This window comes from Anopheles funestus, chromosome 2RL (genome assembly GCF_943734845.2).
Source record: "Anopheles funestus chromosome 2RL, idAnoFuneDA-416_04, whole genome shotgun sequence".
Taxonomy (NCBI): domain Eukaryota; kingdom Metazoa; phylum Arthropoda; class Insecta; order Diptera; family Culicidae; genus Anopheles; species Anopheles funestus.
The window spans coordinates 51048976-51254665 of record NC_064598.1 but is presented as its reverse complement, the minus strand read 5'-3'; the positions used below and the strand labels follow the sequence as shown (position 1 = coordinate 51254665).

The following is a 205690-nucleotide window of genomic DNA, read 5'->3' as shown; positions in this document are numbered from 1 at the left end:
GAGACTCCTCGAAATGTTGAATAATTGACCTTTTCGCGGCTTCGTAGCGGTCAGTGTTAGGCACGTTATCGAGAAGATGGCGCAGCTGAGGTAGGATTCGCGTCGGGATTTGTGTTTTTAGAATATTGAACCGCTTGACGTGGTGGCTCGGCGCAATATTCCATGCGTCAAACCAATTTTCCAACGCGTAGAAAAAGGTATGGATGTCGGTTGTGTCCAATTCGGGTGGTCTGAGGCGCATGTTGTTAACGATCTCCACTTGAAATTCCGGCGGGTCGGTAGAGGAATCGCGCGAGAAAGGTGGTTCGATTGTTAGTGGGCCAGGGGCTGTCATTCCGGTATCAGTGGCTATCGACGCGGCGGGGTTTACCACTGTAACCCCAGGATTCGGCGGACTATGCATCATCCTCGTTGGTTAGTAGTAAGAAAAAGGATGGATCTTACCTTAAATGTGTGATGAAGGCGTTTTTGTAGCGATGGCGGTTACACGAGCGGAAGATGGCGGCGTCTTAGGTCGTTAGCCTCGTCCGGGGACTTCAGCACTGGTCCGGCTGCGATGGCTGTTGCACGAGGGGAAGATGGCGGCGACACGTGGGGAAAATGATGGCGGATTCCTGTCCTCGGCTACGGCGATGATAGTGCGCACGTTAGGTGAAAATGCGTATCACGGGACACGGTATGCTTGTCGGTAACGTGGGAATATCGTGCTGATCGCAGCAGAAAAAGGAACGACGTTCTGCTTTGGGTTTGACGGCCCTGTCGGCACGCCACTCGATGTCGATACGCGTGTGTGTATCTGTGTCGTTCACTTGCCACGGCGCGGAGTGCGTAGCGTGCGGCGAGTGCGTACACGTTCTCTAAGCACTCGTCGGCGTTACGCGTGGTATACACTACTGCACTTTTTTTAGCGTCCGTAATCGAAGGCGTTGTCGAAAAGTTCACACGACACACGGGCACTCGCGACGGACGTTACTACGCATGCAATTCACGGACGCGATGCACTTAGATCGTTTCTCGGCACTGGGTAGCGGGGGCATGTGAACACTCGTTCGAACGCTGGACTGTATGCGGGCGCGTAGAGTTTTTTTTTGCACCTTACACCCATGCACTAAGGCGTATTTCACACTCTGAGGATTCGGGGTCACCAGTTTTAGTGTTTAGAACAAGCGTTTATTCCTAACCTATTTTGTTACCTCAGGGCAACACGCGGTGCGATGTGGTACGAACGTGGTAGCGTGGTAGCGTGGCAAGAAAACGAGAGAGCACGCCAAAGCTTTTATACGCGCAGTGCACGTGCACCCCCTAGCTGTCCTTTTCTATCTTTTTCATGCCGTCCCTATCTCCTAATCCCCAAGGATCGTAATCCTGCTACCTATATTTTGCGCCAGGTGGCGTCCTGGTCGCTACAGTACCTACTACGGGCTCCACAAATTCCTGCGATCCAGAAGGCTCCAGCAACACACGAAATGCACGATATATCGCACACTGATTCGTCCGGTAGTCCTCTACGGGTACGAGTCCTGGACTCTGCTAACGGAGGATGCCAATGCACTCGCTATTTTCGAACGGCGGGTGCTAAGGACTATCTTTGGCGGTGTGTGCGAGCAGGGCGTGTGGAGAAGGGGAATGAACCACGAGCTAGCTGAGCTTTTTGGCGGTGCAGATATCCTGACGGTTGTCAAAACCGGAAGGATACGATGGCTGGGGCACGTGATGAGGATGCCGGACTCATGCTCCACCAGGAAGGTTCTCATTCGGCACGAGACGTAGAGGAGCATTAGCTTCAAGTCAAAAAGGTACTCAAAAAGAATTAATGTACTTTTTTCGTTTGATCCTGGAGAAAAACACATAGTAAACAAACATAACCTTATTGTAAAACATTATGAAGGAAGTTAACCTACATAACTACCTGTAAAAAATTGCCAAGGAAATTGAATTGGTTAGTATAAAGAAAGCTAGCAAGATGGTAAGATAATTAACAATCTGGGATATTTTTCCTACATATAGTGTTGGGATATATTGAGTTTATTGAATCGATTGTAATGAATATAGATTGAATTACAGCGCCGCAATTGTCCGAAGGAACTTATGTCCCTCGGACGTTATTACGAATCATGATCTTTTAAAGATCATAATTAAAGAATAAACTTTTAAAGGATTATTTCAGGGTTACTAGGGAGAAGATGGAGTGCAGAACACGTCGGACACAATTCCGTTTTTAAATCCTTTGTTAATAACAAATCAAGCGGAGGATTAGTACGGAGAAGATCAATTGTAGTGTGCAACGGTCAAATATCCGTTCTAGGATCCTATTAAAATTCCAAAACAAAAACAAAGATGAAGTGTCTCCGAGTGCAAAAGATGATTTATTGTATAATTGTGATTCAGTAGTTTTTTTCACAAAATATTAGTGCGTTTGTGGAAATGTGATAAACGAACAATTTTTCGCGTATAGATGCTCTAGCTCTTGATCCTCGTTGGCTGTACGAAATATCGTCTCGTTTGTAACAGAATTTTAATCTTAATGTAATTTTAATCTCCAACATGCATTTCAACTTCTACTACTGCTCAATACAACCTCGATCATGTTGTTCGAATTATTTTCCTTTGAAACGTTTTAACAACTCCTCAATCGTCTTCCCACGATCACTTCAATCACAAAAACGGCCGTCGCAAATGTCCACAGCACAGAGAAAAACATGATCAAGGGCTTTAGTTTGTCTGCGTGTATGAAGTTTTCCATTGAATTGCTATGCGTTTTTAACTTTAATTCGTTTACGTGAGTACGATAACAGTTCAACATCTTTTGATGCCAGTGCATGGGCAATCCAGCTTCAAACACCCGGTGCTGGTATTTCAGGAATGGCTGTCGAATGGCTATTTTAGGTTGGAACGTAAAAAATGGTAACATTTCAAACAAAGTTTCGTCGAGTATCTTATAAGGAGTACCTTCAACATCGTTTAACATCATTTCAATGTTTAACGCATTTATATTGTCTGCAATAGTTGATCCTTCAAACACAAGTGAATCACCATCGTAGGTCGCTAACATTCCCTTCAGTTTGTTCATGTGTGTAGTGTTGAAATGTTTGTGATAGACGGTAATGTTGCGTTGACGTAACTGTTCAATAGATAATGCGCTAGGTTCCCGAGGAGTTTCGGTGATGTATGAAATGAGTTTAGCTTCGTACGCACATTTAAACAGGAAAATCATCACAACAAAGGCACTGGCTGTTATTTTTTCGGTACGTCCTGTAAATCGTAACTGACGCTTTTCGAACCCAAACAGCGCTAGACCGACAATGCTGTTCGTGAACAATGTCGGTATGATGATCTCTAGCAGCTGGAAACCGGAACATATTGCAATTAATATCCACCAAACGGGTTGTTGGAAAGGATGCAGCAAAATTTCCCATATCGTTAGTAGGCGCCCCTTCGGTGTGGCTATAGCAATTTTCTCCATCTTTATACAGTCAACAGCGAATCTGTTGTATTGTTGGAAAAAGAATCGATTGATTAATAAATCCTTATCGGCATAGCGCGAGAAACACGTGACCGGCAATTCGCTTTTGATACATTGCATTTCTTCCACATAAAACTCCAAATTGAAGGTATCTGCAAACAATTTGAACAGCGATAAATCTTCTCCTAGTATATTTTTACATCGTGTTTTAGTATAGATGTCCTTCATGTACGCTGCCAATAGATGTCTGGTTTGTAAAGTTTGCAATCGATCGAAGAACAACACATTGTAGCTCGGAAAGTTGGTGTATTTTAAAATGCGCAAAGGTCCATAATGAAAGGCATACACTGCGTCCAGGTTGGTGGCGATCAGTATCACATTCCACAAGCTCATCGTCGCAAAATAGTGTCCAATTTGATTTGGCTGTGTTGCGTTGCTGTTACCCTCGAAAAGCACAATCGTCTTACATTCGAATGGAATGTTTGCTACCCATTGGTGGATGTTGTAGTCGTCGTGTGCCATTGTTTTGTTTCCTAACAAAATAAATGCCATGTTGGGTACCGGCAAGGTGAACTGATATTTGCTTCGGTGATTCACTTGCAACAGGCTAATGTAGTTTGCATTAATGCGGCAAGCTAATTCACTTTGTATGGTTGAAAATGTTGCGTTATCAGCAAATTGGAGTAGCCAACAGTTAAAGACACCTACGTGAAGCTTTTCCTGCTCGTATTGTGCAAGACGATTTACGTACTCAACAACATCTTCTTGTCGACCGGCGTTAGTTTCATTCAAAAGAACAAGGTATAGAATCAACTTAAGAATAAAAGTACTAGCCGACATGTTGAATTGTGTTCTAAAATGGAACTGAACTAGGAAAGCTTCCATGAATATACTTTTTATAGTTGAGCTAAATGCAACGCTGCTTTTTTTAATATAATGGACTATCAATAATAATCTAGAAACTGCAGGGTTTTCGAGTGCAGTTGTGACTGTTTGAACTTGTTTTCGAAAGAATATTTCATGCTGGTGTGAAGTAGATTGAAATTCTTCTTATATTCTGGATTTTTTTCCAAACAAATTTTATGGTTTTAAAATTTCTTTTTCTACTATCACATTCTTCATGAAAGTTAATTGGTACAGTTTTTAGTTTGTAAATGCTCGAAAAACGATGAAAAAAGGAATCCATATCTCCTTTTACACATTTCCACAAAATTTTAATAGAATTCAGAGATAAGATTAATTTTTATCTGAAAACCCCTGTATAGTGCAATTATATTTATAAAAGTACAAGTACATAATCATTTAAATAATGCTTTCTTTTAATCGAGCCGTTGAACTTTTAATTAAATTGAAAGCTTTGTTCAGGTAGTCTCTCTAATAATTACGGTAAAATGACTCTCAATTATAAAGATGACATTTCCGTTTCCTTATCACTAGACATTAAAAAGTATTTGCATTTTTTGTGTGTTGCTTTTTTCATTACAGAATAATTTCGAGACAAAAAAGTAGCATAAGTTGTTTGAAATAAATGTTATTAGCGATATGTTTTCAAATATGCTCAGAACATCATATGTTTTTGTCTAATGGATAACCTTACTAGTTTGCCATCATATTAATTGATAAGAAAGTTATGATTGAACTCCATTACCATTGGAAAACAATGTGTTTGTTACTTAGACAAATCAGCTAACATAACTTATTACTTGTTTTGGTTGGTTTCACTCAACCACCAGAAGCACAAAATTCATATCAGTACATTGCAATTCGGAAAACTAGACTACTTAACGGAACCTATTCTCTTTTTTGTTTTATCTGCGATCCCTTTTTAAGGGTCATTAGAATACAAAATCCCCAAGGCAAGTTGTTCGCCGTGGGTTTGCGTTGCACGTGAGTTACTGATGGGTGGAAATTTAATTACATGAGTAAATTTCTACAAACCACAGGCACAACAACAGCGCCCGTCCTTTCGATTCGTCAATGTTTGAGACATGTTGGGCGGAAAACATAACAGATTGACAGGCTTTTCGCTCGCCATTGCTCAGTATTTCTTTCTTTATTTTCTTTATAACCCGGATAAAATAATGGATGAAACTCAAGAAATTCACAAGGATATGGGAAGGATAAAAGGGCATCATCTTGTTGGATTCAATTAAGTGGTTCGCTCGCCAAGAATGGGTAAGTCTAAGCTGGTACGATTGTTTTAACCTTTCTTTTTTTTGCTGTGCACATACCTTTTGCGCGTCAATTTTCACCGTTCCCAAAAGGGGGAGAGGGGCTAAGGATGGGATCAGTTTTCGCAGTTTTTCACCCAAAAGCCTTCGAGCGGTTCGGTGAAAACCAAATCCCGTACACGATTTTGCGTGAGTAGTACGAAAACAACGCACCGGAACAAGCGGACATCAAGGCAAGTAGAAGCCGAAAGCCCATTGGAACACTCAACGACAACGAAGGCAGCAAAGGAATGGCAAAGAAGCACACGGGTAAAAGAGAAAGAAACGCATAAAACAAAACTGGGCAAAGCTTAAAAAAATACAATCAGCTAAAACGCTACGGCAAATTCCAATCCCGGCTGGAAGTGCTTTAATTTGGTGTTATTTTTGCCTGAGTTTCGTATCCATTGAAAAGCCAACACCCGGGCCAAGGGGTGGGATGGGGTTTTGTGTTTTCGGTCATTCTGCAATGTTAATGTCTTTTGATGAAAACAGGCATGAAAAGAAAAATAGCAAAGCAACGATAAAAGCCAAAACCGAAGGAAGTGAAGAGCGAAATGAGGGGATTGTGAAATTTTCTAATGCTCTTTGGCATCAATTTAATTTAGTAAAAATGAAAACAATGGCATTTTGATTGAGTTCTAATGGAGCAAAGGATATGTTCGGGTTGGGTGTTCTGCACAGGAAAGCATTTTATGTAGCGGCTCTTCATGATGATAGGGATTTGCGTTGGTTTTCATTGTTCGTGCAAACGATCAAACTAGTTTTGTTTAAAAAAATATATGCAAATTCGTTCTTAATTTGCCTGCCAAATTCGATGCCAGATTATTTCTTACTAGTTCGTTGTATTTTAATATTACTTTCTTCTGTTATATTATTTGCTATATATTTTATGTGTTTTACTTTTCCATTTCGAAAACAATTTACAATTGTTCTAACCAACAAAAACATCACTATTGATAAAAATACATGCAATAAATTTTACAGTAAATGTTTCAGAATGCATTTCACTAAATTATACTATAATGTGATAATTGAACACCATAAATCAGAAGTAAATTACATGCCATCGCAACGCCCTTGATGCCCTAGTTAGTCATACTGATTGCGATGTACTTCGGCGTAGATGACACAAAATGACCATGTTATAGGAACCATTTCATTCGTTTATGTTTTAACACATCAGAATACCATCAGCAGCCGCCGTTTCGGCTGCACACGTGTTGCCTGAAATGTGGCCGCATCAGCATCCCTTTCATATGGAGCATTCTGTGATAGCGTGTCTGTGTTTTTTTTTTGCTCTTGTGTCCAATATGTCTCCTAGCAAAGCATATGTCTTCGTACAGTCGTCCTTTTGGGCAAATCGAGTCCAACCAAAAAAAGGTGATGAAAAACTGAAACCGGTTCGCCAGTTCATTATTGGGCATGTGGTTTCCATCTGAACCATTGCATACGTTGCCCTCCGTAAGAGTATGCTTCGATCAGGCCACCTGAAAAGCCATGCCTGAGCGCCGGATGAAACATACGCAAGAAAGCACGCGTATAACGCTACATACACGCGTACGGTTTTCGCATGCTTCAGAAAGCAAAGCTCATTCGTTTTCCCTTATTACCCGCCATTATTCGCTTACATCTTTCGCGCTTCCCACTGTTCCTCTACGTCCTTGACTTGCCCCGTACGAGGGAGTCGTCGTCAGTTCGGTCTCGTTCTGCGGAAAATAAATGGCATTATAAGTATGTAATTTAAAATGAAATAAAGTTTCATTCCCGGCCCTTCGCCAAACTCACCGCTCCAAGTTTAAAAAAAGAAAGTTGAAAGAAAGTAAAAGAGAGGTCGAGAGATAAAAAGAGACCGAGAGGTTATTTTTTGTGCTTTGCTTTTCAACAACTCAGCCTCCGAACGCCAAAAGTCGTGCCTGGTAGAGTCATGGCCCTGCCTCGAAAGTCACCGAAAGCCTCGAAAAAATTGAAGTTGAAACTGTACCCAAGTCGTATGAAGACCGCAGCGATCCACCGCGCTTCTTGCACCTAATTTTCTTCACGACTCTGATGAAGTTATTTCTCAACGCAAACGTTGCCCGTTGCTTGGGCTTTGCTCATTTTTGCCACAGTTTTGTTCAGAACTGTGGAAGGAATGAAGTGCACATAACTACCACTCACTGGAAAACCGGTGCTGAAAGTTGTTAAAACACATTCCAACTCGTTCGAAACACAAATGAAGAAGTGTGTAGTACGGGCCTCGTTACTGTTATTGTTTTGTTAGGGCTGCCACTTGAACAGTACAGCACAAATCATTTGCATGCTGCCACGCATCGAATGCTAAATGCTGCAGCAAATTGTTTCTTCCTTCAGGCGCATGTGTAAATAACAGGGCTAAAACGAAACTAAAGGCAGGATTTTTGAGCATAAAAATTCCAGGAAATATCCACCACGGGCCGATTCGTTTGTGTATGACAAACTTGTTTACAAAACATCATCCAGCTTATGTTGTTTGAAAATAGGTTTAAAAAAAATCAAACGAATCGTTGCCAATGCTTGATGGAATTGAAATCTTGTTTACATTCTTAGCGTACAAGTCATTTCACCTTTAGCTAATCCCCGATAGCACGCCCACGATCTGTCCTTCCCTTCCCTCCTAACAGAACCCAGTATTAATCAGCATACCGACGAGATTTCGGCATAATCCTGCCAACACAAAGCCCAAACCAACACGGAAAGATCAAGCGTACGACTTTCAGGCAGGTTGAGTGGCAAGCGTGAAGCAACACCACGTAACTGAATCTCCATGTCATTAAGTTCAACCGTGCCCTAAAACAACCCTGTCCGCCGAATGTTTCTTGTGCTGGATGAGTTACCATGTGGCGGGGGTGCGTGTAAGTGTATCTGTAAGAATCGGGGATGGAGTGACCCGAACCTCGAACGTCTCGATGTGTGAGGGATGTGTGAGGAAGAGCAAAATTCAAATGCATTGAAACGCCAACCCACGGACCCAGGATGGTAAGTGGGGATGGAGCGGGAGAGTTGAGTTCAAAACCAAGCATAATTTATGTAAATAGCACGAGATTAGTTGAAGACTTTTGATGGCGTAAGGATCTGTTGGCTGTGGACGTGCGTCTCGTCGGTCGGTCAAATTGCTGTCAGAACGAAATGGAGGAATACTGCCTCAGGTATTCATCCTGCGTTTTTGGCGTAGGAGGAACGTTTAGAGGATATTACGCACCTTTGATATACGTCGCCCTTTCGGCCAACGTTACATCCGGGTGCTTCACCTTGGCTTGGCAGAAGAAACCATCGTAATTTTTCACCTTACCGACTTTAAATCCACTTCGGGTGAAATGGTGCTGAAGTATCAAATCCCGCACACGTACGACGCGTCGTACGCCGTAGAACCATTGTACAGGGTGGGACACATCCCGGGCAAGTCGAGTGGCTACTTCGGGTTTGGGTCGTGATACGATGGTTGGGATTTAAATTTAAATTTTTCGCCTGATTTACGACACTGTGGCGAGTGGCTCAAGTTGCACGGAATTCTGGGTATGAAACTTTTCCTATTTTCCATTTGTGCATGGTGTGATCAGTAAAGACACATACACACACACATTAGCATTCGGATGCCGGCAAATGGAGAAGGATATTGGATCTGAAGAAATCGAGCTCGGTCGGTGGTTTACGTCAAGTCAACGGGCTTGGGATCGGACGGTTTCCAAGGATGCATCACTATCCGATGCATTATTACTGGCTTTTACGAGTATTATTGACATTCGGGCATTTGATGGATGAATAGCACAGACGTTTCTGGTTCCGGTTCTGGCTCGATTTCGTACGAAACGAAATCGCTACGAATGGGAACGAATGAGCTGGATCTTAGCGTAATCTCCATCCATTTTGGCGGGTTGTCTTCCATTGGCACTGGTGGTGGATTTCTGCTAACGATCCTTCACACACACCATACCATATACCCGGTAGCATCGATTAGGGGCTGATTTACGATCAGAAGATAATGTGTTTTTTTCTCTCTCTCCCTTTCTTTTGTGTTCTTTCGATGGGTTGCAACATTCACACCGAAATGCTAGACATTGCGGCGAAATGTTTCTAAACTAGACGAGTCGCATATTCTTTTTTTTTCTCTCTCTCTCTCTCTCTCTGTCTAAAGTGTGCTAACTGCTCGTTACGAATTCTGTAGATGTGCAATGTGTGAATTTCAATTTAATCGAAAATCGGGAAGATTTATTTCGACACCAAAAATCGAACCACTGCCAATCCGTTTGATGTTTTCGAACCGTTCGTCTTTCAAACGGTGGCATTTAATCGTTCGGATATATTCTTACTATTCTTGACGCCAGACTTGACCTGATCTACTCGCGCTTATGCTGCAAAGCTGGATTTGATGTTATTAGATACACGATCATAAGTATGTAGATATTTTAGAATAATTATTTTATTTACTTCTTGATTAAAAAAATTGATGAAAAAAATAATAGAAAAATAAGACAAAATTAGAGATTAGAGAGCTTGAATTAGAGAGCTGTTTAGTATGACCAGATGTGTATGTTTTAACTAATGAAGAACAATTTGTAATATATAGAATAGTATAAATATTTAATTGAGCGTGAACAAGAGATGCTTTCTTTTTTACTAGTTAACAGTTCATCCAGGTCAAAACAAAACGCTGTTTGTTGTAACTGACTTACGTTTGTCCGAAAAGAATGGCCAAAAAAATAGAGCAACAGATAGTTTTCAATCTGACCACGACTAATATTGACTGATTCACTCCATTTCGTTTTGAAGTGTTTTTTCACCAGCACTTGGAGCACGATTTCGAACATGAAGGATGTTGACAGTGCAAACCAGCAGCAGATGGAAAGCTTTGAGGGAAAGTTAGCTCAACCTTACTCACTATTCGCACGGTTCGACGCTTTGCGAAAAACTTCACGCAAGCACAACCACGAACCAAAGCGCGTACGAGTCTGATGTGCTTTAATTACTTGTGAAAAGTAATTAAGATAAATACGGCTGCACCTGAAGCGTCCTCTAGTTACCATCTTCACTTCATCGGGTGAAAATTTTCGTGTGCGACTGGTGCGAAGGTGTAAAGGACAACTGGTACCAGTCACTAGAAAGTACCCGCACCGTGTCATACTTTCGAGTGTCTTCTCCATTAACGAACAACTGCCATTCGGTTGCGGGGACTCTGAACCTTGCCGGTAAAGCTAGCAAACCGAAAAAGGGTACTTAGTGTTGTCAAACAGTTTTAAAAACTTTCTCCTTTCACCGTTTGACGTGTGGCGGGTGGCGTGTGTTGATATGAGTTGGTGGTTTGGTTGGTTTGCCAATTAAAATGAGTAGCCACTCGCCTATCGGGAGGGTGTTCTTTACATTGTGCGTGCTGTTTGGAGCAATTAGCGTGTTCGCATCAAAAAAAGGGAACTGGAAAGCGGCATTGAACACGTTGCTGGATGCCTCTTCATTAGCATCGATTTGTGTTTATTTTTGATACAGTCCGATTTGCAAACAGCCCACGGGTTTCATATTGCACCAGGATCGTATTTAGTGAGCAGTCGGTTAAAACAACATAAGCATACATTCAGCGATCGGTACGCATCGATTGTGTTGGAATGGTTTCATTTGAACCGCATCCAGCCGGGCTGTTGTTTTGCAGAACAGTTGAGACGCAGTTTTACGTATGTAAATGTATCCACTTATTAGCGAACTCTATTCATCGATCGCACACATTGATTAGATGCATCGCTGGTCCCACATGATTTGATACAGCGTATTGTGCGGTAGTGCAGCTGATGCCCACCGAATGCACTGAATGTTTACCCACGGTTTGTAGTTAAAACAGATAATTTATGCTGTTCATTAAATTAAACTTTTGTCCACCTTCTCCATCCCAACCTCGTCCGTGCACAGCACGCATACGGATATGTGCCACTCAATTCCGTTTCGCATGGTGCAAATCGACCGCTCAAATACGTTTGCGATCGTTTTTGGGTACCGAATTCCCAGAAAATGGAAGCGGAAACACAATGCTCCCGAATGAATGGTTCTTCGTTCTCGGTAAAATGGCTCCCTGTGTTAGCAAATTTGACACCGCTTCCGGGCTGCAATGTGTGTTTTGATGCGAATGTACTGTTTTTCTTTCGTTACGCACACCATCAGCCCAAGTACTGATTCGACTGATTCAGTTTCCGATGCACCCGGGGAAGGCAAACAATGCCAACATGTGGCACCGAAAAACTGGCTCACAAAACAATGGTGCAGACGCACACGGTCGGTCGGAAATGAAATAGTTCCGCGCTCCATGGGATCGATTTGTTGAAACTGATTGTAGCGTTCGTTGCATGATCCATAGAGGTTTGGCTTGGATGGAGGGCCAAACTCATAAATTAATGCAACTCGTAAAGGAATAATTTCATTTGATCCTTTGTAATTTTGAATTTATATTTTCAAACCATTTTTATTCTGGTCTCGCGAATATTTTGAACCATATTTTGTCTTTTGTAGTGCGAAAGTCTTTTGTACTTTTTCTGAGTGCTGTTTTATACAGGGGTCATGTTGTGTCAAGGTATAAAGGTGAGTCAAGGTTCGTTACTATTTGGTTAATGTACTTTAGTTAGATTTTGATTTAAAACAATTGTCGTAACGGTGTATGTGATAACGGAGACTTTGTCCAAAACTGACAAGGACCTATTAGCTATGATTGAAATTAAGCTGTGCGATTGTAGTGCCCAATAACAGGCGAATGTCAGCCAGTAGGACCGTCTTTCCAGCCAGTAGGACCGACGTCCAACGTCTTTTTAAAATGAATAAAAAAAAGATTATAAGGCCCGTTTGAGTTGGAGACATTCCCCTATTTTCAATCATATTCTTGAATTCATTGGATTCAATATTGCAATAAAAGAAGTTGTCAAGCGTTATTTGTAACAGGCATACTTCGTGGGACAATAGATACTCCAGAGATATTAGAGCGTATAAATTTAAATGTAAACAGGATTTTATTGAGACATAGACAATTTAAATACCTGGATTTCAGAAATACGCAATATGTCCAGAGTATTTACCATTTTATTCGAACACTTTAATTTCAATGGAAACTTAGCAAAATTTAGGGAGAGATTACACTTTGTTAAATAAATACTAAATACTAAATATGCTAAAATAATGAGTTCCATGATTTATTTCAAGAACTCACTATGACGCAACACATTAAACTCACCAAAACGTCATTAAGATGATCACGACATAAAAAACGACTTCGTAACCCAATATACCACTAGAACTTTTCTGAAACCACTCCAGAGATCTCTAAAAATTAATTGATTTCATGTTTAGTTCGATATTGCCAATATTAACAAGATCTTTGGTTAATATTTATTGTGAACGAATTATGGAATACATTATGGCTTGAACTTCCGCTCAGTGCTCCAGTGTATATGTATGCAATAAATTTCTTTTCTGCACCCATAGATATTAACGATAGTGACAGAGAAGTAGCTCTTGAGAATGTGATCCTTGTAACTGTTCGATCACCAGGTAAGTACCACCACGATTCTCACTTCATTTGTGATTTGGATTTAAAACTCGAAGAAAACATGACAGCATATGGTATTTAATTTAAGAAATAACCAAAAACTGAAGCACAATTAATGCGATCTTTGCCAGATTGTTAGGTTAAGAAGTGCATAAGAAGTGAATCGTAAAATCGATAACATGTCGTTCCTGCTACTTGAATTGCCTTATCGTCTTCATTATGTTTGTGAAAATCGATAAAAAAGCATTATTTTGGAACAGAGAGATAAAAAATCTGCATCTTGATAGTGTACTGTGTTAAGTTCATTTTATTATGAATTACTGTCAAACGGTCATAGTTACTTGATTTGACAGAATCCGGAAATCCATCAACCAGAAGTGATTCGCCGAATGCCATCCTAGATAGTTCTATACTAAAACCACTTCGCGATCTTTGTCTGCTGCTTTAGTCCTCTGATGTTAAGGTACGGCTATCGGATCGAAAGCAACCTCAATCTGATACGGTTCGGTTCGACCTGTAGTTACAAGTAGGTTTAGTCAGTGCTAAAATATCGCGAGGTGCGTAGAAAGCTTATGGCTCCCATCACTATTTCTTGTTGGTGCACTCATGAACTTAATCGATTTAGTTTTATTTGAATCTACCCCTCTTCCTTAATCCTATCCCTTTAAAAATCTGTACATTAATTTACACAATATTTCAGTTTTAATTTAAATATATCATAAAGAACATCACATAATTATAAGACTAAATTTGTTATGTTATTGCATTATTTTAGTATGTATTTTATTTAACACTGAGCTCTTTAAACTACAATACGTTTCTTAGCATATGATGCATGTTCATTAATCATACTAAATCGCAATAGCAATCCCGAGTGACCTTCCTTGCATGTCCACAAATCCCGAGCTTTTCCAATTCCTTCAAACCACAATGACTGACAGCTTTGCAACGAACTATGGTTACGGTTTTGGAATAATTTAATTGATCGTAATCAGTACAGCACGAGCCACCCGGAACTTTGATACAGCTCTTCATCTCCAACACACTCGGGTCAGCGATTCCCAAAGCCATGGCCCATCAATCTTCGCTTTGTGCGTCGATGTTTACGAGCTGCAAGTACGCTCAACCGATGTACTTTTATCAACTCGTCCATGTCCCGCGCACGAGTTCATTGCGGTTCTATCGGCACGGCGACTGTGCACTTTTGGGGTGGTTTGTGTGCGCTCTATTAGGAAGCAGAAGATCGCAAATAGGCATTCCCGGGTGGACGGGACCCGAAACAACCCTCCCGTCTGCACACCGCGTGTAAGCTCGATTCGTATTCGACGGTGTGATTTAGCGTAAATTTAATTAAATTATTCAAAACTGTTTACAAAAGGTACTCAACCCCTTCGCATTCTGTAGCAGCAGCAGCAGCAATGGCGTTTGTGCACGAACCTTTGGAACTGTTTTGCAACTTGCGCAAAGTGTCTATTGTGAAGAGTTTTGTACGTTGTGGCAGCAAGCGGTGGGTTGCTTTCATCGGGCGCTAACGCCATCCCTTACTGGCGTAATATTTCATTTAATTTTGCCAGAATACTCTTTCACTCTGCCATGTCCCTTTCACTGGGCTTTCTTTCTCGCTCCCGGTGATGACTAAAAGTACGAACTGAGGAATGGGGGTTTGCCATATCCTGCGGTTTGACATCCGATTTTGATGGGGCATGTGTGTGACATTTTATTATATCGATGATTGTAATGAAGTTTCTAATTAAGTTTTATTGATTTACGGCGCACGGACGCGGGAAGCGTAACGGTATGGTATTGCTGTTATCAAAGTTAGTACAATTTTAGCGATGCTCTTGATTGCAGCTAGTTCGCCGAGAAACATGCTTTAAAATGAAATTAGTCAACCATGGGTGTAGGGAGACACGACCGACGCTCCCATCACCGTGCAAATGTACAGCCGAGGCGCAACACCGTACGCACAAAACAAACAAGGTGGATAGGTGGATTGGTGTTTAATTTAATAGTGTCATAGATTAAAATAATTCATTACAACCGATACACACCTCCGGCACCTGCTGTAGAGGTCGCCGTTTTTGGGTTGCTGTTTGGTCGGTTTGTTTGGCTGATTGTCATTTGTTTGCTGAAAACTGTTGATTGCGGGATGACATCCGGTAGTCGTAGCAATTGAGCATTAAAACGTGAAACCAAAACAAAAAAATAGAATGATTTAAAATGTGCTGCATAAAAATAAACAATTCATTTTTTAAAAGCCATTGAAAAGTTGACAGGTATAGAAAGGATGGATTAAAGTGTTAACGTTTAGTGTTAAATTTGTTAACTTTTATACATTTAGAATAATTGCACGCCTAAAAGAGCGCATCTGAAATCTTTCAAAATTAGTTTATTGTCACTTTCTGTTTTTTTGCCGGGTTCATTCCATAACATCCTCTGCCATTATGTGCAATGGAGTGGTTAACCATGTTTCGTGAACGTGGGTATACAATCCTGAAATGTGGTTGTGTTAGTTCATCCTCTGTGATTTGTGCGTTTATAACGATGTCTTCCTTAATGGAAGCTCATTTGGTTCTACTAAAGAGTTTTGCGGAGTAGAAAGAAAAGAAAAAGAGAGAATGAGCAAGCACACAAAAAAAAACTCCAATCGACCAGCGTGCGGTTGGTCACTTGCGCCATTTCCCATACACTCGAACGCAACTCCCTTTGGAAACGTGAATTCCATTACCGGTGACAACGTTAACGCTGTGCAAGCAGTTTATCCGTCGGGTTGCTGCTGGCCCGAAGCACGCTCCTCGAAGACAGCTCGAGACAGGATGATAACGAACCAACTTTGCACCTTTTCGAACCATCCTTAGCTGGGTGCGGATTGAACCGAAAGGAAAGGGCAAACTTTGATGTGAAAATTAATTACATCATATCACGTATTTTTGAGGTATCAAGCCAGTAAGACGGCTCCAGGTACTACTACTGTACCAGTCGTGTTTCTACTTTCTTCGTCCAACAATCTCGGGCATCTTAATCATGTACCTTGATAGGTACATCTGCCTTTCCCCGGCCCGCCCGGATGCGTTCACACGGTCTGCATTAAGGCCAAAGTGGCAGACACAATTAAGAACCCGGTACGTTCTTCCTTAAGGGAGGACGACCGAAGAACCCGGGCTAGTAGGTCGATGTTATTCTTGTGTTCTTGTTGCCTGAACCCTGGACCCTGCAGCTGGACTTTGCGGATAAGGTTTAATTAGATTTTGAAGCTCATATCGTCATCATCACCATCGCAATCCGAGACACAGCCACGGCACCCCTTCCCCCACCTATGCAGCTGTACCTTGTGGATCGATGGGGAGCTAGCAAACGATAAAACAACATCTTTCAAATCGACGGTAACATAAGATGCACATAATCGTGTCGTTCTTTCATGCTGGGCGTTGCGCTTCGACGGCACCAACAGCTCACTCAATTTCGTTAGCACTCGCTAATAAACTTAGAGCGTCAAACGAAGCGTTAGATTAATGTTTTTAATTACAAGGCAATTAGACGGGTAATGCTCGGTACGGTCACAAACACACCACACCTGGGCAAGATGTGGTAGGTTATATTTAATTGGCTAGTACTGTTTATCCACTATCGCTATCGTGTCACTTGGAAGCGTGTTGCAATGCATCTCTTGCTAGTTAAAAGATCATTTGAACAAACAGCTACTGTTTGATGGTAAGTCGCTTTAATCCTCCCGATTTATGTTGGCAGTAAATAATAAATTAAAATAATTATTATTAATAAAAAAATGTATAAAAAAAAGAAAAATATTCAAACAACCACTACTGGAATTGTAAATGTGTCCCGCTTGTTAGCTATTCTGTACATTATGACACGCGTCAGCAAAACTTCAGCTTCATTTACATGATTAATTGCACCGAATATCTCACAATGGCAATGTGCTTAACTTCAAATCAATAATAAGACCACTTCTTAGAAGCCAGGTTACGGTCTACACGAAGAAACAACATTGCTACAAAACCAGTTTGTAACCATCATCTCGTCCGCAGCAAACGTAAAGTTGAGTATCGGCAAAGTTAGATGCTGTTGGTACCCACTTCCCTCAATTAATCATTGATAAGCGAATAAATCTGTTCGGACACACCCCTGAATATGCGTACGGAAGGGGAAAGTGCGGTGTGCGAGCCCATCGAACAAACAACTGACGTCCGGGAAAATCCGGGACAACCGATTTCGCAATCCGGGTACCTTTACGTACCGAACTGCCCTGGAAGATGGAACATGATTAATTTGCACCATTTTACGAAACGTTTGCCCAACAAAAACCGAACCAAAGCTTGGCACTCCAACTTGGCGGCCGGGTGTCAGTAGTAAAAGTTTACCGCAAGATTATCAGACTGTACCCCCTGTAAGTAAACGGAAGTGATCCGATCAGATCATTCACCATCGGCGAATGTTGTGGATGTGCCACGTGAATGAGTGTTCGGGATGAATCGCCCCAAAAACAGAGGGAAGATTGACTCGACGGAAAAGTTCGATAGCAAAGTGAGTGCTGTTATCCAACAAAAACAAAAAAAAAACAAACAAACAAAAACCACAACCACCACACTGCATCTGGGTTTTGTTTGCAGGCGACTTTGGCGACTACTACAAAAACAATACTGATGTGCGGTGTGGCGTAACAGGGATGAGCGTTGCGTCTCTGCGTCGACGATGCAATGCCCGGTCGACAATAAAGCATAAAAAGGCAAACAAAAAAGGAAAGGAAAGCTCATTAGTATTCCTTCGTTTGACAGTGCTGAAAAATTACTTCTTAGATTCAAAGCTCCCGATTGTCGGGTGAAAAAAACGGGGAACCTGGTGGCTTGTCAGTCGATTTCGAAACGTTTGACTTTTCACTATTCTCGCACCATGGATGGTTTCTTGTTAAAAAGGAAGCAGTGTGGTAGACATGAGCATCACGTTCAGGGAAAACTAAAGCGGAGATCAAACGCTAACGCAAACAATCATCATCAGAACAGTGGCTCAGTCAATGGGGGATAGTTCAGAGTTTTTTTCTGCCCCTTTACACATTCTTCGTCGTATTTTTTTCCGAGACAAAAATCCGACGTAAAGCTTTCGTCACTGTCCAACGTTCAGTGTAAGTTTGAATGTTCAAAGACCATCATCGTTCCAGTCACTTCCCAGTTCACACAATTCTACGGTACAGACGATGCGGTTCGTTTGTATTTTTATGCAAATTATTTGATTTATGAGCTTTTCATTAATCAAAAAATATCTACCAGAAACCCTTTCACGGTAACCATTGCCATCCCCGGGGTGGTAACTCTAGGAATTGATGATGATTTCTATGGATCGCATTTTTTAACACCACTTTTTAACACGCACACGGTAGCCTAAGACGGCATTGCAGTGGTGTAAAGGATAGACGAGATTGATTTAGCTATTGTTCGATTGAAGAAAAATGAATCCATTTCTCTTCTAGCGGTATCGCCTTATCTATTAAGCTTCGATGGCATAGCATCGAACTCTTTAATTCTTTAAATGCATTTTCGAGTTCGGAAAGAGAACACATACAATTACAGATCATTCTTCATTTTAATCGCAAAGGAAAAATCTAGTCGCACCAAAGACAGAATCGTTTGATTTGATTGCAGATCTTTGGAGGTTAACGAAGCAACTATCAAATTAATAGTAAAACTATTTGATGGTCCTTTTAAAAGGTCTTTACTTACGTGGGGCGGCCCGGTGGTGCATGTGATAAACGGCGCCAGTCCACACGGCCGGACCGGGTTCAAATCCCATCCGGACCGCCCCCCCGTAGCAAGGACTGACTATCCGGCTACGTGGTAAAAATAAGTCTAGTAAGCCAGAAATGGCCGGCGTGACCTGTAAGGTCGTTAAAGCCAAGAAGAGAGAGAGACTTACGTAGAAATGGTATATGATGGATTTGGATTAGCTTCGTCTTTGCCATAATCAAACTAAAACATTAGGTTATGTTAGAAATAAAATTCTTCTCTTTTATATCTACCTTTAGAACTACCTTTATAATTTCCTTAATTATCTAAATTAAACTTATTTTATCATTTTATTTATAAACTTACAAAGATTCCAAAACGGCTAAACTCTTGCCTTGAAATTACTATACTCAGTTTTACTGTAGGATTAATTAGAAATTCATTCATATCATATAGTAGTCGAATCCATCAATAAAAGAGCATTAAAACCAACAATCAATTCGTTTGCTTTTAGTTTTAACTCTCGTAAATTATTTTAGCAATACTTAATAGTTTACGGAGGTTTTTCTAAAGATTACAAAATTACACTTAAGCGGATATTATATTGTAAAAGCGTTGATGAGCAGCTTTAAAGAGGAGCGAATTTCTTGAAGCTCATATTTAACACCAGTTGAAGAGTTCTACAATCAATCAGCGCCTTACAATCAGCAAATGTTTTGTTTACAAATGTGAAGACCATAAAGACTTATCTCATATAAATATAAATTATATAAGTTTTTTGAACATCCTTGTTAAGGCTCAGACGCTCGATATCGATATGTGTTAGTCTAACTGATATTTTAATCAAGAGTTTTCACAAGAAAAATTAAAGAATTTGGAATTTTGGAAATCAACTACAAAACCAACCCTGGTTTATAGACAACTGACATTGATAAATCGTAGATATTATAAAATCTATGTAATAAACTTTAGTAGTAGAGTAGATTTGCGAGCCTTTCTATCATGAAATAATTTTAAAGGCTGGATATGGTTTTAACAGCGTTCTGTAGATGGGCCCTCCCAACTTGATTACAGCTGTATTTTGTATTATAAGATTGTTTAATAAAATATTAGGGTGGCCTGGTGCGGTAGTGGCGCTCGAGAATCGATATTAAATTTCATCCAAACCATTCCGTTGTACAAATGACTGGTTAACAACCTATGAAAAAATATAATTCAATGGAATTTCATTTTGGCATTTATTGTTAAGTTAATTAAACTTTAGTACATGTAGAAATGGTAGTAGACAATACCAACTACACTAGATGAAGAGTTTGTTGGTACTTGATTCGACTAATAACTCAATTTTGTTTCTGTCCATCTCCCACACAAGAATATCGCAAGGACCTTGCAAGCTGCACGAAAAACTTTCGAATCTTAAGGTGTACCTTGACTGTCTGCTTCCTACGTCTATAATGTCTCTGTCTAATATATTTTTTAAAATCCTGAACTCGGGTTGACTATCTCTTTGCCTCTCCGCTTAACGCGCGTTATTGTTTTCGTTTATTTGTAAACAATTTTCATTAACAAAGTGATACAGAATACATTGGAAATGTTTGAATTTACTTTTTCATATTCTACTCTTCGTTCTATTTTCATGATCCATTCGATGTCGTATCGTACTGCGGTTATTATTAACAAAATTGCTTTGCTAGAAACATTCAACGAAGAAAGAACCTTTTTACCTAATGAATCAATGAAGCATGATACAAATTTTTCTTCCATTTAGTTTTAGATATAGTTTGTTTAGATATAGTTTGTTTGGTTTGGCGGATTGCCTTAAAATTTAAGGATAAAAAAGTGGTTTTAGTAAAAAACTTTTAAATCTGCTCCTACAATATTGATGGTGGTGGTGTATGTGTTAACCCAGTAAGAAAACATGAAGGATTTTATCTTTAAGCATCGCTTAAATCGAAGTTCCTTAGCCGTATAGTTTCAGTAATTATACAGCGCAGCTTAACAGAATTTAGATTCTCTTATACGGCGATGTTTAGAGCCAAGTATAAGAGAAATCTGCTGTTTAAGCAGAAAGTAGAATTGGAGAAAAAGAAGTTTATTCCTCTTTTTCCCTCTCCTCTCTCTAATCTCTCTTCTCTCTTTTTATTTGATGAATCTGCACTCTTTCATATCAATTATGACTAACTGCGCCTTATCTCTTCATTTCAGTGTTATATTTTGAGAGACTAACAGATTTATAATATTGGAGGCTATCGAAAATTGAACTCTGTCTATCTAATTCAAATGTTAAACTCTAGATGGTCTAACGGTATGAGCTATAAAACTATGATGGAAGACCCTTGCTAAAGGACCAATAAGTGAAATGGACGGCTTGTTCAATCTGTTGATTGCTATTAGCTAGAACTCCAAGCATAACACAAGCTTAAAGGCGCTAACGGGATGCTCTGCAGTAGCGCACTAGCAACTGGATGCCGTTGGGTAGAACTCAAAGTATAATACAAGCTTTCAGATGCTAGAGTTAGAATCGGAGGAGAAGTTTTAGAGTGGGTAAGGATATATTCTGCTTGGAGGAGGTATTTTAGAGACAATAAGCCGCTGTTTCGCCACTAAAGCTGATTTTTTCTTACTGGGAAATGATGACAGTCTCACACGACAGGACTGGATATCAAATCCCATCCGGACCACCCCCCGTCCTTGACTGACTATCCGGCTATGTGGTAAAACAATTCTAGTAAGCCAGAAATGGCCGGCATAACCTTAACGGTCGTTATCCCAAGATAGAGAGAGAGAGAGAGAGAGAGAGAGAGAGAGAGAGAGAGAGAGAGAGAGATTGAGAGTTTCAATATCTATTAATTTTGTATGTATTTTGTGCAATTTTCATTTGAAAGTGTTATCTGAAAAATGAAGCTAGCATAAAATAAAAATCAGCGGTATAAGTTGTTTTTCGCTTTGAATTTCATCGTGAAATAATAACAAAATGCACGTTATCTTAACTTTAAAAATACACTTACCCACCTGCCACCACGTTAGAAAACAAAACTTTCGCAGCTGTGTTGTATTATTACAACACATGTACGTAAGCCGTTGGATAAGAATGTAATCGAGGTGCCATCTCGAGCGAGAATCGTGCTGCAAACCGACGAACAAACTATAATACCTAAAACTTACCATCGGATTGAACGGAAGGATAATATCGTAACGAGCTTACCTTTTGTACGGCAGTTTGAAGTGAGATTATATAGACATTATCTTTTCATCCGCTACGAGAAATGGTATTCTTTCAACGAATGGTACACCTCGGTATACACACGAGTAATGGGAAAATTTCAATCCAACCTCGGATTCGGTATAGTTTCATCTTCAGATTGTTTTATTTTCTGCTCTTCATTCTTCTCTGCCCACATACACACACACGAGCTTACATGGGATTTGGGTTTTTGGTATGTACTTTCTCTCCCCACCTATATTTCGTTGCCTCGTTCCCCGCGTACCTATTCGAACAATGAGCTGATGTTTTTTTTTTGAATCGGTTTTGTTTATGTTTCTTTTGCTTCCGGTTGTAATATTCAGCTTTACACTTGTTATGCTAACATATTTCTATTTGGTTTTCTTTTCATGTTTGGATGCGATATAATGTGTATTCTTCTTTTGGGATGTTTTGCTTTCATGATTGAGTATGTTTGTTGATGCACTTATCGTACTTTGATGCGCGGATGGAATGAATTAATGGTTAAACCGGTGAATGTTTCTTGGAATGAAGTCGGTACGAAACATTGTGCTTGTTTTATTTTAAAAACAAAACAAAAACGATCTTGATAGTAATATTCTACCTTGTAGGAAACCTTGTACACATTGTCGTTTTTTATCATTCTTTCCCAGTGGTAGTCGCCCGTTTTTTCTTATCTTATTCCTGTTTTGTGAAATGCAATTTTGTCCGGAATGTCCTTCACGTGCAGTGTAAGGTTTTGAAGGTTGGTTTTTTAAAGCGCAGCGTGGTTTGTTGTGAAGGGCTTGAAACATTTTATGTTGGAATGTGTTCTGGATTAAAAAAAAAATTTAAATCACATTTTGGCCTGATTGATGTTTTTACTCCATCTTTGTCTTTGTGCTTCCGTTTTCCTTCTACACTATTATTGACCGATCTTCTAACAATGATATCTTCATTTTGCTATTTAAAATTTGCTACAGTTCAACCAAAACAAGCTCCATAAAGCGTGTACCGTCCGTTGGTTGGGGGTAGTAGAAACAGCCGGTTGGGATTGGTTCAGATATTTAAACATGCACAGAAAACAGTAACAACGGTTTACCACCAACATTGGGTTTACCAACAAATTTGGACGAAATTGAGGATCGTGATCATGCGTGTGACGATATTCGTATGTAAAACTGATGCCCACTATTGACATTTGGCTGATCGTGCAACCCGTTTGTAGAGGCCATCGAGGATACGATTTGTGAACTTTTGTATTTTGTAGTAGAACGTGTGTGTTGGTGTGTGTGTATGTGTCATAATCAATAATGGTGCTTCGATTCTAGGTGTTTGCGTTTGGTGAGTGTGTGTGTGTGTGATCGGTTGTTGGTGGTTGGTGATCGTTCAAATCACTGCAGTTCTTCTAGTAAAAGTGTATGGTAGTGTAAAACAATGTGTTTGATTTTTGATGAATTATATGATATGTGTATGTGTTTAAGTTTTTCTCATTGTTTTTTTGTTTTGCTATATTTGAACAAATTACATCTCGCTTTGGTTTTTTTTACTCTCTACTTCACACGTTTCGTTATGCTCCCTATCTGAACCAGATATAGATCTGGCGAATCTGGAAATCCAACGGCTTAACCTAAAATTGTTCACCCAAAAAACGTAAGCTTCCAAAGTGTCTAAAATGTCAAAAGAACATACACGCATATATCTTCGGGTTTTTTGTTTGTTTGTTTGTTGTTGCTTTGTTTCTCTTTCCCATTTCCGTCACGTCTTCCACTGTGAACCTAACGTTCCTTGGAGCACCGCATCATCGTAGGTTGGTTATGTGGTGTATGTATATAATGTATATTGATAATTTTCAATATGTATATCTTCATGTATATTATGTATATTATGTACACACAACATTATACGCATCACGGTAATGGTGCGGTAAACGTCACTGCTTAGCATTTTCCACACGGTTTTTCCACGATTTGACGTCCCATCAAACCTGTAAGACTGGGTACTATTGGGGGGGCCCGTCGCAGGTTTTTTTTCAGGAGACTGTTCTCTTTTATTGCTACCATTTGTCAACTAGGATGATAATTCACCGTACATTATTGTTTGTTTGCCACACCACGGTCACGAATGTAGATGCACTATTTTGTTTATGAATTTGTTTAATTTTGCTAATCTGGTATGCTCTTGGCTAACAGATAGAGCTGAGAGCATCGAGTCGACTTTATACCGACACTAGTTAGCACTACTGTGCAAACCCATTCCGTCACTTTTTGCTGATGATCGCTAATCGCTGTTTCGTGGGTAATTATTCCCCTAAACCATCCCATCTAGCCATGCACCACTAGTGACCTGCATCCCTTCAACTACTATGCACATTTCATAACGTTTAAAATCTATAGTGTAACGTCACATAGTTTTACAAACTGCAGTTTTACAATAAAGCGGCGATCATTTTTCTTAGTGTACTTGCATTAATGAGTCAATTCATTTTTTCTAGTGTTTTGTGTGTTTTTTTTTCATGTTTGTTTGTAGTGAATGTGTGACTGATTTTATGTTGTCGAATGTGTCGAGTGCTCTTGATGTCTAACTTGCAGTCGTTTCGTCCGTGTTTTTTTCATGTGCGTGTGTAGGTGTGCACCGGTTTCCCTCCAAAACGGGTGGATTGTATGCTCGTGTCAAAGTGTTGATGTGTATCGATTTCTTGTTTTGTTAAGGAAGACATATTTTTTTAAAACCGTATGATACGTGATACCATACGGTTTTGTTTTTATTCCGCACTGCCAATACTTACTCGAAATTTTTATAGCTTTTGTTGTGTTTTTTTTAATGTTTTTATTATATAATTCTATTTTACTCCATGCCCATCATTGTTCTGCTAGTTTGCAGTATTGTACCAGATAATTACGGGCATTCTTCGGATCACGAGCACATACCTTCACATACTTGTTCATACGTTCATGCACACGCACTCACAGTCAAAGCACATGAATGACTACCGGGAAGCGTTTAGCCACATTTTATGATGGAAGGGAAACAAAACAAAACAAAACTCCAAATAATTGATTTATTGGAAAAAAATTTGCTCAAATGCATTAGAAGAAATAAGGAAAGAAAAACTAATAGTCACTTATTGTTTCGCTACCTTACCATCTACCTAAAACACACTGGTTTGACACTATATTGTCACTACTTCTAAAAACGGGTCTAACAGTACACCTTTATGCTATACATCCTAACTTGGATTCTATCAATCCCGCGGCTTCGCTAACGATATGTGTAAACATTGCATTTGGTTCATTTCTTGTTCACCTTTTTGTTAAAAATCAATCTAAATGCTTCAAATCAGTTCTGAGTAATTTTTCTACTGAAAATGTTTCAACAGTTGCACGATGATCAATGTTTAAAATTTTTGTATCGTAAATTTGAGAAAAGAAAAACGAGAATAGGAACAGAAACAAAGTATACAATTGTATCAAATATGTTTCATTATTTGTTGCCTTCCGCGTAGGTCTGTATTCCACATGTTTGAAAATCCATCAGACGTTTGAAAAATATGTTACATTACTAAAAGCGGACAATAATTCTTTCCTGCTGTATTATTAACGACTCCTCGAAGGGATCGTTACAAAATTCATGGTCCAAAAAATGACACCACGGTCGCATCGGCTGGCATGCGTTACAATTCAATTCGCCCTTTTCGAAACGATTCTTAAGCACCAAAAGGTCATCCACGAGCGGGGTTGATCTTGTTATACATCTTTAAAGGCGTAGACCGACGATCCAAGAGGGGAAAAAAACAAAATCAACGAGTTAAATGTCAGGGTATCGGTTACAGACACCATATCGGTCCGTCTCTGTCACGGTGCATTGAACAAGCTTTCCCGGGAGGTCGTTACCTTTCAAACTGTGTAACATTGATAGCCTCTTGAATCCAATCACACATCGATTCGAATGAGAGGTAAAACAAAAATCCAATAACCCAACAGCCCAGCCCAGACAGCGTGTTGAACAAGGGGCTATAAAATCCGGTTTGGAAGCACTTTTTAACCTCCTCCGATGTGGGTGGCCACCTAAGGCTGAGAAAGGGTAATGAGAGGAGAGGGCATTTGGTAGTGTTTTGGGGTCAAGGAATAAACGCGTTGTCGAAGTGCAAAACGAGCTCCATATTCATCGGTTGGATGGAATCGAAGAGCAGGAATATTGGAAACGTTCATTTTTTGTAGTTAAAATGTTTTGAAGCTAGTAGCTGCGGCTACTAGGCGTTATAGGGAGGAAAAGCTCTTAGGTGTTTGAACGGAGTGCAGAAAAAGGCAACAAACACACGTGTGTTTGGGGGAGTTTAGCACATGTACGTACATCCTAAAATCCTATCTCAAACATGTTGCACACTAGCGTTCCATGTTGTAACAGTACGTGTACGGGAAGCTGGTTCGGCACCGGGCGTATGAATAATGGCCATTATCAACGGATGTCCAATTCTCAAATTATCGATTCTTTCTGGCGAGTTTGGGTGATTTATTTTCCCGTTTCGCTCGTTTCCGAGCCACTGTTTGCCGAGCAGTGTGGTAAAAGGTTAGAACTTGATAGGATAGAGAAAGCATAAAAGGATTTTTTTTTGTTTGCACTCTCCACTGTTCACATTCACTGGGCATTTCGTACGTTCAACCACATAAGTTACGTGCACACGCTGGCACTGATAGTTCGGTCTGTTGGGTCGGTGGGCTGTTGTTTTAGTTGGGCTGTGCCTTCGTTTCATCTTTGCATTAGAGCGTTGTCGAAATCAGAGAAGCGTGGTGATGATATGGACCCATCCATTCACGAGGTACACCAAACGGGGTTTTGAAACAAAATGCAACCACCACACGAATTTCATCGAAACAAAAAAACAGTTTCTAAGGGAGCAAAACCAAAAAAAATGGCACCCCGAAAAGCTCACAAAACCCCTGGAACGGACGTGCCGAACCCAGGGATGACAATAAATGGCGTAGTGCAACTGATGAGTCCCACCAGACCTGACACGCTACGCGCTCCGGCCAAGAGTGTTTGGTGTGCTGGGAAATGCTTCACTATCGCTCATTCCGGTGGCATGAGTTTTAAGCTCGACGGGGAAATGATTCGATGAATGCAAAGCGATTTGCTGCATGCTTTATGTTGCTGGTTTCGCGTCGTATTGCAAAAGGACAATTCTATGCTTCTAAATTTGGACAAGCATTTGCATTGGGTTGCTTGGGATCGAAAGTTGTTGTTTTTTTACAACAATCACTAATTCTTTTTTGCAAATGGGATTACAATCAGAACTAAAGAATAGTTTTTTTGTAGGTGAATTCGTCAGTCCATTATTTAGACTAAAATTGTTGTTTATAAAATAGTGTTAAAAATGTTTAAGTAAGAATAGCTTCTTATACTTGGCTGAGTATTCAAAAAGGAAAATTAACAAAATTGGTGGTGTGAATACTCAAATACACTGGTGAACTGGATCATCTGAATTAGACATCATGTGTAGAAGTCAATAGTCAACTGTGAATAATTCGATAGCCGATAGGCTTTACAAAACCCAACACATTACAAGATTAAGATGTTCATAGATTCAAAATAAAACTGAAATACTGAAATTCCAACTGAATTGACTGCGAAGTAATTTATTGTTTTCAAATGATTTTAAGCAGTTTTTTAATTAAAAAAATAGTTCAATGAATTTTGAGATAAAATATTGAATATTTGCATTGCTTAAAATGAGGACACTGAAGAGAAATGATATACTTGATGCTTTTAATAAAAAACAAAATGGTGAACGAAATATTACTGCAAACATTATTTGATATATTTTACAGAAAAAGTATAATCAGCATGAAGTATTAAATTTGAAGATGGCCGGCCCGGTGGTGCATGTTAAAAACGGCACCCGTCCACACGGCAGGGACCGGGTTCAAATCCCATCCGGACCGTCCCCCCGCAGCAAGGACTGACTATCCTGCTACGTGGTAAAATAAGTCTTGATACGGCCAGGCCGTTCTAACCGAGCAAAAAAAAAAATTAAATTTGAAGAATCTTACAAAAATAAAAGAATGGAAAAAGGACCGGATTTTAAGATATGATTAAATAAATTGATGCGCTGAACTGAGAAAAACTTAATGTTTAAACAAACAAATCATTGTGCAACCATCAATACATTCACATACCAAACGGGTTTGAAGCTTTGTCTGCAAGCTTTAGTTTTAATGCCGATCCTTGGTAACGAATGCTGTATATTCAAAGCTTTTTTGCAGTTTTTTCCCACACATCGGATTCACGCCACTGCCTCTCTCGGGACACGAAACATATTCATACAATCAAGCACAAATACACACGCACACACAATCAGATGCAAAAGCTAACGACGATCGACACAGTGCTAACGTTTTCTTCCGTCCCTAATGCATCGCTTGTTTCTGCTCACCGAACACAAAGAGAAAGCAATAAAAACAAAAGCACTTTAAGCTCATCCATTCAGCCATTCGTTCTGCTTTACTTATGTACACGTGCACACGCACCAATCACCACATTTGAACTCGTTCACTCGTTTCATACCACACCATCACCACCACACATGTCTTTTCTTTCACGCACTGGCAGGAGTTTGTATGACAAGCTCACAGCGCAACGCGCACACGTTTAGCCCGCTTGATCAGCCTGATCCTGAGCAAAGAGATCAACAGTCCAGCACGATCGTCATTCAGTTCAGGTTCGTGATGAGTGAAGTAGTAGATAACGTTGAAGATTTTTTTTTCTTTGGATCGGGGTAACGAGAACAGAGAAACGATAACAACAGGATGTCAATTTTCGGTAATGATGAGTAGCTGTACGGTACGGTTAAAGTGTACTTGTTAACGGTAGTAGCAATAGTAATAGTGGTAGTAGTTATAGTAGTTAGTAATAAAAGCCATAGTAAAAGCAATGAGTGAGTATTAGCACCATCGGGAGCATGTTGGAATGGTATTGGTTTTAAAAGGGGGGGCGGCGAGTATATGATGATGTGCATTTGCCTAATGCCACTTCCGGTTTTGTGTAAATGCATCACCGCAACTGATCACTTGAGCGATGGGACTGAAACGGAACCCTGGAACGACTGCAATCGCAATGCAGCGAAAGGACTAAAAGGAAAGTACTCTACTATATTACACTTAAACAGTCATACTAGTTCCTCTCGCGTGTGTTTCTCGTGTGTAGTGTCCGTCGGCATAAAAACATAGCACTATTGTGCTGATCTGCCCTGCAGGATGACGGTGACATGGAAATGAGATGTTTGTGCGTGTCTCGAAGCTTGTAAACCACTTTACGTCGGTATTGTCGATCGTCACGTAACCAATCGTGGTGCTGCTGGCCATCGTTGATGATGTTGCGTCCACCGGACAAACGGTGGCACTAGTGTGCCGCAGAGTGTTAGCAGCACCGTTGCCACTCCCGTGATCAGGCTGATCGCCAGCGATGGGGTCGTATGCCGTCGGGCATAACTGACCTCGGGCCATACGATCTGTACCTCGGCCATCTTAAAGATGCTGAGCAATCGATGAGCGGACAGTTCAACGTACTGTGTGTTGATCTGGTGACTGATCGCTTCCAGTATTCTGGTGCACTGGTCCTGCAGTTTTCGAAGAAAACCAAAATGGACACAAAAATTAATGTTAGTTAAGTGCACTGAGTGTTTGTTACGCATGCTGTAGGTTTACCTTTTCCAGCTTTAACAACTGCATCGGTGTGAGCTTTGGATCGAGCGGTAACCTGATCGAAAGAATGATATTTTCTTCCGTGATGTTGAACAGTGTCAATGTACAGAGTGTCTGTGAAAATAAAAAAAAGGTAAAATAAATTATTTTGTGCATAAAATCGTTGGTATTTTGTTGACAATCCTACCGAGTTATCAATATGCTGCAGGACGTATTGCTGTAGGGCACGTACGGCGTCCTGTACTCCTAAGTTAGTGTGCGGTCTTAACAGTGCTTCGTCGGTAGAACTATATCCTAGTAAAAGAAAGATACCACCTGCAACGAGAAGGAATTTGATTGTGATGTTAACTTATCCTTCATTTTTTTAAAAGTGAAAATAGAATTACCAGGTAGTTGATACTCTCCCGGTGGTGGCCTCATGCAAATGAATCGTCCCGAGTAGCAGAGGCAACGTCCACGGAACGCTTGGTATGCCGGGGCGGCATGGCTGTAGTACGCAAGGGCAGTCCGGCAAGGAGCCAACGGAACGCACAGTGCATGACAGGTAAGTGCGAGTGAGTCGCCACCACCACACGTGCACAGTTCGCTACATTCAGCATCGTCCAAGATGTAGAGCTGTTGGATAAAAGTACTCCACATTAGATTGCACACTGACAGTTGCGAACCAGTTTCGACGAACTTACCCGACGACTCTTCCCTTCTGCAATCAGCTGATCTGGTTGGTGAGATCTCTGCACCACACAGTACCCTGTAATTAAACGATCGACTATTTAATAAAGAAACTATCTAAAGGCCAACGATTTGCTGTGTACGTACGAATTGGAACGGGTGTTGTCGTCGGTTCAGTCGTGGTTGTTGTAATAGTTGTCGGTGGAAGTGTCTCCACCTCCTGCACTTCCGTGCTGGCCACGTGGAGTACCTGCTCGTCGGGTCTTTGATAAATTTCCTTCCCATACTGCCCCGTCATGTCATCCTCACTGTCCGAATCGACCGACTGATGCCGAGTGCCGGTTGATCGATCGTACTCGTCAGGCTGTGGATGTTGGTGGCCACGATCGATATCGGAACGTTCAATTACACCGTTTTGATTATGCACAAGCGTTTCCGGTCGTGTGTCGGGTGTTTCGACGTAGTTCGATTCGACTGTATGCATTTCGGTCGGTTTTGGTCGATACTGTAAGCAGGACAACAGAAGATTATAATGCAGAATTAGATGCTACATGGCGTTTATTTGCCATTCGGTTAATTACCACGGGTTTCGGCTTTGTTGGAGGCGGTGTTGGAGGCTGTGTGACACGCGTAGTTCTCAGAGTGGTGGTTGTAGCGATGGTTGTGGTAGTTGTTGCCATAGTGGTCGTTGTCGTTAGCAGTCCCAGTTCTGCCAGTCGTTTCAGATGAAAATCTTTTTGCGACTCAACTGTAAAATGTGTAAACAAGCGTCACAAACGATAAGGAAAAGTGTTTTGAAAGATGCTTGTTTTTGACAACTTCACACTCACCGACACAAGGATTAAGCCAGAGCAATCGCTGCCAGCCTAGACAGTCGTACAGTTGCTGCATGTCCGAGCCCTGGCAGGCGCAGGTCGTCCTGAGCGGTGTGCCCAGAATGCCAAGCATAGCCTGCCTGCAAGCGCTCGTCTTTCCGGCACACTTCTTGGTCACACTGTCCACCGCACAGGACTGCTCGAACACCTCCAGCCGGGCGCGGCAGTCTTCATCCTCACGGCATAGCTCCGCGACCGCGTGGCACGCTGGCGGCGCATTGTACGCGATACCATTGCCGGTCGATGAAGACTGCTGGCTGAGGCTTTCCGGTGGCCGCTGGGCACACACCGGATGCAGCTTCTCTTGCGCAATCATGCAGCTGTCGTGCCGGTTGGGCGTTTTTCTGCGAAACGATCGGAAATACTCGTGAGCATCGTGGTTTGGGAATGTGTGGCGCTGAAGCGGAACACCTACCTGCACAGACAGAACGCAATGTCCAGGCTAAGATCGTCGTGAATGCTTTTGTAAAAGCTTTGCAGTGACTCCATGCACGCATTTCGATTGCACCGATGCTGATCGCAGTGCATCAGGACCGTCTTCAGCGCGGACGAGCATACCTGATCATCGCGACAGGAGTCCAGCGCCAGGTGGCAGGTACTTTGGAAGTGAATAAAACTCATTTCCGCCTCCTTCTCTTCGATATCGTCCGATCCGACTGTTGTTTTTTTGACAGGTGGAGGGGATAAAAAGGCAACAAAGAAGGTGAGTTTTGTTGGTAGAATTGCAATTGAAAGCATAGAGAGTAGTGCCGTCGCTAAAAACGTAATCATCTGCACCGGAAGTATTGCGGTGGGAATTGTCTTAATTCGAGCTCGGAAATGCCCGGAATGCTGTGTCATTCGTCCTGGCGTTAAAGTCGGTAGAGTATGTTTGTCGGTGTGAACGAATATCTGCGATTATACGCAGGACATGTTTATACTGCCATGTTTCGCACGAGTATTTAATTATTGTATAGAGAAGTTATAGCACACAAGTTCAAGTATAGAATAAGGTAAGAAACAGAGATTAAGGTAGAACATATAACCAATGACGAAGTAGACCAAAATGCGATTGTAAGAAATGTATCAAGATTGCAAGGCAAAAGTAATCCATAACAAGAGAAGAAGAGAGGATATATAGCCAAAGAGCACGTTTAAAAATAGGTAAGAAGATAATGAAGAAAATAAAACTCATTGAACAAGTATGAAACAGATTCGAAACCTTTTGCTGGTTGCCGATAGACGATTGAGATGAGTGTATTCAAAACGAAATGTACGGTGATGAATATCATATGCGAATGTAACGACCCGAGCCGAGAAAGTAAATGCTGTATAGGAACCATCGTAAACGCACCATAAACCAACGTTGAAATCTTTCGTCCATTCTGTTTATCACAACAAACGTAAACGGACGTTTGTTAAAATGGCAAACAAAACAAGATCGTGGACAGAACTGCTGTTGAAAAACTGTTGGTGGGAGATAAGCATTTGTGGTTAAAACCGTATCAAGCGCAATCTAATCGAAACGAAACACAAAAGTGTACGGAACTATACAGAACCAAAGGGATAATAGTAAAACAACGAAAAATGCAAAGGCAAGGCAAATACGGAAATGAAAAACTATTCTAGCTTGGAAGCAATTGCTAAAGTGCAGAAAGATTGCAGAAATGATGAAGCGCATGAATGATCTTGAATGATGATGTTACGATTTGTTTATTGTTTTTTTAATTTGGTTTGGAGTTTTATTGATCCTTAAAGAGATCTTTTATTGATCTCTTTTTATCTATTTTTCTCTCTCTCTCATTCGCTTTATATTTATCGTATTGCAAAGAATAGTTACAACAATATGCATCTTTATTAGAAACTTCTTATACCTACATAGCAGCTTGCTTTTATTGTTTATAGATAAGCAGTATTCGGTTGTTAGTAGCATTATGTACAAAATTTGCCCATTATTGTTACCACTTGCTCTCAACACAATTCACTTTAATTACAAATGTCCGCTGAAACTTTAATAACAAACGATCAAAGAAATGCTTTACATTTGCACGCGGAAGCATCAGACACGGTTTCGTATTGTGGCTTCAAAGCAACGTTAAAAGCAAAACAGTCATGTCCCTTTTTTCCCAATGGCGTTCGTCATACTCATTCCCTCCCTCCCTCCCTCCCATCATTTGCTCCCTCTTTTCCTATCGTTTGAAGACTTCGGTGTTAGAGTGGAAAAATATTAATAAATAAAACATAAATTTGAAATTTAGCAGCAAATGGTTAGACGAGGGACGCTCGGTCTGCGTCTCAAGGCGCAGCTGGATCGAAGCTATTAAAGCTGTTGCTGGTGGTTGTGAAGGGCAGCAGAAGCGCGGGTGTGGATGTGGCAAACAGCTTGGTCGATGCCAACGACAGTGTAGCGATAATGGTGCTACTGCTAGATGCGAGCTGTTGAGATGAGTGAATGGCAAACGGCAAACGAAAGCCGGAACAGCGTGTGGACGCAGCTTACGTTTCCGTGAACCGACGGATGACGATAATTTTGCAGTCGTCTGTACGCGTTATGCTTCTCGATGGAAATGATTTCCTCAGGTCTCTTAACTCCCTCTCCGACTCCAACGGTCCAGACCGTTTTTCTAACATCCTCTAGTTGGGTTTGTTTTGAAACGTTATTAAGCGAGTCTTCTAAATCGCTTAACGTGTGTGTGTGCGCGCCCGGCTTTCTGCATAACTTGGTGGTGAGCAGCGGAAGTTGAAGGTTAACAGAGTCGAGTATGTTGTTGCATGTGCCGGTGGAGGATTGAATAGCCACAGAATGTAAGCAAAGCAAAAAAAAACACCAGGAAGCCGGTAATCATAAGAAATCACGACTAGCTCTTGAACGTACGATCGCGGTTTGACGACAGATTAGAAACGGACCATCAAGAGTGAAAGCGAGAAAAAATAGGTACAGAAGGAAGGAAAAAACGAAAGACTGTTAACACCGGTCAGGCGAAATGCAAACGAAAGCGCAAAACGTTGGCCGACAATTTTAATGAGGAGAAAATTAAAAACTCAATAAATAAATTTGCATTTAAATCCGCAACCGCATCGTTCCCAAACCTGCAACGGTACCATTCGGCAGAAGCAGCTGTTCAAGATGATGGGAAGTACTTGAAATGCATGGGACTGTGATGGTGGTTTAACAAGGTATTTTTTTCGCCTTTAGTGTATGACAGGAATCTTTCTGTGTGTGTGTTTTTTTTTAGTTTTGTTTTTGCTCTTGTCGCTTCTTATGCCTTTGCGTAGGTAATTAAATTAAAAGGCAAAAAACAAGAAGTTATAAGTCGTTCCAAGTGATTTTGTGGTGGGTGGTGAAAAAGGGGGTGATGGGAAGGAAGAGTCTTTACCACTGAATAGATTTAAATTTGGGTTGCAAATATATGCGACCCATTCACCAGCGCTGAATAAGGAAACCACTCGTACCGCGGCAGCGCAAACTGCGTGGGGATATACACACTTGTTATTAATTGGTATGAAGGTATGATTTTGTGTGATGATTTTTTAGAAGTATTTCGCAGCACAAAAAAATTCTTGACATCTTTAAAAGGGTGGCTTTATGCTTGGAATGTTACGAAACTATTACGATAAAAACGCGGTACCAGAATAAAACCTGGACAACTGTTTTTGGATTTTATAGCGTTTAAGTTTTTTTTAAACTCAAAACTCATAAAACCTGGTATCAGGAGGAAAAAATCCGCTGGTCAAAAAAGCATGCTTTGGCCTACATATGCTCCTCTACCGGCCATCCGTCCCACGTACCCACTCACAGTGAGGAAAATCAATAAAAACGAAAGAAATAAAATTATCGTAAATCATGGGCTGAGCCAACGGTTGAGCGAAGTTGGTTTCAATGTAGCGCGATTGTAATAAAAACATTACCGGAAGGCAAATTTTCTCTGAACCCGCACCAAAAACGGAGGGGAAAGTATACCACATCCTGAAGCTAGATTTACAACATACGATTTTGTAGCGTTGTTAGCTGCGACGCAACAATATTATTACACTAGCTCAGGAAGGCTAGCTTCTTCGAGCCCGTCCGCTTATGGTATAAAATGGAGAGAGAAAAAACAACACTCACCGGAAACTAAAGCCAAACTATGGTTGGTGAATGGGAAACCCCGTTTTTTCCGTTTTGTACTAGAAGTTATTTGAACAAACTAAACGGCTTGTTTTTTTGTGAGCATATTTTAAGAATGATGTCTTCTGTGTTTAGTAAAGGTGAAATGTACTTGGTGCGCACAAAAACATGAATTATGTAAGCTGCACCGAACGAGTTGTTCGTAATATACATATTGACTTTATGATGCAATTCTTTGTTTTAAAGAATGTTTGTGAAATGTTTCACAAACCAACAAACCGTAACAAACCACAAATGTGAACAAATGTTTTCATTAATAAAGTGTTTCTCTCGTTATTTTCTATGACGAGAATGATCAAGCCAAGTTACAGAATCGTTATTCGTTACGTAACGATGATAAATGGGGTTATTTGTGTTACGATGTGTTACACAGTGTGTTGCATATGTTTTAGCTGTTTGTTGTGTATCGTGTGTATAAAAAAATTTCAGAAAAATTGGAAAAAATCAGGCTTGTTTCTTTGTTGCTTATAGCTCCACACTGAGAATGAAAACAAAGTATGTTTTGTTGTATCCGAGAACAGCATTGACCACTCCACATCATGATCGCGGAAAAAGAGATTCATGATCAATGAAAGAAATATGCTTTCGTTTAGGGTTTGTGGCGAATGTGAACATGAATTAAAAGTATTCGCTCTCTCGGAAGATAACATTTTCATAAAAGAACGTGGTGTGGACCGCTTGTGCCAATTAAATTGAAGAACAAAAACAAACTGTCCAAAAATGCACATTTTGTCAAAAACCGTATACCCTCGCAACATCTCTAAGCCGTGGGGCCAAGACAGTTGACACTTTTACTTAAACCTCCTCAGTCCCTCAAATTCCTCAAAAAGCATCTAAATTGCAAAGTCTCTGTTGCGTTTTGAAGGTTTCTGTCCAATTTTATCTCTGCAACTATCCCTCACGGTTTCCTTGCTGCTTGTCTTTCCGTCAGTGACAACACACGAATGTGTGTGTGACGAATGCAATGTATTTTAAGAAATTGTAGTTAAGAAATTTAATTGAAGTTTTTTCTTCTTCTTCAATTTTATAGAAAATATAAACAATAAAATTGAGTTTTAAGGTTCCAAATATAAAATAAAATTTTATTAAATAAAGGAACTAGTTTTCGGTCCAAGATCAAGAATTTTTCGTTGGTTTAAAAGTTTAAGATGTTAACTAAAACTTGTGTCACACACTGCAGGATCTTTCTAGATGATTCCTCGAAAATTGTCGCATAATGATTTAAAACTTTACAGGACGCCCCAGGTTTTCCTCAAAACGCAAATAACTAAACTTCCCTTGTAAGTTATTGAGGTTTTGAGCTTCTGTGGAAATCGTCAACCATTATGACAGTGCGGCCGTAAATTCGACCGACATAACAATTTTGCGAAAATTCCAAAAAGAATTGAGACTAAAAATGAGGGCCAACTGATCGCCAAAATCATAATAATACCAGAACCAAATGGTAGCTTATATCATTTCATCTGTCTTTGGTCAAGTTTTTCCTTCCGGTATAACAACTTTAAACTTCAACCTTGTACTTCAAGGCAAAGAATAATTTGAAGCGGAAAGCACCGGAAATGACGATGTGAATAAAATTAATAACCTAAACGGTTATATCAAAAATAATAATCTTAATTGCTTCATTTTGCACTGTTGGTAATAAAAGATCTTGAAAAACCACTTAAGCAGGTATATTGAAAGTTATCTTGAAGTTAACACTGCCGGCCCATCTCAGTTAAAGCAAAAAATAACACTTGATGATACAAATTGTATGAAAGAGTTGAGGAGCATGTGGAGTGTAAAATTAAACGTACCTACCCAGCCCTTAAAGAAAAATGACAAGTTTTATTGCTTGTGCTTATACTATTAACGGACAGGACAAGGCACATTTAAAGCTTTATGAAAATTCGCAAGTTGAACAAGTAATGCGAATGTTTTTTGTTAAACTTTTGGAATTGTTCTTCTTACATTGTGATCTATATGAAAAAAACAAATCGCTTACTGCATCATACACAATCTGCAAAGAAATCTTCACTGTAATGGTACACTATCTATCAATTTATTTTTGATTCACCAAACATTATAAATTCAACAACAACTAGTCTAAGCGTAAAAGCTCTTTCAATAGATCAAATATTCGCGTTTCATCATTTGCATGTGCACAGGCGTAGGGCTTCTAGTTATAGCTTCTATAATTACGCAAAATAATACGCATATTGCTTACGCTCTTAATGTGTAAAAATAATCCTTAAAGAAACTCCTAACCATTGTATGACAATCATAACGATTATAGAAAAATAAAAAACGAACAAAATCTGCTGATTAAACGTATGATTAATATCGACATAGTAGTGGACAAAATTATGCGAAATAAAAATACAAACATTTACAAACAAAACCACACATATCAGTTGCAAAAACCAACCCAAAAAGCACATACTGCATTTACACGGTGTTAGTCTGTTTATTTTGCGGGATGCACAAGTGAAAGATAGTGTTTAAGTTTGTGTGTGTGTTTGTGTGTTTGTAACTAATATCGTGAATCGGAACCGATAAGAAACGGGGAAAAGGAAAATGCAAACCATAATTTACCCGTCCAAAACTTACCTTCCCAGCACAGAAATTACAAATCGTGTATGTTGTAATGAAAAATGGACAGCTGGCACAACTGTTGTGTACGAACGGGTCGAGTGATGATGGTTGAAGTGTGGCCAAGAAAGCGTCGCAAACACCTTTTTACTTGTGGTTCGATTCGATCACCGTCACTGGATGGATCTGCTCGGTGAATTTGTGTAAGTGTAGTGATAAGAACACCGCAAGCGTGGAAAACACATTTTGCATAATTTTCATCATCTGCACGGACAGGATCACGGTAGTAGCGTTACACTTCAACGGTGAATCAATAGATCATCGACGGATTAATGGTGCTGATAGCGGGCAACACTTTCGAGACAGAGTTTAAAAGGGAAGCTGTAAACCACACATACATACATGCACTCATACACCCACACCCATACACACACACACACACACACACACGAACCATTTAATGCCATTCTGATGGACTAGTATATAAATTTGCACACCTATCACATAGCGAAGAGAGAACAGGGCCGTTTCATTAAAAATAACAAAACAAACGAAAACAAATGGCAATATATAAATCAGAGAGAGACCCAAGCGAAATTAATGCGAGTGGTGGATCAAATAACAGTATCAACACATCCGTTATTTCAGTGAGGCCTGCAAAAGCAATGGACGTTTGTGGGAATGAATCCGAAAAACAACAACGCGTTGAATCGTATCCAAATACATAAAAAGGGAACCATTCGTGATAATTGTTGCATATTTTAGCAACACAATGAGAAAGTTTTTGAATGGAGTAATTCATTTCATAGATTGAATTAATAGAAGGCAAAATAAAATTAATACACTTTTTGTTGGTTTTTTAATGCTTGGATAATGATGGAGTATAATTAGTCATTTTACAAAAAAGGGACTTAAAGTGTCACGAGGTTTTTAATTAATAGTGTTGGCTGTTGCTTTAAACGCTATTGTACAATAAGACAGCACAATATTGGAAAACGTTTTGTTAGAAAAATAAAATCAACGCGAACTACTAGAAAGAATACACTCATCTCAATCGTCTAGGCAGTGGACAAAAAACACATAACACAAAAGGGCACCGTGGAAACACACACGCCACACACGCCGTACAGTAGTACAATGATGAAGTCATCGGCGAACATAAACGCCGGTACCGCCGTCGCCGCTGCATGCCAGCTTGCGTTACTTCCAGATGCAGGCTCCCGGTGTTTAGAAAAGGTGCAAGAGTGAAAGGTACACGGACAGAAACGGAAAAACCCGGACGTCCTGTTCCGCTGCAGGACGGCTGTCCGTCGAAGGGTACCTACATTGTTTGTCCATTGTGTGCTCGTAGCTCGAACCGTCAAGCTCGATGGCCGCATCTCCATTGCCACCGTTCAAACTGATCAGAATATTGTCGACCGGAGCGGACCCGGCCGATGCGGCCAGGTAGCCACCGGTACCGGGGCCACCGATGCCACCACCAACACCACCACCGGTTGCGTATTCGTACTCGAACCCACCGTACGAATGCGGATGCTGGTGTTGATGGTTGCCAAAGTGGCCGCCGGTACCGTGCTGATGCAGATGATGGTAGCCGCTAACGTTGTACGGATAGAGTGCCGTCTTGTAGTGCTGCGGATAGTAGGCATGCGGTGGCGCAACCAGCGGCGTCTCGATCAGGGCCATATTCTGGTCCAGCAGACGGTGATAATTATCGTCCACACCCATTGCCCGCACTGCAACGACGTAGAATATTGGTGGAGGAATATCGATGTAGCAGAGAAAGAGAAAGATAGAGAGAGAGAAAGAGAGATAGATAGATAGATAGAGAGAGAGATATATAGTGTGATGTGAGATGTGTTGGACACACAAACAAGGCGCGTGTGTGAGGCTATCTTCCGTGGCAGGTTAATTTGTTGCGTGTATTTGTTTATAAATGAGAGTATATGTATATGTGTGTGGATGTGTGTGTGGTGGCCAAATAATACGAGCGGTTTGGGGGTGTTGGTAGAGGGCATGGCCGAGGCAAGGTGGCGCCAGGGAAAGACTTGGAAGTGGTGTGACGCAACCAGAGCTTCGGTTGGCATTACGCTTAATTCATGAGCTTGGTTTAAGTAACCGTCTGCGGTCGTCGAAAATCAACAAACAGTGCCGGTTGTCGAATCTCATACATGTGTGGGACTTGAGTTTTTTTTAATTGTGTGTGTGCGCATATACGTCTGTTCTGTATGAAATGATCGGCCACCGGATGCTGTTCAGTTTCCATGTGTTCGCTGCGTGGAGGTTGAGTTGAAGGGTTTCAACCCACGCGGAGCAAATCTGAAACAAAAAAGCCCATGCTCTACATACGGCTGTGGGAAAACATTCGGTCGAGCTGTGCTGTATTGGTTTTTTTTTATTTATTCCGCTTTTTTTTTGGTTGTTGCTACATTTGTTCATAGCGTGCGATCGAAAGAGAAATCGCGTGCACTCCATTTCGGAAGCTTCAGCACAGCGACACACCATAAAACCTACGTCAGATGTGTGGTTTTTGGGGTTTAATTGTGTGTATCTCATTGCTGTCCGCCGTTATTCAAACAAAAAAGCCCACTCCTTCCCCTCCCACCCCCACACACAGAGTGGTTTGATTTACGAACCAAAAGTTGACTTTCCTTTTCTGACCTCTGCATTGACTTTGCAATTTATTTTCGAAACGATATTGCATTTAATTGCTGTACTGTTTCCAATTGCGATTTTAAAACAGTATGAAAAAAAAACTTGTTTTGTATCATGCACAATGAAAAGCAATTCTTTTTTATCTGTGTTACTGGTTGCGTGGTGGTTAAATATCTCTGATATCTTTAATTGCTAAAAAAAAGCTTTTCTTATATGCAATTAATAAGGTTTAAATTACATCAAACTCGTACACTTCAAATGAGTGTTTCCTTTCACTTGATCCCTTACTTTTTCAATTGATCCAATTGACGGTGAGCTTAACTTGGTGCATTCGATTAAAGTTTAAACACCTCCAAACACCTTACTTTTGCCTTGCTTTCATGTCTACGTTGGCTGGCAGAGCAATGTATCAACCATTAGATGCGTATCTAAGCCAGATAATGACCATAGTACAGTTTGCTGCATCTATACGATCGTTTTAAACGCTTGCAAATGATTTCATTAGCAGATGATAAATTTGTTTCAGTATATTGTTGACAGCAAGCGATAAGGCGACGAGTTATTGGTTTACGGGTACATGAAATGAATTTCGATTGAAATAACCTATTCGAACTTGAATAGAAATGAATTATAGTGGAAGCATGGAAATTACAATAACTTGGGCAAATATTGCAACACGCCTGCAAATCATTATATTAACGTAACCTTTATTAAAAGATTGCGATCCTAGGTTTAAAAAAAGTAGAATTCCCTATTATAACATCATGGAGTTGCTTTGTAGAATGATGCTTTTTAACTAAAAATTGATGGAGGCGCCCAGTACTTCATGGCTAGCCATGGAGACGCCTAGTACATTTGCTGTATGCCCTATTTGCCATTTGCATTTCATTCATGTTAGAAAAAAACAACAATTTTAATGCAAACTGCTGCAATTTTACTGTTTTGATGAGAATTTACTAAAATTAGCAAACAAGCTATTTAAACAAAAAATCAGAAGCGAAATGGAGACGCCCAGTACGTCACAGTCCGTAAACTCATTGATATTGAGTTTTAATGCTTTTCTTCCTTTCTTTTAATTTTAAACTTTTATATGTACTAGAAAATGTTACTGAAGCTTAATGTTACTGTTAATTAATTTTATAATAAAACTCAGTGTTTAGAACATTATTGTTGTGTATACCTGTGGAAAAAATGATTTATTAATGAGATTTAGTTAGATGAAATGCGTGGCAGAATGGCATCATGATGGTGCTGCCCAGGGACCAGCACTGTGCGAATTGAGTGCTTACGTGCGTACATTTGACGTAGTGCAGGTGCGCTATAGTTTGCAATAGTGTTCATGTGTGGGTTTGTGCGTCAATCAAGTGCTTGCAAATCAGTCACAGTCGGTTACGTAGGTGAACAGTTATTATAGGTGCGTCATATAGCGTGATATCGGTGCAGGTGATTACAAGGGCACATTGTAGTAATTATAGGATTTTAGATAAATTTAAATGAGAGATTCAAATTTATTGAACATAGAGCGAGAGAGACAGTTGTGCATTCAAAAGCGTGAAAGAAATTGATTAAGTGACACAGTTCTTTATTCCCGATACTCAAACATAATTATGTATTAAAAGCAAATAGAATGACGAAATCGGAATAGTCTTGAAATTTTTCAGTTCACCAAAAAAATGCTTTTGAGTGCATCAACATCTTCAACCTCTTATGCCAATCAAATGCTTGAGCGAACACTTTGCATAGGACCGTTCTTCGCTTTCTTATCGGTCCTTTAGATCACTGCTAAGAAGAAGGAACTGTAACAGTGAGATAAATAAACAACAAAACAGAGGACTATGATAACTCGTTTCTCACCAGTCTCCGGTTGCTGCTGGAGGTCAGATGGGACCGACATGCTATCCCATCGTCCCATACCAACGTGACCGGTAGGATCGGTAGTACCATTCTCGCCGTGCCGGTACTGATGCTGCTGGTGTTGGTGCTGGTGCTGATCAGGCCACGACGGTGCGATGGGTGCATTATTACTGCTACTATGAGTGGGACTTTGGTGCTTGGTGTGGTGCATGCTGGTGTCAAAATTGTGCTCGTATCTAGTGCGATAGTTGTGCTCTGTTCCCGGATGCTGACGGGAATTGGTGGAGGATGAGGATGAGGAGGAAAAGGACGAGGAGGATTGATCTGTTTCCGCGTTGGTACCGTTGGCCGGTGAACTCGAACCTGGCCCATCGGGTAGGTTGATATAGTCCACCGTGGCGTGGTAAATGGCGGAACCGAATGCTGACGGTGGGTACTTCTTGGAGGGAAACAGAAAGTATGGATAAGTGCTCGTGGGTGGAGGATCTTCAATGATGTCAGAGGGAAAGAAGTTCGGATAGATGGAATTAGTTGCGGTGCCAGAAGATGTATCTAGTGCGGAGGGAAGTACATCTGCAAGAAAACGAATGGTGCGGTAAAGAATACAGTATGCAAAATACGAAATATTGGTTGATTTATGGTTTCGTTTTGTTGAGGCAATTGCTGATCGTTGAAGGAACATTGGGTCTTTTTTTTTGTTTACTGGGAAGGACACAAATACAAATTTACCCAAATATGCAACTGACAAGAGAGATCTGAAAAGTGCTTATTTAACTCCAGGAAAACTCAACAATCAAAACTAGAATGTTTTTAACCTAATTTTTCAAGTCCTTTCAAGTACTTGCATTTTTCATTTGTAACCATAAGTCAAATCACCCAGGGAGTACCATAGGTCTGTTAAATATGTGTTGAATACGTTAACGTCCAGATGTCGAATTTCCGAAGTCATCCTCAGGTGCACCATACTGTGCACAAAGTAATTCTGTACACCACAGGTTGCATTCGTATTTTGGCTATTCCACTCATATATTCCTCAGTACATTGAACCTGTCATCTTGTGAACCAGTTTGGTTCTGGTTGGGTGTAAGGTTGAACTTTTTAAGCGTAAAAACTTTGGCTAACCGATAGTTATACTTTCGTCCGAACCACTTACCCGTTTTGGATGTTGTGGGTTTTTTGCTGTAATATGTGCCTGGAAAATCGAAAGACTCCTGTGCAGTGTACATGCAGAAAAGTACAACAGCTCATTACACGAAGGAAACAAGATACCGGAAAGCGTGAGTAAAGGCTACCAAACATTTGCCCAGCGAACAAACCAAACACCATCGTCATATACGAGTGAAAGCCGACCAAAAACTATGAAAACTACAAATTGCTTTAATAGATCACGTCATTTTTAGTGTGTCTTGTCTGTGGAGTAGTACCACCGATAGCAATAAACCTGTAGTCTTCCCACTTAGTATGCTTCTGTGCAGGTTTACTTTAGCTGACGCGTCTACTTCCGATTGTTGTTTCTTCCCGTACCCTGTTCCGTTTTTTGCTTCACCGTAAAAAAAGTTGTTGTAAATTTCTCTTACACCAGCCCGAACTCGAACCGGTGGGAGATGTTTCTTTATTTGTTCATTTCCGGTCGTGAGCTTTCGCATGGCTTGGGAAAGTCTTCATAAAATTCATTGCTCTTCATTCACGGTTGGGTGAATGGTAACAAACAGAAGAAAAGGATTACGGGACCGGGCATTCTACGTTGGTTGCTGTCTGATCTACTGTTTCCCACCGTAGCCGTTGGCTGTGCAAGCGATTTCTTATCAAACCCGTTCCGTTTCCGGTGTGTTGAACCACCCGAGGGGGAAAGGCTACGAAAAGTTTCGTTGCTGGTTAAGGTTTGAGTTTTTCTTACACTTTCCTCGCAGCTGTAACTGTTGTTATGGTACCGTCAGCATAGGTTGTGAAGCGAAAAGTGAGCTTTCGTACATCTTAAAATATGTTGGCAGAAGCGTGTTCGTTGGCTTTCTCACCCATTATTGGTATCAGAAAAGTTGTTGCTGGTTACAACTCATTCTGAAGGAAGATTGGTTTTAATTGGTATGTAAGCGACCAAACTTTTTGTTTGCTGCTCGATGTACGTGTCGTTTCTGGTTTGGAGCAGTAGTTAGAAGAAGCAAAAAAATAAACTTTAATTTGAATCAAATTAAATTAACTTGGTGCATTTGATGGCATGTCTTGGGGGAAGTTTATGTTCATTATGAACATGGTGGAAAAGTACAACTGCACGTCATTTTGAAACATGTTTGTTATGTTTGTATCTGCTGATTCAAAGAAGCAGATGATAAGAAACTCAAGCACAATTCCATACAAAAAAAAAACAGTAACTCACAAACAGCAACAATGAAAGAGTAGGGAATATCTATTCCATAAGTTTCTTGGCTAACACTTGCCATAAAAAGTGCATTAACTACAAGGAAAGAAGCACCACATAGTTGTCAAACTGATCAAATTTCTGAAAGCGTGAATTCAATTTTCAAGCCCAAAATATTGTTACTTGAATCTTTAAAAGTTATGCTCTTGTTTGATAAAAAAAACTATGAAAATTCAAGAACGCTGTACGTTGATAAACAAGTTGAAGGAATCTTTTGGTAGGAATTTCTCTCCATGTAAAGTGACGGTAAAGGTGCATTTTAAATAATTCTTTTTGTACTCCTTTCAAGCAGCAAACCTGATAGGCCTTTGGGCACAATTTGTAAATTGTTCGTCCATGTTGTGCATCGTTTGATGCTTTGCTTTGATCCGTTAGTTGTCCTCTCGTTAACCTGTGTTCGTTCGAGTGTATAAAATGTTGGAACTAGTCGTAACTTTGGGACCTTTGTAGTTTGGGAAAGCTTTCTTTTTCTTTCATTTTTTGGGTTGAAAGATTCTGTTAAATTCAAATGTTTTAACTTATTTGAATCTTTGATAAGATAAACTATATAATGTGAAGCAAATATCTTACCAAGGACGTGTTAGCGAGAGTTGTTATGAAACATGTGGCCAACGCGCACGTCTTCAACTAATTATATTGTCACCATTGTGCGATACACATTCAGTTGTTAAGTTTGTTTTGTATACCATAATGCAAGATCCACACTGAACATCGATGTCAATGTCCAACAGCTTCCCATTGAACAGTCATTGAGTTGTCCGTACTTTACGGACACTTGTGAGATTGTGTCAGATAATTCCAATCCTCAGCAGCATCCTTCATGCCGTTCACTTTCCGTCCTTTCCTCGCTCTGTTCGAAGCAGTCGTTCACACCGTACCGTACAGCGATTAGTCATGTTCTGCGATGGTTTCCGCACCGTGGAGGTTTCCGTCGTGCTCCAACCATGCTTCGAAACTTCCATGACCAATCGTTGTGTCACTGTATGTGAGGTGTGCATTTGTTTCGTCTCAGCGAGTGTCGAGCGAGTGCAGTCAATGTGCCATGAGCGCTGCAACGACGTCACCGACTCGTCAAGACCACAAAGAAGTACACCACTTTGTCTCTTGTCTAATAAGTCTCCGGCTACTGTTCGGGTGGCAGCACTTGACGCGATCGTATCTTGTTTACTTTGCGCCTTTGTAGCCATTATTGTTGCCATTCCTCGGCGTTCTCTTCGTTAGTCTGATGACCCATGACACATCCGCGGCGCACTCCATTGCACCATTGCGAATGGAACCCCAAGGACAGACAAAAGCATGGAGAGCAGCGGGACGATACCTGCTCGAAAGCAATGGCACGTTCCGGACATTCCGTCCAGCGGCGAAGCAAAAGCATTCCCCCTCGAATGGTTTCGTGCGTGTTCGTCCACTTTGCCAGTGTGTTTTAAGAGGATTTGACATACACAACTCTCCTGCCAGCCATTTGTAAGCTCCCTCGCACCACTCCAACCATGCGTGACTTATTACCTAGCGCTGGTCTCGGTTACGGTCGAGTGGAATTTTGTGAACACACGAAAGCGACACAAAATCACACGCAGTTTCACGTGTAGTGGGTGGGTTTTCTTTTGTGGAGGGAGGATGGATGTTTAAAATTTTCATTACTTCCAGCCCTTTTTTCTCGTGAGCGCCACCAGTATGGCCACCGAAAGCGGATGGGACGAACCCGGGCACAGGGAGCATAGGGGTGAGGATTGGCAACGCGCGTAACGCTAGTGGGTGGGCCTCCCGTGACCCGTTAAATCTTGTTTTTATGTACCCACTACCAGGAACTCAATTATCCTTCCCACGCGGGTTTTGCACGGTGCAAAACACCGGAAGCATAAATGGAAGGAAGTGGTTTATACCTCTTCGGAAAGCTTCCACCTTTTATGCGCGTTGTTTCCTCGCCCCAAAAAGGACAAAAGGTACGGTGCGTTTATTTGTTAGTATATATATTTTTTGCTTTATGCCGCGTACGAAGCTTTGTGTACCCGCGTACGCAATGCACGTCCTGGGGCATTCCATTGTAATTGATTCACCGGGTAGTGTGAGTGTTACAGTGCGGGTTACAATACTCTTTGGTTGATAAAAGGTGGATGAAAAAATGTTCCCCGAACTGTACCAGAAACGGACAACAGCGTGTTGGAACACATTTTAACGGTACGGTGCGGGAAATTCAAGCCATTCAACCAAGATAGAGCCCCTCGGGAGATATTCACATACCAGCGCGTAAAGGATACGCGATGTGTAACGTACACCAACAAACATGGCGTTGGTGGTGTAGAACTCGAGATGTCTATAATTCTCACCAGGACAGATAGAGGTGTCGCTTAGTGATGGAGCTGTGAAGCCGCAGGCAAGAGCGGGTTGGTCATTGCACGGCAGAATATGAACCAAGCAATAACGGCGTTGCTAACGGATTGAACAGGGATTTAGGCTTGTCAGCATGAGGGTTGGTTCCGGATTCCATCCAATCTTTTACAGGTTTGTAATGACACGTTGGTGCCAGATGGATGAAAGATCCCCTCAAGAAACTTAATGCTTGGTTGTGAATGTTTTCTATGCTGGATTTATACGTTTTTGCCTTAACGTTATTTTTTCTAAATAATTATATCTACCTGTTATACTGACTGAGCACACAAGAGTTTTCTTTTACTTTCGATTGATTTATACAATATAATCTTCTGTGCAAAAAAGAAACTATTATAGCGAGTCTTTCATCACAACATTCTGCGTCGGAGATTCTTCTAAAGGTGCCTCTAGCACAGAAGAGTCGCTGTATCCAATTGAATAGCACTAATTGCTGGAGGCATCGGACAAGTGCAGGCTGAGTCCACTTACCGGTTGTGGTGGAATGGGTACCGGTGCTTAGAAGATTTTTAATTAGATCGCGTGGACAAGTGCCCATATTTAGTACGTCTCCAGTACGACGATTCGGTATACATACAGCACACGATGCAATAAGAACGTATTGCAAATGAATGGTACAACCGCTCACTAAAGCAGGTACCTCGACCCGGTGCGAGATGCAGATAAGGGCGTTCTTGTACAAAGGTAAAGAACCCCTTTTTTCATTGCATTTTTTTTGTTTACTTCACACTTTTATGCTTCCTATCTTTATGGATGCTGTTGATGAAAAACACGCTTGTTAAACGCACGAACAACTATGGGGAACCGCTACCTTAGTAGAAATAAAGCCTCAACAAAGTTTTGCTTTTTTTCACCCTTTTGAAATTCCTTTTTATTTCGAGCTGCAGCTGGTATACCAGACACAGATGGCGACCGTGGTGTTTTCCCCCTCGGAGTGTTTTGACTTATGGTTGTTGGGGTGTTTGTGGAACTTTATCGTTCCTATTTGTTCGATGCATGCTGCCAATGTCACACAATCAACACTCAATAAATTTTGGCCATTGGTTCAAAACTGTTGGCCTACTGGAACACTTTCTCTACACTTTCACGCAATTATTTATGGATAATATTGAAGAAATACTTAAACTTAACTAAAGCTTTATATTTCAATAAAACGATAGCAAATGGAACTTTGAGATTGCTTGAAATGTCGATGTTACTTGACACAAACTTGACAAACATTTTCTTGTTAGCAATTAACATCATTTTAATTGTTGAAATGATCGGATTGAAATTGTTGAAAAGATTAGCATATCGCTTTAATTTCTATTGTTCGTCGGAATATGGAAGGAAAAATGATATGCTAAACGGTAGGAGAATTGTTTCGTTTTATCTAACATGAAAAATGGCTTGAATTTTATTTTTAACTCGAGTTACAAAAATACTCCTAACAAAGACCATGAATGATGATTGTTGAAATGAGAGTGTGATTTTTGCTTCTACGATAAGATATTGAAATTGTTAAAAAAAAAACTAGGCATCGGTGTGGGAAATGTGCGAAAAGCAAGGTAAAACAAACATGTGTAAGAATACGAAAGAAATAATACTTTCAATTGCTGTACAGCAGCAAACTCGGCTGACTATACGATAGACGGTCGACAGGTTTGGCGAATTTCAACCCAGCTCAACAGGATCTTAGGACGTAGTTAAAGCATTTTTTCATCTCAGAAAATGTAGCAGCAAAGGGGAAAGGAAGCAGCTAAAGTGGTAAAACAAACATGAACAAACAATAGAGGAGGAGTTTTCGCGTATAAGCGAAAGGATCGATGTTTTGCTAGGAAATGTTAAAGAAATCCCGTAAATATTGGTACGAAAAGTTGGCATACCGGTGAATGGAATGGGTAAAAGTAGGAAAAAATAGTATAATAAAACAAAACGGCTAGGCAAGCAGGAGAACGATGCATGTACTACACAGTCTCCTGCCGATCAATGGAAAACGATGGTCGGATCAGCGAAAGCGCGTGAAACGGTGCAACTGGAAAAAATGGATTACAACCGGGAAGTTTTGTTCTGCCAGTTGTGAAGATGAAGAATTTCCTTCGATCGTTGTTTTTCACACGTTTTTGGGTGAAAGGATGTGTTTAAATATGGTGTTTGCAAAACAAAATAAAAAAACGAACCGGAAACAAAAACAAAAGTGAACAAGCCGGAAAAGCCGAAGAGCAATAAAAACGTAGAGCACAAAACCAATAGTAAACTGTAAAACAAAGAGACAAATCATCTCGAGCAGTTCGAAGTCGCAAAGTTCGAAGAAACAAAGTTTACGCTCGAAGGCTAGCTGGTGGTGTTGGTTTAGGAAGCGAAGAAGGAAAAACTTCGCCATGGTGCTGGCTGATTGCGTTAAGAAAAATTCGATAAAACACGGGTTTTAAGAACAAATGCAATTTCTTGGGCAGTTTCGCAAGGTATGTGTGTAGTACTGCGCAACAAAAGCATAATGTTTTCGGTGTGTGTGTTTTTTTCCTTTTACGCTCCAAAAAACTAAACCACCTTCGAGGGTAATTGTAGCGAGTCCGAACCGATCGAAACGGAGCATGTATGCTGGCTGTAGGGTTGAAGCAAACTTACCGACGCAAGGATTATGGTTAACAACGCTAAATATTTTATCACATCTGCGCTTCATGTGATTATTCGGGCAGATGCAGCCGAACATCGGCGATAATCGCAGATTAGTCCACGCTTCGTAGCACAAATCCCTGTTGAATATAACACACACGGGGTATAATTAAGAAACACGGTTGAGTGAACGCTAACCGGTTTGCGTTATGTTATCCGTCAGCGGTTTTGTGCACTCGGAACGGTTGTTCGTTGCTGCGTTTGTGACTGTGTGTGTGTGTGTGAGGGTGTTTTATTTTATTTTGAACGCCCAATCTATTCAGCAAGATTTTGCGTTGGTCTTTCGGTTTACAGCGCCATACAACTTCAAGGAATATTACATTTAGAACATGGCACAAGAGAAACACTGCGGTGTTGTATTGAACGATTTGGTTTGATTTTGAAGCAAATAGGACAGATTGTTGAATTTAAGTCGTCTAAGTTTGTAACGACGAGAAGATAAACAATCAGTGTGGTATGAAAAGTCCAATTGGTATTGGATCGTCGAAGATGCAACTTTCAAGCATGTCAGGCAAAAATTTCGTAACGAATACTCATTCTCATGCAAAACTTGCATCGAAGAAACGCATATTTTGCAAAAATAATAACTTGGCAGTCGCACGACTTACTTAAAATTTTAATAGTTCGATCTTGAGTTCAATAGTACTTTTTATCTTATAGAAATGGATTTTATAGCTCAATAAAGCCTTTGTTTTAATTTTTTTTTAAAGTTTGGTTTCCGAATTAAACAAAATGCTTGAAAATTGCATACAAATATTCAGAATTTAATATAGTTAAAAATGTATTTAAAATGCTAATTCATGAATGTAAATGCTTTGTAGTATTTATCTAGCCATCTAATAAATATTTAACGACATAAGCAGTTGTTATCCAAGATAATACAAGAGTATTTTAGAGGTTCTTAGTTTATATCTCCCTATAAATATCACATCAGGTATTTTGTGAGTAGATTTAACTACTGAAATCAAACTTTTTCGAATATTTTAATCATTCAACATATAATTTTTTTTATCTTTCTTTCTTAAAACTTTTGTTGCTTTTTTTTACCGAATTATTCTTCTAATAAGTAATATGTTTGAGGCGCAACAGTCTTTGACCCAAGTTACGCGATGAACGAGTTATAAAGAATTCAAGATACATGGATTTTCAAATTAGACAGTACGTGGAGATTTTCAGGTGATTCTGCAAGTTAATTGCAATAATTATATTATTGATTGATTTGTTTTTTTTTTCTAAAAAGTCATTTGTCAGAATAAGGCCTGCCTAACGTTGTTGAGGAAGCTACCTTCAAGGGTAAAATATCCTCGAACGTAAAAAAAGGGTAATCTCACAACCGGTGGAGAAACTGCGACCCAAAATTCAACGAAAGAAGGTTATAAGTTTACTTAATAGATAAATAACATAAATTGAACTGTATCTTAAAACATTTTTTATCATGTTACATTGTCACATTTACGCCTATTTTATTTTTTAATGAGTTGAATCATTTGGTCATTTGTGTGACAGGGTTATTGGTGCAGAAGGCTGCAGATCTAAACTCTATCCTGAAGAAACTCCTTGGCCTGAATATTTTTTCAGAAGCTGTGTAGTTAGCCTTTGACCGGAGAGGCGAGACGTCTGTTGAACCAGTAATCAACTTATGAAGAAATAAACACTGTTCACACAAGAATCACAATAGTGGTATAAACCGACAGTTTGCTGGTTTCGTCAAGTTTCAGCAACTGTCGTATTGTGAGTGGCGGTGGCACTCGGTGGGCACTCAGAGAAAAGGTTATAAAAGGAAAAACAAATAAAAAAATCCCTCTTCTTCGCTTAAAAATCCCGCCAATCGTACGGTAACTATTAGAAAGAAAATTCAGCATCCGAATTCCGCAAGTTTGTTCAAACACTGAGCAGTCTTACTTCTTTGCTTTAGCTGTGACCAATTAATACTTGCAAACTCGCAACGAACTTTTGTACAGTATAATGATTTTAAGCAAAATGGGTTAACAAATTTGTTGGTCACAAAACCCAAAGGCTCAACAAAGAAATCCTAAAAAGTGTAAAGCTTTGATGACAAGAGTTTCGTGTTGGCTTTCATATTTTTTTTAAAACCCATTCTATATTAGAAATTTTGATTATCTGTGTCGGAAAGAAATAAATTGAGAAATTAATCGTGTAACTCGGGGAAATGACTTTATGAACGTAATTACTAATTTGTTTCTAATTTTCTAGAAGCGTTAGATGTTAGCTTACTTTAGCTTTATTTTGCTTTGTTATAAGACTTAAAGGATATTTGATCGTCAAAGTTTAATTAAAACTTCCTCAAAAAAGATAAACCAACAAATCATTAAATGATGTTTTGAAATAATACAACTAGTGTTTCCCTTGTACCATTTCCAGAACCGTAGCATTCCGTGTAGTGAATGGGTTCGTGCCAACGTTTCTACCTTTGCACACATTTGTCATACCTATCTTCCATGCGGCATTTATTTTCCCGCACTTTACAGTGTAGCTTAAAATCTTCAAATAATTTTATACACTTTCGCTCCTGCTGGCACACGGATAGTGCATGATTGCACGTCGGTAATGCATCCACCGGGTAAGGATCTTTTTCTGTAAATAAATAATGTCGAAAGAGAGAAAAAAAAACGGGGAGAGAAATAGAGGGAGAAAGAGAAAAAAAGTTTTATATTAGTAATTGTTTTATTGCAGATAACAATATTGCGACTAATTCAATCTATTTCAAGCATTCCTCAAGAATGTGATTCTGAGGAGATGGTTAAAGTATAGTTCGTTCTTAAACATTCTTTCGTTTCGCATATGATGTTTTTCTTCTTGATGCTGTTGGTTTTATCTGGCTACCAGCTACGAGATGTTTGCATATGCTCAAAACCACTCAAACATACATGTGATCATCACGAACCCAGAACAGGCGAATCTTTCTCCTTCACGATCGGCAAGGTGTCTGGTTTGTTTGCTACATGGGGAACAGTTCGCTCAACAGCGCAGGGAAACAAAAACGATGGCTAAAAGAACCCCAAAGAGCCTTCCCCCGAAGAGCTCCCACGGGCACGGGGGCATTGAATTCTGATTTGCATAATGTTTGCCATCGGGGTTTGTCCGGGTGCGCTTGAAACCGGTCGACTAACACATGTTTTCGGTTTTGCCAAGCTTCCAGCAAAGCAGCGCCCGAGCCATGGGATGAGGTTCAATTTAACGACCAACGAACAATCGATCGGACGGCGCAGTGGCAGCGCCTACGGGGAGTGAACGGTTTTGCAGTAAAATTGTCTTGTCTGACGCTACCAGAATAGAGACGATAGCTTGAGACGTTGCTCGATCGTTTGAGAAGTTCTATTGATATTAAAGATGTTTAGCAGTCGGTAGTGCGGCTGCCGGTTCAAAGGCATAAGTGCCAATCTCTTTTGGCAAATGTTGCTTCGGAGCCCACTATCCGAGTGCCTCGAGTGCATCCGTCCCGGTGCAGCACAGGTTTCCGCTGGATTTGTTTGGCATGACGCGTTTGTCTAGTGCTGCATGTGCAGTATGTGCTGTTCTGACGGTCCAGATGCATGACACGGTTACGATGAATCGAAACACTTGAAGCACACCAAACAGTGTAGTGTGTGTATATATATGAGTATGTGTATGTGGTGAATATTTTTCATCTTTTTTATACTATTGGCACAAGCGATGCAGCGCAATGAAGTGTGGTCAGATAAGGGTTAAATAAATATGACCCCAGTTTCTGCAACAATGAGCCGTCGAGAGTCGATTTTTGGTACCGAAATAAAATCATGTAGGATGTTTTTATTGTGGTACATCAGTATTGTGGTAGAACAGACATGTTCTTAAAATATTTAGTTTTTTTTCCAACTTCAAATCATAAAATTATTCTAAATATATTCTAAATATATTTCTAAATATATTCTAAATGGTTCGATTGATAGTTTGTTTACTATGACTGTTTGCATGATGTTTCTTCGATTTTCATTACGTTGTATACTTTGCATACTGCCTCATTTTTAGTTTTTGATTCTTATTGGTAGTAGGTTAAATTAAACATGAATCACACCCTAATATACCTAGCACGGTGTTCAAATCATATCCGGACTAATTCATATCTGGAGGATGAGGACTTCTTGGCTAAAACCTTGAATTGTTATGATGAAAATTACAAAAGGAACTGTTTTGTAAACAAATAAATATTTTGTTGTTGTTACAAATCTACCTAGTGAAGTTGCGAAGTAGCTATAGAAAATTTCTTAGAAACGACCAGGCGTCTCCATTTCGAACATGAAAAATGAATGTATTTGATTAGTTTGTTTAAAAAACATGTAGAACGGCATGGCCGTATTGATATATTTGATGAATTGAACACAGCAGAAAAATAATATTTTTTAACATTTGTCGGAAAGAGTCGTTCAATGTCAAAAGGAGCTAAGTCACGTAAGCAAGCAATGAAAGTCCTAGTATTTACATTTAGGAAAATTTATCATCACAATAAATCCTCTTCAAACAAATAGAAGCTGTCTTCCATAAACCTTAAAAGATGTAAGAAACTGGTCTTCAATATTTATGCTATGATATTGTTCATCATGTTTGACAAACAAAGTGCAATCTAAATTAGAAAAAATAGAGCAAAAATTTTAAAATGATCTCAAAATGGCAATTTAGTTAATATTTAATGCAACTTTAATTTTTAATTTTTTTATTGGTCTTTGAAAGATGTTAACTGAAACGTTGAAACCCCATAAATCCTGGTTGAGAATAACAGCAATAAGTACCGGTGTGGCTACATAAAGTGATAAAAGTGTATTAAACATCGAAAGAATTGTGTTTAAATGTACCAATAAACGTAACACAATTAAAATCTCTAGGCATTTCTAGATTCCTACGTTGAAACCCAATTCCTAGTATTATTTTCTTCTATTTCCGAGCAAAGGAAACATACAGAAATAGCAAACATGATCAAAACCCCGACAACCGGATAGCGTATTCTTCGCTTACTCGTCCACGGCGCTTTGTGCTCGATTATTTTCAAACAATAAAATCTTACCCCCACACTCTGTCGCCAAAACCATCAATGGGTGAAAGGTGTGTGTGTGCGGTTTCAGCATTGTCGTGTGGAGCTTTTTTTTGCTCCCATTTGCACAATCGAAATGGAAGAAATGCGGCAGGAATTACAGGAAGGAATCGAAAACTGCACTTCCGGCTCTTGGGTACAAAATTTTTCCTACATTCTGGGCCGTGCCGGCAGGTCACAAGCACAAAAGAATCAGGTTCGCTTTCCGACGCTGCTGCACTGCCTGGGCTGCTTACCTGTACAAAATGCAAACATCCTGAAGTACGGAAAAAAGCGGATCTTTTTTTTGTCTTCACATTCCACTGTACGGTTTTATTATTCGCTACGAGACACTGCAACCCAGGCAGCTGTTATTTGCAATAAATTTCTGCTTGAAGTAATTTACTATGCAATCTGTTCACTAGTCGCCGTCATCCGGTACCCGGTTGTGATGTTTACCGGTCCTTTCACTCTTTTTATTCTTGCAATAACGAAAAAAAATGTAAAGAAAACGGTTATCCTTTTTATGTTGGGTCGGGATGTGGGGCATTCTTAGAAGAATCTCTTCGGTAGTGTTTCATTCGTATTTTTTTATTTTACGATCACTATATGTGGTCGGTATGAAATGCCCGGTCACGGTAAAGCGACCAGTGGGAGGTGGGTGAGGATAAAAACAAACCCAAACACACCCAACACAAACGGTCATCATTGGCCTTCCATTGAAAAGAAACGGAAATCGCCCTGGCACAATGAAGCACATACACAAAAAAAAATCCAATCCAGAACAAAGCCATCACTAAAGAGGCTTCAGATTTCGCTTGATAATAGCTATCGCTTCGAGACACTTCACGATGACGAAAGTTGATGGTTTGGAGGGTTTTTGGGGTGCGGTGGGTGGGAACGATAATAGAAACATAAAAGTAATCACATAACGAAAGCAAAATCTTCTTAAGCTCGATTAAACACGAGCGCACGGACGTGCAGGGAGAGTCTTTTGCGTTTTTTACAGTAAGATGGCGCAGCAGAGCAGTAAAATAACAATAAGTGCCACATCACGCAAAGAGATACAAAAGGATCTGGCATATGTACCAAACGAGGGGAAAGGATCCGTTTCCGCATGCACCGATCTGAAACAAAAGCCAGCGTAGTGTACCGGGCGCCGGATCGTCTTTTGGATGACGTTTTGTCCTTCGTTCTGCTGCTGCACAAGAACGAATGATGAAGGAACGATATGACTTTTAGATGAAATCCGTGATCCGAGTAACATAAGCTGCAACGAGGCAGTATAGTTTGGAAATTGGTTTTACACTGAGTGGAACTATTTATTCGGTTTCTACGGTGGTTTAGTTTCATATCGCTTGATAAATTAGGATTACATTCATTTTAACACTCGATCACTTTGACCGAGTGGACATATACTTTGCGAACTACGCTAATTACATATTCTGCACAAGTGCAACGAAATTATTTCATAAGAAAATAAGTTTTGATGTGAAACGAAACTTGCACACGCCTAACAGCGTTATACCTCATTGCATGCAGCAGCCCACTGTAATGATCCACCATAAAATTGCACTTTCTTAGTGCAAAGTTAAATGCGGATTGCCATCGTACGGTGGCACCCCGGAAGCACGATTGAAGCGCAAGCAATAAAAGCTTTTGCGCCACTCTTAACAAACGCTCCGTACGTGCCGGTGCCAAACCCGGACCAACTCGCCAACTCCCGATGCGTTTCGTACCCGTGACTGGACTTTTTCGAATGAAAAACTGAAACCATCGTGACCCGTCGACGGGTATGCCGGAAGTGTATCGAACCCTCGACACGTACCGGGTGACACTAATGTAGCCGTGAGCACATGTGAGTGCGCCCTACTGCGCGATGCTACTGCGCCCTACTGCGCGATGCAATAAACAGGAGCTCATTGACACATTGTGGCGAGCGGCGGTGTACCAGTGTGTAGTGGATTTTGTTTAAAGTGCTTCAAAAGGGTCACATTTTTCCGTTGGTTTGAAATCGAACCGACATGTTTCGCTAATTATTTTTATTTCCCCCCAACGTCACATAGAAGCGGGAACATATTTGATATTTCTTTGGTAGAAATGTCTTGAGAAATTCGTTTCTTTGTGGCGTTATGGATTTTTTTTGCGTGTGCATTGTCTACCTTAGTGTTTTGTTCAAATATATAAAAAACGTGGCTATACTTCGAACCCCTTTTGTGTGCGTTGTACTTGAAAGGCAGGCTTAGCTATATCAGTTCATGCAGAAGGGAACGTGATTTGAATTTTCCCACTTGTCGTGCCGGTGTGTGTGCCAATTTTCTGCACGGGAGTGTAATAAATTGAAGACAAAACATAGTGCGAAGATGGTTCTTTCCTTATAAACACATGAGCTCCACGAGGAAGCTTTCATTTTGTTAGATCTCTTAAAGCTTTGTAGTGGAACACATTTTAGGTGCAAATTATGTGCTTTGCAGAAACTCCATCGAAAGTAGTAACGATTTTAGAATGTATTTACATTCATCAATACATGTAATGGAATTGAACAAATTCGCTTGAAACTGCTTAAAATGATCCATTTTAAAATATTCGCCTGAAAGCTTTAACAAGGCTTTGGGAGTTTATTTACACGTGGCTGCTGTCTTTGTTAAAGTTATATTATAACTTAAAAGAAGACAACCACAAAAAATCTCCAATTGAAATTACTTTACTTTATTAAAACTTTCGCTGGTTTTTTTTCTCATGTGGTTGCATTCCGAAAAGTAACGCTGCTCCATCAAAGAACAAGAAATGTTTTCTTTCGTTCGTTTTCTTTTTGCCCAAAACTTAATTGTGTAAGTGTAGCAATGTGTGGAGATGTTCTAAACTTTAGTCAGCTATGGCTTAGAAAAACGCAGTGAACGAAAAAAAAACCTTTCGTGTTGGAAGCTTTTTTCTCTCCGTTACCTTTAAATGAAGTTGTCATATCGGGATGCAACTTTACCCACCTGATCGGAAGCCCAGAACGAAGCGACATGTACAGTTATGAAATTTTCGTTTCTTATCATACCATCACAGCAGACTTTTTCGTGTATCCGAGCCATGTACCCTGTCTGTGTGTGTGTGATGCGTTTTTTTTGCTCACTTTTTCGCGCCACTCTGTTGATCCGGAAAGATCCTTGTAAAGCTGTGTAATTTTGTTTAGCGATCGTATCGAAAGATATTCTGAACCAAACCGGTCGAATACGCAGCTCAATTCATCCTGAGAGCTGTTTGGAATCGTTGAAACAGAAAATAGGGGAGGATGGGAAAAAGGGTTCGGAATTGGGGCGATGGGTGTAAGAATGTTTCGAGGTTCCTTCATGTCGTTACCTGCTCTCTTTCTGTTGCTATTTGCTAGCCGTTTTTACTTCTTTTTGTACCTAACTCCCTTTCAATACCCATCCGTTCTTTCCTTTGCTTTATTTGAAGACCATCGTCAAAGCCATAATACGCTGTCATGTTCAGTCAGCTCGTCAGTCAGCTTCTGAGACGACCCGAAAGCGCACGAAAGAGTTTTTCTCGGTCCCGGGAACGTATCGGGAGACGAGACCAAACGGTGAACTTTTGTGTGCTCATAAATAAATTTTTGCTGCTGGGAATCCATTTTTCGTGCTTGTGCTGGCTGCTACCCTAACCACACCCGGGTTTGTGGTGGGGTAAGGTGGTGGTGGACATGGAATGACGGAAAGACACAAGCGGGAGAGGAAATTATATGTTACCTGTACATCCGGCGCTCGGGATTGGGATTTCGGGAAGGGCAAGCGCATTGCAAAAGCTTTGCCGCACCGGTACCGTAGGAAGGATTATTTTTTTGTATTCGTTTTTTTATTTTTGCTTGGATAAATAATTTTAAAGCTTGCTCTCCGATATTCACCTCTCGATTCCGCTTGCTACCAGCACTGGCAGCTATAATTACATGGTTCTAGTGAAGTGATTCTATCCCAGCGAAACTGTGCAAATATTTGTGAACAAAATACAGTGAGTTATTTAGCATTGAAGCTGTAAGGAGCTCAAAATTTGACCGGAAGTTTATTTAATGTACCTTTTTGGTTGGTTTAAATTGTGTTAAAGATTGAATAATAAATTGAAAAACATTTCAACTTTTCCAGTGGCTTAAAATGGTTTTTGTTTTATTAAATATGACCCATTTAAAAAAATCTTTAATCATACTTTAAATACTTCAAACTTTGTTTAGAAAGCAATATTACGTTTGTTCTTAATATTTGTTTTAATCTTATTTTGTTTCAAGCAGTTTCTTTAAAAACATTGTACCGCTGTCAAACGATACTTTCGCATAACTTCCAGATGCATCTCACCAGGGGAAAGTTTCGTCAAGCGCAGCCTGGATGTATCAAGAAGCTAATTAGAGCTTCGAAAATTACCGACTACTGTCGCTGAACTATGATAGTGCAGTAATGCTGTGAGTTGAACCACACTCTCCGTTAGTGACGCTTTGATGTTTGTACTCCGGTAAGACCATGGCTCGAGGAGTAGCTGCTAGAACTATTTTCAAGCAAGGCATAAAACAGCAAACGCAACCACGCGCATCGAGTGCCGTGTTTTGTGCTGGGAACATTTTCATTCACTTAATGAGGTAGTCGAAACAGGCCACAAAACATTTTTTTTCTTCTGTTGTGTATTGTTGAGGCATTCGAAAAACCGTACAATGGAAATTAACAGTTGGAAGAGTAATGTTGGGCAAGTGGTTTAAAGTAAGCTCCATAGAAGACTGTTTCAAGAATAGGTACATCAAAAAGGTAGAATGGTAGTTGTTGGTTGGAGTGTTTGGAGTTACAGAAAATCTTCAATACGTGCATTGAATCGTTTATTTCCTTCCTTTCATCGATAGCACTTGTTACTTTCTGGTCCGATGCGAATCGAAGAATGACTCTTGGAAACTAAACCGCAAAAACAATTGAAGAAATAGTTGTTTTTTTTATCTCAGAATTACCAGGGCAACAGCGTTATCAACGACAAAATATCAAGTGGCAATAGGTAGATTCGAGGTTTTAATTTACTGGTGCATTCATTACGAGCTTCAACTAAATATGTTCGATCGGTTCAATGAGTTAAAACTTGAAGTTGTACAATGTGATAGGGTTGGACTCGGTTCAAATCAGTTCTTCAGCGACTTTCACAAAACACATTGAAGAGATCAGAAGCAGTGGCAACAGGATTTTAGGTGTAGTCCTAACGTGACAATCAAGTTGCGTGATCCTTTATGTATTACATCTTTATACACCAGTTTAGTCAGTTTTATTTTGGTGTATGGTATCTGTACACTGACCGTTCAAAGAAAAGCATTGGGCCTTAATTGTTACAAAAAAAAACTTTCAACCTCATTAAGACAAAATGTTATATAAAGTGAGGCATACATGTTATGTATAGTGAGGCATAACACGATAAATTGCGACTATAGAGCTTATATCAGCAACAAACCGTATTTTTAGTGCGTTCTACTCGCAAATTGACTTCCACACAGCGACACGTAATTTAGGCAAAGCCCAGAGGCAGATTAGCAGTTAAGTTATTTTGGGACTTGTAGGACCCATGGAGACGGACAAGTACTATGTTAAATGAATAAAATAATAAATCTTTTAATTTGAAATGCATAATATTATTGAGGACACATTAATTCAATCATAAGCGTTGTTTAATGTGCCTCTATATTCCAATAATGTTTAACCAAAGTTTGTTCAATAATAACTGAAAGGGGGATTTAGGATGGCATCACGCTTGAAAAGATTTGATTTTTGATTGCATATATTCTCGGAACTGAAGGTATAAGCAATAACAGGAAAAATTGCATATAAAACACCGACACACGTATAAAACCCACGCCAAAAAGAATATCTTCAAAGTTCAAACGTGTTTTGCTCACAACAGAAATTTCTCGGAGACCTGAAAACCGATTGACTTGAAATATTCATCACTTATGCTTTGTCATAATTTCCAGGAACTTTTCCTGTTCACCTTGATTTACTAAGAACTTTCAGCCAGTATCCGTAAAAAATAAACATTTTTTTCGAGTTCCTTAGCATTATATTATCACATTTAAACATACAACTTATGTGTAGAAAAAATGTATCAATGCGTAATAAGTCATTATTAATGATGAATCCGTAGTTCATAATTGAAAATTTGTTCTCAAACAAAACCGTTTTGTAATAAACACTTGCTTACTTTATCTTTTTCAATATACAGTTTCATACGAAAATCCTACCACTTATTAGGAAATCATTTAGGCGGTACGCTTAAAACATCCACAACAACAATAACAAAGTTTTACCTTTTCGATGAACAACTTTCACCCTGAAGCTGTAATGTATATAAAAAAAACTTGCGCAGCAAAATCTCGACGGCATACAGGTTTAGCTTACCTTTTTTCGAGACGAAACCGCAAGGATGATCGAACAGGAAGTCCCGAAAATAATTACAGTCCGGATCCATGCCCGGTTCCTTGCACAGACAGGTGGGCCGGAAAAATGGAAACGCCTGCAGCGTCCGGAGGGCGGCCTGACATTTCGTTACGGTAACCGTGCTGCAGGCAACTGTAAAAAGGAAAAGACAGCAGAGAATGAGCGTAAATGAATGCAGGAAAAACAGAAATTATAGCCACTGATCGAGCTGAAACAGTGGGCCAGTTTTGTTGTTGAATGAATTTCCCACGTCTTAAGCAGTCATTAAACTTGCGTTGGAGCGGTTTTTGTTGTTGTAATTCTTCATTGATTTCTTCGAAGTTTGTTTCGGAGAAAAGCTGAAAAAAATCGAACCGCACTAAAGAGAAAGGTCCTGTTGTGTAAAGAAACAAAATTCGGAAGGTGGATGGATTAAATGAAGCCTTATTTGAACTGTGAGTGAATCATGTTTTTTTCCTTCTTCTATTTTTATCCCTGCCGAAATCATTCCCATCGCTTGCAACTCATTCGTTATCCAGCAGCATTTTTGTAAACGAAGTCTGGTGTCTTTACCCGTGGCTAGTTCGTTTTTTTGTTTGGTTCCTTTTCTTTACTCCCGTTCGATATTATTCTTGTCGTTTTACCTTTTTTTTCTATCCCAAAAACCCAAAAGTGTCAATGAATTTTTATGAGAACCGTTACCTAAATCGAGACGGCGGGGACGTAGTCGGTTTTTGGGATTGGGATTTTTGTGGTTTACCGGAACCTTGGCACAGGTGGTGGAAAATGAAAATTTAATTCCTATTAAAAGCACTTCTCGTCCGCAAGCTGTCACGCATTGAGGAAGGTTTTGTGACGGGGAGTGTTCGATAAAAAAGGGAGCAGCTTGGCTTATTTTATCCACTTTGCTTCTAATATTCCGGTATCCGTTGCAGGTAGCTCTCAATACTAGTGAACTTTGTATGGTTTAAAAATCGTTTTATTAAATACTTTTGTACATTCCATTTCAATTACTTTGGCACACCAAAATACCGACCAAGATGCATATTCAATACCTGCATGCAACGTAAAAAGCATAGCTACACGGTAATATCAACTGAAGGTTCAGCAATCCTCAACACTCAACTCGATTCAATAAAATATTTTGAATAATTTATAAACCATTCCCATTTGCCAGCTCTACCGTCGCGGTTTTCCAAAGAAGACTCACTCAGCATCCGGACCATCCATCTATCATGGTGTCCTTTTTTTCTGCACCACATCTTGTCCCCAATTTATATAGCCTTTCTACGATCTCAAGCATAAAATTGGGCATGGTTCAGGTCGCGGATAACTCTGCATGCTTTTCAACTTCTTTCGTGGCCGCTGGGAAATTCGCATAAGTTTTGCATGCAATCCTCTACAGGAAACTTAGGTGTAAAAGAAACAATATTTACTACCACCACCATTTATACATCCTTTTTTTCCGGCACTAGTGGGCGTAGAAAATGGTTGTAGAAAAGTGTCGAATGCGAATGTTGTTCTTTGTGAGACTTGCAGAACATAAGTCGATATTGAAAAGTGTTAGAACTTACTTGAGTTCATTTTCAAATCAAAATTGATATTTAAGAGTAATTCTTTGAATCAGTTTGAATATTTTCACAGAAGCCACAAATTGGCCACCTTTCCCAGACGTTTTTCCAAGAGTGAGGTCCGAAATCGCGCTTTTCGCTCTTATTTGTTCCGTTTTTTCCCGCGACCATTATGTCGATTTCTGTCACAGTGATCCGACTTAGGCTCATGTGGTGATGAGCGTTATTCTTAACTTGCTATTAAATTTAATTCTGAAATCTGTCTAAAATCTGAAATTTACTACAAAAATGTTTGATTTGGATATGAATGTATTGTTGCTTCAATTTCAACTTCAACCCCCTTCAGTGCTGATCTCCACATTTGTCAATGGTCAAACGACGATATCGTTTCATGCGGCTGTATCCTTTTATTGTATTTTATTGCCTGTACTGTTATATATTTTCAGAATAAATAATACATAAATCAAGAACGGTTGGAAACTTCAAGCCTCTCGATAAAGTATGAAAACTGCTCTATCTAAAACGAATCCTAGTTATTATAAAGAAACGCATGGGTATTTGTTATAAACTCTGGTGAACTTATGTCAGCTAGACGATACCAAAAATTAATTCATGCATTGCTTATAAAAATAATCATTTAAATAGAAATACTTGTTCGAAAGTACTGACTTGAATTTGAAGTAACTATATCAAGTGGCTGGCAGGGAACTTCCTGATAGTGTATGTGTCAAAATTCCACACGACAGGACCGGCTATCAAATCCCATCTGGACTGTGTCACCCCGTAGCAAGGACTGACTACCAGGGTACACGCTAAAAATAGGTCAAGTAAGGCAGAAATGGCCGGCTTAAAGTTCGTTAAGCCAAGAAAGAAGAAGAAGAAGACATCAAGTGACTATCAAGTTATTTTTATGTTTTAATACCATGCAAGTGAGTTCGTTTTTACATGAATGTTATGTTAAAATAATATGAACCAATATTTTAATGTGTAGTAGTATTTGTACAGATTTTTGGCTGCTAAATCACACACTGCTACTATAATACACACAAATGTAACGTAATTTAAACGCATTGATATCATATTATTCAATAATTGTATCATTCATTGTATCGAATATAAATGTTTCGCAATAATCGTTTTCAGTCCTACCTTGATGAATATCCCACAAAAGCTTTATTCAAATATCTCATGTCATGCAGCCTAGTTTAGCAAACTCAACAGGCGTGTCATTTGAAATTTATAAAGATTCAAACAAATAACAAAAAAATGGCACAACTGTATGAATCTACATTTGCTGCCATTCTTCGAACCGGTTCCAAATCTCACTCACACGTTCGAGCGAAAAAAAAGGAAAATAAAACACCAACTCACTTAATCAAACTCCTTTCCTCCAGCCGATGGCAGAATGAAAAATGATATTTATATCCTTTTTGCTCCCAAAAATTCATAACGCTTCCCCAACCTCTTTATTTCTCTTTTCCGTGTGCCCCATCAACATTAAGTTACGAGCGTGCAAAATTAAGGATCACAATCACCGGTGACCGAATAGAAAGCTACATCACGAAAGAACGAGAGCAATCGGGTGTTCCTGCTCAATGGGCCAGTTCAACCAGTTCCAATGTTATACATTGCCCCCGGTTGGTCCAGTTTGTGACGGTAACATACCTTTGACCCGCTGGAATGGGAAGCTATCTGCATAACGAAATAAAAATGAAATAAAATAAAATAACGAATTGACCTTCAACTGGTGCTAAATCGACGGTCGGTTGCCTCTGTCGGTTGTGTGACGTACGGAACGGAGTTTGGTTTAGACCGTTACCCAAAAAAAAAACAAGACCCTAAAGGACATATGATGGAATCATTTTTCACTCCACACACACACACGCGCGCGCGAGCCGCATGTTTCGGGTTCGGGTGCCATGTCTTGATTTTCCCACCACAGGCGGGAAGGCAATTATCGGCCGATAATAAATTATTTACAAGCCATATTTATGAGCAGCGAGGGTGATGGGTGGGTATCGTGTTGGTGTGGTTCTTGCTTGCGGTTAAGAAGAACAACTGTATAGCTCATTTTCATTTCATTTCATTTTTTCTACTGTTAATATAATCTTTCAATGTTGAAAAAGATCTTTTTGGGTAAGGTAACATTTTTTTCAAACAAATAATTGACTTAGAATATTGAAAAATTTGCTATGTTTAAGAGTCATTATAAATTAATGCGATCGTACATACATAGATTAGTATTGAGAACATTTTGACATTAAAACCACCAAATTTGTAAATTTCAAGTAATTCTTTTAACTACTTTTATTTTTCAGCTTGGACAATTTAATCGTTATTAATAAAAAGATTTGTCAAAAACAGTCACGAATATTCGCTTAGTAAATTTTAATGAATAAATGAAAATCATATGAAGGGGTAAGCATTTCAACGAAGAATGATTCAAATTATTAATTTCTATTAATAATAATTCTTCAATTTTTCATATACAATAATTTCTGTTCGAATTGTTGTAAAACCTGCTGCTCGTTTCCATAGTAAACGATGTGCTGTAGCATATCTGATTTCAACGTTTTACTTAAGTTTCTGGCTAGTAACCACCTACCCTTAACAGGACGAAGCCGAATGTACGAAAAGAAAATACAATTTATATTTGTACATGGACGAAAGGAAAATTGGATTTAAGCTCGGGGAAACTACTGTAACTTAGTAGTAACATTGCTAGTACTACTACTACTACTACTACGTACCGAAAGCCCTTGAATGCTTTAACAGTGTCGGTGGATTCATAAAAGACCATTAACTTTAGGTTTGCCTACCCTTTCTGAGGGAGAGAAAGTTGCAGGTGTAAGAGGAAAGGGGGAGGTGTAATTATACTTTCACGATTTCGTCGATTTTCTTTCCTTTCGTGACGTTTCAAGGTAAGAATCGACCGGCGTGAATGTTCCTATCCAGCGTACAAAAACGTCTTGGCAAACGCGCAGCGGCAGGACTACACCGCAAGCTTTAGACTATCGGATTGCGAAATCTACAACTGGAACGTTTACAACTAGCCAATGCTAGTGTATCCGTGCCGGTTTCTTGGTGAGCGAAGCGATGTTCAGTACTACCACCGCAGGACTCATTGCAAAAACCCTACGCAGCCGGACCATTGATTTTCTTTTGATTTGGCCTGTGTGTGTGAGTTCTTTTTTCTTTTTTTTGTTCACCGGGTTTTGCCATTTGTATCCATTTTATTCAAAGAAATGATGATTTCTTGTGTTGCGGTTGTTGATGGTGGTAGGTAGTTGAGGGCGGACGATCAACCATAACGATAGCTGGGGGTAATTTGCATGGATTTTGGATGGATCACCGGTATACCGACACAAAAACCGGTGTAGCGAAAGGCAAATGTTTCCACACCAACACGGTGACGGTGGTATTGATTAGCTGAGCGACTGAGACAAGCAAAACAAATACGGCCGTCCGGTTAGTTTGGGGAAGTAAAATTTTCATTCATTGCGTTCACTTAAAGCAGGAAATGTGCTGCGATCTTTTTCCGAGAAAATAGATATTTTTAAAAAATTGTTGAGGAAATCGTTTTATAATAAAGTTATAATAAAGTTAAAGTAATATAAAAAAAAATCTGGCCTATAGCAAGTTATGGAAAATGTGGTATGGAATATGATAAATTCCCTTAAACCGTTTGCTTTGCAAAAGTTACGTAAATTGTTTCATGCTTCGTAATCCCGGCGTGCGACACGAATTCAACCTCCAGCATTAAGGAAAATACAACATTTATCTCGTAACATCGCTGACCAGCCTAATCGGTGTCATTAATTTGAAGCTCGCGTCATGAATTAACCCCTTTTCAAAATCAAAACCCCTACCGGTAGGATAAAAGGTGGGAAGTTCAAGTAGCAGTAACTGGCTGTAGTAATCCGATTGCCGTTATTGACTCACATTAAGTACTTCCACCGAAAAATTACCCCACCTAAACAGGCTCATAAACTCACCTCCAGCGGTTTTTCCCCCTTGTTTCTTGACCTTTCTAGTTTATTTGTGGGATTTTGTGTCAGTAAGCAGTCAAGGAAGGTTACTTTTTCCTGCGGCTAATGGATACGGATGATGATCGGCGGGACGTAGAAAATGGGAACAGTTAAGAGTGAGATTGCTTTCTGAGGGAGCTGTAAAATGGACACTTGGAAAACGTTCAGTAGGTCAGGAATAGACACTGTTTTACCTGTTCGGTATAAGTTATGCATTTATACTAGTTTTTCATAAGCTAGTTACATAACAGAATTTAAAAAATTGCTGCATCGTGCATTATTGTTGATATAAATAAAACTCATCTTTTCAGGATACATGGAAATTCAAACGAAAAGATTAGCTAAGATAAATGTAAGGTCTTATCGAATCTGGTTTCTCAAGATTTTAATTTCGATATTTTTAACCGTTACATTTTTGTTCATAAACATATTTTGCTTATGTTTTTGATTGTTTCGTTTGAAACAAACACATGCAGACTAGGCGTCTCCATGGTTAATTTTTGGTTTTGAATTTAATGGTTAGCAAACCCTGTAATTTTTATTTTTAAAATACAAACAATGAACCCTTTTCTTTGAATGACTCAAACATATTACGAATGGATTTGGTTCGATTTCAAAATGTAAAACATGAGAAAAGGTTTAATTTAATGCTTAAACAACTTAGCTTGAAATGTTTCTAGGAAAATAAATTAATAAATTAACGATATAATCGTTGTACCGGAACTGTGTGTGATCGAAAACGTGCGTAAAACGTTGTACAGAACAAGTATGTTTTGATTTTAATTTCCATCAATTGTTGTTAGAATTAAAAGAATTATTGATGTGAAATAATTATTCTTAATACTAATACTAAATAATTTTATTTACATTATTATAGTCATAACTGAGTCAGGACCAAATGAAGTTTTGAGAAATGTAGCTATTGAAACTCGGCCATTGAAGGGTTACAAACTCTATAGTAATGTATTAAAACTTCAAAATTTTCTAATGAGCCATTTACCAAATGATACAGAATGATAGTGGAAATGTGTAAGATTTAATTTACGCCGAGATCAATGTTAGAAGTTTTAGATATTTAGATCTATCATTACATTTAGATAAATTTCCATTTACGCTTAAACCTTTTTTACAGCGAATCTAGTTAATAATATTTTACACTACAAATTAAAAGAACATTAATCTTAAAATGTATCTCGATGGTAATAAATTCTATAACAAATTAATCTGGCCTTTTCGACGGAGATAATTTTGTTTGAAAAAAGTACATCTAGAACACATTTTTTATTTTACAATTTCTGCAACACTTTCATTTCGCAACCTTCATTTTCAATCCCATCCATCAACGTGGGAAATAATGCAAATGAAGGTGTTTAAAAACGAGCATCATCTACGAAGGACCAGACAGCACAGACAGCTGCTGCTGAGACATCAAAAAACAGGTGCGTAGCGCTCATTGCCATCCATTTGCTTCGTTTACTAGCGATCACGTAAGGTACGTGTGTCACGCTGTGTCTTTCTTCCAGGCTGTCCATCCGTTTGAGAGACATTATCCTTCTTACTATTCACCTTTTCTCAACTCCCCCAATCAATGCTAGCGCACTTTAAGAACAATGACTTTCGGGCACGGGACAACAGAAAGAAAAAAAAATAAACAAACGCGGTGACAAACAGTGCTTAACAAAAAACCAAACCAAAAAAAAATCCCTACTGCAGAAGAAACTGTGCCAATGACAAATTGCTATTTACTGCCCTTTTCCTGGGTGGTTTTCTGCTGGGTGCTTCTTCATTTTCATCCAATCCCCGGGATGCTGGCTATAATGGGACACCGTTCTCGGAAGGAGACAGAACACGCAGACGATTATGTGCTCGCGCTTCGCCTTCGATTGCATTAGCCTGGGTGCTGGGTGGCCGGCACAGTGCGGCAAATCGGACATCCCGTCGCCGTACGAAGATGGCCGCACCAGATGGACGATAATGAATTACGGGAATAGCGGACCCCCCGGCCCCGTTGTCCCAGCTAGGCAACAATAATGAATTTATTTTTGCTCAATTTCGTCCACAGCTAAATGAGTTCTTCCATTTAATTTTCTCGCTCCGCTGATGTGTTTCGGTTTTTAACACCACTTATTGCGCGTCGAGCTTTTCACTTGCCTTTTGTTTTATGTTGGGCCAATTTTTAAGAAAGAAAAAAACCGTCCGAGCAAACCGGGAATGTGATGAAAAGCAGCTTTGTTAAGATGGGGAAACGTGGAAAAAAAACATTGGTGTCTTTTTAAGGATGGAGCAGCAGCGAAAAAAAAACCCCTCACGGACAAAGAATTACACCGACACAGTTCGCCTACCACTCAATTGCGATCGTTTCCGAACACGGATGGCAGAACGGCGTGATTTGATGGTCTCGCAAGATACTTCTGCTTTTCGCGGTCCACACCCCGGTCTTCCCCGACGCCAGCAGCTTCCGGTGCGTCCAGCTGAAAGTCTAATGACGTGTAATTCATTGCTTCGAAACCATGGCACTTAAAATGTAATCGCCCAACGTTTCGCCCGTTTGGTGTCGACGCGGTATGGTGTGGCAGGGGTGAAACCAAAGAACCCAAAACCGCAATGAAAATGGTCCGAAAAGAAAACGAGCCACCGCACCCGAACACCAGAACCCATCAGCAGTGCCCATCAAATTGATGCAGACTTCGGTATCGAAGAGATAAATGAAGCGGTAGAAAAGTGCAAAACCTTCACTGTCCTTTGGTGTTGTCCGTCGGTGCCAGGCGAAGGTCTTAATTTACCTAATTGAGAAAGTCAATTTGGCAACCATTGCTTGAAGGTTGGAGTGGGCCACTCTACTTACCTCAGAACGAATGAAGGTTGTAAATAAACCGCAACAGCCTCTCGCTTCGGCACATCTTTGGCGCGCGATCGAAGAACATATTTCATCGTACAAAAAGAAATGTTCACAATTATCGGTTTAATTTTCCATTGCTAGAGAAGCCGATTCGGGTGGACCAATGAATAAAAACGAGTGAAAGTAGAAAAAGTTCAAAATATTTGTTTCATTTCACAACCAATGCATTTTAAAGCACTTCTAAAGAAAAATAAAGAAACATTTCATGAAACATATCTCCCACGATAAATCGAATACAACCACACAACGATGCTCCATGTCGAAACACATGAAAAGCTTCTCCTGTTTACTTGGTAAACTTTGCAGTGCTGTTTTGTGATTTTAAATTAACTCGCATTGTCGTCGGGAAAGGAAAAGTTAGGCGGGCACCAGCAGTGGGTTAAATATTTGTTCATTGAATTAACGTCACAATACGACACTGGGAGTGCTTCACATCCTCAGCGCAAATGCCTTTCCGTCGCATGCTTTGAAGCCCAAATTTCTCGCATGAAGCTAGCACGTTTGGCCGTATCATCAATCACTCCGGACTCGCAAATGGCCGGAATTCTTGGAAGCGTACGTTTAGCCCAGCTCAATCCAGCTCGTGACATGACAGGACACCAAAAGTGTCAAGTGTCAGGTTTATCAGCTCCAATGGGAGCTCATTTCCTCTGCCAAAATGGGACATAAATGGGTGAACAATGAAACAAACAAGAAGAAAAAAGTTTGGAGGAAAAAAAAACATCAACATGCTTCCCAGGAAGACAGGAGACCACACAGTGCGCTACACATAATGTTACGATGGGAAAATGAAGCCAGAATTGAGCCAGAAGAAAAAAAAGGCATAAGGCAAAACACACTAATGAGCAAAAGCATTCGCTTCTAATGATCGCCTAAACGAAGCGGCCACTTAAGCGTAGGCAGGCAGGCAGGCAACAATTTCGGATGCTGAGCGTGACAGCAAATGCAAAGGATGATTACGCGCGACCTATCGAGACGCGAAGAAGCTAAACGAAACTGATTTATCGACCTTTTCTGATGGGTTCGGTAGTTGAACTAAGGGGAAGCAAAACCATAATATAGTCATAGTGTTATCGATACTTTGGCACAAAATGCTCGAGCTACAAAATTCCTGCTGTTCGCTCGTGGTGGAAAATACCGGAAAGACGGAGAGATTATGAGCTTTCCGACGTAGAGGCTGATGAAGCGAAGAGACCCAATTCCAGCACTTACAGATAATACCGCGAATGGTGATCATCACGCAGGGCACACAAAACGGTTTGGAATTGAACGAAACCGTACCTCTTCTTACTCCAGCCGATCAAGAGTTTGACAGACAATTACCGGACTTATCGAACTGTTTGCAATCTTGAAATGGACAGATAGATGAGCTATAAGGTGGCACTCAGGAAGCTCTTTCCATGACGGAGTGTTCATCAGGTTTTTTTTTGTTAAATGCAAAAATGTCCTGCATAGATCAAAGACATTTCGCCTCACACCTGAACAATTCCACTCGCTTTGATGAAGCCCGTTGAAAGCATGACAATGGACAGTAACAACGGTCGCATTCCCACTGTCAAGCAGAATTTCATCTCTTCAAGTCTTCATCAAGTGATGAAAAGCGGTTCCCGTAGCTTGTAGCCAGCTTTCAGCTCATTCCATTCCATCACCTTCGCATCATTCATCGTATGCAAAACATCTTTTGCATTTATGTAGCTGGAAAATACTTTTACACCTACCGGGATAGGCTTACGGTTGGATTGATTTCATTCAAAAGGCCTGCCATATACGAAGATGGCTTCCATGCGAGGATGGTTTGGGCAATGCTTTTCTACATTCATCTTTCCACCGACATTCACCGGATTCTTTTTCTTATGTGAAGCGTTGAAAAGGAAAGGAAAGTAGCCGGTTCAAGCATTTATTGACAATTTAACGTTGAACGTAGTTACACAAAAAAAGGGATTGTCATCGACCGGAGGCAGACATGGTCTGGACGTGTATTAATAAAATTGTCACTGTCACGTCTGTCGCAATCAATTTGATCTCGCTCGGTTTTAGGGGGATTTGGTTGGCAGTATGGGTTAGTTTGATTACAGTCGCCAGCGGGGGAAAGAAGCAAACATCGGTCGTGTAATAGGTGTTGGTGGAACGAACACACTGGATTGTCATAGCAGTTCTAAGAAATGGACCAACGTACGGTCGATTAGTTTCATTTGCTTCGTCTTTCGAACAACTGACAAGAGATCAAGTTGAAACTGTTCATAGATCGACGCATTCGAAGTGTTGATATATTAGAGACATAAATGAAGACTAAATCACATGTTGCATTACTTCGACATTTACATTTAAAATAATTGTAATATATACATTTAACAGAAACTGAAATAGCAATAATTGAAATTAAAAAAATAAAACAAGGAAGTCCAAGAGGCAATTTTGAAATGGCTGACAATATGGCTCAAAGCTATATAAGGACTTACGAATTCAAGTTGCAACGTTAGACACACATTTTGATTCTTTTCAAGTTAAACAGGAGTGTGTTTAAGCATATATGAAACCCACCACTTTGTTGTTTATTTTATTTATTTAATATTTAATCTGTTAAATTATGTCTTACATTCGGTGCATATTTATGATTATCCCATTCTAGCCTTATGTATTTCATTTCACATGTTAAATTCTACAAAAAATTGAGAAAAAAAAATTACAACTTCAACAGTGCCAGACAGTGTGAAGGATTGCAGATGATCCTGAAAATTTTCTAGTTTATCCATTAGAAGAATAGAATACAAAAATGGCTACAACTTTGCCACCTAACATCGAAGTTAGTTTTAATTATAAAATATGTGATTAATAAATATGTTACAAATAATAAAAAGCCGCTACTCTAAAAAAAATCAAAAGCAAAAACCTAAATTAATTGCTCTATAAAATCCACTACACTAAATTAAACAACTTGCACGGAAACTGTGCTCAAAAATAAAGCAAAAAAAAAAATAACTCATCCATTTCCGTTCCATGGAAATTCAAACCAATCATCTTCCGGGAAGACATGCTGATCAGCTCGATTCATTTGACAGCAATTGATTCTGACCGATTTTTGCCACAAGGCACTGGAAACGATTTCCCATTTCGTGGAAGATGCTACTCCTGCTCTCTTCTCCTTCCTCCCGCACCACCTGATGCTCAACGTACAGTGTATTCATTTTGTGTCGGTTGATATGCAAATTTATGCTCGTAAAAGTTTTGCGATTGTAGCAAATAAATGTCCACCGTAGGGCTGGGTTGCAAAGATGAACTAGCCGTGTTTCGAGCTGGTGTTCCTTCGCCCGGCTCGTTTGCATTTGGCTATATTTTACTTCGAAATCAAATCGAAACAGTCAAAAAGCGCACGGTATGGGCTTGGAAATGGGCGCACCAGTGCTAGCAAAGGGACACGGCCAGAGTGGAGAAAGAAACCCTAAGAGAAAACATGCTAGCGATGCAGTTTTCAGTGGCGAAATACATTGATACACCGCCGGCTGGTTGGTGTTATGTAGGATGTCATTTCGGGACGACCGACCAATCAAACACACGGTTCGCATTTGCTACCTCGTACCACATCCGGGAATCTAACCCGGGGAAGACAACTATCACGAAGTTACATGGGGAGAGGGCAAATGGACAGAAGAAAAAAAAACCTGACTTAATACTGCAGTCCGATTACGGACAATGCTTACGTAAGCGTGCAAGCAGAAAACGGAAAAGTCCATCAGTACCATCCGCTGCGGGTGGACTTACGGGTGGGTGGCAGCTGACAGTCCAACTTGACTATCAACTGAACAACACGGCACTGGGTGAGTTTATTCCCGGCATTCTCGGGCGAGTAACGTCTCAAGAAGATGGGTTACCGAGAAGCAAATAAAGCACATACATTATAGCGATCGATAGAGGTGAAGTAAAATCAATACCACTGCCAGGTATTCCCAATACAAGCTGCAGGTGTCTTTCGATGCACATGTCCTGCAAGTTTGACCCTGGTTGGGTGCAGTTCGGTTATGCAAAAATCGAGGGGACGAAAAAGAACCTAAATAATTGAAGATAGTTTGATATGTAGATGTAAAGACCTTTCTCGGCCCGAGTATCGAAGAAGCAATTGTGAAAGTTGATTTATGAACTGTATCAATTTGAAAGCATTTGTGCTAATAGGGAATACTGGAAGAAAGTTAGTTGGTGTTGAATAACTAACATAAATTTATTAATGTCCAGTACAAGGTTTTCTGGTACAGGTGTTAAAGTAGAAGTTATTCCTGGAATCTTTTCTAATTGGGTCTGAAAATCTGGAGGAAGCTGTGTGATATTTTCACCTATCTCAAACTTTTATAGATGTAACTAATTTGTTTTAAAGCTTTCGTAACACGTTTTGACATCGCGGTTGTGTCAGTTAAGAAAGCATTCGAAGAAAAAAAATCTACGAAAAAGGAGTGAAATTCTAATCGGAAAAAAATCAGAATGGGATATGTTTTTAAGAACCATTTTGATACCCATGTGACAGACAATTTGACGAATAAATAAATAAATAAATAAATAAATAAATATACTTCTGTTTCTAGATAATCTAATTAGTCGAAGAATTCTGAAGATTTTAGCATTTGAATTTTGAAATCCTAGAATGCGCTACATTTTTCTTTACTTATCGTTAAAATATAATTTTTTGTTGTTAAGTTACATATACGAAGACCGTCATCGTTATTGCATGCATCTTTTCTAAAACATATTTTCAAAAACATTTTAAACATTTAAAAATTTTGCCCGAATGAGAAATTAGAATAAATTTGTGTTTTTTAATTTGTGTATTTTAATAACTGAAACCGTTTAAGTAATAATTGTTCACAACAAAAACACAACTCCTGTCCATTTTTATTTACATCTGTTAAAGTACTGTGAAAAAATGGAAATGCTTAAACTGGTATTAAACATCGAGAAAAAAATGTATCATTTGCATAATGGGTTAATGAACAACAAAGCAGAAAATGCAAATCATGTACAAGATAAGATCAATGCACCGAAGAAAAAAGCTTACATTCCAAATCCGCTGAATAATCAAGAGCCTTACTGCAACAAGGGTTCCCTAATAAGAAAGAATATTGCACATGTTTAACATCATCCGAGCGTAAGCATTGAGTGAACTATTCACAAACACACACACGCACACAAATCTGTTTGTCCCAACTTTCAACAGGTTGCATTGCATAAGGAATGTCGTCCATTATGGCATCTCCCTTTCTGTGTGTAGGTTTATACTTCCTACTCCATGTTTTGTATAAAAAATGGACATCCCTAAATGAAGCGTACCGGGCTTACATGATATTTTGTTGCATTCTAAACAACCGCCTTTGTCTACTATTGCCACCCAATGGCTGAGCATTCTAACGGTTCTATGGGGAAAATGTTGAAATTTCATCATCCGCAGATTACATCCAAAATCTGTTTCATCAGCTTTTTTCCCTCCATTCACTCGTATCAAATGAAAGGCTCGTTTTGTTGCTTTCGTTTTTGATAGTCTGTTTTTTTTGTTCCTTCACCATCTCACTCTTTCGCTTCATTTCTCTCGACCACGCACTGCTCAATACCATGACGGTGATGATAATGATGATGATACATTTGCATATTATTTTCGTACCCACCGGTTGGGAAATCCACTAACCCTCTTTTGCTGTGCGGGGGGAAAAAAGGTGAATGATGCAATACTTCGATATTCGCATACATTGTGAACTTTGTGAAATCCTTAATCTCAGAAGCAAACAGTGTGCGGATCGAACCATCTCGCCTTTCTGTTCACACTGGCAATCTCGCCCTGGTACCTCATTAAAATGTCACAAACGACACGAACCGTATTCAGTTCAAAAATTGACACACCAAGTCGGACTTTTTTTGGCTTTCATTGCCCGTGACTTACTTACTGTAACTCGTCATCTTCATTCATGACTCTATTTAACGCCGGAGCTTTGGCTTCTATCATTCCCACATTCATGTCTGGCTTTTGGATCGTTTTTCCATCTTTGCCACTTTGCCCACCGGGCTCGGGTGGGCTGCTTTTTTCCATACCATTTGTATGTTGAGTAGAAAACCGTGTGCTTTTACTGGGGCCAGATTTTCCTTACCCATTGACCACATGTCCACTGTTCCACTTGTTCGGCAGCACTGTTGGTACCATCGTGACCGGTTCGCAGCACGGTTCGGGTTGGCCTTTATCGGAAAAGTTGTCCCGTCCTCGGGTAAAAAAAAAACATTCACCGTAGCGTCCAGAAAACCTTGTCGTCGTATGGGGGATGAACTTTAGGCACGCTGGGAAAGAGACCTACCCACAGGGGCGGACAAGAGCAAGCAAAAAAAAAATGTATCCACTGAAAAAAGGGGTTGTGGAAGCGTTGCATAAATTTGCATACATTTACCGCATGGCACCATGCGAGTAGCAGCAGCAGCAGCATTCGTGGAATGTTCCGGCGCTAGGAATAGAAACCATCCAGCCCTAGCACTAGCGGTTACCGAGAACCTTTTTGCCGTTTTGGATGGATTGAGTTGATCAGAATCTTGCCGTCAACAAGCAGGAAGCGACAGCCTGGCTCTCGGTATCCTATTGTGGAGTGGGCTCAAGTACTTGAACTTGATACAGTTTTCCTCTTAATACTGGTGCTGCTTTGTTATGTTGAGGGAAGGGGAGGGAGAGAGGGAGTGCAAAAGTACCGAAATCACGAGAAAAGCGATACCACTTCCAGCCAATGACAGAGCCATGCGGAAAGCCTTATCTTTGTCCCTGTCGTTCCGGATCCACCCTGGTATTTTGTTCCGGCTAGGCGTACGAGGTTCTTAAGGCTTTGGTTACGGATTTAGCCACCGGTGCGAGATTGTACCATCGAAAATACACACCAACACACATACAACTGTGGCCACGTGTGAGCACCAGCGCTATGGTTCCGTATGTCCGCGGTGAACGGTGTGGGTTAAGGGCTTCTTTTGATGGGGAAAGAATATTAATGACTTTTAAGAACGCAACCCCGGCCTGACGCTACGGTACAGGACGCTAGTGCTGCTAGTCCTGCTAAACGGGCAGACATTAGACGAAACCCGGCAGCAAGGGCCACTTGAGCGATCGTTTAAACTTTAGCTGCAGCCGTGCAGTTGCAACATCCGGTGCAGGAGCGCTCTTCAAGGCGATAGACGATTAGGGTTGACTGTTTGAAAAGCCGACCCACCCACCATGCAAATCTTTATTTCCAATCAGCATTGTTGAGGATGATTTAACAAAGCGTGCATGGTGAAGAATAGTTAAACTTTATGCATCAAGTTTCTAGCGTTTGATAAGCTTAAATAATTATTATGAGCATCTGGAAACATTAACTTCAGGATATCGATTATTGTGACAAACGTTGATGCGTTTTGTGAAAAGGGCTTTAAAGTTAAGCAATGTTATAGTTTAATGTGGCTTACTAAACGCGTTCCATCTTTCTTTGGGTTTTTCTTCTCCGCTGCTTTCACAAATCACTCGGTAAGACGAGCTGCGCCACATCATGTAGTTTAGATTTTCCACAAAATTACATCGTTAGCGTTCCGGGCAAGCTGTAGGAAATGTTCCCAATCCCTTTCACTCACTCTTTTATCCACTCCATATGATCGCATTTGTGTTGCTCCCAAAGTGCATGTAAGCAACGGGCATACACACACACACACACACACACGCAAACTCGTACAACCGTCTCACGCGTACAGCCGTGCAGACTTTGTGGCGTCTCCTTTAATTAAACTCCCCGTAGCTTTCGGCGTTGCATCTGCAAGGTTGCACACAAGGCAAAAATTGTGTTTCATTTTTTCTTCCCCACCTGGAGCATGCAACCTGTCGACAAGAGTTGCTGAACGGAGTCCCACAACGCACACGTAGCCACCACCGAAGGAGTGCATCAGTGACCGAGACCACGATAAGGACCCGGCGAAGGAACGTACCATTCAAGTGGTTGGAAAATAAGCGCAGCCACGTCTTGTTAGTTGCACCATTCGTGTTCCACTGAAAGCATTTCTATCTGCGAGCACACGGATGTTGCTGTGTATGGTTACGGGTTTTGTGCCTTTTACCCTTTACACCATTGACACAAATGTAGGAAGAAAAACGCACCCAGCAATCCAGTGCGCCCTATCATTACGAACGACAAATAGACAATGGCGTGGTGTGACACTCCACACAAGACAATCGTTACTGCGCTTCAGTCACCACACAGACGTGCTGCATGTTAAATGTTTTACAGTGTTTGAGAATGAATGATTTTTCGTGGCTAAAATGTCGCTTTTAGGAGGAAAAAAATAAACAAGTTTTTGTGTTTAAATTTAAAAATAGTAAAATTTAAAACATATTTAAACTAGATCCGCTTGATGTTTGGTTTTGGTGAGAATCATTACCCATCGATTAAACAAATCGTTTGTGGTTTAGCAATACGGTTTTTACTTACCTGGTACTGGCCCACAGACGCGCGGTATAATCTCCAGGATGGCTGAACATGACGGGTCCTCGAAGCACAGCTGTCGTGCTAATATACAATTTAAAATAGCTATTGCAGTCTTAATATTCGATCCTGCAAGGAAAATGAGAGCAGACGTAAAACGAAAACATTAAAATTAGTGAGAAAGTTGTGTACGCTAAAAATGGAATTTTTTGAACACTCATGGTCATAATCCGGCGGTACACTAGAACGGTTGTTAAACAAATTAATAGCTCTATGAGCGTTAATTACAAACATAGAAGAAAAAGATTTCCTATAATCCGCCAGCCTACAGAGAAGCTTATACATGAGCGTTACTACTCGTTACTACAGTCGGCTGCACTAGACGGTGGTTTTATTGCAAGCGGACCGTGAAGTTTCAAAACACCGTAACCGGACCGGATTTGCATCTAGCGTGGTGCAGCTTTTGGCGTGATTTGGTTCTCCTTATTCTTCCTTATTTATACCTTAAATCTCAACTATATTCCTACCTCGTGTAACCGCTGGGTTAAGGGAAGCCTACCATCGGCCACCACTTACACACACGCACACACGCCGTTCCCTTTTGACTCCCCTGACTCCCCAAATCCAAAAGACTAAGCGTTATTGCGTGCGATATATGTACGTGGTTGAGCGATAGGGCTGAACAGTTGGAAGTGCGTGGACGAAGCACATTAGCTCGAAGCTAGCAGTTGTCGTGACTGTCGAGGTAACACAGTCGGCCACGTTGAAGAAGTTGATGTTGAGCAGGTGGAGAACTTTAGCAGTAATCAATTCACGCCTTCGTGCAAACGCGGTCACCAGCCGGAAAGAGCTGGTGGTTGGCTGTTGATTGGCGGTGCTAAAATTAATACCAACGGTGACATTGGCGACGGGTGGCGGTTGTTTGCTTCAGGCTCAAAATGGCCGCTGGCCAGTACCTGCTACCAATGTTGTGTTTTGTAGCGTGCTCTTTCGCTTTATCGGGCTTCGGGAAGGTCGAACGGAAGGCGATTCTTTTAGCTGAGCACCCTGTTACACGTGTGCTTTACTATTTACATGTCACTAGAGTACGGAATTATAGTACATTTGAGTAGATTAAATAATATTCTACCCTGTACTGAACGCTACACAAAGAAACGCTTCATGGATATGGATTAAAATTTTTGGTGATGGATTGTATTTTCAAAATTTTGTTTACTGTAATCATCTTTTATTTTTAAAAAAGGGAACATTAAAATAAGGATAAGGTTTTATAATTTCTAACGTAATTTATTTATTTATTAATTATCAATCGATCTGATCTTAATGATTTTTTCGTCCTTAAGAACATGCTTATTATAAGAAAGTATTTTATTTTTTTATCTATACGTGCTTCTTCAGTTTTAAGGAATGAAATTTGTCTAAATAATAATTTAATAGCTTAAATAAAGAAAAGAACTTGTAATGTAACTTAATATATAAATATCGTACTTTCCATTTATATGTATCCCAATTCATTATATCAACTTTTCTTGTCACGAGCTTTGAATACTTAATAAGTGCAATTCGTTGAATTTTCTACCATATTTTTCAAATGTATAATTATAGTTGGTATAATTCTAGTTTATGATTATTTACTGTAACGGCATATCTGTACTGAAGAACCTTGTCCTCCGCACAGCTATGGAAAGGTCGAGCTCGTCCGAAAATAGCCAGATTACCTCTTCAACTGCTAGAATAAACACGTATCTTAGACAAAGGGAAGTCACGTATTATGTATTATTCTATATTCTATATTCACTACAGTTCACTACAGTATAGTATTTTTAATGATATTCCGTCATATGATTTTCAACTTAAGCTTTCCAGCTTTAATACATTGATGAAAGTTCAATGCGAGGAACGAGAAAAGCGGAATATTTCCAAGGTCTTTTTGCATCAATAATGATAAGAAAGAATTGAAATTGCTGAATTTGTTCTTTATTCTGATTTTGTTGCGTTAAAATTATTTTCCCCAATTACTTTTTATTAGAGTTTGATTTATAGATTTACCTTAAATCATCAATCATTTTGTTGCTCCACGTAATCGAGCATGAAATACTTACACGACGTATTAGCTCTTTAGCATAATGTTCATAAGTTCATTAAACATTTTATATGCAAACTTTAGAATCAACATGAATGCAATAAATCCCGTAACTATTATTATGTCACCTTTTACCCTCACGGGTGCAAGTTTTAAAAAACCATTGAAACTCCAAATATTTATGTTTTTTATTGTGTTGAAGAAAAACACTGCTCAAGCAAAATGTCCCTTTAAAGGTACATTCATTTTGAAGCCTTCACAGCTTACAGCCACCACACAGTACAGCAGTTTTGTTCGCTTCATCAAGTCAATAATAAATTTAACGATCATAACAATGCCACTTTATGACTGGGTGGCTCAGCAGCAAAGAAGAACAAAACCTCACAGAGAGAGAGAGAGAGAGAGAGAGAGAGAGAAAGAGAGAAAAAAAGGTTACATTTTACGGCTGTTACGAAAGCGACGGATCGATTGCCTCTCACCACAATGTACCAATGCTAAGGTAAACCCGTACCGACAATACGTCGAAAACGGAGGCAATAAACGTGTAGTATGCGGCGTGTCTGCGTGCAAAACTTCGAAGCGAGCGATCCAAAAAGGGACTCCGCGAGTTCTTTCGAGTTCTTGCTCGTGAAAGGTAAAGAGATGAAATCACCACGATAAGACGTAATCAAACCAAGCGGTAGAAACCAATTGGTACCCCCTTTCTTTGTTGTTGTTCCACCTCGTTTTGTCCCGACCATTCGTTGTTGCGTAAATTGGCACAAACAGCGAGACGGTTCGGTTTACGTTTTGTCGTGAGTTCGTGTTGTTGCTGTGGCCTCTTCTCACCTCATCACCTTCGATTATGCAAGCGTATTTTTTCGCATCGTTTTAATGACTTCCTTTACGCATTTTACATGCGAATCGTTTGCCTTCCGGCAGGAATCTGCTGTAGTTGCTGTGAGTGACTAATTGATTCGGGACTTCCGACCGTAAGCAAACATTCTATACATTTCCCACCACATTTAGTAGCGTTTCGTTTGCCGTTGTACGGAAAGTCTCTTTACAGCCGTATCTTCGTAGGGAGAGCCGCTTGCTAAATGACTTCCCTTTGGGGAGCGACAGGATTATCGACCCGTACCGAATTACAACCAAACAACAAGCTCAAGCTGAAAACTCTCTCCAACCGGAGTCGTAGTTTACATGAGTAGTCAGCGTCGGTGTCGTCCCAAAGGCCTTACTTGCTCCGTGTGGGTACATTGTTATCCCATTTGAACTACTTCATTACACCCCCAGACCCAGACAGGGCCGGGGCGACCGCGATCGAACCAGAAACCTTTGCCGCTTCCGGTTGTGGGCTGGCGGGTATGTATGCGTGTGTGTGTGTGTGAGTACGTGTATGTAAGTATGTCAGCATTTCTGACAACACAGTTCATGAGCTTACGGAGCATCCTCGTCTCCAACGGGAGCGTCATGTTTTCCCCGAAGAGCACACCAAGAACTCGGGGGGGAGAGGGCAAAAACTTTTCCGTTTTCCCAATGCAAACGTGCAAACCGATGCCAGAGTTGATGGTTACTTCCATGAGCAAAGTGGAGTACCCGTTCCCGTTTGCCGTTTACCGTTGGCATTTTCCCTGCAATTCTGAACCGAGGTTTACAGTGCGGAAGCATAAAATTCACATCCTTTCAGCTCTGTACGGTGGCACGGCAAACGGAGACGTTTGGCCAGGGGGTATGCTCATTCAAGCGTGTAATAAACATTTTATCACCTCATTAGAAATTGGTGTGCTATGGTTTTGTGCTCCGCGCACTACCGAAAATTTTGCACCTCCACGTTTCCTATCTTAACAATTCGTACGTCGTCTCTTATAGCCATATCAGCCAGATGGATAGTGACCATTCGTAGGTGCTTTTGCGAAAAATATGTTTCCCTTTCCAGACATCTACTTTCTTCCTTGCTTGACCACCAGTGCCGGATAGCTAGATACCAAACTAGTGTTCTGCATCTTATTTTTCAACCCATCCAACGTACACCATCGTAGCACGTAGGAAGGATGGTCTTTCCTACTGCCGGATGTATGGTACGGTGCCACAGTGCGTCCGAAATACAGCCAGCCAGCCCAGTGGCAGCTGCGGCCAAAACACAGGAAGTGAAACAATCCGTTTGCTGTAACAATAGTACCGGCTGGGTTTTTGGCTTTCTCGCCGCATACCGGCAACAAAGAAACATTGCCCAGGTTGAAAGCAACCGGAGATCAGCTGCTCCCAGTGTCGGTTGGGACTGGGTGCCTTACACTTGGAACAGAGACGTTTCAGCATACACGATTCTCGGGGAAGGGGGATGAGAGGGAGGAGGGTGGGGCTTAATGCAGAGAAAGGACTCTCTCATACATGTGCAGCATAGCTTTCCTTCCAACGATACAGTAAGCGGATCATGTGTAGCTGATCTTTACGATTATGGTATTTACTGTTAGTTTGGATGGTATGTGAGCTATAATGCACGGTTTCTTATTACTTGTTTATTTTTAGTGGAAATTCTCACACCAACACATAAGGAAAACTTTGCTCGTATAGTTTACTAATAGAATACAAATTGTTCGCCGTAATGAAGAACATGTTCTTACACATGAAACACCTTTTTTCTTTTGATTGAAGTACAAAGTTTCAAGAATATCTTGTAAATTTATCGAATCAATAAAAACACATTTATAATGAAATGTGTTTTATGGGAAACAGAAGCTTTCACATCACAATTTATTAGTTGGTTTTGAATGAATATTTACGTTTTCATTCAATAGGAAGACTAAATGACAAATTACACTTATAATTTCACTTATAAAATAAGTTTTGTGCCAGAAATGAGAACAAAATGAAACGTAGAATACACGCAATATTATAAACCTACAGACATTTTATCGTTAATGAATCCTGTTTGAAACAGAAATGGATTATCCACACGAAGAAAATTTAAAAATGGTCCTTGGTAATGGGTATATACTAACAAATAATGATGGGGCTATTAGACACGGAATTTATTGTCTACCAATTTTGTCGTTTGTCTGTCAAACGAGCGTGACGGGGAGTTTTCAATTCAAACGACGCCTGCCCACGCTATAAAATATCTTGTTTTAGCTCTAATAATTAGACAATCGAAAAAATAAATTTTTATTCGAAAATTACTACAGAAATCATGAAAGTATTTCTCAAAATGTTATGAAGGATAGACGCTTGTGTTAAGTAAATTTGAAACCGGACGTGTCGAAATCAGATTTTTTGACTTAGCTAAGAATTAGAACTAAGAGCGAAACATTATTGAAGAATAAGGATTTTTTTTGTTAATTCAAAATTAAATTATTCAAAACGTTAAAACTTCAGAGTTCTAAGTAAAAGTAAAATGTTCTAGTTTTGAGCATTTTAATTAGAATTATTTAATATATAGTTTTTAATTCTTCTTTCTAAATTCTGATTCTTTCTTACTCAAGTTTAGATTTTTAACCGAATTTAGATTGATTTTCCTAACGTAATTTTTATTTAATTTATGAAGCTAGCTTTAATAGACTCGTTAAAATTTTTTTAAAATTATTTTCACATGAAAATTGCCGAATTTTAATCTTTCCTTAGCATTAAACCCATTTTTTGTTCTTGTGAAATTCCCTGTACTTACTTCAGCTCTAGTTTGTGCAACATTCGATGTCTTTCAAGAACACAACAGCGTACAGACCTGAGCCGTTTAATGTCGCAAAACAAGCTGTGTGCATCAGCATTTTAAAATGACACATGTTTATTCCTCCGCCCCAACTTCTTTTGCTTAAATTTCACACTTCATTACACTTTGTTCACCAAAACAAAACAAAGCAAAGAAAAAACAAAACACCATTGCTACAAAAACGATCTTTCTGAATGGTGTGCAAGTGCTGCAAACTTTTGCTACAAAGACCAAACCGTGGTAACGTCACACCACGGCAAAGCTCGCTATCTATCTCTAATAAGAAGCTTAAAACCAGCACCGGGACGCTTTCGAAGTGGAAGCGGTGTTGAAAAAAACTTTGTCACCGAATAGCTAAAAACATCATAAAGTGAAAAGGTTAAGTGTGTTTTCCTTCTGCACTCCCTCAAGCTGCTGCACCCCGCGTCAGGAATAGAACTTGCGGCAATGGACAAAGTGTGCTACAGGGGTTCTCGAAAGAAAAAAAAACAACCATCTCTAGCCTTGAAATCGTTGCAGATCGTGCCAACTCTCTTCCGTTTTCTCGTTCTACTAGTTGGGCATGGATTTGAAAGCCAGTCTCTGCTCTGTACATAAAGGGACCATTGTCTCTAGGTAAGTAAAATGTGCTTCCCTATGGTGGCTCTATGCAATTGCCACGTATTTCCCGTTGACGCCAGTTTTCATGCTCGGATGCTGGTTTTCTTTGCCGTTTTTCTTCCTTCAGCGCGCTGTTCCATGTTCTATTCCGGGAATGCTTGGAAACATTGTGGGGTGCGTTTATGTGACTGTCGGCTCATTTCAGTAGCGTTTCCAGCAGTATCTTTGCGCTTGTGTATGGCTTGAGCTTTGGCAACGATTTTCTCTCGGTTAGTTTATGTTAAGGCAGACAGCTAAGAGGCATTATTTAAAGGAATATGCTTCCTAATGTTTATTCTTATTTATACTCAAATATCTACATTAAAAACAAAACTTTTCACCTCTGCTTATGAGTTTTTGATGAAAATATGAGTTCATATAATTAAAAAGTTTACTTAGAACGATTAGATCATAGACTTCAATGACGCTTTCACACGCAACTTAATTGTCCAGCTCGTAAATAACCAGATCGGCTCGAAGATCTATAATCGATGATTGCCTTTTGAGTTACTTAAAGTCTTAGCACCACCCGTCCGTTTACCTTTTTGGTCCTATTTGTGTTTGATCCCGTAGGTATCAGGTACAGTGACTGCAAAGCATTGACCACAAAAGTCAATTAAGTGAAAGCAATCTTTTCGAGAAACTCTTAAAAGCCCCTTCTTCCCCGGTAGCGAGATTGTGCCCTTGGTTTCGGTTCTTTTCCCCCCTCTTCAGACGTTTGTTGTATTTCACCGCATCGCCAAAACAAACCACCGAACGATCTGTGGGTCAAAAGGGTAAATTAAACAAACGAGTTTCTCTCGTCCGAAATGGACACAGAACCACAAGAAGTCCCAGGTTTGCTTTCGATTTCGATCTTCGAACATAGGGCTGGGAGAAAACCTTTTTTTGATTTTCTGGAAATGCGCAAAAGGTTTCGACACAATTGGCTGATGAACGGGGTTTGCTTCGGCCGTACCTTCATCCGCAGAAGGGTTATGGTAGAAGGGGCGGTTGGGTCACTCGGTGACGGTCGTTAAGTAAGAATTTAAATAAAACTTGCCCCCAAAACGGCAACTGTATCCCTGGTTCATGCTCGTTTCGCTTTGTTTGCGCTGGCGCTTGCCGAATGAGCAGTTGGATGTTTTGTGTGTTTTCGCTTTTATTTCGCCATTGCTTTACATTTCTCCGCAGCCTCTGGCCAGGTTTTTGGGCAGGGGATGAAGGGTAAAATTTACGAAGCACCGATGGGGTACCCCAACGATGCTTCCCGGGGCGTTTCATCGTTCAGTTTATGTTGGTTTAATTTGATGGGATGGTATTTTCTTAAGTGGAACGCTTTCTTAAAACTGGAACGCATGGGGAGGTGGGGCGGTAAGATAGAACTCTCTGCGGAATTGTGAAGAAAGTGGTAAGCAAGAAACCAAATAAATACGACAAAAACATCGTACTTCACACACACACACACACACACATTCGAGCGCACGTGCCCGTACACATAGACGAACAGAATCATGTAAACAAATTTGGCCAGAAACACGTTTCTCCCAAAAAAGAAAGAAAGCACAAGAAGCGAACGAATTGAGTTGATGAAGACGACGACCACATGACGACAATGGTTTTTGCAAGGACGATCTTGTAAGGACGATTTTCCAGCTCACCAGCACCAAGGTCACCAACGACTGGAAGACGACGGTCGTACGGTGGATGGGTAACGATTTGCCGTGCCGCTGACGGTGGCTTTCAGTTAATCAAAGAAATTGAGGTCGACTTTTCCCGAAGTTGGGGCTGTTTGATGGTCTTGTGAATTTTAAATGCCAGCACACGCGTCCCATTGTTTCTCCGGGGGCGTAGGGTTATCCGTGGGAACCGTTTACCCCGTCAGCGCGTTCAACCAAATGAGTGCATGAGCAGCGCGAGAAAAATGTGACCCGGAAAATGGATGCTCGCCGAGCACGGTACTAAGAATACCGTAACAGTATTAGAAGACGAAACAGGCTATTTGCCCTCGACGGCAGAAGGCGCACAGTGCGAGAACTTTACAATAAACGAAAACACAAAACTTCAAGACGAAACCAGCGGAAAAGGTAGCCTCGCAACTGCTCTGCAAATTGGAAGAGTTGCTGGCTTGATGTGCCGTTAAAAATCTGATCCTTTTTTCCATGGTTTGGAGAAAAGGGATGCTGAAATGTATAGTCCGTCGAAAAAAAAGTGCCTCAAAGCGTTGTGTACAGAAGTTGATTGCGAAATCGCAACCACGCAGATCGTGGCCCACGAGTACGGACGGGAATATACGGGAGTCTGAGTTTTGCATCGATTTTGGTTGTAACAAAAATGAACAACTCGAAACAGAGTTTCGCTCGGAAAGTATTGACCATGGTGGAGAATTGATTTTACGGCACAGTTTGTGCATTCGCATGTCTGTTAGCTGGTTGCAGTGAGTTGGAGAATAGAATTGTAACGCAGTATACCCGGCTGGAATGCGAATGGAAAGCTTAGCACAATTGTTTCACACATTCTCTTCTGCTTGCTGTGAGCGGCAATGATGAACATGATTTATCCATTAAAGTGTAATAAAATATTAAATAAAACAATCCACCCGTGACCATTAGAAAGTGAAATCCAAACAAACGATTTCAGAATTCTTTCGCTTGGTATTTTATTTTCGATTTGACCTTGTGTGATGTCAAGAATCGCTTCTCGTGCCAGCATATTTGTTAGCTCGATTCGATTGCATCGTTTATCCATTAATTGTTATTAAAAATTTACCAAAAGACGTTAAGACATCCAAAAACCAGTTTCTTTTATGAGTTTTACGACTCACAAATGGCTTCATGATCTTTAAAAAAATATATTTATGCCTTTTTGTATACCCACGATTTTCCTCAAATTTTCCATTTAAATTATCAACATCTGTAGAAGATAGAGCAAAGGAAAATGTGTTTAACCAAAAATTACTATTGTTAATACATGAAACTCATGGGTAAATTAAGGAATGATAATTTAGCATAAAATTATTCAGTGCAATGTCGGTGATTTCGTGGTAATTGAACCAGATTAGCTCGACTTTAACGTGGTTTTCGTGTTTTCTGGTTGTTCAAGTTTTTAGAAGTCTCTGGTAAAATTTTCAGATCAAAATATCAAATAACGAAGTTAAAGACCAATTTCCTTTTTCTGCGAACACGCATATGTTGAAATGATTTGTTGCTCAAAACAAAATTTGGCAAATCAATTTCCAGAATTTCTCGAAACCCTGTTTACCGAATGATTTGAAATTTCCGCTAGATGTTTTATACACCTTTCACAACTACTTCATGAAAAAAAATAATTTAAAAAGTTTAAGTTTACAGAAAATTGTGTTATGAAATATTTGTTATAGTCCTTCAAAGTTCCTAAAATTGATAATTCATTTAAAATATGTTTGCCATTTTATTATCTCAACACATTGTTACATACGAAAATATCAAGAAATTAAAAAGATGTAAATTTTCCGCATCATCAAACTCCCTTAGCCAACTGTTCATCATTTATCATTGAAACAATTTCTTTAATTGTACACGTAAATTAAACCGTATTCCTTTCATTTGCGTCGAAACACTCTCACATACTGGAAGGACATATTTGTGTTCGATCGGGTGTAAGAAAACTAATCATCTAGCCCAAACAAGATGGAACCATCCAGCCACTGGCAAAATCGATGTTGCAGTCCAATTCAAAGGGGCATCATGTGCGGTACTGAAGGTACTTCACTGCTCAGAAGAAGCTCGGAAAACTCGCCGCAAGTTTTCCCTTTCTTTTGCACCAGCGAGCTTTTCCTTTCAGTACGACCGCTTTCATACGGTAACCCACCCGAAACTCAATACACAGCAGAGCCCAACCAAGAGGGTAAATTGGGCCCAACATTTATAACCGGTAAAGATCGAAAAGTGAATGAGAAGTTTTCCACCAGCTCGTCTTACCACCCTGTACTTCGTCGCTTCGATTCGTGACACCATTCCCAGGAAACCAAGGGTTCGAAGTGAAATTGAGCAGAGAAAAACGCAAGCCCACGAGCCAGTAGACAGCTAGTCTGTGGCATCTGGCAACAACAACAAAAAAGGTTCTCCGCCAAACCCCTTCCAAAAGCTTCGACGCCTTTCGCTTCGTTGTTCCCCAAAGATATGAGCAATTATTAACTTTTGTTTTTGCAACCACCCCATCAGCTGGGGGGGGGGGGGGGGCACAATTCGAAGGAGATGTGGTAGGAAAGGGAGGGCGAGAGGGTTTTGTATCGGGAAAACCCATCACGGGGCTTGGCTTCGGTTGAGTGGTACGCTCGGGGACTGTCGGGTGTGAGCATGAGATGAGTTTTGGGAAAAGATTCCCTACGCGTATCCCGACCCGTTACCAACACATTCGTTTGCCACAATGCCACACAGTGGTTGACCGAGGACGATGACGATGATGATGATGATGGCGATGCTGTCCTTTCCCATCCAACCGATGTTCTCTTTTGCCCGTGTGACCCTCGGAAGCAACCCCATGGAAGTACTTTCGGTTTTTGAAAGCGTCCAAACTTCTTCACACTGGATTGGTGTCCTCGGTGTGCTGACGATTTCGTTAGACTTTCTACTAAAAACCCCACCAGGAACATCATGCCCGTTTCGACTGCCCCTTCCACTTCCTGCCTAGGCCCACAACAACAGCTTCCATTTCCGATGGCAAGAACAACACCATGGTTGGTTTTGCGTGAACGAATTTCGCCTTCCGATGAGACACGTTGCCCCAGGAAGCTCATCTTGGATAATAGAAAAGTTTTCAAATGTTCTCTAAACGTAGCAAAGGGAGATGGAGCGCTGAAGCGGAGTACTGCCGTACAAGGAACCCTCAGGGACTCTGAGCCGCTCGCTGCTAGGTGCCAAACAGTGGCAAAGTATGGCAGTGTGTGCTTGCGAGAAGCAGGAAGTTTGGCTGTGGCTTTTTGTTATTGTAAGCACTAAATGATAATTGCTGATGTGTTTTCGCTGCCAGTCGGAAGTTATCTGCTATGGGGGAAAGTCTTTCTCCCAAAGCTCGACCCCACGTCACAATGGCACTAATGGTCTGGGACATCCCGGAAGCAAAGGATGTTGGAAAACACTGGTTGTGGGTGTCATGATTTTTGCTACGTGCCCCCCACAACGTTAAGAGAATGGGGTTTGGTTATGAAATAAAAAAAAAACCCTGACCGACCTGGGTGATGTGGTGTAAAATGTGACCACAGCGAGTGTCCGTGTAATAGTGTCTAACGAAGCACAGCATCATAAAACCAATTATGTCACAATGATGGCTTGCAAAACCCCTTTTTTCGTTTCGTGCTTTAATGCAAACGGGAGCACTCATTTTCGACGTTGTTAAAATTTCTCATTTTCAGCTCGGGTCCACAGCACCCAGGGAGTGTAGCAAATGACCGTTAAGAGTCCATCTTTGGAGCATAAACAACGCCGGCAAATTAACAACCAAATCTGCCGTACTATCAAGTACCACCCGGCTGAAAGCAGGATTATATTCTTCTGATAATTCTGCTGTTGATTGGCTGTCGGGAATTATTTGTTCGGATGGTTTCGCATTTCGCTTCCAGCACTTGATCGTTCTATTTGGAGCTTAGGAGCTGTACACGGTCGTTCAAATTATGACGCAAAAAGAAGGTAAACGTAATCCAATAACACAGCACTTCCAGTTAGCGAGTGTTGGTATGCTATAGTTAGGTCTCTAATTAATGATTTAATGACTCAAACCGTTTTTGGAAGCCGGCAACCGGAAATAATACCGTAATGTTTGTTTTGTACGGCTGATTGTGGATGGAACAGAAATGTAGCAAAACCTACGTTTCCTTCGAAATCTGAAGCACGATTGAAGTGCAAAGAATTCAATACTCAAAACGAGATTTGTAATGGTTTCGTTACGAAAATCGCGAAAGTAAATGTTTGTGTTCAAGTTCATTCGATTTGAAGAACATGAAGTACAACGACGATGATCCGTCAGAGTTTTGTTGACAGTTTGCGTCATCTTAATTCCGTTATATCTAAGGCAATAACGATAAGTGTTGTACATTTTCGAAACAATGTGTAATATTAGAACTCTACTCTCAAAAATGTATTTATTTCCATATAATGTCATTGAATACATTTAAGTTGTAGTCCAAGGTTCAAAAGTATACTTTTTTCATGGTATAATGTTAATAATTTCTATATTACCTTATACTCGAAAACTAAGTAATTGTATGATAATTATGATTTAACGCCATCTTCAAGAAATCAACCACTGCTCAGATCATTACTATGCAGTATATCTTGGAAACGATGGCGCAACACCATCTCATCATGCCAGGTGAAGGTGGATTAAAATAGTCAGGACTCTTGCCCCCCACCAAGGGCCACCGTCAAGGAGATGGTCTAGTTTGTCTACTCTTCAAACTAGCGGTAGGGAGGGCCCATCTTCAATAAGTTAATCCAGGTTCTGACATGCGCTGATGTTATAGATATCATTGGTTTACGGCTCTCTTATGTTGTGGAGGCATATCAAAAGGTCGGACAACCGATGGATTTTCTCGGTTTGGAGATTAACGAGGCAAAAACTAAGTTGTTGGTTGAGAGTTTTATTAATTATCATATTAACGATAAAGGAAAATGGGAATTTTTTAAATGAATACTAATAATTGTTTCTTTACCGCTATTTAAGCAAATTACAGCCTCAGGTTTCAAATCCGAGTATTAATTCTTTGGATTCCTTTTTTTCTCGACGAACGTATTGCTTATAATTAATGTATTATAGCGAGGATCGGAATTGGTCCGCGGGCCGGACTTTGCTGACCCCTGTATTATAGGGTGAATTCAACAGGAAATCATGTGTCTATCGTTTGTTTAAACAACCCTTTAGTGCATAGAGAATTTATATATCCGAACAAATATTAAGTTATCATACTTCTTACAGAAACCCAATAGAGTGAGTCATTAGTCGCAACAGAAAGTGAGTGCATAAAAACGGATCAAAGGACCAAGTCAAAGAGTCACAAAAACTACTTAAGCTGAGTTGAAATCATAAACTCCTATTAACGATTAAGCTCATTCACTCCCTCTTACTCAGTGTGCACATCTCTATCCCGTAGCAAGGACTGATTATCAGGCTACGCGGAAAAAATAAGTCTAGTAAGCCAGCAATGGCATCATCGTCATCATCATCATCACCACTACAGGTTGATGTTTAGATTATTACAATATTGAAATTGATCTGCATGTGCAAGAATATTATTGAATTGTTATATATACTTTAAGTAAAATAATGAAAATTTAAACCATGATTTTAAAGGAAATTCTCCCATACATCTGAATGATTTAAATAAACCATAAAAAACACAATTTAAACATCCACTACCAAACTGTTGCATTGGCAAATTTTATCATCTATGACGGATCACCTGCCCAGAACGTAAAGTGGTAACATCGTTCGATCAAAGTACTAACCGCCACGGTCAATGCATTTTGATTGCAATTCACAGATCAAATTGCTGATTGCAGGTACGCAATTTAGTGTGCGTGTATAATTTGCAGCAAAGTACCATCAACCACGGCGCCTGTAGTGTGTTTTCCGAGAACCTTTGCGGTACAATGCAGCAGAAGAGATGAATCCGATGATCATGGTATCGTCAATGGGGCTGTGATTGTGACTGCTTCATACAAAAGGGGGGGAGTTGCACCCTTTTTCACGTTTTCATCCAATGGGGTGAACAATTTGGTGCAGAATGTCGGGCCGGGCCGCGTGGTACATACGCTTACGTGCTTACGACGGTAGCTTCATATGGCTGTGCTATCACATTCTTTTGCTCCTATAGCTTTCTACTACATATCACGCTAAAATTCGCTACGGAGTCTACACTTCGACGCTATGGAGTTGCCATGGATTGCCTGGGAGAGATCCATTATTACTTTAACTCCCAGCAATTTCCGTTATCCCTCCGTTCCCTCGTGCAATAGGACATACAGCACAAAGTCACGTTTGCATCTGGTCAAACAACTAGTGCATCCACCTTCAGCATCGTGCAAGGTACTGTCGGCATATCGACTAGGGTTTCCCAAAAACACCCAAAAAGGCACCTTCCATGGTCAAAGCACTTCTGCACGCAATCTCCTGCAATCTGTCACCACACTAACCACGCACACGATATCGTCTCATCCGTTCGCTCCAGCACTGCTGTGATGTTCGATGCACATGCAAAGGGGTACAGTGCACACGATTTTTATCGACACCATCACCATCATCATCATGAAGGTTGGTTCCCAAAAAGCATCGACCATTGGACAAAACCCGGAGTTCTTCCTTCTCTCGATCACAAAGCAATCCACCTGTGTCGGATTAAATGTGCACCAAAGTCGTTCCATTCCACAGCAACAGCGTCGGGCTCGTCAATTCCGGAGCATATCCATTTATCTTCTCCACATGCAACGCACAGACACTCGTCCTTTGCACGACTAGCGACCCCTGAACTGTGGAACAATTGCACAACGAATGCCACAATGGCTGGATGGGCCAGAAAACCACATCCCCCATAGACCCGATCACGGTAGGATTTCGATCGGTCCGATACACTCCACAAAACATGCTCTCTAGCTGGTACGTGGGCGTATGAGGCTTGTTCTAAAACCACGAAAATATGCGGCTTAGTTTCACTTCTTCCGATGGATTTTGATCGGTACTGAATCGGGCTGTAGGGGCATTTTTTTTTATTCATTCACTTCTTTCCCACCAATCGTGGTTGCATCGTGCAGGTGCTCAGCAAACGGGCCACCGAAATCGCTTTACTATTCAAGGAATCTGGGTGCTTCTTGTGACCGTGCCCGGTTACCACGCCAAAGTGCTGTTTGTGTTTCGCTCCAATCTGTGACACCGTACGTTCCATCCGTTCGGGCGGTTTTCGATGTATCTGGGCCGTTTTTCGGAAGTGGCCACCACGGTACCAGGTTCGAAAGCGTTTTATCACTCAACGACTACGGGTGGTTTTACATTGCTATTGATATGCAAATGCGACGCAAATGTTGCCAACATATAGTTTCGCTGTTGCTTCTTACCTCGGGCTGAAATGGTCCTGCAAATGTGCTGATAAGGCGACAGAGCGCTTGCTTTTGTTTATTTGTCGACTGTATCCATCAAACCTGATACCACACACGGAGCTTAATGATGGGTGTGAGTATGTGTGTTGCAAAGCAATGTGAAATGATACGTGTTTTTGAAACGTATGAAGCATTGCACTTCCGTGTAGAAAGACAAGCGCTTTTAAAACAATTTCCATACACGCTATGTATCTGTCAGCTCAACATTGAAGCCCACTTTTGATGATAATTTCGATTATTTAAATGTGCAATTCAGCATCAATTGAGCTTATCTCATTTGCTGTAAATGTTTCATTGGCTATGTAACGGTCAAACCGTTACTGCTGTCGAACTAAACGAGCAAAATTTCAATTTTTACTGCTGCCTTTAACCTTTCACCGTGCTGCATCAAACTGCACAATGCAACAGCTTCCCAGGGTCACTGAAGTTCAAGCACACAAAACTTTTTCTTCGAACCAACTTCGTACTCTCTCAATAGAGGAAAGGAACTAAAAAAGATCGTTGCTGTGTGATTTGGCACGGTGCATGTAAGCTGATTGATCACTCATGTTGTAGGTTCGAAGTTTGGTGGCCTCTTATCTTTGGTGAAACTTTCTACCTTCGTCTTGTCTAACGCGACCGTCTCGCTACAAGATACATTTGCAACACACATCTTAACGTCAATAAATTTCGTCCTAAAGTAAAAGATACTTCAGAATGTGACTGGTCGTGTAAGATGGTACAGTGAATAACAAAACTATATAAGTAGGAGTGTTTTTAAACGGACAAAGTTGATAAAACTTTAAAATTAAAATAAAAATATTATAAAAATAAACAAAGAAAAATTTGAGGACCTGAATTCTCTCTGATTTTTCAGGTTTTTTTTAATTCTTAAACGATTCGGTTCCCTTTTCTGTTATAATTCTGTTTACATATTGTTTCAAAATATGTGTATATTATGCGAAGATATATTTTTCATAAACGTACAGTAATAAAACAATATCACTAACGATATTCGATAACGATAACGATATTTGTTATAAATTCATTTAAATTCAACTAATGTAACTTTATTCTTTCATATGGTCTACGGCTGTTACTCTTCATTTTTCAGTGAAAATTGTGGAAATCATTTTTTATACATCTGCAACTACATACAAAAACTGTAGTTTTTAGTTGTAGTTGTATAGTTATTTCACTGACTTTAAAAGACGTAACACGTCATGAAATATTATAAAAGCTTTTATGTTGTACTGAACATTTTCATCTCAAGCTCTTCTTCTTTTCGTTAAGGTTTTCATCTACTCGAAAATACGTCCCTTCTTCTTTTGCTGCACAGATGCACTGCAATCCATTTGGTTCCGTTATCGAATTTAACTCCGGAGACGGATTTCGGTCGTGAAATCGTTAAAAAGTAGGTCACCGACGGCTTCATCAAACATGCTTCACTCGTACACGTCGCACCGTTGCAATGTGGTTGAAGAAATTAAGTTTACTCCTTTTTTTGTCAAGTTTTGTTGCCGTCTCGTCACGTTGCGTTCTCGTTTAGCTTTTTGTGTATTGGGCAATGGAGCATTCGAAATGCACTGCAACTAGAACTGGCACTGACATGAGTAGACCACATAACGTCACCAAGTGTGTGAGGGAAGGCATACACCGTACGAGTCGATTGATTGAGGTCAGTCGTGAAAGACGCAACGGGAGCGATTATTGATCGAACGCTAACGAGGTTGAGATGAGCCAGGGAGAAAAGGATGATGGTGAGTGTGCAAAATACTCCGTACTTGCAAGCATACATGAAACTTAACTTAATCTTTACGTAATCTTACGGTGAGTTTTAAACAGGTAAGGAACAAACTATCTTGAAATTATCATTTTGTTTTGCTTCAAATTATAGATGTTTTTTTTAATAAAAAAAAACTCATCTGTTAAGTGTAAAATAACGTTTGAAAGTTAAGGTAATACAATTAAAATAAAATATCAAGCAAACTTTGTAAAAGAAGAGAAAATACATTTCTGTTAGTAGAATAAACAGCATAACTATTTTCTGTGTAGTGATTAAATGTAAAATTTACGAGTCTGTCAATGCAAGAAAACAGGGTTACGTTTATGAACCGAAATTAGTATCAACAAATTTATTAACATTATAAAAGAAACGGTGAAAAAGGAAAGAAACAAGCAAAAAGCAAAAGAAAAACTCAAGTTGCAGCTAGTAAGATCCGTACACCAGCAAGTTATGCGATGGTCGTACGCAGTGTACGGTCGAAATAAACTTTGTCTCAACAGCATTTGATCAGCTAGCTTACGAATTGTGCTGAACTTGAAACATCAAAAGTCGATTCGCGCGGTTGAACGATTGAAGCAACATAAGTATGCATGGCCGGCAAAAGCAGAGTGGTCGAGGCAAAGAAAGAAACAAAAAAAATAGCATAAAGTGGAAACATCGATCGTAGAGCAACAAAACCGCCCTCTCCAACCAAATAACTGTCGGTCGATTTTTGCTTCCATTTGTTCGTCCGCTTTATGATTCATTAAAATTCGATGAAAAACTGTTCTATTTGATTGGGTCGTAAACATTGTTGGAAAAGTTATTCGAAGCTCACCGAGCAGTGTCGGACAGAAGTGGGGTCAGGAGTGAAAATTTGTTTTGTTCTCGTTTTCTTCACCCTGACCCTGGGCTGCACGTAATGGGGCAAACAGTATTCGTGTAGCACCCTGGGAAGCTGGTACGAGGTACGGTTCAAGTGCGATTATTGTACGCCACTTAAGTGTTATTACATTTTGCTGTTTAAGTTGATCGTTTACAATCACTTAACTTTTAATAAACAGAAATCAGGACTTTTTGTTTTAAGTTAAAGTTTTACAATCAGTTGTGATAAACAAAAAACCCATTTCGTTGTAATACGCAAATTGGTTCAACGTTCCCACCCTCCCGGCAAATACTGAAACGACAACATTTAGTCGCTGTGACAAATGTAGAAACGATTTAACAAGAAAATTTATTGAATCCTTTGTCAATCCCACGCAACTTTCCTTGTTGCGCAGTTTACAAAGCACAACATCTGCTTCTACCTACTTTTTTTTTCTTTCGATGGGACAAAAGCTACCGATCGAAACATAAATTGGAACACTACCGATACCAATCACGTTCGGTAATTTCTCGATTTATCACGTAACCACTTTTATGACATTTTTCTCACTCCTCTGACCCGTCCATGCGCATTCGATTCTAGCCACGCTTCCCATCCGACGGGAGTTCATTAATTTCGGCTACGAACGCACTTTTGCAATCGGGACCTCAGCGCTGACCTCGTTAGTTCACTCATCTGCAAAACGGTGCTTCATTATCATGGCACAGGTTCACCGGGCGTCCTGAACGGACGGAGGAAAAAGCCCGAACCGGATCGTACAATACGGCAAGAAAATGTGGCGCCTTCCTAGCGCAATAAAATCTCAACCGTATCTCGGCATCAGGCAGCCGGAATCACACCTCCGACAGCTTCTTCGGCTTTCTGACCTTCCCGCCATGTCGGGCTGGACAAACGCGGGGAGGTGTTAAAATTTATTGCCATTTTCCCATCTTCCATCTACCATTGACCGCCATTAGTTGGTTTGTTGCCCGGTTGGCACGGCAAAAGTTCATCGACGAGGAGGGTTTTCTTTTCTGCTGGCCGTCGATACCGAGGCCATTATTTCTTGCTACCTTAAATCCACTAAACCACCACACAACCGCCGGGGTTTGAAATCAAAAAGACGAACGAGATAAACTGGCCGGATCGGAAAGCAGGGATGATATAGCGATCATGCTGCTTATCGTTATCGAACTTTTTTTTTCTCCCCTCGTTCCGGGCCAGCAACGTTGGTTGCCATCGATCGGTAAAACGGGCATTCCAATCGAACCACCAATCGTCTTCGGTGCCAGGGGGCAACAAGCGACGATGTTAGTGAGTCGTCAAGACGATTAGTGCCGACTCGTCTCACCACACCGCAAAGATGGTCAATATTAGCTTTACCGTTGCATATGTCTATCCCATGCATCGTTACACTGACGGAGGGCGTAAATGAAGAAGTGAGACGAACGGTTAATAGCCGATCGTCGGGGACTGACTGATTTGTGTGAGTCATCCGAATAAACTTGGGACCGGTGGGTGGGCTTTGAAAGGAACCTGTACGACACATGGTTGCGATGTTTGCGCAACTATTATAGTTCTTGTTTGCCAAAGGCCATCGGCGGGATGTTCCCTAGGTGTACAGCGATGTTTACTTTTCACAAACTAGTGAACTTGTAGACCGCGAATGCTATTCTGAGCTTCGTTCACAATGAAGCTTGAATAATGTCTTTGACATATTAACGGGTTGTTAAATGTAGTTTTGAAAGCTTTCATTTACAAATGTTTAAAGCATGCTGCATTATTATATTTATTCATTTTTAAACAAAATCTGTATTGCTAGTTCAACAAACTGTTTTGAAACTTTTTGACAAACCTTATTTGCTTAGTTTTGTTGTTGTCTTTCATTTAATTTGTTAATTTTAACAAGTTTTTACATTTTCATTTCTCCAATGGTTATGGTTTTATGCTTCTTTACTCTGCAATTTTCTATTTACTGATTTAAAAAAAATATATTTTTTTTATTGTTGGTTTACTTTACTACATATCTTGGGTTGGCGCCAATCTCTCACATAACAGGACCGGTACCAAAAACCTATGAACTACTCCGTCGTAGTATGGGCTATCTGCTTTGAACTATCTCGATACGTTGAAATATGAAGTTTTATAAGCGAGTTAAGGCACTACGGCAACACCAAAACGGGATTTAATCGTTATAAGGGAAATAACCGTAATTGATGCAATTTTTATTTCTTTTGTTTTTCAAACTAATTATATCATCTATTTCTGTTTCGGTTTTTGTACAAGGTAGTTAATAAATACATACAAGCGATAGGTTGAAAAAAGTTAAATAAAAACTACCACGTTAGTATCCTTTTACTTTTATAAATGTTCCATCAGGTACATTCGGATGGAAGTAATTTTGATTCAACATGCTGTCCAAAAAAGTCCAAATGAGCAAATATTAATAGCTCGGTTTGGTTAAGGGAAATTTTAGCTGCGCAAACAAACGGTATAACGAATAAATTACAATATAATATAAAAAATGTCTTTTTTAACTTAAATTAATTAAGTACATTACCCAATAAACTGCGAACTAAACTATAGAAAAATAATAATTCATCTAATGACATTTTTAACACTTTGGACCATAAAATTGTTTTTCTGAATTTCGGATAAGAATCACCAAAAATTCTTTTACAGACTACAAAATATTGCAATAAAAATATTCTTTTCCCCAACTTCAAAACTTTTTATCTCTCCTTCAGCAATACCTCGTAAAAATAAAGACTATTCATTCCATTTTTTCTTAACAAATAAACGGATATCCCCCCAACCCGGTTCAAAATAACCGCTCAACCGTACGTTAAGTGTATCGATCGAAATACTGCAATACAATAAATACTACAATCGTGAAAGTTCAATCCATTTGAAAAAGGTAACGCACAAAGCAATAAAAATCATAAAACAAGAAACAACTACGCTAGAAGCAAACGACCGGAAGAAGCTGCTTACGCTATCGGCTCGGTAAAGTTTTTGGCAGCGTGCCTTCCGGTGACAATAATTCAGCGAATTATGGTACCACAAAAGCCATTTCGAGCCATATCGTGTACCGCAGTGCAATCGCTCTGAATCGATGTGTACGGGCAGGGAACTTTCTTCCTTTGAAGCGATATAAACACAAAACACTCTTCAGATGATTACGGACACATCCGCATTTGCTGCTAGTTGAACGATAATTTTATATTAAAAAAGCTCACATTCGCAGGTGAATCACACTCGGCGTGAGTTTTCAAGTATAGTCTAGAGGAAAAGAGCCTAATTAACTTCTACAACTTTTTTTCACCGCCATAAAATAAGTAATCACAAGAACGAAGCGTTATCATGATGCTCCATTCTTTGCACTCTGGAAGGTGTACGGAAAGAGATTCCGATTATGACCTCGGTGTTAAGGGTTGCATCAGCCACCAGGGCGAAACTGTTGGCAATGTTTACGTGTAATATGTATTTGTGTGTGTAGTTAATTCTTGCTTACACACACTCAAAACCATGTTTCCCGCCCCTCAGAAAGTAGCAGTCCGCGGGAAAGGCATGCCGGGAACCACAGGAGAAATGGGGAAAATTGAATCAAATTAATTAATTTTGAAATTTATGTGCTCATGTAGCTCTGCCAAACGGGACAAGGAAAAATACACCAATATACACACAAACACATAACTTCCGTGTGGCATTCTGTCCCTAGCACACTGCCCCCTACCTCATCTATTACCTCCGTCCATGGTGTGGATTATGCTCACTCTGTCTCGTTGATTCATACCATTTTCTCACTAAACGGAAATGGGTTTGCATCAGCTGAGCCTTCCATGTGTGTGTGTGTGTGTGGAAAATCCGTCCCATACCAGGAAGTTGACACCCGAGGTGTCTTCAAAAGGATCCAACTCGTCTTATTGCATGCATGGACCAAACCGTACAGTTGTGTTGCTAAGGGTGTCCTTTACTCTCTTTCCGTCTTTCGTGCTATTAGAGGGCCATTTTACTTCGACTCCGTATGAGGCTGAGCCACATCCCGGGGAACACTTGCTCTGGATTAACTTTTATCGCACATACGACACAACCCCATCGCGTCCGTTCCTCTTCTCACCGCCCCATTTCCGCTCGTTGAATCAATTACGATAAATTACGTTACACTCATTTTCGTTCCGAGTTGGTAGTTCTTTTCCTTCTTTCATTTTCTCTCTGTATGTATGTATGTATGTATGTGTTTTTTTACAGTACATTTGTCTGGTAAGCTTAAACAGCCCTCTTTTCTCTCTGTCTCATCATTTACACACCACCAATGAATCCCATCGTTGTGTTCTGCCTCGTTACAAGTCCCACCGAATTGGGATGTCTAACGAATAACAGCTTAAAAATGTGCACAAATTTCCTCATCGGTGGGATTCACGCACATCGTGCCAGTACCCGGCATGGAACGCTAGTGAGTGGACCGGCACGTGTTACCGAAGGGAATGGTACCGGCGTGACATCATTTTTATGGAGGTGAACCCAAACAGAATGAAATAAATTACGCTTTAATGTCGTACCGATGTACGACATACATTATTGTGGCAGTGAGCGGCATTACCTCATACTCATTACCGCGATGCTATTGTTTATGTACTTAGTTGGTTTTAATTTTTTTTTGCACTGTTCTGCACAGTTTTTACTTGTTAAGTGACAACTTTTAACCGGGTATTCTTTTAATAGTACTATTACAAACGACCAGGCGTCTCCATTTGTGTAAAAAAATAAACATTTTTTATCATTTTATCATTTTTATCATTTTTATTTTTGTTTTTTTTTTTAAACATTTAACAAACACAAAATAAACAATAAAATGGATGTTTGGTTTAAATTTGGCTTAGTCAGTTTAAATAATTTTTCTATAAATTTGTACGTGTAAAGTCACATGTTTCTACGGGTTACTCTTCAACAAGCATTAAAGCAGTTAAATTATTATCACAAACGACTAGGCGTCTCCATTTGAGGAAGAAATAAAATAATTTTCGTCCCGTAGGAAGAAACTTGTTTTCCCCCGTAAAAAAGAGATAATTGTAATAATCCGTTTAAAAACCCTCCTGTTCAGCTTCAACTGCAAGAAGTAATCAAAAGAACAATTACGAAAGTATGCCCCAGCACCGTCGCGTCTAAAAACCAAACATGATGGCATGTTTTCTTTGTTTCGTGCTTTTTTTTTTGAATTATAACTTTTACGCTTCTTTCGAAACTCATCCTCAAACCCTTGGGAAAATGCACTACCATTAACGGATCGAAGGGACGGGGTTCGCATCGGTCAGCACAAGTTTCGTTTCCCTAGCCCATATAAAACATTTATTGCACCAGACATTCTGTCTGTCAGTTGCTCAATTTTTAATCAGCTTACGTACTTCCAGCGCCAAACGGAATAGTTCTCGTGTCGCCAGAGTTATTCTGTAGCTGCTGTGATCGAGGTGCAAAACCGGTGGCAATATTATAGACATGAAAACGGGCCAGACTCGTACCAGGCGACCATCAAGTCGTCCTGCACGGCATTGGAAATCAATTCTTGCCATAGCTAGCAAGACACATTCGTTGCACGTCAATCAAACAGTTGATCGCAAGTCTGGCATCGTTGGTGATAATGGAGGATAAAAAATGTTACCAAAGAATTCGATATCCAAAGGGCAAACGCGATTATGGTTTGAACCTCATAAACAAATGGTTTAAATGATACTTCAAAAATAACTCAATGTTCAATTTAAAATTGCAATAATACTTTGCCAAAAAAGAGGTTTTGCTATTCCTATCGGCTTTCGTTCACTTTCAAATGGATGTAGTATGTTTAATTTTTGATCATTTGAACCTGACCATTAAAATTCCTACCACGTTGCGTGCAATGAAAATAACAGGGTCTTTTGATTCGTACACCATATTCCAACCAGCCTTGACATTCGATGTTCGACGTTGATTGGCAACATAAACCTTTCCACAGGTATGGAAGCAGTGACTGGGGTTTGGGATAGATGGTTGCAGGTTTAATTATTTATAATAGCATCGCTAACACCACGGTACCGCGCACAGTAGAAGAAGACATCTAAAACGAATTCACTGCAGCACTTTCTGGCAAACAACGGTCCCACGGAAACAAAAGTGCCAGCGCGTCCGGTACTTCTGATTGTACTCACGAACAAGACTATGAGCACCGTTAGCAAAATGGGCCAATCCAGCGCTGGTCAAAGGGCCCATAAAGAAGCTCGTAATGGTAAGATAAACAACACTCGGAAGAGATATAAATTTTCATCCTTCCGAGGGCATGCAGCAAAGAAAAGCACTATCAGCAGCAGTAGCGCTTTAACCGTGTCATACAGAGTTGGGAATTTTTCTCACGAGAACCCCAAAACGACGTGTTCTTTATTTCCGTTTGCTGTTTTAGTTGAATAAATGCGATATTCATTACACAAGTTTCATTAACCACCTGGAAAAGGTTTGTTCATTTTCGTGTAGTTTTTATTGTTTCTTTCTAAAAAAATCTCAACTAATGCTACGAACCGTTTCTTTCGGACAAAGTTCAATTGACTGGCCAGCTCGAGGCTATCGTAGTGAAGTGAAGCACAGAACCAATCGCTTCCATTCTTAAAACAGACAAGCAACCAACAACCAACCGGTGGCAAAACTCATGTCTGCAACACTCTTATCACGACATCACCGACATCGAAATCGAAAAAGGGTCTGGCAGAGTGCCGGCCTGCGAACATTACAGCCTACGAAGAACCTTTTGCACAGCCGGAGGGCTTTCGTTTTTCAGCGTCGGTATTCGAAAGAAATCTCTTGGCAGAATCAAATCTCGGAACGATGGTTGCCTCAAGCCGAAGCAATGATCTGTGTAAAGCCGGCTCGGTAAGCCCTTTTGCTGCGAAAACTTCATTCCCCCGTGGACTGTTACTCTGGTTCAATATGCTTTTGCGTTGTATCCTCCGCCCCCCGGTCCGATACTCAACACGCAGCTGAATGCACCTGGAAATTGGGAAAAATCCGTTCAACCCAACGGTCGGGTTGTAACCCCGGTATTCAGAACAAGACATCGGGAATCAATCCAACCCGACCGATCACTCAGAAGTGGTAAGCTTACGAGTGTTTCTTGCGTAATCTTTTCGCTTTGATCTGTTTCTACTCTTCTGAACTAAGCCAACCGCTACGTTACGAGCTTTTTCGCATTGGAAGAAGTTGTTTTGTTCCCCTTCTTATCTGTGTTGGTCCCTCAAGAGACGTCCACCAAATGCTGCCGTATTAGGAGAGTATTGGTGTGATTCCGTTGTTTTTTTAAACATTCAGTAGAAAACCTGTTCCGAATTCCCCGCAGAAGCGCTCTCGAGAGTGCTCTGACCGTTATTCTGACACTTTGGAGCGATTATCTCTAAACATTGGGATTATTTGCCTTACAAGTGAGCAAAGCTACTGGTTAGTGTTCGGAGAACTGAATGCTTTGTGGTACGGTCATATCAAGCAAACGAACATCAGGAAGTAACCGATTTTATTCCAATTTTACGATAACTTCCTAGAAGATTTATCATTGCAAATCTATCATCGGTTGATCAAAGTTAAGGGACCAATTTTGGAATAGAATTCTATTCCGACTGGCCTTAACAAAGATCGCATTCAATTCGTATCATCTGCGCATCATACGTTCAACGTTTCAAAGCCCGACACAGCATTCAACACGGCATGTGCAATCTTTTGCCAACTCATTCATTCATAATGCCACAGTGTAGTCGACACATAAAATACATTAATTGAGTTATGAGTAAATTAACGGAACCCATTCAAGCCAAGTCATTACCGACTCGGCCCACTTTACTGGCGGGATTGTATTGGGAAACTTTGTGTTAAACCCACATACCACACGAAACCCTCGGTAAAGGTTGTGATTCATTACCGTTCGTGCGTGCTTGCTACCCCCTTGCTGGTATCCTTTCGTCCGTTGTTAAGGTAAGATGGTTGAAGGTAATCAGCATTCGCTCATGTTAAATTTACCGTGAAATGTTGTACCCAGTGGCCTTTCGAACTGCTTGCGTCGTGCAGCTTTGTGGAAATATGATGCTGCACTGTTAAAGGAATTTAAATTTTGTTAACCTTCTGAAAATTTGGATTAAAATGGTACAGCATTTAGTCCGTCCGCTTTAAAGAAGGAAGTTATTAATACGAAGAAGTCGAGTTGTTAAGATTGTTAAGAAAATGTTAAAAAATATTAATTATTCTTTTTGAGGTGATTCTGAGGATGGTATTAATAAAGCTTTTTGATTTAGTGAGAAAAATTACATGCAACTTGAGTGATCTTTAATGTAAGTTTTTGCTCAAGTACGTCCTATTTTAAATTTACATTCGTTGTTTGATGTTCTAGCCTCTAATCGCTAAGCTTAAACGAATCCAAAATGTTGAAATAAATAATTCCAGGTATGACTCTTCAGATTATCCTACAAGCTATGTTATTCTTAATAAATAAAGATGTTTATTGATTCACTTGGAAACATTTAAAAACGGCTGCGAAAATTCCTGATCACTGAATCGTTGTAACATATGACCAACTGTCTCAACCAATACTAAGCGAATATTAGTTTTAATTAAACAAGCAGTACTTTACAACAAGTAGTTTGACTTGTGGAGTTCTTAGTGATGGATAGTGACTAGAGTGGTCGATATCATACAAATGAGTATAAAAAATTAAACAAATTAATAAATAAGAAATTAACCTATACATAGTTTTTTTTTTATTCAGAAAGAAAGGCCTGGCCGTATTGATAACCCATACATAGTTATGCCACTACACAGTACAATCTTGCGTGCGATCCTGTACTCAGATCGGTATCAGCATCCGAACAATCAACAAGGATTGTTAATATTATGCTGTTTGTTTATTTACTCATTTACATACTTCTTCTTCTTTTCTGGCCTGCTCATGGTCGAGCACGTCGCGTAGACATGGCCTGGTCGCCAATCCGTTTCCAGGAAACTCGGTCCAGTGCTGCAGTCCTCCACCCCCGGCTGCATCCGATCTCCGACAGGTTTGACTCCACCTGATCCAGCCAACGAGCTCGCTGTGCTCCTCTCCGCCTCGTGCCGAACGGATCGCTGACGAGCACCTTCCTGGTGGGGCATGAGTCCGGCATCCTCATCACGTGCCCCAGCCATCGTATCCTTCCGGCTTTGACCACCGTCAGGATATCTGCACCGCCAAACAGCTCAGCTAGCTCGTGGTTCATTCTCCTTCTCCACACGCCCTGCTCGCACACACCGCCAAAGATAGTCCTTAGCACCCGCCGTTCGAAAATAGCGAGTGCATTGGCATCCTCCGTTAGCAGGGTCCAGGACTCGTACCCGTAGAGGACTACCGGACGTATCAGTGTGCGATATATCGTGCATTTCGTGTGTTGCTGGAGCCTTCTGGATCGCAGGAGTTTGTGGAGCCCGTAGTAGGCACGATTTCCCTGAACAATGCGCCTTCGGATTTCGCTGCTCATGTTGTTGTCCGAAGTTACGATCGTACCAAGGTAGCAGAACTCCTCTACCACCTCGAGATCGTCGCCGTCAACTGATACTCTGCTTCCGAGTCGGGCTCTATCACGGTCAGAGCCTCCGGCAAGCAGGTACTTTGTCTTCGTCGCATTGATCCTCAATCCAATTCTGTCGGCCTCGCGTTTCAGTCGGGTGTACGCGTCGCACACCGCCGCAGATGTCCGTCCGATGATGTCGATGTCATCCGCGAAGCCGAGAAATTGGAGAGAACGGGTGAAAATCGTGCCCCGGATGTCGAAGCCCGCGCTTCGCATGACACCTTCCAGAGCGATGTTAAACAGCAAACAGGAGAGTCCGTCCCCTTGCCTCAAACCCCGGTGAGATTCGAACGATTCCGACAGCATGTTCGATACTCTCACCTTGCACTGCACCCCATCCATCGTGGCCTTCAACAGCCGTACCAGCTTCCCAGGGAATCCGTACTGCTGCATGGTGTTCCATAGTTCGGTCCGATCTATGGTATCGTAGGCCGCCTTAAAGTCAATGAACAGGTGGTGCGTGGGGATTTGATGCTCTCGGCATTTCTGAAGGATCTGCCGTAGAGTAAAGATTTGGTCGGTGGTCGATTTGCCTCCAACAAATCCAGCTTGGTAGCTTCCGACGAAATCTGTGGCAAGGGGCGCAAGTCTGCAGAAGAGTATTCGGGACAGGATCTTGTAGGCAGCATTCAGGACTGTGATGGCTCGGAAGTTAGCACAGTCCAGTCTGTCGCCCTTTTTGTACACTGGGTGTATGACACCCAGCTTCCACTCGTCCGGTAGTTCTTCCTGGTCCCAAATCCTTACGATCAGCCGATGCATAAGCGCGGCAAGCCTCTCCGGGCCCATCTTGAACAGCTCTGCCACCAGCCCATCGCTGCCAGCTGACTTGTTACGTTTCAGCTGTTTGATGGCACTGATGACTTCGTCCAAGGATGGCGGGGGCACTTCGTCATCCTGCTGGCTGTCGCAATACTGCTCTCCTCTGCTTCCTGTAGAGGTCTCCCCTGCATCTGCTCCGTTCAGGTGCCTGTCGAAGTAGCACTTCCACCTTTCGATCACCTCTCGCTCGTCCGACAGGATATCTCCCTCCTCGTTGCGGCACATAGCGGTTATGGGAGTAAAACCGCCTCGTGCCGCATTCAGCATCCTGTAGAACTTACGAGTTTCCCCCGACTGGGATAGCTGCTGCATAAGTTGCTCATCCGACTCTTCGAAGCTGCGCTTCTTGTCCTGGAAGAGTCGGGTCTGCTGCCTTCTCAGTCGTCTGTAGTCTTCCACGTTCTGCCTGGTCTCGCGCTGAAGCATGCGAGTACGCGCTGCGTTCTTCTCGGACAGTGCTCGCCTGCACTCATCATCAAACCATTCCTTCCTCCGGTTACGTGTTACGCGGCCAATAGTTCGATCGGCCGTGCTGCTGATGGCTTGTTCCATCATACGCCAATGGTCATTGAGGGACATCGCCTCGAAGGTGGTGTCCTTCGGCAACGCTTCCCCTAGCGTGGTCGCGAAGTCCCTCGCCACATCAGCTTGCCGCAACCGATCTATGTCGAGCCTTGGGGTGGGCTGATAGCGCAGTTTATTGGCTGCGCACAGTTTCTGGCGTAACTTAACCATAACCAGGAAATGGTCTGAGTCGACGTTCTCCATACATATTTCACAATTATTTTATTAAAATGAAGGGAGCTTTTCGTATAAAATAGAAGTCACAGTTTGGTTCTGTCCGTGTCTAGTATGATGAAGTGAATGTTTGGCCATCAGCAACAAAGGACAAAGATATTTATTAACTAGCTAGTAGGCATGGTAAGTATAAATATATAAATAACTTAACAAAAAATGAAAAACCTTGCAATTAAATGGGAATGCTTAGATTGTTGTTTAATTAATTGTTTATAAATTGTTTATATTAACTAGTTTGCAATTAAAGTTCTACCACAATAGCATTGAATCGTTTATCATCTTTTTCTCGCTGCCATTTTAATTACATTCCATCATCTTAATTGAGAATTTGAAAAAGTTTTAAAAGGTTTTAATGTGATTCAAAAGTACTTTTAAACCAAAGTCATTACTACATGATGTCTGTACAGCTTTGGGTTGAGTAATGAATAATCTCTAGATGTAGAAGTAACGCGAGGCTCAATAGGTACAAGACAGCAACAAAAAACAACATGGAACATTTTCCGAATGCTCAAATATTTCGAAGCACCTTAAAAGTAGCACCATGCTTAACAGCTAAAATAAGGCTAATGATATGTATTCGGTGATGTGCGAGGAAAACGCCCCGTTGAACGCCGTAAGCCACTCAAATAACTTTTCAATTACGACTTGGTGTTACCGAATGTAAATGGAATGCTTTACACCAACAATGTATTTCAACCTCAACATCAACTGATGTGTTAAAATATCAACAAAAGGTACACCAACTTAAAAAATTTTCTATAACAATAGTACAACCATACTTCACACAAATAAAACGTGTAATATAACAACACAATAGTATGTTGAACGTTTATATACCAAAACGCAAAAGCAGAAAACAACCCTTGGGTGTTTATAAATATAGTTCCATTCTATTTATTGTTGTGTTGCATCCATTTGAAATGACGGTGAGTAAATTTTACCAAATCTTCTTTATGATCCGATTAGTTCGTTGTTTTGTACTGTGCACTCATACTCATCATATTAATGGAGCACGGTGCAAAAGGGCATCGGATATGATGTAGTTTGCGCACTGTACCTACCGGGATGCAATCGCTACGAAAACAACGAAAGGCAAAAAGGATGCAACTGTACGAAGGAACCGATCTGCAACCGATGGTAGTAATGAGTTGGCCGGGGTTGGCTGTTGGCCGGGGTTGGCTGTTGGCCGTTTGACCTGCGATTCCACACAAAGCCCTCTTGTGCGAACAATAATAAATTCCATTTTAAAGTTTATCTCTCGCTTTGTGTTCGGTGCCTCTTCTTGGTGGATATTATTTCTTCTGATTCAAAAGCTTGCTTCATTCTTTTTCCACTTTGCCGATGGTGATTCTGGATCGGAACTTTCCCACTTTACAGCCAATGCAGCCTGCCCGACACGGGCCATAAGTCACCGGTAGGAAAGGAAAACAACAAGCGAACTTTTTCAAACAGGAATTTTTCGTTGCAATGGCTTCCATAAACTGACTTCCTGGTAACGGGCAAGCCGTGGCCGTGGACAAGCAATCGTTCTACATTTGCCGTGTGACACGAAATTCCCTTAAGGGCCTTTACGGTCTACTTCAGTCGGTCAGTTCGCACCAACACATCGGCATTGGTGGTTTGGAAAAGGAAAAAAAGAAAAGTCGAAAGCTCAAGTGGGGATAGATTGTTGCCATTATTATCCTCCCATTCAATTTCTTCAAGAAGCACAAACCGAACGAACCAGGGCTCGACGCTCCATCGTTTCGATGTGCGATTGCAAAAGAAGAAAGTAAAAGGAGTAAAAGTCTTGCTTTCTTGGCCATCGCTCTACGGAGGAAACTTTAAGAAGATGCACCGAATGTTTGGCGAGTGAAAGGCAACGAGCGTATTGCAGAAATTCAACATTCAGAACACAGAGACCTCCCGAGAATAGACGTGAATCGTGTAGAATATTCTTCTGGTATACACTTTGTGTTTTCTGCTTCCTTTTTTACACAAATCATGCTCCACTTGATGGTGGTGTTGCTGATGTTGCTGCCACCCCAGTCTGTTGAGCAAACAATGGTGCAAAGGCGCTAAGACGACGAATGAAAAAGTAGCCAAAGGGAAACGAAAACATCCTTATCCTCTTTTGTGACTATCACATTAATGTCACAAAGAAGCTTGACCGTAGGAAATGGTTTTGATCAAACGAGTGCGTTGCTTCTCGATCGATGCCAATAGGGAGAAAACATCTACACTACGGGCGTGTAGTAAGCACTCAGCTGTGCTCAGTGAATAAGCCAAACAAGCCGTCCGATCCGTTTTGCTTCATGTGGAGCAAACATTTCCACTGGACGATTTGTCGAAACAGCTGCACAAAATGAAACGCATGCACTTTAGCTTTGATTGCAAATGCCGAAGGATCGGCAACAAATAACAAGTTTAACCAATAGAACACACAACTTTTGCCAGACAAAAACCCATTTCCGGAAGATGGAAGATTGTTTTAGCCAATCGAACCAAACCAAACCGAAAAGGTTAAACCACAAAGTTGGGGTTTGGGTTTTATCATTCTGTACGATTGTGGGGTTTGGTGAAAACAATGTGGAAACATCATTTATTGATACAAAATTAATATTTCGGATGAATTGAAGACGAGTTCGATTGATTTTGTCCTTATTCGCATAGAGTGTGTAGCAAACAGCTTTAATAAATCAGAAAGAATAGTTTCAGTATTGAAGGATTATTCGTGCATTATGTACTAGATGGAGGTGAGAATTACACCAAGATTCTGTTTTTATCAGAATTATTGTTTGCAAATGTTTTAATAAAGTTGTATAGCAACATGAACGTAAATGAAAAAAGGGAAACAAAACCAACAATTCCATTTCAAAGGACAATTATTTTGTTAATTCTCAACTCCTCCTCCACATACTCTTGTTTTGTGAAATCGTCTACTTAAATTTAATTAGTGCACTTTGATTTATGGCAAAAATATTATCAAATTGTCTTGAATAGAAACGGTATAATTGTTCGCGATCGATCCCTACGTTGTGAATTTTAGTTTTCTTTCGGAACGGTGAAAAATTAATCTGGAGCGCGGTTTCTCGCTTGACCGTTCGGCGTACGTATTTTATTACAAGTGCAGTGATTTTTCGCAATGGTTCTTAGCCCTAACGGTCCTTACACTAACACAACTAACCTCTGCGTTCGTAACGCTACCCCGGTGAAAACAATAATGCATTAATCGGAATAATAAATTTCAACTGTCAAATGAGTGTAACGCATACGAAACGTAAACATACTCCTCGCCTTGATGTACCATCAACAAACAAACTTATCCTTGCTCGCCTATGTCAAAACACCGCGTGGTATCGCAAACGGATAAAAGTGTTAAGTACCAAGTGATTCGTGATCTTTGTGCAAGTGAAATTTCCTGACTTCCTTATGCTCCTACATTTTCACTGGATATTGGTAAGGGACAGATCTTCGTGATCGGACGTTTGATAATTCCCTTAGGTGTTCGCAACGTGACTACGCGTACTAATCCATCCGCGCCGGGGTGAACCTCTACGACTCGTGCAAGCGGCCAGCGAGTAGTTGGCAGCAGCTCGTCCACTACGATAACCATTCGCCCCGGTTGAATGTTATCCGTGTTCTTAGCGATGCGTGGGTCCTTCTGCAGTTCTTGTAAGTATTCCTTCTGCCAGTGTTTCCAAAACTTCTGAACCAGTAGTTGAAGTTTGGTCAAGTGCTGTTCGGTGTTTATGTGTGCGTGCGTTAGTTCCGGATCTGGTATCGCCGTCATCGATGAACCTACTAAAAAATGAGAAGGCGTTAGTGCGGCCAAATCATTAGGATCGTCGGAAAGTGGCAGCAGCGGACGAGAGTTCATTGCTGCCTCGATTTGATGCAGAACGGTGTAGTAGCCTTCAAACGATAATCGTGTACTGCCCAGTTGACGAAACAGGTGACGCTTGGCAGTTTTTACCGCAGCTTCCCAAAGGCCGCCAAAATGGGGAGCTCTCGGTGGAATCATATGCCAAGTGATTCCATGTTCCGCGCACGACGCTGCGATGACACTCTGTGCAGTCTCACTTCCCAATCTCGCAAAAAGTTCCTGCAGCTCGTTCCTGGCACCTTCGAAGTTTTTACCGTTGTCCGAATGGATGTGCTCCGGAACACCTCTCCTCGCCGTAAATCTCCGTAGAGCAGCGAGAAACCCTTCGGTTGAAAGATCACCCACTAGCTCTAGATGAACCGCCTTGGTTGTGAAACACACAAAGACACACAAATATGCCTTCAGCGATGCAGCCCGCCGATGCGCAGGCTTTAGATACAATGGGCCTGCGTAATCCACTCCTGTGACCGCAAACGGACGACTCGGGACTAATCTACCAGAGGGCAGTTGACCAGTATGCTGCTCTGCTGCCGTAGGATGATGACGAATACATCGGATGCAATTCCTCACCACGGCTTTCACCAACATTCTTCCGTTCAAGGGCCAAAATCTTTCCCTTATGGATGACAGCAACAAACGTCCTCCACCATGTAGCAGCAACTTGTGGTAGCTCTCTGCAATTAATCGAGCCAGTGGGTGGCCCTTAGGCAGCAACGCGGGATGCTTCGACTGAAAGGGTAGCTGCGCCAAGTTCAATCGGCCACCAACTCTGATGATGCCCTTTTTGTCCAAAAATGGGGTAAGTCGACGTAACTGTGACTGCCTTCTAATTTGTTTCCCCGTTTGCAGATCACTCAACTCTTCCGCGAAAGACTCACGCTGAGCAAGCCTTAATAACGCGTCCTCCGCTGCTGCTCGCTCAAGAACGCTCAGCACCTTCGGAGTTGCGGAAGTACTGGAATGCGCATTGCCTTCGTTGGAATGCATGGCTCCTTCACGTCTTATGCGCCGCAGATGTGGCACCATGGCAATGAAACGTCGACAATAACCTACGACATTTACCAGGCGAGTGAATGATGACCAACGCAAGAACAGCTCGTTGGTACACGTCGCAACGGCGGCTGTTAAGACCTTCTTCTCTTGAATTGCCTCAGAAGGCTCCGTTGGATCAGACATAGGCCAAACATCCTCTGGTTTCGCCAACCATGCTGGCCCATGTCTCCATGCCATGCTGTTGTTGAATTCCAACACTTCCATCCCGCGTGACACCAGATCTGCGGGATTTTCGACTCCAGCTATGTGTCGCCACTTTGCGTCACTCGTAAAATGCTGTATCTCAGCCACACGGTTGGCGACAAACGTTTTCCACGTGGTTGGAGGCGCCCTAATCCACGCCGTGCAGATAGCTGAATCGGTCCAAAACCATGACGCATCAATGTTCGTAGCAATCGCCCTTTTTATTCGATGGTGCAAATGTGCTGCAAGGACGCAGGCACATAACTCTAGTCTGGCAACCGTTAGTTGCTTTAAGGGTGCTACCTTACTCTTAGATGCTAGAAGCATCACCCGAACTCGTCCCGGCTCTTCACACCGTACATACGTGCATGCACCATAAGCTGCTGTTGAAGCATCGGAAAAGGTGTGCAGCTCAATCTTACGTGCGCCGGGAACCAATACGTATCTTTCCATACGGTACTGTGAAAGGGATTGGATCTCCTGTTGAAGCTGCTTCCACTTACTAACGATGCCTGCTGGCAGGGCATCATCCCAATCACACGAGTACGTCCATATTTCCTGCATTATCATCTTTGCCCGAATGACTATCGGAGCTATCATTCCCAGCGGATCATACATTTTAGCGATGGTGGAAAGTACAGATCGCTTTGTGATGATATCGGTATCTGGTTGACACAATCCTTCAAATAGCAACCAATCTTCTTGTGGAACCCAACTGATCCCAAGTGTCTTCACGGCTTCATGGGAAGCGAAGCTCATCTTGGAAGTTGTTCCAATTTGCGACTCATCGAGTCCGCGCAGAACATCAGGACAATTCGAGGTCCATTTGCGTAGCTCAAATCCGCCTTTAAGTAGCAACTCAGCTAACTCATCTCGTAGCAACGTAGCCTCTTCTACCGAGTTCGCTCCTCCGATGAAATCGTCTACGTAGAAGTTCTTTCGCAAAGCCGGACCCGCTCGTGGGTATGCGTCACCCTCATCATCCGCTAGCTGAATCAGAGCACGCGTAGCAAGGAACGATGATGGTGCCAGTCCATAGGTAACCGTATTCAGCTCGTAAATCTGGACTGGTTGCTGCGTCGAAAATCGAAAGAAGATTCGCACTAATGGACGATCATCAGGATGAAGCAATATCTGCCGGTACATCTTTGCTATGTCGCCTACCAAAGCCACTCTGTAGGTGCGAAAACGCAAAAGTTGATCAAGCAGCTCGTCCTGCACCACTGGTCCCACACAGAGAGCCTCATTAAGGGAATAACCGCTTGTAGTTTTCGAAGAGCCGTCAAACACGACTCTGATTTTCGTTGTAGTGCTCGACTCTTTGAACACGGGATGGTGGGGCAGATAATACGACTCAACTGGTTCCGGCAGCTCATCGCGCACCAATCGCATATGCCCCAACTCGTAGTACTCCTTCATAAATGCGTGATACTCTTCCTTCAGTTTGGCATTTCTAACGAAACGTTTCTCCAACAGCTCGAATCGACGTTTTGCACTTGTTTTGGATGCACCTAATCGTACCCCAAAGTCAGGATGACGCGGCAAACGGACGATGTACCGACCATCCTTATCTCTCGTCGTGGTTGTCTGAAATAGCTGTTCACATCTGCGTTCTTCGGGCGAGTATCCATCTTTCATTACCAAAGATTCGATTTTCCAAAACCGTTCCATGCTTTCTTCCAGTGACATCATGCAAACAGCGTTGGAAATAATTGTCTGCGAATTAGCAGGGTAATGCAACATTGCCGAACCCGCTACAATCCAGCCAAACACGCTGTCAATCAATGATGGAAGGTCAGGACCCAAGTGCACTCGTGCAGCACTAGGGAAAAACGAATAGTAGTGCTTCGCGCCTATTAATAAATCGATTGGCTGTGATTTATTAAATTCCGGATCAGCTAGCTCAATTCCTTTCGGGATACACCAGTGGCTAATAGCTATGTTCTCTGAAGGAATATGAGAGGTTATTTGGTCCATCAACATAAATTGTACGCCACAACTGAAATGCTGTCTTTTCGACCGAATCTCAGCAAACACACATTCACGAACATTGCGAGATACCTTACCAGCTCCCAATACTTTGACGTTAGCTGGAGACCGTTTTATCTGCAGCAATCTGGCAATCCTTTCGGTCATCAGGCTCGCTTGCGACGCACTGTCTAGAAGAGCACGCACCGAATGCTCCTTGCCGTCAGCATCTACGATGTTCACTCGCACAGTTAGCAGAAACACCTCCTCTGAACGCTCCGTCGTCTCGGTAACGTTGAGCGACTGAGCGTATGCGCGATCCTTCGGCTTCGGTGAATCGGGACGTTCCGGTGACCCTTCTTTCGATCCTGCTGGTTCATTGGAGCGGTGCAAAAGAGTGTGATGTCTGTCACGGCAATGCTTGCATCGGGAAGACGAAAGACAATTTCTTGCCCAATGGCCCTTCCGTAAGCAGTTATTGCAAACCTTCTTCTCATTTGCAATCTGAATACGCTCAGACAGTGGAAGGCGGCAATACTTGTAACAACTGCTCAGGGCATGCTCGTGTTGGCAATATGGGCACTCTTTAGAATTGCTCGTAGTGGAAGAGCAGGAAGAAAGCTGCTGCGGGGCGCGCCGCACGGGATTCGGGTGAGTACTTTCCTTCGTAGACTGATGATTCATCGATATGGACTCTAATATCCGCATTTTTCTTTGTAGGAAATCTATTAGCGTTGCGTAGTCAGGTGTATCGAGCGTGGAAGCATGATCCTCCCAGTTCTTCAACGTTTCCTCAGGCAGTTTTGTGCACAACACATACTCCAGAATAGTGCTCCACTGTTCAGTTGGCTCACCCAACTGGTGGAGCATTTTCACATGTCTGTCGAAATCATCGACCAGCCTATGCAGTGCTGCATTGGATTCCTTTTGCACTCTCGACATGTTGAACATGGCTTGCAAATGCCTCTTTTTTTGTAAATACTCATTGGCATAGCGATCGACCAATGATTTCCATGCAATGGAGTAATTTGAGGAACACAACGGGATGGAATCCAGCAGCCTAGCAGCTTCTCCTTTCAGTGCTGCTCGCAGATAGTGAAACTTTTGGATATCCAGCACTTCGGTGTTGTTGTGAATAAGTGCTTCAAAAGTGTCACGAAACGTTGCCCATTGCATTTCATTACCGTCGAATTCAGGCAACGAAATTCTTGGCAATCTTAGCTCCGACGCTGCAACGCGATTCGATGATGACGCGATGGCTACGCGCGGCGTCGGTTGCATTAGTGCTTGGAGGCTTGCTCTCACAGCCATTATAGCATCCTCCATCGTGGCGCGTAAATGGCTTTCAAGCGCGCGTTCCTCCGGTGCAGCACCATTTTCAATCATCTGCTGCACGCCGTCGTATTCGACTGAAACTCGTTCAACTTCCGCGGCATAAAAAGGCACTTTAAGCTCGTCGCGCGCCGGAACGAAATTTGCAGCAAATGCAGCAGCACGATGAATCTTCTCCTCCAACGTCACTCTTCTGGAACGCAAGTCGGCTGGTGATGCCATTGAACCGACGCCAATGCTCACAGTGATGGCCGGTCAAACGACAAAAAACACAAAATTCGCGAGGACGAGTTCACAACCAAAAAACTCAACACCACAAATTTCCACAAGCAGCCAACAGTCAATAATCACGATCAACAATCACGGTACACGTACAGTACGTTACAGATAGCTGACAACTTTCAACGAATAATCCAAGTGTTCACACTCAGTGCAATAGTGCAATCTTGCAACACGCAGCAATGATCACTTTAAGAAACCGAAATTAATTTCACTCCGAAAGAATATATCCTGGTCACGGCACCAAATGTTCGCGATCGATCCCTACGTTGTGAATTTTAGTTTTCTTTCGGAACGGTGAAAAATTAATCTGGAGCGCGGTTTCTCGCTTGACCGTTCGGCGTACGTATTTTATTACAAGTGCAGTGATTTTTCGCAATGGTTCTTAGCCCTAACGGTCCTTACACTAACACAACTAACCTCTGCGTTCGTAACGCTACCCCGGTGAAAACAATAATGCATTAATCGGAATAATAAATTTCAACTGTCAAATGAGTGTAACGCATACGAAACGTAAACAATAATTGATATCAAAAGTGCCTATTTATTTGTTCTTTAGTTATTGTGTTTTTTTTCGTTTGGCGAATCTGTATACAGCATAAATTGCAGGAACAAAGTAAAACTCAAATGATATGCTAGTGAAGATTAATGCATAAATCATGTGGGAAATGTTTACAACATCCCAATTTTCCTATAACACAATTACTGGATTTTCGGGATATTTTTCCATATGTATTAGCTATTAACCCGCACGACTTTTCATTCAAAAGTTTTAACCCTTATTTATTCAAATACAAGTTGTCAGAAATAATGGATGAGTGGAACGCACCTGATTCATGGAAGAGCGCAACCTGCATCGTGGTAATAGGTACAAGAATAGATTTAAGTATATTTTGACTGCTGCTCGATGTTCCCGGAATACAGCCAAAACAATTATGCATTAGCTAGAGAATGGTAACTTGAATGGTAACACCGGACTTTGCCTTACGTCTGTGAAAAATCAAAAATGGTTTTCGGAATTTTTTTTGTGACTTCACCAGTCCCAATGTTCTGCCACAAAATTCCCCAGAACTTAACCTCGGTGATTTTTTTGGGGGCCAAGAGTTTAAAAAGCTAACAATAGAACTTTCAGTAATACAAAAGCCTGGATAATTGGTAACATTAAAAATTGCTTTAGGCTTTTCCAAAGAGGGCTGTTAACATCAGCTTTTTCAAGGTTCCGAAGCAGGTTTGCAATTGTGATCGATGCTAATGACAGTTTTCTTTTGATCGAATATTGTTATTAGTGATGTAGTTAACGTTGTCTGTATTTTTTTTTTTTTCAAATAAGTAAATTAAATACATGCAAAATAAAATGCCTTGCGAAATTGCCATTTTTGTACCAAACAACCTACTTTGCATACTTTGGCTATTCTGACATCGTCAATATTTTCCTGCAAACTAGAATCATTTTTATGTACTCACCAATACTCTTGTATTTTATTCCATAGAAATTAAATATCCTTATTGTTTGTTACAGTAAAATAGGTACATTCACTTACCTAAAATGAGAAAAAAAGAAAGAATTTATCATTAATAAAATCCATCGTTATTTGAGTGAATTTATTCCAATTGTGTAAAGTAAAAAAAAATCCTTCGATTCCATTTGAGATTTGTGTAAAGCATACTTAACTCACAGTTTACAGTTTATGCATTTTTAAGTTTCATCACTGACTCACAATTCCGCACAAGTGCACTTTAATTGTATGAAGAGCCCGCTGCACTGGCACTTCAACATTAACACCTTGCACGGGGGGAAAAATCAGTAGCAAAGAGTATAAAATAATATTGATCTACCACCCAAACCTTTACTTCCACCAGTGCAGTGAGATATGTTGTATGCGGCATGAAAATAATCACTGTACACTCCTTCCGCATCAGCACAGCTCTATTTCCTTTCGTGCAATTCCATGTCATCGAACCCATGGTATCTGGTCGGATCGAACAAACCACGGTGACTGTGTGTACGGAGCACATTAATCACCGGTAGCGTTTGTACAATTTATGCACTCGACAAAAGCAAAGCGTTCGCAACGGAGACAAGTGGCCCGAGCGGACCGTACCGTGGAGGTGGAATTTATGTTGATAGAGTTACAGTTATCAATTGATTCAATTAATACTGTATCGATACGGCACCGCACACATTATGCTGGCCGCGGATTATGTTTGCTTTTCCAGCGGTATGTCGTCCTGACGGTATGTTGCCCTCGAGCCTTTTTGCACTCAGCATACCATTTAACAGGTTTACCAATTCGTTCCCCTTTCTCCGGTTGACATTCCCAGTCCGATCCCAGTGTATGGTTGAATGTGAAACATTTTTATTGCCATTTCGAAATACCGGCATGGTTGTAGCGCGCGATACACAACGTATGACCACGATAAGTCCTTCCGTAAGCAGGATTTGAAAACCGTAATCGAATCGAAAACGATATAATCAGCCGATTATGAGCTCCGATTCGAACTGTACGAACCCATGGCCATATCCACTACGGGGAGCGTTCGCACACTTTCTCTCTTGCTCTGCCGGATGAGATGCTTTTCCATCTGGCGATCGATCAATTGATTGATTGATGGACTGATTGATGGCATCACGTACCACCAGTTCGAATCTACTAAGCAATGATTCCTTCTGCAAACACTACTCCTTCACCAGACATCATCTGAATTTTACGATTTTACGGCCGGTGATTTGATTTCCCAATCAGCCACCTGCGGCCATGCTCCGCTTTGCTGCTTTGTCTGTTGTCGAATGCATAGGATTTATTTCCCTTTTCTCGAACGTTTGATATGAAATAAGCATGCGGTTTTGTTTGTGGCTCACAATGGTTTCCCTACGGCGTGGTACTAGAAAGTAGAAACCGTAAACAACCCAATCTTACATTATTGACGAAAATGTTCTTCCCAAAAACAACAACTGTTTCCACCGTTGGGACATTGGTGGTTTGGCGTCGATCGAAACATCATATTTGTAGCGCACCTTAATATACCATCTTTCATCCTGGTGCTGTTAATAAATAATAGCCGATGATTGAAAAGGAAAACATCCGCGCCATTTTGCAGGTACTCACGCACCGTTGCACGCGTACCGGTTGCCTAATGCCCTTAAAATCCCGAGCAAACACCCCATCAATTCGCCTCCAACAACCAAAAAAGCAACGCAACCCACGTTCCACATCCCACGGCTTCACAATAAGGGTAATAAATTTTACGTCTGTTCGGTGGCATGTTTTAAGCCACCCTAAGAATCACCCGTGTCTAAGAAAGCTCGTCCATAGAAGTTTCACCTGTTTGGCAATGGATTGATCTTTAGCAGCATCCAACTAGGGGGGTGGCGAAAAAAAGGAAGAAAAAAAAGAAAAGTGGCTCAACGATAACAGGAAGCAGGTGGTGAATAAAAATCCTCACGTTCACCATTTTTCGGCGTGAAGTGGATGCTTCCGATCGTGGATTGGAATGGGAGTGATTCGGGGCGAATGTGAATGTTCTATCCATTCCCGGAATGTTTCCTCCACTTGATAGGCTGCGAAGGCGGTCTGTATCACATCATGGCTGTAAAGCAAGAAGCCTACAGCGGACTGGAGCGTCAATGTTTCGATGGTGGATTGGCACACCGTTTGGCAGCATCACGTCTTTTGAATTTTCACTCCAAAAAACTCCACCCTCCCTTTAACAACCCCTTTTTTGTGTGTCCGGAAGGGTAGGCCAGGGAGGATGAAACGTCTTCCCACCAATTGGAAAGGAGTGATGGGCCGGAAACAATGACAGTAGTCTGGTGAAGCTTGTTAGGCCCGCTACGAATGGTGCTTCCCGTACCGTTGCCGAGCTTTTTTACTGGAGGTGTGTGCCGTCGGAAGTGAGTTAACAAATTTGTGTCAAACTTGATTCCGTGGAAATGGTTACTTGCTTCGACGACCGATTGACGGCCAGGGTGAAACGGTGTCTAGAAATTCAAAGCCTCTTCCGGGGGCTTTTGTGTTCTTTCGCATTACTGCAACAAAGCGTAAGGTTGCTTTCCTGTGCGTTGCTCCCAGTAAGCCCCATACCGTTTCGTACCGATCCGATGCCATTCGGTTTGTCGATTCGATAGCTTTTCCAGCTTAACAGCTTCAGTAGCTTAGAAATGCTAACCGAGAAAGGTAAACAAAGTGAGCAGAGTGCTCGGCTCTATCGTCTCAGCCGACGGTACATCAAATGCTGGTCGGAAAAAAAGCAGCTGGCAAACGGCGGAAGCAAACTGTCGAAACGCTCGATTGTAAAGAAAATAAGCGCTTTTGAGTGAAACGCGAACGATTTCTAATCTGTTCGGGAAGCTGCACAGGAGGTGTGGGAAAGCGTAACAAAAAATGTATATCCCAAGACACGCCATGTTAGGGTGGAAAAACAAGAAAAGAATCCCACCAAAGCAAATTAACGAATCGTAACCATGAATAGAATTTCTAAAGATGTTACCCCTCCGAGACCAACGGCATTGTGCCGCAGCATGCCAAATGGAAACGCTGGGTAAGGTGAGCGGGGCCTGCGAAAGAGATGTTATCTTTTCGGTGTAAACGAGTGGAAATTGAGTTTTCCACTCCTGCGACGGGCGATCTATTGCTTTCTTTTGACATTTGGCGTGCGGTTTTTTTGGTGTTCGATTTCTTCTTTCGTTTGGTTCAGATTTTTATTTTGTTGGTTCCTCCTCGCTCACTGACAACTGATGCCCATCCCACCTCTGTTTACCGAAAACCAACCGATTGCTTTCAGTGAGATCGTTCTGCTGATTAGGTATTCATGACGGCGACTAGCCACGGCTCGTGATGTTCGAGGATGGATCCATTTCATCTGCGACGCATCCAGTGGTTGTGGAACAGTTTCGCCCGCAAGAATACGAACCAGTGTCTTGGAATTTCGCGGAAACCATCAACGCGACCTTTCGTTCCATTGCTTTACTTCCCCCGTGACCCCTGTTACACAGGCGTGGGAAGAGAATGATTGATCTGTCCATCGTTTGTAGGCCTCGGCGTGGGAAATCATGGGAAAGCGCGATGGTGCTTTGTGCCGTGTCGCTTGACCAAAAGCGTGCTCTCGTCGCGCAACACGTGCTGATTGGAAGCTTTTAATCATTGCATCGCTAAGAAGGATAAACCATTGCGTTGTGAGAGAGAATGTTTTCCGGTGGATTGTAGATGGACATTTATTAAATGATCTTTATGCTGATGGTACCCTATCCATCAATTGTTTCGGCTAAAAATCGTTTACAGTTGGTATGAGATTTGCTTTTGAAAAATTAAATCAATTTTGTTCATTTCTATTTGTTTGTATACGAATCATTCATTTCAGGAATGATTTTATATTACAACTGGGAAAGAATTTGAAAAATATTCAGTGATACATTAAGATATGGGGCGGCCCAATGGTGCATGTGATAAACGGCGCCAGTCCGCACGGCCGGACCAAGTTCAAATCCCATCCGGACCGTCCCCCCGTAGCAAGGACTGACTATCCGGCTACGTGGTAAAAATAAGTAAGCCAGAAATGGCCGGCGTGACCTGTAGGGTCGTTAAAGGCAAGAAGAGAGACATTAAGATATATTCGCTTTTTCCTTCACAAAGATAAAGATCAAATGTCGCTCATCGGTCGCTAAAAACTCATACAATTTTCTTATTATTAGTAAAATTTAATTAAACTATTTTTCCTCGTTTAACATTTTGAAGCACACGGAGCAACAAATGCTATTCATTTAAGAACACGCTATTGTTAAACTGTTAAATTGTTTCTTTTATTTCCTTTAGGACGGTTTGTCGCAAGTGTCTGAAAATATAAATTTAAAATGTTTCAAACTTTTTTTTACATTGTCACAAAGTTTATGATATCATTAAAATATGAGCACAATTACAAAGTCTCTTAAGATTAAGCTCAATCTTTATGGGATTTATTTCCTTTTAAATATTCCAACTTTGATATCCAACATTTCTCGAAAATTAGCAAAACAAATTAGCTCGACTTCATCAGGAGTTCTTTGTAAAAATTTCAAGTACCAATTTTAAGGTATTTTAAATTAATATTTTTTAATTGAACATCTGAAATATTTTCAGGGACCAATCGGATTTTGAATGTTTAATGTCTATCATTTTATTAAAAACTTTGTTTTGAAAATTCGGCTCGTCAAATTCTAGTTTAAATGATTTCCTAGCGTTATTATTCATTAATAAAATATTTCACCTTTCCATTATTTCCGTAGATTGTAGATTGTTGACAGAATTGATGTTGTTTCACCAAAGGTACAGATTTAACTCGTCTATTCCTTTTTCAAATTGTGTACAGTTCATTTTAAATTCCATTGCGCTGGCATCATTTTTATTTTATCTAGTTTGTTGGTTATCTTTGTTACTTAATTGCCCTACCAATCATCCGAATAATGCCAATAGAAGCAGTTTTTCCTTACAAGTATTTCCAAACTGATCGATTTTCAACTTTTAATGTAAAATCTTCTCTTTAAAGCAATTGAGCTTTAAAGCAGTACTGTACAGTCATTCCACTTCACAAATCAATGGTAACACTGCTAAAAATTTAATGATTAAACGTTGTTGCTTTCAAATTCACATTTGTTTAAAAAAAAACCTTTCGGAAATCTCTCCTTGGTTGTGTACTTCAAAAAAGCTCTTTGAAATGTCGGCATTATCTCAATCGTGCTTTGATCAATTCATTAGCCCGCGCGAAGGTGACACTTCCCTGCCGGTGGATTATTTCTTATTCATGAGCAAACTGGATGTTAATTATGTTAACGCTGAAGTCTTTTGTGATTCTAATTCAAACATTCAAAGCGAATAACGCCATCGCCCCCGACGCTACGCGCATCGAAACATGTTGCATCGTTCCCAGGACGGAATTGTGTAGTTGCGCGATTGAATGCCAAAAGGAAAACAAATTGGCACACGCCGCAGGAATCGTAACGATCTACGGTCGGCAGGCTTTCGCCGAACACCCCTAGCAGCGGTCTGACATGTGCCAATCCAAACCAAAGCGGATTGCAATTTCTTCTAACTTCCATTCGCACAACCACCGGTACAAACGTTTTTGGTACGGTGAAAGTGGTCAACGTACTGCCTATTTCCCGCCATAACTTACACTAGTGCTGCCGCCCACCAGTGCACTGCCCATCGTTGGGCACGTTCCTTCCTCATGCCGGATCGTAGACGAATTCTCTCCTTCCGTGCCCATTCATCTCAAGCACCGTTTCGCTCATTAAAGCGTAATGAAGGAAGAGTTGGCCCCGGACCCGGAATCCGGTCGAAAAACTGCCATGGGTCGGTCGGTTTGCCGGTATGCCGTAATTCTCGGAAATTGATTTTCTTCGCTTTGCCCGTCCGCTCACGGCAAACTGATGACAATCGTTGGAGGAAAATACGGACGCGGTGGGAATGGTTAGAAACAGAGAACCGGCAGATAAGATGGTTGTTCGGGGTTCGGTAATGATTTTTTTTTCTCTTCTTTTACCAAAGCCCTTTCCTTCCTACTGCTCCCGGGCTCGACCTGCTCCTTCCGGGAACTCCCGGGGATTGAATGTGTATAGCACAGCATTATGAATAATTGAATACGGAACGTTTCCAACCGTGCAGCGAGAAGAATCCGAAACACAGTGGGCACGATAAGGACGAACACGCTCTGGACGTGGTTCTTGGTTCGATGTGTCCTCGTTTTGTGGGGAAACGGCCTCCGAAAAACCCACTGCGTGTGCACGAAGCACGAAGCAGGATGGCGTTCTATGCCGTTCCAGCCCGTTGGCGTAGTATGGCGCTCGTTTTATTGCAACCGAACGTCTGTTGTGCGGGCACCTTCCCACAATCGCATGACCTTGTTCATTCCGGACACAGTGTGTTTATTTTTATTAGGTTAGGCTCTTAGGAAAAGGTTAGGAAAGATACTTTCAAATAAACTTCCTCGACCACCGTAGCACGGCCGCCTTCGCTAGAGCTTTGTCCGATGAGAAGAAATGGCCACAGGACGTGGACTTGGGCGTTCGGTTTACAGCCCATGTTTGTTTGGTCGAAAAGGGCTCCCGTACGTTACGGGCGTACCGGACCGGTGCCACAAACTGTGGCACAAGAACAACACACCGAACGTTATGAGCAAATTTGATTAAAGATCTACGGCCGGTACCTGTTGCCGGTTGTTAAAGAAAATATTTATTCGAACATGTTGTGTAATAAGTTTCGATCGAATACCTGTGTTGATTTTACAAAAGCTGATGTACGGGTAGGTATAATTTCAATATTGCTTAAGCTATGTTGGCTTTTACTTGCGATTAGTAACATGGTTTAGTTTGCCAATTCAAAACAGTTTAGTTCTAGAAAACTGCTATAATTATGGTAACAGACTTTATGGTACACAAATGAAAATTGTTTAGTACATAACAATACTGAATCAAACCTTGTTTCATGCACACAATTGTTAGCTAAGTTGCTATTTTCCGTATGTTTTTGTTTGTTTGTTTGCTAACACAATTAAATCAATTCTTTCACACCGGCCCACCAGTGACGCCTATTGACCGAGAGTTCTTAAACTGCTGCTTCATTAGGCAATTAAGCGAAAAACTTGTGCAGCTAATCACTTCCCTAACCTAACTTGCTAGGCCTTTTCGCCACCGGCCACTTCCAGCACTTCGTAATTTTGACAAAAGCTTGCAACATGATGGTCATCCTGTTTCCATCCACAGCTGACCACTAATGAAGGAAAAAGGTTCCCGGTCCACCGTACGAAAGGGTTCCGGTATGGCACAAACATGCCACACACCCTGCCCAACGACGGTAATTAGGTTGCGTTCTAGCAACGCACTGAAAATACATTCCTTCCATTCGCACTACATTATGGCGATACGAGGTGGTAAGGCTAGATGGTCGCTTCAGTACACCCGAGGTGAAAGATCCGTCAGCCGAACGAAACACGCTTCAAAGTTCGCCCGAACTGGTGCCGAAACAAGGAAACATTGTTTTCATCCATCTTCAACCAGCAAACGTATGCCGCAACGATGGTGGACTTCCGCAATAAAAGCTTAGGCAGGGAAGCGGGGAGGTGGGATGGAGAAGGGGAGAGGAATTTCGGGGGAAATGGAGATGCAAGCTGACACAGGAAAAGGGTACATTTCGCCTTACCACCGGCTGTGGTGGGCAAAGATGAAAGAGAAAGTTTTCCATCACAGTTTCTCATCGTTTGGAGATTTTTCCGTTTCTTCGCTACCTACCAACGCTTTTCGCAACAACGGACGTTCACCACGGGACTGTATCAAGGCAACGGTAAAGTGGCGCCCACATAAGAGCCCACTTTTTTCTTCTTTCTTTTTCGGTACAAGAAATACCTTACATATTTCCGCAAAATATCTCTCCAATCGGTGAAGATCCTTTCGTGGTTTGTGCTGAACACACGCTGAAGGAGGATTACGCGCGCGTTCCGGGTGCGAAACAACACCGTACCGGCCAAGGTGTGCTGAAAGATAATGCTGACAGCGGTATCTAACCATTCGCAGCGAGGACGGGGGGAGCAATGGGATATAGTAAAGGCAAATCATGTTTACGGTAGAGCAGAGAGTGTGTACGAAGTTATTTGGCCGCGGTTGCTACTACAACAACGAAACCGACAGCGACAACTGAAAACCCTTAGGGGGTTGGGGGGTGTACACCAAGCCAAGACCGGACGTTGGCAAAAGGAATGGAAAAGTTCGGCTTCACGGGTACTTTTGCTGCGTGAAATGGGGCCCCCATCGTTTGTGTGCATGCTAACGAAGGTAACAAATTCACTCTCACACATACCACGCATCACCACCCATAGACACATCAAAACGCCCATCGGGTCGCTTGTGGACGATCCGATCCAACCCCCAGGTACTGGTTTGGTGCAAATAAGTTCGAATGTTAGCCAAGGGATCAGAGAACCAGTGCAACATGGTGTCTTTTAAGTTATGCCAGAGGGAAGAATATACGAAGAACTTTTAGTATTTTCTAACACAAATCTTCTATTGTTTCAGTAAATTTCATTCGTGAATGATAGTCGCATGCAGTTTTGCCTATTTGAAGCAATGATAATTGGTATTTATATTGGATTTTTAAAAACATTTTTGTAGATATTCAATAAGTTCCCCCGTAGCATGGACTGACTATCCTGCTACGTGGTAAAATAAGTCTTGATACGGCCAGGCCGTTCTAACCGAGCAAAAAAAAAATGAGTTCTTTCATTAAAAAATATGAAAACAAAACATTTTAACAGACTTCTCGCACAGTCCCCAACAATTTTTATACCTCCGAATCAGAGTATTCTGATAATTTTCAACTCAATATGTTGTGAAAAAACATAGTTGAAACTTGTGAAAGAACTTTCGCTAAAATTGCTGCTAATAGATATGAAGGTCCAGAACAAGTTTTAAATGAATTTAAAATAAATTGATGGAACCTTTGTTTGATCTATCATCAAAGATTTTGTGTATGCACAAATATCTTCCAAAGCTCGTACATCGGAATCATTCATACATTTGTAAAAATCCATCATGCATTTTTCTAAAAATATTATTTTATAAGGCAAATATTGAAGCTTAAAGGATCATTTTAAGTAGAATAATAACAAATGAATATGTGTCCCTGATAGCACACATTTCCGTTGTTACTGTTTATTAGGTTGATGTTTAGTTGCGCTTTTATTTTGTGAAATCTAAATATTTCATTAATATTAGTAATCTTTATTATTTTTTTAATTGAAACTCGTTTCGTATTTAAAGACAACACTATTTTTAATATTTTATTTTAGTTATGTACAGTAAGTTAGTACAGTAAGTATAATAATAAAAATGTAAGTTTATCATTTTTGAAAAAAGATTTTTTTTTCATATTAAAGCTCGTATTACATGCATACCGTCAAAATACAAAATAAGTAACAAGTTATAACCAATAAATTATTGATTTTACCAAATTATTCTTTTCAAGAAACACCTTAATAAAGATTTAAACTTTAATACATTTTTAAGCACCTAGAGTTTTATGGGCTATAGTTTTTAAGAACTAAATCCATGACCCACTTTTCCATCCGATTGGATTAATAAATAATGGCTGTTTTGTGCACTCAACTTCTTAAGGAACACGTTCCTACTTATCTCGCCTATTGATTATGACCAAAGCAGAAGCCTCATCGCAATCGAAAGTTGTGTCCCTTCCATTAGCACTTAATTATTGCATAATTTTACCCCAAGTCCCCGTAATTAAATTGTCTCATGTGGTGAAGGTCGTTTACACGCAGGCAACACCTTTCGCTCCCATCAAATCCCTAACTTCGCTCGGGCGAGCGAGTAAAAGCCCCCCAACTTGGTAGCAGGTGCGTAGATGTCGACACGCATTTATGTCTAACGATCTGGTTTCCCTTACCAGCGGTGTGAAACTGTGTGTGAAAGAAACGGTCCCTAGCAAGGAGAGAGTGGGAAAAAAGACAAGTGTCAGACAGTGCATCCGATAGAAGACGAAAGAAATTACCTTCGGCACGCAATCGAAACCGACCCAAGTCCTTCATTTCGCCCTTCAAACAGTCGTATGACGAGAATTTCTCCACGGGACATCGCACAGCAGTGATGGTGTTGCTCTGCGAACTGATTGTTAAAGGGGATGGTGTTAGCATCAATTCCCCCAAAAGCATAAATGCTCTATCCGACCATTGGAAGCATACTAGTTGTGGCCACCATCATCAAACCTTCAAACTTCAGTCAGTCGTGTGTTACTGTTCCACCTGCACACAATCAAACTTTTGTTAACATTCTTTCAAGGATACGGCTTCCTCCGGTATCTGTATGCTTAACATACACTTACAAACACAAGCAACGCTCAGGCCATTATTACATGTTTCTACTTCCTGTTTAACAAAGCGCTGAAAATTATTGTTTCGTCAAGTGGCCTCAAGCATCGAGTTGGTAAGCTCGATAACAGACAACCTACCCGTACGGAAACCCCCGGAAAGGATGATGGTAATTACGAGCACATTAGCGTCGCACCGATGGCAATTGGATTCGTGTTGCATTTCGTGTCGAGCCCCATGCAGCACGACATGCATGTGTTTTTTTTTCGGGGTTGTTTTATTTCCTGCTTTGTGCTTCGAATGTGTCGCTTGACAAGATATTAATGGGACTAGATTACAACTTGATTTAGTGGTAAATGTATGTTTGTTTGTTTTCCTTTTGGAACTGAGCCCTTTGACCAATTCCTACTACAAAATCCTATGATTTGGGGTGTTATTCGTGAACTGAGTGTACCATACATTCTCTTTAATATTTTGTAAAAGGAAGTAAAATTGAAAATCATTTCTACTATTGAATTGTTGACATTGAGTGATTATTGCCTAAAGCTCATATAAAGCTTTATTAATATAAAAGAAATATCAAATGTAATTATGTTTGGACCAACTCTTCGTCCAGATTTGTATGCCGAACGTTGGGGAGTGTTTCATTCCGTACTTTAGTGTTATGAAGTTTTATTTTTTTTAATTTTTTTGTGATTTGTTGAAATTATTTAGTTTCTATGGTCATATTTTTTCACTAATTCTTCACTGATATCTGAAAATACATTGCATTAAGATACTATCAAAACGTTTCGTAAAATTAATTCTAATTTAGCTAGATTTGGTCACATTTTTTGGAATAATATATTGTTTTTTTTTGTAAATAAATGGCAGCCGTTCTCTTGCTTTTTGGCATTAAACTATTTAAAATGACAGTTTAAAATATTTTCGGTGTCCTGTTTTAACTTACTTTAACAGCTTAGACATGAATTTTGAACGACAGCTTAGACGTATTGCTCTTAGACATGAATTAATTGGGAATAATAATGTAGTAATTAGAAATAATTAGACATAAATAGCTTTTGAAAATAAATGTAAAACTTTACCTAAATATGATAATTTTAAAACAAAGTATAGCTGCATTCAAACACTGAATAATACTAAACCTTCTAGATACAACCCGCAAAAGCCCTTCATGTACAGCCAATTTTAATAGTTCCTCTGCTGAACGGCTTCAGACCGTGACAAACAACTCGTAGTTCGAAATCGTCATCACCTAAATATAAACTACACAATCAATCTTCCAACACTTTACACCACTCAGCACAATACGCAACCGAAACCGAAGGAAAGCCGACCGGGCGGAAATAATCGCACTGAAAGCGTTCTAAGCAGCATGACAACACACAAAACTTGCAATCTGCACCGTTACCATCATTTCACGCAAAACTTTTCATCTAATCAGTTCCATCCTGCGACCCACTGTGGCACTAAACGGACGAGCAATGGGAGAAAGGTGTGAGGGGACAATCCGAACAAATAATGAAAAAAAGGGAAAGCGGAAAGAGTCAAAACGCCAATACCCGGGTTTTGCCCCTCCCGGGGGGGCTTCCGGTTGATATTTTCCCTACAGCCATGCCCTGTCCCAACGTGGCACGATGGCAGGCACCCATTTTTGTGTTCGGCTTTGCTATCTGCATCACGCGGAGACAAATGGTGAACAGGAAAACATAAATCGTAGCACTGCCACCAACCATCCAACCTTTTTGGGTTTCCGCTACGTGCCATCGGACCGGAAACGATGCGACCTTTCGCAATCGTCATTCCCCGAGGGTGGGTAGTTTAGTTCCGTGGGGGTTGGGGATAGAGTGAAAAACCTGCCAGATACCGGCTCCATTTCGAAGGGTTTTTTTTTGGGTATTTTGTGAATATGCGTTTTTTCTTTGTGTTGGTTTTATACGTGCACACGTGTGTGTTTGGCGTATGTCGATTTTTCGTCGTCTGAATGTATCCACTTTTCACCGTGACGTACGGTTTGTCTTCGATATTTCTGAGTCTTTGCAGCACCAGGTACTACCTGAATGCTTCATATCGGAAGAGAATTCTTTTTTGCATATCTTCCCTTGGAAGACTCTCCCTTTCCGTAAGCATCGATTCGAATGATCAAGAAAATTTAAGCAAAGACGTTTTTACAGGGTTTACATGTTCGGTGTAGTAGAAGATTTGAAACACAACTCTTTCGATAGGGTATAATTTGATATTAATGTTGATTCTCATTTAATAAAACTTTAAACAGAATAGATTTCAACTTACAAAAAAATCAGAAAGTGAGAATGATTCCAAATGAATCTTCTCACATTGCAGTTCAACTTGAACAGAATCAAGAAATGGCTGCAACTATACCACTTCAACTCCCAACAGCCCTGTTCTTTTTCTTCCGTTTTATTTTTTTCTCTCCACAAAAGGCAACCGCAGAAAAAGAAACTCATACCCGTAAATGTAAACGATGGGTGAAACGGTAACCGGTTCACCGAAAAGACTGCAACGATAGGCAAACCCTTTTGCTCGTGTTTTATTTGCCACGATAAAACTGGTCGCACATTGCTTATCCTGCTTAGCCCGCCAGGCAGAGTTCCCTGTTAGGGGTGAAACATACGGTACGTAACAGAGGCACCGAGTAGGCTTATTCCAATCGACGTGTTTATCCGCTTTTTCCAGGTACTATTGCTGCTTTTCCGTACTCAAGCTCAAGAGCCCAAGAGCTCCTGCGGGAGCGGATGTTAAGTGATATTCCGGTATTGATTTTCTCTCCTCTTTTTTGCGAGTTTTCTTCGCCGGAAATGGGTGTTGAGGTGGGAGCAAGTTTAAGGGCTGGGTGAAAGTGGTAGATACACCAAGATCGATCCCGATGGCTTATGGTTAATGGCGGCATGCATTAAGATACGCTTGTGGGACGTCACATTTGTCGTCGGGATTCTATGCTGGACAGGGAAGAACACATAAGTGAGATGTACTGAAGTGCTGTAAGTGAAGGTTTTTTTCTTGTTTCTTTCAGCTGTTCATAAAACCACGAAGCGACATAAACTCACCACTACTAACGTTTGGTGACGCGAAAAATTGTTTGATTTAGTGTTAAAATCTATTATTATAAATACTATGGAACTGGAACGATTCATTCAAAGAAACCATAAAGCCAGGAATTAAATTCAGTATTGTCTGAAAAATATCCCCAAAGTAAGTATCTAAAATTCATAAATCACTTCCTGCTTTCAGTGGAACCAATCTCGCTTCGTTCGCTTGTTTTGCGTACCATTTTCTGGCTTTCTAAAATTTTCCCATCAAGCTTGCTGCACCCACTGTTCACCTATTTCCTCAACCACCGCTCAGCAACCCTAAAACCGGTCACCCATTTAGCGGGAAGAGTTTCGTATCGAATAATTCATAGAGCATGTCGAGCGGAACAGGAATCCACCTGCTGGGACTACCACAAAATCCCACGTCCGATCGACTTGCCAGCGAAAGGAAGGACCAAACCAAACCCGGGGAAAAATCATTCACGGACCGACGGAAATGAAAAACCATTTCCATCAACCGAGTGGTAAGGTGAAAACTCGCACAGTGAACTCTTTTCTTGGCATCGTCGGGAATAGGGAAGACGGAAAACTTCACTCATGCCCGCCCGTCGTCGTCATCATCATCGTACCAATTGCTGCAGGGAACCGAACCAATCGCAAATGTTCGTCCCGCCTGTTGGCCTAGTTTCGATCGGGACCCTTTCGGCTGTCTTGTGGGTTTAGCTTACCTTGAGCTTATTAGCTAATTTAGGCCACCGGTTGAAAAGGAATCGTCCAGAAGCTATGGAGAGATTTTCGGGTAAGCAGGACAAAACTTTGGTGGTTTCGATTGATTAAAGTAAATTCGGGCTTCGTTAGCAATGCATTTACCTTCACAAGCAATAGCAAAACCTTCACACTTCTTTCTTAATAGCAATCGTCTTAATCTTAGTAAAATTTCGTGCATGTTCTTTATGCAATAAACATATTAATTAGCTCACGATTCGACCTGATTATAAGCTTTCGCTACGTATAGATCGTATGTATAGTGATTGTTATTTAAATTGAGTATAAAAATCCTCTTACGATTGTCTACTTTTGATGGAAACGAATGTTTAACTATTATAAGGTTACTCTTTTAAAATAGCATTTAATTTGTTTATCGAACTATAAATGTCGATTTTCATTTATATTTTACTTCATTTTGCATTTCTCTGATGTTTATTGTGGTGTGAACAGACAAATGCTTTGCTTGGAAAATGCTAAAGTTAGTTATAAGTTATACAAATGAAAGTCTATTTTACTTAGTTTAAAAAAAATGTCACTACATACGCTGATATTCTCAAAAACAAAGTTTTTCAATTGTGATCCTCTCAATCCTTTGAGAAAGAAATCCCAAGATCATTAGAATTTTTTTTATTATAGTATCGATTAAAAAGCGGTAGCAAGAAAATATGAAATACAGAAAGTTATACACCAAAAAGAAGCAAATTCATTTGCAAAATTTTCTTCATAGAACGATACACAGAATGCGGCCATTACGGAATGGAAATATATCAAGTCCCATACAAAAGGTTTACCTTAGTTAAGTGATTATTCATGTTTGGTGTGCAAATGAAAAAGGCAACTATAATATATAAAAGGCAACAAAAATAGATTCATTTTTTATATGAACGAATCTCAACATAACTGAGAATTAAAGTGCAAAATTTCCAAAGGTCAGTTCATTGTCACATTCATTATGGCACATTACCAACATTCAGCCATCTGTAGACTTCGTTATTCTATGTAAAATTGCACTTATAATTGTACATGCAATCCAATGCCAATTTGTCCCTCACACTATCTAAAACCATTTCTCCATTCGTGCACAGCACTAATGCAGCAAAATTCATTCTAGCCCTGCGAGATGTAATGAAAATATAAAGAGAGATTTTTCAAAGAGAGAGACAGTTTTCAAACAGCCTGTTGATGGACGACGATGCACATCATGAAGTCGGTACAAACCAAGCATTGCTGAATGATCATCATCGTCTCCCTCGTCGCCGTCCCCACCAGTGGGCGTGCAACATGAGCGACAAGGGCAGATTTTACCAAGCACAAACCGTCCAACCAAGTACACGCTTTTGTACGTCCCGGTCGTCCGAAATACCTCAAGCTCGCAGGCAAATATTTCAAAGCCCCATGACCATGCCATGGAGAACAAATGCGAAATAGAATCACTTTGGTCAACTTGATCCACTGGAATGGTGAACGTGGGACGGTCGGTGCGAGCGAGCGGAAGAATTATGTGTATTCAATTAAGTCTCGACCGCGGGTCATTTCGGTCAACGCTCAAAGGAATGTCACACGGACGACGAAAGGGTTGCAACGCTAGGTCATGTGCTCATGTTTTTGGGATGATTGAAACTGACGAATTAGATCCGCCGCTCCGTTGGCACAATGGTGCCTTCAAACGAATGGTTCGCCAGTTCCATACAAGAGCAAGAATCACCGATGGAGTGCAGTAGGTGTAAGGTAACCGAACTGTTCATTTGTCGAGCATGAAGCTGTATAATTGCTTGGTCAGTAGGAAAATGTGCCATTGTGTATTACTGTGCAAGCGTTGCACGAGTCGGGCATTGCGGACCGGGAATCATTATGAAGTTGTTCATTTAGACAGATTTTGAAACCCGTTTGCAAAGCAGGTCAAGAACGGTCGGGAATGATGCTCGGGAAGGGTTGAATCTCTATGGGATATACTCAAATCAGTGTCAGACATTTATGTCAATTTTTTAACCTTGTTAGATTGAGTTTCGCTGGTGATGGGCGGGTTGCGAGATTGTCGGGATACGTTTTGTCACATTAAGGGGAGTTACTAGTGAACGTGTAACAGTGATGTTACTATTCGTCCATTTAAATAACTATTACACATTCCTAAATTTGTATTTAATTCGTCAAAAATGAGAAATGTTATATAGAGAGAATTGCTTTTAGTACAAAAATAAATTAAATGCTATTGCATTCAACAATACATTTGTGAATTTTCTAAACTTTTGTAAAAATGTTTATCTTTATAATTTAAACTATTTATTATTAATAAAAGAACGCATTAGTCATTTTTCTGGTATACTTAAATAATATTTAAAAATTGAGCTGATTGTTGACTTTGATGGAACGATGTGGCTTGATGCAAAATTTATACATCAAAGACATCGTTAGAATTAATTTTTGTAATATTGATGTGTTACTTTCATGATAAAGGGTCACGCGTTTAGCAGATGGGATGAATGGAATTAATTTGTGTGAGTTGTTACGGATTACAGCAAATATTCTACGAGATTCACAAACGCCAGTAGCAAAAGTAAAGTCAAACATTTTACACAACTTTAACAAGCCAATTATAAATCTTTCTCCTTTAGTCTCGAGCAGTGCATAAGTTAAACGATTCAATTCGAATCTGAAATTGTTAGTTATTTATTTCCTTTTTTTAACTCAAACGGCTTAACATACATTTCATGTCAATCTATCTTCTACTAGCTTTTAGCACTATTTTTTATGTATGACAAAATGAATAATAAATCCCTTTTAAAGTTTCAAGTAAAGTTTTTCGTATCGAAATGCTGCAAAATATTCACTTCCGGTGAAAGTTTATCAAACAGTGTCAGATTATTCACCCATCGTGAACACACCAATATATTCGTTTCGGGCAAGCAATCGAATGCTAGTTGTCCCTCTACCAGCAGACAAGTTTAAACTTTATCCTGCTCTTTAGTTGATTAAACATTTTCTTCCAGCCTGCCCGCTACAGACTATGGTTGAGTTTCAATTGCGTTGCGAAAAAAAAAATTGTAAAAAGCCTCTCAAATGCAATTTACCCTTCGTAGTGCTTTAATTGATTCTTTAATCTGCAAAGTTGATAATTGAAAACGAAATCCCTTCCAAGGGTCTGGATGACGTGCAGGGTCGTCACTGGGACTTGAACTGTTTCCATTTTTTTCTTCTTCTTACTTTTCGTCCTGCCCTTATTCAAATGAACCGTCCGTTCGCTCGATGAGAACCACTTTTAAGCGAAAACGATCAACTTTTTTATTGTCACACTACCGTCGCGCAACACACACACACACAAAATACCTCCGTTAAAGATACTTTGCGGAAGAGATTGTATGGAGGAGTTTTTGTTTTCCTTTTTTTTAGATTTTAAATTTCATTCCAGTCCAAACTTTGCCTTAGAGAATTAGGTTCCGATCGGGTTGCTCGCTTCAAGTACCCAACGAAAGCGTCAGCGCGAATCATTCGGCTGTGGAGACAAAAAAATCTTAAAAAATAAAAACAAAACAACACTCCACTATAATTTCGCGGTCGATTGTAGTCTTTTCCACCCAGCAAACCGGAAAGCGAAATGCGAAAGGACCTTTTGCGATACGATCGGATGGTCAATATACATAATTAGTCCATTTCCTGCCCGTATACAGCAATGGTCTAGAACGGCAAAAAAAAACAATAACAGAAAATTCAAACTTCCTCCCGTTCGAAAAAAAGGGGTCCCCGAGTAATGGAAGCTAATTTTCTCATTTTTATCACCCCCGTGGAAAGCGGAAACACGTCGAAACAGGGGCGATATGGCTTTTTGGGGCGAGAAGAATCCACCAGACGCACCAAAATCAAAGTGCGTTCAAAGTGTTTCCAGCAATTTCGGACCAATATTTTCCGGTTCCTTTCATGGCAGTCCTTCCTCGCCTTCACTTTGCCATAAGCCACCGAACTGGGCGCGTATTTTTTCCGTCCCATTGATGCCTCAATCTGCCATTAAAATTATCATAAATTCTTGCAGGATTTTCCAAATGCTTTTACCAACCGTTGCCATTTCCCATCCCGCAACCACGCTTCTGAGGACCTCGCTTTACCTGGCAGCATGGGGTAGCATACCATCTGAAGTTCGGCAGACACGCTTGCAGGGTTTGAAGTTGTGGTGGAATGCGAAAACAGTATCCACTCCCAGGACGCACATTCCGTCGCCACATTTTTCGAATCGGTGGATAAGTACTGTCGACAAACGGTCGAGGCACTGTGCATTTACACATCCTGGAAGGCCTTTTGCTAATGTCGTACCAGCAGGATATGCCGATGATCATGATGATGATGATGATGTTCATGACAATGCTGATGATGATTTTGATGACACGCTTTACCTTCCCGGGGGAGTCACTGATTGCCCTAATGACATTACGGGGGTTTTTCCTTTTGTTTCGATATTTCCTTGCGTCAGAAAAGTTCGATTTGCAGTCCCCGTTCAATGGTCACGAAGTCTTTTTGTTTTCCGGGAGTTTTGTTTTTTTTTTTTTTGCTGTTGCCCACTTATGTTTGTGGTCCATTCCGGAATGGGATTTTTCTTGTGGGAGTTTGCACTCTGCCTTGTGCGTGGTGAACTATTGAAGTTTGTCCTGGGCACTTTGCCGCAAACACTGATAAGTTCGTTCCCTGGAAAGCGATCGTTGCGATACGATTGAAGCCTCTTGGCGGTTGAATTTTTCTTTGTGACCAAAAGAAGCTTTTTGTTTCGATTCCGAGAGTCGTAGGCAGCACTTTCTTTCACCACCCATCGTGCATGAACTCTAGCGGGGCACACGGCGGAGAAAGCAAAGCGAGCGAATTGTCGTAAATATTTGACATTTTCCGCCCCATGTTTGAGCTGGTACGGTCTAAGAGTTTAGTGTTTTCTTTTATGTTTTTATTCTGCTGCTTTTTGTTTTCACTGGAAAAAGGGAAAGTGAAACTTGCATCTGCTATTCTTTTATTCTTTGTGCCTGTTTATTCGTTTGATCAGACATAGGAAAATCAATTTTAGCTCGTTTGTGTAGGGTAAAAATGATGATGGACATTTGAGCGGGCAGATTCGCTTGGAGAGCATTATTTCCGGTTTCTGTGGTTTTCTTTTTCTTTTAACAGCAGAGTGAGACAGATTTGGAAAATATCTGTTTGAAGTCAATAAAAATTGGGACTTTTGTGTGAGCACTTGCACTTTAAGCTTCTTTCATGTGGAAGGCGACAAATGGCAGTTGGATAATGGAGATTCAATAACTTAGGATAAAGGATGCTTGTTAACTGAAAATAAATCTTGAACGATTTTTAATATATTGCAAAGTAATGATGAAAATTACATTTAATTAAACGATTTTTCAATTTTCAATCACCACAAACACACTTTTTATAAATTTGTTTAAAAGACGTACGAGACACACATTTATTCCATTTAATGAATATCTTTTAATATTTCACTCTCATCGCACGAAATATCAATCCATCAAGACAAATGTGTTTCATTTTGAATACTGCTTGCTTTGTGTATCGTATGAAGCAATTTCACACTTCAGTTAATAGCATCTGCGTGTTTGCGATTGTATCAAATGTGCAGCAGACCGATAAATGTACTCGACGTGAAAAATAAATCATTCAGCCTGAATAAAAAACGGGTTAACCAATCGTGAAAAGGTTAGGCAGTATATTCATTTGCTTAATATACTGAGGCGCAAGTTTATTGTTGTCTCTGATTTGTCGCTTATAAAACTTAAAGTTTTATAAAAAAAAATTTGACAAGCAACATATGACACAGAACACGACCCACATAAACAAGCTTTATTACATTTAGCTCATCTTATGAAGACATATTCTACGAAATATTTCAATAAATAATTCGTTTTCTTTACTTCAGAACCTTCACTCGTTTTAAATGACTGGGCGGTAATTCTTCACATTGGCATAATGGGCCTTAACTGACCTGCTTGGCTAGACAGAACGACCAAAACTAACCTTTCATTTCTTTTTCCTTACAACCAGAAAACATATAAAAGGTGAACGGTGTATAAAAATCGTCCGTATCATGGTTCACAGGAAAAAAAAACTTTGAACTCTTCCCTTTTTTCCATTGTTTCTTGAAACCGAAACCCGACCGGGGTTTCGTTCGGCTAAGATCAAGCGGAATCGACGTGAACCAGGTGTAATAGGAAAACGGAAAAAAAGAAAACTAAGGAAAGGTTACCCATTCGAACGCAACCTTTTCTGGAGCATAACCCGACCTTTTTTATAGCACATCGCAGCATCGTAAGCCACACTTTTACACGGCCCCAAACCGACTTTGCACATATTCACACTCGATAAAGCCGACTAAAAATGTGGGTTTTCTGAGACCGGCCTTTTAGCACCTGGGAAATGGATCCCGGGCGTTACCAGTACGTTCTGCGGGAGTGTTGCCGCTACCTGACCGATCCGCTGTCGACTTCAGGGTCGGTGGGTTGGCGTGCTTTCCTGCCGGAAAGTAGGAACTTTGCCTCCAACAGCAGATGAAATATAAGAAGGAAAAACAAGAACGAATAGATATAAAAACAAGGAACGGAAGCTAACCCTCGCTGATATCGAGCGCATCAGCTTCACATGTAAACTATGAGCAACACAGTGAGGGTGAAAAGTGAGCAAATAACCGAAACGAATGACCCATAAACATTCGAACGGTATAATTCATAAAAATAATCGTTCTCGGCGCCAATTCCTTGTCCTTCGCCCCGACCCACGCTGCAAGTGGCAAGTAAGGATGCACGTATTAAAAATAGATGAAATATGATACAGGTCGAACCTTTTTTTTCACTTGCACAGAATTACAAATGGTGTGTGCGTGGTGAAACGGAGTGGTCAGTTTTACTGTTGGAAATTTTGTTCGGAGGGGAAAACAGTTCCGAATTGCTTTATTATTTGATTTAGGGAAAAAATTAATTTTTAACGCAAGCTGAGCGAAACTTGGCCAAAGTGTAAGTTCCAACGGTACCAAACAAAGTTTCAACACAGTGTAATGCAACCATGATCCAGAAATTTTTTTAAAGTAAATTACAAAATTATTTCGTAAATATTTTTTACAGTCAAGGCAGAAAATAATACAGAATTTTCACAACAATATTTGGCTAGGTTTACCAGAGATTTCAAACTTTCAGATTCGTATTTGTACGAATCACAGATGTATTTTCTGTGTTTGATTATTATTACGAATTAAATATTTACTATACTTGTGATATTCAATGCTTTTTTCTTGACTGCATTTGTTAAAATATGGTCGTGATATGAATTTCTACTTTCAACTACTACACGTGCAGTACTATTGAAGTTGAATTAGTAAATCGAGTAATAAAAAACTAATTTATTAACACACCATCACGTTTCACTTTCATTAGAAACTGCTTACATAGAAAGCACATTATTTGCAGAAACCATACAAAGGTCAAAGTTATAAGTCCAACACATAACAAGTCGAGACTTCGATTCATACCAGAATCAACTCTTGCATTGGAGAAACTAATTCTCGAGGAAGATAATTTATAGATTAAGTTGCTATCAATTATAAAATAAAAAACATTGTAAATTGTTTTACTACCAACATTAAATTATTCATAAACATTTAAAGCAGACATGTCAAACATACGGCCCGCGGGTCGGATTCGGTCTTTGAATTTGGTCCGCGAAGGAAGAACGAGAACATCGATTATTATCTGGCTTGGGTGAGGTTTAGCTTGGAAAATTGAGCAATAATTTGTATATGTTGCATGTCTACTCTTTTATACTAAAGTAAAACGCTCTTGAATCCCTCTTGAAGTCCAAACAACTGGTGAATTTTTTGTCCTTCCGACTTTTCTCTCCCCTTCTGACTAATCTTGGCCCGCAAGATAATATTGGTTTGCAAACCGGTCCGCAAGCCAAAATGAGTTTGACATCACTGATTCCAAGCATGGTATGAATGACCATGCGTCTCCATTACGAAAATATTTTAAAATGACCAGGCGTCTCCTTTTCAATTCATTTGTTTTTCCAATATGTTAATTGTAGGCCCCAAAGGTTTAACAATATTGAAAGCAACTTAGGACTAAAACAGAATTAATATCTTAAGCAAACTTAAGCAAAACTAACAACGAAAAAATAGGGATCCCGTGAGTAAAAGAAGTAGGTAGATAGGGTTAGAACAGAAAAATAAGAAACGAGCATTTTAAAGAAAATGGCAAATAGACAAAAAAACATGAATTAAATAAACAAATAGCAAACAAAAAAAAAGCGAAGAAGAGAAAAACGAAAGCAAAACACGGAATATATTGAAATCCTGAAACAGTTAGACAGTTAGGAAATAGCTTACAAATCTAAGATTTTACAAATGATAAAAAGTCTTACGTAAATTGGATAGGTCTCACTATAAAGTGCAAACTTTATTAAAAAAATGGTGTAAAATCCTATCCTAAATCCTCTTAAACATCTCAATCAGAATGCAAATTTAACTTCAGAGTTAAGTCTGGATTAGTGTTTAGTAAAGAATAACATACACGTCAATGTGATGAAATGTCAACGTCAACTGAAATGTGATTTCACTAACAAAATACAAGGCAAGTGGTATAGGTTAGTCGGATAAAACAATACATTTGCAAGTTTGGGTAAATTTTGGACATCAAACTACAACTTGCTTTGTTGAAAATATGGTTGTTACAGAAAATTAATGATTTACTTTACACAATTTTGTTTTGTTTGTTTTTATTGGTTTCTAAAAGCAATATCAGAGGAATCACATATGTAGTTCCAGAAATGTTCAAAAAAGCGGCTTTCAAAACAGCTCGATGTAGCTAAATTTCTAAAGCATTCAAATTAATGCTATTAACTTATTTTTGAATCATTTCATATTTCAAATATATTTTCGTACATCGAACAATTCCCCATTCGTGTCACATGACATTTTAACAAATAATAAGACAATGTTGTTGTGAAGGTGTGTAAAAACACACAAACATCCTAACCTCTGCATGTTTATCGATCTGAATGGAACACCAAAGAAAATGAAGACGTTCCTACACACATACTATGAATTCTTTTCCGCACCGTATACTTACCGGAGTAGCCGATATGCATCGGTCGCGAGGATGACAGTTGACTACCGGAACCCGTTCCGATCAGGCCACCGCCCAGCTCGTTCCCTACCGCCGTGGATCCTCCCCCGGCACCTCCGATTCCGCCACCACCACCTAGCAACCCACCGCCCCCCATCCCGCTCTGGCCGGTCTGGAATGAGGAGGAGGTGGAAATCGTCGTCGTTGGGTAGGCCGGACCCGGGACCGGTTCCGGGTCGGGCATCGGTGGATAAACTGGATCGCAGCATTCACGCTCGGGAAATTCGCTCCCACTAACGCTCGTACTCGGCCGTTGGCGTACATCTAGGGCTGGACCTAACACTATGACCAGCAGCATTGCCGCACCGAGCGACATCCGTCGTGGACCGGCAACTCTTGTCCTTGCGGGACGCCTACCTGTGCGTCCATTCTCCTCACCAACTGTATCCCACCCAGCCTGGTCCTTTGCCGTCGATGCTGCTAACCGCTGCCGCCGGTGGACGTTACATTTGGATCTCATTTTTCGCGATGCTTTTTCACTCGATGCGTGCACATTCTACGGCAAAAACCTGCGGAACGCTTTTCCACACACACGCACACATACACACGTTGGCGCAGCGCACGGTTATGGCTCTAGTGATTATATTATCACACCCTCACTGCTACACACATCCATACAAATACATGTATAAAAGCACGCTGCACACAAACACTTTTGCTTCTCCTTGCTATCGGAAGGTGTAAAACGTAGACAAAACGATGACGAACGGATTACGAACAATTTTCCCTTCCCATTTTGGGTACAAATTTCTGGGCAAAATTTCGGACCGACAGAAAAATCTAGCTAGACAGCATGGGCACGAGGCTTAACCTCGTGGTCGATAGCATAAAAATAAAACACGTCCTACACGAAAGGCCATTACCATTACGGTGAAAGTTAATTAATAGAACGTACGGGAGTGAACAAATGCGTCCGGCCGCCACTCTAAGCATCGGACCTTCCTTTACGGTGGAAGAAACCCCCTGCGGGCAAGCAATAACCTTTCCTGAGAACGTTTAGATTTGGTTGTTTTTGGGAGGTCGCATGAACGAAGCGTTTCAAGGTTACTTCCAACCCAGAACCAGCGACCTGAATGGTCTGCCCTTAGTGGACGCATTAAAAATAATATTCCACCCTACTGCCCCGTGTTATGATACGGCTTCAAACCTCCCCATCACTTCCTTCTTTCGTTTCATCATTTTAAGGTCCTTTCGGTTTTCGGGAGATTAACTACGCAACTCTCGCCACGCGCTCATTATACTGAGCACCGAGATCGACGCTAGTGATCCATCCGAGCAGCACCAGCAGCATATGAAATGTGGCCGCTTATACTAATAGCACGCAAACGGAAGGACCAACATATAACTTTTACGTTGATTGCAAGCGGACCTTCGTCTCTGCCAAACACAAACCAGTGGGGGTAAGCTGTGAGTAGCACATAAAAGACGCACCCTGTGGAGAATTCGGAAGGTCAGGCAGCATGGTAATATTGATGTTTTTTAACCGTGTTACCGTGTTGCTTTCGTAACTTCTCAGTACTCCACAGAAGTGTGGGAAAAAAAATGGAAACCTCCAACAATCTGACAGAATGGGGTTTAATCTGCAAAAATCAGATACCTACTCAAAATGGTGGTTGCACCAACACCAATAAAAGACAGTCAAGTTTGCGTCATTTTAGAACCACCTACCACCATGCGTCTTTCTCTCGTTCAATTTATCGGTTAAATTGTTTTTAGCAAAAAGAAAAAGAGCTTTTTAGAAGTTCCGCAACAACAACACAAAATAAAACAAATTGAAAAAACAACTAGCTGACAGCTTCGGGTCAGTCGGCCAAAATGGTGGGGGCGTGGAAAATGCCACCCTAATATCAACTGTGCGTGATATCCTCCAGTGGGTTTATTTTTTATTTGTCACTTTGGCCAACCACTGTCAGCTTTTCGCCTTCTGCTGAGTGATAAACGCATTTAATGGAGTGAAACTTTAATGAAGCGCGGAAAATCTTCCATCTCCCACAACAAAAAACAGAGGATACAAACTGTGCTTCATACATTGCACAAAAAAAACATGGAGAAAAAAATCCCAACTTGGACACGCGTACACATAGGCTGACAATACCGCAGACACCAATGCCGGAGGGCACCTACACACACACACACACACACATACACACATTCACGCATGGAGCGTCCAGTAGTGGAGTAGTGCAATATGTTTTGATGCCTACGCCTCCAGCATGTTCCGTTCCGGTTTGACCTGCATTCGTGGCAAGGATACCCCGCAATAGATACGGTTCTCGGGACCCAGCCGCCCACGGACCACGGGCTGCAAATTGGCCACATTTTGTGGGAGCTTACCGCTGGGAAATATCAAAATCAACCTCAAACCAACCTTTTTTTTTGTTTTGTTTCCCTCACAAGGGGGTTTGCACGTGCCGTGCTAGGTGTGAGGTGGTTCGCAATTTTGTGGGTAGTTTGTTTTTATGGGGCTGATGTGAAGCCCTCGATAGGTAATGGTAGCACAACACTGTGCTTGCTGTGTAGTGTACCGACGGTCCCACACACAAACACACGCACAGTGTATATTTTTTGGAGGCCTTTAACGAGAAGTGGGTGAAAAAAAGCAATGTGAAAATCTCTTGCACATTCGCTCGTGTGGACAGCAAATGGGAATGAAATATGGGCCACACTTTTCCATCGATAAGCTTTTCCGAAAACCCTATCCAGAATTGAAACACACATACACACACGCACATACACGCATATGCAAAATATAAAACTAGCCTAATGGAATTTTAGCAGCACTTTCTACTTTTACCACGTTATTTTCTCGCCTATTTCTGTTTGTCCTGAATTTAAAGATACGGGAAGGGCTTTTAACTATTTCACTGGAATTGTTCGCAATATTCACGTCCATTTATGAACTATTTGCTTAATAAACTTTCACAGATAGAGGCAATTTCTACAGTTAGAACTTTATTTTTAAATGTATAGCTTCACTAGATACACTACGGCACTCATCATCGCTGTAAAGCATTCTAAAACATCCAACCTGTCACTTGCGTGCTTTGTGTGCATTGAAGCTGTTTATTAAATTTCCCCTAGTTTTTGAAACCCATCCAAATGGTTCTGTTCGCTACACTCTTGAAACATCAAAGATATAAACTTTCTCTTTGCCCGTTGCAGGAAAAGCACAGAACCGGGGTGGAAAAAAAATCGTTTGATGAGTGCGAACTGCTTTAGAGCCAAACTCGTCTCAACTGGTCGCCAGGAAACAGATTGTGGATTTTGCAAATGTCCCTTCATTCGACGGTGGAGTGTTGCACCACGCTTCAATACCAATACCACCATCATCAGATCGGAACTCAGTGCTCGTACAGCTCGATTAAAACGATAGTTATGCACCATTGCACTCTTGAACGTAGGGACAAAACGCAAAACAAAACAAAAAACTGTTCACCGATGACACAGATTTTTTTTTTCTTATCTTCTGATTTGCAACACTTTGATGCAAATTCATGCACGCTGCTCTCAGCGAAACTTTCACAACCGATCGCATGGTTTAATCGATTCCTTCATCAGCAAAACCCCGGACAGTGCAGTTGTATGACTGACGGACAAACGAATGTAATTTTCACGTCATGCAACGAAAGAATGAAAGAGAAAAACGCCTCCGGGAAATGGAAACCGTTTCGTACCGATCGTCGTCCGGTCCGCTATCGATGCCAGGCGATTTGCATTCGGTTGCTACGGACAAGAAGCAGTGCACTAATTCGACGATTGACTCGATTGATCTCCGATTTCCCACACGGGTGCGAGCCCGCGTTCTACACAAACGACGGTACGTAAATCAAAAATGAGTTAACCATCAATCCGTCGCGTCGTACATCGTTCGGCAGAAATGGAGAGAAACTTTTTTGGACAAAACACAAACAACCAAAACGCGAATGTCGTTTGATCGTTGACACCCGACACTGTTCAACACTACTCCCGTTGACACTCAATTAGTTTACGGACGACAGAAACACGTTACGTAGAAGAAATTAAACACAAAAACTAGACGCGAGAGAGAGAGAGAGAGAGAGAGAGAGAGAGAGAAACAGAACCGAAACATCACAAACTAGATGACGCTGATTTAATGAGGGAAATTTTTCTGAAAAACAGAAAACGATTTCCTTGTTTCGCGGGGTGCGCTGCTTTACGTTCGCAGCAGGCAAACGGCAGAAAAGTTTGTGTTTCTTTTTTCCTTTCTGTCCTAAAAAGTATTTTCCTTTTAACTCAATTTTCATGATTTCTGATGCTTGTTGCCGTGATTTTGTAGCGGTAAAAGAGAAGAAAAAAAAACACTAGCTCGACTTTAAATAAGCCACCCCAAAACGTAGAACGTAGCTGCCAATGCTCCCGGCATGGCCATGTCCTTCATTTTCTGTTTCGTCTTATTTACTGCTAGCTGCCACAGTTTGGCGCGCGCGTCGCCTGTTTGGCCAGCCTCGAAAAGTTCAAATTAGAATAATAAACTAATTATCTTCGACGAGCACGAAACGCTCGCCTTTGGTGCCTACGGCTAAAGGCTGCACGTTTTCGCGAACGTACCTGCGAAGCGTACGTCCTTGGAAGAAGCAGCACCCGAAAAGTCTGAACGCACCGAAGTGTCAAACCGAGTGGCGTTACAAAAACGGAACGCAACAGCGAATTCCTGTCCCATCGTGGCAGCTGTGTTTGCAGAGACATACGCGCGCTGTATTTGCATGGCATCAGGTTTCACGCGGAACATTGCACGATCACATCGTCCTTGTATCGATCTAATCTCGCACCGATGCAATCCCTCAAGAATGCAATTAAAATTCCTCCCAATCAAACGCCCGGCTCCAGGAGCGTTGCGAGCGAAAGTGCGTTGAGTAATTTATTCTTCACACTTCGTGCCGTGTTCTTGCTGAAGCACACTCACCCACACACGTGCGCACACTATGTAGCAGAATGAAATTGCATTACTACGGAACTGAAGGACAACTCAATCATCATTGAGCGTCCCTAAGGAGATAGCAAATGCACTTCCAGGACGCATCAAACGTTCGTCGAACGCTGTCGCTCCAAAAGTTGGCAGCATGAAGACAGCTTTCCTGGGGCGATGCAGAAGGTGGAAGGACGTTTCGTATTTCGAATTCGCCGCCTTTTCGATAAACCACCCCGTTGGTTGTTGGTGGGGAAAGGTGTTTTGCGTGCGAAAAGACATATCGCAACGACTTGGTAGAGCCACGCAGCACTATTCGGCACGCGAAATTATTCTCGAACAACACCAAATTGAACGATGTATTCCTATGTGTGTGAGTCATGGAGAAGTTTTTTTTTATGGATTTAATGTTGGGGGCTTGGCTTTAGACCTTCGTGGTGTTCTACTTTTCGTCTGTATATTGCCCGAGACTTGGGCAAAACCTAAAAGAATTCGTTCAACGAACTGTTTGGTAGTAAAGTTGTAACGATGATATTGGAACTATGCTATTTCTTGTTCAGATACTTTACGGAAATATCACGCCATTTATTAATAACAGAAGGTATAATTGACAACAAATGATATCATTAGTCTCTTGTTAACGTTTGTTCCCTCGTTTCGTTACTGCTTTCCTGGTGAGCGACGAAGCGATGTGTTTAATTTCATTGCGTTAATAAATTTCTGCCCCTTTTCACTACACTATCCATTACAGTAATTCACACCGTCGAAAATCAATCGTAGCAAAAGCAAACAAACATTATAATATTATTTGGTTGTGTATCTGGCCTGCACGGCCAGAATCACCGAATGCCCCTATTTCCATCACCACCATTTTGCTTCACTGCGGTTCGGCTTGTATAGTAATTATATCGCAACTGCACGTACGATCCACTTGGCAACGAATTCCATTTCAGCCAAGCGAAAACCACCAGGCCCACTGCACGAACACACTGCACTTGCACTTTCCCATCCCATCCTCCTCGCTAGGTGTGTGTATGTGTACGGTACGATGCATTCGCAATGCAAAATGCACCACGATGTATTGAAGCAAAGCTGAAGCTGATTTCAAACGGACGAAGCCAAGAGCAAACGAGATACCAGTTGGGTTAAAAAATGGTGGACGAAGCAATTTGCAAAAAAAACTTTGCCACGCACACGCTAGAACGATAGAACGGACTGGCACTTTTTTCGGCTCACGTCACTTAGAACGGTCCTTTCGCAACTGACTCCAAACCGATGGCTGTTGGATTACGTGGTACCGGGCCAGTTCCTTCGGGTAGTATTCCTACCTTCAAACCGTACACACACACACTCTCTTATTCCGGTTCTGCTTCCCGTCGGCTTTCGATCGCACCAAAACAAACGTTCGGGTATCGTTTGTGTTTGCCTTCGAGGGCTTTTGGCTTGATGCTGGTTTTACGTACTGAATCCATCAAGGGGAAACCCCATGCCAGCGGGTTGGTGAGAAGACGCAGGAAACCAAAACAATTTCCCGAACATTAACCGATCACGGCACGAAGCATCATGGTTGAAGCTTTTCTTGTGCTTTTAGCAGAACGAACACCGAACACTCGGTTCGGTTTCAACTTTTCCCCACAACCACAGGCTGGGGAAATTGAAAGCTTTTGCGTGTAAAGAGCGAGACAGACGGATGGTTTTCACAGACTAACAGACCACGGAAAATTTCACCCGCGTGCATCGGGTACGGTACTATGGGTTCGGGTTTCGGTCCTGTACTAAAACGGTCACGACAATTACACTGCTAAATATTCTTGAATGGGATTTATTACCCTTACCTGGGCATGGATGGGATGAAACGCCGGTGGTGCAACGAAAGAAAAATTCGATAAAGATTCGTATGGTGGAAGGCGATACGAAATGGGGCGAAAAGTAAATGTGCGATAAAACAAAACTTGACCCCATCGATCATACGTGAAAGGTTGACTGTCTGAAGTAGAGTTCGTAGAAACATTCGTGCTAATTGAGATGAAGAATGATAGTTTAAGAGCTTTTATTAACTGTTAATATTTGCATTGGATAATCAACCATTAAATTTTGTATTTTTGTGTTTACATCATATTTAATATATTTTCATTTGCATCTTAATAGGAAATTAATATGCATGTTTTATTATTATTTTATTTTCATGTTAAAAGAGACCTTTAAATCGATTTTGAGAAAGGCCGTATACATTAGAAAGAGTACAGGCATTCAAGAGTAAGAACAATTCTTTAAAAAAAAAATCTTACATTTATTTTTTTTTAGTTCCGAAACATTGAAAAAAACTGCGTTTGCGGTATTCATTGGCATTTCGTTGTAGCACAAAAAAAAACAATTGAACCCCTTCAGGACCATAAGCTAACAAAGACTAAAAATGCCAATACTACACAATATTTTAGCTATTGGGGGTGTAAAATAAGAGAATATCAACAGAAAAACATAGCAACATGTGTAAGATTTCTATAATTCAATGGAAAAAAATTCCTTATGGACTATGGAGCGTAGTAAATAAACTACGAATTTGGTTTTTCATATCGGTATTTTTTATTTTGCTTTCTAATACAAATTATCTTATAAAACGTGACAAAAAAGGGAAATACATACATACATATTTATGGTTTTCCACGAAACAATTACGTGCACTTCTTCTTGGCTTTAATGACCTTACAGGTCACGCCGGCCATTTCTGGCTTACTAGACTTATTTTACCACGTAGCCGGATAGTCAGTCCTTGCTACGGGGGAACGGTCCGGATGGGATTTGAACCCGGTCCTGCCGTGTAGACCGGCGCCGTTTATCACAAACACCACCGGGCCGCCCTCGTGCACTCATGAATTACGTGCACTTATGAAGCACAAATGGACGTTGCACAACATACATGTATGTGTTTTTGGCGCAATAAAATTTTATAGTTTTTATTTTTTTATTCGTTCAGAAAGACATTTGCCGCCTATGATAGACATTTAATTTTGATATTTCGTTCAAAAAATATTGATACTATAATAATTGAACAATTGGTAACGATTTTTGTAGATGGGAAAAATGTTTCCCTTGGGCATGGAAGAGTTAATTACTGAAAAAATAACATTGTTTAACAATGTAACAAATAACAATGTTTATCGTTCAAACATCGAATACATGGTACGTTTTTGGTAAAAACAAAATATGCATTCTACATGCTCGTCTATATAAGACAGTTTTTTATAGTATTATATATAGTATAAATAGATAGTATTTTAAATATTTTCCGCTAATATTTCCCAGGAACAAAAATACATTTTCTTAAAATTTTATTTTTATTAATTTTTATTAAACATTTCTAATACACCGTCAACGTAGTAAGATTAATTGTTGCATAATATTCCTAAATACAAAAATAAACTTCATATTTCAGCTATGAAAATAAAACCATATTCCCATCCCTTCAAATCATAAAGCTTCATTAGTCAACTTTTCCAGACCATTTCGGACCATACTCTTGGGCACGGTTGCCTTTCCCACCGTGTACCACGATCGGGCGCCATACTTCTAGCCCTCGTAAGCTTTCCAAGGCATCTCGACAAATATCTTACCAGCTCCAACAATTCATATCGCTCTCCATTAGCTACCCTGGACGGTGCAAACAGACCCGTCCAGAAACGGTATCGCCGTCGGTATTACAACGAAACCGCCACACACTTGCAGAGACTGCACACAGTGTTGCAGGTTGCGTGTGGAGCGAAAATTTATGCATTTGCGTTACACCGCCCCGAAACCTTCGTTTGCGCACGGGAAGAAAAGAATGATATTAGCTTAAGAAAAGACGCTTTCAGTACCGTTGGTGTTGCTTTTGCGTACAAGGACACAAATGGGACGAAGGTCGACGGGCACTTGGAGGTACGTTGTGCCTGACGGATGGTTGATGGTGTCCAAATGTTTCATGCGTCCCCCTTTTCGCGTCATTTTCGCTCCCATTCCTCGTTTGATTCGGCAGAAACTTTTTCTTTCTTTGTCTCACCGGACCACGACGGCCATTGCTTCATAACCTGCCCCAAACCACGGTCACTTAGAAGTGATGTAACGTTTTTTTTTCATCCTCCTCCCCTCAAACGCTGGCTATGTTTGGGCTGGCTCCTGATGGTAAGTAAAACTTGTCGTAGAATTCTTTTGCAACCTGCCCTCTCTCAACACACAGCAATGCATCGAACGCGTGGATTATATGAAAGCGAGACAAGATGTTAGATGTCGCGTGCAGTTACAGGGAGTGCAAGGTACGGGGAATAAGCTATTCCAGGGACATGCGACATCGATGTACGGTGTACGGTGGCAATACACATAAACACATGAACAGTCCCGTTGTAGTACCGTGTAGCGCCAGTGCACCAAACCTGAAGACCGAAAAGTAGGGTGATACTGAAACTTACCATAAATCTTAACTCGTTCTGGAGAGTGCACTGTGCACACTGAGAGTGGGTGAGATGCTCGAAACTTGTTTGTGGAAATACAGCAATGCTCTTATCGCGCGACATGAAGAATTCGTTGCCATGTCGTTCGCGTTTTCAACAGTTTGACCCGTATATTCCGGTGCCAAACCTATATTCGTCCGACAGCTCGTTGCGGTGTTAAGGACGGTTAAGGAGGGAGTGTAGGAAAAGTTTGAAAGTTCGAAAGAATTTAAAATCTATTTTGATGGGATTTTTATGCATGTAATCCGTTAGCTTGTTGAAGAAAGGTATCAACACCATAAACATTGGTATGGTAAAGTGACTACTTGCAAGATGTGTGGAAACTTTTTTCCGGAACCAACACGAAAAAGTTAAGTTTAAATGTGTCATCGTTTTTCATACGTTTCGTTGAGAAAACATTAGAATCTTTGTGCAGTTTTATTATGGCTGATTCATTTCATTTCCTTCCCTATTGAAGTCCATAGACGGATTCTGATAACTTTTCACCTGATTAAACGTCATCCCCACCGGGTTTGTGATGCCAGAGTGTAAGCCACGATTGTAAGAACTTAAAATCGTTAGACTCGTCTCCAGCGGTATCAAAACTCCAGGAAAACAGCTTACGCAGTACATTGCTAATCATCTAGCGATTGCATTTAAATCTTTCCCTTTAACTTGCCGGCTGGTATCTGTCAGAGGTGAGATAAAGAATACCGCTGCCAAAGAGCAAAGTGACCATACAGCTTCGTCAAAACTCCTGACACAGGGATAATGATAATTCCCAGCTTAGTGTGCGCTTTTGCGGACGGTAAGCAAAGTGGCACGTAATGGATGGTTGATGTTGCCAAAAAATGAAGTGTTTTGCCATGTCGGACCCGGACCGTACACCCGGGTTTACAACTGTGGCCAATTAACGTGCTACCTATTTAAGCCTACGAGAAATAAACAATGAAATGCAAAAAAAAACATTCACTCACTCGCAGAGTCGCACGGTACAGACGGTACGGTTGGTAGTTGGTAGAAAGAGGAAAGAAAAACTTGCAGCTTGACCAACGAATCGCGGACCGATGAAATGTTCAGTAATCCGTTGCTTAGACCGGGGAGTGACAGGTCAGCACGGGGAGTTTTCAGTTCGTTTCCTACAAATCCCGTGAGGCAATCGTAAAGTTGACTTTATCCTCACTAAGCTCTAGCGATCGTGGTGTCTCGCGCTTTTGTGGCGGTTCTATGCCAGGACAGTGAGAGTGTCAATGTCACTATGGCTGTCTGTGGTAGTTAGATATCTTGCCAGCAGCCTTGCATGACGGGTTATGATTAGAGAAAAGTTGATAGGAGTGTTGTAAAATATCTTTTGTTTTTTGTTTTTCAAAAAAGGTATAAATTGACTTAAAACTTTTATTCTAATATAATTCATATTTTGTTTACAAAACACGTTATACTTTAAAAATATGAATATTAAATTTATATCGTAATGTTTTTCGGTTTAACAATTTAATTTAATTCTAAACGTTCTGAAAACTTCAAACAAAAAAAACATCTCCATCTCAACAGCTTCTCAACCGCAACGACCACTTCCGGTAAAACAATCCGGTGAGCTATTTCAGGAGCGTCTTTAAATAATGGATCATCTATCGATTAGTTGGCACACTCGTTCGAGCTGGACGAATACGGTCCCGCAAGCACGGTACGGTTACCCGCAAGGACATCGAACCATGTGACGGAAACCGATACTGAAGCAGGCCGTACCAATCGATGCTCATTTCGCTGCACTAATTCGAACTAATCTATCCCGATGCCATTTTATCCTTCCATGCCATCCTTTTGTAAATGCATCACATAAAGGTCGAACGATGTACGGGGGAAAAAATGAAATCTTAATTTTGAATTGCACCGTACTTTCAATGCATACCCAGCCTAAGGGTAAGGGTGCGGCGGCAGAGAATGCGAATCGATTGGTATGCAGTGAGTGGAAAACAGAATGGAAAGAATAGAAAGGATTCGGTTGCACAAATCCGGAGGACAGTTGCCATACATAATATGCTGATTATCAATCAATTGAGACGAAAATAATGAAATCGTTCCACATTGATGATCGTAAATGGTTTGAAATGTGATCATAGACAAAGAGAAGAGATAGTGTGAGAGAGAGAGAGCAGAAGATATATAAAAAGAGTGAGAAAGAAACAACACAAATGCTCCTATTATCCTTTGCAGTCAGCTAAACATTTTTCGGAGTTTGGATGAAGTTTTCTAGAATTTGTTTGGAAAAAATGTATGAAAGAAGAAAAAATTGCATCCAAATATAGCAACAAAAGAAACACCCAACGGTCTATTATGAACAAAAAAAAACTTCCCCTCTCTTCCAAGCGAAACAACAAAAGGATAAAATGGTAAACTTTTCAAGAAAATGTCACATAATTCCAAATACACGATTCAACTAAATCCGAACGAAGTGAGTTGTCATGTTTTCCGTGTAGTTTGTAGTACAAACGAAAAAAAAGACACAAAATATGGAACCATATTCGGTATGGCTCCTGTGTCAAACATGGCGAATGTGGAGCACCATTAAAAATCGTTGATCAGGGGTAAGTAAATCATTGGCCGGTTCCGGGGTTCACTTACCATATGCGAACCATTCACCGGCACGGGGTAGAACCTGTGGGTAGCCACGGTGCACAAAAGGCTTATTATAATTTAATCACACACATTTACATTTGCAACCACTAGAGTCTGTAGATGTTTTGCAGCTCTTTTTCGTGTAGCTGCCATTGACCGCCTTACTGCTGGGCAGAGCGTGAAACATAGCATCGTAAGGATTGTTTGTTTCGTCGGATGTAAGACCGTTGTGGTGGTACACCGGAAACAACCTGTAATGGCGTCACGGTACACAGTTCGGTGACTGGCGATGTGAACGCGATGTTTTAAAACTGCACAATTATTCATTCCTACGACTCTGCCCAGTGTGGTTGGTGGTGGTGGTGAAAACTGTAGACGAAATAAACATCGGAAAGGTGTGTTGTCGTAGCTCATCGGAGTTTGCATGCCATTTCCATTTCCTAGCCACACTCACCGCACGGAACAGGCGACACATTCTTTAGCCAAAAGTGATACAGTTGGGTGTGTGTTAAATTGAGTGTAATGTATTGTTATGTTGATTTCTTTTTCATTTCTGGTTTGCTACCTCACAGTTGAAAAATGTGACCAATATTTATGGAACGATGTTACACAAGCAAACAGTTTAGACGAGGTGTTAATGTAGGTGGTGTCATCTCACTGGATCATTGTACATAGATTTATTATAAACGAAATCATAAACAAGTAATAAACATAACAATATTAACAACAAATCTCTATTTACTGGTTAATTATGCTATTTGTTGATTAGCAATTGATTTTCCATCGAAATTTTTGTTTTCTTTGATATTCATAATGATGTTAATAAGAACCATGCGTCTCCATTATGCATTTTTTTAAATGACCAGGCGCCTCCTTTTACGAGATTGATGAAAAAATAAGTAATTAATTTAAAAATAGTGCTCTTTCCTACGGACAATAAGAAATAAATGAATTACACGACATCAAAAGAATATATATGTGTTTTCTTGAAGACGATATACAGTACAGTGGTTGTAAATATATTGTCAAAAAATTTCGGACTTTGCTTACTTACAAGTCCTTCATTGCCAATACGGAAATCAGCGTTTTACTATGTGCGCCAAACTGATATTTATTCCTTGTCATATTTGATCGTAGAATAACCCTCAACCTTTGGATTTTATATACTCTCTTCTACTATGCGTCCTTTCTTTGGTTTTCTTCTACAAACTGACAGGTCGTTGGGACTTTATTAACAGCACTTCATAAGGTTTCAACACATTGATTCCCGTCAATAATTTGCTCTTTAAATGTACTTTGAAATATTGTAACGAGAAAAACGAAAGTTTCAACCATAAGCTTGTTCAATTTCCCGCTCAAATCGACTTGCAAGCTCGTATACATTTCACTGGTCTGCTTTTGCAATAAAAGCTTTTCCGAAAGTACTATAGTATGAAATTTAGCTGCTTTGTGGAAAATGGTAAAGCTTTCCTAGAGAAAAGCTTAAACAAAAAACATGATTTCGAAAAAGCTTCATGCAACAAAATAACCTTCATTGTTCGAACAAGTTGGCCGCATGCGCATTTCACGGAGCTTTCTGTGTCGGGTTCACGATTTGTTTGCTTCTGTGGATTGCACGCAATTGAGAGAAAGTTTCGTATATAAGGAAGCTTTTACAAGCTTTTTAATGTTAGTATTTTATAGGATTTTTTTATATAATAAAGGAATCTCAAGCTTTATGGGAAATTTTCGCATGAAACATAACCGATGTGGTGTGTTTTTAAGACGTGCAATAGCCAGCATATAGTATCCGTTACATGTCCGCTCAAGGTCATGTACACAATTTTACCTAACCACCGTCCAGACCGGGACCGTCCTTCCTATCACTCCATTCAAGACCATCTTTGACATTCGCAACCGCCAAAGGTTTGATGGCCACATATCCTTCAAACCGCTCGACAGGGCGAATGACTTACACTTTTAGTCTCTCATCCTACCTTCTTACGGGTTAGCCAAATGTTATGCTTTCCTTCAAAAGAATAATCCTGCAAAAGAATGCTTAGCTTGTTTACTTACCGAGAATGGAAACGATGAGGAAAATTCTCAGCAATGTCACTAACATGATGATATGTTTTCGTTACTGTTTGTGCGTCGTGCTTGTCGCCGACGTCGTGAAAGGCGTTATTCTTGAAGATGGAGTTTGTTTTTGTTGTTTTGTCTTTCGATGTGCAGTGCACGGTTCTCTTCTGTTACGTTTTATTTTCCCTCTGCCCGACGGAACCGATATCGCTGTTTGCTCGCGGCAATTGTCGGCGTAGGGACGAGTATGAGCAGGTCAGGTGAGTGTGAAATTAATTTCTCCCGCGCCTCGGTCTTTCGCAGCCGTCACTTGCCACTTGCGACTGGCAAACTGAAATGAAAATAAAGAGAGCCAACCAAGGGGCCAGATAAATAAAAACGCTGTTAAAATATATCATCATTTAGCACGGTAAGTATATTGCACTCGTAAACGCCGTACGAGCATTGTGGTCGAGCACATCATTGGGTTTAAGGCTGGCGGCAGATTAAAAGAGAACCTTCCCCTCAAGGGCTGTTAAGTGGAACTGGCTTGAACCGGGCGGGCGCGAGTAGCAGCCGAAGTAAAACGAATGCGATTCACTCGAAATGTCACCCTAAGCACCCACCATGTGAACATCTTTTGTACGCAAACAGCATCAGACGGCAGGTGGAGTTCTTTTCACGCCCGAGACACATTTATGATCGACCTGGGAGTTGGTGACTCGGAATGTCTCCACGGTTGCCGTTGAGTGCTGCCAGATATGAACCGTCGAGACGAATAGAGCCACAATGCAATCCTTCTCGTACGGTACCCCAGTGCACTGTGCTATGATTATAATGGGCTAAAGCATGAAGTAATATGATGCTTCCTTGACCCTTCCTAGTATGTTAACACTGTGTAGGTTTGGAAGTGGTACCGGGACTGAATCATGAAATTAACGTTACGCTAACGATGCCGCAGCTAATGGAAGCATATTAATTAGTCAAACTTTTCGTGCGAAATAGTACACTTGGTGATCGTAACACCAATAGAAGCTAACATTAAATAATTAATGCGTGGAATACCAGCAACAGGTTCAACCATTAAGGACAACTTGGCAAGGACTGGAAATAAAAAGCAAGCCTTCTTGCGTTAAGAATTTTTTTTAACATTGTTGAGATTTACATAATATGTACATATGTACATAATTTACATAATACGTTCATGGATGTTTTTATGTAAGATGTTTTATCATACGCTATTTTTTTTTAACTTTAACTAGATTTCGATAAAAAAAAAATCAAACGCTTAACTGAGTGTCAAGTTGTAAAATGCTATGTTTTAAAGTCATTATTTATTAGTGTTTTTGCAGCTGTTCGGAAGTTTCTCGGACCGAATCATTCCATTGGCTCACATTGTTCATGGCTCTATTTTGTTTGTTGTATGTATCAATAGCACAACAAATATGTAAATAAGCTCTTCATGGTATTGTGTTGGTAGAAAATTGCAGCTACGACTGTTAACTGAAACACGTTTCAAATTATTGTTAACATCAAATTCAATAATAAATTGTAGCATCCACGCTATTTTCAACCAAAGAAACAAAACGGATCAGGTTCGTGCATCAAAACGGATCACCTTCGCGCATTTAGCGAGCGCTACCAAATAGTATATAAGCAGGGCAAATTATCAGGTCAAAGACCAGAAGGTTTTGGCAAGCCAGCGAGTGAGGATCTCCGATCCCGATTTCTGTAAAATAAAAAGAAATTCAACCCCACTTCATTGGTGACCCCGACGTGATACGCCCCTTTTGGAGGATCCGCCTCCCTGGACGAAACTCGATCCAGCGAGCAACAGTTAACAAGAAACCAAAGACGGACAATAGAAATAGTTCTTATTAGAACTCACGTTACCTTCTATAAGCTCTTTTAAGAGCTACAGAATTCCTTATTGGAATTATCCTAATTGTCCGTTCTACGGTTGGTTTTCATCATCCTCTGGAGCCAGACGATTCAACGGAGCCCTACAACAGTCCTGATTACCATCACTCGCTTGCCCGCCTTCTCAGTCCGCGGCTAAGTAAAAACACGTAAATACATGTATAAATACGTGAATACATGTAAATACACGTAAATCCGCGTAAAGTCCTCGCTACCGCGTGAAAAGTTTCGTTGTACAAGTGAAGTGTCGTGTAAAGTGTGGACATTTTTACGAGTGTTGTGCAAAGTTATTCGCATAGTGTTTTTCGGTAAAACGCGCGTGTTGTGTGAAAAACTATCTCGCCATCCCAAGGCGCACCACCACACTCTCAAGATCGGCATTTTCTCCTCGTGTTGTCCATCACACACAGAGAAGTCCACGCGCAGTCCGCGCCGCCGATACTACACCGTCGTCGAATATTCGGGATTTAAGTTCTATCGATGCTAAGAACCCCGGTCAAAACCATGGCGACGAACAACGACGAAGAGCAAACCACGCAAAGCATTCCGCTACTCGATTGTTACGATGAGGCACGAGTCGTCACGCCACCGATGACGCCTCAACCAACGGCTAGAGGATCCGTCATACTTCCTCAGACTAGCCGCGAAGCGATCGGGTCCGTCAAGTTACCGCCCTTTTGGACCAGCTCGCCAAATACTTGGTTCATACAGGCGGAGGCCCAATTCGAGAACGCCGGTACGAAATTGGATCGTACAAAATATGCTCATCTGCTGACTGCGATGTCGCCGGAAATCATCGAGAAAGTGATCGACATCGTCCAAAATCCTCCAGCGCAGAATCGTTACACCTTCCTGAAGGACGCCTTGTTGCAACGCCTGTCTATCAGCGAAGAGCAGCGGATCTCCAAGCTGTTGTACAATGCCGAGATGGGAGACAGCAGCCCTTCAGATTTTCATCGACGGTTGATGCAGCTGGCCGGTTCAACGGAATTCTCAGATAAGTTGATTTTTCGTTTATGGTTAGGGCGTTTACCGAAAGCTATCGAGATTGCGATTATTTCTATGGGTAACAGTAACATAGCGGAAATATTGCCCATTGCCGATAAAATTTGGGAAGCGTCAAAGGGCGCATCGGTGAGCGCGTGTGCCTTAAAAACTAATCCAAGTGATATTTCAGTCCTTCAGACTGAAATATCGGAGCTAAAAAATCTAGTAAGAAAAATGCAAGTCTCACGAGCTTGAACTCGATCAGTTCCGCGAAAAGACAGTCGCAATCGTAGTGCCTCGCGAGAGAAAGGAAAATCTTTGTGTTGGTATCATAAGAGATATGGCAGCGAGGCGACCAAATGCGTTAAGCCTTGCAATTTTATAGCCCATAAGGCTGACAAAAAACAAATAAAGTCCACAGATGTCGAATCTGTTGGTGAATTCCCATATTCATGCCGCCTTTTCCTTCATGACGAGGTTTCGAAATTAACTTTCTTAATAGATAGTGGTGCGGATGTGTCTGTAATTCCCAATTCCGTTTTTGGTGTTTTGACTAAATCCAGTGACATCCTGGTTGCTGCAAATGGAACTCCTATTCCAACCTTTGGAGTAAAGTTCATGAAGGTATCACTTGGTTTACGGCGATCTTTTCCTCATACTTTTGTGCTTGCCGCAGTAAACCATCCGATCATTGGGGCAGATTTCCTCAAACGATATGGTCTATTGGTTGATCTGCGTAACAAACGGTTGGTGGATCCACTCACCAGTCTGTCCACAAAAGCAAGTATAGCCAAGGTCGATACTCCGTCGCCCAAATTATTTTCTGTTAATAATGTATACACGGATTTGTTGAAAGAGTTTTCATCATTGATGGATCCCCCGGATTTCAACAAGCCGATTGGGCATAGCGTTGTTCATCACATTCATACCAATGGACAACTACCTAGTTCAAAACCCAGAAGATTGGACCCAGTTAGGCATAAGGCTGCCCACGCTGAATTCCAACATATGCTGGAATTGGGCATCTGCCGGCCTTCTTCGTCGCAAGTGTCATCGCCTCTACATATGGTGGCTAAAACTGACAATGATTGGAGGCCATGTGGGGACTATCGTCAGTTGAATGCAGTTACTATTCCTAACCGATACCCAATCCCACATATCCAAAATTTTGCGATGAATCTCCATAACTGTTCAATTTTTTCCAAACTAGACATAATCAAAGCATATCATCTAATTCCCGTAGCTTCGGAAGATATATATAAAACCGCAATAACCACACCTTTTGGACTCTTTGAATTTCTAAGAATGCCTTTCGGTCTTAGAAATGCTGGACCAACCTTTCAGCGTTTTGTAAACACAATTTTCCAAGATTTAGACTATGTTTTCGTCTACATCGATGACATCTTGATCGGGAGCACTTCTCAAGAAGAACACATCATGCATGTGAGAGAGGTCCTGAAAAGATTGGCGGAAAACGATGTAAAACTCAAACATTCTAAGTGTGTGTTTGGAGTACCCCAGCTCGAATTTTTAGGGCATCATATTGACGGCAAGGGTATTACCCCAACTAAGGATAAAGTTGATGCAATCAATAATTTTCCTCAACCCAAATCCTTAAAGCAACTACAACGTTTTGTGGGTATGGTAAATTATTACCACCGGTTTATTCCACACATCGCAGAGATAATGAAACCGCTGCACAAACACATTGCCGTTCATTCCAAGTTAAGATCAAACTCTTGGGATTGGTCTCCAGAATGCGAAACAGCGTTTCAAAAGCTGAAAGCTAGTATTGCCCAAGCCACATTGCTCAGCTATCCAAATAACAATAGTAATTACAATATAACAACCGATGCTTCAAATATAGCAGTCGGAGCTGTGTTACAACAAGATAACAATGGCACTTGGGAACCACTAGCCTTTTTCTCAAAACAGCTTACAGATGCTGAACAAAAATATTCCACCTTTGATAAGGAATTACTAGCAATCTATTTGGCTATCAAACATTTTCGGTATTTCATTGAAGGGAGGGAATTTTTCATCCTAACAGATCACAAACCCCTCACTACTGCTATTCACTCTAAAGCGGATAAAACTCCCGGGCAATCCAGACAGTTGGATTTCATATCCCAATTCACCTCAGATATACGCTACATAAAAGGTGATAGCAATGTCGTAGCAGACACGTTATCACGCATCGGTGAGAATAGTGAGATTAGCTTACTGGATTATAATACTCTAATTATGAGCCAAAATACCGATCCAGAATTAGAAAATGTTTTGAAATATCAATCTAAAAATTCAAAATATAAGTTAGATAGATTGCAGGTAAATAATCAGGGGATATATTTTGAGACTTCGACTGGAGTAAATCGCCCATACATTCCGGAATCTCATAGATTTTCACTGTTCAAAGAACAACACAAAAATTCTCATCCCGGAATCCGAGCGACTAGGAAACTTATAGCTTCAAAATATTTTTGGCCTAACATGAATAAAAACATTAACGAATGGACCAAAGTTTGCAATAATTGTCAAAAAGCTAAAGTTTACAGGCACACGCGCACACCGTTGTCTCGCTTTGACCTTCCATCAGGAAGATTCGATCATATACATATCGACATAGTAGGACCGCTTCCTCTTTCCGATAATATGGCATATATATTAACCGTAATCGATAGGTATACTCGATGGCCGGAAGCATTTCCAATAGCCGATATTACCGCTGAGACAGTAGCCAAAACGTTAGTTCAAAATTATGTATCTCGATTTGGATGTCCTGTAAACATTTCTTCAGATAGAGGTAGGCAGTTTCAGTCGAAACTATTTGCTGAGCTGACTAAGCTCTTAGGTAGTCATCACATAACCACTACTGCTTATCATCCACAGTCAAATGGATTAGTAGAACGGTTTCATAGGCAATTGAAAGGGTCACTGATGGCAAATGATATCTCTGAACGCTGGACTGAAAAGTTACCACTAGTACTTTTAGGAATACGATTAACACATAAAGAAGATCTTAAATGTACTCCAGCAGAATTAGTTTACGGACAAAATTTACGTTTGCCTGCTGATTTTCTAGCGCCATCATTAACACCTACTCCCGATACAACGGATTATGTAACGCGATTGAAAAACGTTTTCAGCAAAATATCTCCCACATCACCACGTCAATCGAACACTAAGGTATACATAGATAAGAGTATCGAAACATGTAAAAAGGTATACATTAGGGTTGATAGGGTTAGAGCTGGCCTCGAACCTCCGTACGAAGGGCCATACGATGTGGTTAAGAAACTCAGGAAATATTTTGTTATCGACAAAAATGGAAAACATGAATCCGTCTCAATAGATAGGTTGAAACCCGCATACTATCTAGAAAACGTACAAAAAAATGTTCATTTTACGCTCCGCGAAATAGAGGGGGAGTAGTGTAGCATCCACGCTATTTTCAACCAAAGAAACAAAACGGATCAGGTTCGTGCATCAAAACGGATCACCTTCGCGCATTTAGCGAGCGCTACCAAATAGTATATAAGCAGGGCAAATTATCAGGTCAAAGACCAGAATGTTTTGGCAAGCCAGCGAGTGAGGATCTCCGATCCCGATTTCTGTAAAATAAAAAGAAGTTCAACCCCACTTCAAAATCATTACAATTGATGCACTTTACTAATTAAAGGTATCATTTAGATTGCAAAACTAACAAAGCACTCTATAGAGAATTAACATTTCATTTTCCCTAGATTTTTAACTTCATTTGATAATAATTCAAAGTGGACAAACGTTAGTCGTAGCAAATATCATTACCGTGTATGATTTCAGTGAATTTCGAAACTTTAAAACTAGTGCAATATAAATGTTGAATTAACGATAACTGAAAGTTGCATCCGTCTATCGGCACACACCACAATTCTTTATTTATTTATTTTTTTATTTTTTATTTTTACAAGGAGTTGAAATCTTCTTAGACACCCTAGGGGCGACATGGGATTTTTACCCATGTAAAAAATCTCCTAAGATCCTATGCTCCCTTCCACGGAATCAACTCGCGGTATTACGCGGTATTACGCGGTATTACTATTTAAGTAAGTAACACCACAATTCTGTTAACCAGTTAACTCACCACACACCGTTAACTGTTCACATCATCTCCTCGGTGGTCATAAGCGGAATGGTAGTTGGGGGTTCCTAAACTATAAACGTCACGTCGGTTGTGCTGTGGCATTGTTTGAACGTCAACGTTGTTGGAAGACAAATTTTGAACAATTTCACGGCGGGTTACTGATTTCTACTCTAGTATCCTCAAAGGGGGGCCTTTGTTTGGAGGTGCCAGTAGCTACTTTAGAACCCTTTGGGTTAACGCCGTGTCAGGACGGGAGGGGTTTATCTTTTCCGACACAATGCCCAATCAACCCATAGGTTAATCCGCCACTGGTTTACATATAGTAACGATGGAATTTACTAGTTCATTAGATAGATTTTGCTCATCGATTAATAGTTATAAACGACCAGGCGTCTCCATTTATAAAAGGAATCGAATAGCATGAAACTGGTAAATTAATTCAATTACTGACTCTTTGAATCAAACAAAATGTTTCATCAGTTAAGTTGGACTAATTATCAAACTCATTAAAGTCATTAGTTATTTATTTTAAAGTATAACGACATTTCTCTATATTTGGCAACCGCATAGGACTGAAGTGTAAGTAATATTCACAAGGAATTTACACTTTGTTTTTTCCTCATCCTGAACATGGTCGGTTCATTCAATTCATCCTATCATTCAACAAAAATAGCAAATTTGAATTATATTTCACAGACACATCCAAATGTGTAGAACTCGCCTTAAATTTCCATCATATTATTACAATAAACAAAAAAAACTCAAAGATTTCTCATCAAGAATAATATCAAATATCATATTATATTAGAGGCGGTCCGGTGGTGCATGTGATAAACGGCGCCAGTCCATACGGCCGGACCGGGTTCAAATCCCATCCGGACCGTCCCCCCGTAGCAAGGACTGACTATCCGGCTACGTGGCAAAATAAGTCTAGTAAGCCAGAAATGGCCGACGTGACCTGTAAGGTCGTTAAAAGCCAACAAGAGAGAGAATATCAAATATCAAGTAATACTAGTCGACAAGAATTTAAATGGGATCCAAATAAATAAGGAATGCAATTGAAATGTGCGAGATTTCTTACCTGCTGAAATTTTCGAGAATTTCATAAAAATTCGCTTCTATTATGAGGTAATTGAATGGGATCTCCTATTCTAAGTAAATGCCATCTTTCGTGATCAAATCTAAGGGATTTCAGGAAGGTTTCGATAGAGCATCAGTGTACTAGTGAAATAAACAGAGACTTGTTTTTCCGATGATATAATGTTTTCTTCGTCCGGATCTGAAGTCACCTTTTTTTATATAAACTTTTATTAGCATACATATTTACATACCATTAACAAACATTGTAACATTAAGGAAAAGAAACAAAGGTTTTAAACAGGCAATGTGTATGTGTACAACATACATTTACGGGTTGGACAGATACCATCACGCTTCCAGCGACACACCAAGCTACCTGGAGTATCGTTTTATGACAAATCTTTGTCCAGGAAAGTAAAGGCAATCGTGTGAATGTACTCAAAAAGGCATCCCTAAAGTTTTTCATAGGGTTTTGAGCAGACAATGGTTTATAATTTTATCATAAATATGACGGTCTAACTATTCCAAATTGTACATCGTTTCAGAGCATCCACTAGTAATTAAAAAACAGTAAGAGATAATATTTGCTTCAAATATAAGTTTAGCTCTCAAAGCAAGAATACAAGCTTCCCAATAAACTTTCATTTTCATTCTTCTTTCTACCATATTTGAATATTTGTCATTATTAAAAAATAGTAAAAATCAAATAATAATGACTAGTAAAAAACCAAAAAAAAATAAAAATAGTAAAGAACTGAACTGGGAATGAAATGAGTGAAATAATTAAAAGTTAAAGTGTCCGGAATGTATTTCTCAATTTTGCTTAGATTAACTACATTCGGTTTGTTTCCTTATTTCTGTTTAGTTACGACTTCCTGATACTTTTATAACATAGGATGCAAATATACCAGACTCAAGCAATAAATTTTACAAATCAATCGTAACATCGCGATCAAATGATAGTAGCATAGTAATATTCGATTTCCATATCATTTTCTACGCATTTTCTATTCAAACAAACTACATTATTCCCTTCCATTCTTATGCTTTCCCGTAACCATACTAACATATCAAAATGACCCGTAGCACCATTCAGATCGCAAGAAACGCATGCCGACTAATCGATACTAATCCAAGCAGCGAATCTTGTTCTACGCCAAGGAAAACAGCTCAATACGTGAAAAGGTTAAAGATGATGCAAATGTTGAATGGCGGAATTGTGCTATCACAAACCAGAAAATTCCTCCTTTACCGTGCTGATGGTTTGTGGAACACTTTCGGCTTGGGTTTTGTTGTTTTGCTCGGTCCTACGGAATGGTGGAATCGATTTGTTTAATCATGCTCTAGCACGAACGTTACCAGTTTCCGGAACGTGCTTCCACTCGGTACGGAAATCGACTAATCATCTGAAGCTGATCCAACGGCACACATTGTGTAATGTGCTAGCTTGAAACATCTGTTAATCGTATTTGAAAAGAATCAGCAACCTTACGAGAAGTAGATTTCTTTAGGTTTGTATTCGATTCTTATGTAAAATGTATAATTCAATCATTATATCCGAATTTTCCCGCTATTTTTCAAACCAAAAAACATCGTAAAACAATAGACACGTTTCAAACGAACACAGTCTTTTGAACGAACATAATTAAGGTACCATCAAGGTGTGCATGTGTCCATGTTCTTCATTTTTAAAATTAAACATAACAATATAATTTAAACGTGTGCCTTATGTCACCTGCTCCCATTTGCAACGGGTTTTGTTTCGTTTACACTTGTACAAAAATAAACACAATCCTATGTGGCAGGCTTCATAATCAGAACCGACCATGGCAGGGATGGCAGTTAATCAAAAATTCGCAATCAACCATTTCATCCGCACCGCATGCTTCCGACCGTTCCAGCGATCATTTCCTCCTTCCGGAAGGAACAACAATCGGCAAAGGGTGTGAGTTCGAGTTGACACACAAACAAACCCTTTTCAACATACCCCGGTACGCCTCATTAAGATGGTTCTCGGTCCCGTTACATGTGGCCGGTAGGTGCGATGACATCCGTTGCAGGTAGCCCTGCTCATCAATTATTTATCAAAATGCCATCGGTGTGTGGTTTTCGTCTTCGTGCTTTTGCTACTTCATATTTCTTCCCTTCAGTCAACGAGATGATGGAGGCGGTAATCCGGGGCTGGTTTGGGCTATTAATTACACACCTGCACAGTGTGACAATGGTGGGATCGACAATGTTTTGATTTTGATTTTAATAAACATTTGCGATGGAATGAACGTTGGAATGCGTGTATGAGTTTGTTATGATAATATGTTGTTTTTTTTCTCATATGAGTGTATTGAGTAGAGTTCCACTTAATTAGGTGTGATAATGAGCAATTTACTCTACGCCTATAACATTTCATTGGTAACGATTAGGGATGCTTTTGAAAGGATGTGCTTGAAATAAAAGCGGGATTGTTCTTGGAAAAATTTAAGTTCAAATACTGCTTTTTAGTCTTTGTATTTCAATTTTCGATTTATTAAACCAAACTTTTCAAATTTAATTGTCCACCATTTTGTCACAAATCGTAATGTTCAAAATCAAGAAGTTTTTAATAACAATATCTTATTGAACCCAAACCCAAAAGATTCAGCAAACTCTGTTTTTTATAAACTTCAAAGAAAGACTAATTAAAATTGAATTCTCATTGTCATTACTAATTCTAACAATTGTATTGTTTTTTTACATATATGTGTGTTTGATTTTTTTTAATATACAAACATTACGAACATTTCGAATTTTATTTTATAATTTTAAATTGTTAATCTGCATTTCCGCTTAATGTTAGATTATTCTTAAATAGATCGATTTATGTTCCAAAGTCTCCTGAATTAATTTCAATTTTCACTTAATTTTGGTTCCTCTTTTATAGCGAAATGTGTTGCAAAGCGAATTAGTAAAATCATCCCTATATAACCTTCTTTTTTGAAAAAAATTTTTGTCTTTCCTATTATCCAGTCACATTGTGCAAAAGTACCATCCAAAAGCAACAACAGACCCATTGCCTTGCACGAGATCATCGGGCACGTACGATATCGTCGATAAATTTACTACATCTCGTACGGCAGACGCAACGGCACGAGCTCACCCGTAAACGGTAGTTAATCTGCTTAAGAGGTATAAAATTTTATTTCCCCCCAAAAAACAGCTTAACCGCACAAACCTCTGCCACACCCTTCGGACCGACCGGAAGTGGAGCACAAATGTCACGCGGTTTCTGGCCGGGCCCAAGTGTCGCCTGCAAGTGCGTGTGACACCAGTTTTGAGTCTTGCTGCTGTCTGCCTCTGAAAGCAGGGGTGGGTTGGACCTACGATCCGGCCCTTTATCATCTTTGTCGCCCATTGAGGTTGAGGTGTGCAAGTTATGAAAATACATATTTAATCATGTAATTAATTTTTGTATTCATAGCTCCTGCAAATAAAGCACCTTCGCCGTATATACACTGGTACTTCGGGAATGAAACAAGCCAGGATCGGCATTGGCATTGGGTTGTGTAGATTTGTTACTACTACTGTAAAGGTTAAGAACCATTGTTTTGCGCACGTGAGGTAAGATTGGATGAAGCTCTCAGCTAGGTGTGTGTACCTTCCCAGATTTGCCGGTCAGTTGAACAATGCAACGTCCGGAGGGTAAAACCAAACAAGAAAAATACCTTTCTCGAGCAAATCATCCTGTAGTTCAACAGTGCGTTGACGTCTTCACGGGCGTACTGCGTGGTGTAAATCCTGCTGAAATATTCAAAACAGTTTTATAACAAATAAATCCCCCCTTTTTATAACCGCGGTGCTCATAAATCTAAATAATTGATGCTCTCTTCAGCACACGCTCTACACTCAGCTAGCGAACGTTCTTTGCTGTGTCCACCGTTGCCGCTCGTTTGGCACACCTTTCCAGCCGTTCGGATTCTGGCAGGATTCGTGGCCGGAAAATGATAAAAAGTAGCACCGCCAGCAACCGAATCGTCTAGCGCGCGGGTTTCTACGCTGTTGTTGACACTCATTGCCCACAATAGACCCCGTTGCGCTCATTGTCACTGTAACGCACCGGACGGACCTTCGAATGGATGATGTTGGCGACCGGTTCCGGTCCGACCGGTTCGGGTTCACTATTTTCTTCACCGTGTTCGTTTTTTGTATGTAATTTTATTTTACTTTTTTAACGGTAAGCGATGAATGCGAGTCCATTTTTTTTTCGTTGCGCTTCCATTTAACGATCCAAAAACCCCGAACTCCATTGTTTGGGCTGCTGACCGCAAAGAAACAACAAAATGAGCAACCGCCGGGTTATGGACGCCAAACGAGATCACGCAAAAGGGGTTTTGCACGTATTTTTTTTCCTTATTTTTTTATATCGTCCTCAGTAGAAACCGTAGCTGGAATTTGAAAGGAAATAAAAAAAAAAAACCCCAACCCATGATGACAGGGTCAGGTGAATGTGCACGATCGGAAAAGGTAACCGGTACCCATTCCCATCAAAGGAATGGGCTTAATGTTTCACATTCCACGGGTTTTGAAGTGGTGCAGCACTGCGTGCTATGCAATGCCCCTTTGAGCTTAGTGTGTCAGGAACACTGGTGATGCTTTACACGCAACAGAGAGTTGGAACAATGAACAGTGCTTCCATTTTATATAGTGAACCTATTGTTATTGATATCTTTTAATTGGAGAAAACAAAAACTGTTTCAACAAATGATCAAACGATGTGGGAAATTGTTTTGGTGTCATAAAATTTTACACTGAGTCGAAATATAACAACACACATCGGAAAAAATCACTGAGTATTTTAAATAAAAGAGCCAAAGCTAATTGTTGTAGCAATTTTTATTTTTTTAAACGAGATATAATTACAGAATAGATTCGAGAATTTTCAAAATATATTGCTTAAACATCTAGAATGAAATCTTTGAAAAAAACTTAAATAAAAATTTTTTAGATTATTATTTCAAACTAGCTAAAGTGGATTTCATTATGAAAAAAAAATAATGATAACAAAGTATTATGTAAGAGACCACAGAAGCGCCTTGGTGCTGCATGTGATAAACAGCGCCAGTTCCACAAGACAAGACCGGCTATCAAATCTCATCCAGATCGTCCACACGTAGCAATGGCAGACTATTCGGCTATGTGGTAAAAATAAGTTTATTAAGCCAGAAATGGCCAGCAGGACTTGTAAGGTCGTTAAGCCAAGACGAACAAGTAAGGGCATAACATGGAAATAAATGCTACCGATTCTTTTTGTGCTGGCAACCGCTGGTGATATCAGTTAAATCACATTTATTAGTATAAACAACATTATTATATACATAAAAGATGCAATCATTTTCATCTCTTCGTAACGGAAATCTTGTTTCGTTAAAGTAATTTAATTGGAAAAAATGACAAATACTGATTGATGCAACTACATGATCTGAATTATTCCCATCTTCATCAGGAATTATCTGATTAAATCAATACTCTGAGTTATTTAAAAAAATAGAAGGTTATTAAAACGTTAACTGAAGACAGCATTATGGCCCAATCGGTTGTGTGTGCGTGATCAGAGGATGCCTGGGTCCAAAACCTTTAAACACCGGGAAGTAGTTACGGGACTTACTGCCAGCGTTACGTTTTGTTACGAACAGAGTGGAGGCGGGATCAAATTTGTGTTACGTTACATAATATAAGCTACTTTTTAAATTCTGAATGCGCGAAATATTTCAGCTATAGAACTCATGATCGATAGCGTAAGTAGGTACGATGGTAAGTAAAGTGAAAGTGATAAAGTTATCCTCCTGGAAAAAACCAAAAAAAAATCTTCGACACCGAGAGAACATCCACATATTAGGTACCAACAAGGCAAGGCACTACGCACAAAAGGATAGAACATTTTCTAAACCACACAACACGTCCACCCCAGGCTTATGTAGACTCAGTGGAGCGTTAGAGTAAGAACTTCAGAGAATACGTTGAACGGAACGGCCATGGTTTGTATATTTGGAGATGTAAATAAACATTTTATAAATGTGTATTTCAAAAATTATTTTAGATACATACCAATATAGCAAAATTGCTGTGTAATGTTCATAATATAACTCTGATACGATTGATTAACAAAACGGAAGATCAAAAGTATCGAGCAGGCCCTTTAACTAGACAAAACCTGCTAAAGTCCTTTTTTGTTTTTGGCGGGACGTTAGCCAAACTATTTCATAAGTAATACAAGGCGAATGCCTCTAGCGTTACGTTTTGTTACGAGAGAGGGATTGAAATATTCACAGGTTTTGCGTTACTCTCTCTCTTTCTCTCTCTCTCTCTCTCTCTCTCTCTTTCTCTCTTCTTGGCTTTAACGACCTTACAGGTCACGCCGGCCATTTCTGGCTTACTAGACTTATTTTACCACGTAGCCGTATAGTCAGTCCTTGCTACGGGGGAACAATCCGGATGGGATTTGAATCCGGTCCTGCCGTGTGGACTGGTGCCGTTTATCACATACACCACCGAGTCGTCTTTGTGTTACGTTATTATTAAATCATCCTTTTTGTAAACAAAAACAAAATATCAGATATGTTAGTTAAAGTACTGCCAATTTTTTCATTGTTTCGAAAGTCCAAACAACAACAATCAACAGCCATACATCAGCGCAGAAAATCGTTGCATGTGTACGATTGAATTTGAAAACGATACGCCTCATTAAGCGTGCCCCATTTGCTGGTTGTTTGACAAACTTTTCTAACTGCCATCGGTCGTTAAGATTTTACGACCTTCGGACTCGTAGGCTCTACTTCATTACATTTCATTAAACGTTCCGAAACGGACCATTTCCGGTGAGCTGCCTGTTTCTAATGTGCTTTTTGTTTTTATTCTCTTCTTTATGTTCCCCCACACAGCCATGGACGGCACGGACCCATCCATGTTCTACCCTTGCATATGGCCTCGAATGATTAGTTAAAAACGTAGTTTCCTGCATCACTCTTTACCACCTTTTGCACGTGGCAAGCAGAAATGGCGTTGTCGAACGACTCGCGATCTCGATCAAATCGGTCTCCAATGACGCAATGCAACCCAACGGGTCCAGGATTGTTTGCGCGGAACATTTACTTTACGCAGTCCCGGGGGAGGATGTCGACTCCAATCAGCAAAAGCAAACAAATATAGAAGTAATCGATAAATATTGTTACGTTTTTTCCACCCGTCCCGTCCTTTACTCGTACGCCAGGATGCGAAATTCCGAACGAAAATGTTCTCGTTCGAATGATCCTGCAGTTTTATTTCCCGATGCTCCGTAAGACGTTGCTGCCATAACTCGTTCCTTCCGGTTCCTGCGCGCAAGCAAATGAAAGGTGAATCGTAACAATTTTAATGAAACGTAAATAAGCCACTCAATAAGTGAGCCAAATCGGTGGACGACGTCGATTGCTTGTTAATGCTGCCGCCAGGAAAGAACCGCTAGCACAGGTCAGTCTACCAATATTACCTCAACCAGGGCGCCCTCGGTGTGTCCTTGTCAGGTGCTTGAAGCGACATCGGCAAAGCAAACAACCAATGACGAATAGAGACGTCAAATTGAATATAAAAATGTTAATTCGTCTCGACGGTGCCGGCGGGCCAGGCAAAACACGGGTTTTGGTACAGTGCCTGGCGAAGGCAGAAAGTCGTTTGCTTTTCCTTCTTGCCTGGTGGGTACGCTTACACTCGAGGCACTAAATCAACGGGTGGCGACGATGATCAATCAAATAATAAATTTTCTTCCCACCTTGCTGTAACGTTTCGTAACCGCGTTTTGTTGCCGGAAGTGCGACCAGCTTTAAGCACATCGTGCCTCGCCCCATTTAATGTTATCAGCAGCATCGAATGAGGTAAAGGGACGATTCAGGTCATGAAGGCCGTAGGTAAACATTATTTTTCAAATACTTTAAAAACAGCTAAGACTTCTCATTTAATCAAATCAATCTACCGGCATGACTTATCTCTTTGTATATTCTAAAGGAATATTGTTTGATCGGTGAATGTTTGTAATAGAAATGCATCGCGATTTAAAATTTTCTACTGCTTTGAAATTAGAATTTTATTAAATACTCCGAATATCAATTACAGTAATTATTCATGTAAATTGAGAAGGGAAATTGGCGATAGTTTGTGCGTTTGTACCAACCGATGTAACTCATTTATTATAGTAATTTATTTATAGTTCTTCCGCCATAATTACTACAAATTATTGTAAATTTGTTCGCGTTTATACCATCTACTTGAAGCGTTGTCTATTATCCCTTTTATCAAAAGAAATATTTCCTCACAGAAAAATATCTCGCTTGTTTTATTTAATGTTGTTATTGGTAACTTAGGATAACAGTTTGTGTTTACTTTAGACGGTGAGGAATCTTTTTTTTTTTCAAAAAATAAATGTATCTAAAACATTATGTTCGTGTATTTCTTATTTACTTGTACAAAGTTATTTGGCAAATAAGGTCTACATAACGCTACTAAGGAAGTTTTCTTTAAACGTGTGTTATCTTAACAGCTCAAAACGGGTTGGAAAGCATCGACAGAACATTCAATGAACGAATGTAATAAATTAATTTAATAAATATTAAATATTTTATAAGCTGGTTTATTGAGTTATTGTCATTTCGTTGTTGTTTAATGACAGGAAATTGGCGAAGAAAGCTATGAAACAAAGATTATGATTATGAACAATGTTAAATCGTTCCTCATGCGTATTTCTGGAGTGAAAGATCAGCCGATCGTGAAAGAACGGCATTACTTAATGTATCGTCATCATATCGTAATCATAGTTTTCTTTGCCTAAACGTATGTTTTTAATAGTGACTCCAACGTGAAGATTATTATTAACAAAAACATAATTTGTGAGACACGAAGTACACAAATCAGTGCTTAGGAAAAATATAATGGATGATTTCAGAGAACTAGATGTTCATTTCTTCACGCTATGACGTCAAAGACTAAGAAGTTCTAAGGGTGTTAAGGATAGTCTCAATTATTAAGTATAAATCAAAAAGTATAAATTTTGTCAGCCCAAGAGCCTTTCCTAAAATTGCTGTTACTCTGTAAATTACTGAAATTCGTGGAAATATTAAGTCCTGAGCTGGCCTGACAAAAAGATGACCTTTCTACTGTTGATAAACAGATATTTCATCTTAATACGGCCTGGTCGTTCTAACAGAGCAAAAAAAAGGTATTTCAAATTAATTCTTTTGTGGTACTTATGAAAATAAAATATTCTTCAAATCGAATCCATATAGCTATCATCATGACTAGCATTTTTTCCCATTTACTAAATGCTGATTTTAATTTTCAAAATCCTCATCCACCTGATTCCTAGTAATGAATCAAAAGTATCTGGACTATCTTGTTCCACAAAACATCAAATTCAATCACGTCATTGCTTTTTCCTTTAAATCATAACATTCAGTACAGGCGGATAAAGATTAAAATGCTATCCTGGATAAGGATTCCCATGTTTCGATGAAATTTGGGGTATGCCATTGAACCGATAATAATAAAAAAATAAAAATATGGTTCTAACAGCAAATGTTGATTGATTGGTTTACCACTAGACGGTGGCTGTGAGGCAATCCGGTTTTATAATGTACCGGCAGTTGACGATTATTTTGCTTTATTGTGAGTATAAAATACAGATTTTCTCAAAACAAATTCTAACTTTTTTTTTGGTTTTGTTTTTGAAAACTTCTACTACCACACTGTGGACGCGATTCGTCATGGGTTTCTGCCACCATTACCGTTTTTGTTGTTGTTTGGTTCTGTCAGTCTTCATTTTCAAACACATTAACTTGCACCAACGCTGTGAGGGACGTGACTGGGGAAAAGAAAATGGAATGGATCGAAAGTGAGGCAAAAGCTGCCATTTCCTTGGGCACACTTCGGCTTTCACTGGCGTTCCATTGGAGACACTTTTAAGGTGACTTTTGGATTAGCTGGTCTTTCGTTTTGGATTTTTACTTCCCACGTTCGTTTGGCCTACAGGCAAAACGGTAAAAACAAACCAGCAAACAAAAAAGTCTTGTCATGAACAGTTTTTGTTCACCTTTTTTTTGGTATTCTTTCGAAGAATTCTTTGATATCTCAGATGGTAACAAGGATGCCACAAAAAAAAACACACACACACACACAACGAAAACTGAAAGAAAGCCGGAACCCTCCGCTATACTCCCGAAAAAGTCACCGGTAATGAGATTAAGGTAGTTTTGCTCTTCCGAAAGTGTGGCTTCTATTTTCACCCGGCGTCGAGCGCCATTCGCTTATTTACAAACCTCGGTCATGGTCTCAAAATTCTCGGACCATAGTGTGGGGTTTTATTAGATTTTTCGTTCCTTGGTCGGTTGCTTCCATTGCCACCATTACCATCCCAACCAAATTATGTCCCGGAAGTGAAGAAATTTAAGTCAATTTATAACTTCAATTTTGTGGCTATGGGATAAAAAAGAGGGCCTGAAAGAGCACGTGCACTTGCCTGCAAAATAAGATGCCCTTTACAGCAAGCGTCATTTTATTAACTCACTTATGGTTGCCAAAAAATATGTTTTATTATTATTTGGTACAAAAAAGCATTATTGAGTGGGTCTAAAATAACACGCACGAATCGCTGAGGCTGATGATTTTTCATATAACATACTGCTGGATGTCTTTATATTTTTCAAACAATTTATTTACCTTATTTAAAACTTAGTTGCTGAAGAAAAGACATTTATTTCGGAGATAAAATGTTCAATGTCATGACCTTTTACGCTGCATTCGTCTTGCTGTAAATCTGATATTTCTTGCCCACGCACAGTGATTGATGACTGGTTGGGCTCTTCTAACGTGTATTCCCGCCAATGGTCCACCTTTAGTCTCGGGCAAGGTCACTTAACAACAAAACAGACGGGATTCACTTAACAAATTTATAAGATCAAAAGTGAATCGCATTAAGCATCGCTCCAGCGAAGCGAACCTAGCCCCAAGCCTCTGTTCCGTGAAGATCGAGCATCAAATCTTGTATCTTCTAGCTTCAACGCGCTTCCTTGCCGTACCACCAAAAGATACGGAAGAGCGATGAATTTAATCAGGAAATGGGAAATTAGCTGCTAGCTTTTATTTGCCCAGGTTACGGTTAAGGCCTTTCGATTTCCTTTGGCTAGGTGCCGAGTTCATTTATTCCGAGATACCAGCGCACGGTCGGGTTTGCCCCTGGTTTTGCATGCCAATATGGCAGCCCGTTTATGAGTTCTGCTTGTTTTCAGATTTTTCCTGCGGTCGACCCATCTGTCGTGTCGTGGGAAAGATGTTTGGGAGTTGAATGCTTTTAATTAGCAAACACAACAGAGCGGCATGCTAGCATCATCTGACCATGCTGCTCCGAGTCGGTCATACTGTTTGATAAAATTGATTGGGCCAGCCCAAAGAAATGGAATATCTCGTTTAATTGCCACCGTATCAGTCGCTGTATCAGATTTGCCGACCGGCTAACTGGCAAACGGTGCTCCCTTTTGGGGGGGGGGGGGGGGGGGAACTCGTGCTATTTGAGCTGTTTAATTAGTTCACGCAATTGGATACGCAAATCTGACAGGAAATGGTCCAATAAAATTCCCATATTTAGTGCCTAAGCACATCATCAGCTAATCCGATGGTGGATATCTCTTGGGGTGTTGGATATCTCTTGGGGGATATTTCTTGTACCTCGGTGCACACATTATCCATTTTATTTGTAGCCTCTTGCGTAAATGAAAAGACATTTGAAAATAAAAATAAAAGATAACTTTTGCCAAGATTTCTCCATCCACTAATAGATTTAGTGTACTTCAATGTCCCGGGGAGTGCATACAGTGTCCCGGATTTGACAATTTCTACTTCCTACGCTGGAATTTTTCGCTCTCTGCATTCAAAAATATCATGTTAAAAAGCCGTGAAATTGGTGAACGACAAAAAAACTTTAGATCTTCTTCCCGTCCATCCAGGTAGTAAGGGCGCGCTACAGAGTTCGATCAATTTGAAGTACCGTAGCACAGCCTACAGCAGCTCTCTGTGGTTTCAGCTATGGACCAAAACGATAGCTATCCACCTGGCTTCAAGCTAGTGCTCGTAACCCATATGGCACCAAGCAGCAATTTTTCAAGCGTACTCGAACCCATCAGCGCCCGTTACGCTTACATCAATCCATCCCGGAGGATGGTATGCGTCGGTCGTATGACCTCGAGCCCATGAGGGAACATGTAGCACATTTTCCCAAGTTTCCCACTCGCATACGGGTAAACAGCACCATTCTACTGGCCCTGTTTTTTGCCCACGCCTTCAGCCGGAAATGTAATCATCACGTTCGATCGATCGACTTTGCTCGGGCATGGAAACGTAGCCTTCAACTCTCAGTTTTTCGGGCACCATCAGCTTCATTAATGTTTAAAGCGGTGAACAACTATTTGACAGCCATCAATTGGCTGCATCGATTGGCCGGTAGCGCGGGGAAAGGTTTTACAAAAGCAAAAAGAAGGTGGCTGGAAGCGGAAATTTGATAGTAAAAGGTTCGTTAGAGATGAAAGCACATTACTTACGGTTCGGATGGTTTTTGTGTCCTGCTTGCCCTGATACCGTTAGTTCACAGGCACCGGCAAAAGGAAAACAATGGCACCGATTGGTTTGCCACCAGAACAGACGGCACACGGAGTTTATGCCGTGCGTGGGATTCGGAATACAGGTTTCGCTTCATAGCAATTCCCGAGATCGATCGATTATTAATCGATCGCAAACAAACTCTCAAATAGGTTGGCCCAATTCAAGCGTCTCATTTCATGAGTGGAATCGAATTTACATTCTCACCCACCAGCCGGTCTAGTAGGAAAACGTACACTGGGACCGATCTCCTGCATCCGGTGTCGGTACGTTTTTGATAAAGCTTCACAACCATCCTTCGCACTACTTTTGCCAGCGAAAGCGAAGATGTTAATCAGCCTATCGTTAAAAGGGTGCCCAACGAACTAGTATCATATCCACTTCGTTGAAGTACCGTGTAGTTTCAGTTGATGATTGTAGTAATTAACGTGGGTTTTAGTGCTTGGTGCCATCAAAGAGCAGATAAAACCATACTGTCATCTTTCTCTTGGATGTTTTTAACACCAATGCTCCATTAAAATTCAGGTACCATAGAAAATAATTAAAATTAATGGTACCAATTACATTATTCCTTAAAAGGTTATAATCAAATAGGTTATCAAAGAGATGAATGAGTTGTGGATGAATACACTACAGCTCGGTTTGATTATTTCAGACTTATAAAGATAAGCTTAAAGTGTATTATCTAAACATGATATGTATTTATTTACTCTGTACATCTCAGATTGATGAGGTTTACTTTGTAACAACTTTGTAAGTGCAACAAATTAATTAAATTTGCTTCTTAGTAGAATGATGCCTAGTTTAATTTAAGAATAACGTCACTATCTTTGAACCATCGTGTCTTTTTGTTGTTGTTATACAGATACAGACCATAACATCACTCTATGTCCATATTTTATTTCCTATATAATAAAAAGAAGAGACCACAAAATAATAAAAAAAAACACTTTTTCATCATTTTCGCATATTTCTAAAGAAATTTTTACATAATTTTCATCTGGTTGAAATTTACTCCACGTAACGTAATTATACAGAGCGAAAGGGAAAATTTCCATCCCTCATCACAATAGATTCATGTTTATTTTGCATTTCGTTTTTGAACGTTCGCGACACATTTGAAGTCATTAACATCGCCTGTAAGCCAATTTCACCTTACGTTTGTTAGATTCCTGTTACATCTTAAGGGTATTAAATTACTCATGTATATTCATATTTGGAAAAGGTTATTTACGCAGCGTTATGACAAAAAATTGCACCCAAATTGTACGATTAAAAATATGAAAATTCTGAAAAAACCAATAGTCAGGACTCGGTTAAATTTTTCGTAGGTATCATCGGACAATTCAAACAAATAAATATAATATATTTTCTTGTTTTGTCAGGTGTTTCTGGTGATTACAAATAATTATCTTATCACTTAAAAAACTATTTTTATTTAGGTAGCATTAGATTTTGTTAGATTTAACTTGTTAAAAAATATGTATAACTATGCTTGAAAATATTGAAAACCTGTTGTTGTGTACCATTTTTACTTTTGCATTTTTTGATGAAATCTTTCATTCTTCTTCTTTTATTCTCAAATATTGTAGGTGTCAAACTAGAGACTTATGTTTTGTGTTATATTTATCAATTTTACTGGTCTTTTACTAAGAGAATCTGACACAAATATAATCAAATTCAAGATTTGAAAAACAGACTCCATTAAATCACTTGGGCTAAGAGTTTAAAAAACATCAAACACCCTTTCGTTGTTTAACTTTTTTCCTTACCTACATGAAGCTGTGTCTCCCTAAGTTCCGTCGTCATTTGCTACCTTCACGCACCGCATTCCAAACGAAACCCATACGTGCTTGTCCTTATTTCCCAACCACGGACACCGTTGAATTGACAGGCCACCCGCTACGTGGTTGGTTGCAGCATGAGCAAAATAATGTCGTAATTATCCTTAATTTTTAATCACGATATTACCGTGTCGGACGACAAAAACATGGCTGAAACAGTTATGGGGCCAACCCGGTCGCTGTCGCTGCTGATTCTGCCGATACCCTCACCTTACCAGCAGTTTGCACAAAACCGCTCTCTGATCGACGAACCGGGAATAATTGATCCGTGCTAAAATATTCATCTGTTTGCAGCCCGAGCACGGACGGCTATGCTCACCTGCACGACCATTAGCCTAACCACTCTGCACTCAATTTTCTTCACGCTGCAGAACGATTTTCCCTTCCCGGCACGAAGCTCGTGACCGCATCGCCACACGTGTGAAGGTCGATGTTTTTCACCTGTCACAGCAAACTATGAATTAACGAACTCACAGGCCATAAAGCGAACAAAAGCGTTACAAACGTAACGCACTACAAGAGGGTACCCCCGGCAGTTAATGGACAAATGAGTCAGCTGGAATCGCCCAGCGGATTTTCAGTTCCAAGCGTTCCAGCGTCAAATCGAATGCTTTCTCCATAAATTATGTTAATTAAATAAATGTGACACACATTTTCTCTCCGTCACATTTGTCTCACGAATTGTTAACGATTTTTACCGGGCCCTGTCACAAAAGGTGTTGTTGATGAATGTCATCCGTCTCGCTTGGTTCTGTACTTCTTCTGCCACATGTTTTTTTATGAATTATGTTATCTTAACGCAAAAAAAAATCTTCAATTTCTTCACAAATGGTAGTTTATTTTTGTATTATGTTTTAAACAATGTGGTCAATGTGTGCATTTTTATGAGAATTGTAACTTATACACACATTCAACTAACTAACTTTTCACATTTTTTTAAGTTGAAATTAAATTTCAAATGAGAAATTAGAGAATGGTGGATAATTTAAATATTAAGGAAAAATATCATTGTAATCGATATCCTTTAAAATCAGCATATCATCAGAAACAAATAACAATTCTTGTTACTCTATTAATATTTAAAGAATTATTCGACTAATCTTTAATGTATTAGTCGTATTTGAATAAAATAATTATCTAAATTTAGTAAATTATACAGGTGAGTTTTATCTCATTTCAACACGATTGTACGAAAAAGATTACAATACTTTATACATGTCATACTTAATTAATGATAAATTTATATCTATATGATACATAGTGAAAGTTGTTCATTCAGCATGTCCAAACATCGTTTATCAGTATCATATTACTCTCACATGCCATCACAATGGTCTTACGGGTTTGCCATATTCATGCAAACAGTCGTTCCGTGTGGGGACCTCAACACGGTAGCATTCTGAATTCTAACAGTTTCTAGGAAAATGTTGTTATTTTCTCGAGTGTCATCATCAATCCGAACACATTTCAGTGTTAGATTTGTAAACTCGAAACATTGCTGGACATTCACAACAGCATCCACCCCATCATCATCATCAGTATCATCGTTTGCTGGACAATGATTGATTATATTCAGCTGGACATGGCTACGTGAGAGCCTGTAATGTGTCCGAATGGATCGCAAGCACTCGCAAACAACATCAGTTTGATTTTTGACGTTCCGATGTCAAGTGATACGGGCACTCATGCCAAAGCAGAACGGAGTCCCGTTTCTTTGGTAGCGGGCAAGTAAACAGCTTCGCATGCCCACAAGAGCCTCCGTGTGTCTCGTGTGAAAGCTCATTTATAACGACAAGCGATTACTATTAATTTTACGATATTCGTTACAAAACAAAAATGCTTGACAGGCAGGGAAGCGAAGCAAATGAGCTCGTGCAGCTATTCGCTTCCATCGGTGGCGATTCTTATTTACCACGCACTTTCACTGCGCTAACAAGTAAACAACATCGACCAAATGTTTCTTCGTCAGTGCGCTATGCTAGCTTCAAAATTGTTGCCCTCCCAATCATCTGCCATGAGGAGAAAAAAGCAAATAATATTTGCCATTTCCATTTAGCAACGAAGAATCCACAGTAACATTTTCTCTACAATACCGAAACCCCGACAGTTCTTCTGCCATTTCCTGCTCTCTATAATACTTCGCCTGAGTCAGGCCAAAGATGATCTGCAACTTTTGCACGGTTTGAGACGTGACCGGTTTGTGTTTGCCATCTTTATAACTTTGACATTAATAAACAATTAATGAATGCTCGGCAGGCGACGCTGTTATCGCAAAATTTTCAAACGAATCCGGTCTCTTCGCTTCCACGGCTACGGCCATTTAATTGGGCCTGCTCTCCATTTCCTATGTGTAATTAATTGTGCGCTGTTTTTGAAGGACGTAAATTTTAAAACCACTCGTATCGACGTGAAACAGAAGTGTAGTAGAAAAGAGAATTTCGTCGTATGCCAAGCAGTACGTACACTTTAACCGAAAAGAACTCTCTGCAAACTGGCCGTACTTGATGTTTGCACTTCATTCTAGGTGGTACGGCTTTTCTGCGAACTTCCTCACGGGAAAATTTTCATCCGGCCTTAGCGCTATCGGTAAGCAAATAGTCCTTTTTCGAGTTTTTGATGTTTTCCGGTGCTGTCTGGTTTGTTTGTTATTTTATTTCAATTCTCATGGGCATGAACCTAGGCAAATGGATGGACAAACAGCTTGACAACAGTTTATCGACCGTTTTCATTAGCAATTTGAGTTTGATTCGTTTATTTGACGAAATTGGCCGTTACGAAAAATGAAATGCTGGACCAACAAATGTAACGGAGTAATTGCTTGTTGATTTTCCCGGAGACGCACGATGAATAATTGAACAATTTAACAGTTTTGTGAAGGCCATACGTACTAACTGAATTATTTGTGAGGAAATCACGTTGACTTCGTTTAAATTATGTATATTACATTCGTCTGGTCTGGAAATCTAGCTTAAGTGAAATAAATTAAAGTTAATGAAGTTTATTAATATTTTCTATTAAACGCGACCAGTCAAAATTAAACGGCTACAAAATCGAAATTTAGTTTAATAAGTGTGTTTACCAGTGTCATACTAGTGTTCTCTAGTCGGCGTGACCTAGTGGAGCGCGTTTCTTGCGAGTATAGCTTCGCGCACGCGACATCTACATTAATTTTTCTATTATCAATTTTGGGAAGATTTATCTATGTCTTCCATAATTAAGCTGAAAGATACTAAACGCCGTTTTTTTTCAAAACAACTTTTCCAGATTGAGATATCTTTCCTCAAAATCGAGAAGAATCATATAAAATGGACAAACCCAAAACGAATACTAGCAATCTGTTTAGTATGGTACACGGTATCAACACGGATAATACAGAAATTGATCCGAGTAGTGAACGAGAAACAGTCAAAATAAAATCATTTTTATTTAAAAGTGTTTCTGCAACAACTCGTCCTTTTCATGTCAAAAAATGTATAGAAAATTTCCTTCCATTTGTTTTATTCTCGAAATATTACCCAAAAATCGACTCCCCACGATCTATAACTGTATCCGATCTCCGGCTACATGCGCTCTGTTTAATCCACTAAACAGCTCGATGCACTCCTTTATACCTTGTGTCAAATGCAATAGCAATTTCATGGTACAGACTCGTTTCCACAGAAGACAATCGGATAGATCAGAGTTCGATTTTTAGAGCCTCTTCATGGAGTCTGTTGTGAAGTGTTTCTATGTGGAGACCGTAGTAGCATCGTATAAAATAAAACTATCTCGTGGTCATCGGCGTCAACTGATAATTACAAGCCGGTCCCTATCAAGTCAGAGACGTCAACAAACAGGTATCTCGACTTTGCCACCTTGATACTTATCCGAGAAACCAAGTCAATGGAGATAACGGATGAAAATCGTTCCTGCTAGCATTAACTAGCAGAAGGGTCGATCTCCTTGCCTCAATCTCGGGTGAGAATGGGTTGGGATGACTGCATTTTTTTGCATTTTTTCCTTGAGTTCTAACCACTGACATTCTACTTTCGCATCAGCTTGCCAAACAATTTATACTGCTATTTGGTGTTCCATAACTCGGTTCGATTGGTGCTCCAGGCATTTCATCGCGAGTGAATGTTTCTCAAAAGAAAAAAAACAGTTCGATGGCCTCCAACTACATTCTTAATACAGCGGAGCAACTCTCAAATATTGTAGCATCTTTTACATCTTGATCGTTTCAATGGCACAGGTTTATTCATGGAATCCAAACAATTTAAAACTTCTTGCTTGCATTCTGGTCGGGGATTTGTTTTTTTGGAATCCCATTCTGATTCACAATGAACTCAACAACACTTTTACGTTTACGCTTTTCACTACGTTACTCACAAGAAAAATACTTGCACTTTTGCTCCAAAGTGTGATGACTCATTTGTTTCAAAAGTTGTTTTTTTTTTAATTTTCCGTAAAAATAATTTTGTATAATTCTTAAGCTGACCTGATGAATCATTTCTTTTTTTTCTCGATTTTGTGTATGACACCTGCTTCTTCGATTTCATATTTCTATGCAATTTAAAGCTTATTTGTATTAGTTTAAAAAATATAAGATTAAACTAAAGTATGCTGATCAGCATGAAACAGATGATTAAAATATTAAAAATGAACTATATTTCTATATAATAAACTAGATTCAATCACAAGAACGAACCTACATGTATGCTAGTAAATTAATTAAGTTTTTACTTAAATCAATGCTAGGTGGCTCACTTACCCCTCCTATCTTAAAAGAATTTAAAAAATTCTTTTTCTTCTCTTCCTATTTTGAAAACTAATGCTTTCATTATTCACAGAATACACATCCCTTACATATTGCGCAACGCATCTCTCGGAATGATGCAAGAAGCGAAGGTTTTCATAACTTTTTTACAAATTGTTTGCAGGAGATCGCAGATGCAGAATGTGTACTTCGTTCCCCTTAACATACGAAGGGGGTTCAGTCTTTATTCAAAGTTCAACTTTGCTTACTATCTTGTCATGCATCACTGCACTGCTCTTAAATAAAGTAAGCTTCTCCAGCCAACAAATTCCAAACACTCGGCACATCCGAATAAGCAGAGCGAGCAAAAAGAAAATCAGATAGGAAGAAAGCATCACTACGCAACACGTCAACGTGTGATGACCGCAGTATGGGAAAAATAAGAACGAAAAACACAAGCCAAGTAGCGAGCCACCATCAGTAGCAATTGCCATTCAACTAGCTAACAAGCTGCTTCTATCGCTGCTGCACGGGAAAAATGGTACGGAATCCATATCCCGGATGTACATATTTCGACACTGCAGTGGTTTCGCAGCTTTGCTTGAATTTTTCATCGGTCCGCGACGCTGCCGCATAAAGGCTTGCTGATTCGAAGCACCGGGCCTCAGCTAACGAACCAGCCATACTTTGGTCTGTCTCGGTTCCTAGATAACCTGGCGTATTTCCGGACCACTCGTAGCGCACTTGCGCGTTTCTTTTTTGCGTGTCCTTCGCTCGAGGTTCTAGTGCGTTTCGTTTGACTTGTTGCCTGCCAGTGACCCAAATAAAAGGTATGCGTCACTAGAACAGACGGGACATATATAAGAGAGAATTGGATGGTGAAGAATGAGATAAGGAGGGAACTGAAGAGCGTGGAAGGATGTTGCGTTCGTTGCGTTAGATATGCAGTTTTATGATCTATTCTAGGAAAGCTAGTTCCAGCTACCCAAAAATCGACCCTTCGAACGAATGAGCCTACTATAATCGGCTTATGTGTGTTTTTTTTGTGGGAGGACACGTACTTTCACGTACCAGCACGGTATTAGATTTGTTGATGACGTTCACGTTCAAGTCATAAGCCACCGATCCCAAGGAAACGCAGCGTGGCTTTATGCTTAAATGAGTGACAATAAATATGAATGAATTTGCGTGAAATATCTAAACATGAACAATAAAGCAAGTTAAAACGAATTTATACGTAATGATAAATGCAATACAATATTCTGAAATTTTTATTTCGCTTAGAGCATATTTTATAATCACATCGAGACAACTTTGCTAAGCATGAAAGTTTAACTATAACATAAATTAAAGAAGTGCTGCCATCATGCACTCATTAGCCACCGTATGTCGCAGATCATTCATGTTTCATCCTTGTTGTTACATCGACAATTAAAATAAGCAAAACGTTACGCACGCAACGTTACGTTTTGCACAAAACATTCTCTCTCAACAACAAAAATCATACTTATAACGCTTCTAAGCATAATCCAACTCCTGTAGCATGACACTTTCCTACCAAAAATTTCACCGCCCGATGACTATCGCGTACATTTTGACTTTAACTACATTTCCTGTCGCCACGAACTAAGGAAAAACACTGACTTCCTGTACGATACCAATCACGAATAAATTATTACATTCCTGTACCGTTAATCTCCCAGCCCCGCCCTGTGAGAACTTTAACGTCGAAAGGCTGCCTTCATCCGTCATCATTTTTCCGGCGAAATCGAACCGCAACAAAACATTACCCCGGGAGCGCATAAAAGAAACGAAACTTTTTCGGCGAAAAGAAAATGAAAAAAAAATCGGGGGAAACCATACACCATGCAAAGGGGAAACAGTCCGACGACCGACAAACATTTGCCTGCCATTATCGACCATTCAACGGCGAGGGGAGGAAGCCAGTCGGTTTACCAGAAACCGAGAATGTGAGTGGGAAAGGTTTGGTAACATTTTGACTAGATAATGGTGACTGACTGGTTGGAAAACAAACACAGAACAGCAATAACGGAAAACCCCTCCTGCTTTTGGGCTGTGAAAATTCGGAGGTTGCTAATTAATCATAGGAGTTTCAGGGATTTCACCGAATGTCGCAAACGCAATGTGCAAGCACGCGGACACACCGTTTATGTTTGGTGTTTCTCTGTTCCTAATGCGCCCAAAAAAAAAACATCCCCCATTTGATGTACCATTGGAAAGAAAAACATTTAAATAATAAACAGAATCTAATACACTCGCTCACTTTGACTACTTAGAATCCCCACAGAAGAAAAAAAAACAGCTGTCTCATCCTTCTCTTTTCCTCCCGGCCGCAACCGCAAGACCTCGCTAGACGAAGGAAAACAATTTTGATGGCGTGATAAAATGTTATAAAACGTTATTTAGCGGTCGGACGACTTTCTCCTTCAACGGGCGTAGTGGCGGATAAAGATGGAACTAATCGAATGTCCTCGGGCAGGGTGAAAATAGTTCAAACGTCGGTAGTTTGTGTGTGTGCCTTCGTGCCTTGCTACTCCGTTCGTTCTTCGGTAATATCCCAATTGCACTTTCACCTCGACAACCTTCACCAACTTTTTTGAACGAACTCTAATTTTCCCTGCGTAATCGACGTACGTACATATGTATGGTTCGTTTTAGGTGAGGAACGGACTGCCTGCCCATGGATTACGAGTGTCTTCTTCGCTCTTTTCGAAAGCAGTTGACTATTCTTTATACCGGATGTTTCGAGTTGCCCTAGATCATACTTCATCATTAGTGTACCTCCTCTACCTTAACCATAACCTATTACTGGAAAGCTTCGAAATGACCTGCACGGTTAGACTGGGTTTACCTTTCCCGCTGGCTAAATTTAGCACTCGAGCAGGATCGAACGGCACGAAAGTGAATCGGCAACGCTCAAACGTCAACCGGAAGTGTACTTCGCAGTAGAAGGCGAAAGCAATACGTTCAAACAACTGCCACTGGTGGTCTCGAGCAGAAGATACGATCGTCTAGCTAATAACAAAAATAACCACAGCTGAAAGGCGAGTTGGGCGAACCTTGAGTGCTGGGTATGAGTGGCTAAATGAGAATGAATTAGTGTGCGACTGTATGGGCCCCGTAGACCGGAAATCTTGTAATGCTTCTGTTGAACGCATAGCAAGTATGTGGTTTCACTTCTCATTTGGAGTGTAGCTTGAATGATTCGTTGATCATTTCGCATGACTTTTAGATTAAAAACGCATCCTTTTGAGATCCTGTATTATTTTGCGCACAATTGTTGATGTACTGATTGAAATCATATTTTCTCTTCTATTTTTATTTTTGTTTTACTACTCTTATCTCTCTTGTATCTCATTTTATTCGATGAGATGAAATATCAGTATGATGCTATGTCACTTTTAGAAAATTAACTCTTAAACTCGCGTTCTAAAGCTTAAATATTTACTATCTTTTCTACTGCACAAAATTGAATAATTGAGGCAATCAATGAAGACAATCACGAGCAAGCTATTATCACCGGACTTAGAATTGGAACTATTCTAATTACTCTCTCTCGAATTACACACGAGTATAGGATAACAAAATGTGATCCTATAAAATGTGCGTGCCGTGGGGAAATAACAACAATTCAACACATACTAAGAGACTGAGCAGTCAGCAACGAAGAAAGAATTTAGCACAAATTTGGAAATAACATACATAAATAATAATAATACCCGGGTGGTGCATGTGATAAACGGCGCCGATCCACACGGCAGGACTGGGTTCAAATCCCATCCGGACCGTCCCCCCGTAGCAAGGACTGACTATACGGCTACGTGGTAAAAATAAGTCTAGTAAGCCAGAAATGGCCGGCGTGACCTGTAAGGTCGTTAAAAGCCAAGAAGAGAGAAATAATAATAGCAAATATAAAAAAGAAAGTGAACGAAATGTTTTCAAATTCTTAAAAACCGTAAGTATGTACAAAGAAATTTAATCGAACAGCAATTGCACCAATCAAGTAAATGATACATTTAAGGAACCTCTAAACATTCTAGAAACTTTCTCTTTAAGGAAATAAATTAAAGTAACCAGGCGAATATCAGCCAATAGGCCCAATGCCTCTATAAAAAACGGCATTGAAAAACTTATTGAACTTTCAAGATTTAAATATATTTACACATTTAGTTCATTTCTAGGTATAACTGCATTGCTATGAATTGATGTATAATTTTGATTGACTGTTTTTTACATTTGTGTTGTAGGTAAATTTTACATGAATCGAAAAAGTTCTTCTTTCATCTTTGTGAAATAAGGTTTATTACAGAACTTTTATGACTATTCAGTCAGTCGTAAATTCAAACAATATTTAATACACACTAAATTAAGTAAAAAAACTTCACTCGTAGTATGCTTCAGTACCCATAAATTTATGGAAAATAAATATTTGAAATAATTAAAAAAATATCTATTATTTTGCAATATTTCAACCTAAAGCAGTGCTAACAATACGGTAAACGCTGTAAATATCAAGTTTAAATGAATAAATTAAGTAGGTTTATGTTCTAGGGGAGTGAAAAAAATTAATTTCACTTTTAATACTGAAATTTTTATACATAATAATTTTACTGAAACTGAAAAATTTTATACATAATATTTCATTGAAATTCTGACGTATATGTCATAAAATTACCGCCTTCATTTACTTTCAATATTACTCGATTACATATACCAAACAGACACATGGAAGAAACGAAGTATATTAATTGGGATTCTGTTAATTAAATACTCAATTTTATGATTGTTTCATCATTTACAAATATAAATCTTCTTCTTCTTCTTCTTCTTGACTTTACGATCTCTAGTCCCAGGTCATTTATGGCTTATTTTAGACATATTTTTACCACATAGCCGGATAGCCAGTCCTTGCTACGGGAGGCGATCCGATTGGGATTTAATACCCGGTCCTAACGTGTGTACAAGTATACATATTTGATCGATTTTCGAGTAACTCCTCAATAGCTATTTTCATTGAAAAGCTTAGTTTAGTTAACCGCTTTACCTTTAGAGTATTCATTCCTACGTATTTCACCATCTACAATTATTATATTTATAAATATTTCTTTTGTCTCTTAACTCTTTCCAATGTTGATACAACCAAAGTTGGTTTATATTTTTGGTTATATTTGTGAGATAAAAAACCAAAAATTGATAGTTTTGAAGTATTGTTCAATCGTAATGGTTTCAAACCACTGAATTTAATGAAAGTGCTCTTCCGATAGATTAACCAAAGCACAAATCGATTCCCAAGCCACTGTAATAGACTTTGTGTAGCTATACAAAAGCATTTTCCCTGTTCTCCACTCCAAAGCTTCGCTGTTTTCAGGATGCAATAAAACCAACGGAAGCACCCGTCACATGGCATTAGACCCAACCGGCTACTCCAAATCCCATGCAACCATTCGATGCAAACTGCCCATTGTGTGTTGGCTGTTGTTAATAAACAATAGCAAATCGTCCACGGACACCGACACCAGCGACACCGAACCTCGTACCCCATAGCTCATATTTCATAGATCTTCCACATAACACTTCGGTCCACCCGACAGCCACCATGCCATGCCATGGCAAGTATCATGTGCAGAGAGAACGGGGATAATGTGCGCACGGCTCACATCGAACCGTTACCACCGGTAGATTTAGCGCACATCTAAACGGTCATTGTCAAAGCATGCGGCAATAAGCACGCTTCTCGATTGATATATAAACCTATAATTATTCGATAATAGCCCACATTTAGCACCCAACCACACTATACGATACTTCCACCGTTTGGGGGCAATGGAACAGGGAACAGTCTATGGACGATGGAAGTGACACGGATTGAATAGGCTGGAAAAACGACCCATTTCCGACCGCCACCACTAAGGGGTCTCTCACCTACAGCAGGTAAACGGGTGAACGGGTGGAGTGAGTCGTTATGCTTTAATTAAGAGATTCCTCTCCCTCCCTAGCGTGGGGGAAATATTGAATATTATTCCATACACAATGGCACTGCTTGGATGTGAACGACGTAAAATCACGGTCCGCGACGGAACGACTGCACCAACTACTCCGTCCGAAGAGAAATAGAGTCAGCGTTGCGCCCATAAATCGACAAACCATTTCCAAACTTTACCTGTGCTGTTGGTCCTGTACCTACAAGCAAGGTACAGGGAAGACACCAGCAAAAGAACATACCCCGAAAGATTCTCCTAGCCACAGGAGAATCAAAACGACAACAAACAAAAAACCACCAACGAGCCAAGAATCCGAAATTCGACATCTATCTTAATAAAAAGATTATTACGAGCCACCAGTGCCCAGGATTCGCTTGGCTTGAGCAAACTAACGAACGCGAACGAAAACGCGAAGGTGATCGCGCTGGACGAACCCTCTCCTGCGAAGGCAAGGAACGCAAAGAAACACCATTCATTCCCAATTTTTTTTTTTCGTTCATACAACAGTAAAGGGCCATAAATTGTTTTAACAAACCGGTGCTGGCCCCGAGCCCAGTTCATCTACCGTTAGGTTTGCGTCCTTTTTTTGCGAATTGTTTTTTTTTTGTTATGGTATTCTTTACGCTTACTAAATGTACATACACATTTGCACACAAAAACAAACAAAAAAAAACATCCCAACTCGAGATCGTCTTCACGGTATGGCCGACAGCATTTCGGAAGATAAAGGAGCGCACTTTGAAGGCGGTCAATGTTAAGAAGATGCACGGGATGTTCGAGAAACAAAACACATTTTTACATCCAACATAATACGCGCCTGCCGGATTCCAGTTATCGCCTGTTGGTGATTGATCTTAGCTCGCCTAAATTACGTGGGAAGCGTGATAAACCTAGCGCAGGAAGAGCAATAGCAACTTTTTGATTACTGTTTTGTTTTTTGAACAAATGGGGTGATTGCGTTAGTAGAATACAGGAAATAATGTAGACAAGATAATAAGAATGATGATATTTAATCAAATTAAACAAATTAGCCTTTCAGTATAAAGGAGTTTCTTGATTTTGGGTATGATTTTATGAATGGTGGTTTGTCAGTTTCAGCGGGTCAGTTCTTGAATTGTTTACGAAGTGTTATGGAAAACAACACATATCGCCATTCCGAACAAAACATTTTAGTACAAAAAAGCAGGCCTAGCTAGAATCTGCCGAAGTATTCGGAAAGGCGTCTGGAACATGCATTTTAACAGTGTCTCACTCTCAACAATAGTGAGAAGTGACTTTATTAAACTATTAAGAAGGCCAAAACAACATCCTTAGGCAAGTGGATAAAAAGCAGTTAAAACACTAACCCATAAAAGGTGGAAAATAGAAACAAGTTAAGCAATAATTGAAAAAATTTATCTCCGTAGAATAAAACTTTGTTATTGGTGAAACATTTTTTTGTATTCATAAGGAACAGCCTGGCCGTATTGCTGAAACATTTTATAGCCTGTTAATCCAAATCAACGGAGAAAGAATATGACAAGCAGAAAGACTTAGAAGGCGGAATACTATTAATTTAAATTAAAGAAATAAAAATTAGGTAAAGTCAATATATTGTCACAACGTGATTAAAAAACTGAAATCTTGATCATCAATCTTAAAACTGCTAGAATTAGATGGTAAATCAGGGGTTCGATTAAAACTTTATCTTTAAACTTTTTTTTAAACTTAAAACAATTTGGCGGATGCAAACAAAAATCCTAGCAGAAGATTTCATACATAGAAGTAAAAAAAAATACAACATATGCAGAAATTAATAATAATATATAAAAAGAAATAATGAACTCACCACAACATTAGCTCAAGCTCATATTAGCTCAACCTAAAAGAGAAACAAAAAAGAGTAGCTACCTCAAAACCCGGTAAAGATTGTACCAGTAAATCGGATCGACTCCTATAGAATTTATAATTCCTCCCTCCCTTTCTTCGCATTTCTTCGCATTTTTTTCCATTCCTTTCACGGACTCCATCGGACTCATCTGGACCCATCCGGAATCAATCAGATACATTCGGACTCATCCGGACTCGATCAAACTCATAGTCAACCGGACTAGCCAGACTCAATTCTGATTATTAGTTGGAATCGAAATCAATTTTTCATACATGCAGTCGGAGTGAATCCACGATTCCACTCCGGATTACACATCACTACTCTGTACTTGCGTATTATTCCGTTGTATGGATTCCATGTGCTATTCTTCTTCCTTTGTGGCACAGCAACCTGTGCCCACCAGTTTTGGCTTTCCTTGACTTTACTTTACATTATTCTATTACCTGTGTATAAATTCTCATCATACTTGTTGTTTCTCGATAGAGATGTATATTCCTTAGAATTCGATACATGGTTGTTTAAATTGTATTTATGACAAATATTTATGACAAATATAATAAGAATATTGTAAACTCTCCTGACTTTGCTGGGATTTAGGAAGCGGCGGTATTACTCTATTCAGACTCTGTTGTCATTGCCCCGCCGTTCCAATTAGTCGTATTTCTATTTTGACTTCAATGACTCTACATATAAATGTTTTGGTACAATTTTCCAAAGTTTGAAACTCAGGAATACGATCATATGAAAATGAAAAATCAGCCGCTAAAGTAATAAAGATGGAAATAAAAGACTTCATCACACATTTGGTTTAAAGTTTTAAATTGGATTTTGGACAAGACTTTGGATTCTGCAAATAAAACTTCATTACTACTCATGTAACGACTGAATTTGGCGTGCAAACGACGTTGATCGTATATTGACAAGGGCATTACGGAAACCAATAGAAACACTAGGGAAAGAACAACAATCAGCAAAAGTTTTTTTCAGAGTAAACCAATAAAATAAAAATTAAAAATGTGTAAATAAAAACAAACGCAATAGAACAATAGCTCCTTTACTCTCATTTAGCTACACTTTGTGTAACACAAGCTCGAAAGTTTATCTCATTAAATGCCGCCATTTCTTTGAAGCGTGTTCAGCAAACGTTGGTGTCATCCTTTGGGAAGATGTTACACAAAAAAAAACAATAAAACACAAATACCAAAGCAAACAAAACATCATCAACACCATGCTCTGCCGGGAAAACACCTTCAACTTTCGAACTTGGTGCGAAAAGTGTTGTTACGTTTGGTTCGCGTTTTAAAACCAGTGTGTTTTTGTTTTTCTTCTTCTAAACACGCATTTTCATGTCCTTAAGCTTCGCTAACGGATGCTCGAAAACGTCAAGCTTCTGATTTTTTTTTCTTGTTTAAATTTACAGCTCACATCATCCAACTCCGCACTGCAGAGAAGTTTGCACCGTCACCCATTCCTTAAGGAAATCTTGTTTACGCACGCTCCAATCTCGGCTCGTCTCGTAAAATATTTTTCCAGTACACCAGCCTATGCTCACACACACACACATACGCACGTTTGGTAAGCTCACCATCCCGGCTAGAAGCACTCGTCGCCAAGTTTTCCTAAACAGATCCCAAAGCTGTCCAACTGGTCGTGACGCGGAAGTAACGTGCCACTGGCAGACGTTTCAATAAATAATTCTTCTACCTTTTCCCCGAAGGTGCGTGGTGCGTGCTGAAGTGAAGGATGAATGGAAATCTGTAAAATTCTCAATCTACAGTATCAACCATCTGATAGCGATGACGAGCTTCCTAAACAAGTGAAAGTACGCAGAAGGTAGGAAAAGAAAAAAAGATTCACGAGAGGCCGTCGAGAATAAGGCCTGATTTGCGTTCAAATTGAATCAAAATCACTTTCAGATGTTTGGTTGACTTTTTTTCTCTACACGTTCCACCCCTCCGGCTCCCTTTTCGACACCGTAACCGACGGCTTAACGCGTAGCTGAATCCTCCGGAGGCGGTATATAGACCGATCGCAAGTACCCATACAGCGCGTCCGTTTCACGTTGTCGACGTGAAGTGGTTGTGGAGAACATTACATGAAACCATCCGGACCTGTGACAATCCAATTGATCCTGACAGCTGCAAACACAGGGTCCTAGGCCCCTGATACGCAGCAAGCTTCCACTCATCCACATCCATCTCGAATCCGGTTGAGGTGCTTTGTTTGACATGCTCGAAGAAGCGGTGAAATCGAAATTGACACTCGTTTCGGTGCAATATCACGTACCACGGGAAGGTCCATTCGGGATGTTTACCATCATCATACTTCCGTTCGGTGGGTAAAAGATTGCACCAAAAGAAAAAGCGGAAGACACTTAACTACTCGCTTCTAATCTAATGCAGTGTAAAAGGTTGCGAGGATGCGAGTGGGTAAAAAAAATCGAAACCAACAATTCGTGTTTCGCAAGAGCTAACTAGTTTGTTCGCACGAACAATATCACCATGTAAATGATTCACGGCTTACGGCAATGACCATGGTTACCCTGGAGCTTTAATAAAGATAAGTCATTATTTGTTTCAGGTGCCGGGTTCGGTCGATGTAGCTGGTGTTGTACCAACAGTGGGAGAAGATAATAACAATCAAATAGCTTCCCAACACCGTAGCTGCCTAGCGAGAGTTATTTGTTGTTCTTTGCTAATTTTGTCTGTAAGACATTTCCCGCTTCAAAGGGAATCAGGAAGGGAGCAAAAAGAAAGAAAAAGAAGGTAAGAAACATTTTCCATTGTTACGAGCTTATAAACTTAGAAGAAACTTTTCATTCCAGCGTTTTGTCCTAGTTAGTGGGTTGAGAAAAAGACGTGTTTTGTGCGAAAAAAGGGTCTTTTGTTTAAGAAATTATTACCATCACCACTGGATTTGAGTTCGGGGAATTTTTCGGACAATGTTCAAAATAATCAAGTAGAATGTAAAAATTTCAGGTGAAAAAAAAGAAACATATTGAAACATGAAATTCAATTTTCTAGCCTCGGTTTCTTTTTCTCGCTACAATAATACTCACATTTTTCTTCACTTGCTGTCGATGATTTTGCGCCGTTGAAATTGTTTCCTTTTATTCACATATCACACAATCACCAATGGAATCGCATCACGCAGCGCACAACCGAATTCAAAAGGACGATCGATTGAGCACCAAATCAAAACAAGTATCACACTCGACAGCAACTAGCAACTTCACCTTCAAAGCGCGTTCGGCTTGGGAAGGCTCTTGGCACTACACTTCGATACGGCCGCACTGCACCAGCCCTTGGCTCATTCGAACCATCTTTTTTACCTCCCGATACACACAACAATCACACAATGTGGGCACGGAAGCAAAGGAATACCACACTCATCGGCCGACAAGTGCGTACTTCACCCGTCATTCATATGAGCAAGGCTCTCAAACCGTGGACTTGATCCTTGACTGGTGGGATCAAACAGCTTCACGTGCAAAAGGTACACCTCGGTGCAAGGTTCGCTTCTTCGGCGCGCATACACTTTTGTTTTGACTTGCCCTTATACCCGGCTCGGATGCACTGTTGTATCCTTATCTCACGTGCGACTTAACACTTTTCCTCCAAAATGGGGCGAACGATATAAAACAGGAACTTGCGCACCCTTTTTTTCTTCCAAATTTGCCAAAAGGATGCAATGCTTTTATCAAAGATGAATTGAACTTTATCCGGCACACACACCTTCACATGGGACAGCTCTATAGACGAATATATGCTACGTTATGATATGCGTTGCTTCACAGCAAATTGATATGTTTCGGTTACGTCACTAGCATTTGCTCAGACTTTTGTGTTGTGTTGAATTGATTACATTGATGGTTGGTTGTTTCTACATGCCTACGGAAGTGAAGCTTTAATGCTTTAATGTGTATGTATGCGTGTATGTGTGACAGTCCATTGCTGTGCTGACGCTCATTAACACCTCAACGACACCAGGACCACTAGCCGGAAAGCCGTCGAGCTCGCTGGCAGCATGAATTTTAAATAAATTCCCACCGGCAATGGAACGCGACTCATCCACCGTTCCCGTTCACAAGTCGTTTAAAAGCACATTTTGAAGGTGCTACTTTTTGCCACCCTTTTTCCAAGCGCACAAAGTTGGGGATGTTATTTTACGCCAGAAAAATAAGAACTTTATGCACAAAAACCCGGTACACGAATTTACGCAAAACTAACGCGAAACCGAACGAAAACACAACCCGACCGACCACGCTATCAAGCGATTTGTCGCAATTTTTTCAACACTCACGCACGTTTGCACGCACTCACGCATGATTCGAATGCCCCGAAACCGGATATACACGGTGGCACTTTGAACTCGCGAACGTTAAACATCGACCCGCAATTGAACGATTCAAACCACAACACGCACTTGTGGCTAATAAAAGGAATTTGCAATGTTTACTGCACTGTTTTACGACATTAATATCATACGCTTAAAGACACTAGACGAAATTACTTCTTCATTTGAACCATGGTTGCAAACATTAGACACTTTCAGGGATTAATTTTTTGTTTAGAAAACACCATTTGAAAGCGACGCTTTAGCACTTTAAGTTTAATATAATATGTTGGATGTGCTGGTTTTGATGTGATTTATACTAAGAACGCAACAACTTCTCCACAGCATCCGAACACATGTTTAGTAAATACTCCTTTCACACAGCACAAGCATGAGAATATATGTATCCTATCGAACGGTTCTTCCCATGGGCGGAAGTTGCTTGGTACGAATTTTACGATAAAGTTTCACTTTTATCCACTTTAGCGGTTTAACCAGGCATCCGGCAGGGGCCAACGCTTAGCAATGGTGCATTTTTCTGTATTTAAAACTGCATCCAAACAACGAAACTTCAGCTGATGGTGCTCCACCTTCACCTCATCTTCGTACCCTTCGTAACCGGAGGCGAGCGTGTTGAAATTGACTTTTTGATTACGTTTCCGGCTGCAAATGCCACATTTTGGCGCCTTCGAACCACATTTCGCCACCAACCCATCACCAACGGGGTCGGTCCATTCTGCCGTCCAATGCAAATGGTTTTTATTCCAAAGCTCCGCCGAATAGTCCCGCGATTTTTAGGCAGCAAAACGACGAACGTGCGACGAACGAAGCGATATCGAAACGTGCAGAACCGTTAAATCCACGGCGGATTCCTGTGCGCGACCGACGGAATCTCACGACAAACTGCGGCAGCTGTACCGAAGCTCGATGACACGGTTCCAGGATTCGCATGGGTAACGGGAATCGACGAACGATCACGCACAACCGTCAAACGGAATGCTATGGAACGCTCGACGAACCGCCATTGCGCAGGTCCCGAATGCATCCTGGGGACTCACTCCCCTGTAGAAACGCAACGCAAAACGAATGGTAACTCACCCAACCGGTTTTCACCGTTTAGCCAACTAGCATCGGGTCCAGCATGAAGTTGGAGTTGCAGCCGCCGGGGCAATGTTGCTCGAAAATGAATCACACCAAGCGTGTCAACACGTGGCGCATTTAACACCATCCGAAAGGAGCCACTCCGGCGACTGGGAAAGCAAACCGTGGGACGGTTGGCAGTATGGGAGGGTAAGTGTTGATGCAAAAAACCGAACGAAAGGAAAAACATACTGTCAAAATGTTACTTACCTGAATGGTCACATGGGGATGAGTTTTGCAAAAGATTCAACGAACGGAAAAAGCGAGCGAAAGCGTTTCGGATGAATGCGATGCCTGCCCCAGCAGTCCCTGATAACATCCGACCCGTTTGTTGGCAGGTCGTCTCGCCCAGATGCGGTCCCGCATGTGCACAGTCGTATGTGTTGCCTTCGTTGCCTGCAATGCAGGTGTCCCGGTGAAGTTTTAATTGCATCCTGCTACTTCAACGTGAGTAACGTGCCATCGCCCATCTAAGCGGGTGACTCTCCGCCGTTGGGTGGTTGAAGCGAACGTACCATTTCAGTCACCCGCGTAGATGCAAGGTCAATGGTTATTGAATTACTGTCGAGAAAGATAAACAATGAGATGAGATGAGGAGAAAGGTAATGTCAGTTATTGCATCAAAATATTCAAAATTGTATAAAAATGATTTTAATTTTCTGCACAAAATAAAGGAAATAAATTCTAATGACTTACAACCATCATCATTTCTCAAGCTTCTCTGTATATTTGCATTGGACAAGCGACAGATAAATTGTATCTCCGCCATTTTAATTCGCTGCAGCTGCCTGTCTTTGGTTAGCGCTAGCGATCGAAAGTTGTTCCATTGCACGCCATGTCGAAACGGCAAGGCAAGATTTTGCCTCGAAGCAGAAAGAACGGCTACTTGGTAATCCCCTGCCTGCCAGTCAACAGAACTTTATTACGCTCTGGGAACCACTGGGAAACGAATCTTTTGTGTGGAATATACTTAGAAGGATTCCGAACCGAGCAGGGTAAAAAAAAGATATAAAACTTACCCGTTCCCAGGCTGTTGATTCCAAGGATTGCGGCCTACGATTTAAAACCCATTGCCAGAAGATGCATTATGCTGCTGCTGCTCTTTTATCCACCTCATTCTCACCACGATCTGTTCTAGCTTGGTTAGGAGAGTCACGAAATAGCCGTTAAAATTGATTGCCATTTATTTTCCAAGAAAAAGGTACTTATTAAGTATCGGCACAGATGCACTTTGGTGTCATATGAGCTCAAAAAAAGGAAAATGTTCTATGGCTTATGTCATGTTTCAACAAACTCCTTACCCAGGCAAAGGATTACTCAAGCCACATTGGTCAAGCTCAATTGCACAACATGCTATACGATCATTGGTCTTAGTGTTTGCATTCACCTGAAAGCTTTCCCTTCTGATCAGTCGATACATCCCTGGAAAATGTTTATGCTTTATTGTTACTATTATTTTTCACTCGCTTCTTGTTACTGCTCACGTGCGAATGGCGCTAGGCCGAGCAGAATCGAGAATGATTCGATTTGCAGTTACTGTTGGTTGGTGGTAGTCAACCAAAACACGGCCCGACGGCTGGCTGAAAGGATAAAACTTTTCAATGACTTTGTTCGCAAGCGTTGCGTTACCTTGCTAACCTTTTCCGAGATGCCTTCCAGCGATGGGAGCAAAACGTTTTGTGGAAAACGCTGATCTAGACGCTGATGTACGGCAAAACCTACCGCAACGAGGTTTCCGGTAAAGGGTAGTGGACCCAATCAGTAGACCGGAAAACGGCACAGTGCCAGAACCTACGATGGATGGGTTCGCAGTTGGCACGGTGTGTGCTGCAATGCTACTCACAAAGTTTTAACATAATCGGATTAAAGTTTACTTTACGCTTGAACTTTTTTTTTATTCTTCCTATCGCAACAGCATTCAGCATTCCCGGGCTGAACAGTTTAACCTGTTCAGTATTGGGCTACTAAATGCTGGTTGTAATTGTTTTTTTTTCACTCCGTGCTATGAAATGAATATAACACTTGATATAAGCCGGTTTGTGTTTTCATAGTTTATCAGCTGCTATCACACTGAAACTTCTTGGAAGGGACGCATCGTCTGAAAAAATGTTCCTAGGCGTCGTTAATATTTAAAGCTTATTAATAATTTATATCCTCATTTCTGTGTATTGTCTATCCTACTACGACTGTATTAACTTAACATATTTCATTTGATCTTGGTGCCATAAAAGCCTGTTGTCAATTCTCAAGAAATATTAGTATACAACACTGTTGTTGCCGAATTTCTCATCAAAGCTTGGTAAATTTAAATGTGGCAAAGCTTAAAGCTACTTATGACATTCACTAGAAGTATCATATTAGATACTAGTAGAAAAATATCGTAGAAATAGACAAACTAAAAAAACATTAAAGGAAACATTTAAACATCTTCATTTGAATATTGTTAACTCAGAAAAAATCTTCAAGAGAACATTCAACATTTCACACACTGCGTAAGAACTTAGAAAACTTTAATAATTTAACCATTTAAGTGAATAAAGCAATCTTCATAACTGTACCAAATCGATGCTAACATCCGTGTGTCAACGTTGCTGTTTCAGATGCTCTTCAATCATTTTGCGGTTGTCAACGAGAACATCTACCGGTTTCTGCTGCTATTCGAAATTCGAAAGAGGCTACTACCAAGCTACACTTGCAACACGTACAACTGACAAGCCTAGTTAATGATGGATAAACAACGATTTCTGATATTAATGACGCTCCGTCTGTCATATCATCGGGCTCGTTCGTTTCACAAGCTTTTAACATCAACACTCTCTTTGAAGTCCATCGATATAGCTGCAGTTCACATGAAAACTCCATCCAATCCTTGGGTCTCAATGACGGTACAATCAAAGCTATGTTGTTGATATGCTCAGTCATGGACACTTTCAAATAGGAACCATCTTTTCGTCTTGCTGTATGTTGCACAATTTGGTTCTGTGTGCAGAGAGGATGCGAAACCACTTTCTACAGTACATCCTTCAGCAGAATAAATTCTCAGAACGGCGATTCTATTTTAGAACCGATCGTTATCAACCTTCCAAAGACACAACATCAAACAGGCAAATCGTGTAAATGGTTAACAGAAAAAAACAATAGCAACCTTACAGATGCGACTTATTATTAAGGGTCTTTCCTTTAAGGTGCACTCTATAAAGTGCTTTCCTTTTAATGGTTGGCCAAATTTTCGGACGTGAAGAGTAAAAACCCCTTCTAAATGACTTTGCTCGTCGTTTCACGCAACAAGTGATACATTTATTAAAGCTTTATAGCCTTAATTATGGTCTGTGAAAGTCATTAAATTTGTTAATGTATTTTTCGATCGTTAATGTACGTAGAGACAGTAAGTAATAAAATCGGACAAAATAACATTGCATGCTTTTGCAAAATATTGTAAAACAATAAATCAAATGCAAAATATGTTTAAACCTTAATGATCGATTTTAAAATTTTATCAAACCCAATTCGATAAAATCAGGCCTACAAATACAACCCTTGCTTTAGCCGATGGTTAAAGTTTTGACCGTACAATTTAAGATCGCTTACATCTGTAGCACCTTTGTAATCAGCTTTATCTAAGCAACATCCAGTGCTCTGGTCAGCACTTCACGCTCATCAACCTTTCCCAACCTTTGCCAAGATGCAAGTTTATGTCCTTGAAGGATGTTTTTCCCTTCACAGAAACACCGACCTTTGCACGCCTTTTCTTCGGTGGTTCGAAATGGGATAATTAACGTTACTTGATTATGATAATTTTATTACCATCTCCAGTTTCACCAGTCTCACGCCGACCCCGGCTGTAAAGGTCCTGATTGCTTTTGGCTGGGAGCCTGGCTAACTTGCCCAAATTAGCTCGCTTGGGAAGAGATTACATTTGTGCTCGGTCAACCGCCCTCCATATCGTCCCCGCCCAACTACTACACCAAACAAACAATTTCAAAAGAGCAATAAAAATTTGTCTAACATCTAGCCGGTTCCCGGGCGACAAACCAGCTGAGTCCCAAATCGTGTTTCGTCCCCATTCCGAGATGGCACAAGGAAAGAAGAAGTTATTGGGAAAATATCTTCTCGTTCTAGAAATGGTCTCGGAGCCGAGTACTGTTTGCTGATCTTTTATCAAATACGCGCCTCAACACAGGAGAAAGGTGATGGAGGTGATGGACGGTGCTCTAATGCGGCAATATCATTAGAATTAATAATTCAACAGATGTTAATTGAGTTCCCTCTGGTTTACGAGGGTGGCACCTGTGTGTAAGAGCCCGTTTATGTACTCCCGTGGTTTCTAGTGCTGGCAATGGCTGAGCATTAACGATAACGATCCGAAATCGAAAGCATCCGCAAATCCTTCGGCCAATCGGTTCCCCCTTACGGAGAGATGCAACGGTGCTGTGGCGTGAAGAAAATGTCACTGCAGGTTGACTGACTCTCAACAGGCAAACTCATTTCTCGTGCCACAAAGTGCCGAAGGACATCTAATGAATAATTATGATCTTGTAACTCCACTTCCGTTCGCTTTGGTAACCAATTCCATGCTCGCACGTGCACACCCGCTTGACACGCTCTCTTTATCACTCACATGCCCCCACTCTAAGGGAACCGAAAGTAGTAGAATGGATTGTTGCTCCTCTCGGCGTGTTCTTGACTCCTGGGAAAGTTGTTGGAAGTTTTACAGCAAAAAGCACTTCCGGTTGTCTGATGTTCGTTCGGCCTGTATACCGTCATGCGAACCAACCACCGCACGACCGCCAGCTACACGACCTCGAGCTTACCACATTTCAGATGCATCCAGCCAGAGTCAACTGGTTGCGAAGGTAACTAAACTGATAGGCTAAGAAATCATCAAGCACAACGACGCTGGTCGTGTAAAGTACTCCCGAAAACTTTATCCCGACCCGTTTTGACTGGTTTTGCATCGTTCCGAAAGCCACAGAGGAGATTGTGAAAGTTGATCGATAAGCTAGTTTGCAAAATTAATTAAAACAACGAAAGCTCAGCTAAAGGACGTTGCTATCCGATAACTAAACGTTCAATCGATCATAGTTTATTCATGGTGATGAATAGACACAATTAAAGACATCTTTGTTTAAGGCTGAAACCAAATTTTAAAAAATGTAAAAAATGTTGGAAAATAATGGAAAAACTAGAAATTTTATATCAAACCATGATTAAAGCATAGAATTAATTTCGAAGCATAATTTCGAAGTTGTCAAAGTAAATAAGCTTAATATTAATATTGTTTTAATAAATACTTTTAAGATGTGAAACTGCAAAAACACTTCACTAAGATAGTGAAACACCAATTATCCGAGAGACTTTTCATCAAATATCAGATTAGCCTTGCGACAAATTAAAAACATGGAAATTCGGGGGAAAATAACAAATTCGTTTCCCTGTGCTACACCACAAAGTAATTTAAACCCCTAAATGTAAGCACTTTTAAAAAGCTGTACATCTTATATTAGACACACTACTGCGAATATCTATTTATACTTTGAAGAATGATCGCCAAAATATCAGAAATAGCACAACCTTATTGACATCTATTCCATTATTAAAAAAACAAATCAATCAAGAGGATAGGAGCGAAACTTTATCCCGAGCGATAATCTAAAGCATTTTACATTTTATAAAAACACACCACAACAATGGAACCAAATATACAAAAATGTGCTAAAAGAAAATTTGATCAGAAAAAAATGAGTTACTAATTAAATAACTCACCACCTGTTCATTGACTTTAAGGCGGCCTACGATACCATAGATCGGACCGAACTATGGAACACCATGCAGCAGTACGGATTCCCTGGGAAGCTGGTACGGCTGTTGAAGGCCACGATGGATGGGGTGCAGTGCAAGGTGAGAGTATCGAACATGCTGTCGGAATCGTTCGAATCTCACCGGGGTCTGAGGCAAGGGGACGGACTCTCCTGTTTGCTGTTTAACATCGCTCTGGAAGGTGTCATGCGAAGCGCGGGCTTCGACATCCGGGGCACGATTTTCACCCGTTCTCTCCAATTTCTCGGCTTCGCGGATGACATCGACATCATCGGACGGACATCTGCGGCGGTGTGCGACGCGTACACCCGACTGAAACGCGAGGCCGACAGAATTGGATTGAGGATCAATGCGACGAAGACAAAGTACCTGCTTGCCAGGGGCTCTGACCGTGATAGAGCCCGACTCGGGAGCAGAGTATCAGTTGACGGCGACGATCTCGAGGTGGTAGAGGAGTTCTGCTACCTTGGTACGATCGTAACTTCGGACAACAACATGAGCAGCGAAATCCGAAGGCGCATTGTTCAGGGAAATCGTGCCTACTACGGGCTCCACAAACTCCTGCGATCCAGAAGGCTCCAGCAACACACGAAATGCACGATATATCGCACACTGATACGTCCGGTAGTCCTCTACGGGTACGAGTCCTGGACTCTGCTAACGGAGGATGCCAATGCACTCGCTATTTTCGAACGGCGGGTGCTAAGGACTATCTTTGGCGGTGTGTGCGAGCAGGGCGTGTGGAGAAGGAGAATGAACCACGAGCTAGCTGAGCTGTTTGGCGGTGCAGATATCCTGACGGTGGTCAAAGCCGGAAGGATACGATGGCTGGGGCACGTGATGAGGATGCCGGACTCATGCCCCACCAGGAAGGTGCTCGCCAACGATCCGTTCGGCACGAGGCGGAGAGGAGCACAGCGAGCTCGTTGGCTGGATCAGGTGGAGTCAAACCTGTCGGAGATCGCATGCAGCCGTGGATGGAGGACTGCAGCACTGGACCGAGTTTCCTGGAAACGGATTGGCGACCAGGCCATGTCTACGCGACGTGCTCGACCATGAGCAGGCCAGAAAAGAAAAGAAGAAGTAATTAAATAACTCTTATTTTAATTTTCCAAGCATATATCAAAGTAGATATCAAAACAATTATAGGAATATTGTGTTAGAGAAAAAAAGCAAATAATTATTTAATATAATCGTATCATTTCAATTATAATTCTAAAAAATATCAATTTATTTATTTTTATTTTATTTATAATTAATTATTACGGCTTCGGCCGTATTGTCAGCCTCTGAAGCTGAAGAAGTACATTTTTCACAAGGCATTTCCTCCTTATCCCGGGCATACTCAGTTGTAAAAAATATCAATATAATTTAAAAAAATTATTCTATTTTTTATACTGATAGAACGGCCTGGCCGTATAGATAATTTAGAAAAAAATATATTACAGGGTACAAAAAGCAAATAATGAATTCATATAGCCATTAAATTTCAATTATAATCTTCAAAATATTAATATAAATAGTTAATCATTAAAAGATTTTCCATTACATTTACCTAACCATTAACAAATGTCACGTACCATTCTTTGCTCCTCCACATATTTTTCTACTCCATACAGTTTTAACGGAAATGAAAGGTGATAAAAATTCTTGCTAAACGCTAATTGAGACCTTTTTGCAGTACCACGTGTGCAACACGCGTGGGAAAACAACCGTGGCGTCCGACCAGGCCCCGTCGTCTGCCTTTGGAAAGCATAATCGTCGGTTCCGATGCCTCATTAACCCTAGTCTAGTACACACTACACGGTGAAGTGCAAACATGCAATTTCGTTGATGGGTCCGCTGCACCTTTTGTCAACCCCTGTTACTACCACCCCGCCCCCCGGTAGCCGTAATTATTCAGCGACGTGTGTAATAACTTATTTCTCATTAATGTGACATTTCTTCGCACGACCACGACCACCGTTGCCACGGTGGTGATTATTTTCCCTACGTGTCTGCAGTGCATTAGGTCAGTGTTTTGAAATTATTTTTACCTTGTGCACTTGAAGCCGACATGGGAAATGGTACGAGATCAGGACGAAGACGAGGCAACTCGCAGCAACAACAAACAAATGACCTTTGTACACGGTATCCTTCGTGAGTACGTCGTGAAATGTGCAGCTGCAAACCATCGAACGCATCAATTAGTAACGAATGCAAGCCGTTTACATCGTTTGTTTGCCCTTTGGAATGGGTTTTTTTTACATTCACTGCATCGGCATTAAATGATACTATTATAATACTCTTTGTTTTCCAGGAAAAACAATGTATCTAGCGCTCTTGTCCGACGGTTTTTTTTTTAACATTTCTAATGCTTTTTGTTTCCTTTGCTTGAAATAAAAACTACCTTTTATAATATATTTTTCTTATTGTACTTTGCGGGAATAGGATCTATCTTTCTTTTTTAATTTACCTTTCGAAATCTGTTTTAGAATTGTAGCTCATTCTTGCAAACAAATTTAATGATTTCTTGAAAAGATTCGTCTATCATCTTCATGTTTCTTGGGCTTTTCAAAACTTTCTAAGAATAATTAGTCCTAGTGGTGAATAATACACGGTGTTTAATGAGTATGGGTTCACAATTTTAAAATATAGTTTTGTGTCATTTAAAACTAATGTCATCTTAATAATAAGCCTATCCTAAACTTATCCAAAAAATACCTAATGATAGAAATTTAATTAATACAATTAAGAATCGAACTATAAATATTGCCTGCTTACATCAAATCTCCATACAATAGTTTTGTATTTTTCATTATCTTCTTTTGAGCTATATTAATGGCATCACTTATGCTATGCATATGCTTCACAATGTTTTAGACATTTAAGACTATTTAGCTAGTTTGTCGGTTTGCCGCCGTTGCCTAAATTATTTGGAATCCTTCCGATTTCAGTGTTAGCTTTCTTCCAGGTGATTCTTAAAACGAAAAAAAATCCTTCAAGCAGTTGTTACAAATATTACTTTCTTCTGTCTGATCGATGGAAACCAAAGCTAAAGCAACCTTGCACCATTTTCGGTATACTCACGCGGCTACGCCATAGTTCGATTTTCAACGTAAGGCATAAAGGTCGTCTATCCTAAGTGCTTCCAAGTGTAGCAATTTCCGGCAAATTTGATTTACTTCTAACGCTCAGCCGAATGATGTGACGGCTGAGTGATTCCAGCACACAATAGCTCGAATACGCCAACCGGCCTACCTTTAAAAGGGCCGTCACTCACGAAAGCCTCCCTGGGCCTGCTCCATGAGGTTCGAGTTTTTCTGGCAACCATCGGAGTAACACTACGCTGCCGGTTTTATACATTTCTATTCTTACCTACCGAAATAGCGCAGCGACCTAGAAAGGACGTTCGAACGTGCCGTAACTTAAGCGTTCTTCTCACCACACGGAAATGGAAGTAGTTTTTGCACCAGAAACTCTACATACGTACGACCCGTACCCACAGCTACTGGCGCAACTGTCAATGATTTATTTACCGTTCCATCTCCGCTTTCAATTTGTGAAACGAAAATGATGCCTACCTCTCGGTGGAACGCTAACTGACTTGACGGGAGCGGGTATATTTGCTTCGCATTTGCATCCATTGGAAAAGGTAACAGCTATCAAATCCGGGAAGCAATCGGAGTTTCCCGGCTTGAGGCCGACATCGTTTCAAGATTGACACATACATTGGGAAAGTTTTACCTCAAGTCCAATTCGACAAACATGCTTTGTACGACCAAATAAAAAACTTTGTCCAATTTTGCTCCTTGAACACGGCACAGAGCAAAC

General features: G+C 40.5%; 2 protein-coding genes across 8 annotated transcripts; both read right to left on the bottom strand.

Annotated features, from left to right (window-relative positions):
- Positions 1 to 1414: 1414 nt before the first annotated feature.
- Positions 1415 to 4133, bottom strand: LOC125761674 (uncharacterized). Its single transcript, XM_049423028.1, has one exon. The coding sequence runs from the start codon at positions 4013 to 4015 to the stop codon at positions 2618 to 2620; it is 1398 nt and encodes a 465-aa protein (XP_049278985.1). The 5' UTR covers positions 4016 to 4133; the 3' UTR covers positions 1415 to 2617.
- Positions 4134 to 22281: 18148 nt separating this feature from the next.
- LOC125761657 (uncharacterized) lies at positions 22282 to 195857 on the bottom strand. Of its 7 annotated transcripts, none has more exons than XM_049422990.1 (16): positions 193644 to 195857; positions 155398 to 155731; positions 78495 to 78617; positions 61520 to 61690; positions 52525 to 52669; positions 50027 to 50154; positions 42616 to 43188; positions 31804 to 32044; positions 31344 to 31732; positions 31095 to 31261; positions 30661 to 31018; positions 30528 to 30592; positions 30231 to 30459; positions 30032 to 30159; positions 29848 to 29958; positions 22282 to 29759 (listed from the first exon to the last, which is right to left on the bottom strand). In XM_049422990.1, exons 2-16 carry the CDS (start codon positions 155441 to 155443, stop codon positions 29475 to 29477), a joined length of 3159 nt encoding a protein of 1052 aa, XP_049278947.1. In that variant the 5' UTR covers positions 155444 to 155731; positions 193644 to 195857; the 3' UTR covers positions 22282 to 29474. The 7 variants fall into 7 exon arrangements, with proteins under 7 accessions (XP_049278947.1, XP_049278942.1, XP_049278941.1 ...); XM_049422985.1 differs by lacking the exons at positions 155398 to 155731; positions 193644 to 195857 and adding exons at positions 141280 to 142004; positions 147401 to 148798; XM_049422984.1 differs by lacking the exons at positions 155398 to 155731; positions 193644 to 195857 and adding exons at positions 141280 to 142004; positions 147458 to 148798.
- Positions 195858 to 205690: the final 9833 nt, after the last annotated feature.

Coding starts and splice junctions, on each gene's coding strand:
- LOC125761674 (XM_049423028.1), bottom strand. CDS start 4,015: ATGGCATTTATTTTGTTAGGAAACAAAACAATGGCACACGACGACTAC.
- LOC125761657 (XM_049422985.1), bottom strand. CDS start 141,796: ATGAGATCCAAATGTAACGTCCACCGGCGGCAGCGGTTAGCAGCATCG. Junction 31,019..31,094: donor CAACAAAGCCGAAACCCGTG/GTAATTAACCGA, acceptor TCCTGCTTACAG/TATCGACCAAAACCGACCGA. Junction 30,593..30,660: donor GACAACACCCGTTCCAATTC/GTACGTACACAG, acceptor GTTTAATTACAG/GGTACTGTGTGGTGCAGAGA.